This window comes from Stegodyphus dumicola, chromosome 4 (genome assembly GCF_044657685.1).
Source record: "Stegodyphus dumicola isolate Sdum_Otavi_A_Nest chromosome 4, ASM4465768v1".
In the NCBI taxonomy this organism is placed as follows: Eukaryota; Metazoa; Arthropoda; class Arachnida; order Araneae; family Eresidae; genus Stegodyphus; species Stegodyphus dumicola.
Window position 1 is genome coordinate 206,044,824 of NC_140771.1, and position 288,358 is coordinate 206,333,181.

At 32.8% G+C, this 288,358-nt stretch overlaps 1 protein-coding gene across 1 annotated transcript; it reads left to right on the top strand.

The window, feature by feature from the left end:
* Window positions 1-79,390: 79,390 nt before the first annotated feature.
* On the top strand, window positions 79,391-217,865 carry aub (piwi like RNA-mediated gene silencing protein aubergine). The gene is made up of 19 exons (XM_085815918.1): window positions 79,391-79,409; window positions 88,704-88,831; window positions 102,598-102,805; window positions 109,633-109,847; window positions 125,266-125,390; window positions 137,901-137,981; window positions 138,063-138,257; window positions 143,671-143,779; window positions 155,378-155,507; window positions 155,646-155,763; window positions 157,086-157,200; window positions 166,818-167,005; window positions 170,895-171,046; window positions 175,631-175,755; window positions 182,577-182,760; window positions 191,158-191,311; window positions 191,431-191,556; window positions 194,086-194,233; window positions 215,938-217,865. The coding sequence occupies exons 2-19, from the start codon at window positions 88,712-88,714 to the stop codon at window positions 216,052-216,054; spliced, it is 2,610 nt and encodes an 869-aa protein (XP_085672044.1). The 5' UTR covers window positions 79,391-79,409; window positions 88,704-88,711; the 3' UTR covers window positions 216,055-217,865.
* Window positions 217,866-288,358: the final 70,493 nt, after the last annotated feature.

Below are 288,358 nucleotides of genomic sequence, written 5' to 3' on the forward strand. Positions count from 1 at the left end.
AGAAGTGTACTCGGAAGCTTCATTTAAAAAATCTTTTAAAAATACAAAATATTATCATTTTTCCAAAATTCTTTTTGTAAAAGCATTCGCAAGGATAAAAGTTTAACGTGTCCAAAAAAAAAAAAATAAAAAAAAAATTAATAAATAAATAAATAAATAAATAAATAAATAAATAAATAAATGAATAAAATAAAATAAACTGTACAATTTTAAAAATAAACTTTTTTAGAAAAAATCCCATTGAAAAAGTGTTAAGCTCCCTTTGTTAAATAAATTCGTATTTAATCGATTTATTGAAACACGAAATTTATTTTAAGTTCGTAAAATAGCTAAGTGCCTACGTTTCATGACGATGTAAAAATGGAGTGTGTAGAGTAAAATCTCGCTTTCCTATAGCCCTTTATGTTTCAAAATGACACGATTTCGTCACAAAACATGAAATAAAAAAAAATTCGAATTCGAATTTCGAAAAAATCGCTTCGAAGTGCACTGGCTCTTGTGTAGATGTACCTATGTACGAAATTTCGTAGCCGTGGGTCTATTAGCTTACGCGCAGCGCGAACGAAAGTCACACACACAAACAGACTCTTTCTTTTATTATATGTAGAGAAGATATGTAGAGATAAGATTGTTTAAGGGAAGGAAACTTTTAAGTTTCGCAGCTGTATCCTGACCCTTAAGACGGTCATCACGGAAAGTCTAGCCTTTTGCAATTCTCTTGAGAGCTCACATCTACCGAACAATATCTAGTGTAATCAATCTCACTTAGCGGAATCATTGAAGTAAAATTCTGGGAGGGATGGAGTAAAGATCCTTTCCTTATTTCAATACAATGAATATTGAATCTTGTAGGAAGAATAAAGCTAATTTTCAGAATAAACAAAATACTTTTATTTAAATTTTAAAACTGAACCAAAAAAATAAATACTGCAGCTCTAAACTATCAAAATTTTAAACTCTTAACTACTGCAGTTAAAACTCTTACAACTATTAAAATATTCCTCATCTTAAACTCTCTAAAACAAAAAAATATAAAAAATCTATCGAGTCCTCTTCTTGTTGCCACACCGTAAAAAAACAAGTTCTTGTCCTATTTATATTTCACGTTCTCTTTAAGTCACGATCTTCACAAGTCATGATCTTTACAAGTCACGATCTTTACAAGTCCCCCCACAAGAAGCACATTCGTCACCGTAGAGACAATGTTGCTCAGAGTTCATTGAGAGAGAAAGAGTTAACAGCTACCTTGACAAAGCATCAGCATTCCCATGTGAACTTCCTTTGCGGTATGTCACAGTCATGTTATACCGTTGTAACGTTAAGGCCCAACGAGACAGTTTAGCACCATGAGGGGCGCTTTGGGTCAAGTAGGTGAGGGGATTGTGATCAGACACAATCTGCACTTTGGCACCGAAAATCCATGTGTCAAATTTTTTCAAGGCTTCGATGACACAAAATGCTTCTCGTTCGATGGTTGACCATCGTTGTTGACAGGGCGTTAATTTCTTGCTGAAAAATGTTATGGGCATTTCTTTTGTAAATGGCTTATGTTCATTATCATTCTCACCTATGGTAGGCAATCCTAGTAGCTGTTGTTCCTTATCATCTCTCCTCTCTTCTATCTTTCCAATGGCTTTGTCAAGTAGCTCATACCATTTATCAATTGTTTCAACTTTATCAATTTCTTCAAATATGGGATTTCTGTGCTTGGTGAAAGTCCTATAAACTAAAAAAAATCTCAGCAATTTTTTTCTTCTGCTTTTTCTAATAATTCTTCATCAACATGATGTAGATCGTCTACCTCGGACTCGGGCTCTTCTATTAATTCAGCAATTCCTTCCGTTTCTTTCTCGTCTTCCAGTTCTTCGCTTTCATCCGAATAACTTTCTGTTCAATCTTCCATGTTTTCACCCTTGAACTTGAAAGGTTTCTGTGGTTTTCAGTTTCATTGTGGATGACATTTTCCTTTTCAGTTTCAACTTTTGTTGTATAATCCACACTTTCTTTTTCATCTCCCAGTTCAACAGTATCTATGCTGTCCTTATTGTACTTTTTGTTTCTGTTATCATCCAGAATTTCTTTTTCAGTAAATTGTAATAGTTCACTGTTATCTGCAAGTTTATTTTCAGTTTCAAGATCTGCAGCTTCTGTGTGATTTACATTTTCATTTTCAGTTACTAAATCAGCTTTCATACTTTCCTTATGGATTATTAAGTCATTCTTTTTATCATGTACTTTTTCCTTCTCGTTTCCAATTTCAGCAATATATTCTTTCTCTTCTATGTTCTCATAATCAAGATTTACTTGAGTTTTATTGTCATCTGCAAGTATTTCTTTTTCAGCTGCAGTTTCAGCATCATCTGTATTTTCTGATTTGGTTATTGGCTTCATTTGAGTTTCACTTTCATTGACAGTTTCTTTTTCAACTGGGATTTCAGTCTCACCCATAAATTCGTTTTTACTTTCAGGTGGAATAATTTCTACATCTGTTATTTTGCTGTCAATTAACTTTTCCTCTTTGAGTTCATCTTCTGTTTCTACCCTCTTAGTTTCTCCTGTTATAATTTCTTCCTTCTGTGCTTCCTGTTCAACAATTTTATCTTCTATCATTTCTGTTTTCTCCATTTCTGTAAAGGGCAGTTCTTTACAACTTCCACAGAATTTTTTAACATCTTGCTTAATAGTAGGCCAAAAGAATGAGTACTTGATTCGCTGAATTGTCTTTTTCTCACCGAGGTGGCCGGCAAGAGGGATTTCATGTGCCATTCTTAGGACTTCCCTTCTTTTTTCTAAAGGTAACACAACTTGCTTAATGTTTTCACCACAGATATATTCGGAATGAAGTAAGATGCCATCATCGAAAGTATAAGTTTCGTCTTGTTCTTGATGTGTCTTGAATTCTAGTCTTACCCTGTTCGTTGTTTTCAGAGACTCTATGTTTTCTTGGGAAATCTGATTAACAACAGCCAAATTTGTAGTATTATCTTCAACTGGTGAGGGTTTATCATTTTAAAACCAATTTATTTGAAAACTAGCATCTTCGCTGCGAGCCTTCGTCTGGCTTTTAAATGTACCGGAAAAAATGGTCGAATTCCAAAAACAAAACTCCGGAAAAAATGGGGAACTCCAAACGTTAAAGTTAAAAACTGCGTAGGATTTTACTCTGCAGAACAACTTCATAAAAAAAGTTATTACGTATAACAAAATTACAATGAAATAAGCAATATCCCTTAATACAAATATTAATTATCCTAATAAATAAATTAACCAAATTCCCTTTGCAAAATCTTAAGAACTCAAATGGTATAAAGGAGGTTTTGTTTCCTAAAAAAAATCAGTCAAAACCTTTCAATATCTTAAAAACAGTGAAATGAGCAATAAATAAAATAAAGGAATGCAAAAAAACAAAAAATTCTGAAAAGCAAAGTATAATTAATGATATTTTATCTTATGTTTTCAAGGGAAAAAATACAATGAAATAAGCTATATCTCTTAATACAAATATTAATTATCCTAATTAAAAATTAACCAAATTTCCGTAGACAAAAATCATGCAAAACCTTTCAATATCTTATAAACAGGGAAATAAGCAAAAAATAACATGAAAACAACTCAAAAGACATAAAATTCCGCGCAGAATTTTACTCCGAAGAACAACTTTATCAAACAAAAAACAAAAAAACAAAAAAAAAATATTATATTTATATAAAAATGGAAATGAAATATACCAATCTCTTAAAAACAGTGACATAAGAAATACGATGAAAAATTGTTGCCAAACCCATATTTCTAAAAGAATGAAACTATTCAAAATGATGCGATTTCATCAAAAATCTATCAACAACAATAAGACAGGAAAATTGTTGCCAAAATCACATTTTTAAAGATGTGAGAGGTGAGAAGTGTACTCGGAAGCTTCATTTAAAAAATCTTTTAAAAATACAAAATATTATCATTTTTCCAAAATTCTTTTTGTAAAAGCATTCGCAAGGATAAAAGTTTAACGTGTCCAAAAAAAAAAAAAAAATAAAAAAAAAATTAATAAATAAATAAATAAATAAATAAATAAATAAATAAATAAATGAATAAAATAAAATAAACTGTACAATTTTAAAAATAAACTTTTTTAGAAAAAATCCCATTGAAAAAGTGTTAAGCTCCCTTTGTTAAATAAATTCGTATTTAATCGATTTATTGAAACACGAAATTTATTTTAAGTTCGTAAAATAGCTAAGTGCCTACGTTTCATGACGATGTAAAAATGGAGTGTGTAGAGTAAAATCTCGCTTTCCTATAGCCCTTTATGTTTCAAAATGACACGATTTCGTCACAAAACATGAAATAAAAAAAAATTCGAATTCGAATTTCGAAAAAATCGCTTCGAAGTGCACTGGCTCTTGTGTAGATGTACCTATGTACGAAATTTCGTAGCCGTGGGTCTATTAGCTTACGCGCAGCGCGAACGAAAGTCACACACACAAACAGACTCTTTCTTTTATTATATGTAGAGAAGATATGTAGAGATAAGATTGTTTAAGGGAAGGAAACTTTTAAGTTTCGCAGCTGTATCCTGACCCTTAAGACGGTCATCACGGAAAGTCTAGCCTTTTGCAATTCTCTTGAGAGCTCACATCTACCGAACAATATCTAGTGTAATCAATCTCACTTAGCGGAATCATTGAAGTAAAATTCTGGGAGGGATGGAGTAAAGATCCTTTCCTTATTTCAATACAATGAATATTGAATCTTGTAGGAAGAATAAAGCTAATTTTCAGAATAAACAAAATACTTTTATTTAAATTTTAAAACTGAACCAAAAAAATAAATACTGCAGCTCTAAACTATCAAAATTTTAAACTCTTAACTACTGCAGTTAAAACTCTTACAACTATTAAAATATTCCTCATCTTAAACTCTCTAAAACAAAAAAATATAAAAAATCTATCGAGTCCTCTTCTTGTTGCCACACCGTAAAAAAACAAGTTCTTGTCCTATTTATATTTCACGTTCTCTTTAAGTCACGATCTTCACAAGTCATGATCTTTACAAGTCACGATCTTTACAAGTCCCCCCACAAGAAGCACATTCGTCACCGTAGAGACAATGTTGCTCAGAGTTCATTGAGAGAGAAAGAGTTAACAGCTACCTTGACAAAGCATCAGCATTCCCATGTGAACTTCCTTTGCGGTATGTCACAGTCATGTTATACCGTTGTAACGTTAAGGCCCAACGAGACAGTTTAGCACCATGAGGGGCGCTTTGGGTCAAGTAGGTGAGGGGATTGTGATCAGACACAATCTGCACTTTGGCACCGAAAATCCATGTGTCAAATTTTTTCAAGGCTTCGATGACACAAAATGCTTCTCGTTCGATGGTTGACCATCGTTGTTGACAGGGCGTTAATTTCTTGCTGAAAAATGTTATGGGCATTTCTTTTGTAAATGGCTTATGTTCATTATCATTCTCACCTATGGTAGGCAATCCTAGTAGCTGTTGTTCCTTATCATCTCTCCTCTCTTCTATCTTTCCAATGGCTTTGTCAAGTAGCTCATACTATTTATCAATTGTTTCAACTTTATCAATTTCTTCAAATATGGGATTTCTGTGCTTGGTGAAAGTCCTATAAACTAAAAAAAATCTCAGCAATTTTTTTCTTCTGCTTTTTCTAATAATTCTTCATCAACATGATGTAGATCGTCTACCTCGGACTCGGGCTCTTCTATTAATTCAGCAATTCCTTCCGTTTCTTTCTCGTCTTCCAGTTCTTCGCTTTCATCCGAATAACTTTCTGTTCAATCTTCCATGTTTTCACCTTTGAACTTGAAAGGTTTCTGTGGTTTTCAGTTTCATTGTGGATGACATTTTCCTTTTCAGTTTCAACTTTTGTTGTATAATCCACACTTTCTTTTTCATCTCCCAGTTCAACAGTATCTATGCTGTCCTTATTGTACTTTTTGTTTCTGTTATCATCCAGAATTTCTTTTTCAGTAAATTGTAATAGTTCACTGTTATCTGCAAGTTTATTTTCAGTTTCAAGATCTGCAGCTTCTGTGTGATTTACATTTTCATTTTCAGTTACTAAATCAGCTTTCATACTTTCCTTATGGATTATTAAGTCATTCTTTTTATCATGTACTTTTTCCTTCTCGTTTCCAATTTCAGCAATATATTCTTTCTCTTCTATGTTCTCATAATCAAGATTTACTTGAGTTTTATTGTCATCTGCAAGTATTTCTTTTTCAGCTGCAGTTTCAGCATCATCTGTATTTTCTGATTTGGTTATTGGCTTCATTTGAGTTTCACTTTCATTGACAGTTTCTTTTTCAACTGGGATTTCAGTCTCACCCATAAATTCGTTTTTACTTTCAGGTGGAATAATTTCTACATCTGTTATTTTGCTGTCAATTAACTTTTCCTCTTTGAGTTCATCTTCTGTTTCTACCCTCTTAGTTTCTCCTGTTATAATTTCTTCCTTCTGTGCTTCCTGTTCAACAATTTTATCTTCTATCATTTCTGTTTTCTCCATTTCTGTAAAGGGCAGTTCTTTACAACTTCCACAGAATTTTTTAACATCTTGCTTAATAGTAGGCCAAAAGAATGAGTACTTGATTCGCTGAATTGTCTTTTTCTCACCGAGGTGGCCGGCAAGAGGGATTTCATGTGCCATTCTTAGGACTTCCCTTCTTTTTTCTAAAGGTAACACAACTTGCTTAATGTTTTCACCACAGATATATTCGGAATGAAGTAATATGCCATCATCGAAAGTATAAGTTTCGTCTTGTTCTTGATGTGTCTTGAATTCTAGTCTTACCCTGTTCGTTGTTTTCAGAGACTCTATGTTTTCTTGGGAAATCTGATTAACAACAGCCAAATTTGTAGTATTATCTTCAACTGGTGAGGGTTTATCATTTTAAAACCAATTTATTTGAAAACTAGCATCTTCGCTGCGAGCCTTCGTCTGGCTTTTAAATGTACCGGAAAAAATGGTCGAATTCCAAAAACAAAACTCCGGAAAAAATGGGGAACTCCAAACGTTAAAGTTAAAAACTGCGTAGGATTTTACTCTGCAGAACAACTTCATAAAAAAGTTATTACGTATAACAAAATTACAATGAAATAAGCAATATCCCTTAATACAAATATTAATTATCCTAATAAATAAATTAACCAAATTCCCTTTGCAAAATCTTAAGAACTCAAATGGTATAAAGGAGGTTTTGTTTCCTAAAAAAAATCAGTCAAAACTTTTCAATATCTTAAAAACAGTGAAATGAGCAATAAATAAAATAAAGGAATGCAAAAAAACAAAAAATTCTGAAAAGCAAAGTATAATTAATGATATTTTATCTTATGTTTTCAAGGGAAAAAATACAATGAAATAAGCTATATCTCTTAATACAAATATTAATTATCCTAATTAAAAATTAACCAAATTTCCGTAGACAAAAATCATGCAAAACCTTTCAATATCTTATAAACAGGGAAATAAGCAAAAAATAACATGAAAACAACTCAAAAGACATAAAATTCCGCGCAGAATTTTACTCCGAAGAACAACTTTATCAAACAAAAAACAAAAAAACAAAAAAAAAATATTATATTTATATAAAAATGGAAATGAAATATACCAATCTCTTAAAAACAGTGACATAAGAAATACGATGAAAAATTGTTGCCAAACCCATATTTCTAAAAGAATGAAACTATTCAAAATGATGCGATTTCATCAAAAATCTATCAACAACAATAAGACAGGAAAATTGTTGCCAAAATCACATTTTTAAAGATGTGAGAGGTGAGAAGTGTACTCGGAAGCTTCATTTAAAAAATCTTTTAAAAATACAAAATATTATCATTTTTCCAAAATTCTTTTTGTAAAAGCATTCGCAAGGATAAAAGTTTAACGTGTCCAAAAATCAAAAAAATAAATAAATAAATAAATAAATAAATAAATAAATAAATAAATGAATGAATAAAATAAAATAAACTGTACAATTTTAAAAATAAACTTTTTTAGAAAAAATCCCATTGAAAAAGTGTTAAGCTCCCTTTGTTAAATAAATTCGTATTTAATCGATTTATTGAAACACGAAATTTATTTTAAGTTCGTAAAATAGCTAAGTGCCTACGTTTCATGACGATGTAAAAATGGTGTGTGTAGAGTAAAATCTCGCTTTCCTATAGCCCTTTATGTTTCAAAATGACACGATTTCGTCACAAAACATGAAATAAAAAAAAATTCGAATTCGAATTTCGAAAAAATCGCTTCGAAGTGCACTGGCTCTTGTGTAGATGTACCTATGTACGAAATTTCGTAGCCGTGGGTCTATTAGCTTACGCGCAGCGCGAACGAAAGTCACACACACAAACAGACTCTTTCTTTTATTATATGTAGAGAAGATATGTAGAGATAAGATTGTTTAAGGGAAGGAAACTTTTAAGTTTCGCAGCTGTATCCTGACCCTTAAGACGGTCATCACGGAAAGTCTAGCCTTTTGCAATTCTCTTGAGAGCTCACATCTACCGAACAATATCTAGTGTAATCAATCTCACTTAGCGGAATCATTGAAGTAAAATTCTGGGAGGGATGGAGTAAAGATCCTTTCCTTATTTCAATACAATGAATATTGAATCTTGTAGGAAGAATAAAGCTAATTTTCAGAATAAACAAAATACTTTTATTTAAATTTTAAAACTGAACCAAAAAAATAAATACTGCAGCTCTAAACTATCAAAATTTTAAACTCTTAACTACTGCAGTTAAAACTCTTACAACTATTAAAATATTCCTCATCTTAAACTCTCTAAAACAAAAAAATATAAAAAATCTATCGAGTCCTCTTCTTGTTGCCACACCGTAAAAAAACAAGTTCTTGTCCTATTTATATTTCACGTTCTCTTTAAGTCACGATCTTCACAAGTCATGATCTTTACAAGTCACGATCTTTACAAGTCCCCCCACAAGAAGCACATTCGTCACCGTAGAGACAATGTTGCTCAGAGTTCATTGAGAGAGAAAGAGTTAACAGCTACCTTGACAAAGCATCAGCATTCCCATGTGAACTTCCTTTGCGGTATGTCACAGTCATGTTATACCGTTGTAACGTTAAGGCCCAACGAGACAGTTTAGCACCATGAGGGGCGCTTTGGGTCAAGTAGGTGAGGGGATTGTGATCAGACACAATCTGCACTTTGGCACCGAAAATCCATGTGTCAAATTTTTTCAAGGCTTCGATGACACAAAATGCTTCTCGTTCGATGGTTGACCATCGTTGTTGACAGGGCGTTAATTTCTTGCTGAAAAATGTTATGGGCATTTCTTTTGTAAATGGCTTATGTTCATTATCATTCTCACCTATGGTAGGCAATCCTAGTAGCTGTTGTTCCTTATCATCTCTCCTCTCTTCTATCTTTCCAATGGCTTTGTCAAGTAGCTCATACTATTTATCAATTGTTTCAACTTTATCAATTTCTTCAAATATGGGATTTCTGTGCTTGGTGAAAGTCCTATAAACTAAAAAAAATCTCAGCAATTTTTTTCTTCTGCTTTTTCTAATAATTCTTCATCAACATGATGTAGATCGTCTACCTCGGACTCGGGCTCTTCTATTAATTCAGCAATTCCTTCCGTTTCTTTCTCGTCTTCCAGTTCTTCGCTTTCATCCGAATAACTTTCTGTTCAATCTTCCATGTTTTCACCCTTGAACTTGAAAGGTTTCTGTGGTTTTCAGTTTCATTGTGGATGACATTTTCCTTTTCAGTTTCAACTTTTGTTGTATAATCCACACTTTCTTTTTCATCTCCCAGTTCAACAGTATCTATGCTGTCCTTATTGTACTTTTTGTTTCTGTTATCATCCAGAATTTCTTTTTCAGTAAATTGTAATAGTTCACTGTTATCTGCAAGTTTATTTTCAGTTTCAAGATCTGCAGCTTCTGTGTGATTTACATTTTCATTTTCAGTTACTAAATCAGCTTTCATACTTTCCTTATGGATTATTAAGTCATTCTTTTTATCATGTACTTTTTCCTTCTCGTTTCCAATTTCAGCAATATATTCTTTCTCTTCTATGTTCTCATAATCAAGATTTACTTGAGTTTTATTGTCATCTGCAAGTATTTCTTTTTCAGCTGCAGTTTCAGCATCATCTGTATTTTCTGATTTGGTTATTGGCTTCATTTGAGTTTCACTTTCATTGACAGTTTCTTTTTCAACTGGGATTTCAGTCTCACCCATAAATTCGTTTTTACTTTCAGGTGGAATAATTTCTACATCTGTTATTTTGCTGTCAATTAACTTTTCCTCTTTGAGTTCATCTTCTGTTTCTACCCTCTTAGTTTCTCCTGTTATAATTTCTTCCTTCTGTGCTTCCTGTTCAACAATTTTATCTTCTATCATTTCTGTTTTCTCCATTTCTGTAAAGGGCAGTTCTTTACAACTTCCACAGAATTTTTTAACATCTTGCTTAATAGTAGGCCAAAAGAATGAGTACTTGATTCGCTGAATTGTCTTTTTCTCACCGAGGTGGCCGGCAAGAGGGATTTCATGTGCCATTCTTAGGACTTCCCTTCTTTTTTCTAAAGGTAACACAACTTGCTTAATGTTTTCACCACAGATATATTCGGAATGAAGTAATATGCCATCATCGAAAGTATAAGTTTCGTCTTGTTCTTGATGTGTCTTGAATTCTAGTCTTACCCTGTTCGTTGTTTTCAGAGACTCTATGTTTTCTTGGGAAATCTGATTAACAACAGCCAAATTTGTAGTATTATCTTCAACTGGTGAGGGTTTATCATTTTAAAACCAATTTATTTGAAAACTAGCATCTTCGCTGCGAGCCTTCGTCTGGCTTTTAAATGTACCGGAAAAAATGGTCGAATTCCAAAAACAAAACTCCGGAAAAAATGGGGAACTCCAAACGTTAAAGTTAAAAACTGCGTAGGATTTTACTCTGCAGAACAACTTCATAAAAAAAGTTATTACGTATAACAAAATTACAATGAAATAAGCAATATCCCTTAATACAAATATTAATTATCCTAATAAATAAATTAACCAAATTCCCTTTGCAAAATCTTAAGAACTCAAATGGTATAAAGGAGGTTTTGTTTCCTAAAAAAAATCAGTCAAAACTTTTCAATATCTTAAAAACAGTGAAATGAGCAATAAATAAAATAAAGGAATGCAAAAAAACAAAAAATTCTGAAAAGCAAAGTATAATTAATGATATTTTATCTTATGTTTTCAAGGGAAAAAATACAATGAAATAAGCTATATCTCTTAATACAAATATTAATTATCCTAATTAAAAATTAACCAAATTTCCGTAGACAAAAATCATGCAAAACCTTTCAATATCTTATAAACAGGGAAATAAGCAAAAAATAACATGAAAACAACTCAAAAGACATAAAATTCCGCGCAGAATTTTACTCCGAAGAACAACTTTATCAAACAAAAAACAAAAAAACAAAAAAAAAATATTATATTTATATAAAAATGGAAATGAAATATACCAATCTCTTAAAAACAGTGACATAAGAAATACGATGAAAAATTGTTGCCAAACCCATATTTCTAAAAGAATGAAACTATTCAAAATGATGCGATTTCATCAAAAATCTATCAACAACAATAAGACAGGAAAATTGTTGCCAAAATCACATTTTTAAAGATGTGAGAGGTGAGAAGTGTACTCGGAAGCTTCATTTAAAAAATCTTTTAAAAATACAAAATATTATCATTTTTCCAAAATTCTTTTTGTAAAAGCATTCGCAAGGATAAAAGTTTAACGTGTCCAAAAATCAAAAAAATAAATAAATAAATAAATAAATAAATAAATAAATAAATAAATAAATGAATAAAATAAAATAAACTGTACAATTTTAAAAATAAACTTTTTTAGAAAAAATCCCATTGAAAAAGTGTTAAGCTCCCTTTGTTAAATAAATTCGTATTTAATCGATTTATTGAAACACGAAATTTATTTTAAGTTCGTAAAATAGCTAAGTGCCTACGTTTCATGACGATGTAAAAATGGAGTGTGTAGAGTAAAATCTCGCTTTCCTATAGCCCTTTATGTTTCAAAATGACACGATTTCGTCACAAAACATGAAATAAAAAAAAATTCGAATTCGAATTTCGAAAAAATCGCTTCGAAGTGCACTGGCTCTTGTGTAGATGTACCTATGTACGAAATTTCGTAGCCGTGGGTCTATTAGCTTACGCGCAGCGCGAACGAAAGTCACACACACAAACAGACTCTTTCTTTTATTATATGTAGAGAAGATATGTAGAGATAAGATTGTTTAAGGGAAGGAAACTTTTAAGTTTCGCAGCTGTATCCTGACCCTTAAGACGGTCATCACGGAAAGTCTAGCCTTTTGCAATTCTCTTGAGAGCTCACATCTACCGAACAATATCTAGTGTAATCAATCTCACTTAGCGGAATCATTGAAGTAAAATTCTGGGAGGGATGGAGTAAAGATCCTTTCCTTATTTCAATACAATGAATATTGAATCTTGTAGGAAGAATAAAGCTAATTTTCAGAATAAACAAAATACTTTTATTTAAATTTTAAAACTGAACCAAAAAAATAAATACTGCAGCTCTAAACTATCAAAATTTTAAACTCTTAACTACTGCAGTTAAAACTCTTACAACTATTAAAATATTCCTCATCTTAAACTCTCTAAAACAAAAAAATATAAAAAATCTATCGAGTCCTCTTCTTGTTGCCACACCGTAAAAAAACAAGTTCTTGTCCTATTTATATTTCACGTTCTCTTTAAGTCACGATCTTCACAAGTCATGATCTTTACAAGTCACGATCTTTACAAGTCCCCCCACAAGAAGCACATTCGTCACCGTAGAGACAATGTTGCTCAGAGTTCATTGAGAGAGAAAGAGTTAACAGCTACCTTGACAAAGCATCAGCATTCCCATGTGAACTTCCTTTGCGGTATGTCACAGTCATGTTATACCGTTGTAACGTTAAGGCCCAACGAGACAGTTTAGCACCATGAGGGGCGCTTTGGGTCAAGTAGGTGAGGGGATTGTGATCAGACACAATCTGCACTTTGGCACCGAAAATCCATGTGTCAAATTTTTTCAAGGCTTCGATGACACAAAATGCTTCTCGTTCGATGGTTGACCATCGTTGTTGACAGGGCGTTAATTTCTTGCTGAAAAATGTTATGGGCATTTCTTTTGTAAATGGCTTATGTTCATTATCATTCTCACCTATGGTAGGCAATCCTAGTAGCTGTTGTTCCTTATCATCTCTCCTCTCTTCTATCTTTCCAATGGCTTTGTCAAGTAGCTCATACTATTTATCAATTGTTTCAACTTTATCAATTTCTTCAAATATGGGATTTCTGTGCTTGGTGAAAGTCCTATAAACTAAAAAAAATCTCAGCAATTTTTTTCTTCTGCTTTTTCTAATAATTCTTCATCAACATGATGTAGATCGTCTACCTCGGACTCGGGCTCTTCTATTAATTCAGCAATTCCTTCCGTTTCTTTCTCGTCTTCCAGTTCTTCGCTTTCATCCGAATAACTTTCTGTTCAATCTTCCATGTTTTCACCCTTGAACTTGAAAGGTTTCTGTGGTTTTCAGTTTCATTGTGGATGACATTTTCCTTTTCAGTTTCAACTTTTGTTGTATAATCCACACTTTCTTTTTCATCTCCCAGTTCAACAGTATCTATGCTGTCCTTATTGTACTTTTTGTTTCTGTTATCATCCAGAATTTCTTTTTCAGTAAATTGTAATAGTTCACTGTTATCTGCAAGTTTATTTTCAGTTTCAAGATCTGCAGCTTCTGTGTGATTTACATTTTCATTTTCAGTTACTAAATCAGCTTTCATACTTTCCTTATGGATTATTAAGTCATTCTTTTTATCATGTACTTTTTCCTTCTCGTTTCCAATTTCAGCAATATATTCTTTCTCTTCTATGTTCTCATAATCAAGATTTACTTGAGTTTTATTGTCATCTGCAAGTATTTCTTTTTCAGCTGCAGTTTCAGCATCATCTGTATTTTCTGATTTGGTTATTGGCTTCATTTGAGTTTCACTTTCATTGACAGTTTCTTTTTCAACTGGGATTTCAGTCTCACCCATAAATTCGTTTTTACTTTCAGGTGGAATAATTTCTACATCTGTTATTTTGCTGTCAATTAACTTTTCCTCTTTGAGTTCATCTTCTGTTTCTACCCTCTTAGTTTCTCCTGTTATAATTTCTTCCTTCTGTGCTTCCTGTTCAACAATTTTATCTTCTATCATTTCTGTTTTCTCCATTTCTGTAAAGGGCAGTTCTTTACAACTTCCACAGAATTTTTTAACATCTTGCTTAATAGTAGGCCAAAAGAATGAGTACTTGATTCGCTGAATTGTCTTTTTCTCACCGAGGTGGCCGGCAAGAGGGATTTCATGTGCCATTCTTAGGACTTCCCTTCTTTTTTCTAAAGGTAACACAACTTGCTTAATGTTTTCACCACAGATATATTCGGAATGAAGTAATATGCCATCATCGAAAGTATAAGTTTCGTCTTGTTCTTGATGTGTCTTGAATTCTAGTCTTACCCTGTTCGTTGTTTTCAGAGACTCTATGTTTTCTTGGGAAATCTGATTAACAACAGCCAAATTTGTAGTATTATCTTCAACTGGTGAGGGTTTATCATTTTAAAACCAATTTATTTGAAAACTAGCATCTTCGCTGCGAGCCTTCGTCTGGCTTTTAAATGTACCGGAAAAAATGGTCGAATTCCAAAAACAAAACTCCGGAAAAAATGGGGAACTCCAAACGTTAAAGTTAAAAACTGCGTAGGATTTTACTCTGCAGAACAACTTCATAAAAAAAGTTATTACGTATAACAAAATTACAATGAAATAAGCAATATCCCTTAATACAAATATTAATTATCCTAATAAATAAATTAACCAAATTCCCTTTGCAAAATCTTAAGAACTCAAATGGTATAAAGGAGGTTTTGTTTCCTAAAAAAAATCAGTCAAAACTTTTCAATATCTTAAAAACAGTGAAATGAGCAATAAATAAAATAAAGGAATGCAAAAAAACAAAAAATTCTGAAAAGCAAAGTATAATTAATGATATTTTATCTTATGTTTTCAAGGGAAAAAATACAATGAAATAAGCTATATCTCTTAATACAAATATTAATTATCCTAATTAAAAATTAACCAAATTTCCGTAGACAAAAATCATGCAAAACCTTTCAATATCTTATAAACAGGGAAATAAGCAAAAAATAACATGAAAACAACTCAAAAGACATAAAATTCCGCGCAGAATTTTACTCCGAAGAACAACTTTATCAAACAAAAAACAAAAAAACAAAAAAAAAATATTATATTTATATAAAAATGGAAATGAAATATACCAATCTCTTAAAAACAGTGACATAAGAAATACGATGAAAAATTGTTGCCAAACCCATATTTCTAAAAGAATGAAACTATTCAAAATGATGCGATTTCATCAAAAATCTATCAACAACAATAAGACAGGAAAATTGTTGCCAAAATCACATTTTTAAAGATGTGAGAGGTGAGAAGTGTACTCGGAAGCTTCATTTAAAAAATCTTTTAAAAATACAAAATATTATCATTTTTCCAAAATTCTTTTTGTAAAAGCATTCGCAAGGATAAAAGTTTAACGTGTCCAAAAAAAAAAAAAAAATAAAAAAAAAATTAATAAATAAATAAATAAATAAATAAATAAATAAATAAATAAATAAATGAATAAAATAAAATAAACTGTACAATTTTAAAAATAAACTTTTTTAGAAAAAATCCCATTGAAAAAGTGTTAAGCTCCCTTTGTTAAATAAATTCGTATTTAATCGATTTATTGAAACACGAAATTTATTTTAAGTTCGTAAAATAGCTAAGTGCCTACGTTTCATGACGATGTAAAAATGGAGTGTGTAGAGTAAAATCTCGCTTTCCTATAGCCCTTTATGTTTCAAAATGACACGATTTCGTCACAAAACATGAAATAAAAAAAAATTCGAATTCGAATTTCGAAAAAATCGCTTCGAAGTGCACTGGCTCTTGTGTAGATGTACCTATGTAGGAAATTTCGTAGCCGTGGGTCTATTAGCTTACGCGCAGCGCGAACGAAAGTCACACACACAAACAGACTCTTTCTTTTATTATATGTAGAGAAGATATGTAGAGATAAGGTTGTTTAAGGGAAGGAAACTTTTAAGTTTCGCAGCTGTATCCTGACCCTTAAGACGGTCATCACGGAAAGTCTAGCCTTTTGCAATTCTCTTGAGAGCTCACATCTACCGAACAATATCTAGTGTAATCAATCTCACTTAGCGGAATCATTGAAGTAAAATTCTGGGAGGGGTGGAGTAAAGATCCTTTCCTTATTTCAATACAATGAATATTGAATCTTGTAGGAAGAATAAAGCTAATTTTCAGAATAAACAAAATACTTTTATTTAAATTTTAAAACTGAACCAAAAAAATAAATACTGCAGCTCTAAACTATCAAAATTTTAAACTCTTAACTACTGCACTTAAAACTCTTACAACTATTAAAATATTCCTCATCTTAAACTCTCTAAAACAAAAAAATATAAAAAATCTACCGAATCCTCTTCTTGTTGCCACACCGTAAAAAACAAGTTCTTGTCCTATTTATATTTCACGTTCTCTTTAAGTCACGATCTTCACAAGTCATGATCTTTACAAGTCACGATCTTTACAAGTCCCCCCACAAGAAGCACATTCGTCACCGTAGAGACAATGTTGCTCAGAGTTCATTGAGAGAGAAAGAGTTAACAGCTAGCCTTGACAAAGCATCAGCATTCCCATGTGAACTTCCTTTGCGGTATGTCACAGTCATGTTATACCGTTGTAACGTTAAGGCCCAACGAGACAGTTTAGCACCATGAGGGGCGCTTTGTGTCAAGTAGGTGAGGGGATTGTGATCAGACACAATCTGCACTTTGGCACCGAAAATCCATGTGTCAAATTTTTTCAAGGCTTCGATGACACAAAATGCTTCTCGTTCGATGGTTGACCATCGTTGTTGACAGGGCGTTAATTTCTTGCTGAAAAATGTTATGGGCATTTCTTTTGTAAATGGCTTATGTTCATTATCATTCTCACCTATGGTAGGCAATCCTAGTAGCTGTTGTTCCTTATCATCTCTCCTCTCTTCTATCTTTCCAATGGCTTTGTCAAGTAGCTCATACCATTTATCAATTGTTTCAACTTTATCAATTTCTTCAAATATGGGATTTCTGTGCTTGGTGAAAGTCCTATAAACTAAAAAAAATCTCAGCAATTTTTTTCTTCTGCTTTTTCTAATAATTCTTCATCAACATGATGTAGATCGTCTACCTCGGACTCGGGCTCTTCTATTAATTCAGCAATTCCTTCCGTTTCTTTCTCGTCTTCCAGTTCTTCGCTTTCATCCGAATAACTTTCTGTTCAATCTTCCATGTTTTCACCCTTGAACTTGAAAGGTTTCTGTGGTTTTCAGTTTCATTGTGGATGACATTTTCCTTTTCAGTTTCAACTTTTGTTGTATAATCCACACTTTCTTTTTCATCTCCCAGTTCAACAGTATCTATGCTGTCCTTATTGTACTTTTTGTTTCTGTTATCATCCAGAATTTCTTTTTCAGTAAATTGTAATAGTTCACTGTTATCTGCAAGTTTATTTTCAGTTTCAAGATCTGCAGCTTCTGTGTGATTTACATTTTCATTTTCAGTTACTAAATCAGCTTTCATACTTTCCTTATGGATTATTAAGTCATTCTTTTTATCATCTACTTTTTCCTTCTCGTTTCCAATTTCAGCAATATATTCTTTCTCTTCTATGTTCTCATAATCAAGATTTACTTGAGTTTTATTGTCATCTGCAAGTATTTCTTTTTCAGCTGCAGTTTCAGCATCATCTGTATTTTCTGATTTGGTTATTGGCTTCATTTGAGTTTCACTTTCATTGACAGTTTCTTTTTCAACTGGGATTTCAGTCTCACCCATAAATTCGTTTTTACTTTCAGGTGGAATAATTTCTACATCTGTTATTTTGCTGTCAATTAACTTTTCCTCTTTGAGTTCATCTTCTGTTTCTACCCTCTTAGTTTCTCCTGTTATAATTTCTTCCTTCTGTGCTTCCTGTTCAACAATTTTATCTTCTATCATTTCTGTTTTCTCCATTTCTGTAAAGGGCAGTTCTTTACAACTTCCACAGAATTTTTTAACATCTTGCTTAATAGTAGGCCAAAAGAATGAGTACTTGATTCGCTGAATTGTCTTTTTCTCACCGAGGTGGCCGGCAAGAGGGATTTCATGTGCCATTCTTAGGACTTCCCTTCTTTTTTCTAAAGGTAACACAACTTGCTTAATGTTTTCACCACAGATATATTCGGAATGAAGTAATATGCCATCATCGAAAGTATAAGTTTCGTCTTGTTCTTGATGTGTCTTGAATTCTAGTCTTACCCTGTTCGTTGTTTTCAGAGACTCTATGTTTTCTTGGGAAATCTGATTAACAACAGCCAAATTTGTAGTATTATCTTCAACTGGTGAGGGTTTATCATTTTAAAACCAATTTATTTGAAAACTAGCATCTTCGCTGCGAGCCTTCGTCTGGCTTTTAAATGTACCGGAAAAAATGGTCGAATTCCAAAAACAAAACTCCGGAAAAAATGGGGAACTCCAAACGTTAAAGTTAAAAACTGCGTAGGATTTTACTCTGCAGAACAACTTCATAAAAAAGTTATTACGTATAACAAAATTACAATGAAATAAGCAATATCCCTTAATACAAATATTAATTATCCTAATAAATAAATTAACCAAATTCCCTTTGCAAAATCTTAAGAACTCAAATGGTATAAAGGAGGTTTTGTTTCCTAAAAAAAATCAGTCAAAACTTTTCAATATCTTAAAAACAGTGAAATGAGCAATAAATAAAATAAAGGAATGCAAAAAAACAAAAAATTCTGAAAAGCAAAGTATAATTAATGATATTTTATCTTATGTTTTCAAGGGAAAAAATACAATGAAATAAGCTATATCTCTTAATACAAATATTAATTATCCTAATTAAAAATTAACCAAATTTCCGTAGACAAAAATCATGCAAAACCTTTCAATATCTTATAAACAGGGAAATAAGCAAAAAATAACATGAAAACAACTCAAAAGACATAAAATTCCGCGCAGAATTTTACTCCGAAGAACAACTTTATCAAACAAAAAACAAAAAAAAAAAAAAATATTATATTTATATAAAAATGGAAATGAAATATACCAATCTCTTAAAAACAGCGACATAAGAAATACGATGAAAAATTGTTGCCAAACCCATATTTCTAAAAGAATGAAACTATTCAAAATGATGCGATTTCATCAAAAATCTATCAACAACAATAAGACAGGAAAATTGTTGCCAAAATCACATTTTTAAAGATGTGAGAGGTGAGAAGTGTACTCGGAAGCTTCATTTAAAAAATCTTTTAAAAATACAAAATATTATCATTTTTCCAAAATTCTTTTTGTAAAAGCATTCGCAAGGATAAAAGTTTAACGTGTCCAAAAATCAAAAAAATAAATAAATAAATAAATAAATAAATAAATAAATAAATAAATAAATGAATAAAATAAAATAAACTGTACAATTTTAAAAATAAACTTTTTTAGAAAAAATCCCATTGAAAAAGTGTTAAGCTCCCTTTGTTAAATAAATTCGTATTTAATCGATTTATTGAAACACGAAATTTATTTTAAGTTCGTAAAATAGCTAAGTGCCTACGTTTCATGACGATGTAAAAATGGAGTGTGTAGAGTAAAATCTCGCTTTCCTATAGCCCTTTATGTTTCAAAATGACACGATTTCGTCACAAAACATGAAATAAAAAAAATTCGAATTCGAATTTCGAAAAAATCGCTTCGAAGTGCACTGGCTCTTGTGTAGATGTACCTATGTACGAAATTTCGTAGCCGTGGGTCTATTAGCTTACGCGCAGCGCGAACGAAAGTCACACACACAAACAGACTCTTTCTTTTATTATATGTAGAGAAGATATGTAGAGATAAGATTGTTTAAGGGAAGGAAACTTTTAAGTTTCGCAGCTGTATCCTGACCCTTAAGACGGTCATCACGGAAAGTCTAGCCTTTTGCAATTCTCTTGAGAGCTCACATCTACCGAACAATATCTAGTGTAATCAATCTCACTTAGCGGAATCATTGAAGTAAAATTCTGGGAGGGATGGAGTAAAGATCCTTTCCTTATTTCAATACAATGAATATTGAATCTTGTAGGAAGAATAAAGCTAATTTTCAGAATAAACAAAATACTTTTATTTAAATTTTAAAACTGAACCAAAAAAATAAATACTGCAGCTCTAAACTATCAAAATTTTAAACTCTTAACTACTGCACTTAAAACTCTTACAACTATTAAAATATTCCTCATCTTAAACTCTCTAAAACAAAAAAATATAAAAAATCTACCGAATCTTCTTCTTGTTGCCACACCGTAAAAAAACAAGTTCTTGTCCTATTTATATTTCACGTTCTCTTTAAGTCACGATCTTCACAAGTCATGATCTTTACAAGTCACGATCTTTACAAGTCCCCCCACAAGAAGCACATTCGTCACCGTAGAGACAATGTTGCTCAGAGTTCATTGAGAGAGAAAGAGTTAACAGCTAGCCTTGACAAAGCATCAGCATTCCCATGTGAACTTCCTTTGCGGTATGTCACAGTCATGTTATACCGTTGTAACGTTAAGGCCCAACGAGACAGTTTAGCACCATGAGGGGCGCTTTGGGTCAAGTAGGTGAGGGGATTGTGATCAGACACAATCTGCACTTTGGCACCGAAAATCCATGTGTCAAATTTTTTCAAGGCTTCGATGACACAAAATGCTTCTCGTTCGATGGTTGACCATCGTTGTTGACAGGGCGTTAATTTCTTGCTGAAAAATGTTATGGGCATTTCTTTTGTAAATGGCTTATGTTCATTATCATTCTCACCTATGGTAGGCAATCCTAGTAGCTGTTGTTCCTTATCATCTCTCCTCTCTTCTATCTTTCCAATGGCTTTGTCAAGTAGCTCATACCATTTATCAATTGTTTCAACTTTATCAATTTCTTCAAATATGGGATTTCTGTGCTTGGTGAAAGTCCTATAAACTAAAAAAAATCTCAGCAATTTTTTTCTTCTGCTTTTTCTAATAATTCTTCATCAACATGATGTAGATCGTCTACCTCGGACTCGGGCTCTTCTATTAATTCAGCAATTCCTTCCGTTTCTTTCTCGTCTTCCAGTTCTTCGCTTTCATCCGAATAACTTTCTGTTCAATCTTCCATGTTTTCACCCTTGAACTTGAAAGGTTTCTGTGGTTTTCAGTTTCATTGTGGATGACATTTTCCTTTTCAGTTTCAACTTTTGTTGTATAATCCACACTTTCTTTTTCATCTCCCAGTTCAACAGTATCTATGCTGTCCTTATTGTACTTTTTGTTTCTGTTATCATCCAGAATTTCTTTTTCAGTAAATTGTAATAGTTCACTGTTATCTGCAAGTTTATTTTCAGTTTCAAGATCTGCAGCTTCTGTGTGATTTACATTTTCATTTTCAGTTACTAAATCAGCTTTCATACTTTCCTTATGGATTATTAAGTCATTCTTTTTATCATCTACTTTTTCCTTCTCGTTTCCAATTTCAGCAATATATTCTTTCTCTTCTATGTTCTCATAATCAAGATTTACTTGAGTTTTATTGTCATCTGCAAGTATTTCTTTTTCAGCTGCAGTTTCAGCATCATCTGTATTTTCTGATTTGGTTATTGGCTTCATTTGAGTTTCACTTTCATTGACAGTTTCTTTTTCAACTGGGATTTCAGTCTCACCCATAAATTCGTTTTTACTTTCAGGTGGAATAATTTCTACATCTGTTATTTTGCTGTCAATTAACTTTTCCTCTTTGAGTTCATCTTCTGTTTCTACCCTCTTAGTTTCTCCTGTTATAATTTCTTCCTTCTGTGCTTCCTGTTCAACAATTTTATCTTCTATCATTTCTGTTTTCTCCATTTCTGTAAAGGGCAGTTCTTTACAACTTCCACAGAATTTTTTAACATCTTGCTTAATAGTAGGCCAAAAGAATGAGTACTTGATTCGCTGAATTGTCTTTTTCTCACCGAGGTGGCCGGCAAGAGGGATTTCATGTGCCATTCTTAGGACTTCCCTTCTTTTTTCTAAAGGTAACACAACTTGCTTAATGTTTTCACCACAGATATATTCGGAATGAAGTAATATGCCATCATCGAAAGTATAAGTTTCGTCTTGTTCTTGATGTGTCTTGAATTCTAGTCTTACCCTGTTCGTTGTTTTCAGAGACTCTATGTTTTCTTGGGAAATCTGATTAACAACAGCCAAATTTGTAGTATTATCTTCAACTGGTGAGGGTTTATCATTTTAAAACCAATTTATTTGAAAACTAGCATCTTCGCTGCGAGCCTTCGTCTGGCTTTTAAATGTACCGGAAAAAATGGTCGAATTCCAAAAACAAAACTCCGGAAAAAATGGGGAACTCCAAACGTTAAAGTTAAAAACTGCGTAGGATTTTACTCTGCAGAACAACTTCATAAAAAAAGTTATTACGTATAACAAAATTACAATGAAATAAGCAATATCCCTTAATACAAATATTAATTATCCTAATAAATAAATTAACCAAATTCCCTTTGCAAAATCTTAAGAACTCAAATGGTATAAAGGAAGTTTTGTTTCCTAAAAAAAATCAGTCAAAACTTTTCAATATCTTAAAAACAGTGAAATGAGCAATAAATAAAATAAAGGAATGCAAAAAAACAAAAAATTCTGAAAAGCAAAGTATAATTAATGATATTTTATCTTATGTTTTCAAGGGAAAAAATACAATGAAATAAGCTATATCTCTTAATACAAATATTAATTATCCTAATTAAAAATTAACCAAATTTCCGTAGACAAAAATCATGCAAAACCTTTCAATATCTTATAAACAGGGAAATAAGCAAAAAATAACATGAAAACAACTCAAAAGACATAAAATTCCGCGCAGAATTTTACTCCGAAGAACAACTTTATCAAACAAAAAACAAAAAAACAAAAAAAAAAATATTATATTTATATAAAAATGGAAATGAAATATACCAATCTCTTAAAAACAGTGACATAAGAAATACGATGAAAAATTGTTGCCAAACCCATATTTCTAAAAGAATGAAACTATTCAAAATGATGCGATTTCATCAAAAATCTATCAACAACAATAAGACAGGAAAATTGTTGCCAAAATCACATTTTTAAAGATGTGAGAGGTGAGAAGTGTACTCGGAAGCTTCATTTAAAAAATCTTTTAAAAATACAAAATATTATCATTTTTCCAAAATTCTTTTTGTAAAAGCATTCGCAAGGATAAAAGTTTAACGTGTCCAAAAATCAAAAAAATAAATAAATAAATAAATAAATAAATAAATAAATAAATGAATGAATGAATAAAATAAAATAAACTGTACAATTTTAAAAATAAACTTTTTTAGAAAAAATCCCATTGAAAAAGTGTTAAGCTCCCTTTGTTAAATAAATTCGTATTTAATCGATTTATTGAAACACGAAATTTATTTTAAGTTCGTAAAATAGCTAAGTGCCTACGTTTCATGACGATGTAAAAATGGAGTGTGTAGAGTAAAATCTCGCTTTCCTATAGCCCTTTATGTTTCAAAATGACACGATTTCGTCACAAAACATGAAATAAAAAAAAATTCGAATTCGAATTTCGAAAAAATCGCTTCGAAGTGCACTGGCTCTTGTGTAGATGTACCTATGTACGAAATTTCGTAGCCGTGGGTCTATTAGCTTACGCGCAGCGCGAACGAAAGTCACACACACAAACAGACTCTTTCTTTTATTATATGTAGAGAAGATATGTAGAGATAAGATTGTTTAAGGGAAGGAAACTTTTAAGTTTCGCAGCTGTATCCTGACCCTTAAGACGGTCATCACGGAAAGTCTAGCCTTTTGCAATTCTCTTGAGAGCTCACATCTACCGAACAATATCTAGTGTAATCAATCTCACTTAGCGGAATCATTGAAGTAAAATTCTGAGAGGGATGGAGTAAAGATCCTTTCCTTATTTCAATACAATGAATATTGAATCTTGTAGGAAGAATAAAGCTAATTTTCAGAATAAACAAAATACTTTTATTTAAATTTTAAAACTGAACCAAAAAAATAAATACTGCAGCTCTAAACTATCAAAATTTTAAACTCTTAACTACTGCAGTTAAAACTCTTACAACTATTAAAATATTCCTCATCTTAAACTCTCTAAAACAAAAAAATATAAAAAATCTATCGAGTCCTCTTCTTGTTGCCACACCGTAAAAAAACAAGTTCTTGTCCTATTTATATTTCACGTTCTCTTTAAGTCACGATCTTCACAAGTCATGATCTTTACAAGTCACGATCTTTACAAGTCCCCCCACAAGAAGCACATTCGTCACCGTAGAGACAATGTTGCTCAGAGTTCATTGAGAGAGAAAGAGTTAACAGCTACCTTGACAAAGCATCAGCATTCCCATGTGAACTTCCTTTGCGGTATGTCACAGTCATGTTATACCGTTGTAACGTTAAGGCCCAACGAGACAGTTTAGCACCATGAGGGGCGCTTTGGGTCAAGTAGGTGAGGGGATTGTGATCAGACACAATCTGCACTTTGGCACCGAAAATCCATGTGTCAAATTTTTTCAAGGCTTCGATGACACAAAATGCTTCTCGTTCGATGGTTGACCATCGTTGTTGACAGGGCGTTAATTTCTTGCTGAAAAATGTTATGGGCATTTCTTTTGTAAATGGCTTATGTTCATTATCATTCTCACCTATGGTAGGCAATCCTAGTAGCTGTTGTTCCTTATCATCTCTCCTCTCTTCTATCTTTCCAATGGCTTTGTCAAGTAGCTCATACCATTTATCAATTGTTTCAACTTTATCAATTTCTTCAAATATGGGATTTCTGTGCTTGGTGAAAGTCCTATAAACTAAAAAAAATCTCAGCAATTTTTTTCTTCTGCTTTTTCTAATAATTCTTCATCAACATGATGTAGATCGTCTACCTCGGACTCGGGCTCTTCTATTAATTCAGCAATTCCTTCCGTTTCTTTCTCGTCTTCCAGTTCTTCGCTTTCATCCGAATAACTTTCTGTTCAATCTTCCATGTTTTCACCCTTGAACTTGAAAGGTTTCTGTGGTTTTCAGTTTCATTGTGGATGACATTTTCCTTTTCAGTTTCAACTTTTGTTGTATAATCCACACTTTCTTTTTCATCTCCCAGTTCAACAGTATCTATGCTGTCCTTATTGTACTTTTTGTTTCTGTTATCATCCAGAATTTCTTTTTCAGTAAATTGTAATAGTTCACTGTTATCTGCAAGTTTATTTTCAGTTTCAAGATCTGCAGCTTCTGTGTGATTTACATTTTCATTTTCAGTTACTAAATCAGCTTTCATACTTTCCTTATGGATTATTAAGTCATTCTTTTTATCATGTACTTTTTCCTTCTCGTTTCCAATTTCAGCAATATATTCTTTCTCTTCTATGTTCTCATAATCAAGATTTACTTGAGTTTTATTGTCATCTGCAAGTATTTCTTTTTCAGCTGCAGTTTCAGCATCATCTGTATTTTCTGATTTGGTTATTGGCTTCATTTGAGTTTCACTTTCATTGACAGTTTCTTTTTCAACTGGGATTTCAGTCTCACCCATAAATTCGTTTTTACTTTCAGGTGGAATAATTTCTACATCTGTTATTTTGCTGTCAATTAACTTTTCCTCTTTGAGTTCATCTTCTGTTTCTACCCTCTTAGTTTCTCCTGTTATAATTTCTTCCTTCTGTGCTTCCTGTTCAACAATTTTATCTTCTATCATTTCTGTTTTCTCCATTTCTGTAAAGGGCAGTTCTTTACAACTTCCACAGAATTTTTTAACATCTTGCTTAATAGTAGGCCAAAAGAATGAGTACTTGATTCGCTGAATTGTCTTTTTCTCACCGAGGTGGCCGGCAAGAGGGATTTCATGTGCCATTCTTAGGACTTCCCTTCTTTTTTCTAAAGGTAACACAACTTGCTTAATGTTTTCACCACAGATATATTCGGAATGAAGTAATATGCCATCATCGAAAGTATAAGTTTCGTCTTGTTCTTGATGTGTCTTGAATTCTAGTCTTACCCTGTTCGTTGTTTTCAGAGACTCTATGTTTTCTTGGGAAATCTGATTAACAACAGCCAAATTTGTAGTATTATCTTCAACTGGTGAGGGTTTATCATTTTAAAACCAATTTATTTGAAAACTAGCATCTTCGCTGCGAGCCTTCGTCTGGCTTTTAAATGTACCGGAAAAAATGGTCGAATTCCAAAAACAAAACTCCGGAAAAAATGGGGAACTCCAAACGTTAAAGTTAAAAACTGCGTAGGATTTTACTCTGCAGAACAACTTCATAAAAAAAGTTATTACGTATAACAAAATTACAATGAAATAAGCAATATCCCTTAATACAAATATTAATTATCCTAATAAATAAATTAACCAAATTCCCTTTGCAAAATCTTAAGAACTCAAATGGTATAAAGGAGGTTTTGTTTCCTAAAAAAAATCAGTCAAAACTTTTCAATATCTTAAAAACAGTGAAATGAGCAATAAATAAAATAAAGGAATGCAAAAAATCAAAAAAATTTTGAAAAGGAAAGTATAATTAATGATATTTTATCTTATGTTTTCAAGGGAAAAAATACAATGAAATAAGCTATATCTCTTAATACAAATATTAATTATCCTAATTAAAAATTAACCAAATTTCCGTAGACAAAAATCATGCAAAACCTTTCAATATCTTATAAACAGGGAAATAAGCAAAAAATAACATGAAAACAACTCAAAAGACATAAAATTCCGCGCAGAATTTTACTCCGAAGAACAACTTTATCAAACAAAAAACAAAAAAACAAAAAAAAAATATTATATTTATATAAAAATGGAAATGAAATATACCAATCTCTTAAAAACAGTGACATAAGAAATACGATGAAAAATTGTTGCCAAACCCATATTTCTAAAAGAATGAAACTATTCAAAATGATGCGATTTCATCAAAAATCTATCAACAACAATAAGACAGGAAAATTGTTGCCAAAATCACATTTTTAAAGATGTGAGAGGTGAGAAGTGTACTCGGAAGCTTCATTTAAAAAATCTTTTAAAAATACAAAATATTATCATTTTTCCAAAATTCTTTTTGTAAAAGCATTCGCAAGGATAAAAGTTTAACGTGTCCAAAAATCAAAAAAAAAAAAAAAAAATAAATAAATAAATAAATAAATAAATAAATGAATAAAATAAAATAAACTGTACAATTTTAAAAATAAACTTTTTTAGAAAAAATCCCATTGAAAAAGTGTTAAGCTCCCTTTGTTAAATAAATTCGTATTTAATCGATTTATTGAAACACGAAATTTATTTTAAGTTCGTAAAATAGCTAAGTGCCTACGTTTCATGACGATGTAAAAATGGAGTGTGTAGAGTAAAATCTCGCTTTCCTATAGCCCTTTATGTTTCAAAATGACACGATTTCGTCACAAAACATGAAATAAAAAAAAATTCGAATTCGAATTTCGAAAAAATCGCTTCGAAGTGCACTGGCTCTTGTGTAGATGTACCTATGTACGAAATTTCGTAGCCGTGGGTCTATTAGCTTACGCGCAGCGCGAACGAAAGTCACACACACAAACAGACTCTTTCTTTTATTATATGTAGAGAAGATATGTAGAGATAAGATTGTTTAAGGGAAGGAAACTTTTAAGTTTCGCAGCTGTATCCTGACCCTTAAGACGGTCATCACGGAAAGTCTAGCCTTTTGCAATTCTCTTGAGAGCTCACATCTACCGAACAATATCTAGTGTAATCAATCTCACTTAGCGGAATCATTGAAGTAAAATTCTGGGAGGGATGGAGTAAAGATCCTTTCCTTATTTCAATACAATGAATATTGAATCTTGTAGGAAGAATAAAGCTAATTTTCAGAATAAACAAAATACTTTTATTTAAATTTTAAAACTGAACCAAAAAAATAAATACTGCAGCTCTAAACTATCAAAATTTTAAACTCTTAACTACTGCACTTAAAACTCTTACAACTATTAAAATATTCCTCATCTTAAACTCTCTAAAACAAAAAAATATAAAAAATCTACCGAATCTTCTTCTTGTTGCCACACCGTAAAAAAACAAGTTCTTGTCCTATTTATATTTCACGTTCTCTTTAAGTCACGATCTTCACAAGTCATGATCTTTACAAGTCACGATCTTTACAAGTCCCCCCACAAGAAGCACATTCGTCACCGTAGAGACAATGTTGCTCAGAGTTCATTGAGAGAGAAAGAGTTAACAGCTAGCCTTGACAAAGCATCAGCATTCCCATGTGAACTTCCTTTGCGGTATGTCACAGTCATGTTATACCGTTGTAACGTTAAGGCCCAACGAGACAGTTTAGCACCATGAGGGGCGCTTTGGGTCAAGTAGGTGAGGGGATTGTGATCAGACACAATCTGCACTTTGGCACCGAAAATCCATGTGTCAAATTTTTTCAAGGCTTCGATGACACAAAATGCTTCTCGTTCGATGGTTGACCATCGTTGTTGACAGGGCGTTAATTTCTTGCTGAAAAATGTTATGGGCATTTCTTTTGTAAATGGCTTATGTTCATTATCATTCTCACCTATGGTAGGCAATCCTAGTAGCTGTTGTTCCTTATCATCTCTCCTCTCTTCTATCTTTCCAATGGCTTTGTCAAGTAGCTCATACTATTTATCAATTGTTTCAACTTTATCAATTTCTTCAAATATGGGATTTCTGTGCTTGGTGAAAGTCCTATAAACTAAAAAAAATCTCAGCAATTTTTTTCTTCTGCTTTTTCTAATAATTCTTCATCAACATGATGTAGATCGTCTACCTCGGACTCGGGCTCTTCTATTAATTCAGCAATTCCTTCCGTTTCTTTCTCGTCTTCCAGTTCTTCGCTTTCATCCGAATAACTTTCTGTTCAATCTTCCATGTTTTCACCCTTGAACTTGAAAGGTTTCTGTGGTTTTCAGTTTCATTGTGGATGACATTTTCCTTTTCAGTTTCAACTTTTGTTGTATAATCCACATTTTCTTTTTCATCTCCCAGTTCAACAGTATCTATGCTGTCCTTATTGTACTTTTTGTTTCTGTTATCATCCAGAATTTCTTTTTCAGTAAATTGTAATAGTTCACTGTTATCTGCAAGTTTATTTTCAGTTTCAAGATCTGCAGCTTCTGTGTGATTTACATTTTCATTTTCAGTTACTAAATCAGCTTTCATACTTTCCTTATGGATTATTAAGTCATTCTTTTTATCATCTACTTTTTCCTTCTCGTTTCCAATTTCAGCAATATATTCTTTCTCTTCTATGTTCTCATAATCAAGATTTACTTGAGTTTTATTGTCATCTGCAAGTATTTCTTTTTCAGCTGCAGTTTCAGCATCATCTGTATTTTCTGATTTGGTTATTGGCTTCATTTGAGTTTCACTTTCATTGACAGTTTCTTTTTCAACTGGGATTTCAGTCTCACCCATAAATTCGTTTTTACTTTCAGGTGGAATAATTTCTACATCTGTTATTTTGCTGTCAATTAACTTTTCCTCTTTGAGTTCATCTTCTGTTTCTACCCTCTTAGTTTCTCCTGTTATAATTTCTTCCTTCTGTGCTTCCTGTTCAACAATTTTATCTTCTATCATTTCTGTTTTCTCCATTTCTGTAAAGGGCAGTTCTTTACAGCTTCCACAGAATTTTTTAACATCTTGCTTAATAGTAGGCCAAAAGAATGAGTACTTGATTCGCTGAATTGTCTTTTTCTCACCGAGGTGGCCGGCAAGAGGGATTTCATGTGCCATTCTTAGGACTTCCCTTCTTTTTTCTAAAGGTAACACAACTTGCTTAATGTTTTCACCACAGATATATTCGGAATGAAGTAATATGCCATCATCGAAAGTATAAGTTTCGTCTTGTTCTTGATGTGTCTTGAATTCTAGTCTTACCCTGTTCGTTGTTTTCAGAGACTCTATGTTTTCTTGGGAAATCTGATTAACAACAGCCAAATTTGTAGTATTATCTTCAACTGGTGAGGGTTTATCATTTTAAAACCAATTTATTTGAAAACTAGCATCTTCGCTGCGAGCCTTCGTCTGGCTTTTAAATGTACCGGAAAAAATGGTCGAATTCCAAAAACAAAACTCCGGAAAAAATGGGGAACTCCAAACGTTAAAGTTAAAAACTGCGTAGGATTTTACTCTGCAGAACAACTTCATAAAAAAAGTTATTACGTATAACAAAATTACAATGAAATAAGCAATATCCCTTAATACAAATATTAATTATCCTAATAAATAAATTAACCAAATTCCCTTTGCAAAATCTTAAGAACTCAAATGGTATAAAGGAGGTTTTGTTTCCTAAAAAAAATCAGTCAAAACTTTTCAATATCTTAAAAACAGTGAAATGAGCAATAAATAAAATAAAGGAATGCAAAAAAACAAAAAATTCTGAAAAGCAAAGTATAATTAATGATATTTTATCTTATGTTTTCAAGGGAAAAAATACAATGAAATAAGCTATATCTCTTAATACAAATATTAATTATCCTAATTAAAAATTAACCAAATTTCCGTAGACAAAAATCATGCAAAACCTTTCAATATCTTATAAACAGGGAAATAAGCAAAAAATAACATGAAAACAACTCAAAAGACATAAAATTCCGCGCAGAATTTTACTCCGAAGAACAACTTTATCAAAAAAAAACAAAAAAACAAAAAAAAAAAAAATATTATATTTATATAAAAATGGAAATGAAATATACCAATCTCTTAAAAACAGTGACATAAGAAATACGATGAAAAATTGTTGCCAAACCCATATTTCTAAAAGAATGAAACTATTCAAAATGATGCGATTTCATCAAAAATCTATCAACAACAATAAGACAGGAAAATTGTTGCCAAAATCACATTTTTAAAGATGTGAGAGGTGAGAAGTGTACTCGGAAGCTTCATTTAAAAAATCTTTTAAAAATACAAAATATTATCATTTTTCCAAAATTCTTTTTGTAAAAGCATTCGCAAGGATAAAAGTTTAACGTGTCCAAAAATCAAAAAAAAAAATAAAAAATAAATAAATAAATAAATAAATAAATAAATAAATAAATGAATGAATAAAATAAAATAAACTGTACAATTTTAAAAATAAACTTTTTTAGAAAAAATCCCATTGAAAAAGTGTTAAGCTCCCTTTGTTAAATAAATTCGTATTTAATCGGTTTATTGAAACACGAAATTTATTTTAAGTTCGTAAAATAGCTAAGTGCCTACGTTTCATGACGATGTAAAAATGGAGTGTGTAGAGTAAAATCTCGCTTTCCTATAGCCCTTTATGTTTCAAAATGACACGATTTCGTCACAAAACATGAAATAAAAAAAAATTCGAATTCGAATTTCGAAAAAATCGCTTCGAAGTGCACTGGCTCTTGTGTAGATGTACCTATGTACGAAATTTCGTAGCCGTGGGTCTATTAGCTTACGCGCAGCGCGAACGAAAGTCACACACACAAACAGACTCTTTCTTTTATTATATGTAGAGAAGATATGTAGAGATAAGGTTGTTTAAGGGAAGGAAACTTTTAAGTTTCGCAGCTGTATCCTGACCCTTAAGACGGTCATCACGGAAAGTCTAGCCTTTTGCAATTCTCTTGAGAGCTCACATCTACCGAACAATATCTAGTGTAATCAATCTCACTTAGCGGAATCATTGAAGTAAAATTCTGGGAGGGGTGGAGTAAAGATCCTTTCCTTATTTCAATACAATGAATATTGAATCTTGTAGGAAGAATAAAGCTAATTTTCAGAATAAACAAAATACTTTTATTTAAATTTTAAAACTGAACCAAAAAAATAAATACTGCAGCTCTAAACTATCAAAATTTTAAACTCTTAACTACTGCACTTAAAACTCTTACAACTATTAAAATATTCCTCATCTTAAACTCTCTAAAACAAAAAAATATAAAAAATCTACCGAATCCTCTTCTTGTTGCCACACCGTAAAAAACAAGTTCTTGTCCTATTTATATTTCACGTTCTCTTTAAGTCACGATCTTCACAAGTCATGATCTTTACAAGTCACGATCTTTACAAGTCCCCCCACAAGAAGCACATTCGTCACCGTAGAGACAATGTTGCTCAGAGTTCATTGAGAGAGAAAGAGTTAACAGCTAGCCTTGACAAAGCATCAGCATTCCCATGTGAACTTCCTTTGCGGTATGTCACAGTCATGTTATACCGTTGTAACGTTAAGGCCCAACGAGACAGTTTAGCACCATGAGGGGCGCTCTGTGTCAAGTAGGTGAGGGGATTGTGATCAGACACAATCTGCACTTTGGCACCGAAAATCCATGTGTCAAATTTTTTCAAGGCTTCGATGACACAAAATGCTTCTCGTTCGATGGTTGACCATCGTTGTTGACAGGGCGTTAATTTCTTGCTGAAAAATGTTATGGGCATTTCTTTTGTAAATGGCTTATGTTCATTATCATTCTCACCTATGGTAGGCAATCCTAGTAGCTGTTGTTCCTTATCATCTCTCCTCTCTTCTATCTTTCCAATGGCTTTGTCAAGTAGCTCATACCATTTATCAATTGTTTCAACTTTATCAATTTCTTCAAATATGGGATTTCTGTGCTTGGTGAAAGTCCTATAAACTAAAAAAAATCTCAGCAATTTTTTTCTTCTGCTTTTTCTAATAATTCTTCATCAACATGATGTAGATCGTCTACCTCGGACTCGGGCTCTTCTATTAATTCAGCAATTCCTTCCGTTTCTTTCTCGTCTTCCAGTTCTTCGCTTTCATCCGAATAACTTTCTGTTCAATCTTCCATGTTTTCACCCTTGAACTTGAAAGGTTTCTGTGGTTTTCAGTTTCATTGTGGATGACATTTTCCTTTTCAGTTTCAACTTTTGTTGTATAATCCACACTTTCTTTTTCATCTCCCAGTTCAACAGTATCTATGCTGTCCTTATTGTACTTTTTGTTTCTGTTATCATCCAGAATTTCTTTTTCAGTAAATTGTAATAGTTCACTGTTATCTGCAAGTTTATTTTCAGTTTCAAGATCTGCAGCTTCTGTGTGATTTACATTTTCATTTTCAGTTACTAAATCAGCTTTCATACTTTCCTTATGGATTATTAAGTCATTCTTTTTATCATGTACTTTTTCCTTCTCGTTTCCAATTTCAGCAATATATTCTTTCTCTTCTATGTTCTCATAATCAAGATTTACTTGAGTTTTATTGTCATCTGCAAGTATTTCTTTTTCAGCTGCAGTTTCAGCATCATCTGTATTTTCTGATTTGGTTATTGGCTTCATTTGAGTTTCACTTTCATTGACAGTTTCTTTTTCAACTGGGATTTCAGTCTCACCCATAAATTCGTTTTTACTTTCAGGTGGAATAATTTCTACATCTGTTATTTTGCTGTCAATTAACTTTTCCTCTTTGAGTTCATCTTCTGTTTCTACCCTCTTAGTTTCTCCTGTTATAATTTCTTCCTTCTGTGCTTCCTGTTCAACAATTTTATCTTCTATCATTTCTGTTTTCTCCATTTCTGTAAAGGGCAGTTCTTTACAACTTCCACAGAATTTTTTAACATCTTGCTTAATAGTAGGCCAAAAGAATGAGTACTTGATTCGCTGAATTGTCTTTTTCTCACCGAGGTGGCCGGCAAGAGGGATTTCATGTGCCATTCTTAGGACTTCCCTTCTTTTTTCTAAAGGTAACACAACTTGCTTAATGTTTTCACCACAGATATATTCGGAATGAAGTAATATGCCATCATCGAAAGTATAAGTTTCGTCTTGTTCTTGATGTGTCTTGAATTCTAGTCTTACCCTGTTCGTTGTTTTCAGAGACTCTATGTTTTCTTGGGAATTCTGATTAACAACAGCCAAATTTGTAGTATTATCTTCAACTGGTGAGGGTTTATCATTTTAAAACCAATTCATTTGAAAACTAGCATCTTCGCTGCGAGCCTTCGTCTGGCTTTTAAATGTACCGGAAAAAATGGTCGAATTCCAAAAACAAAACTCCGGAAAAAATGGGGAACTCCAAACGTTAAAGTTAAAAACTGCGTAGGATTTTACTCTGCAGAACAACTTCATAAAAAAAGTTATTACGTATAACAAAATTACAATGAAATAAGCAATATCCCTTAATACAAATATTAATTATCCTAATAAATAAATTAACCAAATTCCCTTTGCAAAATCTTAAGAACTCTAATGGTATAAAGGAGGTTTTGTTTCCTAAAAAAAATCAGTCAAAACTTTTCAATATCTTAAAAACAGTGAAATGAGCAATAAATAAAATAAAGGAATGCAAAAAAACAAAAAATTCTGAAAAGCAAAGTATAATTAATGATATTTAATCTTATGTTTTCAAGGGAAAAAATACAATGAAATAAGCTATATCTCTTAATACAAATATTAATTATCCTAATTAAAAATTAACCAAATTTCCGTAGACAAAAATCATGCAAAACCTTTCAATATCTTATAAACAGGGAAATAAGCAAAAAATAACATGAAAACAACTCAAAAGACATAAAATTCCGCGCAGAATTTTACTCCGAAGAACAACTTTATCAAACAAAAAACAAAAAAACAAAAAAAAAAAAATATTATATTTATATAAAAATGGAAATGAAATATACCAATCTCTTAAAAACAGTGACATAAGAAATACGATGAAAAATTGTTGCCAAACCCATATTTCTAAAAGAATGAAACTATTCAAAATGATGCGATTTCATCAAAAATCTATCAACAACAATAAGACAGGAAAATTGTTGCCAAAATCACATTTTTAAAGATGTGAGAGGTGAGAAGTGTACTCGGAAGCTTCATTTAAAAAATCTTTTAAAAATACAAAATATTATCATTTTTCCAAAATTCTTTTTGTAAAAGCATAAGCATTCGCAAGGATAAAAGTTTAACGTGTCCAAATATCAAAAATAAATAAATAAATAAATAAATAAATAAATAAATAAATAAATAAATAAAATAAAATAAAATAAACTGTACAATTTTAAAAATAAACTTTTTTAGAAAAAATCCCATTGAAAAAGTGTTAAGCTCCCTTTGTTAAATAAATTCGTATTTAATCGATTTATTGAAACACGAAATTTATTTTAAGTTCGTAAAATAGCTAAGTGCCTACGTTTCATGACGATGTAAAAATGGAGTGTGTAGAGTAAAATCTCGCTTTCCTATAGCCCTTTATGTTTCAAAATGACACGATTTCGTCACAAAACATGAAATAAAAAAAAATTCGAATTCGAATTTCGAAAAAATCGCTTCGAAGTGCACTGGCTCTTGTGTAGATGTACCTATGTACGAAATTTCGTAGCCGTGGGTCTATTAGCTTACGCGCAGCGCGAACGAAAGTCACACACACAAACAGACTCTTTCTTTTATTATATGTAGAGAAGATATGTAGAGATAAGATTGTTTAAGGGAAGGAAACTTTTAAGTTTCGCAGCTGTATCCTGACCCTTAAGACGGTCATCACGGAAAGTCTAGCCTTTTGCAATTCTCTTGAGAGCTCACATCTACCGAACAATATCTAGTGTAATCAATCTCACTTAGCGGAATCATTGAAGTAAAATTCTGGGAGGGATGGAGTAAAGATCCTTTCCTTATTTCAATACAATGAATATTGAATCTTGTAGGAAGAATAAAGCTAATTTTCAGAATAAACAAAATACTTTTATTTAAATTTTAAAACTGAACCAAAAAAATAAATACTGCAGCTGCAAACTATCTAAATTTTAAACTCTTAACTACTGCACTTAAAACTGTTACAACTATTAAAATATTCCTCATCTTAAACTCTCTAAAACAAAAAAATATATAAAATCTACCGAATCCTCTTCTTGTTGCCACACCGTAAAAAAACAAGTTCTTGTCCTATTTATATTTCACGTTCTCTTTAAGTCACGATCTTCACAAGTCATGATCTTTACAAGTCACGATCTTTACAAGTCCCCCCACAAGAAGCACATTCGTCACCGTAGAGACAATGTTGCTCAGAGTTCATTGAGTGAGAAAGAGTTAACAGCTAGCCTTGACAAAGCATCAGCATTCCCATGTGAACTTCCTTTGCGGTATGTCACAGTCATGTTATACCGTTGTAACGTTAAGGCCCAACGAGACAGTTTAGCACCATGAGGGGCGCTTTGGGTCAAGTAGGTGAGGGGATTGTGATCAGACACAATCTGCACTTTGGCACCGAAAATCCATGTGTCAAATTTTTTCAAGGCTTCGATGACACAAAATGCTTCTCGTTCGATGGTTGACCATCGTTGTTGACAGGGCGTTAATTTCTTGCTGAAAAATGTTATGGGCATTTCTTTTGTAAATGGCTTATGTTCATTATCATTCTCACCTATGGTAGGCAATCCTAGTAGCTGTTGTTCCTTATCATCTCTCCTCTCTTCTATCTTTCCAATGGCTTTGTCAAGTAGCTCATACCATTTATCAATTGTTTCAACTTTATCAATTTCTTCAAATATGGGATTTCCGTGCTTTGTGAAAGTCCTATAAACGAAAAAAAATCTCAGCAATTTTTTTCTTCTGCTTTTTCTAATAATTCTTCATCAACATGATGTAGATCGTCTACCTCGGACTCGGGCTCTTCTATTAATTCAGCAATTCCTTCCGTTTCTTTCTCGTCTTCCAGTTCTTCGCTTTCATCCGAATAACTTTCTGTTCAATCTTCCATGTTTTCACCCTTGAACTTGAAAGGTTTCTGTGGTTTTCAGTTTCATTGTGGATGACATTTTCCTTTTCAGTTTCAACTTTTGTTGTATAATCCACACTTTCTTTTTCATCTCCCAGTTCAACAGTATCTATGCTGTCCTTATTGTACTTTTTGTTTCTGTTATCATCCAGAATTTCTTTTTCAGTAAATTGTAATAGTTCACTGTTATCTGCAAGTTTATTTTCAGTTTCAAGATCTGCAGCTTCTGTGTGATTTACATTTTCATTTTCAGTTACTAAATCAGCTTTCATACTTTCCTTATGGATTATTAAGTCAATCTTTTTATCATCTACTTTTTCCTTCTCGTTTCCAATTTCAGCAATATATTCTTTCTCTTCTATGTTCTCATAATCAAGATTTACTTGAGTTTTATTGTCATCTGCAAGTATTTCTTTTTCAGCTGCAGTTTCAGCATCATCTGTATTTTCTGTTTTGGTTATTGGCTTCATTTGAGTTTCACTTTCATTGACAGTTTCTTTTTCAACTGGGATTTCAGTCTCACCCATAAATTCGTTTTTACTTTCAGGTGGAATAATTTCTACATCTGTTATTTTGCTGTCAATTAACTTTTCCTCTTTGAGTTCATCTTCTGTTTCTACCCTCTTAGTTTCTCCTGTTATAATTTCTTCCTTCTGTGCTTCCTGTTCAACAATTTTATCTTCTATCATTTCTGTTTTCTCCATTTCTGTAAAGGGCAGTTCTTTACAACTTCCACAGAATTTTTTAATATCTTGCTTAATAGTAGGCCAAAAGAATGAGTACTTGATTCGTTGAATTGTCTTTTTCTCACCGAGGTGGCCGGCAAGAAGGATTTCATGTGCCATTCTTAGGACTTCCCTTCTTTTTTCTAAAGGTAACACAACTTGCTTAATGTTTTCACCACAGATATATTCGGAATGAAGTAATATGCTATCATCGAAAGTATATGAAATTTGATTTTTATTTGCCCATTCAAAGCATTTTTTCAGAGTTTCGTCTTGTTCTTGATGTGTCTTGAATTCTAGTCTTATCCTGTTCGTTGTTTTCAGAGGCTCTATGTTTTCTTGGGAAATCTGATTAACAACAGCCAAATTTGTAGTATTATCTTCAACTGGTGAGGGTTTATCATTTTAAAACCAATTTATTTGAAAACTAGCATCTTCGCTGCGAGCCTTCGTCTGGCTTTTAAATGTACCGGAAAAAATGGTCGAATTCCAAAAACAAAACTCCGGAAAAAATGGGGAACTCCAAACGTTAAAGTTAAAAACTGCGTAGGATTTTACTCTGCAGAACAACTTCATAAAAAAAGTTATTACGTATAACAAAATTACAATGAAATAAGCAATATCCCTTAATACAAATATTAATTATCCTAATAAATAAATTAACCAAATTCCCTTTGCAAAATCTTAAGAACTCAAATGGTATAAAGGAGGTTTTGTTTCCTAAAAAAAATCAGTCAAAACTTTTCAGTATCTTAAAAACAGTGAAATGAGCAATAAATAAAATAAAGGAATGCAAAAAAACAAAAAATTCTGAAAAGCAAAGTATAATTAATGATATTTTATCTTATGTTTTCAAGGGAAAAAATACAATGAAATAAGCTATATCTCTTAATACAAATATTAATTATCCTAATTAAAAATTAACCAAATTTCCGTAGACAAAAATCATGCAAAACCTTTCAATATCTTATAAACAGGGAAATAAGCAAAAAATAACATGAAAACAACTCAAAAGACATAAAATTCCGCTCAGAATTTTACTCCGAAGAACAACTTTATCAAACAAAAAACAAAAAAACAACAAAAAAAAAAATATTATATTTATATAAAAATGGAAATGAAATATACCAATCTCTTAAAAACAGTGACATAAGAAATACGATGAAAAATTGTTGCCAAACCCATATGTCTAAAAGAATGAAACTATTCAAAATGATGCGATTTCATCAAAAATCTATCAACAACAATAAGACAGGAAAATTGTTGCCAAAATCACATTTTTAAAGATGTGAGAGGTGAGAAGTGTACTCGGAAGCTTCATTTAAAAAATCTTTTAAAAATACAAAATATTATCATTTTTCCAAAATTCTTTTTGTAAAAGCATTCGCAAGGATAAAAGTTTAACGTGTCCAAAAATAAATAAATAAATAAATAAATGATTGAATAAAATAAAATAAACTGTACAATTTTAAAAATAAACTTTTTTAGAAAAAATCCCATTGAAAAAGTGTTAAGCTCCCTTTGTTAAATAAATTCGTATTTAATCGATTTATTGAAACACGAAATTTATTTTAAGTTCGTAAAATAGCTAAGTGCCTACGTTTCATGACGATGTAAAAATGGAGTGTGTAGAGTAAAATCTCGCTTTCCTATAGCCCTTTATGTTTCAAAATGACACGATTTCGTCACAAAACATGAAATAAAAAAAAATTCGAATTCGAATTTCGAAAAAATCGCTTCGAAGTGCACTGGCTCTTGTGTAGATGTACCTATGTACGAAATTTCGTAGCCGTGGGTCTATTAGCTTACGCGCAGCGCGAACGAAAGTCACACACACAAACAGACTCTTTCTTTTATTATATGTAGAGAAGATATGTAGAGATAAGATTGTTTAAGGGAAGGAAACTTTTAAGTTTCGCAGCTGTATCCTGACCCTTAAGACGGTCATCACGGAAAGTCTAGCCTTTTGGAATTCTCTTGAGAGCTCACATCTACCGAACAATATCTAGTGTAATCAATCTCACTTAGCGGAATCATTGAAGTAAAATTCTGGGAGGGATGGAGTAAAGATCCTTTCCTTATTTCAATACAATGAATATTGAATCTTGTAGGAAGAATAAAGCTAATTTTCAGAATAAACAAAATACTTTTATTTAAATTTTAAAACTGAACCAAAAAAATAAATACTGCAGCTCTAAACTATCAAAATTTTAAACTCTTAACTACTGCACTTAAAACTCTTACAACTATTAAAATATTCCTCATCTTAAACTCTCTAAAACAAAAAAATATAAAAAATCTACCGAATCCTCTTCTTGTTGCCACACCGTAAAAAAACAAGTTCTTGTCCTATTTATATTTCACGTTCTCTTTAAGTCACGATCTTCACAAGTCATGATCTTTACAAGTCACGATCTTTACAAGTCCCCCCACAAGAAGCACATTCGTCACCGTAGAGACAATGTTGCTCAGAGTTCATTGAGAGAGAAAGAGTTAACAGCTAGCCTTGACAAAGCATCAGCATTCCCATGTGAACTTCCTTTGCGGTAGGTCACAGTCATGTTATACCGTTGTAACGTTAAGGCCCAACGAGACAGTTTAGCACCATGAGGGGCGCTTTGGGTCAAGTAGGTGAGGGGATTGTGATCAGACACAATCTGCACTTTGGCACCGAAAATCCATGTGTCAAATTTTTTCAAGGCTTCGATGACACAAAATGCTTCTCGTTCGATGGTTGACCATCGTTCTTGACAGGGCGTTAATTTCTTGCTGAAAAATGTTATGGGCATTTCTTTTGTAAATTTCTTATGTTCATTATCATTCTCACCTATGGTAGGCAATCCTAGTAGCTGTTGTTCCTTATCATCTCTCCTCTCTTCTATCTTTCCAATGGCTTTGTCAAGTAGCTCATACCATTTATCAATTGTTTCAACTTTATCAATTTCTTCGAATATGGGATTTCTGTGCTTTGTGAAAGTCCTATAAACTAAAAAAAATCTCAGCAATTTTTTTCTTCTGCTTTTTCTAATAATTCTTCATCAACATGATGTAGATCGTCTACCTCGGACTCGGGCTCTTCTATTAATTCAGCAATTCCTTCCGTTTCTTTCTCGTCTTCCAGTTCTTCGCTTTCATCCGAATAACTTTCTGTTCAATCTTCCATGTTTTCACCCTTGAACTTGAAAGGTTTCTGTGGTTTTCAGTTTCATTGTGGATGACATTTTCCTTTTCAGTTTCAACTTTTGTTGTATAATCCACACTTTCTTTTTCATCTCCCAGTTCAACAGTATCTATGCTGTCCTTATTGTACTTTTTGTTTCTGTTATCATCCAGAATTTCTTTTTCAGTAAATTGTAATAGTTCACTGTTATCTGCAAGTTTATTTTCAGTTTCAAGATCTGCAGCTTCTGTGTGATTTACATTTTCATTTTCAGTTACTAAATCAGCTTTCATACTTTCCTTATGGATTATTAAGTCATTCTTTTTATCATCTACTTTTTCCTTCTCGTTTCCAATTTCAGCAATATATTCTTTCTCTTCTATGTTCTCATAATCAAGATTTACTTGAGTTTTATTGTCATCTGCAAGTATTTCTTTTTCAGCTGCAGTTTCAGCATCATCTGTATTTTCTGATTTGGTTATTGGCTTCATTTGAGTTTCATTTTCATTGACAGTTTCTTTTTCAACTGGGATTTCAGTCTCACCCATAAATTCGTTTTTACTTTCAGGTGGAATAATTTCTACATCTGTTATTTTGCTGTCAATTAACTTTTCCTCTTTGAGTTCATGTTCTGTTTCTACCCTCTTAGTTTCTCCTGTTATAATTTCTTCCTTCTGTGCTTCCTGTTCAACAATTTTATCTTTTATCTTTTCTGTTTTCTCCATTCCTGTAAAGGGCAGTTCTTTACAACTTCCACAGAATTTTTTAACATCTTGCTTAATAGTAGGCCAAAAGAATGAGTACTTGATTCGCTGAATTGTCTTTTTCTCACCGAGGTGGCCGGCAAGAGGGATTTCATGTGCCATTCTTAGGACTTCCCTTCTTTTTTCTAAAGGTAACACAACTTGCTTAATGTTTTCACCACAGATATATTCGGAATGAAGTAATATGCCATCATCGAAAGTATAAGTTTCGTCTTGTTCTTGATGTGTCTTGAATTCTAGTCTTACCCTGTTCGTTGTTTTCAGAGACTCTATGTTTTCTTGGGAAATCTGATTAACAACAGCCAAATTTGTAGTATTATCTTCAACTGGTGAGGGTGTATCATTTTAAAACCAATTTATTTGAAAACTAGCATCTTCGCTGCGAGCCTTCGTCTGGCTTTTAAATGTACCGCAAAATATGGTTGAACTCCAAAAACAAAACTCCGGAAAAAATGGGGAACTCCAAACGTTAAATTTAAAAACTGCGTAGGATTTTACTCTGCAGAACAACTTCATAAAAAAGTTATTACGTTTAACAAAATTACAATGAAATAAGCAATATCCCTTAATAAAAATATTAATTATCCTAATAAATAAATTAACCAAATTCCCTTTGCAAAATCTTAAGAACTCAAATGGTATAAAGGAGGTTTTGTTTCCTAAAAAAAAATCAGTCAAAACTTTTGATATCTTAAAAACAGTGAAATGAGCAATAAATAAAATAAAGGAATGCAAAAAAACAAAAAATTCTGAAAAGCAAAGTATAATTAATGATATTTTATCTTATGTTTTCAAGGGAAAAATTACAATGAAATAAGCTATATCTCTTAATACAAATATTAATTATCCTAATTAAAAATTAACCAAATTTCCGTAGACAAAAATCATGCAAAACCTTTCAATATCTTATAAACAGGGAAATAAGCAAAAAATAACATGAAAACAACTCAAAAGACATAAAATTCCGCGCAGAATTTTACTCCGAAGAACAACTTTATCAAACAAAAAACAAAACAAAAAAAAAAAATATTATATTTATATAAAAATGGAAATGAAATATACCAATCTCTTAAAAACAGTGACATAAGAAATACGATGAAAAATTGTTGCCAAACCCATATTTCTAAAAGAATGAAACTATTCAAAATGATGCGATTTCATCAAAAATCTATCAACAACAATAAGACAGGAAAATTGTTGCCAAAATCACATTTTTAAAGATGTGAGAGGTGAGAAGTGTACTCGGAAGCTTCATTTAAAAAATCTTTTAAAAATACAAAATATTATCATTTTTCCAAAATTCTTTTTGTAAAAGCATTCGCAAGGATAAAAGTTTAACGTGTCCAAAAATCAAAAAAAAAAAAAAAAATAATAAAATAAAATAAAATAAATAAATAAATGAATGAATAAAATAAAATAAACTGTACAATTTTAAAAATAAACTTTTTTAGAAAAAATCCCATTGAAAAAGTGTTAAGCTCCCTTTGTTAAATAAATTCGTATTTAATCGATTTATTGAAACACGAAATTTATTTTAAGTTCGTAAAATAGCTAAGTGCCTACGTTTCATGACGATGTAAAAATGGAGTGTGTAGAGTAAAATCTCGCTTTCCTATAGCCCTTTATGTTTCAAAATGACACGATTTCGTCACAAAACATGAAATAAAAAAAAATTCGAATTCGAATTTCGAAAAAATCGCTTCGAAGTGCTCTGGCTCTTGTGTAGATGTACCTATGTACGAAATTTCGTAGCTGTGGGTCTATTAGCTTACGCGCAGCGCGAACGAAAGTCACACACACAAACAGACTCTTTCTTTTATTATATGTAGAGAAGATATGTAGAGATAAGATTGTTTAAGGGAAGGAAACTTTTAAGTTTCGCAGCTGTATCCTGACCCTTAAGACAGTCATCACGGAAAGTCTAGCCTTTTGCAATTCTCTTGAGAGCTCACATCTACCGAACAATATCTAGTGTAATCAATCTCACTTAGCGGAATCATTGAAGTAAAATTCTGGGAGGGATGGAGTAAAGATCCTTTCCTTATTTCAATACAATGAATATTGAATCTTGTAGGAAGAATAAAGCTAATTTTCAGAATAAACAAAATACTTTTATTTAAATTTTAAAACTGAACCAAAAAAATAAATACTGCAGCTCTAAACTATCAAAATTTTAAACTCTTAACTACTGCACTTAAAACTCTTACAACTATTAAAATATTCCTCATCTTAAACTCTCTAAAACAAAAAAATATAAAAAATCTACCGAATCCTCTTCTTGTTGCCACACCGTAAAAAAACAAGTTCTTGTCCTATTTATATTTCACGTTCTCTTTAAGTCACGATCTTCACAAGTCATGATCTTTACAAGTCACGATCTTTACAAGTCCCCCCACAAGAAGCACATTCGTCACCGTAGAGACAATGTTGCTCAGAGTTCATTGAGAGAGAAAGAGTTAACAGCTAGCCTTGACAAAGCATCAGCATTCCCATGTGAACTTCCTTTGCGGTATGTCACAGTCATGTTATACCGTTGTAACGTTAAGGCCCAACGAGACAGTTTAGCACCATGAGGGGCGCTTTGGGTCAAGTAGGTGAGGGGATTATGATCAGACACAATCTGCACTTTGGCACCGAAAATCCATGTGTCAAATTTTTTCAAGGCTTCGATGACACAAAATGCTTCTCGTTCGATGGTTGACCATCGTTGTTGACAGGGCGTTAATTACTTGCTGAAAAATGTTATGGGCATTTCTTTTGTAAATGGCTTATGTTCATTATCATTCTCACCTATGGTAGGCAATCCTAGTAGCTGTTGTTCCTTATCATCTCTCCTCTCTTCTATCTTTCCAATGGCTTTGTCAAGTAGCTCATACCATTTATCAATTGTTTCAACTTTATCAATTTCTTCAAATATGGGATTTCTGTGCTTGGTGAAAGTCCTATAAACTAAAAAAAATCTCAGCAATTTTTTTCTTCTGCTTTTTCTAATAATTCTTCATCAACATGATGTAGATCGTCTACCTCGGACTCGGGCTCTTCTATTAATTCAGCAATTCCTTCCGTTTCTTTCTCGTCTTCCAGTTCTTCGCTTTCATGCGAATAACTTTCTGTTCAATCTTCCATGTTTTCACCCTTGAACTTGAAAGGTTTCTGTGGTTTTCAGTTTCATTGTGGATGACATTTTCTTTTCAGTTTCAACTTTTGTTGTATAATCCACACTTTCTTTTTCATCTCCCAGTTCAACAGTATCTATGCTGTCCTTATTGTACTTTTTGTTTCTGTTATCATCCAGAATTTCTTTTTCAGTAAATTGTAATAGTTCACTGTTATCTGCAAGTTTATTTTCAGTTTCAATATCTGCAGCTTCTGTGTGATTTACATTTTCATTTTCAGGTACTAAATCAGCTTTCATACTTTCCTTATGGATTATTAAGTCAATCTTTTTATCATCTACTTTTTCCTTCTCGTTTCCAATTTCAGCAATATATTCTTTCTCTTCTATGTTCTCATAATCAAGATTTACTTGAGTTTTATTGTCATCTGCAAGTATTTCTTTTTCAGCTGCAGTTTCAGCATCATCTGTATTTTCTGTTTTGGTTATTGGCTTCATTTGAGTTTCACTTTCATTGACAGTTTCTTTTTCAACTGGGATTTCAGTCTCACCCATAAATTCGTTTTTACTTTCAGGTGGAATAATTTCTACATCTGTTATTTTGCTGTCAATTAACTTTTCCTCTTTGAGTTCATCTTCTGTTTCTACCCTCTTAGTTTCTCCTGTTATAATTTCTTCCTTCTGTGCTTCCTGTTCAACAATTTTATCTTCTATCATTTCTGTTTTCTCCATTTCTGTAAAGGGCAGTTCTTTACAACTTCCACAGAATTTTTTAATATCTTGCTTAATAGTAGGCCAAAAGAATGAGTACTTGATTCGTAGAATTGTCTTTTTCTCACCGAGGTGGCCGGCAAGAAGGATTTCATGTGCCATTCTTAGGACTTCCCTTCTTTTTTCTAAATGTAACACAACTTGCTTAATGTTTTCACCACTGATATATTCGGAATGAAGTAATATGCTATCATCGAAAGTATATGAAATTTGATTTTTATTTGCCCATTCAAAGCATTTTTTCAGAGTTTCGTCTTGTTCTTGATGTGTCTTGAATTCTAGTCTTATCCTGTTCGTTGTTTTCAGAGACTCTATGTTTTCTTGGGAAATCTGATTAACAACAGCCAAATTTGTAGTATTATCTTCAACTGGTGAGGGTTTATCATTTTAAAACCAATTTATTTGAAAACTAGCATCTTCGCTGCGAGCCTTCGTCTGGCTTTTAAATGTACCGGAAAAAATGGTCGAATTCCAAAATCAAAACTCCGGAAAAAATGGGGAACTCCAAACGTTAAAGTTAAAAACTGCGTAGGATTTTACTCTGCAGAACAACTTCATAAAAAAAGTTATTACGTATAACAAAATTACAATGAAATAAGCAATATCCCTTAATACAAATATTAATTATCCTAATAAATAAATTAACCAAATTCCCTTTGCAAAATCTTAAGAACTCAAATGGTATAAAGGAGGTTTTGTTTCCTAAAAAAAATCAGTCAAAACTTTCAATATCTTAAAAACAGTGAAATGAGCAATAAATAAAATAAAGGAATGCAAAAAAACAAAAAATTCTGAAAAGCAAAGTATAATTAATGATATTTTATCTTATGTTTTCAAGGGAAAAAATACAATGAAATAAGCTATATCTCTTAATACAAATATTAATTATCCTGATTAAAAATTAACCAAATTTCCGTAGACAAAAATCATGCAAAACTTTTCAATATCTTATAAACAGGGAAATAAGCAAAAAATAACATGAAAACAACTCAAAAGACATAAAATTCCGCGCAGAATTTTACTCCGAAGAACAACTTTATCAAACAAAAAACAAAAAAAAAAAAAAAAAAAAAAAAAAAAAATTATATTTATATAAAAATGAAAATGAAATATACCAATCTCTTAAAAACAATAACATAAGAAATACGATAAAAAATTGTTGCCAAACCCATATTTCTAAAAGAATGAAACTATTCAAAATGATGCGTTTTCATCAAAAATCTATCAACAACAATAAGACAGGAAAATTGTTGCCAAAATCACATTTTTAAAGATGTGAGAGGTGAGAAGTGTAGTCGGAAGCTTCATTTAAAAAATCTTTTAAAAATACAAAATATTATCATTTTTCCAAAATTCTTTTTGTAAAAGCATTCGCAAGGATAAAAGTTTAACGTGTCCAAAAATCAAAAAATAAATAAATAAATAAATAAATAAATAAATAAATAAAATAAAATAAACTGTACAATTTTAAAAATAAACTTTTTTAGAAAAAATCCCATTGAAAAAGTGTTAAGCTCCCTTTGTTAAATAAATTCGTATTTAATCGATTTATTGAAACACGAAATTTATTTTAAGTTCGTAAAATAGCTAAGTGCCTACGTTTCATGACGATGTAAAAATGGAGTGTGTAGAGTAAAATCTCGCTTTCCTATAGCCCTTTATGTTTCAAAATGACACGATTTCGTCACAAAACTTGAAATAAAAAAAAATTCGAATTCGAATTTCGAAAAAATCGCTTCGAAGTGCACTGGCTCTTGTGTAGATGTACCTATGTACGAAATTTCGTAGCCGTGGGTCTATTAGCTTACGCGCAGCGCGAACGAAAGACACACACACAAACAGACTCTTTCTTTTATTATATGTAGAGAAGATATGTAGAGATAAGATTGTTTAAGGGAAGGAAACTTTTAAGTTTCGCAGCTGTATCCTCACCCTTAAGACGGTCATCACGGAGAGTCTAGCCTTTTGCAATTCTCTTGAGAGCTCACATCTACCGAACAATATCTAGTGTAATCAATCTCACTTAGCGGAATCATTGAAGTAAAATTCTGGGAGGGATGGAGTAAAGATCCTTTCCTTATTTCAATATAATGAATATTGAATCTTGTAGGAAGAATAAAGCTAATTTTCAGAATAAACAAAATACTTTTATTTAAATTTTAAAACTGAACCAAAAAAATAAATACTGCAGCTCTAAACTATCAAAATTTTAAACTCTTAACTACTGCAGTTAAAACTCTTACAACTATTAAAATATTCCTCATCTTAAACTCTCTAAAACAAAAAAATATAAAAAATCTATCGAGTCCTCTTCTTGTTGCCACACCGTAAAAAAACAAGTTCTTGTCCTATTTATATTTCACGTTCTCTTTAAGTCACGATCTTCACAAGTCATGATCTTTACAAGTCACGATCTTTACAAGTCCCCCCACAAGAAGCACATTCGTCACCGTAGAGACAATGTTGCTCAGAGTTCATTGAGAGAGAAAGAGTTAACAGCTACCTTGACAAAGCATCAGCATTCCCATGTGAACTTCCTTTGCGGTATGTCACAGTCATGTTATACCGTTGTAACGTTAAGGCCCAACGAGACAGTTTAGCACCATGAGGGGCGCTTTGGGTCAAGTAGGTGAGGGGATTGTGATCAGACACAATCTGCACTTTGGCACCGAAAATCCATGTGTCAAATTTTTTCAAGGCTTCGATGACACAAAATGCTTCTCGTTCGATGGTTGACCATCGTTGTTGACAGGGCGTTAATTTCTTGCTGAAAAATGTTATGGGCATTTCTTTTGTAAATGGCTTATGTTCATTATCATTCTCACCTATGGTAGGCAATCCTAGTAGCTGTTGTTCCTTATCATCTCTCCTCTCTTCTATCTTTCCAATGGCTTTGTCAAGTAGCTCATACCATTTATCAATTGTTTCAAATTTATCAATTTCTTCAAATATGGGATTTCTGTGCTTGGTGAAAGTCCTATAAACTAAAAAAAATCTCAGCAATTTTTTTCTTCTGCTTTTTCTAATAATTCTTCATCAACATGATGTAGATCGTCTACCTCGGACTCGGGCTCTTCTATTAATTCAGCAATTCCTTCCGTTTCTTTCTCGTCTTCCAGTTCTTCGCTTTCATCCGAATAACTTTCTGTTCAATCTTCCATGTTTTCACCCTTGAACTTGAAAGGTTTCTGTGGTTTTCAGTTTCATTGTGGATGACATTTTCCTTTTCAGTTTCAACTTTTGTTGTATAATCCACACTTTCTTTTTCATCTCCCAGTTCAACAGTATCTATGCTGTCCTTATTGTACTTTTTGTTTCTGTTATCATCCAGAATTTCTTTTTCAGTAAATTGTAATAGTTCACTGTTATCTGCAAGTTTATTTTCAGTTTCAAGATCTGCAGCTTCTGTGTGATTTACATTTTCATTTTCACTTACTAAATCAGCTTTCATACTTTCCTTATGGATTATTAAGTCAATCTTTTTATCATCTACTTTTTCCTTCTCGTTTCCAATTTCAGCAATATATTCTTTCTCTTCTATGTTCTCATAATCAAGATTTACTTGAGTTTTATTGTCATCTGCAAGTATTTCTTTTTCAGCTGCAGTTTCAGCATCATCTGTATTTTCTGTTTTGGTTATTGGCTTCATTTGAGTTTCACTTTCATTGACAGTTTCTTTTTCAACTGGGATTTCAGTCTCACCCATAAATTCGTTTTTACTTTCAGGTGGAATAATTTCTACATCTGTTATTTTGCTGTCAATTAACTTTTCCTCTTTGAGTTCATCTTCTGTTTCTACCCTCTTAGTTTCTCCTGTTATAATTTCTTCCTTCTGTGCTTCCTGTTCAACAATTTTATCTTCTATCATTTCTGTTTTCTCCATTTCTGTAAAGGGCAGTTCTTTACAACTTCCACAGAATTTTTTAATATCTTGCTTAATAGTAGGCCAAAAGAATGAGTACTTGATTCGTAGAATTGTCTTTTTCTCACCGAGGTGGCCGGCAAGAAGGATTTCATGTGCCATTCTTAGGACTTCCCTTCTTTTTTCTAAATGTAACACAACTTGCTTAATGTTTTCACCACTGATATATTCGGAATGAAGTAATATGCTATCATCGAAAGTATATGAAATTTGATTTTTATTTGCCCATTCAAAGCATTTTTTCAGAGTTTCGTCTTGTTCTTGATGTGTCTTGAATTCTAGTCTTATCCTGTTCGTTGTTTTCAGAGACTCTATGTTTTCTTGGGAAATCTGATTAACAACAGCCAAATTTGTAGTATTATCTTCAACTGGTGAGGGTTTATCATTTTAAAACCAATTTATTTGAAAACTAGCATCTTCGCTGCGTGCCTTCGTCTGGCTTTTAAATGTACCGGAAAAAATGGTCGAATTCCAAAAACAAAACTCCGGAAAAAATGGGGAACTCCAAACGTTAAAGTTAAAAACTGCGTAGAATTTTACTCTGCAGAACAACTTCATAAAAAAAGTTATTACGTATAACAAAATTACAATGAAATAAGCAATATCCCTTAATACAAATATTAATTATCCTAATAAATAAATTAACCAAATTCCCTTTGCAAAATCTTAAGAACTCAAATGGTATAAAGGAGGTTTTGTTTCCTAAAAAAAATCAGTCAAAACTTTCAATATCTTAAAAACAGTGAAATGAGCAATAAATAAAATAAAGGAATGCAAAAAAACAAAAAATTCTGAAAAGCAAAGTATAATTAATGATATTTTATCTTATGTTTTCAAGGGAAAAAATACAATGAAATAAGCTATATCTCTTAATACAAATATTAATTATCCTGATTAAAAATTAACCAAATTTCCGTAGACAAAAATCATGCAAAACTTTTCAATATCTTATAAACAGGGAAATAAGCAAAAAATAACATGAAAACAACTCAAAAGACATAAAATTCCGCGCAGAATTTTACTCCGAAGAACAACTTTATCAAACAAAAAACAAAAAAAAAAAAAAAAAAAAAAAAAATTATATTTATATAAAAATGAAAATGAAATATACCAATCTCTTAAAAACAATAACATAAGAAATACGATAAAAAATTGTTGCCAAACCCATATTTCTAAAAGAATGAAACTATTCAAAATGATGCGTTTTCATCAAAAATCTATCAACAACAATAAGACAGGAAAATTGTTGCCAAAATCACATTTTTAAAGATGTGAGAGGTGAGAAGTGTAGTCGGAAGCTTCATTTAAAAAATCTTTTAAAAATACAAAATATTATCATTTTTCCAAAATTCTTTTTGTAAAAGCATTCGCAAGGATAAAAGTTTAACGTGTCCAAAAATCAAAAAATAAATAAATAAATAAATAAATAAATAAATAAATAAAATAAAATAAACTGTACAATTTTAAAAATAAACTTTTTTAGAAAAAATCCCATTGAAAAAGTGTTAAGCTCCCTTTGTTAAATAAATTCGTATTTAATCGATTTATTGAAACACGAAATTTATTTTAAGTTCGTAAAATAGCTAAGTGCCTACGTTTCATGACGATGTAAAAATGGAGTGTGTAGAGTAAAATCTCGCTTTCCTATAGCCCTTTATGTTTCAAAATGACACGATTTCGTCACAAAACTTGAAATAAAAAAAAATTCGAATTCGAATTTCGAAAAAATCGCTTCGAAGTGCACTGGCTCTTGTGTAGATGTACCTATGTACGAAATTTCGTAGCCGTGGGTCTATTAGCTTACGCGCAGCGCGAACGAAAGACACACACACAAACAGACTCTTTCTTTTATTATATGTAGAGAAGATATGTAGAGATAAGATTGTTTAAGGGAAGGAAACTTTTAAGTTTCGCAGCTGTATCCTCACCCTTAAGACGGTCATCACGGAGAGTCTAGCCTTTTGCAATTCTCTTGAGAGCTCACATCTACCGAACAATATCTAGTGTAATCAATCTCACTTAGCGGAATCATTGAAGTAAAATTCTGGGAGGGATGGAGTAAAGATCCTTTCCTTATTTCAATATAATGAATATTGAATCTTGTAGGAAGAATAAAGCTAATTTTCAGAATAAACAAAATACTTTTATTTAAATTTTAAAACTGAACCAAAAAAATAAATACTGCAGCTCTAAACTATCAAAATTTTAAACTCTTAACTACTGCAGTTAAAACTCTTACAACTATTAAAATATTCCTCATCTTAAACTCTCTAAAACAAAAAAATATAAAAAATCTATCGAGTCCTCTTCTTGTTGCCACACCGTAAAAAAACAAGTTCTTGTCCTATTTATATTTCACGTTCTCTTTAAGTCACGATCTTCACAAGTCATGATCTTTACAAGTCACGATCTTTACAAGTCCCCCCACAAGAAGCACATTCGTCACCGTAGAGACAATGTTGCTCAGAGTTCATTGAGAGAGAAAGAGTTAACAGCTACCTTGACAAAGCATCAGCATTCCCATGTGAACTTCCTTTGCGGTATGTCACAGTCATGTTATACCGTTGTAACGTTAAGGCCCAACGAGACAGTTTAGCACCATGAGGGGCGCTTTGGGTCAAGTAGGTGAGGGGATTGTGATCAGACACAATCTGCACTTTGGCACCGAAAATCCATGTGTCAAATTTTTTCAAGGCTTCGATGACACAAAATGCTTCTCGTTCGATGGTTGACCATCGTTGTTGACAGGGCGTTAATTTCTTGCTGAAAAATGTTATGGGCATTTCTTTTGTAAATGGCTTATGTTCATTATCATTCTCACCTATGGTAGGCAATCCTAGTAGCTGTTGTTCCTTATCATCTCTCCTCTCTTCTATCTTTCCAATGGCTTTGTCAAGTAGCTCATACCATTTATCAATTGTTTCAACTTTATCAATTTCTTCAAATATGGGATTTCTGTGCTTGGTGAAAGTCCTATAAACTAAAAAAAATCTCAGCAATTTTTTTCTTCTGCTTTTTCTAATAATTCTTCATCAACATGATGTAGATCGTCTACCTCGGACTCGGGCTCTTCTATTAATTCAGCAATTCCTTCCGTTTCTTTCTCGTCTTCCAGTTCTTCGCTTTCATCCGAATAACTTTCTGTTCAATCTTCCATGTTTTCACCCTTGAACTTGAAAGGTTTCTGTGGTTTTCAGTTTCATTGTGGATGACATTTTCCTTTTCAGTTTCAACTTTTGTTGTATAATCCACACTTTCTTTTTCATCTCCCAGTTCAACAGTATCTATGCTGTCCTTATTGTACTTTTTGTTTCTGTTATCATCCAGAATTTCTTTTTCAGTAAATTGTAATAGTTCACTGTTATCTGCAAGTTTATTTTCAGTTTCAAGATCTGCAGCTTCTGTGTGATTTACATTTTCATTTTCACTTACTAAATCAGCTTTCATACTTTCCTTATGGATTATTAAGTCAATCTTTTTATCATCTACTTTTTCCTTCTCGTTTCCAATTTCAGCAATATATTCTTTCTCTTCTATGTTCTCATAATCAAGATTTACTTGAGTTTTATTGTCATCTGCAAGTATTTCTCTTTCAGCTGCAGTTTCAGCATCATCTGTATTTTCTGTTTTGGTTATTGGCTTCATTTGAGTTTCACTTTCATTGACAGTTTCTTTTTCAACTGGGATTTCAGTCTCACCCATAAATTCGTTTTTACTTTCAGGTGGAATAATTTCTACATCTGTTATTTTGCTGTCAATTAACTTTTCCTCTTTGAGTTCATCTTCTGTTTCTACCCTCTTAGTTTCTCCTGTTATAATTTCTTCCTTCTGTGCTTCCTGTTCAACAATTTTATCTTCTATCATTTCTGTTTTCTCCATTTCTGTAAAGGGCAGTTCTTTACAACTTCCACAGAATTTTTTAATATCTTGCTTAATAGTAGGCCAAAAGAATGAGTACTTGATTCGTAGAATTGTCTTTTTCTCACCGAGGTGGCCGGCAAGAAGGATTTCATGTGCCATTCTTAGGACTTCCCTTCTTTTTTCTAAATGTAACACAACTTGCTTAATGTTTTCACCACTGATATATTCGGAATGAAGTAATATGCTATCATCGAAAGTATATGAAATTTGATTTTTATTTGCCCATTCAAAGCATTTTTTCAGAGTTTCGTCTTGTTCTTGATGTGTCTTGAATTCTAGTCTTATCCTGTTCGTTGTTTTCAGAGACTCTATGTTTTCTTGGGAAATCTGATTAACAACAGCCAAATTTGTAGTATTATCTTCAACTGGTGAGGGTTTATCATTTTAAAACCAATTTATTTGAAAACTAGCATCTTCGCTGCGAGCCTTCGTCTGGCTTTTAAATGTACCGGAAAAAATGGTCGAATTCCAAAAACAAAACTCCGGAAAAAATGGGGAACTCCAAACGTTAAAGTTAAAAACTGCGTAGGATTTTACTCTGCAGAACAACTTCATAAAAAAAGTTATTACGTATAACAAAATTACAATGAAATAAGCAATATCCCTTAATACAAATATTAATTATCCTAATAAATAAATTAACCAAATTCCCTTTGCAAAATCTTAAGAACTCAAATGGTATAAAGGAGGTTTTGTTTCCTAAAAAAAATCAGTCAAAACTTTCAATATCTTAAAAACAGTGAAATGAGCAATAAATAAAATAAAGGAATGCAAAAAAACAAAAAATTCTGAAAAGCAAAGTATAATTAATGATATTTTATCTTATGTTTTCAAGGGAAAAAATACAATGAAATAAGCTATATCTCTTAATACAAATATTAATTATCCTAATTAAAAATTAACCAAATTTCCGTAGACAAAAATTATGCAAAACTTTTCAATATCTTATAAACAGGGAAATAAGCAAAAAATAACATGAAAACAACTCAAAAGACATAAAATTCCGCGCAGAATTTTACTCCGAAGAACAACTTTATCAAACAAAAAACAAAAAACAAAAAAAAAAAAAAAAAAATATTATATTTATATAAAAATGAAAATGAAATATACCAATCTCTTAAAAACAATAACATAAGAAATACGATAAAAAATTGTTGCCAAACCCATATTTCTAAAAGAATGAAACTATTCAAAATGATGCGTTTTCATCAAAAATCTATCAACAACAATAAGACAGGAAAATTGTTGCCAAAATCACATTTTTAAAGATGTGAGAGGTGAGAAGTGTAGTCGGAAGCTTCATTTAAAAAATCTTTTAAAAATACAAAATATTATCATTTTTCCAAAATTCTTTTTGTAAAAGCATTCGCAAGGATAAAAGTTTAACGTGTCCAAAAATCAAAAAATAAATAAATAAATAAATAAATAAATAAAATAAAATAAACTGTACAATTTTAAAAATAAACTTTTTTAGAAAAAATCCCATTGAAAAAGTGTTAAGCTCCCTTTGTTAAATAAATTCGTATTTAATCGATTTATTGAAACACGAAATTTATTTTAAGTTCGTAAAATAGCTAAGTGCCTACGTTTCATGACGATGTAAAAATGGAGTGTGTAGAGTAAAATCTCGCTTTCCTATAGCCCTTTATGTTTCAAAATGACACGATTTCGTCACAAAACTTGAAATAAAAAAAAATTCGAATTCGAATTTCGAAAAAATCGCTTCGAAGTGCACTGGCTCTTGTGTAGATGTACCTATGTACGAAATTTCGTAGCCGTGGGTCTATTAGCTTACGCGCAGCGCGAACGAAAGACACACACACAAACAGACTCTTTCTTTTATTATATGTAGAGAAGATATGTAGAGATAAGATTGTTTAAGGGAAGGAAACTTTTAAGTTTCGCAGCTGTATCCTCACCCTTAAGACGGTCATCACGGAGAGTCTAGCCTTTTGCAATTCTCTTGAGAGCTCACATCTACCGAACAATATCTAGTGTAATCAATCTCACTTAGCGGAATCATTGAAGTAAAATTCTGGGAGGGATGGAGTAAAGATCCTTTCCTTATTTCAATATAATGAATATTGAATCTTGTAGGAAGAATAAAGCTAATTTTCAGAATAAACAAAATACTTTTATTTAAATTTTAAAACTGAACCAAAAAAATAAATACTGCAGCTCTAAACTATCAAAATTTTAAACTCTTAACTACTGCAGTTAAAACTCTTACAACTATTAAAATATTCCTCATCTTAAACTCTCTAAAACAAAAAAATATAAAAAATCTATCGAGTCCTCTTCTTGTTGCCACACCGTAAAAAAACAAGTTCTTGTCCTATTTATATTTCACGTTCTCTTTCAGTCACGATCTTCACAAGTCATGATCTTTACAAGTCACGATCTTTACAAGTCCCCCCACAAGAAGCACATTCGTCACCGTAGAGACAATGTTGCTCAGAGTTCATTGAGAGAGAAAGAGTTAACAGCTACCTTGACAAAGCATCAGCATTCCCATGTGAACTTCCTTTGCGGTATGTCACAGTCATGTTATACCGTTGTAACGTTAAGGCCCAACGAGACAGTTTAGCACCATGAGGGGCGCTTTGGGTCAAGTAGGTGAGGGGATTGTGATCAGACACAATCTGCACTTTGGCACCGAAAATCCATGTGTCAAATTTTTTCAAGGCTTCGATGACACAAAATGCTTCTCGTTCGATGGTTGACCATCGTTGTTGACAGGGCGTTAATTTCTTGCTGAAAAATGTTATGGGCATTTCTTTTGTAAATGGCTTATGTTCATTATCATTCTCACCTATGGTAGGCAATCCTAGTAGCTGTTGTTCCTTATCATCTCTCCTCTCTTCTATCTTTCCAATGGCTTTGTCAAGTAGCTCATACCATTTATCAATTGTTTCAACTTTATCAATTTCTTCAAATATGGGATTTCTGTGCTTGGTGAAAGTCCTATAAACTAAAAAAAATCTCAGCAATTTTTTTCTTCTGCTTTTTCTAATAATTCTTCATCAACATGATGTAGATCGTCTACCTCGGACTCGGGCTCTTCTATTAATTCAGCAATTCCTTCCGTTTCTTTCTCGTCTTCCAGTTCTTCGCTTTCATCCGAATAACTTTCTGTTCAATCTTCCATGTTTTCACCCTTGAACTTGAAAGGTTTCTGTGGTTTTCAGTTTCATTGTGGATGACATTTTCCTTTTCAGTTTCAACTTTTGTTGTATAATCCACACTTTCTTTTTCATCTCCCAGTTCAACAGTATCTATGCTGTCCTTATTGTACTTTTTGTTTCTGTTATCATCCAGAATTTCTTTTTCAGTAAATTGTAATAGTTCACTGTTATCTGCAAGTTTATTTTCAGTTTCAAGATCTGCAGCTTCTGTGTGATTTACATTTTCATTTTCACTTACTAAATCAGCTTTCATACTTTCCTTATGGATTATTAAGTCAATCTTTTTATCATCTACTTTTTCCTTCTCGTTTCCAATTTCAGCAATATATTCTTTCTCTTCTATGTTCTCATAATCAAGATTTACTTGAGTTTTATTGTCATCTGCAAGTATTTCTTTTTCAGCTGCAGTTTCAGCATCATCTGTATTTTCTGTTTTGGTTATTGGCTTCATTTGAGTTTCACTTTCATTGACAGTTTCTTTTTCAACTGGGATTTCAGTCTCACCCATAAATTCGTTTTTACTTTCAGGTGGAATAATTTCTACATCTGTTATTTTGCTGTCAATTAACTTTTCCTCTTTGAGTTCATGTTCTGTTTCTACCCTCTTAGTTTCTCCTGTTATAATTTCTTCCTTCTGTGCTTCCTGTTCAACAATTTTATCTTCTATCATTTCTGTTTTCTCCATTTCTGTAAAGGGCAGTTCTTTACAACTTCCACAGAATTTTTTAATATCTTGCTTAATAGTAGGCCAAAAGAATGAGTACTTGATTCGTTGAATTGTCTTTTTCTCACCGAGGTGGCCGGCAAGAAGGATTTCATGTGCCATTCTTAGGACTTCCCTTCTTTTTTCTAAAGGTAACACAACTTGCTTAATGTTTTCACCACAGATATATTCGGAATGAAGTAATATGCTATCATCGAAAGTATATGAAATTTGATTTTTATTTGCCCATTCAAAGCATTTTTTCAGAGTTTCGTCTTGTTCTTGATGTGTCTTGAATTCTAGTCTTATCCTGTTCGTTGTTTTCAGAGACTCTATGTTTTCTTGGGAAATCTGATTAACAACAGCCAAATTTGTAGTATTATCTTCAACTGGTGAGGGTTTATCATTTTAAAACCAATTTATTTGAAAACTAGCATCTTCGCTGCGAGCCTTCGTCTGGCTTTTAAATGTACCGGAAAAAATGGTCGAATTCCAAAAACAAAACTCCGGAAAAAATGGGGAACTCCAAACGTTAAAGTTAAAAACTGCGTAGGATTTTACTCTGCAGAACAACTTCATAAAAAAAGTTATTACGTATAACAAAATTACAATGAAATAAGCAATATCCCTTAATACAAATATTAATTATCCTAATAAATAAATTAACCAAATTCCCTTTGCAAAATCTTAAGAACTCAAATGGTATAAAGGAGGTTTTGTTTCCTAAAAAAAATCAGTCAAAACTGTTCAATATCTTAAAAACAGTGAAATGAGCAATAAATAAAATAAAGGAATGCAAAAAAACAAAAAATTCTGAAAAGCAAAGTATAATTAATGATATTTTATCTTATGTTTTCAAGGGAAAAAATACAATGAAATAAGCTATATCTCTTAATACAAATATTAATTATCCTAATTAAAAATTAACCAAATTTCCGTAGACAAAAATCATGGAAAACTTTTCAATATCTTATAAACAGGGAAATAAGCAAAAAATAACATGAAAACAACTCAAAAGACATAAAATTCCGCGCAGAATTTTACTCCGAAGAACAACTTTATCAAACAAAAAACAAAAAAAACAAAAAACAAAAAAAAAAATATTATATTTATATAAAAATGGAAATGAAATATACCAATCTCTTAAAAACAGTGACATAAGAAATACGATGAAAAATTGTTGCCAAACCCATATTTCTAAAAGAATGAAACTATTCAAAATGATGCGATTTCATCAAAAATCTATCAACAACAATAAGACAGGAGAATTGTTGCCAAAATCACATTTTTAAAGATGTGAGAGGTGAGAAGTGTACTCGGAAGCTTCATTTAAAAAATCTTTTAAAAATACAAAATATTATCATTTTTCCAAAATTCTTTTTGTAAAAGCATTCGCAAGGATAAAAGTTTAACGTGTCCAAAAATCAAAAAAAAAAATAATAAATAAATAAATAAATAAATAAAAATAAATAAATAAATAAATAAATGAATGAATAAAATAAAATAAACTGTACAATTTTAAAAATAAATTTTTTTAGAAAAAATCCCATTGAAAAAGTGTTAAGCTCCCTTTGTTAAATAAATTCGTATTTAATCGATTTATTGAAACACGAAATTTATTTTAAGTTCTTAAAATAGCTAAGTGCCTACGTTTCATGACGATGTAAAAATGGAGTGTGTAGAGTAAAATCTCGCTTTCCTATAGCCCTTTATGTTTCAAAATGACACGATTTCGTCACAAAACATGAAATAAAAAAAAATTCGAATTCGAATTTCGAAAAAATCGCTTCGAAGTGCACTGGCTCTTGTGTAGATGTACCTATGTACCAAATTTCGTAGCCGTGGGTCTATTAGCTTACGCGCAGCGCGAACGAAAGTCACACACACAAACAGACTCTTTCTTTTATTATATGTAGAGAAGATATGTAGAGATAAGATTGTTTAAGGGAAGGAAACTTTTAAGTTTCGCAGCTGTATCCTGACCCTTAAGACGGTCATCACGGAAAGTCTAGCCTTTTGCAATTCTCTTGAGAGCTCACATCTACCGAACAATATCTAGTGTAATCAATCTCACTTAGCGGAATCATTGAAGTAAAATTCTGGGAGGGATGGAGTAAAGATCCTTTCCTTATTTCAATACAATGAATATTGAATCTTGTAGGAAGAATAAAGCTAATTTTCAGAATAAACAAAATACTTTTATTTAAATTTTAAAACTGAACCAAAAAAATAAATACTGCAGCTCTAAACTATCAAAATTTTAAACTCTTAACTACTGCAGTTAAAACTCTTACAACTATTAAAATATTCCTCATCTTAAACTCTCTAAAACAAAAAAATATAAAAAATCTATCGAATCCTCTTCTTGTTGCCACACCGTAAAAAAACAAGTTCTTGTCCTATTTATATTTCACGTTTTCTTTAAGTCACGATCTTCACAAGTCATGATCTTTACAAGTCACGATCTTTACAAGTCCCCCCACAAGAAGCACATTCGTCACCGTAGAGACAATGTTGCTCAGAGTTCATTGAGAGAGAAAGAGTTAACAGCTAGCCTTGACAAAGCATCAGCATTCCCATGTGAACTTCCTTTGCGGTATGTCACAGTCATGTTATACCGTTGTAACGTTAAGGCCCAACGAGACAGTTTAGCACCATGAGGGGCGCTTTGGGTCAAGTAGGTGAGGGGATTGTGATCAGACACAATCTGCACTTTGGCACCGAAAATCCATGTGTCAAATTTTTTCAAGGCTTCGATGACACAAAATGCTTCTCGTTCGATGGTTGACCATCGTTGTTGACAGGGCGTTAATTTCTTGCTGAAAAATGTTATGGGCATTTCTTTTGTAAATGGCATATGTTCATTATCATTCTCACCTATGGTAGGCAATCCTAGTAGCTGTTGTTCCTTATCATCTCTCCTCTCTTCTATCTTTCCAATGGCTTTGTCAAGTAGCTCATACCATTTATCAATTGTTTCAACTTTATCAATTTCTTCAAATATGGGATTTCTGTGCTTGGTGAAAGTCCTATAAACTAAAAAAAATCTCAGCAATTTTTTTCTTCTGCTTTTTCTAATAATTCTTCATCAACATGATGTAGATCGTCTACCTCGGACTCGGGCTCTTCTATTAATTCAGCAATTCCTTCCGTTTCTTTCTCGTCTTCCAGTTCTTCGCTTTCATCCGAATAACTTTCTGTTCAATCTTCCATGTTTTCACCCTTGAACTTGAAAGGTTTCTGTGGTTTTCAGTTTCATTGTGGATGACATTTTCCTTTTCAGTTTCAACTTTTGTTGTATAATCCACACTTTCTTTTTCATCTCCCAGTTCAACAGTATCTATGCTGTCCTTATTGTACTTTTTGTTTCTGTTATCATCCAGAATTTCTTTTTCAGTAAATTGTAATAGTTCACTGTTATCTGCAAGTTTATTTTCAGTTTCAAGATCTGCAGTTTCTGTGTGATTTACATTTTCATTTTCAGTTACTAAATCAGCTTTCATACTTTCCTTATGGATTATTAAGTCAATCTTTTTATCATCTACTTTTTCCTTCTCGTTTCCAATTTCAGCAATATATTCTTTCTCTTCTATGTTCTCATAATCAAGATTTACTTGAGTTTTATTGTCATCTGCAAGTATTTCTTTTTCAGCTGCAGTTTCAGCATCATCTGTATTTTCTGATTTGGTTATTGGCTTCATTTGAGTTTCACTTTCATTGACAGTTTCTTTTTCAACTGGGATTTCAGTCTCACCCATAAATACGTTTTTACTTTCAGGTGGAATAATTTCTACATCTGTTATTTTGCTGTCAATTAACTTTTCCTCTTTGAGTTCATCTTCTGTTTCTACCCTCTTAGTTTCTCCTGTTATAATTTCTTCCTTCTGTGCTTCCTGTTCAGCAATTTTATCTTCTATCATTTCTGTTTTCTCCATTTCTGTAAAGGGCAGTTCTTTACAACTTCCACAGAATTTTTTAACATCTTGCTTAATAGTAGGCCAAAAGAATGAGTACTTGATTCGCTGAATTGTCTTTTTCTCACCGAGGTGGCCGGCAAGAGGGATTTCATGTGCCATTCTTAGGACTTCCCTTCTTTTTTCTAAAGGTAACACAACTTGCTTAATGTTTTCACCACAGATATATTCGGAATGAAGTAATATGCTATCATCGAAAGTATATGAAATTTGATTTTTATTTGCCCATTCAAAGCATTTTTTCAGAGTTTCGTCTTGTTCTTCATGTGTCTTGAATTCTAGTCTTATCCTGTTCGTTGTTTTCAGAGACTCTATGTTTTCTTGGGAAATCTGATTAACAACAGCCAAATTTGTAGTATTATCTTCAACTGGTGAGGGTTTATCATTTTAAAACCAATTTATTTGAAAACTAGCATCTTCGCTGCGAGCCTACGTCTGGCTTTTAAATGTACCGGAAAAAATGGTCGAATTCCAAAAACAAAACTCCGGAAAAAATGGGGAACTCCAAACGTTAAAGTTAAAAACTGCGTAGGATTTTACTCTGCAGAACAACTTCATAAAAAAAGTTATTACGTATAACAAAATTACAATGAAATAAGCAATATCCCTTAATACAAATATTAATTATCCTAATAAATAAATTAACCAAATTCCCTTTGCAAAATCTTAAGAACTCAAATGGTATAAAGGAGGTTTTGTTTCCTAAAAAAAATCAGTCAAAACTGTTCAATATCTTAAAAACAGTGAAATGAGCAATAAATAAAATAAAGGAATGCAAAAAAACAAAAAATTCTGAAAAGCAAAGTATAATTAATGATATTTTATCTTATGTTTTCAAGGAAAAAAATACAATGAAATAAGCTATATCTCTTAATACAAATATTAATTATCCTAATTAAAAATTAACCAAATTTCCGTAGACAAAAATCATGCAAAACTTTTCAATATCTTATAAACAGGGAAATAAGCAAAAAATAACATGAAAACAACTCAAAAGACATAAAATTCCGCGCAGAATTTTACTCCGAAGAACAACTTTATCAAACAAAAAACAAAAAAAAAAAAATATTATATTTATATAAAAATGAAAATGAAATATACCAATCTCTTAAAAACAGTGACATAAGAAATACGATAAAAAATTGTTGCCAAACCCATATTTCTAAAAGAATGAAACTATTCAAAATGATGCGATTTCATCAAAAATCTATCAACAACAATAAGACAGGAAAATTGTTGCCAAAATCACATTTTTAAAGATGTGAGAGGTGAGAAGTGTACTCGGAAGCTTCATTTAAAAAATCTTTTAAAAATACAAAATATTATCATTTTTCCAAAATTCTTTTTGTAAAAGCATTCGCAAGGATAAAAGTTTAACGTGTCCAAAAATAAAAAAAAAATAAATAAATAAATAAATAAATAAATGAATGAATAAAATAAAATAAACTGTACAATTTTAAAAATAAACTTTTTTAGAAAAAATCCCATTGAAAAAGTGTTAAGCTCCCTTTGTTAAATAAATTCGTATTTAATCGATTTATTGAAACACGAAATTTATTTTAAGTTCATAAAATAGCTAAGTGCCTACGTTTCATGACGATATAAAAATGGAGTGTGTAGAGTAAAATCTCGCTTTCCTATAGCCCTTTATGTTTCAAAATGACACGATTTCGTCACAAAACATGAAATAATAAAAAATTCGAATTCGAATTTCGAAAAAATCGCTTCGAAGTGCACTGGCTCTTGTGTAGATGTACCTATGTACGAAATTTCGCAGCCGTGGGTCTATTAGTTTACGCGCAGCGCGAACGAAAGTCACACACACAAACAGACTCTTTCTTTTATTATATGTAGAGAAGATATGTAGAGATAAGATTGTTTAAGGGAAGGAAACTTTTAAGTTTCGCAGCTGTATCCTGACCCTTAAGGCGGTCATCACGGAAAGTCTAGCCTTTTGCAATTCTCTTGAGAGCTCACATCTACCGAACAATATCTAGTGTAATCAATCTCACTTAGCGGAATCATTGAAGTAAAATTCTGGGAGGGATGGAGTAAAGATCCTTTCCTTATTTCAATACAATGAATATTGAATCTTGTAGGAAGAATAAAGCTAATTTTCAGAATAAACAAAATACTTTTATTTAAATTTTAAAACTGAACCAAAAAAATAAATACTGCAGCTCTAAACTATCAAAATTTTAAACTCTTAACTACTGCACTTAAAACTCTTACAACTATTAAAATATTCCTCATCTTAAACTCTCTAAAACAAAAAAATATAAAAAATCTACCGAATCCTCTTCTTGTTGCCACACCGTAAAAAAACAAGTTCTTGTCCTATTTATATTTCACGTTCTCTTTAAGTCACGATCTTCACAAGTCATGATCTTTACAAGTCACGATCTTTACAAGTCCCCCCACAAGAAGCACATTCGTCACCGTAGAGACAATGTTGCTCAGAGTTCATTGAGAGAGAAAGAGTTAACAGCTAGCCTTGACAAAGCATCAGCATTCCCATGTGAACTTCCTTTGCGGTATGTCACAGTCATGTTATACCGTTGTAACGTTAAGGCCCAACGAGACAGTTTAGCACCATGAGGGGCGCTTTGGGTCAAGTAGGTGAGGGGATTGTGATCAGACACAATCTGCACTTTGGCACCGAAAATCCATGTGTCAAATTTTTTCAAGGCTTCGATGACACAAAATGCTTCTCGTTCGATGGTTGACCATCCTTGTTGACAGGGCGTTAATTTCTTGCTGAAAAATGTTATGGGCATTTCTTTTGTAAATGGCTTATGTTCATTATCATTCTCACCTATGGTAGGCAATCCTAGTAGCTGTTGTTCCTTATCATCTCTCCTCTCTTCTATCTTTCCAATGGCTTTGTCAAGTAGCTCATACCATTTATCAATTGTTTCAACTTTATCAATTTCTTCAAATATGGGATTTCTGTGCTTGGTGAAAGTCCTATAAACTAAAAAAAATCTCAGCAATTTTTTTCTTCTGCTTTTTCTAATAATTCTTCATCAACATGATGTAGATCGTCTACCTCGGACTCGGGCTCTTCTATTAATTCAGCAATTCCTTCCGTTTCTTTCTCGTCTTCCAGTTCTTCGCTTTCATCCGAATAACTTTCTGTTCAATCTTCCATGTTTTCACCCTTGAACTTGAAAGGTTTCTGTGGTTTTCAGTTTCATTGTGGATGACATTTTCCTTTTCAGTTTCAACTTTTGTTGTATAATCCACACTTTCTTTTTCATCTCCCAGTTCAACAGTATCTATGCTGTCCTTATTGTACTTTTTGTTTCTGTTATCATCCAGAATTTCTTTTTCAGTAAATTGTAATAGTTCACTGTTATCTGCAAGTTTATTTTCAGTTTCAAGATCTGCAGCTTCTGTGTGATTTACATTTTCATTTTCAGTTACTAAATCAGCTTTCATACTTTCCTTATGGATTATTAAGTCAATCTTTTTATCATCTACTTTTTCCTTTTCGTTTCCAATTTCAGCAATATATTCTTTCTCTTCTATGTTCTCATAATCAAGATTTACTTGAGTTTTATTGTCATCTGCAAGTATTTCTTTTTCAGCTGCAGTTTCAGCATCATCTGTATTTTCTGTTTTGGTTATTGGCTTCATTTGAGTTTCACTTTCATTGACAGTTTCTTTTTCAACTGGGATTTCAGTCTCACCCATAAATTCGTTTTTACTTTCAGGTGGAATAATTTCTACATCTGTTATTTTGCTGTCAATTAACTTTTCCTCTTTGAGTTCATCTTCTGTTTCTACCCTCTTAGTTTCTCCTGTTATAATTTCTTCCTTCTGTGCTTCCTGTTCAACAATTTTATCTTCTATCATTTCTGTTTTCTCCATTTCTGTAAAGGGCAGTTCTTTACAACTTCCACAGAATTTTTTAATATCTTGCTTAATAGTAGGCCAAAAGAATGAGTACTTGATTCGTTGAATTGTCTTTTTCTCACCGAGGTGGTCGGCAAGAAGGATTTCATGTGCCATTCTTAGGACTTCCCTTCTTTTTTCTAAAGGTAACACAACTTGCTTAATGTTTTCACCACAGATATATTCGGAATGAAGTAATATGCTATCATCGAAAGTATATGAAATTTGATTTTTATTTGCCCATTCAAAGCATTTTTTCAGAGTTTCGTCTTGTTCTTGATGTGTCTTGAATTCTAGTCTTATCCTGTTCGTTGTTTTCAGAGACTCTATGTTTCCTTGGGAAATCTGATTAACAACAGCCAAATTTGTAGTATTATCTTCAACTGGTGAGGGTTTATCATTTTAAAACCAATTTATTTGAAAACTAGCATCTTCGCTGCGAGCCTTCGTCTGGCTTTTAAATGTACCGGAAAAAATGGTCGAATTCCAAAACAAAACTCCGGAAAAAATGGGGAACTCCAAACGTTAAAGTTAAAAACTGCGTAGGATTTTACTCTGCAGAACAACTTCATAAAAAAAGTTATTACGTATAACAAAATTACAATGAAATAAGCAATATCCCTTAATACAAATATTAATTATCCTAATAAATAAATTAACCAAATTCCCTTTGCAAAATCTTAAGAACTCAAATGGTATAAAGGAGGTTTTGTTTCCTAAAAAAAAAACAGTCAAAACTTTTCAATATCTTAAAAACAGTGAAATGAGCAATAAATAAAATAAAGGAATGCAAAAAAACAAAAAATTCTGAAAAGCAAAGTATAATTAATGATATTTTATCTTATGTTTTCAAGGGAAAAAATACAATGAAATAAGCTATATCTCTTAATACAAATATTAATTATCCTAATTAAAAATTAACCAAATTTCCGTAGACAAAAATCATGCAAAACTTTTCAATATCTTATAAACAGGGAAATAAGCAAAAAATAACATGAAAACAACTCAAAAGACATAAAATTCCGCGCAGAATTTTACTCCGAAGAACAACTTTATCAAACAAAAAACAAAAAAAAAATATTATATTTATATAAAAATGAAAATGAAATATACCAATCTCTTAAAAACAGTGACATAAGAAATACGATAACAAATTGTTGCCAAACCCATATTTCTAAAAGAATGAAACTATTCAAAATGATGCGATTTCATCAAAAATCTATCAACAACAATAAGACAGGAAAATTGTTGCCAAAATCACATTTTTAAAGATGTGAGAGGTGAGAAGTGTACTCGGAAGCTTCATTTAAAAAATCTTTTAAAAATACAAAATATTATCATTTTTCCAAAATTCCTTTTGTAAAAGCATTCGCAAGGATAAAAGTTTAACGTGTCCAAAAATCAAAAAAAAAAAATAAAAATAAATAAATAAATAAATAAATAAATGAATAAAATAAAATAAACTGTACAATTTTAAAAATAAACTTTTTTAGAAAAAATCCCATTGAAAAAGTGTTAAGCTCCCTTTGTTAAATAAATTCGTATTTAATCGATTTATTGAAACACGAAATTTATTTTAAGTTCGTAAAATAGCTAAGTGCCTACGTTTCATGACGATGTAAAAATTGAGTGTGTAGAGTAAAATCTCGCTTTCCTATAGCCCTTTATGTTTCAAAATGACACGATTTCGTCACAAAATATGAAATAAAAAAAAATTCGAATTCGAATTTCGAAAAAATCGCTTCGAAGTGCACTGGCTCTTGTGTAGATGTACCTATGTACCAAATTTCGTAGCCGTGGGTCTATTAGCTTACGCGCAGCGCGAACGAAAGGCACACACACACAAACAGACTCTTTCTTTTATTATATGTAGAGAAGATATCTAGAGATAAGATTGTTTAAGGGAAGGAAACTTTTAAGTTTCGCAGCTGTATCCTGACCCTTAAGACGGTCATCACGGAGAGTCTAGCCTTTTGCAATTCTCTTGAGAGCTCACATCTACCGAACAATATCTAGTGTAATCAATCTCACTTAGTGGAATCATTGAAGTAAAATTCTGGGAGGGATGGAGTAAAGATCCTTTCCTTATTTCAATATAATGAATATTGAATCTTGTAGGAAGAATAAAGCTAATTTTGAGAATAAACAAAATACTTTTATTTAAATTTTAAAACAGAACCAAAAAAATAAATACTGCAGCTCTAAACTATCAAAATTTTAAACTCTTAACTACTGCAGTTAAAACTCTTACAACTATTAAAATATTCCTCATCTTAAACTCTCTAAAACAAAAAAATATAAAAAATCTTTCGAATCCTCTTCTTGTTGCCACACCGTAAAAAAACAAGTTCTTGTCCTATTTATATTTCACCTTCTCTTTAAGTCACGATCTTCACAAGTCATGATCTTTACAAGTCACGATCTTTACAGATGGGAAATAACAAAAGAACTGCTTGACAATTTTCAGAGGTTTAGGGTTATTTTCGCGACATTTTACTAAAAGTTCGGTCCAAAACTAGCGACAGTTTTAAAGGGATTCGCAGAAAATCACTCGACAGGCTAAGGGTTGAACAATCTTATCTCTACATATCTTCTCTACATACAATAAAATAAAGAGTCTGTCTGTGTGTGCGCGCCTTTCGTTCGCGCTGCGTGTAAGCTAGTAGACCCACGGCTACGAAATTTGGTACGTAGGTACATCTACACAAGAGCCAGTGCACTTCGAAGCGATTTTTTCGAAATTCGAATTCGAATTTTTTTTATTTCATGTTTTGTAACGAAATCGTGTCATTTTGAAACATAATGGGCTATAGGAAAGTGAGATTTTACTCTACAGACTCCATTTTCACATCGCCATGAAATGTAGGCACTTAGCTATTTTACGAACTTAAAATAAATTTCGTGTTTTAATAAATCAATTAAATACGAATTTATTTAACAAAGGGAGCTTAACACTTTTTCAATGGGATTTTTTCTAAAAAAGTTTATTTTTAAAAATGTACAGATTATTTTTCTTTGATTTTTGGTCACGTTAAACTTTCATCCTTGCGAATGCTTTTACAAAAAAAAAAAAAAAAAAAAATTTTTGGAAAAATGATAATATTTTGTATTTTTAAAAGATTTTTTAAATGAAGCTCCCGAGTACATTTCTCACATCTCACATCTTTAAAAATGTGATTTTGGCAACAATTTTCCTGTCTTATTGTTGTTGATAGATTTTTGATGAAATCGCATCATTTTGAATAGTTTCATTCTTTTAGAAATATGGGTTTGGCAACAATTTTTTATCGTATTTCTTATGTCACTGTTTTTAAGAGATTGGTATATTTCATTTTCATTTTTATATAAATATAATATTTTTTTTTTTTTTTTTTTTTTGTTTTTTGTTTGATAAAGTTGTTCTTCGGAGTAAAATTCTGCGCGGAATTTTATGTTTTTTGAGTTGCTTTCATGTCATTTTTTTGCTTATTTCCCTGTTTATAAGATATTGAAAAGTTTTGCATGATTTTTGTCTACGGAAATTTGGTTAATTTTTTAATTAGGATAATTAATATTTGTATTAAGGGATATAGCTTATTTCATTGTAATTTTTTCCCTTGAAAACATAAGATAAAATATCATTAATTATACTTTGCTTTTCAGAATTTTTGGTTTTTTGCATTCCTTTATTTTATTTATTGCTCATTTCACTGTTTTTAAGATATTGAAAAGTTTTGACTAATTTTTTTAGGAAACAAAGTTATTAACCTCCTTTATACCATTTGAGTTCTTAAGATTTTGCAAAGGGAATTTGGTTAATTTATTTATTAGGATAATTAATATTTGTATTAAGGGACATTGCTTATTTCATTGTAATTTTGTTATACGTAATAACTTTTTTTATGAAGTTGTTCTGCAGAGTAAAATCCTACGCAGTTTTTAAATTTAACGTTTGGAGTTCCCTTCAGCCATTTTTCCGGTACATTTAAAAGCCAGACGAAGGCTCGCAGCGAAGTTGATAGTTTTCAAATAAATTGGTTTTAAAATTTACCCGGTTAAATTTTAAATTATTACGCATTTTTAACCTAAGTAACCTAAATCTGTGTGTCACTGATTATCACCGGAATTTCAGTGCAGACTGATTAAACTGCTATCACTAAAATTATATTCTGACATATATCTGGTGCAATTTTCATTCCTTCAGAGATATTGCTGAAACATTTCGTATTATATCCGATTTTCTGTATTTTTGTCATTAATTAAAAATCTTTAAAACCTTCTGCATTTTCCTATATTCTTCAACTGCAGGCAACTAATAATTATTTTAAATAATTTCTTTTTTCCTTTATTATTACGTAGTTTTAAGAGAGTAATAAACGAAATATTTGGGTGTTTTTAAGGGTGGTAATATTAATATTAAATTTGCATTTTACTTTTTCATATACATTCAAGATATTCAGAAATGGAATTATAACATGAAACCGTTTTCAGTGTATCATAAATTTATGGATTCAAATTAAAAATTCTTGCTTTCCAAGAAACACTAGTAAATTTTATCTGAAATAGGAAGGAGGAGACATATTAATAACAAACAAAGCAATTAATTTGGAAGTCAAAGAACAAAAATCAGCGTTATATTTTCAAATATTCACAGGACTAGTTTCGATGGTTTTACCGAACCATCATCTTCAGCTGCAAAAGCGCAAATGAACGAGATAAGATATAATGAAAATTAGATTGTGAAAATTTGAAAATATAACGCTGATTTTTGTTGTTTGACTTCCAATTTAATGTTTGTTCGGCTTGTTATTGTATCTTAATTAAACAAAGCTATGTTGTTACTTATAAGCTTACAATATAATTTATTCAATATGGTATTTTTGTAAAGAAAGAGTGTTGCTGTACATTTGGTAAAGTATAAATAAGCATTTCATTTAATAATTATAAAAGTTATTAATTATTTAATAATTAATCATAAGAATATGAATAATTAAATATTTTTTCGGAGATATATTTTCCGGCGATATTTTTTTTCTAGGGATCCCAGCATACATTTTTGAAGCATTATGCTCTAAATAAATGTCTTGTTTAAACATAGCATTTATTGTTGACAAATCTCCAACCAAAGGAAATACCTTACTAGGAAGGATATTGAAACAAAAATTTTTATTAGAATAAATATTTTCGTTATTTTAATACTACTAATAATATACAAACATGAGTTTAAGTTCACTATAGTTGAGTGAATAAGATTGCTGGATGTTGATATTTTGTTGTTGGCAACCGAACAGTTTAGCTGCTTGTGGTATTTATGATTTTCTCGATGCGTAACGTGAATTCAAGCCAATTTTATTTAGAAAATTGCCCACGAAGGTGTTCTCTTAAAGCAGATAACCCATGACTTCTTAAAAACTGTAAAATATAATCTGTGGATATTTTCCGTTATACGATAACACGAAGAAAATGATTTCCTATACGAAACATATGATCAGCGCTGTTGTTGCCCGCCGTTTAATTAAATGCATCCATCTTATTCCTTACAATTAATTTTCCTTTTTCAAAGAAAGTTTGATTTCAGTAAAATGTACTATTTACAATGTGTCATATTATTTTGCTCGTTTTTTATGCAAATATTCAAATTCAGATAGATAGTGCATAAGTTCTCAGTAAAATGTACTTTTTACAATGTGTCATTTTATTTTGCTCGTTTTTTATGCAAATATTCAAATTCAGATAGATATTGCATAAGTTCAGAAAGCCAACTAGTCTCCAAGCGGTAAGATAGCTGAGCACCTGTAAATTCTAGCGGCTGCATGGGAGGCTTAGGGGTTTTTCATAAGTACAATTGATTGTGAATTAACAGTTTGTTAAAAAAAAAAAAAAAAAAAAAAAAAAAAAAAAAAAAATCTACTCTGAAGACTTTATTTCCCTTAGACAAATAGGTCCTGTGTGCTTTATCATAATCCAAAATCTTAAGCGTATAAATCTTTTATCATAGCCGATGATGACGATAAAATATTTTCTATCTGATGTGTCAAGTTAGCATAATTGTATATTTCTAACGAAAATTGTTTGGCTCATGTTACCCTATAATGAAAAAAAGATTCAAATCGGTTTTTAGCTTAAACAGTATTTTCATTATTAATTATATCACGAATTTTATCAATAGTATTCTTAGTATTAATTGCAGGCATGTATTCAAGAATATAATATACACAAAGCTGTGTCTAATGATTACGGCTAATTTTTATATAAAATTTTATAGTATAAAAATTTAGGTTCATAGGTCAGCCATATTTGAAAGAGTACTTGTGTATTATAAGAAAAGAGAGAGAGAAATTTAAGAATAAAAAAATTTACCACGAAGTAATATAAAAATGCAATAGAATACAAAAGAGTACAATACTATTTCATGTTTTGGGGATATACTTGAAGACAGGAACATGTTTCAGCTGTATTCGTTCATCGGAGAAAAACTTTTCATATGAAGCTATTTTTTTCAAATCTTTCACTATACAAGTAATACAAAAGCAGTTTAGGAATTTCTTTTCTTAATACCCAACCGAAGTGCTGAGGGGACGTACAATGATTAACATACAATGGGTGCCTTGAATTATTTTGCTTTACATGCAGTTTCCTTATATATGTAAAACAAAATAAATTTTCACCCATTCCAAGATTTCAAGAACTCACAGAGAGAGAGAGAGAAATATCTATAACAAATTTTATTGCTGTCTGACTTCGGTAACATCTTCCAACTCAAGCTTTCAAGCTTCAAGCTATTCAAATACGAACGCTTCTCAGAAAAGCCATTTGGAACGCATCTGCTTTGTTAAAAAAAACCCTTTGGGGGTAAAATCATCCACTTCATCGGGTTTTTCAAACAAAGCAGTCAATGGTCCTGTTACTACCTGCTGACCTAGAGAAATTTCTCAGAAACCTTTGTTCGAAAAAAACGAATTTCATATTTTTAAGAATTTCCATTCTGACAGCAAGCTTTTGTTATTTTTCATATATAGATGAAAAGAAACTAATTTGTTTTTAATAAAGAAGAAAAATTAATAAGCTTATTTAAATTTTTTACACAGCACCGAGAAAGGAGACGAAATTTAATTTTCTTTATAAATATTTTTCTCAGACAATACTTTAGTGTTTTTCAAATTACGAGAATAGCGCGTTAGTGCATGCATTTTCAAATCAGATTTATTTAATATATATGGATATGCCGAACAAGCACACTTTCGCACACATACACTGTATATTAGTACATACTAAAAAAAGAAATAAAATTTGAAAACAAGCAATTTATAAACTACTGTATTAAAAAATTATTGAAAATTTGTTTTTACCTATTTTTTTTTTCGTTATATACAATTACTTCAGTTTTTTATATGCATTTACTTAATTTATTTTCTTATATGTATTTACTTAATTTTATTTTGTTATATGCATCTGTTAGTGTTTTTGAAAAATTTTTAGATTTTTTGAGTATGGCAAAGGAAACGAGATCTATCAGCCGAAGGCAATGAATGTCTCCATGGGCGTCTTTCTAAGTAAAACGTACTCATGTTCATGTTACACATAGAGGAAATCACAAAAATCAACCAGTTCGTTTGTTTTGGTTCGAACACGAGTCGAAATAGCAATAATCAGATATCTTAGCCAGGAGGCCATTGATTGGGTTTGACAGATTTGAAAACCTAATAAATAGTATTTAATAAATATAATATTATTAAACGAATCGGATTTATATAAACCAAATAAAATTCTTATATCGAACACACTAAAACTCGATATAACTTACACTGATAAACTGATGTGTAATAACTCTGATAAATTAAAATACTAAATGGAATATACATTAATTCTACATAGATAATTTTTTGTAATTTATTTCGCTGGGAATGTGTGGCCGCAAAATCCTGATTATATATACCCTTATTTTAAGGTTATCACATATCTGATGGTTTGACTTTTACCTCAAAACACAAAGAATCCACAAATTTCAGTAAAATTAATAACTTTATTTCCATGTTGAAAATTCTCTGAATCTTTTCAAATATAAAAGCACACGCGCCAAGAAGTTTGCTTTAAATAAATATATGCAGCAACGAGAAGATGCGCTTTTGACAGCAACTCGTTTCGAAAATCGAAAATTTTTCTAAATGTAAGAGATTTGTCGCTTAAATTAATTTTTCATTAAACAAAAAAAAAAAAAAAATAGAATCGCATATTATTAAAAGAATTTTATTGATAATTCAGATTCTGAAAACAAGAACATTGTTGTTATAAAAAACAAAGAAAAACTAAACAACATATTTCATTCAACGGGGGCCAACTTTGGCCCATGAACTTTTCAACATAAAAATATTTGAAGCATGTTATGGATACAGGTTTATTTGATTATGGCAAAGTACTCGATGGTTATTTGCCTAAGGTGAAGGATGCCTTCGTTCGAGGACTGCCTAACGGAAATTAGCTTGCATACATGTTACACATATGAAAAACTAAGAATATCATCCTGGCAACCAGCTCGTTTCCCGGGATTCGAACTCCGGACAGAACCACCAGTTGTTCCGTTAGACTCCGCTCAGTCCCTGGTGGGCTGTCCGATAACGGAAAAGTTCAAAATTTCATATTAGAGGAAAAGTAGTAGCATGGTATAATTCGAAGTTATTGCCATTTCAGTAAAGTGAAGAGATTTCAAGAATGTTTAATAATTTTATTTAGCTTATGACAAAATAAAATAATTAAACATTCTTGGAATCGCTTCTCTTAACATACTGGTAGTTTGACCTGCATTCAAACCCCCGTGAACAAGCTGATTGCATTGGCGTTTTTATGGTTTTAACTTTTTGCAGTGCGAGATTGTTTCCCTTAGAAAATCTGTCACGAAAGCATACCTCCCCTTAGACAGATCGCCTTCACGTGCTTAATAATCTAACAAGCCAAACCAAACACAACCCGAGCGAGGACTCGTAGTCAAGGCACGTCATCATGAAAAGCTAAATAAATTGTCTCATATTCACATTAAACATGCGCAACAAACATTCGCTAAAACTGGTATGCAGGCAATCCATTCATCAGGATTTGAACACGCTTTAAACTATTAGTATTCAACGATTTTACCGCTACTTCGTTGGCGGCCTTTTGTAGTATCTATAAGAAAAGTAATCGCAAAGACACAATCATTGCGTACCGACGGATGAACTAAGTTCGGAATTTAAAGAATAACTTTCATTCGTGCTATTGCTGTTAGCATTGACATTTGGACAGATGTTAATTTATTTTAAATTCTTTTAACGTAATTAATTTATATCTTTAAATAATTGATCTTCTGACTGTAATTTTTTGTGCGCAGTATATCTAACCCTTCCGTACACTAACTGTTTTAATTAATTTACACTCCATTAATTTTAAGAGATTTTATATCGATAGATTTCTTTCCAAAAATGTTTCAAGGATTACATATTTTTTTCTTTAGATTTCAAAACATGTTGTATTTAAAATCTTAATAATAAAATTTTTAAAAGAAATATTTCTAGAAATTCCTTCGGCGTATTCATTTATTCCATTTAGTTGAAGTTTCGAGTAGAATATCTTCCTTTCAACATTCATATAATTTTTATATGTCAGTTCGCCATTTCTACGGAGCATAGAGCCACACATACGAGTACAAAACTCAGGCATGCTGAAAGCACAGTTTTAACATTTAAGAATGTAAAAAGAAGAATATAACATTATAATAACGCGCATTTGAAATACGAAGGCAAACAAGAAAGCTGGTTGCAACATTTTATATTGTTTCCTGACGAATCAGAAATTGTAATCATTTTTCAATACAAAAATAAAATATTTGATTCTATAACATATAGGCATAAAGGCGTGCTCCGTTACAATTCTTATTTTTTCTTGTTTCTACTAAAATTCGGGATTGTACTATAACAACGTCGGATCCTGTTTGACTTTCATTTGTATAAAGTACCACAAGGCAAACAGTTGTAAAACGATTTATCTTCTTTCGCAAACTTTTAGTCGGCACACAGATAATACATACCTGCTGTCTGACAAAGATACTTCACTCTAAGGACTTTTTTCTAAAGTGCTCTTTTGAAAGAGACTTCACACTCTATTAAGAGCTTTGTGTCAACTGACAGCCGCCTGCAGAAAGGTAGGGGAAGGAAGACCAGATCGCGTCGTCTAAACACGTCTTAAGCAATCTTCGCGAAATTCGGGCTTCGTGTATACACGTCTTAAGCATTTTTCGTGCGATTTGAAATTCGTGTAAAGACGTCTTAAGCATTTTTAAAGAAATTCCAAAAACGTTTAAACACGTCTTAAGCAGTTAAAGGGTTAAATGCACAAAGGACTATTTTCCGTGTAATACAAAAGGAATGTTACTCCAATGAAGAAACACGAAAAAATTTGAAAGGTCTTCTAATATTTGAAGATGAAGAAGGAATTTTACGATTGAAGTCCAGATTGATAAATGAGGAAGAATCGAAATATTTTATTTCTTCAATAATTCTACCATCGAAACACCTGGCAGTGAGAAGATTTATAGCCCAAGAACATATTGCTAACAAGCATGCTGGGACATTAACTCTACTTACTGTTTTACGGCAAAGATTTTGGATAGTGAAAGGGAAAAGAACTTTCCGGAGTGTTATCAAAGAATGCTTAACATGTAAAAAGCAAAAGGTAAAATATCTTGAGGTACCTTTTCCGCCTCTTCCAAAAGACCGAACAGAAGTAGCAGCAGTTTTTCAAGCATCAGGTGTAGATATAGCTGGACCTCTGCTGACTAAATCTAAACAAAAGGTGTGGATAGTACTTTTTACTTGCGCCGCATTTAGAGCTGTCCATCTTGAGCTTATACCTCCACTGAGTACCAATGACTTCATCCAAGCTATGCGTAGGTTTATAGCCAGAAGAGGACGAATTTCTGTGATGTATTCAGACAATGGTACTAATTTTACAGACTAAATAATGCTCTGAAACAATTAGATTGGACTACAATTGAAACTGAATTTAGAGTCAACGAAATTCGTTGGAAGTTTAACCCACCCTCCTCTCCATGGTGGGGAGGCTTCTGGGAACGCTTGATTGGGATTTTGAAAGATCTTTTGAGAAAAAATCTTGGACGCTCCTGTTTGTCTTACGAAGAATTGCAGACTCTCGTCTGTGAATGCCAATCTATCATGAACAGCAGACCGTTAACTTACATATCCGAGGAACAAGATCTGAAGACCTTGATGTTTCTTCAGGACATTCCATTAAATGATGTTCCTGATTTGGATCAAATTGAAAAGACTAATATTGTTTTGAGATGGAGACATATTCAAAAGGTTCGTGAAAATCTAAAACGAAGGTTTAAAAGGGAGTATCTGGGTTTCCTTCGTTCTTCAGTTAACAAAAGAGAAGATAAAATAAATGTAGGTGACATAGTGTTAATTGGTACAGATGATAAAAAAAGGCTCCATTGGCTGCTAGGGAGAGTACTGGAACTTTTTCCATGAAAAGATGGAATCATCAGACTTGTGAAACTGCGAACTGAAAAGGGAAACATATTAAGACCAATCCAACGACTGTATCCTTTGGAATTGAGGTCGTATCGGAACCTCAGAAGGTTCCGGAAGTGGTAGCTGAAAATCCTGAGCTTAATACTGACTCTAATGAAACAGTTCGCGTGTTGTCTCGCTCAGGACGAAAAATAAAACCAGTTAAAAGACTGGATTTATAAACTTCTAAACAAACTTTTGAACTTTCTGTGTTTGAACTCTAAAATATTGATTTCTATTTGCATTCTAATATTTTGAAATATTTCTATTATTATTATGTACGTTATTGTCATTTCAAAATTGAATGTATGTATTATCATTATATTACTGTTTTGAGTTTGTATCCCCAAACTCAAGGTGGGGAGAATGTCGCGCCACTATCGAACTCCATGAGAGGTAAGTTTCTCTGTTACGGAATGGCAACGAGAGAGATTGTTGTTCAAAAGATGGATGATCGAACTGTGTTGTAACGATCATTTTTGAGGATGTTGCGTACTGTAAAATGAACTTATTACACTGTGCTAAATAGTATTAAAATGCTATATATTAAAAGATCTTTCATCTGATCTAAATTTTAACAAACCGCTCATTATTTTCTCTTAAAAACTCACAATGTTCACGACAGTGTACAAAAAACTGGTATGGATGTTGGAAGTTAAGTTTTGTTTTGTTATCATTAATAAGAGAAAAATAGAGTGACAAAATAAGTTAGAAACCTAGCAAAATGTGTATTTTCAACAAGAGTATAAGAGCTCTAATATCGTGACATAAAAACTCAAATGTTTTCAGTGCCAATGCTAATCCATCATTCTAGCGCTAATTAAATGATCCGGAGATCTCCAAAGACCAGTAAAAGACTGAAGATGAGCCTGAATGACAACTCTAATGATTGTACGGACTCATACACAAACTGTGAATGGCATGCCCTAAGATATAAACTTACAAATTCAGTTATATTACTATTTCCTATTGCCGCGTAGTTAACCAGCAATATGTTATTAGTGCTTTATTTGTTCTGCACTTAGTTACTATATTATAATTTCATTAATCATTTATTATATTTTATATACTGTATTAATTATATTCAAATATTTTATGTCATATTTTATGTAAACATTTTGTGTGCCTTGAGGTAAATCTAATCAGTTTTCCTACTTACTTAATTTCCTAATAACTAAATTTTCTGCTCTCACTATCTGGACTGTCTTGGATCGACGGCCGCGACTGCAAGCCTTTTCAGATGGGGGGATAATCTGTAATGATATTTTTAAATCAATTGATTAAATTAAATTCTAATAATATTGCTTAATAATGTGTTGGCGATTCTCTACCTAAATTGCATCTATGTTCCTAAATTTTGGCGAAATCCTTTCTTTAGTATAAAATATATTAACCTGTTGGCGCCCGCCAAATCGCCAAACTCATAAATCTGTCATATTACATAAAGTCCTTAAGAACACTCCTGATGAGAAGATAGCGTCACCTCGTGATTTCAATTAATATCGCTGATTGGATGAGCCTCGTGACGCACACATATGTATAAATAGGGCTTCTGCTCAAGGTACGAAAAGAACGCTTGTGAGATGGATGCTAAAATAAACCTACCACTTTATATTCCAAAATTTGTCTCATTCCTGTTGCCCCGGCTACACAAAACAAATAATGTATGAGAAATTACATTTCATATATATATATATTTTTTACAGTTTATCATTCAAGAGAAAAGTCTGCCTGATTCATACAAAAAATTGCAGTTTATGCCAGGTTTATTAGGTTTAATTCGGTCAGGTTTATACACTTTTTGGTTACTTAAAAATATCTACATATTTTTAAACAGATCTCAGAATAGCAATTCGGTTATTTATAGTTTTCATGAACAGGAATAACTTGCAGCACAATCTGAAGATATATTCCAATAATTTATGTATAATTTGAATGACTAGTAGCAGGCTAAAAAATATATCATTTAATTATGAATTCCTAAATTGAAATGCATATTTTACATGTAAGGCAACCTTAATAATTCTGTTGTGGGTTGTTTGCTTGATTGCTAGAGACTCTGAATCTATTTGTGTTCAACAGAATGATTCATGTGTTTGGACTAAGACTCCTCTAAAGCTTAGTAGAGGAGCCTTAGTTTGGACAAAACAGAAGCAGATGTTCAAGCAATATGTTACTGAAATTTTCAAATGTGAGAAAGATGATCTTAAATGAAAACGTACTGAGGAAACAAGAAAATATTAAATGTCTTACTGTGTAACCGTTTCTTGTTTTTACTTGAACAACACGAACATCTCCATTCTCCCCTGGATACAGCTTAATTATTATTCCTAGCTGCCAATCAATCCGTTTGATATTTTCATTCCCAACCAAAACTATTTCTCCTAATTTTATTTGTTCCTTCATTTTACCGGCTTTCTTAGAATTTTTAAGTTGCCCTAAGTATTTAGCTCTGAATCTTCTTTTTCTTTTTTTCTTTTTTTGTTTTGTTTTAGCTCTGATACTGCCAACGCTTATACAGTTCTGTTTAATTTATGTGATCAAATTCAATCGTAGAACTTTTTACATTATCCCTTAAAAACAATTCTAATTTCTTCATTTTTAAATCTGTGAAATTTTTTAAAACTTTTATGCAGTACTATCATAGAGCCTTCTAAGTCACAAAAGAATTCAACTTCTTCGTCCACGCCAGACTCAATTGTGTTAGGATAGTTCAGTTAAGAATCGCGCGTTATAGTTTGTGTTGGTGTTTTTTTTTTTTTGGTCTTTGAAATTAGGTATGTATAAGTTCCTGAGTTATTATAGTAAATAACATTAAAATAATTATTATGAAGCTTATAAAATAGTTAAATATACATTTATATATTAGTTTTCACGTGCTAAATGTAATGTGTTTGTTCTTTTTTTTTATGCACGTGTTTTATGTTGCCATTATGAAGAATTTAAAATTATTTTTGATTTATTCAGTTATAGAATTCCTTTGGATTGAAAGCGCAGTCTTGTTTTTCGGTATATTAGGTATGTTTTCTGTTAACTTTGTGAAATTTTTTTGTCATTCTCAATTTCGGATAATTACTTTCATCAAAGCTGGACATTCCAATAGCAATTTCGGTCTGCATTGAACTTTGGTTTTATTGAAAATATGCGTTTCTTGAATGAACCATTTTAATTTTCTTTTAATGCTGTTGAGTTTATTCATTACTGATTATTCAGTGGAGTTAATTAATTTCTAATTAAGGCTTGATTGGTGATTCCGAAGAATATTTTGGCGACTCTGTTGTTTGTTACAAAACCAGTATCACTTAAAATCTGCATCCACCTGTTAAATACCAATGTAATTACTATTGTTTTGTTTTATTGTAAATTAAAAAAGAACGGGGTGTGGTGAAAAATAGATAGCTTTTTAGCCTCAACCAAATTCTCTGCATGTCTCAATTTTTTTTTAAAACATAAATCAGTCTTAATTTTTTGTTCGTGGATCAATAGTTTATTCTATTTGACATTCTTTTAGGAAGTTTTCGCGCTGCCATTAAAAAAAAAAACCTTGGACAATTTCTATCTGGTTATTTTCTCCGCTAAGCGTACTTAATGAACTATTGAGGAAGTATGTAATCTAATCCGTATCTTTTTTTCAGTACATAAAAGGAATATTTAATTTTTATTTGACATTTCTGGAAAGCCAAGAGTTTTGCAAAATGATGTCTTGAATTGATTTGCAATGTTAGTGAGTTAATTCTTTGGTGCTTGATATACTTTGGAAGTTCGCCAAATTTTGTTAGCATGCTATGTTTAAGATTTTTTCACTTTAAATTTAATGTGCCATTTTGGTTTTAGTGTGGAAGGAGAACTGTAAAAGAGTTGTTTTGACTGTAATTATGAGTTTTGACTGTAATTATGAAGCTAATTAGCTAAATTTAATTATATAAAATTTTGAATATGGAAAATGATGGTGGGTGGATATTTAGAAACAAATATTTGTTGCTGGTGCTCACTTGTTCATGTATGTCTCAGTGAATGCAACAGAAAAAGTGCTTTGAATCAAGTATGTAAAATAAAAGGCAGATTCTTTTTTTTTTTTTTTTTTCAAAGGGAATTAAATGATACCTTACACACTTCTCAATCCCACACATGCTTTTATTTGCATTTACAACTCCCTTAACTTTGTAAACTGAAAAAATTGTTCAAATAGAATTTTAAGTTTTCTTGTACACTCGTATAGCGAGGATATTGTTTAAGGGTTATTGCTTTAGAAAACTAACACATTTCTTTTTCTATTCTATCAGAACCGATTTCAAAGTGGCTTAAGTAATTTTGCAAGATACACATATTTTGTTTTGGCTAGTTAATAGTATTTCCTGATTTCAGTTTAAAAGTTTCAACAGTACTCTTAATTAAAAAAGGAAAGTGATTAGGATCCCATTTATTTTTCTTTGAGCTCAATTATTTCAAATGATATACCTTGAGAATGCACTACCCCTATATATTTCCTTAAAAAGAAAAGAGGGCAAAGTGCAAAATCACCCACTGCTTGACGTGTTTTAAAGAATTTCACTAACTCTGTATCCGTGTGCACATCGACCTATTTTCACATAAAACATCCCAGAATTGCACAAAAATGGCATTGTGCACTGCCTTCACATTATCCATGTACACATCGACCTATTCTCACTTAAAAAGTCAAAGAAAATTGACAAAAATCCAACTCTTCTTACTCTTGTAAAAAGCGCCAAACAAAGAAGTAGGCAATTCTGCACTTTAGCCAGAAAAGAAACACAAGAACTAAAAATCTTTTTTAAATTATGAAATTACTTACTACTTTACAAAATTTAAATGCTTTAATTTTTAAGCTACTGCTTGTCATAAATATTCATTGCTTATTTCTTAAATTATACACTTATAATTTTTATTCTTATTCTTTTACAGATTACAATTGAACACCACTGTAACGAACTTCAAGTTACCGTAAGTTTGGTTTGTTATATCCGATATGTTAATAAAATGAAATTGTCATTTGAATAAAAATTATTAGCATAAAATATACGAATTCACTTTAACTTCAAACCAATAATTTGTAAAGAATATTCTCTCCTTTTAAATCCTTAAAAGAATGTAAAACCCTCATCTGAAGGATAGAAATCAGAATTTATAAAAAAAAAAAAAAAAAAAAAAAATCATTGGCTCTAGTGTAGAATTGGGTGCCCCTTCGATTGGCAACAATTTTTTAAAAATTTTGGCGATGAAACATCACTTCTGGTTACCACGATAGTTTTAAATTTGTTTTAGCTCCCCGATTTTATTTAAATGAAAATAGATGGATGTGTACATGAACATATTTAAGGCAGTGCACAATGCCTAGTTTGTGCAATTCTAGGATTTTTTTAAAGTAAAAACAGATCGATGTGTACATGGACACAGATCTTGTGCAATTCTTTGACTTCTTATTTTGGTATTGTGTAGCGGCCATCTTGAAATTGTGCCTTCCTGGTGCCGATCTTGGCGTAAAAAAGAGTCGCCAGTAAACAAGGGGCACCTAATTATAAACTTTTACCAAATCATTTCCTTAAATCAGAGGTACCAGGGTTCGTAGCAGTCCTTACATGTGCTTTAAAAGTCCTTATATTTGAAAATAAAATATAAAAGCCCTTATAGGTGCTTACTTTTTCTCTAAAGTACTTGTTTTTTATTTTTAGTACTTATTTTTTGCTTTTAGTGCTTTTTTTTTTAACGAATGCAAATTTTTTTCCCCGTACCAAAGCCGAAACTAAATAAAAACTTTTTCTTCCTTATATGGAACGTCAGATGGTAAATCATACTTCTAGAAATAGCTTTTCGCCCCTATCTCTGCATTAACATAACCTTTGGTGTATAGACAGGTGCATGTCGTTCTATTGGTCAGAATTATGAAAGCGGTAGAAAATTCTGGTATATTCCGTATTCGACTAATCGTTGGAATATGATAACAGGTAGTTTGGCGACATTTTGGTAAGGCTATAAAGGTTACTAGCTAGGACTTTAGCAATAATCTGAGAAGTACGCAGTTCGAATCACAGATTATTTTGTCTCAGAGAAATGAGAGATCATGAGACATGTAATTTGACATTTTCTTGACAATTCCAATCGGGATTTTAGCTAGTAAGCAGCTAGGAACAATTTCGCTGCTAAAGTGCAGAATCGCCCACTTGTTTGTTTGGCACTTTTTATAAGAGTTAGAAGAATTGGATTTTTGTCAATTTTCTTTGACTTTTTAAGTGAAAATAGTCGATGTGTACATGGATAAAGTCAATTGTGTGCGCAATGCCATTTTTGTGCAATTCTGGGATTTTTTTTTAAGTGAAAATAAGTTGACATGTACATGGATACAGTGTATATGCAATTCTTAAAAACGCAGCAAGAAGTGGGCAATTCTATACTTTCTCCCAATTTCGCACCAATCTTCGACATAATTAAGCGCTTTTGTTCCATAAAAGTTCTAGCATAAGCGTAATTCGGCGAGCAGATTGTTGAAAAAAATGTTGAGAGGGGGAAAAACTTTATTTCATTAAAACTAAATGGCGTCAAAAAAAAAAAAGCAGGTTACTGTAGCAGGGTTGGTCGCCAAAAAATCGCGATCATCAGAAGATTCAACCCGTATTCTTTTGCTCCTACCCAATACTACACGTTTGAATTTCTATTAAGATTTTAATAATTTACATTTTTGTTCCGCGTGGTCAGTTCATATTCGCATTTATTATGATCGGTATGCTTATATTATGAGCATACGTATGACTGTTTATAATAATATATTTGCAGTAACTGCTGAAGTAAACTTAAAAAATTCGTGTGTTTTGACACAGATTAGTTTTCTAAGGAATAATATTCGGAATGGCATAAATAAAGTGAAAGTAATCGAATAGTCAAAATAAATCCCCTCCCCTTTTTTTGGCCCATGCATTATACAGTACGGAAGTTGGGGGTTCTCCTCTTTCTCCGCAAAATCTCGAATATTGAAACTGTTACAGTTCTCCGCAAAGCAAGCAACTGACTTTTTTTTTTTTTTTTTTTGGTCACATACCAAGCTAGCTTGAATACGACTAAAAGTTGTTCTGTTGTCTACCAACCTAAGGGAAGAATGGAAATTTAACGCAGTCTGTTCAGAATTAGAATGAAAAACATCCCAGATTCATTAATCTTTATTAATTTGCGACGTGTTCTGCTCAATGATAAATATGCCACATGGCCATGAAAACCCCAGGAAGAAAAGATGCGTTTTCCTTTATTTAGTTATTTATTCTCATTTTTTTTTTTTTTTTTTTTTTCTCATTGTAAACTAGTTCTGTAAATTGAAAATTATGGAATTAGCAGTATGATGACATACCATCACGAAATTTAATGCACATGTTTTTTCCTTATGTATGCTGCTAAATAAATATAAAATTCCTGAATTTATTTAAAAATATTATTAAATAGATTTCGTTTTTTTCGTTTAGCTGCAAAATGTCTGCAAAAAAAGACTTTTTTTAATCCACATTGGGCAGATTCTAAACTCAATCTTCAGTGGAGAAATCAACTCCTATTATAGTTATAATGGTATTGCTTTGGGGATTTATATATACAGTACAAAGTCTGAAATCCGGACTCTTCGGGACTTCGACAATTCTGGATTAGGGGTTTTTCCGGATTATAGATCATCAGTTTAAATCTGGTAAGATGGCATGCAGGAATTATACAATTAAAAATATGAAACCGTAATTTATGAAATAAGAGCAATTATGATCTAAAAGGTATCAAAATTTACAAAAAAAAAAAAAAAAAAAGCAGCTTAATATCTATTTGTTTACTTTCTTTCAATGTAAGTTATTTAAGTTGCTTCGTTTTATGTGCTAATACTTTCTCTTTAATTCTATAAACAGACATAATTTCTTGTTCAGTTACAAAGTTTCACTGTTCAAGTCCTGTAATTGCCGTGTCGAGAATACAGACTAAATTGTCAATCGAAATTTTTTCGTTTTCAATAACCTCTCTGTCACTTTCTTCACTGTCGGAAGCACACGTGGATGTAAGTTTGTGCATGTGTAAGTTTGTGGCTTTGAGGTTCAGATTATAGATCATTCGGGATAATGGACGTCCAGATTATGGACTTTGTACTGTATTTATTTAAATAAAATATGTAATTGGTAAATTTTCGTGTTTCCGAGTAATACCATAGTTAATTTACAGCCAACGAGCATTATGCGGATAGACTGGAATTTTCTTAAAACACACCTGGAAAACCTGAAAAAGTCGGGGAATTTCATTCTCCTGTTTGAGTGGCAACCCTGTTAAAAGTACTTGGATTAAAAATGCTTTTTTTTCCTACTCAGGCTTTTCTCAATATAAAAGCATTAGAAATATACTACAAAATGAAATTAGCCAAAGAATATAAAATTTAATAATATATAATTAAGTTTTGATATTGTTCTATAAAAGTATTATAAATAGTTCAGTAACTTGAATTGTGCATTATAAAGTGAATTTATATCAGTTTGGAGTTTTTTAAAATGGTGTTGCTGAAATGGCAAAAATGTCGCAGAAACCCTTTGTTTATGTGTGAGAATGTTCCAATTTTTCATATTCCAAGGTTGGCAGTTGTGCTTTACCTGATTGGTGACAGCTTAAATCCTTTTTTGTAGGTGTGAATGAAGCTAATGATTCATGCATATGTTCTATGACAGTTATGACAGCTATACCATGGTTTGAACATTCCCTTATGTTTAGATATACTGTGTTAATTGTTGCGTTGATCTTTTGATATATTGCGCTGATTGAAAAAATGATGTTGAAAGGCATAGGGGTTAAATGAGAAATATTGTACAGAAGTTACTTATTTCCTTGACAGGTAAATAAAATTGTAACTTGTTAAATCTACAATCCCTACAACAAACACACAAACCACCTGTAGTGAATGGTTGCAAGAGCTGGTGTGCAGTTGGAGTGTCCCAACAAGCATAATAGCATTTATTTCCATGTGTGATTAGCTTCTATGCAGATAAGGTAGAAGTGACAAGGCTGTTAGGTAGGCAGTTAAATTGACTATTTTCTCAGATTAGTAAGGAGTGGTAAACTCTGGTTATGAAATTGAAGAACTACAGTAAGATGGTCATAGGTGGTAGTGAAGCCAGGGCTCTCTATATAAAATGGTTTTGTTATGGATTTGGGATCCCCAAGGAGCTCTTTTTTCAAACTACTTTCTTATAATCAGATAAACTGTGCTATGTACTTTCATTAGTTGGAACCAAAGGCAACAAGAAGTCAATTAAAAATGTCCCAGATTTGTGAGGTTTTATTTCACTGTGAGGATATTGGAATCCCTGTTTCATTAAAGGTGTAAAGAATATCAGTAGCATCTCCTGTACTCGCAATGTTCTCTGAACCTCGCAACATACGAGTACTGCTTGTGCTGATCCTTTCTCTCTATGTAAGAAAAAGTTCTCTTGAGGAGGTAAGTTTTTTGACTTCTTTGGCAGTTGCCATCCTGTTTTCACCAATGCATCAATTTTGAAAGTTTCCAGAATTATGAAGAAAAGTGTAAGATGGAAACTAGATAGTAGAATAAAAAAGCAGGCTTTCAAAATTTGGAGAAATTTGTATTTGTTGTGACTTTGGTGTATGACATTTTGGACACGTGTATCCAGTAGTAATGCATTTTAATAGTCTAAATTCATTTTAAAATGTTTTCAATTTTATGGTGTTTAGAATGTTCTGAAATCTGTTTTGACAGTAAGCAGTGCAGTGCCATTATTGTATGTCAAAGGCAGAAATAAACCAGAAAACCTAAAGCAGTTAATGAAAGTAGTATGGATGAAATCATGCCAAATATGGTTTTTGCAACAATTAATTGACTTACACATTTCATATTAAGAGAATGTGTCATTCAGCAACAACAATTGAATTGAGGCCGGTTTCCACTGCTGCATATGAACGCATTGCATCAATTGAAGATACGCCTACGGCATCCGTACCAGCCTTTCCACTGCCGTGTATACATAGACGGTCGCGGACACTTAGCTGACAGGACATTTAACCGACACGGACACTTAGTCGACAGGACATTTAGCCGACACGGACACTTAACCGACAGGTCATTTAGCCGACACAGAATTAGCCGTCAAGACATTTAGCTACGGGACTCTTAACTGTCAACACATTTAGTCCACAGGACACAAAGCCGACAGTAACGTTTAGCTGACACATACCCAATAATTATTCAAACTTACTATCAATTTCTCGACTTCTCTATAAGTTCAATATTTAAGTTATTTTTTCACTATCAGTAAAATTCATTTTTCGATTCTTAAAGATATCATATATACTTTTAATTATTGTGTTAATTTAGCATTGTTTGATATGTATCCATGGACCTTATAAGAAATAGACCAACCCAAATGGGTTTTGTCCCTTGCCTTGGCGTATTGCTGGCTGTCACCTTGCCCACATACGGAGAAGTATGCAGCGCGTATAATTTTCAAGAAAAAGCTGGGGATAGCACCTCATTTCACAAATTAGAATTTTTAGCTATTTTTATTTTTGAAACTGAGATTAATTTTTAAAAATTTAGCATGTTTATCAAGCATAATTAATGTTCTAAATAATTCTAAAGCTGTTGCATGCTTTCAGGTCTGGATATTTTTTTAGGTTTTAATATGCTGTAAGGAAATTTGTATCTCCTTCTTTTAAAAAATGATATTTTAAACTTGAACTAATAGAAAAATTCAAACAAACAATTTTCTCTTACAATTCTTATGCTTTTTATTGGTATAAATAAGTAAAAAATACTAAAATTGAAAAAATGGATTTTTGAAAGTTTTTACTTAAAATTCTTATTTGTACTGCTTTTTTAAAATTATATCTGAATATTATAGCATAATATTCTATAAAGAAGTTTTATTTCAATAATATTTCATAATACATCATAGTGATAAACATTTTAATAATTTTTATGCATTTATTATGTTAAAAATTGTATTTAACTGTAATAATTAAATGTGCTAGTATTTTATAGTGATTATTTTTTTTAATTTATGTGTGTTCGTGTGTTCAATTATCATGTGTTCAAAACATAGTTTTTGCATGTGCAAAGACCACATTTTTGCAGACATTTTAGGCTTAAAGTTCGAAATGTAGACAAAAAAATTAGATAGTAATATGGCTGCGGGAAGTTTCTCGCCAGAAATGTTTGGCGACTTGAGGGCGCATATCAGAGTAGTATATCCATATATATATATATGTAATTGGCAAATTTTTGTGTTATCAAGTGGTACCATAATTAAATACACCACCTCTTAGCACAGCCAATGTACATTATGCAGATAGACTGGAATTTTCTTAAAACGCACCTGGAAAAGTCAGGGAATTTCATTTTCCTATTTCAGTGGTAACCCTGTTATATGCATCATCAAGTAAATGAATTCTTAAAACTAAATTTTTTGGTCCTATTTCAGTATGCTATCGTCTAAAAAATTCACCAGAGTTTGTTCAGCTTCTAGGACATTTCTTACAAAAAATATATTTATAAGTGGCGTTTCGATTGAAGTTAAACAGGGTGCTAAAAATACATTTCATGTGGTTACTTTCTTGTTGGTTACTTTTAGAGTTTTCTAAAATTTCTGGAAAATGCTTTAAAAGTGTCCTTTTTATTCTGTATTTAAAAAAAATGTAACTATGGTAAACATTTTTTTAACATAAATTTTATTTTTTAGTGAAATGTCTTGGAAATATAGGCAAAAGAATTCTATTCTTAGGTGCCAAATCGCAGAATATGTGTGTTATTGTTTTTAAGGTTAATATATAGATGCATGTTACTGTTATACTAGTAGCATAAATATAAGGGACAGACCACTGGAAAAATTTTAGATATCTAGATTCTTAAAAATAGCTGAACTTGAGATATTAGAGAAGAGAGTCAGCTGTAAAAATCTATTATTCTGAACTTCTTAAAAAGTATCCTAAAATTTTGCAAAAATTTTTTTTTTTTTGTTTATGCTTTTTACCGTGAATATGTGTATAATAGCATAAGGTTTATTTTACTTATAATAATTTAAACAAATTTTTTCCAGGCGTAAGTATGAGTGATGAGGCAACTACTGGTAGAGCTCGTGGGCGAGCGCGTGGAAGAGCTCGAGGTTCGACAACTGATGCTCCTAGGAGACCAGGAATGCAAGAGCCCGAGAGACCAACTGCAGCTGTAAGTTTTACTACTCTGCATACATGAAGTAAAACTGTATGCCCTAAAAACTTCCTTTTGACACTTTTTTTGTTTGTGGTTAGTTAGTTTAAATTGTTCCAACTTATACTGTGTACTTCATCAGATCCGATTCTGTTCAACTTTAATGCCAATATAGAGAAATGTTAGTAATTTTTTATAAATGTTTCTTTTTATTAGTAGAAGATTGGTTATGTTTAAACAGAAAATAATTTTGATGCTTTCTAATTAATTAAACTCTTCTTTTCCACATTTGTTAAGAATTATTGTTCTTTATACTTTCTTGTCTGAAGTAAAAAGGAAGTACTGTAGTCTTGAAAAATTTCGGTTGTCATATTTAAAAAAAATATATCCATTTTGACCGCTATTGAATGAAATTTAACGCTGTGTTTGCATGACATCTGTACGTAACGACATAATAAAGGACTTTTTCCCCCAAACAAAATTATAAAACTGATCTAAAATGAATTCTGAAGAGAATTTTTCGTGACGTCTGTGAGTATGTACGTATGTTCGTAGCTCGCATAACTCAAAAATGAGTAGCCTCAGAACATTGAAATTTTGTATATAGGACTGCTATAACATTTAGATAAATACCTCTTGTTTTGGTTGCAATCAGCCGCACCAAAAGTATATAAATATATGTATATATATATCAGGGTTCATACGGTCCTTAAAAGTCCTTAAATTTTTTGGAATCGAATTTTGGGCCAAAATCAACAGAATGTCCATAATTTTAATCATCAGAAATATCTGTCTGTGTTTACGACTGCCATTTTGAGACAAGTGCCTGGGCCCAGCCACCACCCCAAGCTCTTATTGGACACGACTTGTGATGTCATGTAGTGGCGAAAAAAATTTTCCGCACAGCAAAAGTTTGAGCCTGAGGCCATTTTAGCGCTGAACAGCTTAAGTGATGGGTGATGATAGAATAATTTGCTATATTTGTGAAAAAGTTATAAAAATAAAAAGCAGCTTCAGAAACACATTGCTAATAAACATGGTATTAGAAAAATAGGTGCAATTCGATGTGCAGTCGATAACTGTTTAACAATATGTTTTATTATTAGATGAATATAGAAGTCATTTGGCAATAAACACTTTTCATATGATATAAAAGTTAAGAAACAAAACAATAATGCATAAAACATAACTCCAATTGACAAAGTCAAATAAACAATGTTATAAGTGCTTTAAAAATATCTTATCACTTTATCTAATTTTTACCATAAATGAAGAGAAATTAATGCCTAGAATTAGTAAAAAATTAATCTGACTATGAAGAATTTGGATTCCAAACAATCTGTTTAACAATTAATAAAAAGGAAGGTTATTAGTTAACAAAGAGTTCATTTTTATGAAGAAATAACTAGCTTTTACATTTATATCGCTTTTAAAAACACTTTAAAATAAACCGCTGGTTCATGAAAAACCACGGCAGACAAGATTATTCTACACAGTAAGATTAGTACTATTAGTTGACGTTACTGAAGAAGCAAATCTTTTAATGTCTCCTGCTGTATGAAACTATGCAATGTATTTCCTAAATATTAGTGTAGCGCTACAAATTGCACTGAATATAGATGCCAAGCCAAACGGTATTTACGCATCATAAAGTTTTATCGATTCCAATTGACATTTAACAAGTTAAATAAAAAGTGGCAACTGTTATGCTTGTTTGTTACTGTTACGTTTGTTTTAATTGCAAATGTTCTGTTACATTACACAAATTCACATTAACACAGGACTTAACCAAGGCCAAAGTAATATAAGTTCCCCTTGACATAACTCGCACAACAGATAATGGAATCTTTTCAGCCTCACATCATAAACGGCAATCAATAAGAACAGGGGTGGTGGCTGCGGCCAGGCGCTTGTCATTTTAAGTGTGAATTATCATTTTGGAGGAATATAATTGGTGATTCATAGACAAATATGGTTATCTTTTGAGTGGGTTGATGGGTTATAATTTGCTCCCATTGCTAATATAAATAATGGTGGAGTACTGGAGTTTCTAAGCAAGAAGTGAAACATAAGCATTTCGGAATTCTATTTTTTCTAATGAAGAGCTCTTTAAACAACTTTTCGCTTTAATTAAATGATTTTGAATTTGACGACTTATCAACATTTTAGCGATTTTAAGAAAGTTCAAGATCTGGGAATTCTTCAACAGATATTTTTAAAACTTTGGAACGTTGAAAAATTTCATTAAAATAATGGTAATATATTGAAATTATATTTAAAAAAACAACATTAAAATAAAACATTTTTATTTTTTTGCTGTCATAATATAGTTTCATTTTGTCAACTTATACAATATTTTGAGTTTGAAAAATAAACAAGGTATAATGTATAGAAAATATATGTATAAAGCGCAATTTACAAAACAGTGAATCTGAAAAATAAACAAGGTATAATGCTATAAAGCATAATTTATGAAACAGCTCTTAGCAAAAGCAAAATTAGCTATGTAATTTATTAAAAATGTTTTCTTTTGTTACAGTATTGGTAAGGATAATTTTTCTTTAGAATTTTAGACATTGCAGCTTGGAAAGTTTAAAAGAATTTGAAGGCAAGACTTAAAGATCCACGATTCTAGAAAATTCCAGATATATGTGGCAAAATAAAAAATATCTCCATGGTGTTAACACATACTGAATGTATTTTACAGAAAGTTTGTGATGTATTTCCTATTTTTTGGAGAATGTCTGGAAGAACAATGAAAACATAATATTTTAATGTTTTACATCTGATACTATAATCTTTTTCTTAACATGTTTATCCCTTTTTTGCATCACGCCCACTCTAGTAGCCAAAAGTTTAAATTTGTTTATTCTTCTGTAAATGCCTTAACAGATTCCATTCCTGTGTTTATTCATTCTATATTATTAGAACTTTCAACTGTCGATCATAGATGGCTATATAGCATCACTAAGTAAAGAATTGCTATTTCGAAAATGGCTGCTACTTCTGTTTCTAAGTTAGTACAATTTCTCAGAGTAAACATTATATAATATTGCTTACATTTTCTTATACTGCCATTTTTTTATTCATAATTAGTAATTTTAGACATTTTATTTTAAATGTCAGTTTGAGAAAATTGTGGAGTGGGTAGATAAAGATCTACCGAAAAGAGTGAATTGAAACCCAAATGTACTGCTTATCAAGCCAAAACACCACTGGAAATGTTTATATTTGTCAAGGAATTTCTAGAACATTTGACATTTGAATCCAATAGGTACAAGTTACAAAATTGTAGCAAAATGAATTCAATCACAATCGACGAAATGAAGGTATTTTGGGGGGGGATCTGTATGTACATGTCAGTTGTAGATTTATCATTTAGAAGATGGTAATGATCACTGCAAAGAAGGCAGGAAATGATTTCAAATGCAATGACCGTAAATCATTGGGAAGGGATTTGTATGCATGTACGTATATGCATGCTGTCCACTGTAGTGAACAAACTGTAGCAATTATTTAAAACGAAATTTGAGCAAAAAAAATTTTTATTATTATTACTGAGGTTATTTTAAGTAGAAAAATACAAACATTTTCATTTGACTTCTCTAGGTTATTTGTATGCAACAAAGGATTATCTTCCCTTTATTTTTTCTACTTTTCACTAAACACAAAGATTAAAAATGCTTGTAATCTTATAAGCATTTTTATAGACAGGAATTGTTATGCGTTATTCGAAACATAGAAGTTAAAAGATTCATCTAGTATGTCTTAATGCATCATACACCGAGCTGGCACTAGACGTTTTCCCTCCTGATGCAATCTCTGTGTGTCCTTTACGCTACCTAGTGCATTTCTAAATTCTGCTTCTAATGTCCGCTCTAAATTCTAAAAGTTTTGCCATTTCTAGATTTTGTTGCTTGGTGTGTCACTAAATTGTAAAAATTCTGCCACACCAGCTCTGTACCTGGTCCTTATCATATATCTTTCATATTCATATTTCTTCTGAATGTTAGTATTACTAAAGAAATAAAATTAGCCACTTTTTCTATACATTCTAAATACACTTTAAAAAAAAAAAAAATTATTTTAGAAGAGAAATCCTTAATTAAATCCAAAAATTCTAAAGTGGAAAGGAAACCTGTTGAAGAAAGAAACTGAATACATGAGGAAAATTATTCTTCAAAAATATGTACAATTATTATGTAAATTTACCTAGTTTTTGATTTCAGCCTTTACTATAATTTCCAGTTTCTATTTCCTCATATAATAGAGTTATCAAGCTAGCTTAAATTAAAATTAAATTGTATAATTCCAAGAAAGTGCTTTTACTATAAAAAAAAATCTTTAATGTTGAACACAAAAAACACGGCTATAAAACATATTTACAGAAAAACAGACAGTCGAAAAAAGTGACATCTTTTTTGAGACAGTTGACATCTTGGATTCCCCCCTATTATTTTTATTATTATTTTTGGATTTTTTAAACTAATTTTTTGTAAGCAATTTTAATGATGTATAATTTAAATACAAGTAGCCCTCCTATAACACGGTTTTGCTCTAACATTATAAGAAAATTGCAAAAGAAAATGAATGAGCTGCACATGAAGTTTTTCCACATTGAGCAAAGCACTAACATAGTCCACTTTGAAGATGGTGTCCGAGGTATAGACCAGCTTTGCAGTGTAAAAAACCCAAATGTCTGTCAAAAAGAGAAATTCTGACCGGATACGGGAATAATCATCATCCTACAACTTTCCCTGCCACTTGTCTGATGACCTTCGTGGCCAAGTCTGTTATCTGAAAATCAACAAAAGCGACACTAAGGTCCCAATCACATAATGTTTCGGCTATGCGGAACTCGGCGTCGAAAGAGACAATTCTCAGAACCCGCACGTTTCCGGGAAACCCATGCAGCTAGGTTACCATTTTCACTTACTACAAACAGTACTACAAAGACTTGAACGCCAAACAGTAATTGATTATCGCTCAGACTGGGATCACGTGATTCTTTTGAAGCAGAGCTTTCGTCTTATTGATTGATCTCTACCCTAGACAAAGCTCCAGCCGAGACATTTTCGGTGAGGTTGGGGAAAAAACCTGCGTAACCGCTACATCGTTTCTGCAGCTAGACGGTACTTCGCTTCCAGCGGGGCTCTTTTTTCTAGGAATCCTCCCATTTAAGCCAGCTACCAGAATCTCGTTACTCAGAAAAGTCCCGTCTAGCAGGGACTGTTGCCAGATGTGATAACCTCTTTAAGGAAAGGTTTCAAAAGAGTAGTAGTTTCACATTGAAATGACAATTGAAGGGAGTGGAAGTAACATTCTTATTTCCCGTCTTTTTAAGTAAACCTTTCTAGGCTAACACACAAGAATCTTTGTTTCGTAAGGCCTGCCAGTGGTCTTCCAAGATCCGGTTCCTGTAAGAACAAAAATCCTTTAGGTGACGAGCCACATTGTGGAGACCGACCGTTAAATTTTTAATCGGTAACAAGGAAAATTGTTTCGTTCCATGACTGTCAAAGAAGCACAATAGAAATAATACCCAGTCACAAAAGTCCACATTCACCAGATAAATAACCTTACTGTCACAGAAGATGAACGACATGAGATTACAATAAGAGCTCCGAAATGCACAACCTGAACGTTTAACTTCAAAAATTCGAATCCTCGTCTATGTGGCGTGAAAGCAAAAGCGTCTTACGCTGCTAGTCGTCAGTCTGTGTGGAGCCACGGTGTGTTAAAGAGTAACTTTTTTACATTAAGGCATTAAGTTTCAGTTCCAAAATATGTTCGATAAAGATAAAAAAACAACATTTAAGAGGAAATGTATTTCTTTAGAAGTAAAGATACAAATCTTAGATCATTTTTTAAAAGGAGGCACATTGGAAAAAGTCTTAATTTGAATGAAGCAACAGTCCGCAATATTAAGAAAAATGAAAAAGAAATAAGAAGTGCAGTTGATGTAGGATCTGCGACAAAACGTGCAGCTTGCCCCCGGGCGCTAGTAATTGAGAAGATGGAAAAGGCACTGAGCATTTGGATTGATAATAGTTGTCAGAAAAGAAACTGTCATTACAAGAGTTTTATTCTCTGGATTAACCCTCTGACTGCTCAATTTGTGGATCGAAATAGCTTCCAAAATTCTGTTTTTTTTTTTTTTTTTTTTTTTTTTTTTTTTTTTTTTTTTGCATATTTTAAATCTATATATATTGGAGAATTGAAAAATGCACTTTTTCTTTCTAGAAAATATTTTTTATATAGATTTTTATCATGAGAAACTAAGTCGCCAGAAAAAACAATGTTATCACCAAGAAAATCTTTTTAAAAATAAATTTCAGTCGAATTACAGTTAATTTTTATTTATTGCATAATATACAAAAGTTGTGTATAAAATTTAAGAAAAAGCGCTGAGGGAAAAATACCTTAGAAGTGCATTTTAGTATGATAGAGTTCAAAACAGGGTTCAAGGCAAAGTCCAACTTCAAGTCTTTGCACCAGATTCAATAAATCTAATTATTAATCTAATCAATAATTCTAATTAATAATTCAATAATTTAATTAAATAATCAAGATAATCGCTGAACGTTTTCTAGCAGATATTTCTGTAAGAAAAAAGCTGCAAAAAAAGAAATTTGAGGGCTAATACCACGTGCCTTCAAATGCAGCAATTTAGTGGACAACTAACGATATCTGTAGACCAAAACATAAACTAAACGCCTAATACTGTATATAGTTTATTTTAGTGGTTAAACGGGGAAAAAACTGGATGCGCTCCTCTCTAAAGGAAGAAAAACATATGCATGCGGAAATCGTGGGATGAGCAAATTTTGCTACATTTGAGTTGCCCGTGGAAATCATGGATGATCAGCCAGAGGGTTAACAAATTCCGTATTTGGAAAGTGTTCCAATTTTGCCCTATCTTTCGGTTTTATGAGAATGTCCTTTCCGCTAACATCCTTTGATGAGAGGCTTTGCAGAGCATCCTCTTGATGGGGGATCGTCAGGGTTCAGTGTATATGGTGCGAATCTCCAGACCTGTTAAATGATAGTCTTATTCCACTCTGTTGGCAATGATTGTCGTCCATGTACCTTTACTTTTTATTTTGTGAAGAACATCCATAGAGTATGACATAAAGTTAATGCATCTTCCATGTGCAGATCTTTCTGTATTGACTTGGCTAATCTTGCACTAGCCTTGCAAGCTAATAACTCTAACCTTGGAATTGAAGTTCCCTGTAATGGTATTTGAAAAACACAAGTAGCATAGGACAGTTTGGAGGCATTCACAAAAAACTTGTACTGATAGGTTGGCATTCTCAAGGTTGAGGCTCGAGAATCTTCGGTCAATTTTGATGTTTTCTAGATCTACAATGTGAACAAAACCTTGCTAATCAGATAGCTTCTGCTTTGTGAGTGAGAGCATTATACGTATCCAGAAACGTCGTTCTCCAGTTCTCCAATGGGCTTCGAGCTCCACTGCGTGTCAGCTGGCATATATTAGCCAATGAGGACAAAGTAAGTTGTTATTTGGATGTGCTTTAGTTATTTCTTTCATTTTGTCCAGAGTTGTGTGAGTACACGTGCCTTAGGGAAATAGTTTTAGAAATTATCATCTTTTGTTACGTCTGCGAGAAAGTGAAATACTCGTGTACGTTTCAAAAATCGTACACAGTTGACTTTCATTCCATTATTTCCTCAAAGAAATGTAATAAATTTGCGATGTGTACCGCCCGTCGTTGCGATTTTTCGATTTCGCATGGTGGAAGGGCGGATGTTCTCAAACATGTACCTACGCAAAAACACAAGGATAACATGAGTTGTTTTTAAAAAAACGGAAAATTAAATTTTTCTTCGGAAACAAAGGACCAAAAAGTTATTAATGCAGATTGTCTGTTCTCTGCCTTTTTACTGGAGCACATCCTGCCACTGAATGCATCGGATCACACTGCAGCTTTATTTAGAAAAATGTTTCCCGATAGTGAAATCGCTAAAAAATACTCAAGGTGCAAGAATCAAAACAGGATCAATTGTTAAAGAAATGGGTTTGAAAAATAAATCTTCAGTTATTGATAGCATTAAAACAGCTCCTTTCTGCCTCTCTACGGATGGAAGTAATAATACCGATTCAAAACTGTATCCAATTGTTGTTTCTTTTTTTGATCCAGTGTCTTCAAAAATTGAGTGCAGTTTACTTTATGTTCCGGCTTTAGAAGGACATTTGACAGGCTTTAATATAGCACAGCTAATTATTAAAACTTTAAAAGAAAATGCAGGCCCTCTGGATAATTGCTTAGCTCTTGGTGCCGATAATGCACCAGTATTGGTAGGCTTGGAAGACTGGTGTTGCAGGCATCTTAAGAAAAGGAAAATTCAGATTATGAGGTGCACCTGTCACCTCTTAAATTTAGCAGCTGAAAAAGGGGCAGCTTCTTTACCCATAAATGTGGATGAACACATCGTTGATATTTATTATTATCTTGAAAGGAGTTCTAAAAGGAAGGAAAAATTGAAACAATCCATCCAAGTCTTCATTCAAGTTTTCTAATTGTAACAGCTGCATAACAGCATTTTACAATTAGAAAACTTGGATGAAGTTATAAAATCAGCTAGGATTGACACCCAGTGGAGTTTAATTGGAAAAGTGAAAGGTGCTGATGGAACTGTAAAATATAGTGAACTGTCTAGAATTGTGTTACCATCTTGACAGTTCCCTATAGTAATGCAGAGTGTGAGAGGATTCTCAGTGTTGCGAAAACGAGGACTAAATTTAGATCTAATATTAGTGATGACACATTCGAAAAACTTTTATTAGCGAAAACAGGCCTACGTGGCAATTGCTGTGAACAAAATTATGAAGTTTCTTTCTTAAAGAAAGCAAAATCTGCCACTGTTTATAACATTTGTACGAAAACTAAAGTGTCTTTTTTTTTTTTTTTTTTTTTCCTTAAACGATGCAAGTAATAAAGATGTTTTTTATGTGTAAGGTATTTTTTTGTTGCTTGCATTTAAGAATTAGTTACTATTTAAAGTTAATTCATTATTAAAAATTATATTTTTATCATTTAAGAAGTCTTTAACATTGTGAAAAATCTCCTGATTTTTGAGTGTCATAGGTTGGCAAGTATGTTTTTGTAATGACCTTTCCACTCATGCCTCTTTCTCTGTATGTGACAGACAGGGAATCTTTTAAATTTCATGGAAACCTACCAGTATCTATACTTTAGATAGGTATGATTTTGATGGTTTTTTTTTTTTTTTTTTTTTCAAAACTTTGGCCACGAACCTCACTGTAATACTCACCATATAGATCACACTTTCCCATTGGTAAGTAGATCCATAAAAACTAGGTGAATTTTAGTTGTAGAATTTTCATTAAACAGTGCTTGCTTGGTGGGGCAAGCAGAAGAATTTCTGTTTTTCTACAATCATTCAGGATGACATTTTAATATAATGCCTTGATTTTCCCATTCATCAAACGCCTGTTGATAATCAGTTAGTCTTTCTACTGTTCTCGAAGATTGCTTATTGCTCTTCAGTCTTTTTTTTTCAGTTGCCAGTTTTAATGCTGTATAATTAAAATATAAAATAAAATAACATTTAAAACTTTGTACCATGTGGTAAAAACAGATTTTTCTTCTGTTGTTATTATTTGGACTTTTATTTTTGGCATTATCTGCTTCAGACAAAGTGCATCTAACTTTCAGTGTTTCCAAACCATGGCAACATCGTCAGCAGTTCTCTTTCTAAGCAAGCAGCGGTGGTGACAGTAGCCATACTTCTGTTACAATAATGTTATTATTTTCCTTCTTATTTTAACATGTACCACGACATTAAATCTGCACAAAGCTCTGGGCTGAGTGAGTATATGAAATGAGACAAAAAGAATGCAATATAAAGCTAACTTAGTAAAACCTAATATCACTAATCTTTAAAAGATATGAGACCGTTTTAAGTGTAAAATATAACTTCCTACAAAATTTTTAACTTAATGCTAATTACTTGATATATTATGAATTTGTTATTTTGAAATATTATTATTGTAAATATTAAATTATATTTTAATCATAATGTATTCTACATACAGGCATGTTTTCATTTTTACAATGGTAAAATTTTTACAAGAGTTAAGTTTGGGAGTACATAATGTATTCATTTCCCATTTACTGATAGGTCCTTATTTTTTTCATTGATGGTCTTTGAAAGCATTTAATTTCTCTGCAGAACGTGTGTGAACAGTTTTGAAATGTACTGTTTGTTTTGTACTCTTTCAATAAACACTGTCTCCTTTATTTATAATTTTGTTGTCTTTAAGTATTACTTTAAAGTTATTGGAGCAAAAAAATACTAAAATCATAACAATTTAAAGAAAAAAGCTTCCAGAAATGAATACAGAGCCATACCTGCCAACTTTTACGAATTTTTTGTAATTTTTACGAAAATGCGTTTGTCTTTATGATTTTACGATCATAATTCATTTTTTACGATTTTTTTCCTTTTTCAAGTGTTTTTAGTGATTTTTGTCGAAATTTTAGAATTTTTCGCCAATTCAGCGATTTTTGCCAATTGCATCGTGTTTTACCGCCAGCTACCGACTACTTCAAATCCAGTAACCTGCGGTTTCTCCCAACTTGCCGCTTAACCAGCCAATCCAATGCGCTGAACTTGTTTCTCCCACTCTTTTCTTTGTGGGTGCCAGATTATTTTTTTTGCGTTCGCTTCAGCAGCAAGGGAATTACTCAGCGAGTGTGGATTGTCGCATTCAGTTTTTCTTTTTGTTTGCACGTGCTACGAATTTTCTTAATACGTCGTTGTTATGAAATGAGTTTTGGCCTGCCTATAAAGCCGAATTTCCAACAATTAAAGAATCCTTCAAAGGAAATAACTATGCATTTTGCAACGTGTGCGTGTGTGACTTCATAATAAGTAACGGTGGAAGAAGCAACATTGTGAAGCATGTTAAGTCTAAAAAGCATGAAGTTAATTCTTCGGCTTCGACAATGTCAAAGAAAGTGGATGATTTTTTTTTCAAATTCAGCCACGAATTCGGATGCCGATGTCATTTTGGCAAAGTGTTTGTTTACTGCATTTCGTCATTGAACACAATGTGCCGCTAAGCGCTGCCGATCACGCCGGTCAACTTTTCAGACGGATGTTTCCCGACTCCAAGATTGCTCAGAAATATGCTTGTGCTCGCACGAAAACATCTTCTATTGTGAACGAAATTGTTTGCGATGCACAAAGTAAAACGATAGCTGCACTCCAGAATTCAGCATTTTCGGTGTCAATCGATGGCAGCAACGACAGCGATTGGAAGCTTTACCCCATCTTTGTCACATATTTCTGTGATGTTTCTAATGAAATGAAAACTCATCTTATGCGTCTTCTATTGTTAAATGGAGACGCCACAGGAAAAAATATTGCCTCCTTGGTAATTAATGAGTTGAAACAACTTAACATCCCAATATCAAACTGCATTTCATTTGGTGCAGATAATGCTCATGTCATGGTGGGTGACAAAAAGGGTGTAGCCTCTTTCCTCAAAAAAGAACAAAATGAATTAATTGTTATTGGATGCCCATGCCACTTAATTAATTTGGCAGCAGAAAAAGCTGCAGCTGCTTTACCGTTAAATATTGACCAGCTTCTGATTGATGTTTTTCTATCTGGAAAAAAGTGTAAAAAGAAAACCTAAAGAATTTCCAAGAACTGTGCTCTGGTGAAACGAGAAAAATTCTGAAACATGTATGCACGAGATGGTTATCCTTAGGCAGAGCGCTAGGAAGGTTTATTGCACAGTGGGATGCATTGCTAAAATATTTCCACGAAGAGAACAAAACGAAACCACAGATCCCATCAAATTTCTCGGCATATAAGATTCCGAAAACCAACTTTGCTTCTAATCAAAATGCTTTAAAGGGGAAAAACCAACACTCAGAATCAAACCCTTTAAAAAGCAAATGCTTAGAAGACTCCTCAAAGGTCAACTTTGTTAAAGAAGTTGAAGGGAAGAAGAAACGGTCTTCTATTAGCCGGGAGGAAAGGATTTTTCTGTCTTCTTTCTTCGGATTTGAACAAAACATATTGTAGTTTTGTTTAAGTACCATTAAGATTTTTGAAAGTGTAAATACCCTTCTACAATCAGCTTCGCGAAAATCTCCCCTGCTTATCCAAATTCTTAATGATCTTTTGAAAGAACTTTATACTAAGTTTGTAAAACCGTCTGTTGTGATAGACTAGCAAGAGTTTTATGTGCTATTCTCGTAATTCCACACAGTAATGCTGAGTGCGAGAGAGTCTTCAGTGTTGTGAAGAAAAACAAAACTGTTTCGTTCTTCAATTTCACCAAAAACTCTAGAAAACATTTTAATTGCTAAATGTTATGAGGAAACTAATTGTTATGACAGGAAATTTTCCAAAGAATTTTTGGCTAAAGCCAAAAAATGCACTCTAAATTCATTGCAATAATTTTTTTGTGTGACATTAAGTTCTTGTTTTATGTTTCCTAATAAATTTTTTAGTTACTACTTAATTGAAGTTTACTAATGTAAGTACAATTTTCTTTTTTCTATTTGTATAAATTGTTATTTTTTTTAATATCAGAGCATGATATTAATTCTTCGTGTTCTTCTGAATTTTTATCTTTAGAGGTTGCAGATATGCAGAGGAATTTTCTGAAGCTGTAGAAATAATTAGCACACACAGATTAACAGTATAAATCTGTGTGTTTGTTAAACACTGGTGACTTACATGGCTTCAAATAATACTCTTACTAATGTCCAGCTGCGTGCCCATTTGGTGATATGCCACATGAATTCTTACCGGTTAGGCCCAGAATGTTCTCGAATGCGTTCCAAAAGCTATATAAACCCTGCTGCTATGCAGAGCAGAGAGTGTCTTGTAGTTTTTTGAGTTGATTGTCAGTCTCATGTTGTTCGTCAGCTGTATCGAGAGTGTGCCTCGTTGGGGTTTTCGTGTGTATTGTTGCATGCATTGCGAGTTGTAGCGAGGAGAGGTTTGAGATTACGTTGAGTTCCGAAAACAACTGAACCGAGTCGGGAGCTGAACTCTAGTGCTGTGTGTGTAGTAATCTTTTTTACCCTTAATTTCAGCAATTACAATTCTAAAACTCTTATTACTTCATTAAGTATACATCTCATACAATTTGCTTTACAATATCTTTTTAACAAATTGCTTTCCTGTACGAACAATTCTTGCTTAAGTAGTTTTATAAACTTATTTGTCAATACGATTTCAATTTATGTTTACAATTCAATCTTAAGGTTATTATGTTTTTAGATAATATTTATAATCATTATAAATTTAAATACATTTAATAATTAGATTTCTTCACTGTAACTTTCACAGGAGTTTATGAATGAATAAATCCTTCATTTCAAATACATTTATAAATAATTTAATAAATATTTACTTATTTTGTTAAAGGCGGATACACGCTTTTTGCAAGCATATTCGTAAATACCATACATATTTCATATTTTTCATTTTCGGCTTGTACAAATCTTTAAATTTCTGTGCATTCACTATATTTTTTAAGTAAATGAATTTACAATAATTTAGCATATACCCAAAATTTAATTAAAAAAATTCTTTAAAACATTTTGACATTTGGAACATGAAATAAAAAAGTATCGAATACAACAGAAGGTAAAAAATTAAATTTTTTATCTTCTATTGTATGCATTTTCTATTTATCTTGCATTGTATTTTTATTTATGTATATTTATTGATATGTATTCTGAATGGCTTCTTTATCCCCTTTACAGCCTGCAGCTCAGCCTACACCTATGGCTGCAGCTGGTGGACGACGAACTCACAGAGGTGTTCCTAGAAGTGATACAGCTGAACGAGTTGAAGCAATTTCAGAAGCTATGTCAGGCATGTCTGTGAGTGGCGAGTTTGCTGGGCGTGGTCGAGGAAGAGAAGAATTTTCAAATGATAATACTAGACCTCCTCATGTGCAAGATAAAAGAGGTTGCTCTTGATTGAATTTTTTTAGAATTTGAGTGCTGACTATCCAGGCATGCATGTTTTAGAATTTAGGACACTTTTTAACCTGATTTTTTGAAAGAAATCTTTTTGAGTTACTTGAAAAACAGATCTCTTCTAGTTACTCAAAAAAAGAAATCTCTTTGAGTTGTAGAAAGTTAATTGTGTACATTTATAATCCAAATGATTTTTTATCTGTTTTTATAATAATATCAATTCATTCATTTTATAATTTATGTAAGTAAGAATAATTAAAAATTATCTCATTCACAAGCCAATTCCAGCATAAAACAAAATCTGCAAATATTTAGTCTTATATAAATATAATTTTAATTCAAGAAATATTTTTATCACAATGCAAACTATTTACTCATAAATACTGGACTTTTGACATAATTTAATCGTGGTAGTGATTATTGCGAATATTTTTAAAAATTACAACCTTTTTTTTCTTCCCATTTTTAGTTTATTGTAATTTATTGTATTTTGTATTAAATGATTTAATTTTTTATTAGATATTTTATTTTTTGTTTTGTTCTCAATTGTATTCTTAGAAATTTCCTAAATAGTGAATAATTATCTTTCTTATTAATTTTCTAGGAAAGCATCTCTTCTAAGGTAAATAGTCTCGACATTTACCAAGAGGGATGCTGCCATAGAAAACACTTTTGGAGAGATTAACTCAATGTGTTTACTATGAGGAAAACTTAAAAAATTCCATTGGAAAAGTGCTAATTTGAGATATTTTATTAAATTATTTGAACAAGGTTCATACGGTCCTTAAAAGTCCTTAAATTTCTTTCTTTTTTTTTTTTTTTTTTTTTTTTTTTTTTTTTTTTTTCTTTTTGGACCAATTTTTGGCCCTTAATTGAGAAGTCCTTAATTTCGACCAAAATCGGTAGCAGGTCTGGTCCATCTGAAATTTCTGTCTTTTTATAACTGCCATTTTGAGTATGAATTAGCATTTTGGAGGAATATTTATGGTGATTCACTGACAAATATGATTATTTTTGAATGGGTTTTAATTTGTAACTATTTCTAATATATAAACAGTGGGATACTTGAGTTTCTGGGCTAGAAGTGAAACACAAGCATTTCGAAATGACTTCTAATTTTTTCTAATGAAGAACTCTTAAACAACTTTTCGCTTTTGAGGATGTGAATTGTTTTATTAAACAGTTTTAAATTTGGCTTCTTGCCAACATTATGGAGATTTTAAGTTTTTTATAGAAAATTTTTAATATGGAGATCTACGAATTTTGCTGAGATTTTTTTAAGACATTTGATAAATTTCATTAAAATAATGGTAATATATTGAAATTATAAATTAGAAATAACATTAAAATAAAGCATGTTTACTTTTTGCTGTCATATTATAAAGTGACATTACTTTTCATTTTTGCAACTTATGCAATATTTTGAATCTGAAAAATAAACATGGTACAGGGTTCGTAGCGGTCCTTACAAGTGTTTATAAGTCCTTATATTTGAAAATAAATTATAAAAGCCCTTATAGGTGCTTACTTTTTCTCTAAAGCACTTATTTTTTGTTTTGTTTTTAGTGCTTTTTTTCCCTGCATCAAAGCCACAAATAAATAAACTTTTTCTTTCTTATCTGTAGTGTAAGATGTGAATCATACTTCCAGAACTAGCTTTCTCTGTATTAACATAACCTTTGATTCCGCGAGTAGAGTAGAGACAGGTGCACGTCGTTCTATTGGTCAGAGTTGTGAAAGGGGTAGAAAATTCCGGCATATTCCGCATACTTTTCCTCCCACCCACAGACTATAGACATTTCAAATCCCACGTGGTCAGTTCATACTTGCGTTTATTACGATCGATTTATGCTTATACTATAAGCAATATGTATGAATATTTATAATATATTTGCAGTAAAGGCTGAAGTTACAAAAGACTTAAATCTTTCAAATAAATCTAATGAAATGTTAAAAACTGTTTTTGAAAAACAAACTCTCTTAAGAGATTTGGATTCAGACTTTAATGAAAAGAAAAATCAAAAATAGAAGTAATATTACTAATTAATAAGCATAAATCATTAAATTAAAATTTAATCTTTTTCTTGTTCCTTTTTTTATGTTGTAAAGTACTTTGTATGAATATAAAAATACAGTTTTATTATTTATTTTCCATAAACTGATATTTCATTGTTAAATCTTGTAATATAGTTTAGTTTTGCATAGGGTTCTTTCTCCCCCTCTCATTGTAAACTAGTTCTATAAATTGAACTGTTATTTGCAATTAAAAAATAATTGTAATTGTTTCCCATGGTTGAGTAATGCTGATTCTCTTTTTAAACACTGAATTTCTCGGATTTTGAATTACGGTTAAATCTTATTTTTATTTTAAGGTTATGCAGTTTTGTATATGTAATTAAACAGGTGCTTATTTTTCTTTCTTAAAATGTGCTTGAAAAGTGCTTATTTTTTTTTAACTAAAATGTGCTGCTGAACCCTGTGGTAATAAATAAATGAACCCTGTGGTAATAAATAAGGTACCCTGTGGTATAAAGCACAATTTACAAAACAATTCTTAGCAAAACCAAATTAATTAAAAATGTGTCCTTTTTAATTTTTCATGGTAAGGGTTTAAATTAATTAAAATGTGTCCTTTTTAATTTTTCACGGTAAGGGTTTTTCTCATGAATATTCAGAATTCTCAGAATATGCATCAGTTTTGTCTATGAAATTGATTTATGAAATAATTAAAAATTTGGAACGTTTAGAAAGATTTTAAGTCAAGTTTTATAGACTGACGATTTTAAGATTCCAAAAAAGTATGACAAAATAAAAAATATCCTCATAATATTAACACACAATGGATGTAATTTATAGAAAGTTTGTGATGAATTTCGTACTTTTAGGAGAATTTTTGGAAGAACAATGAAAACATAATATTTACATGTTTTACTTCTGATACTAGAAGTCTTTTTCTTAACATGCTAATATCCTCCCTTTATTTTTTATACTTTTCACTAGTCACAACCATGGAAAATATCAAAAATGCTTCTAATCGGTGTCCGCCGAAAAGTCACATAGAAAACAGTGCAACATGAAAACATCTTGGGAAAAAATATTGCAGTTCTAAAACATCGGGGTACAAAACATTGTCATTGAAAATAAAGTGATTCGAAAACCTCACAGTTTAAAAACGTTTTCAAAAATATCGTGGTAGAAAATAAAGTACCTACAAATCATCGCATGATGATAAAGCCACAGTCATGCATTTTTCAGGTTTTAATAACTGTAAAAGGAAACTCGCATAATAATAATTTGTGAACACAAGATGGAAAGAAGGGTAATTTTTATTTTCATATTTTTTATTAACTAATGAATATTTGCAAAAAATGTAAAATGGAAACTTAAATATAGAAAATTAATGCAACTTATAGCACTTAATAGTTTTAAACCGACATAGTTAACTAACAAATGTCATTAATAAATTTTTTAATACAGTTGTGCTGCTAATTTTTCATGAAAAGTGTAGTCTAAAAAAGAATTGAAAAAAGATCTTCAAAACTGCATGACCTTAATCTGTAAAAAATTGCCAAGTTAATTACGAGGTTATTTTCTTCACTTTTGTTAATCTGATACTCTCATAGTGAAAATTATTTCTTGTTTTGTTTAAATTTCTTGTTCTTTTTTTTTTAATATTAGTTAATAAATAATATGAAAGTAAAAAGTATCCTTCTTTCCATCTTGCGCTCAAAAATTATGCGAGTATCTTTTAACAACTATTAAAGCCTGAAAAACGCATGTTTGTGGCGTTATCGTCATGCGATGATTTGTAGGTACTTTATTTTTTACCGCGATATTTTCGACGTCGGTGTTTTTAAACTGTTTTATTTTTAAGACGTTTTCACCTTGCGTTGCCCCCCCCCCCCCCGCGATGTTTTCGGCTGTCACTTTCTAATCTTATCACTTGGACAAACATTTAAAGAAAGGAATTTTTCTATTAATAAAGAAATTAAAAACTAAGAATTTAAAAGATTCATCTTGTATGTTTCAGTGCTTCGTACAAGGGCCTGGTACTAGGCATTTTCCCACATGATGCAGTATCTGTGGATCCTAAATTCTGCTGCCTAGTGCCTTCATTAAATCTGCTCCCTGTGCCAGTCTAAAAGTTTTTCCATATATATTATTGCTCTGTGTGTCACTAAATTCTAAAAATTCTGCCACACCGTCTATGTAACTGACTCTTACCATATATCATTTCATATTTTTCTGAATGTTCATATTATGAAAGAAATACAAATTTCAGCTTTTTTGTTGTTGTTTTGGCAGCTTGTACATTCTAAATGCATTTAGTTTTACAGAATAAGTGAAATCTTTAAATCCAAAAATTCTAAATTGAAGATGAAATATATTGAAGAAACTGAATACATAAAGAGAAAGAAAATTGTTCTTTGAAGATATGTACGTTATTATTATGAAAATTAACCAGTTTATGTCTTCAGCCTGTACTCTTAATTTTCTGTTTTTTTACCAGAATGTAAATCAGTTTTTAAAATGAGGTTTTTGGATCGTAAGACGAAGTGTGTTTCTGGCATCCTCTTGCATACTGCATTAGTACCTGCAAGGTCTGATAATTTGTTGTTATTCTGCTTTGCATTATCGCTGCCGACATTTGAGTTTTTACAATGAAAGTGCTACTATGCAAGATAAGATTAAAATTCAATTTTATAGTCTTTGATTACTAGTCCACAGTTTTAGTTTGAATTTGGCTATTCCTGTTTAATTGCATCATCATGAGCTGTAATTGATTTTGTTAGCATAAGAACATGCCTTTATATTCTATGTTCTTTTTAATAAGAGGTTTATTTAAACCTTTATGTGACTCTGTAATTACTTTCAGACACGGTGATAATTTGCTTCACATCTGTCAGGGGTTTTGGACTATTTACCTTTTACCAGATCAAGTAAAATCTCATTGGTAACAATGCCGAGAGATTGACAGGCTAGGAGATAAAGCACACAGAAGCTGGTGGGAACATTGATTTATGTATTCAAACAAATTTCTAATTGTTAAAAAAGATGCTTACAGAGAAGGAAATTGGTGTAAATTAGCCAATGTATCAGTTTAGGCTTCAGATTAAGAAGACTTGTAAATATTTGGTTGCGTGTTCTTACTACAAAGCATAAATGTTGTGTAATTAACTGCTCACCCTTAAAAGTTATCTCTGCTTATTTAAAGTGAGTTATTGCCTTTCATTAACCCTGACTGTAGTCACAAAAATGTAAAATTAATGTAAATCTTATTTTTTGCATCTAGTGAGACAAAACAGCTTATCACCTCTGGTGCTTTAGTGACTTATTGGAACCTCAAATTATATTAACTGGGTTATAATCCCAGGAACTCTACATGAAGCTACACTGCTAACTGTATCAGACAGGCAAAGCAAAACTAAATTTTAAAACTTGCCAGCTGTGCCTACATCAGGCTTTCAAGGTCTGTTCAGATGAGCAGGTCTTGTGTTAGCAATCGTGCCGATTGTGATTTTGCTTCTCATTTTAACCTATGCTGTTTGACTTTTTTAGTAAATCTACCTGCTATTTACTAAACCTCTAGACTGAGCAAAAGTACGTGACAAAGTGAGACTTAAAATCAACATAAAGCTAACAGTTAGTAAGATGTAAATAAAATGTTACTAATCTTTCAAATATTTTCAACTGTCAAGTGTGAAATATTTAATGCTACTTGATAAATTTTATAAAGTTGATTTTATTCTGAAATTTGTTTTATAATTATGTTTAATAATAATGTATTCTACTTACGGATTTATTTTATTCTCAGGATGGTAGTACAAAAGTGAAGTTCAGGCATAATATCTTTAATTGAGTTTATTCAGTTCCCATTTGGCGATAGGTCCTTAATTTATTTCATCAATGGTCCTTGAAAGCTTTTAAGTAATTCAATTATTAAATTACTTAATTTACATGTGTGAAATGTGTACGAAATGTTATACTATGCTGTACGAACCCTGTTAACACATTGACTGCCATGAGGGTCGCTGGTGACCGGCACTCGACTTAGCTACAGCGCCGTGGGTGCCACCAGTGACCGGCGACGCTACCAATAGTAAAATACATAATTAGAGTAATGCTAGTGATTCAGAGGTCTGGATATTGGATATCTGGTTGCAGCCTTTGTACTGTAATTAGAACTTTTGACAAGTTAGTTTGAAGCTAAGTTTTTTTTGTTCTTAATGATATGTGCGTCCACCAGAGGCCGAGCGGTAAAGTCTCTGAACACTGGTAGTTTGGTCTGAGGTTCGAATCCCGTGAATGGGCTGGCTGCATGGGCATTTTCGTAGTTTTCCCCATGTGTAACGTGTATACGAGCCACTTTCCCTTAGAAAAACCTCCACAAAGGCATCCCTTTCCTCTTAGGCAGATGACCTTGAGGCTTTGCCATAATCACACACACACTTAATGATATGACTCCTTAAATTTTGAGATAAATATTTGACTTAGAGTAAATTTCAGATTTGGCTTCCACAAGATTAGAGAAGTGATTTTATTATTAAATGTGCTTTTATTGGCCAAGATGTTAACTACTTCTAAAGTAAGCAAAAATACTTGTCTTAGGCTGTTGGTAATAAAATGACTGATTTTAAGGATGATTGAAGAATAAATAGAATAAATTAATTCAGAATTTATTATAATGCATTCTTGATAAAGTGTGTGAAGCATATAATTTAAAAAGTGTTACCTGGATACTTGTATTTTAATAGCATTACTTATGTCATTTTTTGTGATTTAAATTATAGATTTGTGATTATTATTTATTTATAGGAACTTCTGGTGCTCCTATTGATATTGTTGCAAATTATTTTGAACTCCTGTCTAGACCTCAGTGGTGTGTATATCAGTATCATTGTGACTTTTCACCTGTGGTTGAAAGTACTCGTATGCGATGTGCTTTCATACGTGACCACAAAGAAAAAATAGGACCTGGTTTCATTTTTGATGGAATGTCAGACTTAAAAACGCTTAAGAAGTTAGATGAGGTAGGTTCCCAGTACATATCTTTCTCAATTTTCAGCTGAAATATTTATTAAAATGTCTGTATTTTACCATTAAATATGTCAAATTTTAATTTAATTGGAATTGAAGTAGATTAATAACTGTTTCCGAAAAGTGTTTAAATAAAATCTTTTTCTGCCCATTCCCAATCATAGTTAAATAATCTATCTGTACAAAAATTGTTTTACACAATAAAGACCTACCTAATTACTCCTTAAAATTTTCCATCATGTTCAGAGATATTTAGACTATACCAAACTAGCTATATTTTACAGAAATGTGCTGTTGTAGGAAAATTGGAAGGACTCGTTTCTAAGCTCATTATTTTTTTGGTGATTCTAAAATATTGCTCTTTGTGAAACAGTGGGCATAATTTAGCAGTCAGAAGTATAGGTGATGAGTGGAATCCTTTAATCCCGTATGTAGTAACAAATTTCTGTTCTGACAGAGCAGTAACAGATTTCTGTTTGGTAATTAGCTTAAGCCGTGGATTGAAGAGTATTTCTTGGGCCATGTAAGTCGTTTTTAATTAAGTATTCCGCCACTGAATGAAAGGCACTATACAGATACATATTAGTTGGGAAGTCATTATATCAAAAGCTTCCCAGAGAAAAGATAATGATCACTTTTCTCATGATGTTCACTTGCCATCATGTCCCCTGCATTCCCAATCTACAGTTTTAAAAGTATCTTAAGTTTCTCGTCATTGAACAGTCTTCCCGGGGACATGGCCATGAAGGGTATGGATGCTTATTCAAATCATTACTAGCATCACTAACCATTCAGATGGCTTGTGTCACCTCTCCTCCTATAGCATAAGCTGCCTTTTCGGATAGTAGGAAACGGGTCTACGTGTTTCATGCCCTCAGAACTAAGACTGTCAGTATAACACTAAACCAGTATATATAACACCAGGGAGTAACAGCCTGATTGGAAAATGCTTGTGACATCATGTGTCAGGTGTTAGTTGGTCTTTTCAAGAATAACTAATCATAGTTCAACAAATTCTGATCCTTATCTTTCCTATCAAGCACCCTGTTATGAAAAGCCTGTTTATCCTGCAGATCCTTTTCAGTTATATTATGGTGAAAAAAGGTAGCAAGTGCTTTTTGTGATTAACCTTTTCCCGGGGGGGGCTGGGACATAGTGTCCCGAAGTAAGTGTACAGCTACTGGGGGCTCGGGACAGTTTGTCGTTGGTGGCAGGGGTAGGAATCCTAGCGCTTGAGGCTTGATGACTATTTCATGACACCCCGTAGAGTGCGTTCTTCTGTGGCATTCCGCTAATGGATTGGGGAAAATTGTCCGTGTTTTGAATTCACATGTGCTGTTGGCAAATTTGGTATCTTCTAGGAAGTATTTTGTTAAGAGGAGAAAATAAAAAGAATAATTGATTACTTGGATTCACACGCGTTTGCCTTTTCAGGTTTTTTCCTGTGCAAATATGGCTTGAAGGTCAAATATTTAAATTTAAAAAAAAAAATTTTTTAAGTATGATATTTTTCAAAACAGCCATCTTTGTGTAGTGGAATATTGCAAAATTTACAGAGAAAGCTTTTTTTTAACAAATTTGTATTTTTTAACTATGCATTTTCTAGAAGATTTTAAAATTCAACTGCTACGCAAATATTTATAAATTTGTTTTCCGAAATTCAACAGTCTTCTGGAATGTCTAATCTGAGTATTCTTCATGTGGGTTCAGATTTAGTTTAACAATCTCTTATCCATAAAATTGTCAGAATGTGTAGGGAATTCTTGCATATAATATTTTTCCCAATTTGCAACTGTGTATACTTTATACGAATTGAACTTTATACATTATACGTTTATTCCATCCCACTCCTAAAAATGGAATAATACGAGGGTTGGAACTTTAATAGTGGCAACACAGCTGAAAAAAACGCTATGCAACAAAACCAAAGAATATCGTGTATACCACACATGAACTACATACCTACCTTACATCTCAGCAAAAATACTCGTCCTGCCTACGTCACGCGTATGCGAGTGACGCGAAGAACGAATCCTTGTATTAGCTTGCGGTCTAAAGTAAGTGTTGTCAGTATGTTTTCAAAACAAGAACAACGATGTTGATAAAAATTGAACGTGCCAGAGGTCGTACAGCACGACAGTGTCATCAAGGGCTTCATGAGGCTTGTGGGGAATCTGCATTGCCTTACAGAACCGTAGCAAGATGGGTGAAAGCATTCAATGAAGGACGACAAAACGTGGCAAACATGCTGCGGCCAGGTCGTCCGAGTGTCAGCGATGCAGACGTGCAAGCTGTTGCCGCACTAATGGACAGTGATCGCCGCTAAACGATTCGTCAGCTGGCCGGACAAACAGGATTAGCGCATACGACTGTGCTGCACATTCTGAAGGAACGCCTGTCTATCAGAAAAATTGCTTCACGGTGGGTTCTACATCAATTGACGGAAATGCAGAAATGGCTACGATACGATGCTGCACGAACCCACCTAGAGCGCTATGAGCGTGAAGGAGATGCTTTTTTACACCGCATCATTACACTGTATGAGACTTGGGCCGATCATACCAGCCAGAACTGAAACTCCAATCAAACGAATGGCGTCATCACGGGTCACCACGATGTTCGAAATTTCGTCAGAACTCCAGCAATGTGAAAGTTATGGTGATTCTCGTGTACGACTATGATGGTGTCATCCTAACGCATACCGTTCCCCCACAGCAGACCGTCACTGCGCAGTATTACTGCTCATTTTTGGAGCACAATCTCCTACCAGCTTTGATTCCTAAGATGAAGGAACCACTTCGTGGCACTCGCTTCCAAACTGTTCCTGAGATTCTTGGGGCAGTAGACTGGTCCATTAAAACTATCAACAAAATAGGTGCTGCTACAGGTATTCTGCGACTTCCACATCGTTGGAAATGGGTTGTACACAATGCTGGCGACTATATTGAAGGACTTTAAAACATGGTGACATGAATCACTTTTGTATTCCTTGTAAATAAATAGTTGCCACTATTAAAGTTCCGACCCTCGTACAATAGATATTACAGTACAAAGTCCCACTCCTAAAAATTGAATAATACAATAGATATTACAGTACAAAGTCCGAAATCTGGACGTCCATTACCTGAAATGATCTAAAATCGACTTCAAAACCACCAACGTTTTCTCGTAGGCTTTTAGGCATGCGCATTTGATTCCGCCCCTCCGCAGAATAAAAAAAACATCTGGGGAATCTCGATTCTTAATTTCACTTCACTAAGTAAAGTACCAGATTATTGAAAAAACAATTATTTTAGCATAAGTTTGTATGATCAGTAATTTGGCTCCATTGCTGTGTATTTGCTTGGCATACATCTCAAACCGAAACATTCCTCATAGATACATCGTTGATTTGATGCCAACCTGATAAATCATTATTTATTACTTTCCTTTCATCACTGCATGTTTATCAAAACATGACAACTTGAGTAGTGACTCGTGTAGCGATGCATAAACAATTTTTTTATGTAGGTAATCCTTATCCTTACTAATATTATAAATGCGAATGTGAATTTGTGTGTTTGTTACGCTTTCACGCCTTAATTACTTAACCGATCATTATGAAATTTTCAAGAAATATTTTTATAGAAAAGGTTATAGGCTGTAAAATGTCTTCGTACGACTTAAATTAGCCAGGATATTAATTAAAAACTATTTTCCATTACATTTTTCACCTATTTTGTTGTGTTTTTCCCTATTAAAGTGATTTGGCTATTTGCTAGTTTAGAATTTCACAAATATCTATATGGAATGGCAGTTAGTTTAATTTCGAGACACATATCTGCTGATTCCAAAAATTCGTCGGAATCCATCGATACCATTCTCATCTTCATACGACTTTAATCAGCTGAGATATTAATTGAAAACTCTGAAAGCGCTAATTTGAATTCGACCCAATAGCAACATTAAGGATTTTTTCTTTTTCTCGTGTGGGTCCAATAAATTGGTGATAAAAATTATAACTTTTGATCTAATTATCCAAATTTCTTGAAATTTAGAAACTTGTGTTGCTCTCTGAATGATAGGAACAATGGTGGTGAAACTGTTTTTGTCGCTTAATTATTTCCAGTTTCATCTCAGATGAAACAAAACTCCGCTTGCTATCGTTAACTCTTTGTTGACAGGCTGCAATTCAAAAGCGACAGTAACTCTTCACTTTTACTATTTGAAATTAACTTTTCACTTTTACTGCTTGAAATTAACTTTTCACTTTTACTACTTGAAATTAACTTTTTCTAACTTCTAATTAACTTTTCGACTTTTGTGATATGTTTTATTTCGTATTTTTTTAAAGATCTATTCATTCGTGTCATGTATTTCTGTTATTGTTGCTTGAAAAAATTGCATTTACATTTTATATTCTTTACATTTTACTGTGTGCGATAAATTTTGTTGTATCATTTTAAGGCGCTCGAATGTTCTTTATTTGAAATTTTACCCGGAGTGTATTTTTAAAATCCACATGGAGTTGAAACTTATTTAAGGGCATCAACACGAGCAAAGCCGCCAGTTAAGGTAATTGAATAATAAAAGAGCATGATAACTTTTTATTTTGACATTACGCTTGCCAATTATTATAGATTTAAGTTAAATGCGCTAAAAATTGTTGACGAGGAAAACTTTACAAAAAATTTCTTTCCGTATGCAAAAAATATTATTTGTTGATGATACTCTTAGACCCAAAGATTATATTTAGGGCTATTTGAATTAAGAATAACTCATTTATTCATATTAACCCAGAACCAGCGCCAGGGCTCGTATCACCGCACCGGGTCGCAGAATTTAAGACCCACAGAGTTAGGCGGTAAGATATGTAGTGCCGGCCCTCAATAAGGTATTATATAAGTATATGTGGGAGTTTATTTATTCAGAACTGTGATGTGCAAGAAATAGACGTAAGTATAATAAATAACTAAACTAATACAATTCAGGATTAATTGTCTCGGTGCGCGATAGATAGAACCAAGATAAAAGTTAATGGAGCAGCTTGTCATTAGTCGCCAAGCTCATCATGCATACCCAAATATGTATTGTTAAGGATAACTAAATTTGATGGTGATAGCGGCTAATTTTAAAGGTTTTCGGATGTTGCAAAACAAAGGTGAAATTTTCCAATTAACGGATTTTGTAAAGAAATGTGGAGAAGCAGTAATAAATGAAGATGATAATTATCAATCAATTAATGAATGGCGAAATCTGTAGTATGGTTCTAGACCATAGGTATTGTGAATAGCCTCTTATCTATTCACACCGTCGGTGCGATTAGCCACTGCGTTGCCTACATGGATGACGAAACACGAATTCAATAATTGAAGAGTTAGGTTTGGAGGCAACTTTCACGTGATAAGTCTGTCTCCTGCCTGCTCAACAATTATTCACTCATGCTTTTTTATAAATTTTTAGAATTAAAAAATTTATTGAAATTATATATTATACATTTATTATATATTCATAGATTTTGGTACTTGCACTTGATTTACATATGCTCTCAGAATTGCAAAACAAAGGTGAAATTTTGCAATTAACGTATTTTGTAAAGAAATGTGGAGAAGTGATAATAAATGAAGATGATATAAAAGAGGTTTTTCATTGTGGATGACAATGCTTCTCAATCATGAATCAATTAATGAATTCTGATACCAGTAGTATGGTTCTAGATCAAGAAAATTCCGCTACCGATAGTGAAGAAAGTTACAGAGAAGTTACTGAAAACGAGAAAATTTCAATTGACAAGTTAGTCGGAATTCTCGAAACAGCAGTTACAGGACTTAGCAATTTAACTGAACAAGAGATATTATGTCTGTCTGCAGAATTAAAGAGAAAGTATTAGTTCAAGAAACGAAGCAACTTAAACAACTTGCATTGAAAGAAATGTTTAATAAGAAACAAAGAAATATTAAAATTTTTGTAACTTTTGATACCCTTTAGATCAGTGTTTCCCAAAGTGTCACCGGGTCGCAGAAAAATTCAGCTGGGTTATGGCAAAAATTGTAAAAACACAAAAAATCTACAACATTTTGCTCTAAATTTAATATTTTTCGAAACTTTTTCACTCAATTCGTCATTCAGTGCCTTCTCTGGTACATGGGCCGTAAACTCTCGTGTGTCAAAACAAGGTTATGTTTGAATTTTTGTTACCTAATTTTTTTTGACAATAGTTATTATTACCTATTAATGGCAACTTCATATTGGTAATAAAAATACTTATAAATCATCAATAAACTAATTTTTTTTATTAAAGTATTCAACCATTTTTAAAATGGATAAATGGTTAATTAAGAAAACCACAGATTTAAATGATGATCAACCAAGCACGAGCAAAGCTGAACATCATGATCGTGAAAAAACTGTGCCTGAAGCACCTAAAGCAGATATACAGCGCCAAAATAACAAGCGTAAAGCTATTTGGACTCTCAACTATTGTGGTGAATTTACGCTTTGGGTCCATTGCCGGCGGCAGTCAAAATAATTTGCCGTTATGTGTTATTTTCAATGAGCAACTTTCAGATGAGTATGAAACCGTCAAAGTTGAAATGGCATTTAAACACACTCCATTCTGAGTACTCTTTAATTAACTTTTTTACTGAGAAGTAAAATGGATTGCTGCTTCCCCCCAAAAAAACAAAAACTCTTACTTCACCAGTCAAATGAAAACCTCACTTTGACATCTTTTGAAATTTCCAAATTAATAACTGAAACTGGGTATCCTCATAGTGCTGGAGAAAAATTAATACTTCCTGCTTTGAAAATTGTCACAAATAATTTATGCGGAATAAAGGGAAAATGTTTATTTTCGGTGATACCATTATCAAATACAGTTAAACGGAGAATTGGTGATTGCGCAAAACATTTAGAAGAAGAACTAGTTGCTTAAGTAAAAAAGAGCAAGTTTTTTTCCTTGAAAATAGAAGAAAGCACAGATATCGAGAACAATGCAAATCTAATGTGTTTTGTTAGATATATTGACGAAGACACCATACAAGAAAATTTTTTGTTTTGTAAAAGGCTACCGACAAGAATGACCTCAGATGAAATTTTTAAGGCTACCAATGATTTTATCACTAGTCACGGTATCAATTGGATGAAGTGCGTTGGGCTAAGTAGCGACAGAGCGCGTGCAAGCTGTCATAAAGGTTTGGTTAAACAAATTCAAGAATTAGCAATTTATTGTGTGTGGGTGCACTGTAGTATCCATAAACAAGCGTTGGTGGTAAAACGAATGCCTTTAAATTTAAACTAGACTTTGGAAGAATGTGTAAAATTTGGAAACTACATAGTCTCGTCCAATAAATAGCAGACTTTTTATCAAATTGTGCAAGGAAATGGGGAGTGATCATAAATACCTCCTTTTGTATTGTAATTCACGATGGCTTTCAAAAGGAAACAGTTTAAAACATCTGTTTGAGCTAAAAGACGAAGCCTTGGTATTTCTGAATGAACATCCACCATATAGAAAAGATGCTATTTTTCCTTTTGAGGATACATTCCACGATTTTGAGTGGTTAATAAAAGTAGCTTATTTGTGCGACATATTTGTAAATGTTTTCAAAGTATCGGAAAAAGTCGCTGCAATAATTTAACCCCTTTGCGCCGACTGTCACGTCTATGTGCCAGCAACGAACACACTCACTTCCCACCCGACACGCAGGCGTGCCAGAGCATTTTCCCGTTCACTACCGACTGTCATGTATTTGTGCCAGTGTCCTGGAACATTTTTCAAACTATAATTTCTGCCACAAATGGCACTGTATGTCCATATGGTTTCAGATACATGTACATTAGACCTTCTACTTGAAATGAGAGAAGCAGGACTCACATACACGTGTTTTTGATTATATAAACAAAAGGGGAAATAAATGTTTCCGAATAGCGTGATTTATGATGTCTCTTTAAATCGCACTTTATTCGCACGTGGTAGTTGTTTATTTAAGTAGAGAAGTTTTATTTGCTCTAAAGCGTTGGGTATTTCGGTTTGCAGTTCAGTTTTTAGAAAATAATTAGATCTTGTTAGACGTGAATTCTTTCTGTTTATACCGTTGCAATGTCGAAGCATCGAAAATGTTTAACAGAGCATGAAATAGCAGAAATGATGCAAAATATTTCAGATATTGATTCTGAAATTCTGATATAATAATATTTGTTCTGAAACACATTTTTCAGAAGAGACTGATAAGAAAATGAGACGACCATGCTTCGTTTGTTCACATTCCCGGAAAAATCCTCCAAAATGGCATATGAGTTATTACGAGTGCAAGGAATGTAACGTAGGACTTTGTTTAGATCCCTGTTTTCAAATTTTTCATACGAAAAGAGAGTTTTAAGTAATATATTTAGTTTTCAGATGTATAACGTTAAAAGTCATAAAATGGTGAGTAATGAAAATAAAATGTGTAAAATATGCATTTAAACAAGAAATAAGGTAATTAAAGTATATAGTATAAAAATATCTATAAAGCATAAGCCGTTTAAATACTCTATAGAGAATTATTAAACAATGCGTTGATACTTTGGAAATTTCATGGATTAGGCTTAGTAGCAAAAAAGCCCCCAGCCCTGGACAGACGCTCGCGTAAGACACTGCCGGCCTCCGCGATAAGCGCGCGTTTGCGCTACCCGGCTAGAAGGGGTTAAAAAAAATGACTCTTTGGAAACAACAACTTTCAAAAACAAATTTTAAATCTTTTGAAACATTGCATAAATTTATTGAAACCCATTCAAACTACGATAAAGATTTACATCTTGAAATACTATCAGTTTCAATTCAAGAACATCTTTCGAAGCTAATAAATAGTTTTAAAGACTACTACTTTCTGGATATTCCTTCAAATAATGTGTGGATTAAAGATCCTTTTTCTGTCGATATTGAATAGGAAGAAATGCTTAATCTTAGTGAACAAGAAGTTGATAATTTAATTGAAATTTCATACGAAACCAATCTTAAAAAAGTGTTTGAAACTGTACCACTAATTAATTTTTGGTTGCACTGTCAAAAGGAATATCCAAGCGTAAGCGAAAAGTGATGCAATTTTTAATGCCTTTTGTCACCACTTATACGTGTGAAACTGCCGTTCTCAGCCTTTGTGTACTTAAAAAATAAGTATCGAAACAGGCTCGATGTCGAATCTAATTTGAGAATAAAATTACCATTATTAAGTCCTAATTTGAAATTACTATGGGATTGAAAACAATGTCATCTTTCTGATTAAGGTCCAAAATGTGTAAAACAAAAGAATTTAAGTTTTAAATGAAGATTATGGATTGTCTTTATATTTATGTTTTTGTTAATAATTATTTTGCAGTTTTTGTGTATGAAATAAACAACTAAATAACTTGAATTTTGATTTTATTAAAAAATAAAATTTGTTTTGTAAATAAATGTTTTTTTATAAAGTGGGTCGCGAAAAAATTAAAAATCTCGTACCGGGTCGCGGTCAAAAACGTCTGGGAAACGTTGCTTTAGATCATAAATACTTCGTTATTTCATAAATCATGATTTCATATTTTTAATTTTATAATTTCTATATGCACATCTTAAATAGATTTAAACTGATCTAAAATCCGGAAAAATTCCGAATCCGAATTGCCGAAGTCCGTCGAGTCCGCATTTCGAACTTTGTACTGTAATCTGCAAAATCTATGCCTATTCACATATTTGTTATAATTTGTTTTAATCTATTCACATATTTGTTATAATTTACGATTAAATTAGGCTTTTGTATTGGGACATCTGATCTTCTTTTGGATTCTTTAAATTGTGCAGAATGTATAGTTGAGATAATATTGACATTTCTTCTACCATTATTCTGTACTTTTAACAAAATTTGATTTGTATGACATTAATGCTTGTTTGAAGTGAATGAGAAAATAACTATTTTTTCAGTTCCACATACTTGCTCTTTTTCAGAAGAATATTAGCCATATTGACACTGTTACAGATCTTGATAAATCTGGTGCCACATGTTCTTATGTTGTTCAATAACCATAAGGACAGTGTCTTCTAATTTTTTTGCCATCAACAGCATACACATGAATGTTACATACGATACATATTCTGTGACAACTCTGAATACTGGCGAGCGAGCTGGCTGCATGGCATGGGCTTTTTTTTTTTTCTTGTTTTCCCCATGTGTAATGTGCACCTTAGCCGTTTTCCTTAGAAAGTCCTCCACTGAGCCATCCCCTCCCTTTAGGCAGATAAGCTTCGTGCACTAAATAAACCAAACACAAACCACCCAAAGACAGCTGCTGACAGGGCGTGTGGGCATCTTTAAATTTTTGGTTTAAATAATCAGTGACAGGCTGGATTTTACCAAGCCTATGTGAATTGTGAGACATGTTCTCGTTTTCAAAATGCCAGCTGTATATTATTTGCTCAAATCTGTTGCTGCTCACTGCTAGTGAGAAGAATGGAGTTTCTATATTTCAATTAGTGGGCCAGTAATCATAGAGAATGTCCTTTTTTACTTGTCCCAGTAGAGCTATTAGCTCTGAAAACTTATTAATTTCCGTTACCGTTAAATCTTTTTTTGTTGTTGTTGTTGGTGAAATTTGATGGTTTCCCATGACATGATAATGATATCTATTGGATTTTCTCACCAAGTACTTGGGGGGGGGGGAAACTGCTACTAATCATCACAATTTTTGAAAAATTTGGCATAGTTTTTTTTTGTTGTTGTTGTTGTTGTTGTTGGGCTTGCCTTTGAAAGGTTAAAAAATTATTGCTTTGTCATTGTTCGACCGTATATCACTTATTTTCAATGTTATTTGAATTGTCTTTAACTTTACTCATATCTTCATCTTCTGAATTGCTATATCTTAATGGCAAAACATACCTGCCTTCTGAATCATTACATCACTTCAATCACTTTTGTCACCGCTATAACTTCTTGAATAACTGTCAGAACAATCTGATAGATCATTTAAATAAAACTCTACAATACCATTTTTTCGCAAACAATAATTTTTCAAAATAATATTAAAATGTGCGAGTTTACGGAGCAATGTAACTAGAGTTGTGCCTCAAACTAAATAACAAATGACTGTTCATCTGCATGCCTCTATAAATCTGGACATTAAAACGCAGGAATGAGAAGAGTCCTGCAGTTCAACACGTGGAGAGTGAGTGGCATTTGACTTCTGTGCACTTTCAAAGTTAAAACAAAAGTAAATATTGTAGAAACTGTTGATGTAGATGGAGAACTATGACATTTGTTCATTGTGATGAAGGAGTTTACCTAGAAGTAATGACATAGAAAAACGGATTTCTCTGTCATGTAGTAGTACTGATGGGGTAGCTAGCACATAAAATTGCATAGAAACGTAGACCGTTGAATCCATAATGAATAGGAAACTGCCAGCTGAGGAAGATTAACTATTCATCTTTATTTCAGTATATATACAAACAGGCAAAAATAGTGGCCACAAACAACTTGGCACACTACTCTTGCCTGTTTCAAAATGTTTACAATTTTGATAGATTTACAGTAAGAAAAGAGCAGCAATCCAGCTAGGCCGAATGAAGCATTGTGTTCAGAATGAAATCTTAAGTCGGAGTTATTTTTTGTTCTCAGTGCATTTTGATTGGATGATTAATAGTGCTGTTAAATTATTGCCTTTTTTAGTTCCATTTAACATCATCAATGATAGTCATTAGACATGAATTATTCTCGAAATGATACAATGAAGAGAGATTGCTATTTTTAGAATAAGAAGAATTCAATGTAAGCATTATAAAGTTATTGCAAATTTAAATTATAATTTATCTTACACATTTTTGTTACCTATTGTGTAAAATTGAAACTTTTGCTGAAAAGGCTTTTCTCTTTGCTGAGCCCTTTTTTTCTTCTTGAAGGGGAGAAATCTGTAAAGTATAAAATAAGAAAATAAGTCTCTAATAAATTACTAAATTAGCAGTAGCAAATTCTTTTTTAGGTTTTTTATATGTTCCCTTCCTGATGTCTGCAGTGCATGAAAATTTCTCTCGACTGTATCATTTCTATATTGGTCCACATATACAGCCCTTAATAATGCTGATGCACAGTTGCCAACTCTCTTGATTTAGGCGGGAGACTCCCGATTTTTGACCGCTCTCCCGCCAACCTGATTTACAATATATTTCTCCTGGCTTTTTATCTTCTTAAAATTTCACACGGTTTTTATGGAACTTGTCTTAATACTTTTATATGAACAAAAAAGAAAAAAAGTGATTTAGGACGTCTGAACGCAATTGAATTTTATCTAGATTATATCTAAACAAAACCTTGCGAATCAGGTGAGAATTTCTTTAGAAGGACATTCGACAGGCTTTAATATAGCACAGGTAATTATTAAAACTTGAAAAGATAATTGCTTAGCACTTGGTGCCGATATTGCACCAGTAATGGTAGGCTCGAAAGACTGGTGTTGCAGGCATCTTAAGAAAGGAAAATTGAGATTTGCAGATTATGAGGTGCACCTGTCACTTCTTAAATTTAGCAGCTGAAAAAGGGGCAGCTTCTTTACCAATAAATGTGGATGGAACACATTGTTGATATTTATTATCTTGAAAGGAATTCTAAAAGGAAGGGAAAATTGAAACTGTTCCAGCAGCTGCATAATACTGAAATAAGACAAATTTTAAAACATGTGTGTACATGCTGGCCATCGTTAAAGAAATGCTTATCTAGAATCCTCGATCAATGGAACCCACTTCTTGCATTTTTTAAAGAAGTAAATGCTTCGAGAGTTAAGATAAAAAGGCTCTATTGAAAGTTATAAAATACCTAAAGTAATTGGAGATGTAGCTACTACTTCCATTGTTAAAAATAGGTTTGAGAAAAATAAAGTAATTTCTGCACCATTCAGCAATTCAACTGGCAGTTCTCAAAATAATACTGTAAAATATAATCGCAAAGCTGATACAAATTTCTCTCAAAACAAAAAATTGCTCAACACACGAAACATTTTCCGATTACTGTAAGTTTATCTTGTGAAGAAGGAATACTTGTGTTTTTTTCTTCGGAACTTAACAAAGCCTTTTGCTTTTTTTTATAATTCATTTTGCCATCATTCAATGTTCTTAACAGAGTTTTACAAAGCGCAATTCCATTAATTTATGTTTTGCAATCAATAATTTATGATCTATTTAAAGACATTTTATCAAAGTTTGTAAAACCAGTCTGTGTATTGTCTTGTGTATATATGGTGTGATTTATGGTGAAATAGAATATTAGAAAAAAGATGAAGATTTGGTAATAGGAGCTGCAACTACAAAAGTTTTGTAGTGGAAGAACTTTCAGAAGAAGACAAAAATAAGTTTTATCTTCATGTTAGAAGTTACTTCTGTCGAGTATGTGATTACATACTACATAAATTTCCAGTCAACGATGAAGTGATTTTCCTTCTAAAGTTGCTGATGTTTCTGCTCTAGCAAATGCATCTTTTTCTGATATAAGGTACTTTTTGAAGAGATTTCCTGTGTTACTTTATTTAGTCATGAAAGATGATGATATTTATGTTGCCACTGATAATATTGCAGTCGCAATTTTGAAGTTTACAATTAGAAAACTTGGATGGAGAGAATCAGCTAGGATTGAGTTTAATTGGAAAACTGAAACTGAAAAGTGCTGATGGAATTATAAAATCTAGTGAACTGTCTAGAATTATGTTGGCCATCTTGACAGTTCCCCATAGTAATGCAGATTGTGAGAGGTTTTTCAGTGTTGTTGCGAAAACGAGGACTAAATTTAGATCTAATACTAGTATTGACGCATTAGAAAAACTTTTATTAGCGAAAGCAGGCCTACAAGGCAATTGTTATGAACAAAATTATGAAGTTTCTTTCTTAATGAAAGCAAAATCTTGCCACTGTTCATAACATTGTAAAAAAACTGATTAAAGTGTCTTTTTTTTTTTTTTTTTTTTTTTTTTTTTTTTTTTTTTTAATTTTGTTTGTTTTCAAGTAATAAAAATGTTTTTCTTATGTATAAGGTATTTTTATGCTGCTTGCATTTAAGAATTAGTAACTATTTAAAATTAATTTATTATTAAAAACTTTATTTTTATCATTTAAAAAGTATTTTTAACATTGTGCAAAATCTACTGATTTCTTAAAAAAATCTGATTTTTGAGTGTCATAGGTTGGGAAGTATGCGATAACAGAAGTAATGCTTAACCTAAACTGAAACTTCGCTGTTAAATAATTCAGAACTTGAATTGAAAATTTCAAGAACTGAAACCTTTCTCTTAATAGGCTACCATATCAGACAGATACGCACTTTTCCTTCTAGCTCTCTTCCATTTCTCATGCAACTACTTCACTCGCTGATGCTTAGACGTGTCACTTAGCTTCTGCTAGCTATTGTTCATTGTTTTAAAAATAAAATCTCTATAAAATTGGGGGATGCATAGTGCACCCCTAATGACGTGAAATGAAAAAGAATATATGTCTTAAGAATTAATCATAAAGGAATAAAATTATATGTGGAATGTCTGTTTTCGAACGTCATCTTTCTGACTATGCAGTGAAGCCTTTCCAAGTTATTACAATGCAAAGAACCATCACCACTCTGTTGCAGCTTTTTCTAAGTTATCCTATTACATAAATAATATGCAGCTATGGTGTGCACAGATTTTAGGAAATTTTGAAATTTTACTGGTATTTCACTTCTTTTGGGTCTTTGTAGAACTAACTGGTTCTAAATTTCTTACTTGTTATCTCTCTTTGCGTATGTATATATATATATATATATTATATAACTACTGCCATTTATGATAATGTCTACGTGAACAATTTAAATTTATGCCTGTATTATACTGGTTGCTGATATGCCTGAAAACAAATAGGTAGTAATGTGCCACCTATTTTTCCTAATTTTTCTTTCAGTATCTTAAGTAAAATACAGCTGTTCTAGTGAGAATCAAATGAATTAAAATTAGAACCATACTGTCATCAAATATTCACCTATGTCTTTATATCTTAAAAATGTCTTATATTCAAGGGGGTCTTCTTTCAATAAATACAATAAAATTTTATGTATTTTCTTTATTTTCATAAGTATTTTTTCTCCCACCAATATTTATGAAAATTAAGAAAACATGGGTACCAGCAGTTAAATGAGAAGTAACTGAATACTGGTAGCTTGTCCAGTGCTGGAATCTTGGCAAATAAGCTGGCTGCATGGGTGTTTTCATGGTTTTCTCTGCATGTAATGTGTATACAAACTGGTTTTCCATAGAAAGTTCCACGTAAGGATCCCTTCTCTTAGGCAAATAGATTTCATGTGCTTAGCAGTAATCAGATGAACCAAATCAAATCATAAATATTTGTTTGCCCCCAAAATTAGAAAAGTATTGCGAACTCAAACTGTATGAAGCTTTGTCTTGTTTGTATAGGTCACAGAATTATTCTCTAAGCGGCAAACTGATCAGGAAACAATTAGGATCACATTGAAGCGTGTTGCTGAATTGGCACCTAATCATCCAGAACTGGGTCGTTTATATAATACTCAGATGAGAAGGTAATATTTTAAAATTTTGAAAGTACTTTTAAATGAAGTTTTGAAATTTTGAAAATACATCATTATGCCTTTCAAGTGAATATTACATTTTCTTAGTTTTGTGGTTAAAAACGGAATATATTTGTTTTCTAAGCTATGAATAATTTTTCTCATGCAACTAGGGATTTGTATGTTACCTATTTTGTGCATGTCTATTGCTTCTTTCTGCTATTGTAAGAAATGGAGAAGAGAGCTGTTGAAATATTTTAAATTATTTGTAAATAAATGATGAGTGATTATTCATAATATAACAGCACAGTTTGATTCCTGCTAAAAATTGCTGTATATGGTTAGCTTTGGCAGAAATACAAGTGCATCAAAAGTGTACATAAAATTTACTAAAGTAGTATATATTGAACAAAATTCATTTATAGTATAGAGCAGCAATCAGTTTTTATAGATAAAGTGATAATAAGATCTCTCTATATATTTTAACAAAATTATACAGTTTAACCAGTAAGTGAATTTATGCAATCTTAGGTAGGCCATATAGATTATATCCTAGTTTTGAATAAGTATAGAAGAAGTTAAATATGCATGAATGGCAAAACTGAAGTAGCAGTTAGCCTCTTAATGTACTTGCACCTAACCACAGTAGTGCAGTTAATAGCATATGGTACAGATATATGCTAGTAATGAGCTGTCAGTTAAAATTCAACTGCAACCAATTCCCTCCCCTTTCTTTAATAACTGTCTCTTGAGTGTTATTTCATTTTAAACAAATTTCATATTCAGGGGAATTATCTGTATTCAGAATTTCGTGGCTCTATGTGCCACCATTTTTAGGAACTAAGAACATATATATTCTTCATTATTTAATAGAGATTACAGGCTTTGGTAATACATATATTTTTATTTTTAATATTATTCAATTGGTATTATTTTGTGTTTTTATAATATTTCTGATAAATGTCTATAAATATTACACAATTATTTTAATTAATAAAAAGTAAAATTTCTAATGCAATTTGTCATGTATCTCAGTACAGAATAATCATTTTGGTAAGATTTCTTTTAATGCATTGATGTGAAAGTAAATCAAGCAGAACAAAACCAAACACTACTTAAAAGACTGTCTATTATTTTGGTTCAATAAGTCACACACACAATATGACTTTTCGTGTACATCTTCAACATTTAAATGGAAACATGCTGCATAGTAGGTTTAACTGCTTTTGAGGTGCTGTCACACAGGCAGTCTTTCTGGACATCTGAATAACTGTACCTGACATCCAGTGCTTTTGAAACTGGAAGAAGGTTAGCTTGGGTGGCATTTTTCAGATTATAGGAACAGTGGTTTAAAAATTCAGTAGTGGTTGACCATAAACCATATGTAGAATGATTATCTTTTTCTACAGGCAAGGCCAGATTAACGCTAGGGTGAAATGATAGGAGATACTTAACTTAACAGCTAGGAGACATATTGTATGTACAGTATAACATTTGGCATGGCTTGGATGCACAGAAGCTTTTTTCACTCATTTCATTCATTGACCACTATGTGCCAGCATAATTATTCACTAAGAAATGTTTTTTTAATGACAGAAACTCAATAATTGGGCAACTCAGCAGTGGAGTTAAGCATGGATGAGAGTGGAGAAAATGCAATGCACTCAGTGTTTCAGTATTATCAAATTAAGGGGATATGGTGACATACCCACTGGCAAAATTTAACAATTTTGGGACAAAAGTTTATTAGGATATAATTTTTCTCAAAATAAGCATATGCTCTAAATTCTTTTTTAAATTTAAAAAAGCTCGTACATTGTATAAAACACATAAAACATAAATTTAAAGTTTAATGTTTTTAAAAACCAGTTGTTTAATTTCTCTAATCTTTGACAAATCTTTTATGACAGTGGTACACTTTTCTTAAAAAAAAGTACTGCATCAAATTCCTTCAAATGTTACATGATGGTTAAAAACATATTATTTAAAAAATAATAAATAGTATTTTACATTTTGCTTTAAAAAATATTTAAAATAAATTCGTAAAATGTTTTGAAAATCGTAGAAAAAATTGTATTATTTTTAATATCTCCAAAACTAACGATCATAGATTGTATATCCTGCATAGTTTCAAAGAAATAGTTAAGATAAACTGTGGAAAATTTAAGGCTGAATAGTTTTCAAGAAAAGTATACCGAAAGTTAAAAATAACACATTTTGAGAAAAACTGGGGGGGGGAGAACTCATTTCAACAGTAAAAAAAAAAAAAAAAAAAAAAAAAAAAAAAAAACATTTTAATATATTCATGCATCATAATCATCTTGAAATGGCATTTCTTCATCTAGTTGTTTTTGTTTTATTAACTTATGTTTCTTTCTAGCCATTTTAGAAAGCTTTTAGTAAGCCAGAGGGGCCTCATGAATTCTATCACAATCTATTTTCGCAAAAACTTTACCATTAAAAAAAATCCTCGTTGTATTCCTAATAATTCCATTACTTTATTGCACCTTTGTACACCATCATTAAAACATATTACCACATCTAATAAACCTAATTTGAATGTGATGACACTTGCAAAAACAATTTTTGATGTGAGTGTCCAAATGCAATTATTAAAACTTTCGTTCGGGGTTTTGAGTTGTTCAGTTGTCTGATGTATAGCAGTGCAAGGAGTACCTGTCGTTGGCAACAGCCTTGAGCACCTTACAGGGGGCAGTGCGATTTAGCTTACTTCCACTCCCAGTGGAGACCACTGGGGGGAAGAGTCCGAAGTCTCCCACCCTCTTTCCCTACCTAAACCTCTTGATAGCGTATTTTGAGTGCCCCTATGCCGCATGGACATTATTGGGATTCGAACCCAGGCCCTACGGCACGGCAGTCAGCGACACTAACCACTATACAGGGTTCGTACAGTCCTTAAAAGTACTTAAATTTTTTTTGAATCGATTTTTGGTCCTTAAGTCCTTAATTTTGGCCAAACTCAGTAGAAAGTCCTTAATTTTAATCATCTCAAATTTCTGTCTGTTTTTACGACTGCCGTTTTGAGTGTGAATTAGCATTCTAGAGTAATATTTTTGGCGATTCACTGCCTATATATGGTAATTCTTTTGAATGGGTTCATAAGTTATAATTTGTTTCTATTTCTAATATAAATGATAAGGATATTCGAGTTTCTAAGCAAGAAATGAAACATAAGCATTTCGAAATTCATTTTTTCTAATAAAGAGCTCTTAAACAACTTTTTGCTTTTGAGGATGTCAATTCTTTTATTAAACGGTTCTAAATTTGGTGACTTTTCAACATTTTGGTGATTTTAAAACTAGTTTCTATAGGAATTTTAAATTCAGAGATATGAGAGTTTTTCGGCGACATTTTTTTTTTAAACATTGTAACATTGATAAATTTCATTAAAATAACAGTAATATATTGAAATTATATTTAAAAAAGAATATTAAAATAAAACCTTTTTATTTTTCGATGTCATATTATAAAATTTTATTTTGAATCTGAAAAATAAACAAGGTATAATGCTATAAAGCACAATTTATGAAACAGCTCTTAGGAAAAGCAAAATTAGCTATGTAATTAATTAAAAATGTCTTGTTTTTAATTTTTTCGTAGTAAGAGTTTTTCCCATGTAATTGTCTCAGATTATAAATTCTCGGAATGGGCATCAGTTTTCTCTATATAATTAATTTCATACTTTTTCCTTTCCCCCCCCCAATATCTTTTTGTTGTTACAGAAATGGTAGGGCTAATTTTTTTTTAGGATTTTAGACATTGCAGCTTGTAAAGTTTAGAAGGATTTGAAGGCAAGATTTATAGACCTACGATTTTAGAAGATTCGAGAAATATGTGACAAATTGAAAAATGTTTCCATGGTATCAACACGTAATGGATGTATTTTACAGAAAGTTTTCAATGAATTTCATACTTTTTGGAGAACGTCTGGAAGAACAATGAAAACATAATATTTGAGTGTTTTACTTCTGATACTAGAATCTTAACATGTTTATTTTCCCTTTATTTTCTCTACTCTTCACTAGACACAAGCATTCAAAATATCAAAAATGCTTCTAATCGTATCACATGGGCAGGCATTATAGAAAGGGTTTTTTTTTTTTTTTTTTTTTTTTTTTTATTAATAAAGAAATTGAAAACTTACAATTTAAAAAATTCATCTATTATTTCTTAATGCATCATACACATAGCTGGCAATAGGCATTTTCCCACCTGATGCAATCTGTGTGGATCCTAAATTCTGCTGTTTAGTGCCTTTCTAAATCCTGCTTCCAATGCCTGCTCTAAATTTAATAGTTTTGCCATTTCTGGATTTTGTTGTTCGGTCTGTCACTAAATTCTAGAAATTCTGACACATCAGCTCTGTAACTGGCCTTTGCTATATAGTATATTTCATATTTATTCTGAATGTTCATATTACTAAAGAAATATAAAATTAGCCACTTTTACTGTGCATTCTAAATGCATTTAGTGATATTTATAATAACAGAAATCCTTAAATAAATCTGAAAATTCTAAAATGAAAAGGAAATGTTTTGAAGAAGGAAACTGAATAACTGAATACATAGAGAAAATTATTCGTCAAAGATATGTGCAGTTATTATGTAAATTACTGAATTTATGATTTCAGCCTTTACTATAATTTCCCATTTCTATTTCCTCATATGATATAGTTATTGAGCCAGATTAAATTAAAATTAAACTGTATAATCTTTGAACCACTAGTCCACATAATTAGTTTGAATTTGACTGGTCTTCTTATTTAAACCTTTGTCTGATAGTGTAGTTAATTTCAGACATAGCAGTAATATGTTTCAGACATAGCAGTAATATGTTTCACGTCTGTCGGGGTTTTTGGACTATTTAACTTTTACCAGATCAATAAAATTCTCATTACATTGTGGAGAGGTTGACAAGTTAGGAGGTAAAGCATGCAGAAACTAGCAAGAGCATTGGTTTGCATATTGAGACAAATCTGTAATTCTTAGAAAAGATGCTAGAAGAGAAGGAAATCGATATAAACTAGCCAAAATATTTGTGAAGGCTTGTAGAGACATTAGGTATTTTTGAAAGCAGGAAAGATAAAAAATTAATGCCTTCGCCAGGAATCGAACAGCGGACCTTTGGAATATCGGCCCAGTGTGCAAACCACTACCCCACGAAGGCTCGCCAAGAAGGTGGAGAAAAACCTTATAGGCTTCAAATTAAAGTGATGGATAAATATTTTGTTGAGTTTTGTTGTTACAAAGCATAAATGTCTTGTAGCTTTTAATGTGTAATTATCCTAATATCATTTATGACATGTTAAAATACATGTCATAAATGACATGTATTTTAAACTGTGAAATTTTATTAGATTTTGATAGGGCTTTTTTTAAAAAATATTGTTAAAAAATAAAATTTAATTACCTAATTTAATTATTTATAACTAACTACTTAACCTTAAAAATTATCTCTACATATTAAAGCGAGTTATTGCCTTTCATTAATACTCACTGTGGTCACAAGATAAAACACAAAAATGTAAAAATTCAAGTAAAACTTATTCTTTGCATCTATTGAGACTTAGAATAATACAGGGTGTTTTATAGATCATGGGACAAACTTTGAGGGGTGGTGGGGCATATTAAAACATGCATTTTATCATAGGAATGTAGGGTCTAAAGTGACGGGTTAAGGCAGGAACACAAAAAAATGACACGAGAGGAAAAGGTGTTTATGCACAAAATCAACACAAAGTGCTTCTTTGTAGCAATACAGTATTCACAGTAAATGTTCAAAATTGTGACCACCAGTAGTAATACATGCTTGGAACGTCGCAGAAGGGATTGACGAACATTTTGAAAAATGACAGGCATTTCGCGCACACTTGCAGCCACAATGGATAGTAGTGCAACGAGGTCCGTATTAAAACATGCATTTTATCATAGGAATGTAGGGTCTAAAGTGACGGGTTAAGGCAGGAACACAAAAAAATAACACGAGAGGAAAAGGTGTTTATGCACAAAATCAACACAAAGTGCTTCTTTGTAGCAATACAGTATTCACAGTAAATGTTCAAAATTGCGACCACCAGTAGTAACATATGCTTGGAACGTCGCAGAAGGGATTGACGAACATTTTGAAAAACAACAGGCATTTCGCGCACACTTGCAGCCACAATGGATAGTAGTGCAACAAGGTCCTCCAGTGAGTCAACGGGAGTCTCCTAAATGATGCTCTTCAGATAGCTCCATAAAAAAAATCCAAGCTGGATAAAAATGGCGAGGTGGCCGTCGGAACGGGTCCACCATGGGCAATCCATCTGCTCGGGAATATCCCATCCAAGTAATAGCAGAGCCGCACATGGTTATGGGCTGGTGCACCATCATGTTAGAACCACATGTGATCACGAGCGAGAGCCGGAACATCCTGTAGCAATTCTGGTAGAACCTCTTGCAGAAAAATATAACATAAACCATTTATACATGCAGGTAAGAGGTATGGGCTTATGAGGTAGTCGTTAACATTACCCGTCCACACATTTATGGAGAAGCGGGTTTGGAATGCATGTGGACGTGTGGATTATGAGTTGCCCACATGTGCATATTGTGGCTATTGAAGATGCCGTCCTGTGAGAAAGTTGCCTCGTCCGTGAATGCACATCCGATGGGAAATCCGCCTGCGCCACGAAGAATCAATGACAAGAAATGAACTTGAAGAGGGTAATCTGTCTCTTGCAAGGTGTGGACTCTCTGCAAATGGTATGGGTGCAAACCATTTTCATGCAATACTCTTCAAACGGTGGAATTACTCAGCTGCAGACGACGTACAATAGCTCTTGTACTTGTCTGAGGTGATTCATGCACGATGTTCAAGATGGATTCTTCAATGCGAGGTTGTCGTGCACTTCTTCTTCTCTTAGTGTCAGAGGTCTCTTCAAATGACCCGTTTTCACACAGAGACTGATGCAATCTCTTGAGCATAGTGTGCTTCGGTATAACCTGTTCGGAAACTGTTCCTGGTACAACCGTAGCGCTGCTCTGTCGTTCCCATTAGCAGATACATGAGATGCATGTCAGCTTTTTCCCTGTGCGTAAACTCGGCCATCACTCTCCACAGCGAAGTTTCGAATGATCCTCTGATGCATCGGATCGTGGTTTGTCTGGCTCACTACCGCTGCTTTGCCAACCAATCACAGCTGTAGTTCCTATTACTGTTAGTGTTCCCTTTTTTGAACATTTATTGTGAATACTGTATTGCTGTGAAGAAGCACTTTGCGTTGATTTTGTACATAAACACATTTTCCTCTCATGTCGTTTTTTTGCGTTCCTGCCTTAACCCGTCACTTTAGTCCCTACATTCCTATACAAAAAATGCATGTTTTAGTACGCTCCACCACCCCTACAAGTTTGTCCCATGATCTATGAAACACCCTGTATATACAAGATAACCAAACCTCTGGTGCTTTAATGGCTTATTGAAAGTATATTAACTGGGTTACAACCCCTGGAACTCTACACAAAGCTATGAAAGTGAGTGCATTAAGAAGAGCTTGACTAACTTTCAACACTTCCAACTGTGCCTACATCAGGCCTTTCAGGTTTGTTCTAATCAGCAGGTCTCTCTCTAGACAAGCAGCGACAAACATTCAGTCTTTTATTATGAATCATACTGATTATGAGCTTACTTCTCGTTTTAATCAATGCCGTTTGACATAAAATCTACCTGCTATTTACTAAACCGCTAGACTGACCAAGTGTATGACAAAATGAGACACAAAAAAAATCAGCATAAAGCTAACTGTTAGTAAAACGTAAATGACACTTATCTTCTTTCAAATATGACCAACGATTATAAGTGTAAAATATTTAATGCTACTTGATAAGTTGCAGAAAGTTTATTTTATTCTCAAACTTATTAATAATTATGTTAGTTAGTGTTCAGTAATAATGCATACTACTTAGGAATCTATTTTATTTTTAGGTGGTATTACAAAAGTGAAATTCAGGCATATAATAATATTTTTAATTGAATTTATTCTGTTCCCATTTGCTTATATGTCCTTAATTTTTTTCACTAATGGTCCTTAAAAGTACTTAATTTCCGTGCGCAAAAATGCGTATGAACCCTGCTATACCGGTTGCGTTTGATGTTTCGATTTTTGGAGTTTAGTTCTTAATTACTGTTTCTTTGGGCATGGCTGTGTCCTTGGATGCCATTGCGTGCTGTTGGATGAGCAGGTCCCTTTCTAAGTCATACGACCAAGATTTCTCATTTAGGTGGATTGGGAGCTTCGCTCCATAATAACACCAGTTGAGCGGTGGATTTTGACTTCTATGAATTCAATTTGGGAGTAGTTTTTTTTCAGAGAGACTTCTTAACACTTGGCTAATAAAACAGGTTCTAACAAAGAATGTTTCTAAACATGCTTTTTACCAGCTGATTGTTGCCACATCAGACATCTGTTCCTTCTAAACTGGTGGACTTGCTTAGTGCTTGTTTACATTTTCTAATAAAAGATTTCGGCCTTTTAAAATTTTGAAACTTGCATAAATTATATATTTTTGGAATCATCTCTGGCTACTTTATTCTTTAGCCCAAAATTGAAAAATTTGAAAAATTTTATGTCAAATGTTCCCTTAAGTGGATGTTTTGTTCGACAAAGTATAATGCGTGGTGATTATATGGAGCTTCATAGCTTCTAAAGAAGCTGCATAATTATATGTGGAACTTCATATTTGAGGAACTTTCCTCATATGTATCTTTTTCAAGGTGCTGCAAGTGCTGAATTTTTGTTTATAGATTATAACCAGGTTCAATGCTGGGCATTTTACCACCTGGAGGAGTCTGCATGGTTCCCAAAATTTTGCTAAAACAGAGTAACGATTAGACATTCGGAAAAGTGATTTACAGCTCTTCGAAGCATCGAGATAGAATCCACGAAGAAGTTTACGGACAACAGTCCAGATAAAAAGGAACGATAGTCTCCTGAATACAGGTCATCTTCAGTAGCATAAATTGTGCGATCATCTGGTGTTCAAGAAAAATTAGTGCAGAAGTGTGCGGACAAGCCTTGTCCGAAGATCGTCATATCTTTGTGAAGGTGCAGTGTAGTGAGGAAAAAAGTGATTCGTGTATCATAATATTTGTGCTCGAGAAAATTTAGTGTGGTGAAGTGCTGTAAAAGTTGTAGTGTGTTGTGATATAAGTGCTTGGATCTTCAGCGTCCATAAAAATCTTAAGCTATGACAACATTCTTTTTTCCAAGCATTAACCATTCAAGTCCACAATCCAGACGGGTGAGTAACTTGGATTTTTATATTGAGGCAGTAAAGTAATTTATTTCTGTAATTTAGTATATAAGTTCACAGAACTGCTTAAGTCAGTCAACTTTGTTTTCTGTAAAGCTTGAAGAAATGTGCTGTTTGGGTTTTATGTTACAATAAGAAGTGTAAATTTTAGAATTTAAATCTATGTTAGTAGATTTTTTAATATCTGAAAGGTAATGTTTTGTGCTCAAATTAAGCTTATATAATTGAATGTGCAAAGGAGAAGTATTACTGTAATTTTGAAGGTTCTAAAGATAGGTGGCATTCTGACATTCATTTCTAAGACGTCTTGAATATTATAAACAGAGTTGCCAACTCTTCCGATTTAGGTGGGAGACTCCAGATTTTCGACCGCTCTTTCGTCAACCCGATTTACAATATATTTCTCCTGACTTTTTCTTATTCTTAAAATTTCTCACGATTTTTATGGAACTTGGCTTAATACTTTGTTATATGAACAATATGAACAACAACAAAAAAAAAAAAAAAAAAAGATTTTGGACGTCTGAAAGCAATTCAATTTTCTCTAGATTATATCTAAAACAAAACCTTTTGAATTATATAACTTCTGCTTTGTGAATGAGAGCATATACGTATCCAGAAACGTCGTTCTCCAGTTCTCCAATGGGCATTGTGCTCCACTGCGTGTCACCTGGCATATATTAACCAATGAGGACAAAGCAAGCTGTTATTTGGATGTTCTTTAGTTATTTCGGTCATTTTGTCCCGAGTTGTGTGAGTACATGTGCCTTCGGAAAAAGTTTTAGAAATTATCATCTTTTGTTATGTCTGCGAGAAAGGTGAAATACTCGTGTACGTTTCAAAAATCATACACAGTTGACTTTCCTTCCATTATTTCCTCAAGGAAATGTAATAAATTTGCGATGTGTACCGCCTGTCATGATTTTTCGATTTCGCATGGTGGAAGGGCAGATGTTCTCAAACATGTGCGTACGCAAAAATACAAGGACAACATGAGTTGTTTTGAAAAAAACGAAAAATTTTTCTTTGTAAACAAAGGACCAAAAAGTTATTAATGCAGAATGTCTGTTCTCTGCCTTTTTACTGGAGCACAACCTGCCACTGAATGCATTGGATCTCTCTGCAGCTTTATTTAGAAAAGTGTTTTCCGATAGTGAAATCGCTAAGAAATACTCAAGTGCAAGAACCAAAACAGGTGCAATTGTTAAAGAAATGGATTTGGAAAAAAAAAAAATCTTCAGTTATTGATTGCATTAAAACAGCTCCGTTCTGCCTCTCTACGGATGGAAGCAATAATACCGGTTTTTTATAATTAATTTAAATGTATAAACTTATTCTATGTTTTAAATGCCAATTTTTAGTCCAAAGGGATTCAGTCCCGAAGGACTATTGCTTTCGTTTTGGCATTTTGCGTCGGACTCATAAACGTCGGTTCACTTTTCAAACTGTTGCCACAAAATGTTAGAGTCCTGCATTATATTTGAAGAAATTAAATAATGAAAAATCTGCATAAATGATTGTCTATTTCTCGCATTGTGATAAAACAATGGTACATAGAGCCATCGAATTTTGAATGACGAAATCCTACTGCGAATATGGGCATCTGAAATCCCAAATTTGGAATTTGTTTTATTATAGATTTTATATTTTGTAAAACTTTAACGAATTTTTGATTTACAAACTCAATGCTTTAAAAGCGAGAAATGGCAACGTTATATAGAAAAAAAATACTTTTATCTCCAGCTTGCGAGACTGTGTATATCGGAAATTCTAAAGATATGCTTAATTTAACATTATTTTGCGATATTGCTCTTGAACTGAATTTTATGGTTTAAGTGCAAAGAACATGATATTTAATAAATAAAGGTAACACTCAAAACGTTAAAAAAAAGCCCCTTTGGACGTAATTTAAAATCTGAAAAATTTCAGATTTTTATTTATTTATTTATTTATTTATTTTTTTCCAGTTTGCACCAAGAATAATTAAATCACTTGGTGAACTTCTTAATTTGCAGCAACCTTTTTCCTTTCCTTTTTATTTGTGTACATGAGTGGGAAAAGAGGGCTATCGTTCATGCTATCAAATAATTTTAATGAAGTGTGCAAAGCATGTTTGGCATTATTATCGCTCATAATGACTATGCCAAACTTCTAAATGTAAATTAGTGGCAGGTATATTAAGTGTTACCAACCCTTCCAATTTAGGAGGGATAATCCTGATTTCTTCCTGCCAACTCGATTTTCTCTTATTCTTAAAATTTCTCACGATTTTTATGTAGTGTGGCTTAATACTTCATTATTTGCAAAATTGTGATTTAGGGGGTGTCTGAAAGCACCTGGTTTTTCTTTAGATAGATTAGAAAAACATATTAGTTTGATCAGTGAGAACTTCTGCTTTGTGTGTGAGAGCACATGTCCGAAAACGCCATGTACAATTTCTTCAGTCAGCATCGAGTGCCACTCCGTGTCATCTGGCACATATTACCCAGTGAGCACAAACAAGATAGAGGTTGTTATTTCATTCATCTTGTCACTAACCTGTGTGAACATACGTGCTTTCTAGTAATAGTATAAGAAGTTACGACATTTCGTACTAGTTATGTTTGTGAAAAAAGTAAAATACTCATGTACATTTCAAAAATCATACACTGATGACTTTCCTTCTAATATTTCTACAACGAAATATAATGCATTTACGATGTGTACCGTTTGTCATTGTGATTTTTTTTATTTCACATGTTCGTGCACAAAAACTAAGGAACCAAATATAAGAGTTCTATTGAAAAAAAAGAAAAAAAAAATTTTTTTTCCTGTGGAAACAAAGGACCAAAACATTATTAATGCAGAATGTTCTGCTTGCATTTAAGAATTAGTAACTCAACTTGCAGATATTAAGTAATAAAAAAATTAGGTTGACAAGTATGTATTAAAAAAGCATTGATATATGCTGATTACTAAGCTTTGTTTAAAGTAATTTAAGAATATGGTGGCTAGAATATGATTACTTGAATTTCACCTTTATAAATCAAATTAATTACTTCTAATTTTATTTAACTTTATTAAATTATTTTACTTTTTAATTTTATGAGGGTTTTTAATGCATAATAAATCTGAACACACTGAATTTATTTTAGATCTGCTCTGAACACACTGAGATTTATTTTAGATTTGAATTTGAAGATAATCTCTCTCTTTTTTTTTAATACAGGAATTTAAAACATCTAAAATATCAATTACTTGGGAGACATTACTTCGATGTAGAGGCTATCTCTGAAGTACCAAAATATCGGTTAGTATTTATGTACATTTTTCGTATAAAGTTTTATGTGATTGTGTGAAAACTAAAATAACATTTTATAAAAATTTTTAGCCTGCAGATCTGGCAAGGAGTTATAACATCAATTCGTCAGCAGGAAGAGAAATTAATGATGTCTGTAGATACAGTGCATAAAGTTGTTAGAAAAGAAACAGCCTTGGAAATTATTCTAGGAATTGTGAACCGAAATAAAACTGAATTTAAGGAGATAATTGCTCAAGAACTTGTGGGAGCAATAGTCATGACAAGGTAATTTATTTATTATAAAATAGTCTACCTTTATTTGATTGTACATTTCAAACTTCTTTAAGACATAGTAATGGATGACATATTTGAAAAATGTTGTAAATCGTGAAATCTGTCGTTTTGTCAAATATTCAGAAATGTATATGGCATAATATTTTCTTTTCACTATGAAATAATTTTTTTAGGCTCCTCCATTTTTGTTTCCTTATTTCTTGTTTCATAATATTGCTTTAAGCTACAGGTTCTTGGATATTTTGCTAAATATTAAGTCCTTATAAGGAGGAAGAAACAAACAGTTAATAATACCACAACACACAATAAATAGCTAGAAATAACCCAAGGAGAACGTGAATATTTTGCCATTCCTCCTTAGCATATGAAATTTGCGGCTTTCACTCTCAGGGTAAATCCTTCACAGTTTAGCTAACCTTTAAGTCTCGCAGCTAATTATGAACCGAACTCCCTGTTCCTGTAAAATCAGACGGAATTTCGACCAAATGTAGGTCCTCAAACTCTTGAAGCAGTTTTGATTGAAAAAATAAGTATACAGGCAAATGAAGAACTGTGTTATAAAAAAAACATTCTCAAAATCATAACTTAAGCATGCTACATATAAATCTTGCATTCGTGAATTATAAGTATTTCTTTAATACTAATATGTATTACTCTTGGTTATTTAAATTTTATTTCCCTGCGAAAATCAAATCCAGAATCAAGATGTATGATTTATGGATTCTGATTTTTTCTGATTAGTAGTGATTTAAAATACTTTCTTTTTTCATATAATAGTAGATTTAGTCATATACATGTGTGAGGAGTTAAATGAAAATTTCTAATTAAATGTGCATATACTTTAGAAGTACATATAATTTTTAATTATACAGTTTTAAATGTATATGGATTTTAAATGTAACAAAATTGACTACAATTATTAATTAAAAATTAATGAATGGTTAATTGCAACATGCGTTACGCGCACATTTTCAAAGCTGTGAAAATGTCGTTCGTGCGTTGACTACTGACAAGTTCTGCTGAAGGATGGAGTCTATGCTTATCTGTCCGAGGAGAAAATATCTAAAGTTATGAATGATCCATCTAATGGATTTTTCTGACAATGACTGTGAAACTATAAATTATTGGAGTTCTGAATCTTCAGAATCTGAATTAGAAGATAATAATATACATGCATGATAATAATGTAATGTCAGTCTCTGCATTGATCCATTCTTTGAGATTTTTCATACGGCTTTAAAATATTTTTGTAATATTCTTTCGTAATGTTAAGTGTAAATATTTTTAATGTTTTTTATATTTTGTATCAACATTTAGTGTTTTAAGTACTTTTAGTTATAGTAAAATACAATATGTTTATATTTTTATTCTTAAATAGCAATTATTTTAATTAAATTTTTTTGCTATGATTGAAATTATGATATCTTTAGTCACATATATAAAAATAGTTTCATTTCTACGTAAAATGTACATTTTATCCATTATTATGTAATGCGTACTTTCCGAAATTGCGTATTAGGCTTAACGGGAGAAAATGCCCCGGCCTGTAAGCACAGTCCGCATGTAACAGCTCCCATCCTAAAGGAGCGCTATCTTCCGTGGGCTGCTGTCCTGAATGGGTTAAAGACTGCATATCTTAGTGCAATCCTCAAAACCAGGGGGAAATTAATTCTCATTACTGTAATAAGGTAGAAGTCTACCATAGTGTATTACGTTTAGGAAAAGGAATTCTTTGTATATGCACCACTGCATCATTCAATGTCTTGATCACACAGTAGGGCTCTTCCTAGGATATCTGTAGTTTGGAATAGATCCCACAACAATGCTTTGGGTTGTAGAGCCAGACTTTATCTTCTTCCATGAATTCCCTCTGTCAACTTAGTGTTGTATCTCATCTTCATCTTTTTGGTGACTATGTTGATCCTTCCTCTGGTGAGCAAATGGATGCGCTCTGTTCCGTGCCTCCAAACCTTCCTCGTGCTACTTAGGCTGAAGATAGCATGTCCAGCAGTCAAGTGAAGAACAAGCCACATTAGATGAGGATCACAGCCAAGAATCATTTTTGATGGAGAAATTCAGCACTTTCATGTATGGCACTTTTATATGCTGGTAGGTTTTTGGTACCAGTCCTGCTGGGTCTGGGATACAAATAGAGAGAGATGCTTCAAGACTGTTCAAGTGAATCAGTCTACCATGCTGTCTCACTGTATGTAAAGGGGTAGTCCGAGTTTTTTTCCTTACCGAGAATTCTGTTAGTCCTTTAACACATTCAATACCAAAGCTGATGTGTTTCTCTTCACAGACTAGAATATATGCATTTTTATGCTTTTAAATTATCTTCTGTTATTTTATTATTTAAATATTGATAGATTATGTTTAGCAGAAATTTATGAGTATACTTATACTTATCACATGAAATATATTTTTGCTTCGTGTACCAACTATGATATAACTGTAGTATCTGGCGACTATTTGGCGATCACTAAGCGCACTTGGCATGTGTAGCCTCTTATCCAAGGAGGGTTACTGTATTTTAGAAGAGCTGCATGTTAGTCTCAGAAAAGGAAGGTAGTAGATTTCGCTATGCTTGTAGGAGTGACGTACTGCTCTGAGTTTACTATTATGCTTTGAATGTTATTTTTAATAAATGTGTGTTTCGTCTTGTTAAATGGTGCCTTATTGAACCATGAAGCCATTACAACATGCTCTCAAGGGCCGTTCCCACTGGGGTTTATCTGACCTAACGTAGATAAGTGACGTAGCCGACCCATCTCCAAAACCAGTTTTTTCTCAGATTCCGTTAGAATTTTCACCTCGTAAAGGTAGACATGTACATTCTTCACTATTTGGCTTCAAAAATCTTTAACATCATACGTTCCAAGAAAAAATGCATCAGTCCTAGTATTGTCATCCATGCACGATGACAACAAAATTGATGCAGAATCAGGCAAACAGAACAAACGCGAAATGATAATGTTCTACAATATAATTAAAGGTTGTGTTGATACTGTAGATGCATTTTGTGGAACGTATTCAGTTTCAAGAAGATGCCGACGTTGGCCGCTTACGATATTTTTTTAACTAATGAATATTGCCGGGATTAATGCATTCATAATACATAACCATGAGCAAAATAATATGAAACGAAGGGATTTCTTGAAAGAATTATCACTAGCCCTTGTAAAAGTTACTGTTTTTCAGTTATTGTCTTACTGTTCATAATTTTGAAAGGGATCAAATGATAAATTGTATTATTGTACTTAATTTTCAAATGGATGAAATGATAAATTGTATTACTGTACCTAATTTTGAAAGAGATGAATTGCTAAATTGTATTATAATATAATTGAAAAATAAATGGAATAATTAAATTAAATTAAATAATAAAATCAACGGAATTAATTTTTTAGTTAAAATTTGACAGTGAATATAATTAAAAAATAATGTACGTTTATACATTTTATAGTTTTCTTTGAATATCAATGATGTGCCACACCTTAAATTAAGTCATGATATTTAAAATACATTTAAACATATTTTATTAATCTAAAATTAGAATCTCTGCTTTAAATCCAATAAACTGTGTTCGTTCATTATTTTTAAACATGAAATGTGGACAATGAAATCTTGGGGTGAAAATCGTCCCATGCGGGTACTAACGCGGCAAAAAAGAGCGTGGGTGCTGAAGGGTTAAGCACAAGAAGGTTCCATAAGAATACAAATCGGAAATACTATTGAAATTAATTGGAGAAAAAGCTTCAAATGTTCTTTTTTATATAAAGATCTTCAAAATTACGAAAAAGTGAAAACTCTTATTCTGAAAGAATACCAACCTACACCTCAAGCCTGTTTAGAAAACGTTATTCCAGCGAAACGCATATCCAGGTCGCTTCACGACTAACAGCTGCATTGGGCTGTTATTGCAAGTCAAGAGAAGTAAAAGATTTTGAAACACTCAAGGAGTTAATTATTTCGGATAAATTATTCCAAGCTCTAGATGAGGAGACAGCTGCACACGTCACAGTATCCCAAGGAAATAAATGGTTGAAGCCGTAAGAATTAGCTTAAGAATGTGATATTTATTTCATGGCCAAAGGAAAAGATTTTGACAAAGTCCGAAATGGAATTAAACGATCACAGAGATTCCTGGATACAACATGTACACAAGATAAATATATTCCACCACTCTTGAGAAGAGAATGTTCAAAATAAGAAGAAAACAATGTTATGTTTGTGGAAGCTATCTACACATCGCAGGAGAAGAAAGTAACGAACTGTAGAATGAAACTGTAATAAATAAGAAGGGAAAGGATGATCCCAAAACTCTAAAAAATTCAAATAGAACATGAAAAGAAGAAGCCATAGGAGCTAAAGTAGACTCATCCCATCTACGATCCGAATTCGCAGAACGCATCATTCAATCATTGCAAAAAGTAGATGTTTTTATTAACTTATGAGAAAATCAAAGACTCTGGAATCGTAGACCCAGGAATGCAGATAATGATAGTACATTCTTCGCTCATTCCAGATTTAGAAGACAGAGAAGGAAGTAAAATATTGCTATCACCTGCTTTCGGACAACCAATTGAAGTAAAAGTTTGCCGTGTACCTATTTATCATAAAGATCATGGAAGCAATATATTTAATTTTGTGAATACCTTAATTGCAGTGACTGATAAGTTAAATGTGCCTTGTCTAATAACTCCAGAAATACACAAACTGTTGATTAATCCTGCAGGAGAAGAATCAAGTGCAGAAAGAAATAATTACGGAGGCAAAAATGTACAAAGTTTATTCGCCAATGCACAGTCAAATGACAGCGATGAGCCCCCCTGCCAATACTTTTGGAGGAGAAAAACTAAGAGGAGGAAGGTGAGCGCTTACACAAACACAGACTTTTCATCTGTCGAGCACCTCCGCCAAGAACAAGCAAGCTGTCCTTCACTGAAAGAAGCACGGAAGCTAGCTGTAAAAAAAAGGGGGGGGGAATTATACTGCATTTTGCATGAATTTTAACTGTACTGCTGTTGGTGTATTTCTTTCTTGGAGGTCTAATAATAATGTCAAGTAACTAATATCAGCATTTATGACTGCATCTTTATTTTAGATGGCTTTATAGCAAAATGTAATTTTTTAATTGTTACTTACTGTGTTTAAGTAAATTCAAATAATTGGAGGTTTTTTTTACCATTATTTGAATGTTAATTTTAAAAAATTAATGTTTATGTCATAGGTTTTTAAACAATAATAGTTTTTTTTTTTTTTTTTTTAATCTGTTTCCCTAAAAGTTAACATTGTACTGAATGAATATTTTCACTGTGTTTTCATTGCATTTGTTTTTAAAATAACTCACATAAATGTTTATTCTAATTTTAGTAGCTTTTATCTTGTCTTTGTTTTGCAGATATAATAATCGGACTTACCGAATTGAGGATATAGATTGGTCTCAAAATCCATGCAAAACTTTTGATTCCAGAGATGGTCCTATAGCTTATATGGATTATTATAAAAAGGTACGTTCAAAGAATCAGCATCTACATGTAAATGAGTGTCATAACTGGTGAAAAAAAAGTGTGAATAAATGAAAAATAACTATAATTAGAGAATTAGATCTGCCAAACATATTAATGTTTACAAAATATGAGGACTTGTAAGAATTGAAGAAAGTTGTGCAATTTCACTGAAGTGTTTAAAAATGGACTTTGTAAATAGTCTGTTGCTTCAGAAAAGCACTCGAACCATTTCTTTTCCCTCAGAACTTTCCTGTTAACCATGGTAATAAGTGCTGAGACCATGGTAATAAGTGCCCATGTAGCATTTCAAATGGAGTCTTATTCGTAGTTTTGTTTACCATGCTGTTAAGATTTCTTTCTGTCTCTTTGATTTTTGAATCCCAATCTCTGTTGTTTATCCATCAAACTTGTCATTATCGTTCCTAAAATTGTTCTGTTGACGCGCTCTACCATACCATTGGCTTGGGGGTGTTTGGTAGAATTCAAAGTATGATGTATTCCGTTATCTGTACAATACTGCTTAAATTGGTGAGAAGTAAAACAAGATCCTCTATCACTTATTATTCGTTCCGGTAGTCCAAAATCATTAACAAAATTCCTCAAAGACTGTAAAACATTTTTAGCACTAGTTTTCTTAACTGCAAAAGTTCTCGCGAACCTAGTCATGTTATCAATTATCACTAATAGTTCTTGATTACCTCTCGAACTCTTTACGAAAAGGCCCAAGTGATCCATGTGAACAATAGCAAACGGTCTTTTACCAGGTTTTATGGGATGTAACAGTACTTGTTGCTTGCCACCTGTCGCTTTATTCATAAGGCACTCAATACATGCTGATATGTGTCTTCGTACGTATCGTTTCATGCTTGGGAACCAATATAATTCCTTAATTTTGCTAACTGTTCTATCCACAGAAAAGTGACCAAATAAATCATGGAATTTCACTACTACACTCTTCCTCATGCTTTTTGGAATCACATAGAGTAGTCTCTCCTTTCCATCCACTACGGTTTTCCAAAACAGTCTATTGTGGTCAAAATATTCTAAGATCTATAAATCGACATCAATCACTTTTAAAGTGTAACTTTTAATATGTGCAATATTTCCAGGTCATAGATCAAACATGGTGATTCAGTTGACAAATAAATCTATATGCTTTCATAATCGAAAATCGAAATCAAATAGGAACCGAAGTGTTCCTAATCAAATAGTGTGCGAACCATCAGACATCCATCTGTCGAGCTGCCGGTGGAGAGTCTATAGAAATTCAGAAGGCGCGTCGCGTTAACACGCAACGCTAGCGCCATCTATCAATTAATCAAAATAATTTCCACACACTCCCCACCTGAACTCTGTCAAGAGTTCACATCAATCTAACAAGAATCAAATTTATAGCAATAAGTATTTTAACATATAATTATAAAACAATTAATAAGTATATTAAATGAATAGAAAATATATTCAAACTATAATCACTATACTAAATTCTAAAAAAGGTATGTTATCATCAAATATAATTTGACACTCAGTAAATTTAAACGATTCTTAATCTAATCATATGAAACTAAATTATCAAAATAAACAATTGCATAAAACATATTCAATCATATTCATATTATTAAACAATAAAAAATTTTTAAAGTTCCAAAGGATATAATAATTGAACTGATTGTTTTATTATTGTTCCATCAGCAGTTTTTAGTTCACAAGAACGAACTTTATTATCACGACCACGAAAAACGTTTATCACTCTGCCACAGTTCCACAAAAGTTTGCACTTATTGTTGCCTTCAATTAAAACAAGATCATCAACTTTTAGATCATCGTAAACATTAGGATTTTTTAACTGATGAGCTGTCCCAAGATCCATCAAATATTGTTTTTTCCATTTAGTCTACAATTGCCTAACCAATAAGTCTTGATAAATCTTTCTTTTGGTCAGAGAGGACTTGGTAGAGCCATCTTTAACAATGGAATTAAAGTTGATAGGTAATGTAGAATCTTTGTTTCCAAAAATCAAAAAATTGACTGGTTTCAGTGGCAACGGTTCCTTGTGCTCATTGTATACATATGTCAAAGGACGAGAATTCGAAACAGCTTCCACTTGTGCTAAAACTGTTGACAATTCTTCAAACGTTAGTAAAGCTTTACCGAGAATTTTTCGTAAGCACTCTTTCACTGATTTTACTAATCTCTCATAGAGGCCTCCCCACCAAGCCCCTCGTTCTATTATAAACTTCCAACTGATTCTTGGAATCTTGGAATTTCTCATTCGACAATAGTTTAGAGAAATGTTCGAGTTCTTTTTTTCCCTTTTTAAAAGTTTTCGTGTTGTCTGGATAAATTACTGGACAATTGCCTCTCCTAGATGTGAATCTTTTGAATGCCATCAAGAAAGAATCTGTAGAGAGATTCGGTACAAGTTCCAGATGTATGGCTCTAGTGATAGCGCATGTAAATAATGTTACATAGGCTTTTTGACTTCCTTCGATGTATTTTACGGAAATCGGTCCAGCAAAATCTATGCCAGATACGTAGAATGGTGGTGTTTCGTTGATTCTGTCTTCTGGAAGTTGAGAAGTGGTCTGGTCAGCAGACTTCAATGAATATCTTTTACAAATAAGACACGTGTTTATTACTTTCTTGATAAATTGACATCCTTTTGGAATCCAAAAGCGACTTCGAATTTCAGCTAAGGTCGTTGCTGCTCGCTCCTCCATGCATCATTTTAACATGTGCACTTTCTACTATTAAATTCGTTAGCCAGGAGTCTTTTGAAAGAATTGCCGGATGTTTTTCATCATGTGACAAACTAGAATGTTCTAATCTTCCACCTGCTCTCAGTATCCTGTTCTGGTCTAAAAATGGGTTAAAAAGATATAAAGCTGATTTCTTTTCGACTTTATTCGCTTTCTTCAGAGACTCAACTTCTTCGGGATAAAAACGTTCTTGTTCAGATCCAATCCAATAATTTTCGGCATCTACTATTTCTTCAGTCGTTAATGGACCTGTCAAATGGTTTGCTTTCCTAATTTTACCAATGAATCGTTTCATCCAACCAGTTATTCTCAACAATTTTCTTAAATTACTATATTTTGAGATGTCTATTACCCTTTCTTCAACTGCCGTGCATACAAATTCATAAATTATCATTAATATTTTTGCGGTATTCTAATTCTTCTTCAGTGACAGGTTTCTCTTCATTCTGTCGAGGCAACAACTCAGACGACATTCTAAGCCATTCTGGTCCTTGAAACCAGATAGGATTGTTTTTCAAATCTGGAAGTTTAGCTCCTCTCGAAGCCAAATCAGCGGGATTACATTTACCGGGGCAATAATGCCAATTTTCTGGGGATGTCAAATTTTGTATTTCCTGAATACGATTTTTAACGAAAAGCTTAAATTTCTTTGCACAGTCTTTTATCCAGAAAAGTGTGATTTTCGAATCAGTCCAGAAAAAACAAGAAGGTTGTAACTTCAAAACTTTATTGATGCTAGTGCCTAATTTGGCTGACAAAAGAGCTCCCATTAGTTCCAACCTAGGTAAGGTGAGCGGTTTTAAAGGCGCTACTCTAGTCTTTGAAGCAACAAAAACTGTAAATATTTGTTCATTGCTAGAAATTATACGTAGATACGCTACTGTACCATATGCCCTTTTGCTAGCGTCAGAAAAACAATGCAGTTCAATTCTTTCCACATCACTATTACCAATTGCAGAAAAATAATATCGTGGAATACCGATTTCGTCCAAATTGGAAACTTCTTTGCACCATGTTTTCCAAACAGAACATAAATTTTCTGGTAGTTCATCATCCCAATCTAAAGCAAGTGTCCAAATTTGCTGCAATATGATTTTGACTCTAAGTACAAACGATGATAATAGACCTACAGGATCAAAAATTCGTCCTATTGCTTGTAGGACGAAACGTTTAGTATTAACTTGTTTTGAGAGAAATGTTATCAAATTTTTTACAGCAAAGTAAATTATGTCACCTTGGTTGTCCCAAGCGACTCCTAACACTTTCAATGGAGGATTTCCAGCTTCCGAAACATGACTAGATTCCTCGGATTTAGTACCTTCTTTAATCCATAATTTGCGCAGTTCTTGAGAATTGGTGTGCCATTTATGTAGAATCATACTAGCATCTCTAAAAATGCTGACGCATTCTAAACTGGTATTGAAAGCAAGTTCAACGTTTTGGTGTCCTCCAATGATGTCATCTACATAAATGTGATCATTTAGAAATTTGCAAGTGGCAGGGTAGATTTTCTCATATTGTTTCAAATGGTGCTTAATGGTTGCAGCCAGTAAAAACGGACTGCTATTTACGCCAAATAACACACGTGTGAACTGATAAGTTATAAAATTTTGTGGATCATCGAATGGGTTTTTAGTAAACAGAAAACGTGTTACATCTCTGTCTTTCTCATCTACTTCTATCTGAAGAAAAGCCTGCTTTATGTCACTTGTAAATGCTACAGGATGAAGCCTGAAGGCCAACAGAAGTTCAAGAATGTCAGGATACAAATTTGGACCAATATGCAAGCAGTCATTTAACGAGATTTCACCAGGTCCATGTGAAGATGCGTCGAATACGATACGTAGTTTACGAGTAGTTCGATCACTACGAACGATTTCTCTGTGAGGCAAATAAAATGTGATTTGAGATTCACTATCAACAGTGTCTGGAACTGGTTTAATGATGTTTTGTTGTAAATAATCTTGTAGAACTGTTTGATACGAATAAAAGAGTTCAGGGTTATTCTGAAATCGCTTTACAAGTTTCTCAAATCGTTTCAGCGCAATCGCTTTATTGTCATGTAACTCATATTTTCTATCAGACTTCCATGGCAGCCTAACCTTGTAACGAAAATTTTTGTATAAAATTTCCGATTCGAATTTTTCCATTATGGTATTGTCTAATGGGTCAGATAATTCATTTTCAGGTTTTATACCTAAACTTTCAAGCTCCCAAAATTTCTTTATCTGATCAGATATTATATCTTCCTCAACTATGATATTAAAGGCTGTGGACGTGTGTAATGTACCTTTAGTGTAACCTAGCAGAGACCAACCGAATAACGTTTCAGCAGCTACTAAATGTTTGTCTAAACGCTTAAGTTTCCCAGTTACTACATCATAATAATGATCAGCTCCTATCAAAAGAGTAATTTTTTCTTTGCAATCCCAAGAATCTGCGAGCTGTAAACCTTCTAACTGTTTGCCTAAAATGTGTCTATCCAGATTAGGAGGTGGTAAATCAGAACTTGAAATTTGTTCAGTCACGAGAGCTTCAATTTCGATTTTCAAATACGGTGTTTCCTTGTTCTGTAATTTTATCTTAACAACGTCAAATGATTTCTAATGGGTGTTTTATTTCCAAACGTAAATACGGAAAGACTCTCTGTTCGAATAACAGGAAGCTTCAATTTATCCGCGATTTCTTTTCTTAGGAAGGAACGCATACTACCTGAATCCAGTAGAGCTCTAAGTAAAACCGACTGCGTAGTTGTTTGAAGTGTTACGCAACAAGTTTGAAGTGAAATAGTTTTAATTTTGCTGCGTGAGAATGCTGAAAGAACATGCGAATCTTCTATACTTTTATTTTTTTCATTTTGTTCTTTCTCGGCGCGAAAGCATATTGAACGGTTATGTCGACCTTTGCACTTGGAGCAGACCAGATCGCTTCGACACTGCTTTAGGCGGTGGTTTAATTTCAGGCAAAGGTAACATCGGGAATGTTTACGTAATAAATTTCTCTTCTCATCAACTGTCAGTGATTCACAGTCTTCGGTAACATGTTTGGATGTATTACAAAACAGACAGCAATTAGTATTTTTGTTTTCTTTAACCGGCGCCAAGAGCTGGTAAGTGGAATGAACGATACTCCCCTTCCCACCCTTCTCTTTATAAAAAGTGCAATAACTCGTCAACATTAAAAAAGGATGACGAATCCGTTTTACGATTGAATTCTAAGGTTATATCAGACGGCAGAGTTTTCATTATGGCTGGAATCAACATATAACTGTATTTATCCGGTGTGACTTCTAATGATTTCAAGCTGCGTATTTGAGTTTCGATAGTGTCACAAAGTTTGCGAAGTTTTACAGTGTCACTGGATTTGGTTACTGGGGTAAGATTCAGGAGTTTTTGCATGTGTGAGTTTATAATTATATCTTTTCTGCCAAACCTGTTTTTAAGTATTTCGACAACTTCATCGTAATTTTGTTCCGAAATGCAAAAACCTTCTATCGCGTTTGCAGCGTTGCTGCATAAGTACGATTTTAAATAATTAAATTTTTCGATCTTTGTTAAAGATTCATTATCATGGATTGCTACCTTGAAAGAGTTCCAAAAACTTGTCCACTGGGTGTAATCTCCATAGAATTTAGCGATGGTTAATTTTGGCAGACGCGTACATTTATTGCTTTCGATTTTAGAATTAGTTTTGTTAAGAGAGTTTTTATTATCCGAATTTGTTACTTTATTCAATTCTTTCAATTTTTTATTTGCTCTGAATTGCCATAACTGAATTTTCTTTTCGTATTCGATACAAGATAAAATTTCTGTTTCAAACTCTTCTGCCTCTGATTTTAAGTCACGCTCTATCTGAGCATCTAACTCATTCAGATCTTTTGATTTCGTGATTAATTGATCTAAATTTTCTTCTAATGTACTTGTATCAATTTCTTCTTTATTCAACTCCGATTCGATTTTTTTTAGAATCTTGGACACGGTGGTCCTGATAACTTTGCGTTTCGATTTTAATTTAACAACCTACTCTTCCGCCATAGTTACTCTACAAATCAGAAAGTTTAGCCTTACCTTTTTTGCCAACTTCGCACACTTGCAACGTGCTAAATCCAATTCTTGACGGCCTAATGCACCAGCTGGGGTCAAAATATTCTAAGATCTATAAATCGACATCAATCACTTTTAATATGTACAATATTTACAGATCATAGATCAAACATGGTGATTCAGTTGGCAAATAAATCTATATGCTTTCATAATCGAAAATCGAAATCAAATAGGAACCGAAGTGTTCCTAATCAAATAGTGTGCGAACCATCAGACATCCATCTGTCGAGCTGCCGGTGGAGAGTCTATAGAAATTCAGAAGTCGCGTCGCGTTAACACGCAACGCTAGCGCCATCTATCAATTAATCAAAATAATTTCCACATCTATTCTTCTTAAACACGTAATTCATAATTACTTTTTTTCTCCTCAGCAGTTCGTTCCTCTTGTTTCTTTTTGAAAATTTCGATAATTCTTTTCAGGTCTTGGTCAGCATGTTGTATCATTAGTATTTGCTCTTCTTCGGTTAGGGACTGGCAAAGTTCAAAATGTTCAGCTATTCTCGTCATCGTATCATCAGCTTCTGATACAGGACCTCTGCTCAAAGCATCAATACGTGACAGTCTTTTACCTGACCTATGCTTTATCTCAAAATCGTATTCTTGAATCAAACTACACCCCAACAGGCTATTTGAGGATTTGTAGTGTTCTTCGCATTCATATATATTCGAGCTTGACAGTCAGTAATAATTGTAAATCTTATGCCGATTAAGAACTGTCTTAACCTGTCCAATGTCCATATGATGGCCATTAACTCCAATTTGCTGGAATGATACTTTCTGCTTCTGTTGTTTTCCTACTTACGCAATAAACAAGATGCCATTTTCGATCTTCATCATGTTGCATTAGCATTCCACTCAGACCTTCTGTACTTGCATCACAATGGACTTCAGTATCTGCATGCAGTTGGTAATGAGCTAATATGGGCTTATCAGTCAGTTGTTTCTTCAATAGTTCGAACGCCTTCTTTTGTTCTTGCTTCCACTCGAAGTCTCGATTCTTCTTTGTCAATCTGGTAAATGGTTCGCTTTTAAACGCATACTTGGCACAAATCGTCTGAAAAATCCAGTCAGGCCCAAAAATCTTCGCACTCCGTGCACATTCTTTGGTTCTGGAAATTCCGCTATGGCTTTTATTTTTCTAGATCTCGGTTTAATACCATCTTCATTTATAATAAAACCCAAGAAATCTACTTCTCTTTTCCCAAATTCACATTTAGATAATTTCAAGGTTAAATTTGCTTTTCGTAGGCATTCTAATACCTCTTTAAATTTGAAAATCACCTCTTCCCAATATTTTGCAGGAATAAGTATATCATCCATATAACACAACACCTTAGTATTCAACAAGGGGCCTAGGACATATGACATTAGGTGCTGAAACTCAGCAGTAGCATTTACTAACCCAAATATCATCCTTTCGAACTGTCCTGTTTCATTTGGAGTAATAAACGCCGTCTTCAATTTAGCTTCTTCACTTAAGGGTATTTGCAAATAGCCATGGGCTAAATCCAGAGTAGTGAAAATTTTACATCCCCCTAAACATTCTAAAAGATCATCTATTCGAGGCAAAGGGAACTTATCCTTTATCGTCTGACTATTAAGTCTGCGGTAATCAATTACCAGTCTGTATTCCTCTGTTTTTTTCTTTACTAGTAACACTCGACTAGCGTAAGGCAATCTAGTTTCGGAAACTATCCCATTATCTTCCCATTACTTAACAATTTCTTTTACTGTATTACGTTCAGCTGCATTCGTTTTGTATGGGCGAGAAGACACAGGCCTACTCCCGTCAATTTCTTTGATGTCATTTTTATTACATTCGTCCAACCTAATTCATTTACTAATTTTAAGATATCGGTTCTTTCACTATCTGTAGTTGCATCATCAAATTTTAGGTCATCTATCTATATTTGGTGAATATTTTGAGAAATGGAAAATACATGGTTTTGTTCTTCATCTTTGTTTATATTGGGAGTGTCTATTTCCTTTAATTCCCAATCTTCTGTTATATCTATTACCCTGCTGATACACTGATTTTCTTTTAATCTGATGTTATTGTGTCCTATGTTCATAACTGGGACTGTTACCTTCCCATTTGTAACCTCCATTACTGAATCCGGACTTGCATGCTTGCTTTGAAATAAAATCAGTCCATTATTTATATATGGGGCTACAGAATGCACAAAGTTTATTGTGTTACCTTTTATTTCTATTGGTTTCTCAGAATATAATTTAATGTGTTTACGCTCCGTTTCGTTTTATCAGTTGCGCGAATGGAATTTTATTAGCATACCATATATTAAACGAATCCCCTATTTTCCCATAAGCCAACATCTGATCTTTCAAAATATCTCTCCCAATAATTAGGTCATATGGCTGTACTTCATCATTTACGATAAACAAATTCGTGGTTGTTTGGATTTCGCTGATTCGAAGTGAAACATGAACTTTTCCCAAGGTCATTGTAGGTGCGTGATTTACGCTCCCGATTCCAAGCAATTTTTTTGTTTCCGGTTGCACTGGTAATCGTAATTTCGAAAAAAACGAAAATCTTAATAGACTGAAAGCGCTTCCAGTATCAATCAAACATTCGATCAGTTCACTGTCGTTAATTACTGCTTTCTTCAAATACTTTGAAACATCAGATAATCCATCATGATTCATCGTGACACTATTTTGATCTTTCATTTTGTCATTCTTCATTTCTTTGCGACTCTCTGTCTGAATCGGGAGGCATTTGGCGTCACAAATCAAGCTAGAATGTTTACGCTTACATGTTGTCGGAACTGTGCTCAGAATTATTGCAAAAAATGCAAATTTTCTGAAAAATGCTCAGTGCGGTTGCGTTAGGAATCGAATCTTGCTGCTTCCCTTTAAACTTCTGAAATCTATTCCCCTTTTCCAAAAATTTAGTAACTGACAGTTTATAGTCTACACTTTTGAGTGATTCATTATTTTCCCTTGTTTGTCGAAACAAAAATGTTCATTTTCGCGTTTCTATTTCTCTTCTAAGAAATTTTAATAATTCTGTTACATTCCAAGAATCGTCTTTTTCATGCTGTCTATAAAAATCTAGCACAGTGGAATCTGGAATAAGTTTGGTTAGTGGTGGAAACAACAAACTTCCATATGAATTCAGTTCGACACTAAGAGTTTGTAAACCCTGTACTTGGATTTCTATCGTATTGTATAACTCCCTAAACTGTTTCAAATACGAAGCTGATTTTACTGCACTTAAATTTAACAAATGGTTAATATGAGATCTTACAATGATTTCTTTTTTCCCGTATCTTTCTTTTAGCAATTCAACTGCTAAATCATAATTATTTTCCGATACCAATAGTCCTTGAATACTAATTAAGGCTGGTCCTTTCAAGAAAGCTTTAAGATAATTATATTTATCTACTTTAGATAAGCATTTGTTACTGTGAATTGCATTATCAAACTGTGACCAAAATTCCTGAAACTTCTGTAAATTATCCTCAAACGGTTCTACATGAAGTTTCGGCAAATTTATTCTTGGTTTGTCTGGTTCACTATTCGAAATAAGTGAAAAATTATTCTTCAACAAAAAATCTCCCTTATTTCTATTTGAATTCTGTAGATAATTCTTGACTTTCGATTTCGCGTAGATTGTACGTTCTCTGTATTCCTGATTATTCTCGAGTTCTGTTTCTAGATCAGATACTTCAGGAATTAAATTCTCAATTTCTAGATCTAACTTAAATATCTGATCTGCTTTTTCGTGTAGATTCATATCACATTCTTCTAATGATTTTGTATCTACAATATCCTGTTCTAATAATTCACATATTCTGTTAATTATTTGTGTTGTTAACTTTCTTAACGTTTTACGTTTCGTTTTTGCTTTATCTAAAGCTTTCTTTGTATTCTCATCCATAATATTACCTAATAATATAATTCTATACTTCTAAATTCTGTTATTCTACAGTCCGCATGCATTCAAATCTTTAAAAAAACGAAACTTGCCCCCTCTTCGACGTTCTTGGTACGCGAGTCATTCAATGCGTGCTTGCATCAATCATCCCACTTCTGAAATGTTAGCTATAATCCCCGTTATCAATTTCAGGACGGCTAGGGGTAAGTCGGGCTTTCACTTTTCATTCAATCGGGATAACTCTTGCATTTTATAAATGCTTTATTGTTACAACAATTATATACATATATACATATCATTACGGAACATTCTTTACATTAATCCTATTCTCTCGCTTCCTGATTCTCGATTGATATTGTACGCCCCCTATTGGCGGCTTTTCTACAATGCCATCTATCGGCTGATAACAAATGTAAAGCATGCTTGTGAGGTTTGGCTCGGGCCTTCAAATTCTTTCAAGGAATAATGGCCAGCAAAGTTGAAGATGAAATGAGTAATTGCCAGCTATAGCTGAAAAAAGCTCTTTCTTGAATTCAAGTATCCTGGAATTAAGTATATTGACTAATTAACATTTTGATGGGAGCCAATGAAGGAAAAGTATAAATAACTAGTTATAAATGTAAAACTTAAATTTGTTTTAAGAAATAATGTTCTGAGTTTTGAACTGTCTAATATACTTCAATGTATAAATGTCTGAATTGTAAGTTTGCCTTTTTGGGTGAAATTGCTTTGGAATTTTATATATACCATTATTTGTTTCAGCGCTTTAATGTATATTTGTTAGATTTAAGTATTTATTGTCTGTGATTGAATCTGATAGATTCGTATTTTCATTTAGCAATATGACATTAATATCAGGGACATAAAGCAACCTTTGTTGCTTTGCACATCTAAAGAAAAAGAGATAAGACAAGGGGCAAGCCAATCTAAAAAGATATATTTAATTCCCGAGCTTTGTCTCATGACAGGTAATGCTTCTGATTAAATTTGATTTTTTCCCCCCCCCCCCAATTTGATTCATGAAATTGTCACATTTTGAAATAATAAAATTGCAAAATTTTTTATTATATTTGTTTGAAAAATATCCCATTTATCCTAATTTGCAGGGTTAACTGATAAAATGAGAACTGATTTTACAATGATGAGGGAGCTTGGTAATGAAACAAGACTTAATCCAAGTCAAAGAGTTAGAAATCTGGAGACTTTTATTCAGAGAGTAAATAGGTAATATTTTTAAGATGTAATTAAATCATTTTACTTATTATATATATATATATATATATATATATATATATATTAATTTAGTTACAAAAATGGAAGTAAATACTTGTAATAAGACCCTTCTCCACGCAGGTGTGTTTATTGTTGTTTTGGTGTAACATATTTTTATTGGAATAGTAGAATTCCCTGAAAATTACATGTAGCATTGGATTTACCTGATATCAAACGTAATTTATCTGCATGTAAACTATCCTCCAGAATTAGTTCTTAATGTTAATGAAACAGTCCTATTATGGGAAGAATGCCTATTTATCTACCTTGCAGAAAAATGTGCACCAGGATTTAAAGCTGTGAAAGATCGCCTAACACTTCTCGTGGGTGTTACCCAGTGGAGACTTCAAATTAAAGCTACTTTTCGTTTCTCATTAAAAAAAGAAGAAAAAAAAAAGAAAAAAAAAATCCAAGAGTTGTGAAAGGAGTGTTAAAATCATTTATCTGTTAAATGCTATTGCAAAATAATAAAAAAAACTTGAACCGAAAGCGTTACTTTATGGATGATGCTTCAATCAACCCAATAAATTTATGTGACTTAATAACGTGCATTCCTGTGTAAGCGGTTTTCTTGCAGCCTACCACAACTGCAAACGATGGATTAAGGTGTTATATCAAATTTTAAAGCTTATTTATTACCTGTGGCAAACATTTAGAAAAATGCTTGAAAAACAGACTGAGATAATAAATTAATAAGAGATTTTGGGATCATGGATGCTCTAGAGAACAAATCTTTCTTGGAATGTCGGAATGGAATGAGGTTTGAAAGCAATGTGTAAAAACATTTAGCCAGATTTAAACAAGGACGATGATACTAGTGATTTTGTTTGTTGATATGAACAAAATAGTGAAATTGGCGGGGAAAAAAACAGGTTTAGATGAAGTTAATGTGGAAGGTCTTGGAAGAAATTTTACAATAAACAGTAAAAAGTGTTTCTGGTGATGAGCTCAGTGACTTAGTGGATTAAGAACACAAAAGTATTAAAAATAGCAATTCTGAAGAGAGAACTTTCAATGGCAGTTCTAAAAACCAGTTTATCTTCCATAACAGAAATTCCACAACAGTATTTGTAAGAAATAAGTTTTTATTTTGTATTGTTGTAAAATGGATAACAAAATAGTTGAAAAATTTTTATTATTGTATTCTTTTTTACCCTGATCCCATTATTTACGTGATGAGATGACCTCATTTAATGTTATTTTGTATAAAGCTCTACATTTGATGGAAATCTGTATTTGTTAATTAAAAAATGTATATATTAACTAAATTTTAGGAATGAAAATGTTGTCAAAGAGATGAGAGACTGGGGACTTAAATTCAGCGATACTTTAGTAAACTTTAAAGCAAGAGTTTTGCCCCCTGAAAGCGTAATACAAGGTTCAAAAAAGGTAAGTAATTTTTTATTTTCTTTACAGAAAAATTTTAATTTGCTAATTCCAAATCATAGTGATCGTGTTTGTAACACACAGGGTTTGTACGGTCCTTAAAAGTCCTTAAATTTTTTGCAATCGATTTTTAGACCTTAATTTTGGCCAAAAACAGCAGGAGGTCCTTAATTTTAATCATCTCAAATTTCTGTCTGTTTTTGTGACTGCCATTTTGAGTGTGAATTAGCATTTTGGAGAAATATTTCTGGTGATGCACTGACATATATAGTTACCTTTTGAATGGGTTCATGAGTTATAATTTGTTTCTATTTCTAATATAAATGATAGGACACACGTTTCTAAGCAAGAAATGAAACACAAGCGTTTCGAAATTTGGCGACTTGTCAACATTTTGGCGATTTTAAGATCAGTTTCTATAGAACATTTTTAATTCTGAAATCTGAAAATTTTTTGACAATTTTTTTAAAACATCATTCATAAATTTCATTAAAATAATAGTAACATATTGAAATTATATTTAAAAAATAACATTAAAATTAAATATTTATTTTTTGCTGTCATATTGTAAAGTTTCATTTTGGTAACTTACTATACAATATTTTGAATCTGAAAAGTAAACAAGGTATAATGCTATAAAGCAAATTTACGAAACAGCTCTTGGCAAAAGCAAAATTAGCTATAAATAAATAATTAAAAATGTCTTCTTTTTAATTTTTTCATAGTAAGCGTTTCCCATGTGATTGTCTCAGAATATTCAAAATTCTCAGAAAATGCATGAGTTTTCTCTATAAAATTAATTTTACACTTTTTCGTCCCCCCCCCCTTTTTCAAAATATTTCTGTCTTTTTGCTGTTACAGAATTGGTAGGGATAATTTTTCTTTAGTATTTTAGACATTCCAGCTTGGAAAAAGGCAAGATTTATAGACCCACGATTCTCGAAAATTCGAGAAATATGTGACAAAATGAAAAACATCTCCATGGTATCAACACGTAATGGATGTATTTTACAGAAAGTTTGCGATGAATTTCTTACTTTATGGAGAATGTCTGGAAGAACAATGAAAACATAATGTTTTGCTTCTGATACTATAATCTTTTTTTTAACATGTTTATCTTCCCTTTATTTTTTTCTCTACATTTCACTAGACACCAGCATGGAACATATTAAAAATGCTTCTAATCATATCTTTTGGACAGGCATTATAGAAAATGAGTTTTTTATTAATAAAGAAATTGAAAACTTACAATTTAAAAATTCATCTAGTATGTCTTAATGCATCATACACAGCTGGCACTAGGCATTTTCCCACCTGATACAATCTGTGTGGATTCTAAATTCTGCTGCCTAGTGCCTTTTTAAATTCTGCTTCCAATGCTTGCTCTAAAATCTAAAAGTTTTGCCATTTCTAGATTTTATTGTTCTGTGTGTCACTAAATTTTAAAAATTCTGCCACAGCAGCTCTGTAACTGGCCTTTATATATATTTTATATTACTAAAAAAAGAAAATTAGCTACTTTTTCTATATATTCTAAATGCAGTTAGTGCTTTTTAGAATAAGAGAAATCCTTAATTAAGTTCCAAAATTCTAGAATGAAAAGGAAACATGTCGAAGAAGAAACTGAATACGTAAAGAAAATTATTCTTCAAAGATATGTTCAGTTATTATTATGTAAATTACCCAATTGTTTATGATAGAGTTACTGAGCCAGATTAAATTAAAATTAAATTGTATAATCTTTCACCACTAGTCCACATTTCGAGTTTGAATTTGACTGCTCTTGGCAAAAGCAAAATTATATTTTGTTTATTATGTCACCGTGAGCTCTTAATTGATTTTGTTAGCATCAGAACATGCCTTTATGTTCTTTTTAAATAAGAGGCTTATTTAAACCTTTGTCTGAAATTGTAGTTACTTTCAGACGTAGCGATAAATTGCTTCATGTCTGTCTGGGACTATTTAACTTTTACCAGATCAAGTAAACTGTCATAGGTACATTATGGAGAGGTTGATAAATTATGAGATAAAGCACGTAGACACTAATGAGAGCATTGGTTTGCATATTGAGACAAATCTCTCATTGTTAGAAAAGATGCTTAAAGAGAAGGAAATCGATATAAACTAAGCCAAAATGTTTGGGAAGGCTTCAAATTAAAATGACTGATATATATATTTTGTTGAGTGTTGTTGTTACAAAACATAAAAGTTTTGCAGCTTTTAATATGTAATTATCCTAATATCATTTAAGACTCAATGTCATAAATTGCATGTATTTTAGACTGAAATTCTATTAGATTGTGATTTTTATAGGGGCCATGTAAATCCATAATGACTAAGGTTCATTAATACTCACTGTGGTCACAATATAAAACACAAAAATGTAAAAATTCAAGTAAAACTTATTCTTTGCATAGAGTGAGACTTAAAATAATACTAAACAACATATCATCTCTGGTGCTTTAATGGCTTTTTGGGACCTTAGGCCCCGTTCAGACGAGTGCGTAAAGGGCATAAGTGGTTAAAGCCGAGCTCTGTTGCCAAGGCAACCAGTCACTGCTACGTCACAGAATTTGGTTTAGTTCTCGTGGCATAGGGCTCTAAGTTTTCAACTTTACGCCGAGTTTGGGATGAGCATCGACCAATCAGAGCAAAGCTAAAACGAAGCGGCTTTCTTTAGACGATTTCGTTGTCACATCGAAGGCGACGTCTTTTTTAATATGGAACACGTATCCAAATGAGTTGTAATCGTATCCGAACAAAATAATGAGTTGTTATCGTATCCAAAGAAAATAATGAGTTGTTATCGTATCCGAACGAAATAAAGAGTTGATCTTGCAAGAAATTTACGATGATGACATGCATTTTATAATAAGTTTTTCAATTTATATTGAAAAATATGGATGAAACTCATAAAGCGAAAGTTAAGCTCAGGATTATGCACGCTGTGTTTGGTCCTGTAGATCAAGGATGTCAAACTCGCGGGCCGCATGCGGCCCACAGCAAATATTTTTGCGACCCGGCCAATATATCGGCAAATAATGATATATAATAATAACATAACATATCGACAAAGAAAAAAATTAAATGTTTACTGCTAAGTAATTAACGATAATTTATTCAGTGTTGTTAGATTACTCACAGCGAGCTGACATACATACTACTTAAATTACAAATACGTGTGAGTAGCTTGCGTTCAGCTACCTTCGGCTTTTGGGGGACACATGCACACAGAACTTGTATGCATCCCCCGATAGCCGAATGTGGCGGAACTCATGGTCTCAGTTTTCCAATCATAGTTTTGTACGATGTATTGGTGCATGCATGTGCATGCACTTTGCTTTATTATTAATTATTACTTAATTCATATTGTTACGGATTTCATAGTTATTTATTTAGTTATTTTTTTAATTTAGAATTGTAATTAGATTTGCTTCATGTTGCCTTAGCAACGCAGAAAATTTTTGAAAAGACAGCTGCGTTGGAAGTTTAAAAATACAACAGCGCGTGCATTTAATACCTAATAAATAAATATCTCGTAATTGCTGTTGCCATCCACAAAAATCCAGATATTTATAGATGTTTCCAGTGTATTCGAGAAATTAATTATAAAGCTTATAAAAGCCGAGAACAAACAACTCATCTCAGTAGTAGCTGTAGTTCTATCGAACTGTTTGTTTACTTAGTGCTGTGATTGATTTGTAGCGATTTCGCTGTGACGTATAATTAGTTTCTCTGTTTTGAATTGTTTTTTGCTAAACGTTTGACATTTTGTGATATTGTTAGAATATTTTTGAAGAAATATTTCAGCATTTTGATTTATCTCTTGTGGAAAGAATAGATTTTTGTTAACTTTTTAACGTTAACCGTGTTCATTCCAGCCCTTTGTGTTCAGTATGTCTATATCAAAACCAAGTGGTAGTAAAATTAAACAAAAAATCGCTGACGAACATAGAATATTTCAAGAAAAATGGGAATTAGAATATTTTTGCTGTGAAATAAAAGATAAAGTAATCTGCTTGATATGTAATATTACTATTAATGTACCAAAGTTATATAATATTAAACGTCATTACGAACAACACAAATCGAAATATAACAATTACGAAGGATTAATGAGAGAAGAAAAGTTGAAAGAGCTCAAGTTAGGAGTGAAAAAGCAACAGTCCATGATTAGTAAAGTATTGCAAGAAAGTGAAGCGGCGGTGCATGCAAGCTACGTCTTGTCCGAGTTGATAGCTAAACATTCGAAGCCTTTTACTGACGGTGATTTCATCAAGGAATGCCTAATGAAAGCTGGAGAAATTGTTTGTCCTGGAAATGTGAAGGCTTTTCAATCAATTTCACTGTCTCGAAATACAGTTGCAGAAAGAGTTACTGATTTAGAAGCGAATTTAAGTGATCAGATCAAAGCAAAATCATCTAGTTTCAAAAGTTTCTCCATTGCCTGTGACGAGAGCACGGACATTAGTGGCAAAGCTCAATTAACAGTGTTTCTTCGTTCTTGTGACAAGAATTTTAACATTTTTGAGGAATTAGTGGAACTAATATCGATGCCGTATACTACCAGAGGAGAAGATATATATTTACTTGTGTTTTTGGACTTCTGCAGAAATACTATCTACCTTTGGCAAAATTAAATTCTGTAGCTACAGGTGGCGCTCCATCAATGACTGGGAAAAACAAGGACTTCGTAGCATTACTAAGAAAAAAACTTAGTGAAATTCACGGTTCAAACATTCATCATATGCATTGTTCTATGCACGAAAGTAATAAATATGGAGAATATTTTGTCATATATAAAAAAAGTTATAAATTTTATAAGATCTCGAGGTTTAAATCAGCGTCAATTCACTGCTTTCTTAAGTGAGTTAGATAGTGAATATTCGGGTTTGTCCTACTATACCGAGGTATGTTGGTTATCTTGCTCCAAGATTCTCAAACAATTCTGGGATTTGAAAGAAGAAATATGTCAGTTTTTAAAAACGAAAAATCAAGACGTAAGTTTGTTTTACGATCCAATATGGATACAAGATTTATCTTTCTTGGTTGATATAACCAAACGCGTAACCGATTAAAATTTATCGTTACAAGGAAAAGATCATATCATTACGAACATGTTTGACATAATTAAAGCATTCAAATGTCAACTAGTTCTTTGGGAAAAACAACTTAAAAATGAAGATTTGACGCACTTTCCGACGTGCAACATGATCAAATCAAGTTTAGATGATACTTGTTCGTATCAAAAATACGCAGAAAAAATTGCAAACTTAACAACTGAATTTGAAATGAGGTTTAATGATTTTAGTTCCCTCAAAGACAATTTTTTTTTTTTTTTTTTTTTTTTTTTTTTTTTGTTTTCTTCGATTTTCTCAATAAGTATTGACTCAGTACCCAGCCATATGCAAATGGAGGTGATCGAGATTCAATGCTACTCAAATTTGAAAGCAAAATTCATTGAAGTGGGCGTGCCTGAATTTTACCAATATTTACCTGACAGGTTTGAAAATACTCGAAAATTCCCATATGAAATTATTTCCATGTTTGGTAGCACTTATCGGTGCGAGCAGTTATTTTCAGTCATGAAAGGTAATAAGTCTCCTATTAGAAACCGTATTAATGATGCTCACCTTGGGTCAGCATTGAAAGTTATCATTGCTAACAAAATTTCTCCCGAAATAGGAAAGATAATGGCAGACAAGAGATGTCAAGTATCAGAACGTAAACATTAAATTTTTCTTGTTCTTTTCTATATAAATAAATATATATATATATATGTTTATTATTCGAAATCTACGTTTCTATGAATATTGATTTTTTTTTTTTTTTTTTTTTTTTTTTTTTTTTGCGGGCCGCCTAAAGTTAAACCTTGTTTGTTTGGCCCAAGTGTACCTATGAGTTTGACATCCCTGCTGTAGATGATTGATCCCATCCAATATTTTTCATTTTATTATGAAAATTCTTTAAAAAATGCATGCTTGCAAAAATTTTATTTTTTCTGTGTAAATTATTGATATTACTTTCTTTCTGTGTATGATTTTTTAAAATTGTTACTATAATTTTTTTCCTGTTTAATTATTTTTGTATTTAAGAAAAAATTTATTAAAAAAGCTGCAAATATTGTATTACTATTTGCTTCAAATGCTGATTTTCTTTTCAAACAAACTTCATGAATTAATTTTACTAAAGCATCAAATCAATATCAAGAATCTGTTTTTTTTTAACAGTAAAAATATTACTTTAAAGAAAAAGCAAAAATTATTTTCACTTATTTAAGAATAGTCACAATAGTCAACTCAATGGTGTAAACTTTGTATAAGTAATAAAAGATTAATCTTTTGAGAAAATGCTCCTATGAATTCCAAGAAGGAAAAAAATGTAGTGAAATATCCTTAAAACAGTCAAGAGTCTAGACACTTTTGTCTCCTGTTGAAGTTCTGTTCTGTTTTTTAATATCGTTCTCGATGAAAGGATTTTACTTTTAATGAAACTGAATAGCACACATAATTCGTAACATGGACTATAATTTAATGAATAGTATTTATTATTATTATCCACTCTTTATTACTATCATTTGAATGGAATTTTGATCATTAAATTCGTGCTATTTCTCTGGTAGAAATTCCTGGATAAGGTACGAATGTTTATAATTTTGATGTATTTGAAGACTTGGGTACTTAAATTTGTCAATGTGAAATTACTTTTGAGATTTGGTCGTAAATAGAAATGACTGCATATGTTGAAGTTGAATTCAGGGGTGCGGCTTATACATGCAAATTATTAGAAATAGGTGTATACAAACAGCTAGCAACACAGCAAAATGTATTTAATGATTGAGCATAAAATACATTGTTGGGTGAATGTTTCCTAGTATTGTACTAGTTGTGGTTGCTGGTGATTGTGACCAGTTGTGGGATACTAGTACTAGTGATATAATTGATACTGGTAGTGTAGCAAACTACTATAGTGATCAACAGGGACAGTGAATAAGGAGTGCTAAGCACACATGTTTCACTGTCATAGAAACATGTTCCTTTTGATTGAAAATTAAAATAATAATAATGTATATGGTAAGTACTATTTTTAGCTTAACTGCTTTCACACCTGCAAAATGGAAAAATATTATATACAGGCTATCTGTTAGTTATCCTCAAGGTGTTTTTTTTAATTAGGCATATTTAGAATATTGTATTTCTCCTAAGAGAAATTATATATAAAAATTGAAGAAGGTTTTATATATACAGTCAAAAGTCGTTAATCCGGACTCGTCGGGACTTCGGCGATTCCGGATTATCGATTTTTCCAGATTCTTTCAATGTAAGTTGTTTAAGTTTTGCTTCGTTTCATGTGATAATACTTTCTCTTTAATTCTATTAAACAGACATAATTTCTTGTTCAGTTACAAAGTTCCGCCGTTCAAGTCCTATAATTACTGTGTCAAGAACACCGACTAATTTGTCAATCGAAATTTTTTTGTTTTCAATAACCTCTGTCACTTTTCTTCGCTATCGGAAGCGAATTATAATGACGAGGAACTTGTTTTAAATCATATCAAAGACGGAGCATATCGAGATGAAATACTACATTTGGTAAGGAATTATAAGCCAAATAAAATAAAAACATCTGCGCTGAAGATAAGGATAGCGTTGACAGATCAACTTCCAAGTACCTTTAAAGTATATTATTAACTGGGTTACAACCTCTGGAACTCTACATGAAGCTATGACACTAACTGAATCAAACAGAGCCTGATTAAATTTCAACACTTGCCAACCGTGCCTACATCAGGCCTTTCAGGTTTGTTCGAATCAGCATGTCTCTCTCTCTGGACAGGCAGCAGCGGTGACAACATTCACTCTTTTGTTGTGAATCATGCTGATTATGATCTTACTTCTATTTTAACCTATGCCGCTTGACATTTTACATTTTGGGGCCATTTCTGTGTCTAAAATGTTAACAGGAGAGTTTCAATAACATTAAATTAATGAGAACAGAATGAAGCAAAAGATCAAAAGCAGAAACCAAGTTTATGTCAATGGTTATACCCCAAATCCTTACGAATATTTTTGTTCATTAAGTTGAAGTGTCAAGTTACTCTTTAGGTTTGATGGATTTTCTTGTAACCTGAGAATACATATAAATTTCAGTGATCTTTTCTGATCCTCATATTTAATAACATTTACCAGAGATGTTTACCAGTGTCATACCTGCCAACTTTAACGAATTTTTCATAATTTTTACGAAAAAGCGCTTGTCTTTACGATTTTACGATCGTAATCCATTTTTTACGATTTTTTTTTCCTTTTTCAAGTGTTTTTAGTGATTTTTGTCGAAATTTTAGAATTTTTCGGCAATTTAGCGAATTTTGCCAATTGCATCGTGTTTTACTACCGACTACTTCGAATCCAGTAAGCTGCGGTTTCTCCCAACTCGACGCTTAACCAGCCAATCGAATGTGCTGAACTTGTTTCTCCCACTCTTTTCTTTGTGGGCGCCAGATTATTTTTTTCGCGTTTGCTTCAGCAGCAAGGGAATGACTCAGCAAGCGTGGATTGTCGCATTCTGTTTGTTTTTTGTTTGCACGTGCTACGCATTTTCTTAATACGTCGTTGTTACGAAATGAGTTCAAAAAAAACCATATTCTCAATATTTTTGGCCTGCCTACAAAGCCGAATTTCCAACAATTAAAGAATCCTTCAAAGGAAATATCTATGAATTTCCAAAGAATTTTTGGCTAAAGCCAAAAAATGCACTCTAAATTCATTGCAATAATTTTTTTGTGTAACATTAAGCTCTTGTTTTATGTTTCCTAATAAATTTTTTAGTTACTACTTAATTGAGATTTACTAATGTAAGTACAATTTTTTTTTCTTTTTTTATAAATTGTTATTTTGTTAATATCAAAGCATGATATTAATTCTTCGTGTTCTTCTGAATTTTGGAGAAATCTTCTGAATTTTTATCTTTAGAGGTTGGCAGGTATGCAGTGTTGACTGTTACTCATTTTGGCTGTGGTACAGATTGTCACTTTGAAACTTTTCCCCCCTTTGCTGCTGTAAACGAAGTATAGTTGTATTCTCGATTTGTATGACAGCGCCTGAAAAGGTAATAATCTTTCCAGGCCAAACATCAGTGCAAGATTTACACAGTCATTGTCCTAACTTTTATTCATTTTAATTAAATAAAAAATTTTATCATTTTGGTGAAATTTAAAGATTTATTGTGACATTCCACATCACACATCTGTGGAAATGTTCATCTACAATTTTCATGGGGGAATGAATTTACTGCAGTACAAAGTTCAGAATATGGACATCCAACATGTGTACCACCAGCCAGCGTAAAAAAAAGTAAATAAATATAATCTGGAAATGTAGAATTTTGATCAAAACACCTGCTTCCATAACAAACAGGTGTTCCATAAATGCAGTTTTTCTCCTTTTCTTTGTGACCTAGTAGTGTAAAACAAGCCTAAATATTTCCATGCCTACATGCCATTTTATACTGGCTTTAGATCGATCTAAAATCCAGAATCTGCAAAGTACTGACAATTCCGGACTTCATGCTTTGTACTGTATATTTTTATTTCATAATAGTAACATATTTTTTTTCCCCAGTCTGACTATAAACAGAGCTCTGGGGATTTTTCAAAAGAAGTACGAGGGTTACCATTGCATGCACCTATGAGTTTAGAGAATTGGCTCGTCATTTGTACTGGCTATGATGAAGGCAAGTGTAATGATTTTCTACAAACGATGGAGAGAGTTTGTAAGCCTATGGGAATGCGTGTGAGATCTCCAAATGTGTAAGTACTGTCTGCATTTTGTTTTATGTTTATTTAGATATGAAATGAAAGTTTAATTTGTAGATGCATAAATTGATGTGGGTGTTATTTTAATATTTTTGTTCTATTTATTGCAATGTCTTATTAATAATTTAGTGAGTATGGAAATTAAATGTAAAAATTCATTTGTGTAAAGCAGTTTATGTATACATGTATATAATTCAGTTCTTTGGTGTATGTATATATATATATTGGTTCACTGCATAAGTTCGTGTGAATTTAGAGTATGCGTGGAATTCATATGACGCATTTACTAAAACAATACAATTCTAAACCTGTTGAAACTTGTCATCGTTTGACTAACATATTATTCAGTTCATTGCCAACTTTCGTAAATATCGAACACATTTTAGTACTCATAGAAGATGAATATAGATAATCAGTACAAACGTGCTGGACTACATTTTTTATTTTCATGTGGTGAATCTGCCAGGTTTGCAGCAATAAAAATTAATAGTAATGCTGAACAAACATAGTATTAGTGTAAAGACTGCCCAGAAATGGTTTAAAAAATTTAAAGTTGGAAAAAGCAGCATTGATGATGAACCCCTTCAGGACGTTTTGAACTGTTAGAACAAACTCAAATGATTAATTCAGAAGTTTATAGTAAACAATTTTGCCATCTACACTCAGAATTGATCAAAAAACACCCACAATTAGTGAATATCAAGAAAGTGTTGTTTGATCATAATGCTAGACCACATACGGCTCGAAATAACACTGCAAAAAATTAGTGAATTTAATTGGGAGCTTTCGCCACATTCAGGGTTCGTACGGTCCTTAAGACTCCTTATAAGTCCTTAAGTTTTTTTGGAATCAATTTTTGGTCCTTAAAAGTCCTTAATTTTGGCCAAAATCGACAGAAGGTCCTTAATTTTAATCATCTGAAATTTCTGTCTGTTTTTATGACTGCCATTTTGGGTGTGAATTAGCATTTTGCAGGAATATATTTGGCGATTCACTGACAAATATGGCTATTTTTTTAATGGATTCATGAATTATAATTTGTCCCTGTTTGTAATATAAATAATGGTGGATAATGGTGAAACATCAGCATTTCAAAATTTCATTTTTTGTAATGAAGAGCTCTCAAACAACTTTTCGCTTTTGGTTATAAGAATTCTTTTATTGAATGGCTCTAAATTTGGCGATATTAAGATTGGTTTCTATAGAAAATTTTTAATTTTGAGATCTGGGAATTTTTAACGATTTTTTAGAACATTCTAACATTGTTAAATTTCATTAAAATAGTGGTAATATATATGAATTATATTGAAGAAATAACATTAAAGTTAAGCATTTTTATTTTTCCACTGTCATATTATAAAGTTCCATTTTGGGCACATATTATACAATTTTTTGATTCTGAAAAATAAGCAAGGAATAATGCTATAAAGCACAGTTTACAAAACAGTTTTTAGCAAAAGCAAAATAGCTATGTAATTAATTAAAAATGTTTTTTTAATTTTTTCATGGTAAGAATTTTCCCCATTTCTTAGAATGATCAGAATTCTCAGAAAATGCACCAGTTTTCTCTATAAAATTAATTTCACACTTTTTTCCTCCGATTTTTTTAAAAAACATTTCTGGCTTTTTGCTGTTACAGAATTAGTAGGGGTAATTTTTCTTTAGGATTTTAGACATTGAAGCTTGAAAAGTTTAAAAAGGTTTTAAGGCAAATTTAAAGGCCAGAAAAATGTGATAAAATGAAAAATGTCAACATGTAGTTTCCTACATTTTGGAAAACATCTGGAAGAACAATGAAGACATAATAGTTGAATGTTTTACTTTTTATTCTATAATCGCTTTCTTAACATTTTTATCTTCCCTTTATTTTCTCTACTTTTCACTAGACACAAGCATGGAAACAGAGTTGCCAACTCTCCCGCTTTTCAACCACTCTCCCACCAACCCGATTTACAATATATTTCTCTCGACTTTTTCTTATTCTTAAAATTTCTCACGATTTTTATGGAACTTGGATTAATACTTCGTTATATGGGGGGGTGAGTGATTTTGGACGTCTGAAAGCAATTGAATTTTATCTAGATTATATCTAAAAGAAAACCTTGCGAATCAGATAAGAATTTCTGCTTTGTGAGTGAGAGCATATGTATCCAGAAACGTTGTTGTCCAGTTCTCCAATGGGCATCTAGCTCCACTGCGTGTCATCTGGCATATATCGGCCAATGAGCACAAAGCTGTTAGTTGTAGTAATTGATAAACAGATTTCGGAATGGTTAGAGAAACAAAGGATATGCCTTTATCCATTTTTTGCAGGAATTTCACTTTTTGTTTGATGGACATCAAAACATACTTTTGCTTTGTAGATCCTTCGGCAGCTCCAGCATCCGAAATTCTATTTGACATAGTCAAAAGTTCAAGCTTACGTTTATAAAATTGCTCTAACAGTCTGCAAAAAATAATAAGCCGTATCCAATTTGAAGATTAAGGAACAACGCAATCTGCAACATTAACTGAAATAGATAATTAGATAATTTTAGCTTAGCTTATACCGCCCGTTATACATCAAACGCGCGTGTGCAAACGTATTATGCGCAGGCGCATGCGTGAATGCATTATGCGTTCAGAAAGTTTGTAGCTTTGAAGTCTGGATTAACGACTTTTGGCTGTACTACCTATTTTTTACTATACCTGTGACAGAATGCATCGAATCATGCTGCAGCTTTATTTAGAAAAATGTTTCCCCGGAGCAAAATGGCCAATTACTTTAAGTGCATTGGTTAGAATGGCTGCAATTAAAGAAATGAGTATGAAAAGTAAATCTTCAGTTATTTATTGCACTAAAAATGGTTCCTTTCTGCCCTTCTATGGATGGAAGCCTTGATACTGATGGAAAAATATATCCATTTGTTTCTCATTTTAATCCAGATTCTTCAGAAATTATATGTAGTTTACTTTCTGTCTGTCCTTTAGAAGGTGATTTGGCTGGTTAGCGCAGTTTGTAGGACAACATTTTAGCTAAATAATCATTAATCAATGAATAAAATTTACTTCTGTACATATAATTTTGTGCATGTTAATGTGGTTTTAAAAAATCTGAAATTGGCTGCTTGATTTTTTGCTAAATTTTGCATAAGGTTATGGTTGGCAATTTTCTCTTCCATTACTCCTATTAAATTTAAATTCTTCTATATCATTTCATGCCAAGCTTTATTCATGTGCCCGTCTGCCAAAATATTACACACACACACACACATGTATATATAGATGTAGTATTTTAACTGCGTAGAAGACACTGGTACTTTTAACAGCTTGCAGTTGTCATGGCTGAATGAAAAATACTGGAAGAAGACGTTGACGAAACTGAATTTGGCGAATTACCATCTTTATTTTTAAACGCTTCAGATCATCTCTTTGGCAGACAAATTATTCTTCAATTACCATTGAATACAATAAATTTTTATGTAAACTGGTTTAAAAGGTATGATGTAAGGTTCTTAGACAGCATAAGTAGTGTCGGAAAAAAAGAGGAGGCCATCATTGCTCGCAACCCAGTATTTATGCTATGTAGGTGCATAAGTAAAACTTAGCTTTGATTGGTTAATTTTAGTTTTAGTTACCTTTTTCAAGTAGTGTTATATAATTTGGAAAGTTCTCGAATTTGGGAGAAAGTATGATTTTTGGGGAAGGACATAAAATTTAGAATTTTAAGGTTGCCAATTATTTCTCAACACAGATGTTGCATTTTATTGTATCTTGCATATATATTTACATCTCTATGCATGTAGAGAAATGTGCTTTTATGTATAAAAAAAATAATAGAGCGTGTAACAAATAATTTGGATAGCTTTATAAGTTCTTGGTTTTTATATTGAAATTTTTTTAGTGTTGTTATTCAAGGAGACCGTGTAAACAATTATTTGCAAGCATTTCGTGATAACTATAATGCCAGAACAGAGATGGTTGTGTTTATTGTTCCTAATGATAGGAAGGAAAGATATGATGCATTAAAGAAGCACACATGTCTAGATAATGCAGGTAAGGTAAAAATGTTTTAATTTACTACCCAAAAATATTTCATAATTTTATGGAAAAATCATGCATTCCTGTACTTTGTTTTCAGTTGGTAAGATAATTTGAAATAGAAATGAAACTATTGCATTATGTATGTGATATATTAGTGCTGGGATTTTTTTTCAGTAATTGCACCAGATAATTTATGTTAAATTTTAGGCCAAATTCTGATCCAACCACTTCTTGGGCACTATCCTGGGGTCCTTATAAATACGGAATCAAGAGGTTGAGCCACGGTCAACTGGAAAACATGGCCTGGTTAGCTACAGGTTGATGTCATGGAAGGCATCTTTCCTTGATCTTCTTTGCTTAAGATTTGAATAGCAATTTTTCGTTTAATATTTAGATTCTTTTGTTTTTAATAATACATAATAATTAAATTCTTAGAGACTAATGGAACAGGGTTTGAACGGTCCTTAAGTCCTTAAATTTTTTGAGAATCGATTTTTGGTCCTGAAAAGTCCTTAATTTTCCCCAAAATCAGCACAAAGTCCTTAATTTTAATCATCTGAAATTGTTTTCTGTTTTTACAACTCCATTTTGAGTGAGAATTAGCATTTTGGAGGAATATTTTTGGCGATTCACTGACATATATGGTTATCTTTTGAATGAGTTCATGGGTTATAATTTGTTTCTATTTCTAATATAAATGATAGGATACTTGAGTTTCTAAGTGAAACGTTGTTTCATTTTTTCTAATAAAGAGATCTGAAAAAGCTTTTTGCTTTTGGAGATGTGGCTTCTTTTACTAGACCATTCTAAATTTCGCGACTTGTCAACAATTTGGCAATTTTAAAATCAGTTTCTATAGAACATTTTTAATTCAGAGATCTGAAAATTTTTTGATGATTTTTTTAAAACATCATAACATTGATAAATTTCATTAAAATAATGGTAACATATTGAAGTTATATTTAAAAAATGATGTTAAAATAAAACTTTTATTTTTTGCTGTCATATTATAAAGTTTCATTTTGGCAACTTATTATACAATATTTTGAATCTGAAAAATAAACACGGTATAATGCTATAAAGCATAATTTACGAAACAGCTCTTGGCAAAAGCAAAATTAGCTATATAATTAATTAAAAATGTCTTTTTAATTTTTTCATAGTAAGCGTTTCCCCTTGTTATTGTCTCAAAATTTCCAAAATTCTCAGAAAATGCATGAGTTTTCTCTATAAAATTAATTTTATACTTTTCCATCCCCCCCCTTTTTTTCAAAATATTCATGTCACTGGTTTACAATTTTGCTATGAATCATGCTGATTATAATCTTGCTTCTCCTTTTAACCTATGCGGTTTGACATAAAATCTCCTATTTACTAAACCTCTAAACTGATTAAGTATGTGACAAAATGGGACATAAACACACACACATACCAGGGGGTGGGGGAACCGCCAACATAAAGCTTGTAGAGACACTAGGTATTTGGAAACGCTGGAGAGATGAAAAATGAGCTACCGCCTTCGCCGGGAATCAAACCACGGACCTCTGGAATACCGGCTCAGCGAGCACAACCAATACACCACGGAGGCACAATAGGAAAGTGGGAGAAATACCTTATATAGTTCCCCTTTTAGGAGGGCAACTGGGGTTTTTAGGTGACCCAATCGCCAAATCCTGGGTGTGGAGAATCCTCATCCAGCACCCTTTTAGTTCAGGCACAACTGTAGAGACATTAGGTATTTTTTGCCTGGGTGTGGAGAATCCTCATCCAGCACCCTTTTAGTTCAGGCACAACTGTAGAGACATTAGGTATTTTTTGGAAGCAGGCAAGATGAAAAATTAGCAACCGTCTTCCCCGGGAATCGAACAACAGACCTCTGGAATACTGGCCCAGCGTGCAGAACCATTCCACCATGAAGGCACGCTAGGAAGGCGGGAGAAATACCTTATAAGCTAACTAATTTAAAAGTCAAACAAAAATCAGCATTATATTTTCAAATTTTCACAGGACTAATTTCGATGCATCAAAACTAGTTTGGTGTGTTATTGTATCTTAATTATATAAAGCTAACTGTTAGTGAAACGTAAATGTCACTTATATACTTTCAAATATGTTTTTAATGCTACTTGATAAATTGCATAAAGTTTATTTCATTCTCAAATGTATTAATAATTATGTTAATTAATTCATGTTTAGTAATAATGCATACTACTTAGGGATCTATTTTATTTTTAAGAAGGTGTTACAAAAGTGAAATTCAGGCATAGATAATATTTTTAATTGAATTTATTGTTCCCATTCGTTCATAGGTCCTTAATTTTTTCATTAATGGTCTTTAAAAGTACTTAATTTCCGTTTGCAGAAATGTGTATGAACCTGGTGGAAAAATACATATAAAAAGGTTATCTGTTTGCAGTTAAGATTAATAGCATAATGTTTTACAAAGTTTTTTAGAATTATTTTTATACTATAGATGTTTTAGGTTTGTCTGAAAAGCCAAGTTTTAAAATAAATAATTGTTTTAATTACTAGCATAAATATATCTTTAATGTTTGATTAAATAGTCTTTAACTATTCTGAAAAATGTGCTTATGAAATTTACAATTTATTTCATTCATTCATTCCAAATTTTGCGGATGCTGAGGAAAGGGGGAGCAGAAGAATGAAAAGTGTAAATAATTTACTGAAAATAATTATTTAGCAAATTAAAGCACATAAGAAAGGATTTTGTTAGTATCTTTTTACAATATAGTTACTTATTGATCATTATTGTAGTTTTAACTCTCAAGAATAACTTGAACAACCAATAATAACTATAAATATTATTAAAATTATAAATACTTCAGATTTCAAAAAGTATGGAAGTGTATTTTTCATTCATTTCAGTTGTTGTTATCTAATGAAAAGAACAGGAAAATTAAAATCTCTTGAAACCTTCTTCTTACTTGCCGACATGAACTAATTAAACTATAATTTTGCTACAACATACAGCAAGTGAATTATTACTAATGCAATGATATCTTTCTCAAAAGATTGCACAGGTGCTGCTATGTCGATATGAAGTGATATATAAATACTATTCTCAATTTTAGGTTGCAGATTAAAACTAAGCAAAAAATACAAATTCCATCTGCAGATTTTATGTAAAATTATATCTTGATCATCTGAATCTCACATCTCCGGTGCAGGGAAGATGCATGGTTCCTGCATCATGGTTCAGGTCATAATTTCGAACAGCTTCTTTGATGATAGCCATATCTTTTTGTTCTTATTTCTAGTTTCCTCTGCACTAAGCATGATAAGCATTATTCTAACTCTGTTAGCATCTTTCCTAAGCATTTTGTGTCGTCACTACTGTATCAGAAAAGCTTTTTTGATCATGCATCGCTATGTGTTTTCACATCGTCTAAGTGCACTCTCTATGGAAAGTTTGTAGCCAATATGCTGAAACACCTTGTATATTCATTGGTGCCATCGTAGTGTGATTTGCAGACTTGAATGAAACATCGTGCAGACATGATGAAGACGTATCTTAGCTCTATGTAAAAGTTGATGGCTGTATTTATCAAGAATAGTAAACAAATAAGTAAACTATTGATTTAAATTTAAAATGAAATTAGCTTAACTACTTAACTCAAATTTATCTACTAGTTAAAAAAAATACATATGAACGATGAAAAAACACCGTGCAATGTTAATGAACGTGAGAATTCTTGGCTTGCAGTGTCCACAACACAGTACAAAGGGCAAAAGTTCAGGTGCCTTTGGTGACGTCAAATCACGTGACTGTGCAGCTGACTAGGCCGTCTAAATTTCCAGCGGTCACGGTAACCCCCTGTTCCCCATATTGAACCCAAGATGGAAATCTATGAAACAAGTTCTGGCTGTTAATGTGTTAGAAACCGTAAAGATTTTGCTGGTGGGTAGTCCAGTCACCCCTGAGGCATTGTGGGTTGTCTCAAGTGTAATGCATTAAGGAAGAACTTGTTAATTTCTAAGACAATTTTTTTAAAAAAAGTCAATGTGTAAAACTGTTAAAACAATAAAAAGTCATTATTCATATCAAATTATGAATAATTGTCAGATATGTTTTGCGCATAAAAGATATAAAAAATAAATTCCTGTTATTTTCTGCTTAACATGAAAAACTACATTAAGCTTGACTGCAAATAAAATTATTTTATATTTAAAAATAATTTAATGTAGTTTCTTTTGGAATAATTATTGCTATTTTTCTGAGAGAAATTTTTATTTTAAGTAATTATATTTTTCAATTTTAGTATATTAACTATGATTATTGAAGCTTCTGATATGTTTTTCTAAACTGATAATTTAAGCATATTGAAATAAATTATTAATTTTTGTGATGCGCTACTCTATGCTTTCTAAATTATGCTTTAGTGACTTATATCTTGATATTTTTGTCATGTTAAACTGAACTAAGATTTGGAATCATCTTTTTTTGTCTAATTTATCATAATTTTATATATATATTAAAAAAAACCCTACAAAGTGCTGTTATTTTATCAGAAATATTATGTACTGAAATTGGTTGTTTTTTAAGTTTCATTTAACATATTTTAAAATATTTAACAGTTCCCAGCCAAGTAATAGTGTCAAGAACATTGAGCAAGAAACAGATGTTGATGTCTGTTGCTACTAAAATAGCTATTCAGATAAACTGCAAGTTGGGTGGAGAACCATGGGCTGTTGAAATACCAGTAAGTATTTATTAAGTATAATAAATATTTGAATAACAAATGTTACTCCAGAATCATACATGGAATATTCTAACTAAACTAACTAGCATTCCTATATTATATGTACATCATATAGGAATAAAAAATCGTGAATCTTTGAATATCATAATTTGGGATGAATTTCATGTCTTTAGCATTGCTGTACATCAATATCCTGCACTTGCATATTTTCAGGTTATAAATTTTGATAGATTTTTTTGGTGATAAATAAAAACTTTTAAGTGTGGTCAGTGTTGTATAAATAATCAAAGCGTTAATTTTTTTCTTGTATTGCTAGTAAATGGAATTCCATTCATGCAGTTCGTTGTTTTAAAATGACGTGTTCTGCTTTATGTCTTTGACATGTGTTTATTACTTTTTGTCAAGGGAAAAATTGAAGGATTTTCCAGGGAAAATTAATTTTGAAAAGAGTAGATATGTGTAATAATAATTAAAAATGTATATAAAAATAGATCAAAAATTAAGTTGTAAATACTAAGTTATAACAGCAAGTAGAAAAATGAAGCAAACTGTCTAGCAGTAGGGGAAACTTTTGCGTTAAAGGCCTAAAGATGCTACAACATATGGTCTTCATGAACCTAATGCATATTAAAAGTATTCTGATACTATAAAAAGCCACACATAATCAACAGTACTTTTGTAGTAAGCACTGTAATTCAGGACATAGCCTGTGTTCAGGACAGTTAAATTTTTGTAGATTCACCAACAAAGTAACATGTGTTTATTTTTAGTGAGTGGGTAAGTGATGTATCGCTATTTCTAATTTTAAAAGTATTTTACAGTTAAGGAATTTTATTGTTTTTGTGAAGTGTTTTTAATGTATTTGAGTAAAATAAAGTAATAATTAAATTAAATATCTCTGCATTAGTAGTGCAGAATTTTTTAGTCTTATTAAATAAATTTTAAAAATTCACTAATTTTAAAGTTTTCATGTACTATAATAAACATATCAGACATATAAACATTAGACACATTTTTTTTTTTTTTTTTTTCAAATACAGTACAAAGTCTGTAATCCGGACGTCCATAATTTGGAATGATCTATAATCTGGACCTCAAAGCTACAAACTTTATGCGCATGCACGTTTAATGTATATCGTATGGTATAAGCTAGGCTAAAATTATTTAAGGCATTTCAGTTAATGTTGCAGATTGCGTTGTTCCTTAATCTTCTAAATGGATCCGGCTTATTATTTTTTGCAGACTGTTAGAACAATTTTATAAAAATTAAGCTTGAACTTTCGATTATGTCAAAAAGAGTTTCCAATTCTGGAGCTGCCAAAGGATTTACAAAGCAAAAGCATGTTTCGATGTGCATTAAACAAAATGTGGAATTGCTGCAAAAAATGGATAAAGGTCTATCCGTCTCAAAATTATATGAGAAGTATGACATCAGAAAGTCCACTATATATGACATAAGAAAAAGGAACTTTGAATTTTTTGTGGAAGTATCTTAAACAACTTACATTGAAAGAAATGTTTAATAAAGTAAACAAATAAATATTGAGCTTTTATTTGTAAATTTTGATACCCTTTAGATCATAATTGTTCTTTATTTCATAAATGACAAATTTGTATTTTTAAATGTATAATTTCTGCATGCCATCTTACCAAATTTAAAGTGATGATCTATAATCCGGAAAAACCCCTAGTCTGGAATCGCCGAAGTGCCGGCGAGGATTATGGGCTTTGTACTGTATTATGAATACAGCCTTCTCTGTTAAACTGGGAGACTTCTCATATATATCACATTTTCTCATATCCTGAAAATCTACTTATGTACTTTTTTAGTTTATCTAGATTTAGGTTATCTCTTTCAAATGCAGTTTTCAAAGAATTATTGAATGATTGTATTAAAAGGCTCCGAGAAAAATTTTGATGACAAATTCTGGGGGAAAAGGGCAATGATGTTTTTATGTTGTTATATCTTTGTGGAACTTAGATTGTGCAAACTGTTTTTTTCCAAACCGAATCCATTTTGGAAATCTGTTGGTCATTTTATTAAAGTCTACTGATGAAGTCCACAAATATTAGTAAGTATTTGTTATGTAGGTCTGCCACTGACCTTAAAAATAAGACGTATATGAATATGCTTCAAAGGAAGTTTACAAAATTAGCTGTTGCGAATATAAATATGCTAGAAAAAAAAATGGGAGGATCCACCATGATCAAAAAGCAAACTTTCGTGAAAATTTTCAAAGAGATGTTGAACATGTTGGAGAAGTAGGGGAAAGCAGAGCTTTCTTTCATGAAAACAAGCATGGACAGAGAAGTTCATAACAACGATTTGTAGAGGGAAAGACTGTGTATCTTAAGTAATAATAGTGACATTCTACAGAGATGGAGCGAGCACCTGGATGAGTCTCTGAATTCCAACCTGTGTACATAGGATAATGAAATAAGTAGAAACTTAGGGCTATTTGATTCCCCATCTGGAAGAGGTGAATCATGTATAAAGAAATTAAAAACAATAAATCTCCTGTGTGAGAGAGTATTCCTTCAGATCTGTTAAAAGCTGCAAGACTGAATTCAACTTATTTGGGATTATGAGACACTCCAAACAGAATAAAATTTTAGTCACTAAAAGAGAGATGTGCTTGATTACACTAATTATAGAAGTCTTCTTTGTACATCTTTTAAAATTCTGTCAACTGTTCTTTCTAACAGAGTTTTTACCTTACATTGATAATACAATTTTCAAGTATCAGTGTGACTTTAGGAGGGAAACAAACTATTGAACAGTTTTTTTTCCAACATATTAAGAATTTAGGAGTGATATACTTTTTATCAATTTAGGAATTGCATATGAGTACATTAATAGGGAATTGACAAGGTGACCTAACAGAACAACTTGAGGTCAAGCATGGAGCGAGACAGCATTGGCATGCCTCTTATTTAAGGCTCGTTTCCACTACTGCGCGCGAACGCGTTGCGTGAGTTGAAGGCAAGCCTACGGCATCCGTACAAGCGTTTCCATTGCTGTGTATCCGTAGATTATTTTCATTTTCTGCCACTAGGTGCCACTGTAGTATTTTGGCGCCAAACAACCAGTTTGCCAGTTACAACGCTGAACATCTGAATTTTCCCCGTTTAAGCGAGTATTGTTTGTCTTGAATTTGATATGGATCCTAATGTAAAACGCAGAAAAGTTTTGTTTACTAAATTCCATGTTATTGGAAATTTTTATTTCTGCTTATGAACTGCAAAAGTAAAATATGCTAGCAATTTTTAGATAAGTAAGGTTATAATGCATATTATGAACATCACTAATTGCATAGAAGCTGAGGTAAATTTAAAAAATTTCTTTCCGTTTATAGAAGCCTTAAATATAATTGAAATAATATATATTATTAAAACTAAAATGTACTGTTACTGAAAAAATAAACAAATAAATAAATAAAATAAAAAAGTTAAACGAATTAAAAAATAGTTGGTACTTTAAAAAATACAGAGCAACTGTAAAGAAAGGTTCACAATATTTATGCAAAATTTGTTATGCTTGTATACCGCTTTCAGGGTCATAGCTGGATAAATTTGTTAGAAATCTCGTTTGTTTTTAAAATCCACTATGGGCAGTTATATTTTATGTATAATCCATAAAATATTATTTTTAATTCATATCTTTTTTTAGAGAAGAAGTTATAAAAATAAGCTTTTTCTCTCTATATATACACACATTAGGTAAAGAAAATGGAAATTAATTAATTCCTGTGTTTCTGCTGGAGAGGGCTGAATTTAAAAGCAATTAGTATAGTAATTTTTTGTTTAAAAAAGTTTAGGACATTAATACTGTCTGATGTTAATTGGTAATGAAAGTTTAGAGCAGTAAACATCCCAAAGTCTGAGCATATGTATGTACATTCACATAAAAGTGAAACGAAAATATATATATGTACAGGGTTTCAAAAGAATAAATAGTAAAGTTAAATTAAATTTAAATAATTCTCTTGTGCTATTGCTGCAATGAATGAAATTTGAATTTAACAAACATTTTCTATTCGTAAAAAGCAAATTTAAAGGTAATTAAATTTAAATGAAATTTAATGCAAACAAATCAATGATTAATTATTGCTGTGATATTATCTAGAATATCATTTAAATTCTGAGAGCATATGTAAATCAAGTTTGTCAAAATCCATGAATAAATATATAATTCCAAAAATTTATTTATCCTATTATTCACTTATGCATATAAATTTTTTATGATTAATAAATTTTTGGAATTGTATATTTATTCATGGATTCTGATACTTGCATTTGATTTACATATGCTCTCAGAATTCAAATGATATTGTAGATTAGTTCGCAGCAGTAATTAATTATTTATTTGTTTGCATTAAATTTAATTAACTTTAAATTTGCTTTTTACAAATAGAGAATGCTTGTTAAATTCGTATTATATAATTTTCAAAATTTTTTGCGCGGAAAATTTAAATAAATAAGAGCATAAATAAAACATATTTTATGCTTATAATAATAGAAATAAATTATAAAACACAAGTATAGATCAAATTGGGGGGAAAAAAAGCTAAGAAAGTTGCAGACAGGGTGGAAAAAGCTTATGGGATTTGAACTCACGACCCCAAAAGTTAAGCTTTGTTAACGTTAGCTTTACCACTAAGCTAGCATCAGGCGGGAATGGTACGCATATTTTGTCTTATATACATCATCAAGTAAATCAATTCTTAAAACTAAATTTTTTGGTTCTATTTCAGTGTGCTATTGTCTAAAAAATTCACCAGAGTTTGCTCTTCAGCTTCTAGTACATTTTTTACAAAAAACATTATCTTTTAAAGTGGCGTTCCGATTGAAGTTAAACGGGTTGCTAAAAATGTATTTCATGTGCTTACAAATATATGTTAGCCAAAAAGATATATTTATAAATAGAGAAATACAAATTTAACATACTCTTTAATGCAGTGGAATATTTTAAAAGGCTATCAAATTTAATTTATAATTAACATTTTTAGTTTTTACCTGTTTCAAAATAAATAAAAAATAAATCTTTTAATGCTATAGCAGTTTGATATAGTCAGACATTCATTTTCATTAAAAGTAAATTTGTATGCAGAACTAGGAAATAATTGCAGGACAAATTTTGCTATTTCATGGACTTGAAATTATAATTTTTACCGCTGATTTTTCTTGAACTGAATTTCTTGAACGCCTGATTTTATCTACAAACAAGTACTGTTATCTTATTTTTCTTATCTTTTTTTAACTAAATTCAGCTGATTGCTGACTTTTTTAGCATGCAGATTTCTCGCTGTAGTGTTAATTCAGAAATAAGTATTTTTTAGCAAAACATTCTTTCCCTAAGTGAGCGTTCATCGCTACTTCTGCCGCCATTAATTTTTGGTGACTACACCTGATTGTTCCTTTTTTACCATGTACCCCCAACACATCCGCATACATATTGATAGAAGTTGAACTCCATCCGTACATCATCCGTCATCGCACATCGACTAGATTGCAGATGTCAATCAAAGTGAATTCGCTCGCTGATTGGAGAAACGCATATGCAGCAGTGGAAACGGGCCATAATATTGCATTCAAAAAAATTGGTCTAGGGTCAGTGCTGGAGGGATTCTAAAGATCAAAAACTGGAAAACACTTGTCAAAAGTAGGGATTTCTGAAGAAGGCCAGAGCCCATGTTGGGCTGTCGACCCAAAGAAGGAAATATTTGTATTTATTACTATCATTTTATGGGTTACTATTTAATTAAATTCATTTACTTCTGTTGCAAAAAATTGGCGACACAAATCTGATATCAACTCAAGCACAAAATTCTGGACCGGATCATCAGTTGTGATGAAAAGTGGATTTACTTCAACAAGACAGGCCAAAAGGGATTGTTGGTGTGCGCCCGGTGAGCCCATCCAGAGTGTCATAAAATGCAATTTGACCAACAAAAATATCATGCTTTTTACTTGTTGGGATTGCCATTGTATTATCCACAAAGAGCATCTGGAAAAATGTAGAGACTAACACCTCACCTCGATGGTGAGATGTACAGTGAGATGCTAGTCCGTGTTGATGCTGCCATCAAGGAAAAACGTTGAACCAACGTTTTAATAAGATAACAGTACTTGAACGCAAGTTCCGGCGCAAAAAGATAATTTTCCATCAAGATAATGTTAGACCACATGTGTCTGCATTCACCAGCTGGACTCTGTACAAATTCAAATGGGATCTTTTACAACACTCACCATATAGACCCAACATTGCTCCTTCTTATTTCAGACCTTTTTTCATACCTGCAGCTACATCTTGCTGGTGCTATCTTCCATTCTGCATATGACATCTGAAATGAGGTTGATAAGGCTGAATCAGGTCTGCTTTTGGACTCAAGGCCAACAAGTTTCTTCGTTGAATCCTTTGAAAAACTACCAAAACGTTGATTACTACCCACACTAAAGGTATTGCTTTTATGTTTTTTCCCCTTGAGAAAATTTTTTGGCAGAAAGCTTTCATTACAACCTGATATTTCAATTAGCTCGGTATGTATATATCTAATTATTTGGGTAATCTGCAAACTTTCATAAACCTTTGTTATCTTCAAATGATTAAGGTTTATGAATAAAATGTACCTTGATAAATCATACTGAGTGGAAATCTATATTTAACATCGTATCTTTATTATATTTAAAATAGTATTTTTCTGAACTGAAAGCAATGATAATTTTGTGTGTAAGAGTAAAGGCTAATAGCTGGAACTCTGTTAAAGCATGAATCGGCTGATGTTGTGTATTTCGATAGTAATATATTTTTTCCCCCTTAGTTTAAATTGAAGGTAATGATTATTGGGTATGATACCTATCATGATTCCTCAAGGAAAGGACGTTCAGCTGGAGCATTTGTTGCAAGTATGAATCAGCTAATGACTCGTTGGTTCTCAAAGGTCTCATTCCACTCTGCTGGTGGATGGGAAGAGTTGTCAAATCATTTGAGAGTGAACTTAACTGGTGAGTGCTTAGATGAATAATTTGTTGATGATACATTACAACCAGAATCATTATTCTTCATTTTTTATATTTATGATTTCATTCAAGATTCATTATTTTGTTTATTGTAAAGTTGTAAAAGAATGAAACTAAATAGTTTGACATAGTGTATTTAAATTTCCTTAAAATGCAGAGGCATTCATCTGCTGAATTCCAGCTCTGCATTTTAGCTTAATGAAAAATATTCTAAGAAACGTTAAAAAAAAAAAAAGTGTAATTATTTTAAATTTAACTGCATAGTTAGTTTTGTTAATAAGATAATCTGCTGGTGGTTAAAATAGTTGGTGCATAATGATAGCTGCAATAAAAGAATTCGTTATTTTTCCTCTTAAAATAAGTTCTCGTGTCCAGTAAAAATATAAATGATACAAATTCTTTTGGACAGGGGAAACAGCTGCAAAATTTATTATTATTAAATAATATTTTTTATTTAACTCACCTCATCTAACTGAAAGTACTGTTATATATGTACAGGTTCGTAATTGATTGAATGCATGCAGACCTGATAGCCTAAAATTTATTGTCAGAAAAAAAGAATACAGTTCTGGAACTCCTTACAAAAGTACTCGTATTGCTCTTCTCATTATGGCAAAGCACATTCAGTAGTTACCATTTTAAACTGCTAACAGAACACAATGCAAGATCTGCTGCTGTCTCCAGTCTTACACAGTTTTCCTCTGTTCAGTGAGAAATTACCTGTATCTTCCATTTCTCAAAATTACTGAAAGACATATATGTTTACAGTTGTGTAAGAGGAACAGTTACATAGGCATTTTGGCCAGTTACCATTATATAGGGACTGGACCAAATTCTCACCAATTTTTGAAATCTTGCCAAATTTGGCAACCAAAAATTAGCTGCCCAAATCATCGCCAGTTTGATAATATGTCGCCAATTTAACAAGACAGCCATTTACTTCAATGCTAATGTCCCTGTAATCTTATTTTTCCCGTGGTGCTTCACTTTTTTTAAGGCATTTCTTGTTACATTATATAAATTTCATAACATTGTATTTGGTTTTGATTAAAAACCTATGACCTAAAACTTTTTGATTAGCATTTTCTAAATTCAGTTTAATTGTTTAGTGGTGAGAAACATTATTGTATTTTTGGTTATGCAGTTTTCATCTACAAAAGCTTTACTTATTACTCAGCTTTCTTTCAAAACTTAGTTTTACTGGAGAGGTCATTTTTAAAATACATTTTTGTGCTGGAGTTTTTTGGCTACATCATATTTCTTTACAGAAAACTTGTGTATAATTCAAACTTTTTGTGTTTTAATTTGTGTGCTAGCAAACGTATTGCAAGTTTTAGATATTTAAATTGTGTTTTATTACTCATCTGAACATTATTTGTGCGGTCCAGTGGATTTTTAACTTATTTTATTAATACGGTACAAAGTCCGAGATCTGGACCTCAAAGCCATCAACAAACTTTTTTTAAAAAAAGGAATTTTCTTGGGTGCTGTGCGCTTGCGCATTTCACCCCCCCCCCCCCAAATAATAAAACATATGGAGGGCATAGACTTCATCTACTATGAATACTTCGTATAATTTCTACGAAAATTCTTAATAACTGTGAGCTGCAGAAAATACCGCAAAAACTACATATTTTACTGAAAGGGGCAAGGCAAACAATATGAAATTACCGAACCGATTTATTTCTCTAAAGATTAGCACAATGCTTGTGACATCATGTTTCGCATGTTAAGTAAATAGTATTGCTGATATTTGAAGAGTTATTAAATCTTATTTCTGCAAATTCCAACTTTTGTCTGTCCAATAAGGCATCCTTCCTGGGGGGTTGACTCAGGCGAACACCTGGTAATTACTGGTTAAGATTTGTACCTAGGCAGTCTCAACCACCGGGGTTGGGTATATAATTTGATTTTACGGTACTGGAACCCAAGTATTGTACTCAGGTTGATTCAGGCTTGGCAGGGACAGTACTGGTAATGTCGTGTCTGTTCCTTCGGCTGTGGTGGAGCTAGATTGGAGATCGTCAACCAAGTCCCCGGGGGTTTAACCTCATTCCATTCTCGTGATGGGGACTGACAGAGTGGTCAGAGCGCACTTTACGACGTACGTTTAGCCGACGGAGTGGTGCCCGGAGGCAAACTGATTAAGTTCAATTGATAACTACGATTTGTTCTGCCCCAATGCTTTGTATAAAGCCGGGCAGGAGTCGCGCCCACGAGGATGAGGTCCCCTGGACCATAGATAAATTCCGTATGGGTCCACAAGTTGGACCTGGGCCCGGGGATCTATGTTTGTCTGTTGCATCTGTCCAATAAGGCAGGTGCAATGGAGGGCTTGTAAGGCCCTGTTTAATTATATTAAGATATATTATGAAATAGTGGAATATTAAGATGAGAAAACACATTTTCTAGTGAGTTGTGATTATAAACTGAATGTTTTTTGAGTTCATAAATTATGTCTCAGAGAATAAGAAGTTCAAATTATCAAGGCAAAAATTTAAATTGTTTCATTAATACTTGTGTTCTGTAGAATTGTCACGTATTAAAGCTTTTAAAGTTTTTGCAAATCGTGCATTGCATTAGTAGCAGACATTTTAGTTGCGCATGGCATCAAAAGTGACTGTAAATGGCATGCATTTCCTCATCCTCATAAAGAAAAATTAGTGCTACAAAATCAAAAGAAATATCAAGTTTCTTCTTAAAAGACTATAAAAATTATGTTATAAAAGCCAAATGATATATAATTTGTAATAGTATTGCTTTGGGAATTGTGTATATACGTGTGCGTGTCATATTTAATTGGCTAATTTTTGTGTTTTCAAGTGATATCATAATTTATTTACCCTCAGCACACAGCCAACATGCACTACACAGATAGTTTAAAATTTTCTTGAAACGTACCTGGAAAAATCTGAGAATTTTATTCTCCTCTTTTAGTGTCATCCCTGCTATTATAATAGCAATTTTATGAAAACTAAAGTTTGAACTTTGACAATATCAAAAAGATTTTTTAATTCTGGAGCTGCAACAGGATCTGCAAAGCGAAAGCATGTTTCAATGCCCGTTAAAAAAAAAAGTGGAATTACTGCAAAAATGAATGCCATCTCAAAATTTTGTGAGTAATATGGCATTGGAAAGTTAACTCTACACGACATAAACAGAAGAAGGATCTTTTTGAATTTTTTGTGAATTTCGACAACCTACTCACAATAAATAACAGAAAAATTATTCATTATGCTAAAAGTGATGATTGAACAGGTCAAACAGCGTTGCAGTGAGGACGTGCCATCGACGCGTCCAAGCCAAAATATTTCATGAAGAAATGAACTTGAAAACTGAGTGCACATAATCGACAAATTGGTTAAACCAAATTAAAAGATCTCCGTGATTTAAGGAAAGTAAAAATTTCAGGTGAAAAACTTTCAGCTACTGAATTATTTGCAGATGAATTCATTGAACACATTAGTTGTGAAAAGTTATCTTCAGAACAGATTCACAGTGCTGATGAAATTCACAGCACTGTGAACGCTGCTGATGAATTCGCAGTGGCGGTGAAAAAATTGGCGACACAAATCTGATATCAACTGGAGCACAAAATTCTGGACCCGATCGTCACTTTACAATATTGCTTTTATCTTATCCCTTTCACAATATAGCTTTTCTGGCAATATGTACTGCAAAATACCTTGGCAACTTCTAAAGGAAAGGCTCCAACTCGTGTCGAAAAATCCAAAGTGATATTAACAATTTTAGCATGCGCAAAATGGGTATGCACAAGTGTAATCAGAAAAAAATACATAGCTTTGAGCATTTAAATGAGCAAAGATTATGCATCCATATTATTCATTCCTCCAAATACAGGGTAAGTCAAAAGTAATATAGTGGTTACAAACAGCTATAAATATTTAATAGAAAAGAGTTTATTGATAAGAGTAACACAGAATGTAGACGGTATTACAAAATTTCTTTACATAAGGCGCAGGTGCAGTGAAGCGGAAGCATAAGCATGCAAGTTGAAACTTTGCATTGACAAGAAACCTGTTCATTGCTCGCGTTTCATTCGTAAAAATGGCGATTCCCGTGCAAAAAGCATTCTGTGTGTTAGAATTTTAAAATGTCATTCTGTTATAACAGTGGAGAGAAGATTTCATCATCGTTGCAAGCAAGAACCTCCAAATGTGAACAACATATGCAGATGGCATCACATGTTTAAAGAAATAGGATGTCTGTGCAAAGGGGAAAGTAGCGGAAGGCCACATGTTTCAGCAGATAACGTAGAAAGAATTTTCCGCACGTGTGAATGAAGCCCATTGAAATCGACGTACAAACGCAGTAGGGAGTTTACAAATGTTACAAAAAACAGTGTAGCGTGTTCTCGGAAAGAGGCTGCAAATAAAACCGTACATCATTCATCATGTGCAGCAATTGAAAGAGGAAGACTTTGGCAAACGTACGATTTACGCTACTTTTATGCTGGAAAGCATGGCAATGGCTGGTCTCATTTTTAGCAATGAATCAACTTTCCACATGAGTGGGAAGGTTAACCGGTACAATAGTCGAATATGGAGTAGCCTTCCACTGTAATTAAACATCAATGGGACTCGGCGAAAGTTAATGTGTTCTGTGCAATTTCATTACGTAAATTCTATGGTGTGACATCAAATACTTACCTAGACGTTCTTGAGGTATGATTACTGCCACAGCTAGACTCTTGACTCCATGGATTACATCTTTCAGCAAGATAAAGCACCCCCACGCTGAAGTACGGAGGTTCGCACATTTTTAACCTTTTAACTGTAGTACCCGAAACAATCTCAGGCACAGCACTGGTATTCCAAAATGTCACGCCCGAATACTACTTGGGCTTGCTTTTTTTTTTTTTTTTTTTCCCTGAGTGCATTGTATTGTTATACCGGAATATATATCGTGATAAGTTTATTCCGCCTTCAATTCAACAGATGGCAGCTCTTTACTGAAGGTTTCAAAGGATAAAAGTTAAAGTGCTCGGTTTTTTTTTTTTTTTTTTTTTTGTGTGTGTGTGTGTGTGTGTGTGTAAAGTATTGCAAGGCAAACATTACATTTTTTTGGAATAAAAAAAATTTATGATTTATGCACTTAAATCATCAAAATAACTTGACAGTTAAAAGGTTAAATCAACATCTTCCAAAGCGTTGGATCGATCAAAGTGAAGCTGCTGACGATGTCTTCTACTCTTGGCCACTGAGGTCTCCAAACTTGACGCCTTGCGATTTCCCCCCCCCCCTGTAGAAGACAATGTGTTTGTGCCTCCAATGCCCAAAGTAAGCATTTGTAATGCGCTTGCGTTAGTAACTGAACAAATGCTTCAGAATGTCTGGTGTGAAATGGATTATCGCCTAGATGTTCTTCGTGTGACCAAGGGAAGTCACATAGAACGTCTATGACGTATGTATACAAAATTTTGAAGTTCTCTCTACATTATGTTCGTTTCAATAAATAATTCGTTTCCAATAAATAGTTATTGCCGTTTGCAATTGCTATATTCATTTTGACTTACCCTGTAGTATAGCCATCATTCAGCCAATGCATATACGAAGTGCTCGTGTTGAGATGCAAAGTACGTAGCGTATTGGGAAACTAAGTACCGTTTCATTCTAGCGCTGTGGTAGGCGTCTCGGGCAGGCTCACTAGTCTTTCTTGTTCACTGACTTTCAATTGTCTCCATTTTGGTTGCTCTATGTTGTGTTTTCAGTTTGCTGTGCACATTCAAAATGTTTAAGACAATTAGTTCTCCTACTGACTGTAAGATTCGTGCAGTGATTAAATTTTTGAATGCGAGGAATGTTAAACCGGCCGAAATTTATCGTCAAGTGACAGAAGTTTATGGTGAATACGCGATAAGTGATGGAATGGTGAGAGAGTGGGTAAGAATGTTAAATGCAGGTCGAACAAATGTCCACGTCGAGGCTCGGAGTGGTCGGCCTTCTGTTGTCACCAATGATTTAGTAAGGAAAGTTGATGGAGCAATTCATGAGAACAGAAGCTTCACAATGACAACTCTTTCAGAGGCATTTCCAGAAATTTCACGTACTGTTTTGTTCGAAATTGTGTCTGACCGCTTGAATTATCGCAAACTGTGTTCCCAATGGGTTCCAAAAATGCTGACTGATGTTCACAAAACAAAGCGACTTGGTAGTGCCCTGACATTTCTCACGTGGTACAGCGATGAGGGAGAAAACTTTTTAAACCAAATTGTGACAGGTGATGAAACTTTGTGTCATTTCACGCCAGAATCGAAACAATTGATGGAGTGGAGACACACTCATTCTCCAAAAAAACAAAAGTTCAAAGTAACAATGTCATCACAAAAAATCATGTGCACTGTCTTCTGGGATAGGAAAGGCATTTTGCTTACTGAATTTCTTCCCAGAGGTGAAACCATTAATGCGGCACGATATTGTGAGACTTTAACAAAACTAAGGCGTGCCATTCAAAACAAACGAAGGGGAATGCTCAGTAAAGGAATTGTGTTGCTCCATGACAATGCTCGGCCCCGTACTGCTGGTGTCACTCAATTGTTAATTCGACAGTTTCGTTCGGAGCAGTTCAATCACCCGCCGTACAGCCCGGACTTGGCGCCGTCCGACTATCACTTGTTCCTGCACATGAAGCGCGAGCTTGGTGGCAAACGCTTTGGATCTGACGATGACGCGAAAAATGCTGTGGAGTCATAGTTATCGAAACTGGCGGGAAGTTTCTTTGACGATGGTATACAAAAACTGGTCACCCGCTATGACAAGTGTTTGATCATTGGCGGAAACTATGTTGAAAAATAGTTTGACGTGTTTTTCATGTAAAAAATAAAATTGGATTCGAAAAAATTGTTTTACTTTTATTTTTATTTTTTTTTTTTTTTTTTTATTTTTTTTTCTTTTTCCAAAACAGTACTTAGTTTCCAAATACGCCTCGTAGCATTTTAAAAATCTATCTTAAATTTCTTTTATAATGGCATGACTGTTCAATAATTTTTGAAATATTTTGGCATAAAATATGCTGTGTGGGAGAATTGCAATCATTGGAGGATGTGTCTCCAGATAATTTTAAAAATGCTTAGAATAATTCATGGCCAGCTACCATATTTCATGGTGAGGATGATGAAAATGATAGCCGGGAATTTTAAGATTCTCGGATATTGCAAACTAAGGTGAAATTTTCCATTTAATGGATTTTGTAAAATGTGGAGAAGATATTACAGAAGTTTTTCATTGCGAAGACAATGCCCCAATCATTAATCAATTAACGTGAGGCAAAATTTGTAGTATGGTTCTAGATCCAGAAAATACCACTACCGACAGTGAAGAAAGTAACAGAGAGCTTATTGAGAACAAAAAAAAATTTCAATTGAAGTTAGAATTATCGACGCAGCAATTACAGGACTTGACCGATGGAACTTTGTAACTGAACAAGAAATTATGTATGTTTAGAGAATTAAAGAGAAAGTGTTAACACAAAAAACGAAGCAATTTAAAACAACTTACATTGAAAGAAAGGTTTATTAAAGTAAACAAATATTAAGTTTTTTTGTAAATTGTAATACCCTTTAGATCAGGGTTTCTTAAACTGTGGGTCACGACCCACAAGGGGGTCTCGGGACCCGCAGCAGGGGGTTGCTAAAAATTTTAGCAGTTTTGATATTTCTTTAACTTATTATAATAATTTTACAATTACCAAATATTTTTACACAGTGTGTCTGAAAATAGATAAAGATAATACAGACAAAGAAAAAAAATTTCGACGCATCTTTTTATAATATAAACATTCATTTTCTTTGCTTTGCACATGACACTGTCATTTCGTCTGTTAGTTATTTAAAATTTTCACATTGTTCTATGTCTTAAAGTTAATGACTGAAAACTGCAATGGTATATTATTACAGTACAAGTGGGAAAATTGACAGTTTCACTCACGTGTGTGTTGGATTTGCACAACACTTATATGGTCCCACAAAATTTTTCTAAATATTATGGAATCCTAAGGGTCAGGAAAAAATTGCTTGGTGATAAAAAGGAATCATGACTGAAAAAAGTTGAAGAAACCCTGCTTTAGATTATAAGTGCCTTATTGTTTCATAAGTCATGATTTCATATTTTTAATTTTATAATTTCTATATGCCATATTACTAGATTTAAACTGATGATCTGGGGAATATCCCAAATCCGGAACTGCTGAAGTCACAATAAGTCCGAATCTCGGAATTTGTACTGTATTGATTTGTTACTGAAGTGACATATTTAGTTAAAAACTACTACTTTATATTTTCATGGAATTAATGTATATTTTGAATTTAGAGATTTATTTGACGTGTGTATTTAATGTGATACTTACCCAAGGAATTTCTTGTAGAGGCATTAAGGAAATACAAGGAGCACAATGGTTGTGTTCCTGATCGCATCATTTTCTACAGAGATGGCGTAGGGGACGGTCAGATTCGTTATGTAAAGGAATGGGAAATAAAACAGTTCGTTAGTGTTATTAACGACATGCTGGGTGACAAAGGGTATGTCGTGTTTTTGTACTGTATTAAATATATATTGAAAGAGATTGATTGAATTTATGATTTCATGTATTATATAGTTTTAAAACTGGAGTCTAAAGGTTTGATGAAAATTTTTTCAGAACACGTTATGCCTTTATTATCGTGAACAAGAAGGTAAATGCTCGCTTCTTTCACAAAACTCAAAGTGGGTACTTAAATCCACCACCAGGGACCTTGATTGACAATACTGTCACACGCTATGATCGGTAAGTATTTAACATCCTCTGATGATTAACGCATAACTAGAGATTGTACAGATATTTTATGTTAAAAATGTGCAAAAATTTAATGTAATAATCTTCATGATGTTATTTTTGTGCTATATAAAAAGTTATTTTAGATGAATGAAAAAACAAATGCCTAGCATGCTTTATTGTAATATGTAACTACAGAGCCATTGCTGATATTCTAGTTGTAAGAGTTTCTAGTAATTTAAAATTAAAGGATAACCATCATCTATATATTTAATGCCTCAGATTAGAAACCATTGAATGAGAAAGTTGTCAAAATACTATTTTAATTTTTTGGGGGATCCGAGAAAGTGGGTACCTTAAGCTACAGCTTGTGTAGCTTATACGTAAATCCTGTGCTGCCTGCTTTAGGAGAAAAATGAAATGGGCAGTTGCATAGAATAATGTAAATAAAGTTTTTGTTTAGTTGAGATATGATTTTTAATGAGTAAATTGTCTACAAAATTGATAATACCAAAACTGATAACCCTAACATAATTTTGTTGTCATTAGAAAGAAGTGATTCTCAATACTAATGTTTATTAATGTTATCAGAAATATTAGTTATCACAGAATAATCACAGCTTGAGGATTGAATTCATTGCATTCTAAAGAATATGGAAAAGAAATAATACTGATAGCTAACTCATTTGATATGAGTTTTGTGACAGTAATAAGCGTGGATGAAGTAACAAAATATATTATTTCCATTTATAGTGTAAAGCATACATACATACCTCCCTCCCCCCGAAAAAAAACTTCCTCTGAATCTCTGAAATTCTGATCAAGATGATTCCATAGCGTAGCTGCCAGCTCTCCTAGATTTTCTTCGTATCTCCTGGTAAATTGCTCAATCCCCTAGTTTTTAATTTTTAGCCTATACTTAATTGCTTGCAAGCAATAAATTACATTTAGTTATTTAATGAAACTTACAAGGCAAATAGCATACCTGCACCTCTAGTGATTTTCAGAAAAATTTTACCTATTAAATTTTATTTCATCTGAAATGTACTTTTTGCTGATCTACTTGTCTATTGTAGACATGTCGAGTTTTATAAGAAGATTCAAGCAATGTTTCATCAGTTATTTTTTTGTATTAATTTTATTTTACCTCTATATATGGTAAATATTCTTTCAAATACTACGTACATTAATGAATAATGTACTTTTTTTGATTTTCTCAAGTATAAAACTAAATAAAGAACACAAATATATATTGAAAAATATTAATTAAAATACCCAGTTAAATGCTAATATATATTAATCAGAATTTTTTACAAATAGTGTAACTTGAATTGTATGTTAAAGTCAGTTTTGAGTTAATTTGAATTAGTGTCACTGCTCAGCATGAAAACAGTCTGGTTTTCTCTCAAGTCTTTTTCCCATGTAATTGTCTTAGAATATTCAAAATTCTCAGAAAATGTATCAATTTTCTCTATAAAATTAATTTTACCCTTTTTTCCCTCTTTTTTTCCAAAATATTTGTCTTTTTGCTGTTACAGAATTGGTAGGGATATTGTTTCTTGAGCATTTTAGACATTGCAGCTTAACTAGAGATTGTACGGATTAGAAGTTTAGAAGGATTTGAAGGCAAGATTTATAGACCCATGATTCTCGAAGATTCGAGAAATATGTGACAAAATAAAAAATATCTCCATGGTATCAACATGTAATGGATGTGTTTTACAGAAAGTTTGCGATAAATTTCTTACTTTTTGGAGAGCGCCTGAAAGAACATTGAAAACATAATATTTGAATGTTTTACTCCTGATACTAGAATCTTTTTCTTAACATGTTTATCTTCCCTTTATTTTCTCTACTTTTCACTAAACACAAGCATGGAAAATATCAAAAATGCCTATAATCTTATCACTTGGGCAGACATTATAGAAAGGGATTTTTTTATTAATAGAGAAATTGAAAACTTACAATTTGAAAGATTCATCTAATATATCTTAATGCATCGTACACAGAGTGGGCACTAGGGATTTTCCCCACCTGATTGCAATCTGTGTGGATCCTAAATTCTGCTGACTGGATTCTTTTTAAATTCTGCTTCCAAATGCCGTAAAAAAAAGTTGTGTTTACTATGAGTTTCATATGAAGTTCTGTACCTACCAGATTTCTCAATATTACAAACCACAAATTTGTTTCATCTATTGTTAGGCATTTTAACTTTTTGATATTTAAAGTTTGTAAATCGAAATATTGAAACTCATTCAATACAGTGTGAAGTTCTGATTTTATGAATGGCAAATGTCTGGATATTAAATATAACAGTATAAGAAAGTGGAAAATAAGTCCTAATATTGTGTGCACTGTATTCATTCATATTTGAAATCAGGCACCGATTTCATTCATGTTTGTTTCCTTAACTGTCAACTGTACAGAAAGTTGTACATGTATTTTTCTTTGGAGCTGTTTCCTATTTCATAATTATTAATTTGTATTAACATGCAATATAATTATGTGATTATCATTAGTAAAATTTTTATATGTTTGTAGGTATGATTTTTATCTCGTATCCCAAAGTGTTAGACAAGGAACCGTAGCTCCAACTATGTACAATGTTATAGAAGACAACAGTGGTCTAAAGCCTGAACATCTTCAAAGGCTTTCTTACAAATTAACTCATTTGTACTATAACTGGCCAGTAAGTTTTTATACATATATATTTGCATTGAATTACTGCTGTTCAGATGTATAATTATGTGTCTGGAATGATTTAGATGTTCATTTATTATATCGCTATGTTATATAATGTATGTATATTAAATGTTGGTTTGTGTTTTTATTTATTAACTAAAAGTATTCATAAGTGTGCATCTGGTGAAGGAATGAATGAATAGTGAGATACTTTATATATGAAACAAAGACTTGTCTGTTAATCAGTCTTTCTAGAAAGAGAAATTAAGGGCATATGGAGAGAATGATGTAGCAGGCGTGTAAATGTATGAATTGATTTGTGGATGTCTTAATTCTGATTCTTGTTATGAGATTTTAAATTGTATATAAGAAAATTTTAACCTTAAAAGCAATTGCATTCATATTTGGAAATTTTTTAATTTCTGTCATTTTTTGCCATAACTATTGCAAATAGCAATAGCGGCTTTTTATTTATTTATTTTTATTCTATCTTTATTATTATTTAATTTTGCCTGTTGTAGTGATGCAGCTCACTTTATTTTTAAATTATTTAGGTGATTTATTTTTAATACTAATGAACTGAAAAAAATTTGTTAGATTTTTAAATAGGTCATAATTGTAACCAGTTGCATTGAGCAGAATGTAATGTATACTACTCAGATTTTTAAATACGTCATAATTGTAACACAGTTGCATTGAGCAGAATGTAATGTATACTACTCAGATTGTTGTTGTTGACTAAAGCTCACTTGCTTTGACCTATAGTCAGTCCAAGCCCTCGAAATTCCTCATGTTAAGGTGCACAAGATACACCTGTCGACTCAGGCGAGCGCAGTTCGCGAAGCGGGCTCTCGCTCGTTTTAGCGTAATCCCAGGATATTCTGTAGACTATTTTCTAGCGAGAATGTACCATAACATACAAGAGTCTATGTCGTGAGAAGTTATAGCAATTATAGCGAGTAAAAATTCTCAGGTTGTGAGATAAATTCCATAAAATAGGTCTGTGACCAAAAAAACTGCTTCTGCAGTCTGTGCTGCCACTCATTGGGGCGAAGCGTATACAGAGTGGCTGGAAGAAAGCAGCAGGGTAAAGAGCGAAGAATTACCTGGCCAAAGAAAAGTGTTGGAGGGAGTAAGCTTAAGTGAGCCAAAATAATTCTTAAACAAGGTTAAGATGGTAATTAAAGTTCATAATTATTTTACACTTTTTTTAGTTACTCTCCACAGACCATAATTTAGTTATTATTATTTAAACTATTAACTTCCTCCATTGTGAAGAATAATAAATTAGTTTTCTCCCTTATGTCCTTCACATTTTTCATTGATGAGAGATTGTTTTAAAATATTTGGGTAACATTCCGAAGTTCAGTGCCAAAAGCATTATGGAATTCAGTAAGGATTTTGATAAATTCTAATATCTGTGCGAAACTGCAGTTGTTCGTGATAGACATAACACTAAAAGCAGCATTTTTGCCATTGGTAGGAATATTATTATGGGCTGTGGAGGCAACGAGATAACTAGGGTTGGAACTGGAATTCGCAGCGGCAGGGTCAGGAGTAAATTTATTCAGAGACGAGCTTTGCAGCCTGGGCATAACTAACTCCTGTTTTCGCATTTGTAGGTTTTCTTATTTTTCTGTTAGAGGGGAATTTCTTACAACCCCTGTATGATGCGGGGTGGCTTTCTTTGCCACAGTTTGCACATTTGTAACTTCAAGTTTAGTTTTATCACAATCCTTAATTGTTTTGAAAACCCGTACACTTCACACACCTGGGGGCTACATGACAATTTTCACTGAAATGGTGCCATTTCTGACAATTAAAAAACTGAGGAATTTGAAACTTGGAGGCATATTTTTCAACTTATATCATAGTAGCATAAGTCGGTAAGTAAATAGATATCAGAAATTTCATTCTTAAAGATTTGGGCCTGAAACAGAGGCATGGGTGCTCTGGACTTAAATTTCGTCAGTTGAACAACTTTGTGAACTTTATAACCTCTTGGTTTGAGTTCGCATTTAACTTCATCTACATCTGAATCTGTGGGCAGTCCTCTTAATAAGACTTTAATGGGTCGCTCTCGTTTAAGATTAACAACAAAGTAATCAATATTATTGTCTAGAAAATATCTACCAAGTACTCTGTGATCAGTATCAGTGGTAAAACGCGCACAAATTCTCCATTTAGTCGACATAAGACTATTGTTTCAGGCAGCTTGGCTGCAAGATATTTTCTGAATTCAGAAAATTTTACGTTTTCCGGAGGCCTAACCATTATGCGAGGGGTAGCAGGCTGTGCTGTAGTAATAACCTGCTGCTGCGAGTTACTAACTATATCAGGAGCATCTGCATTTTGCGGAGCATTAACATTATTTACATTGCTTAAATTAACATTGTTATTATCATTTACGGTATATATATCACTAGTAGTATTAAAATTAGAATTAAGACAATTGGCAATAGTAACAGCAGAGGTCAAAGCATCAAATCTATTTCACATATAAGTTTTAGGTTTAGATTTAAGAGGTGTAACCATTTTAGCGGGCCTTGCTCATTATCAGAAATATCACTAATAATTCCCTTACATTTACTATTAACTACTTGGTTACCTAGAACCACGTGCTTCTTGGTTAGGCTTAAAGCCCACCGCAAGTGCACTTTCTTTACAATCAACAATATTTACCTTATTTTTAACATTAGAGGCCAGGTAGATATTGCCCTTCCCTTCGAGTATTCCAAGCTTTGAAGCTTTGTTTTCACCATTTGTAATTCTTGTATGAAAGGGTCAGTGTAGATATCAGGATCCATAGCCGCTCGTTTAGCACCAAGTTCTTGGTAGGTTTCTTTTAGTACCATATAATGATTTTTAAGATTACTAATCTGTTGGTTGCATAGTTCCAAGTAAGGTCAGTGTAGATATCAGGATCCGTAACCGCTCATTTAGCACCAAGTCCTTGGTAGGTTTCTTTAAGTACTGTATAATGATTTTTAAAATCACTAATCTGTTGGTTGCATAGTTCCAAGTCAAAGTCCTTAAATTCATCAGTTGAATCCCAATTATTCAGAATTTTGTCACGAAGTCCATTATCCATATTCATGCTAAAGTCCGAAGTATCCAAAATCGCTAGGTAACGGCGGAGGTTTGTCAGCATCCACTGCCGCACGCAAGTGCTCCATACACCAAGATACACCTGTTTTAAACAACAGCCTTGAGCACCTTAAAGGTGACAATATGTTTTAGCTCAGTTCCGTCCCAAATTTTGATGGAGAGCACTACAGGGGGAGATGTCAAGGGTCTCCCATCTCTCTTCCCATACCACCAACCTCTCAAGAGGACTTCCGATTCATCGTATGTTTAGAGTGCCCCCATGCTGAATGGACACTATACATGTACAAGCATCCATGCCTTCTCTGGGATTTAAACCTGGGCTCTTTGGCATGTCAGTCAGTGACGCTAACCACTATACTGTTTGGGTAGCTATACTGCTCAGATGATGACCCCTTATGTATAAGTTTACAATAGTACGATGAGTTACTATTATAATAAACATCAGATATATATGAACCAACATGGAGAACAGACTTTTATTTTCGCACATTATATTTAAATTCTAGTATGCCTTTTAAATATTTTAAGAGCAAAATTAAAAAAATATGAAATATTCTGGTCATAGCAAAATTTCCATTTCCAAGCCTTTTTGAATATAAACAAAAAATATCTTTGAAGTAATGGGATGGATTTATTATATGTATTCGTCTCGAAAAATATTGCATTAATGAATTAAATATGCCTTTGTGTTGTAAAAGTTTTTGAAATAATTTTGTTCATGCAAAATGCATTGTCAGATTTCAGTCTAAACCAAGTGTTCTTGCTGCAGCATGTTTTTCTGTAAAGTATCTTCTACAGCTTTGGTGGCATAATGTTAAAAAATTTAAAGCAAAATTGTTGCAAGTATATGCAGTAGACATTTGCGCGTAGTGGTATTCTGGTGTATAATATGCACATATAATTTCAAACTATATTTTATAGTTTTTAGGTATATTGATCAATCATATTGTTGCGCTTTTCTTTTCTGCTTCTGACACCAGTTGTTGCATTATTTATCTTCTTTCACATTCGTCTGGATTTGGAGTGAATAATGACAACACTTGATGAAGTATCGAAACACACTTTATTTACCAATATTAATCAGGACAGCTTCAAAACACTTTTACAGTCGTCGAAGAACTACTATAAACACGCTGACACAATCAGCAACACAGCCTTCAGGTAATCAGGCTATAACGGTGGAGACAGCTTCACTGCAAAGCACCAGAGTACAGCTCCCGACTCTGCTCTGTCGTTTTCGGTACTCTTGAGTACTTAACTTACTTCGGAACTCTTGAGTTCGGTACTCTTTTCGGTTACTTTTCGGTACTCTAAAAAGGTACTCTTGAGACTCTCCACGCTGCAACTCGCAATGCACTTGACACACAGAGCGCAGCTTCCGACTCTTCGGTTCAGTCATTCCCAGAGCTCAACCTGCTCTCTCGACAATGCACTAACCGCGATACACTAAGAGACTCCTTTGGTGAACTCGACGACTCACTCGGCACTCGCTGCCCGGCTGTCAACTCGATCAACTCTCCAGGGATTGACTCGCTAGATGAGATACCAACTCAATACTGACTCTCTCATACTCTATGTGAGGCACACACACACTGATTGACTGCGGACCAGCAGGGTTTATATAACTTTCGGCTTGTGTTTGAGAACATTCTGTGTTAAACCGGTAAGAATTCGTTCCAGAAGGTTCTCCATCTGTCCATGGCATATTGCCAATTTTGTCGCCAAATGAGCGATTTCTCGCCAAATGTGGCAACCCTGCCTTAAAACTGCTTTGCTGTGAAGCTATCTTACTACACCTGTACGTTTTGTAACAATATAAAATGCACCCTTTTCTTTGCCCCCTCAAAAAAACTGAAAGACATGTGCAATGCTCTTATCATTTGAAATTATGCATTTGGAGATTTTTCCTTGGGCTTTCCAGTAATAGTATACTGAATTGACAAACGATGAGGGGAGCAAATACGTGGGTGGAAATGCTTGAGGGAGTAAAACTCTGCAAAGAGGGTGAGCTGTATTCAATGCAAGGTGCACACAAAAAGGGTGTTCTAGAGTTTCGAGAAAAGTGGGACATAATTTTTAGTAAAAATGCACTTCTGACCCAATTGGATTCATAGAACTAAAAATTTGGCATATTAATTAATGAAATCACATTAATTAATGTGCCAAACAATAAATATGCTTTGAATAAAGAAGTAATGTTTCTTTTTCTCTTGTCATTTGATTCAAGGCTTTAGTAAATCACATTTGCTTTAGTTGAAATACAGTTTAGTATTCATTTTAGTAGTAAATGTGGTTCCTGTCAAACAAAATAAATATAATGCTGGTTTTAAATGTGAAGTCATACAGTTTGTGAAAGGAAATGGAAATTGTGCTGCCACAATGTTTGGTGAAAGCTGCATACGTGAGTGGAAGAAAAATGAAATCACATTAATTAATATACCTAGGCACATTAATTAATATAAGAATAAATATGCTCTGAATAAAAGAGTAATGAAATGACTTATTGTAGAAGAAAGTGTCGCAAACTGAGTCCTAGAAAATCGCCAGAACCGATTTTGTAACAAGAAACAGCTTTTATTTGCTTTAAAATGAGACACAAAAAAAGGGGGGGGACTTTAAAGTAGCTATGATTTGGTGTAGTCAATTTATGGGACGGAATAATTTAGTTCTCTGAGAAAAAAAAGTTTCATAAAGGCTTCTGAAAAATTTGGACAAAAAGAACAGCTTTTAATTTAGTTATGAGAATTAATGATTTGGTGTAGTCAGTGTATGGCACAGAATAATTTAGTTCTCTGAGAAAAAACAAAAGTTTCATAAAGGCTTCTGAAAAATTTGGACAACAAATTGGCAACTCTCCACAAATAGTTTATTTCCACATGTTAGAATATGAATGAATTTATGCCTAGTAATGTCTTAACATAGTAGGAAATAACCAATTGATTGATTCTTTAACCTTTCTTTTTAAGTCAAAATCGAACAATATCTGTATGTGGTGGAGATCATGTTCCTAATGTTCTTTGTAAAACTTAGAAATATGAAATAATTTGTTCTCCTATGAACTCAGAAAAGTTGCATGTTTTATTGTGATGGTTCAGAAATGTATATAAAAAAGAAATATAATTTGTGAAAGGACAAAAACAATAGGTCACGAGAAATCTCACCTTGCCATAAAGATTTATTTATTAATATTAGTGGATAAAAAAAAAATTTTTAAACTCATGGTTATTTTTGTTTGGATCTCCTCTAATGGTATTACCCACGTGACTACCACTGTCCAATCTGTGTTTCACAACAAGGATGAATTTGAGTATTTTGTTTAGCTAAACTGTTGCACTTAGTTGTGCCATTTGTCTTCATTTAGATTGCGATATTAGTTTAATTATTCCAATCTGGATAGCCTGTTTCAAAACTTGATAATTATTAATATATCCAATATTTCTCATTGCACGCGTAAGCTGCTTTGCTCGGAGTCTGAACTTGGGTGGGTGACCACCCACGTGACAGGGTCCTGCTAATCATCTCCCTCCACTCCACCTACATTTCACAAAATTTGACAAGTTTCGCCTAGTTGGCACGGCCTAAATCGCCTTAATTAAAAACTTAAGTACCAACGCCTTAGGGCAATTTACCAACAGAGACGGTTAAAGTAGCGGTTGGCTACTAATTGCCGTCTAGCCATTGACTCGATTTGGATTATAATGGTATTATCTTGAAAAGTTTGAAAGAGTGTAATACAGACATGGAAGTTATTCCAGGCAAAAGTGCCAGTAGTTTAGCTTTTAGATGTTAGAAAATGAAAAAGCATTTACAAATCGAGGCCATATGTATCATGCCAGTCTAGAAATAATGTGTGAGTGGATAAAAATTAATACTGACAAAATTCAAAAGTCATTTAACTCTTTCGCATCAGTAGAGGCCAAAATCTGTTCCCCTCAAACAACTGAAATGCCAGTATATCTGTATTTATGTTGGAATGGATTTCCTTCCCTAATGCCTGCTTAAGTAAATCTTCATATGCTTTCGCCACTTTGTGCTGTTTCTCCTTTTGATAAGATTGCAACTGAACGACAACATCAATAGCTAAAACATTGATGCTATACATAGGAGAAGGAAGGTTCATTCATTATAACAGAACTGCCTCTAATCGCTTCAGAAAGAATAATTGGCATGTCAGTTAACGATTTCCAAAAGCAATGCGCCGTGCACTAACATGACTGGGGGGAAGCACCAAGTAGAAAATGATTCAGGCAACCTGCCAATGTTTGAATTGTCTGGCATTTTTTGGGGTGACTTTGATGCGAAAGTGTTAAAAAAATGTAGTATATCTATTTAGATGGAATAGAAAATAGTTATTTATTGATTAGATTAACATCAATGGTGAAGACGAAACAGAATTCGATGATGTACCTTGGGATATAATGGAAGGCATACACGGAACTTTTCATGTGTAGCTGATAGTGAAGTTTTAAGTCCGTAAAGTATGTCATTTCCTTTAAATAAACAGCATTTAAGTGCATGTAGAATGCTCAAGTTTTTTTTAGTTTTAAGTGTTATCATTTTGATATCCAACGTAATGTGCATTTGTGAATTGCGATCTTATTTTTTTATTAAAAGTGAACATTATACACCATAACAAACAGTATGTTATGAGTAACTTTGTTTATAAGAGTTGTTTTGCCATAGTTTTATTGTGTACTATCAGAATTTTTTAGTTTTAAAGTTCTGTTGTACGGTAGAAAATTGCTGGATACTTTTCATTAGCAATCTGATTTCCAAAAATCAAGTTACGTAAAACAGTGCTTTTACTTGTGTTAATTCCTTTAGCCGAAGGTATGTGAAACATAAAAATTCTAAAAAACTAAAACTCAGTTACGCAACAGCCCTAATGGGCAAGTGGGCCAAGGCCAGCAGTGTCTCAAAATCTGCTTTCTTGACTGGGCCCTGAAGTGCAGCATATGCCCTGAACAAGTGGTCAGCTTGTTGCAGAACCCCAAGTGAACTTAGTACTCATTTTATCCACCCATGTGATGGAAAATAAGGGATGAAAGGCTGAGTGAAACTTGCCCAGCCCGGGGATCGAACCCCGGACCTGTGTGCTGCACAACCGGGCCTCATCAGAATTCTGCTATATGTTTTAATGAGGAAAAGAGTGTAATATCGATTTTAAATGAATATGAGTTTTCTGTAAAATAAGCCTGAGCAAGACTATGTTTGAAGTGTTGATCAAAATTTTAGGGTGAAATTTTGAAAAATTCTCATATGCTATATATTGAATGTTTTAAAGGTAATATATTAATTTATGGTTTATTTAATTTAGGGAACAATAAGGGTACCAGCCCCATGTCAATACGCACATAAGCTGGCGTTCCTAACTGGGCAATCCCTACATCAGGCTCCTAAAGCTGAACTCAGTGAAACACTGTTTTATTTGTGATATGGGACATTTAATCTTTGTATTTCTGAAGAAAAAATTCCATATATTTTTTACGACATTATGTAATGCCATCCATTATTTGAAAGGACACTTCCATTATTGTGTTTTACACATCTAAGTATTTTTATCTGCTTAGATAAAGCATCATAATGTGCATTTATGACATTCTTTTGTACATGATTATGTACTTCATTCATGTTTCATTTTCTTGGTGTTTTTAATTTTTGTTATTTGAACAGAAAAAATGTAAGTTTGAAGAATGTTTTTTGGAAAAAAAATTGTTTTTGTTTTCTTTCGAAGTGTTTCATGTAAAACAGTCACTGTTATCATTTTTTAATGGCTTCCAAGGTAAATAAAATTTTTTATGGAATCAGTCTGTTTATTGCCAAAACTGATGAAATATATCAGTTTTCCTTTTTTAAAATTCAGTCTTAGATTTTATTGTTAGAATTATAAATTCTGTTCATAATATTTTTAGAATTTTTAATATGTGTTCAAAATGATTTGAGATAATTTTAGAATACATATTTACTTGAAACTAACAGCCCCTGGACTATTAACCTTCTTTGTAAAGTTCTAAGAAATAAAAATAAAGTTGCACATTCGATCAGCCTAACAGTGATTGTGATTAGAATGAAAGCAAAGTTGCTTAATAAATACAATTTTTTTTTAATGAAGTAAAGGAAGTATTGTAATCATGAAAAATTCTGGGTACCCTTCATGAAAATATCTATTCTGACCACGATTTAATGCAATTTAACGAGGTTTTTGTGTGACATCTGTAAATAAGAACAGAATAAAGAACTCTTTTTCCCCAAACGAATTTATGAATTTAAAATGGATTCAGAATAGATTTTTTTGTGGCATCTGTACGTGCATACGTATCTCGCATAACTCAAAAACGAATAGCCTCAACACGTGAAATTTTGTACGTGGGGCTGCCAAAACATGTATATGTGCACCTCCCTTTGTGGTTGCAAATCAGGCGCACCAGAAATATTAAATATATGTATATATTTATCCACTCTGTTACTCGACTCGGTGAGCTCATTTTGTTTATTCTTATATGTTTGTAAATTGTGCAGTTTTTGCTTTAAAAATGTTTGAATTATGTAGTTTTTATCTAACGGTTAAGGTTCTTATGCCTTTAGTTAACCTGCATGTTATAGTTGTAAAATTATCAACAATTTAAAACTTGTTTAAGTATGGCTAATTTTTTTACCATAGCAGCCATATTTGTTTACATAGCAGAATAGTGAATTTGTTGCCAGTATAATAGAAACTAAGCTTCTCAACAACAAATTAAAGTCTTTTATTATTGCGAATTAAATTATGCTTAATCCATTCTGGAATTATCATTTAAGTTACTAAGCTATCCCATATATTGACTCAGCATTAGCATCCACACAAATTCAGTTTCTATGTCTTCAGTGTCTTTTTGCCAAGTGAAACGAAAAGTAAATTTTCAGTTTTGTGCACTGAAAAATCTGCCCACTGGCCAAATTGCTTTTTTTTCCTTTTAGAAACTGTAATTTTAATTTTTTTTAAATTGTTTTAACCGTATATATTATTTTATGCTTTTCTATATCTTTCAGTTTTTAATACAGATATTTTGAGTTTTTATATATTTTTGCCTTGAAGTGAGAACTAAATTAATTGAATGAGGAATACTGAATCGTCTGAGAGACTGTTTCTGTTTTGTTCGTTTAATTTCTTTTATGAATTGTTTTGGATTTATTATAGTATTTAAAGAGAAAATGTATCAACGATTTGATAATTCTTCAGATGATATAACTTTTATGCATTCTGAGTTTTAATACCAATAATATTACAACTGTTAAGTGAAGCTAGCTCCAGAGTGTCGCTATGGTAAACAAATTTAGTGAATTTTAAAGGATGCATTTATTCTGTTGTGGTTTATGTACTATTGACGAAGTAGATTTAGTTCAATACGGTAAGTTTAAATTAAATGCAAGAAAAATGCATATAATTTAACATTCTGTACCAGGAAGTTGTGTGGTGTACACATCAGATTTTTTTCTTATCATGAAATTTAAAATTTTCTTGAAAATTTAAAAACAGACACTTCAGATCATGTGCTCGAGATTTATTAAACAAAAAAATTAGTACAAGAAGTTGCCGATAGGTGGCGCTGCAGATCAACAAGACATTCTACAGATGTTCTATATGTGTGCTGTGGTTCTCCACACCTCTTTCCATTCGCAAAGCAGTGTGTTCCACAGCGGAATGCAGTAAGTCCACATTAATTCCACGAACATGTCGAATAATGCGTCTTTCAGGTGTGCCAAGGTTGCTGGGTGTTCTCGGTAGACCCGATCCTTTAAGAATCCCCATAACCAAAAGTCGCATGGCGTGATATCAGCCGAGCGGGGAGGCCAAGCTTTAGGGAAACAGCGGCTGATCACATGTGCATCGGTAAAAGTTGCCCATAACACCTGTTTAACGCCACGAAAAGTATGGGGAGGTGCACCATCCTGCATAAATATTGTGTCCTGAAGACGGCCACGTTGTTGCAGTTCAGGGATCACAAACGTTGTCAACATGTCCTGATACTATTTTCCTGTGACAGAGCAGGTTTTGAACCCTGTTGGAGTCACCTCTTCAAAAAAATAAGGCCCAATGACGAATGTTACATTGAAACCGCACCATACAGTAACCTTTGGAGAGTTCAAGGGCACTTGATGGATTGTGCGCGGTTTTTCACTTGACCATTCAGGTGAAAATGGGCCTCATCTGTCCAAAGGATGTTCCACGGCCAAGCAGCATCGACTTCCATTCTGACAAGGAACTGCAATGCACATGTTTCCCGAACTACAGGATCCCCGTCAGACAGCTGATGATGACTATGGAATTTGTAAGGAAAATAACCGAGGATTCGACGCATATGCACGCCAGATGGTCGTATAGGGCATATCAACAGCACAAGAAACAGTTGGCACACTGACAACACCATGTGGCGATTGGCTAGTGGGGTCCACGACCTCCAAAGCAACGTCTTCTACGCGTGCAGATTCCACAACCTGTCGTCCTCTACCTGGTAAAATTCCCAGCTGTTCCGTTCTTTCGAACTTCTTCATCATGTCTCGTAGAGTGCGTGATGTCATTGGTCCTCTGCGTAAGATCTTCAGCCGATGGAATGCTCTTATCGCAGCACAGGAGTTCTCGTCATTCTGGTAGAAAAGTTTCACTAACAGAGCTTTGTCTTTCAAAGTGTGCATCAGCGAGCTGGAAACAACTGCCTGTGCAAGGCCTGTCTTCCACTTTTGTAGGGCTCGTTTTTTGGATACGTTGCGCAGAAGCTTTATTTCTGCAAATCGCGTTGCTGCAATATACACATTACTAGTGTTACAGCGCCACCTATCGGCAACTTCTTGTACTAATGTTTTTTGTGTAATAAATCTCGAGCACATGATCTGAAGTGTCTGTTTTTAAAATTTCATCACATTATGACCCATACAGCACTCTGCACAGGCCTCTGAGTTGGGGAAGTTTAATTTGGATAACCCTGTATATGAAGAATAGAAAACTTGGCGATTCATTGTTCCTCATTTATTTTCCACAGCAAGAACACTGAGAGCTGTCCTTGCTGTGGCGGCAAAAGAGAATTTGTACTTGCAGCAGTTTGATGTAAGACTGCATTCTTGTATGGAACCCTTAAGGAGAAAGTGTTCATGACACAACCAGAAGGCTTCAATGATAATAGTGGGTGAGTCTGTAAATTGCATAAAAGTTTATATGGACTTAAACAAGCACCCCGTTGCTGGAATCAGTGTTTTGAGAATTTTTTGAAAGACCAGGAACTGGAGGTTAGTACAGCTGATCCCTGCATGTTTATCAGATACAGAACTGACAAGAATTCTTGCTGTTATCTATGTAGATGATGGCCTTGCTGCTGGGACAGACAAAGTTGAAGTGGAGGAGTTTATGAGTCAACTTGGTCATTCTTTTCAGATCACAAGGGGTTCGTTGAACCAATTTCTAGGTGTGAGCATAACAATATTGAATGATGGTTCAATTTTTGTGAATCATTGTGCCTATTTGAAAAAAGTTCTCTCAAAATTTCATATGAACTCCACCAATCCAGTGTCAACTCCAAGTGACAAAACTTTGTTTTTGATGGCACAGAAAACAAACTGATAGGGAAAGAAATCCCTTATCGCCAGGCGGTTGGCAGTCTGATGTACCTTGCAACTGCTACAAGACCTGATTTAACTTATGCTATAAGCGTTGTTTCTGAAAATCCCAGAACCTCAGATTTGTGCGCTGTAAAGCGAGTCTCTAAATATCTAAGAGGAACTGTAGATTTTGGCCTATTATATCAAGCAAAGTGAGTTTGAATGAGCTTGAAGTGCACAGCGATGCTGATTATGCAGGTGATTTAAAAACAAGATTCTCAAGAACTGGAATGGTCTCTAAATTTTCATGTGGAGCCCTCTCGTGGATGAGCCAAAAGCAGAAGAGTGTGGTGTTATCTACTACAGAGGCCGAATATGTTGCTGCGAGTGAGAGTGCTAAAGAACTAATTTGGCTGAAACATCTGCTCAGTGACATAACAAATCTCGAAACTCCCTTTCTTCGGGTAGATAATGATAGTGCTGTGAAACTTGCCAAGAATCCTGAATACCATAAACGGTCCAAGCACATAGATGTCCGTTATCACGTTGTGCGAGAAAAATTCATAGATGGTGAACTGTTCATCAAGCATGTTCTAAAATGCAGTTAGCAGACATCATGACTAAACCATTGCCTAGTGTTAGGTTCAAAGAACTGTGTACCTTGTTAGGACTGTTAATATTCTTGTTAACGAATGTTAATTTAATAAGTCACTGTTAATTTTAAATTGTGGAGGAAGTATTGTAGTAGCAACTCAACTTTCTATCAGACAAGCAACAACTCAACACTTATGCTTACTCAAGAATTCCTGACTGTAGCATGCAGTAATAAACGATTACGTTGCTTGCTCTTAGTATGCATTTTAGTTATTTATTTGTGCTTTATTAATTGCTTTTTGTTTTAGCTCATATAGATTTATCAATAACCTCAACGCAAGACAAAAAATAATCTAAATAGCATACCTTATGAAGAAACACATCAAATATACTTTCTTTTAAAGGAAAATTAAAGAATAATTGATTAAATTTTCTTTAAATCCCTTTATAAAATATTACATATAAAACAAGTTATGTTTTCAGAAAGGAAATTTAAGAGGAAAATATCGTTTTAGAATGAATATCGCACAATATTTCCCCCTTAAACTGTTTTTCTGAAAAATATTTGTGTAATATTCATTCTAAAGTAATATTTTTACTTATCTACCTGTATATACTATTGTAAGAATTTTAAGATTTACTAATGTTTATTTTGTTTCAAAACTGCTATATTTGTGTAATATTCATTCTAAAGTAATATTTTTACTTATCTACCTGTATAGACTATTGTAAGAATTTTAACTTTTACTAATGTTTATTTTGTTTCAAAACTGCTATCCTCTCTTATTTCCTATTTCCAGTCGGAATAAGCGTGAGTAGGATTGTTTATGCAAATGAGGTTGCAAACTGTATAAAAAAGATAAAATTTAACCCTTCTTACCTTTGTTGTATCTTCTACACACACACACACACGAATATAGTTTTGACAGGGTTCGTAGGGGTCCTTACAAGTGCTTGTAAGTCCTTATATTTGAAAATAAAATATAAAGGCCCTTATAGGTGCTTACTTTTTCTTTAAAGCCCTTTTTTTTTAATATATATATATATATTTAGTACTTATTTTTAATCTTTTTTTTTTTTTTTTTTTTATGAACGTGCATTTTTTTCCCGTACCTAAGCCGAAACTAAATAAACAACTTTTCTTCCTTACATGCAACGTCAGATGGTGAATCATACTCCCGGAAATTGCTTTTCCCCCTTTCTCTGCAGTGCGCGAGAGTACAGGCAGGTGCACGTCGTTCTATTGGTCAAAGAATTGCGAAAATGGTAGAAAATTCTTTTACATTCGGTATTCTTTTCCTCCCACCCAAATACTGCACACGTTTGAATTTCTATCAAGATTTTAATAATTTGCATTCTCGTTCCGCGTGGTCAGTTCATATTCGTGTTTATTATGATCGTTATGCTTATATTATGAGTATATGCATGAATATTTATAATAATATAGTTGCAGTAACTGCTGAAGTATAGATGAACTTCCAAAAATGGCTGTGTTTTTACACAGATTAGCTTTCTAGGGAATAATATTCAGAATGGCTTAAATAAAAGGAAAGTAATCGAATAGTCAAAATAATTTCTCTCTCTCTTTCCCCCCCCCTCACACTGTCCAATCTGGATTGAATAGGACAAAGTTTTTGCGGTCTACCCAACCTAAGCGAAGATTGATTCTATTCCGGAAATTTAACGCAGTCTGTTGAAACTTAGAATCAGAAACACCCCAAATTAGTAAGTCTCTTTCTTTTCCTTTATTTAGTTCTTTATTCTTCGAATACCGGCAGCTGTTGATTCCGATTGCGTAATATCACATGTGTAAGAATTACGCCGCACGTATTGCGCAATAACGTTTGCGGTATTTTGCAGAGATAATTAATTTTGATGTTTAGTCTGAGATTTGTTTATGAACACTTAAAAGAGTTTTTCTGTGCTTTCTAAGCAGAATATTTCTCAGTTCCGTTGGTCTGTTTTTATATGATGCACATATCGAAATGGCAAAATCATTTATTTAGCCGAGAAATCTAAAGAACGGCTACTATCTCCCCCACTCCTCTTTTTCCAGTTACTATCCGGAATGTTTGGCAATTTCCGAGTATGCGGGTTAGTTAAGCTTTTACTGTTAAAAGAGACTGCATGATCCCGTCTTCTGATTTCAGAAATGTGCCTCTTTTTTACTTAAATTACGTTGCTTGGAATATATGTTAAGGGAAAACTTATGCAATGAAAATTTAGAAATTGTTCAGAATTTTGATTTAAGTTAAATTATTTAAATATTAATATGAGTGGAAAAATAAATTGTATTTTTTATTAGGTGCCAAACGAATGCAATTAATATGGCTTATTATTATTTTCTATATTTTGAACTGAAATTTCATCATTAAATCTTGTAATAAAGTTTAGTTCTGCATATATATATATATATATATATTTTTTTTCTTTCCCTTCTCATTTTAAACTAATTCTGTAAATTGAACTGTCATTTAAAATTTGGAAAAAAAAATTGTTTTCCATGTTTGAAGTAATGCTCATTTTCTTAATAAATATTGCATTGCTTATATTTTAAATTACAAGTCTTAATTTTTCTTTTAAGGTTATGCAGTTTTGTGTTATGTAATTAGACAGGTGCTTATTTTTTCCTTAAAATGTGCTTGAAAAGTGCTTATAGGTGCTTATTTTTTTAACTAAAATGTGGCTATGAACCCTGTTTGAGTAAGTTCCCTGTTCCTACTCAGGACTCCAGTTTCCAAAGGCAATTAGAAAGAAAAGTAATCCTGATACTATAAGCAGGTTGTTTAGCCACAATGTAACCATTGCACAAGCTCTGTGTAAAGATCCATTTCTATCATCTATTTTCATCTATTCTATAATCCATTTTTAAATCTTCTATGATCAACTAAAATAGCATTATAATTATCCTCTTGAATATTGGAACGAGTAAAATATACAATCAAGTTAAAATTATCTGTGCTGTTACAGAAGTCGCATGATAAACTCCCTTTAAAAGATGACAAAAACACATACGTGTTTTAGGTTTGGTTTTATTTATTTGATTACGGGCAAGTAAGTAAGAGTTACCTGCCTATTGAAGGGATGCCTTTGTGGAGAACTGCCCAATATGAAATGGCTAGCATTGACATTAACACTTCAGGGAAATCACAAAAGCGTCCATGGAGTCAGCCTGTTTGCCATAACTAGACACCAGCTTAAAGTACTAGTGTTTAGAGATATTACCACTATACTATGTTACAAATATGTCATGTTAAATTTATATCTTTTCTTAAGGGAGCTTCTTGAGAAAAGAAATGCATTTTCAAGTTACAATGCAATTATTTATATACTATGTACATTATCAAAATGCTAATAGAAACCACAAAAACAAAAAATCTTTGTAGCAAAATTGTTAACGATGTTGTTTCTCCAAGACATTTACGCAGGTGTGTATTCTTTTCACGAATGATGAAAAATAAGTTAACAGTTTTCTGAGCAGATGCTCCATATTATGCACCTTTGAAGATTTAGTAATGAAAACATAAACTCTTATTTCTGATTATGTGCAATGTTCACGAGAAAAGGTGAATGAAAGAAAAATGGGTGAAATTGTGGTTAAGAAATGTTTGGCAAAAGTGTCGTGTTCCCTTAATGAATCTGTAAAGTCTATTAGTCTAGGACATATTCAGATCCCATCTAATGGACAATAGGAAAAAACTGTTGAAAGAGATATGGCACAGACGATGTCAGTTATTTCAGACAGATTAACACCATTAGTAGCATTTAGATACATGTTTAAACCATTCAAAGAAAATTAAAAACAACAGTTATTACGTGGATGTTAGAAAGATGAAAAAAACATTTATGAAAGGAGGCCAAATGTGTCATGCAAGCCTAGAAACGACAGTGTGTGCATAGTTAATAAAACCATGAAATAAAATTAATCTTGACATGGCACTAATTAAAGTTTTGTGTATTGTAACAATCTAGATGGAATGGAAAATGATTATTTATGGATTAGAGAAACAACAGTGGTGAAGATGAAATAAAATTCAATGATGTGCCTGAAGATATAAATGATGATGAATATGGGCGAACTTTTCATGTTATCCGATAACGAAAATTTTTAAGTTCATAAGATATGTCCAGTCTTTTAAGTAAACAACATTTAGGTTCATGTAGAAATCTAATTTTTATATGCTCAAGTTTTCCTTAGTTTTAAATGTATCATTTTTATACTCCATGTTTGTGTAGTTTAATGGATTCTCAGAGGGATGCATCTATGTCATAAAAGGAAGGGACGTGTAGGGATTAGTGGCCAGACTTAAAGATGCTTTTCTTCACTGAGGGAAAATTTCATATTACAGTTATTCCGGATTGAGACTACTGGGAAATGTGTAAACCTCCGTTGAAGGGAATATATTATAGGATGTTACTTTCGTTTTTATAAAATTTTGGTTTGAATTTTAAATTACACTGCAAAACTATGTGTCTTTACTAAGTGCTTACAATAATTATTTCTATCATATCTTAATGTTATGTCAAAAAAATATTTTTATTTGATTATTTGCTTGGACAATTTAAAATTTAACCAGTTTTCATCTCTTTTTTACTCTTAAATGTCCTTATAATTTTAAATTTCTTTTGGTATATATTATCAAATATAGCTTTATCTTTGAACTCTTCCATACAGGGGAAGCTATAAAAATGATTAAATGTTATCTATTAAAGCTATAGAAATGATTTAAAATTAAAGTTCAGTGGAACTGTTAAAATTATGCTCTATAGGCATAATGAAATTTTAATTTTACATAATTGTTCAAAATTTGCTTGATAACATGTTATTTAAGGAGGAAACTTTCAGCAAATTAGAATATAACTGGTTTAATTAAAAATAATTTTATTTTATTGTAGATTGTTAGTACTGCAGTGTCCATCTACATAAGTGCTACTAATTAAAATTCCGTTCTTTTCCAAAATTAGTGCATAATAAAACAGATGCTCAAAAACTGTTTTTTAGAATGTTTAAATTTGAAAAAAAAAAATTAATCATGTATCGTTTTATACTGTTTATTGAAAATTAGTAAGTGATATATTTCAAGTATTAATAATAGAATGAATTTAAGTCATTAAAAATGTCAAATTATTTAGTAAGCAAACCCATAATTCAAAACGTAAATTTCATTTGTCTAAAACTAAATTCCCAGCCTCACTAAGGAAACTCATTCACTCGGGTATCAAAATTTAGGTAATTTCTTAGTGCAGAGTTTTTCAAATTGAAGGGAAAAGTGTTTGTTATGCATAGTGTTTGCAGAAACTTTGGGACAAATTTACACGATAATTAGTTGATGTCTTCAATACAGGCATAAAAGTTTTCCACTTTTTTGAACGTCACCCGGGCTGTTTCTGAGACTGATGCAGAACCGTTGAGAAATCGCGACTGGCACATGTGGTGGTGGGTAAATGGAGGACATGCTCTCTCTCTCTTCCTCTTTGTAAAAAACATTACATCATGCCAGAGATCGTGAAATGCGTTGTTTCTCATCAAGGCGAAGTAGGTGGGGCTTGTGTGGAAAGGCGGAACTAGATGCGTACGAATATCGAATCAAAGAAGAGCAAGCAACTGTCAAACGAGAGCTGACTTCAATAATTTCAGCCATCGGTGCTGAGGCCATCTGTCGGACATACGAATACCCTACTGATGTTATCCAGAGCACGTGCGAGTTTTAGCGTGTGTAAAATGGCATACTGTAATTCGGAGCGTAGATCGTTATGTTATTTCTTTTTTGTTTGTTGCTGTAAGATTTTCAGTATAAATATCTTAAATCTGAGTCATGAGCACAACGCTCGGCATATAGATAGTAAAGAAAAAAATAGGTTCAGATTTGCGTGGCTGAAAAACATCATAAAAATTCATGTGAATGGACAAGAAATGGAAATTTTTTAATCAGGATCGAGTGAGACTGAGACAAAATAGTTATTTTTTATATTCCTCCTTTAACTATATGTTATTTTGTTTGTAACTACATTATCTCACATGACTACTTTTTCTGGTGTTACATAAAGTACTGTTTATCAAACTAAAAGTGAAGATAATTGAAAGCTATAGTAACGTTTATATATATATATATATATATTATCTCTAAAACTTGTCATTGCCTGAAAATGGGAAGTAATATATAAGATAAATATGTGTATTGGTGTGTTGTAATGTTGTGTACAGTAATAATGTATCAACTGTTAAATTAAATTACATAAAAGAGCATCTTAAAGAAGGTTAATTCATTACAATCTCCTGATGATTTACTGATTTTTTTAACAAGTAGAAGACAAAATTAATAGCAAAATATTAAGTACAAGTATTATTTTAGTTTAATTATATGTATATGTTTAATACTTTTTATATTAAAAGGTTGATATTTTATTAAAATGTTTTTTAAGGTCGCGTGCGCACATTTAGTTATTGTGTCCGTGCGTTGTTCAGCTTTTTTTGCGAACTTGCACTTTCATGCCTCTCAATACTATATTATGTTTCCAGATAATTTCAGGTACCAGTCAGCAAAATTCTCTCCTGTTTGAAATTGTCGTCGCCTGTGAATTTTTCTATTTCCTCTAATGCTTAAACCAGTTCGTTTCAACTCCAGACTGTTTTTGTAGCAGCTTTGACATCAACCATGACGGCATATTTTATATGGGGAAATTTAAATTCTACGATATATTAGCGAGTATCTTTATTTGCAGTTACTCAAAAAATCCTCATTTTCAGGTCATGCAAAATCTATACTGACACAGTTGATTTAACTGTTTTCTTCTTTTTTATTAAAAATTTGGCAGCTATTCATTGGTTTCATTATCCTCAGTCATTACGCTGTCCTATCGAAACTATTTCATAACTGAGTGCCCAAGGTATGCCCCCAGGACTTTGTCCTTGAATGTAGTTGCTGAGATGTATGTCTAATGAATGACAAAGGTATTCAATCAAAAGGTCAAGGTTCAGAAATTTCGATGGGGGGACATGTGTTGTCTTAGAACAACAAGGATTTGTGCATTATTTCAGAGCTTTTACATCCTGATTGTATTCTCGGAGCTCAACGGACAGTGGAATTTCACAAATACTACTCTAATCCATTCTGAAAATCTTACTTCAAAATTATTTGATCGTGAAATCGAGACACTGATACGGAGGTACCTTTTAAAATAACAGTACATAACATATGGAATCTAATGGCTAGAGATGACCTTTCAAACTGATTGACTAGTTTTAGTGTATTTACGATTTCCAGGTTTCAGACTGAAATTGTAAAACTACTGTTGTTTCTTTGAAACAAAATTTATATTTTTGTTCATGTGATTTGTTTGAATAACAGAACCATCACAGTAAACTACCATGTGTGAAGGTCACTTCAGCATAAACAGATATATATGGAAATAAAGACAGACAGAACTGATAAGAATGTAAGAAAAAGTGCTTCTACATGTATACAAGTACGTGGGAATTTATATTTGTTTATGGAAATGTATACCTTACATATCCATGTGGTATGTATGTCTGCATTGATATAATATGGCATAAGTGCAGATATGCACATAAAGCGGAAAGCATGCGTACCCTTAATGGAAATATACAGACACGTACATGTACACACACAGGCACATATAGTTTGCATGTGGATTTATCCATACATGTATAAACATACAGATATATGTATGTGTATATGTATCAGACCTATTTTCCTTTTCCGCATATTGCTAGAAAAAGGTCACGATAATTCCTAAAAAACTTTCGAATATGCAATATTCTAAAGCAGCGCAAGCCTCTGGTTTACAATTTGCAAACGCAGTTATCGCGAATTCTGTAGCTATGTAGCTACAAGAACTAAAAAAGAAAAATTGGGAAAGAACCGGATTCTTAACACAAAGACCTTTGAAAGGGATAAATGGTTAAAACCCCAGGGATGTCAAATTTGACATTTCACCCCACTCTTTCAGCCTGGAAAAAGGGGGGGAAAGACATGGGCACTAAAGTGGACAACAAAACAAACCGTCCTTTCAAACAGAGGACTCTATGGCCACTATAAAGGCCATCCCATCTTCAAAAGGTTAAGTAAACAGCATTTAGGTTCATGTAGAAGTCTAATTTTTATATTTTCCTCTAGTTTTCCTTAGTTTTAAATGTATCATATACTCCTCAAATAATGTGCATTTTTCAACTGTGATCTTATTTTTTGTATAAATGCATGTTATGGGTAACTTGGTCTGCTTCTAAGAGAAAATCATGCCATAGTTTTGTTGTATAATATGACAATTTTTTTTAGTTTTAAAGTTGTGTTGTACAGTAGACAGTTACTGAATACTTTTCATTAGTAATCCGATGTGTTGGAAAAGTCTCACTGTATATTGAACGTTTTAAAAATTTTAAAAGTAATATATTAATTTTTTTAATTTTTTTTATTTCAGGGAACAATCAGGGTACCAGCACCTTGCCAGTATGCGCATAAACTGGCATTCCTGACAGGGCAATCCCTACATCAGTCCCCTAAAGCTGAACTCAGTGAAACACTCTTCTATTTGTGATATGAGACTTTTAATGTTTGTATTCTGAAGAAAAAATACCATATTTTTTTAGAGCATTATATAATGTCATCCATTTTTTTGAAAAGACACTTCCATTGCTGTGTTTACACATCTAATATTTTTTTCTGTTTAGATAATGCCATCATGATGTGCGTTTATGACTTTCTTTTGTATCTGATTATTTACTTCATTCATGTTTCTTTTTTCATTTTTTTTTTTTTAGTGTTCTTAGTTTCTGTATTGTCAAAGAGAAGTATTCTTGTTATTTGAATAGAACAAGTTAAAGAATATTTTTTCTGGAAATCTCATTCTTTCTTCCTTTTTGAAGTATTTCATGTAAAACAGTCGTTGTTATCATTGTTTAATGGCTCTTTAGGTAAATAAATTTTTTAAGAAATTTGTCTTATTTATTGCCAGAACTGATGAAATATATATTAGTTCTGCTTTTGTATATTCAGTCTTGAATGTTAATGGCAGAACTATAAATTCTAGTCATAGTATTTTTAGTATGTGTTCAGCAAGTCATGATATAATTTTAGCACATATTTACTTAGCCCCTGGAATATTAATTCCAATTTAAAAATTCCATCTAGTATGTCTTAATGCATCATACACAGCTGGCACTAGGCATTTTCCCACCTGATGCAATCTGTGTGGATTCTAAATTCTGCTGCCTAGTGCCTTTTTAAATTCTGCTTCCAATGCTTGCTCTAAATTCTAAAAGTTTTGTCATTTCTAGATTTTATTGTTCTGTCTGTCACTAAATTTTAAAAATTCTGCCACAGCAGCTCTGTAACTGGCCTTTATATATATTTTATATTACTAAAAAAAGAAAATTAGCTACTTTTTCTATATATTCTAAATGCAGTTAGTGCTTTTTAGAATAAGAGAAATCCTTAATTAAATTCCAAAATTCTAAAATGAAAAGGAAACGTGAAGAAGAAACTGAATATATAAAGAAAATTATTCTTCAAAGATATGTTCATTTATTATTGTGTAAATTACCCAATTGTTTATGATAGAGTTACTGAGCCAGATTAAATTAAAATTAAATTATATAATCTTTCGCCACTAGCCCACATTTCGAGTTTGAATTTGACTGCTCTTGGCAAAAGCAAAATTATATTTTGTTTATTATGTCACCGTGAGCTCTAATTCATTTTGTTAGCATCAGAACATGCCTTTATGTTCTTTTTAAATAAGAGGCTTATTAAGAGGCTCTTTCCTTTATTTTCTCTACTTTTCACTTGGCACAAACATGGAAAACATCAAAAATGCTCCTAATCTTATCACATGGGCAGGCATTATAGAAAGGAATTTTTTTATTAATAAAGAAATTGAAAAACTTGCAATTTAAAAGATTCATCTAATATGTCTTAATACATCATACACTAGGCATTTTCCCACCTGATGCAATCTCTATGGATCCTAAATTCTGCTGCCTAGTGCCTTTCTAAATTGTTTCCAATGCCTGCTCTAAATTCTAAAAATTTTGAGACACCATCTCTGTAACCGGCCTTTACCATATATATTTCATATTTCTTCAGAATGTTCATATTACTAAAGAAATAAAATTAGCCACTTTTTTTATACATTCTAAATGCATTTAATGTTTTTTAGAATAATACAAATCCTTAATTAAATCTAAAAATCCTAAAATGAAAAGAAAACATGTTGTAGAAGTTCTTGAGAGAATTGGTTTGCATATTGAGATAAATCTCTAATTGTTAGAAAATATTCTTAAAGAGAAGGAAATCGATATAAACTAGCCAAAATGTTTGGGAAGGCTTCAAATAAAAATGACGGATAAATATTTTGTCGAGTTTTCTTGTTACAAAACATAAATGTTTTGTAGCTTTTAATGTTTAATCATCATAATATCGTTTAAGAATCAATGTCATAAATTACATGTATTTTAAACTGTGAAATTTGATTAGATTTTGATTTTAATAGGGCATTTCTAACAAATATTGTTAAAAAATAAAATTTAGTATTGGCCATGTAAATCCATAATGACTAAGGTTATCTAATAACCTAATTCAACTATTTATAACTAATTGCATACTCTTAAAAATTATCTCTGCATATTAAAGCGAGTTATTTATTGCCTTTCATAAATCCTCACCATGGCCACAAGATAAAACACAAAAAATTCAAGTAAAACTTTTTCTTTGCATCTAGTCAGACTTAAAATAATACAAAACAACTTACCACCTCTAGTGCTTTAGTGGCATATTGAAACCTTAAAGTATATTAACTGGGTTACAACTCCTGGAACTCTACACGAAGCTACGACACTAACTACATCAAACAAAGCCCAACCAACTCTCAAAACTTGCCAACTGTGCCTACATCAGGCCTTAAGGTTTTGTTCTAATCAGCAGGTCTCTCTCTAGACAAGCAGTAGCAATGACAACATTCAGTCTTTTGTTATAAATCGTGTTGATATTGCTTACTTCTCCTTTTAACCTTATGCCGCTTGACTTGCATCTGCTCTAACAGCCAGTCATCCTGAATCACAGCCACTCATCACCAGTAATTACAGGCATACAGAGTCAACTTTAGCACAGCAGATATAGCAGCATTCAACTAACTGCAGTCAAGGTGCACAGAGGGCAATGAGGCTGCAGACATCCTGGCAAAGGAAGCTACTGACATCCATTGAGAGAACATCCCAGTTCCGCCATCTCATCTAAAACCAATGTTGCATCAAGCAGTCCTCAGAGAGTGGCAACGTGAATGGAACACAAGTGAAACAGGTCGCCGTACCTATATCTTTCTTCCAAAAGTGTCAACGGCCTGTCTTATTGCAACCCCATAACTCATTGAGAGGACAAGATATATCACTGGACACGGCCCTTTCCTTTTATATTACTTCAGACACCATATCTCCAACACAGGCATCTGCGGCTGAGAAGGAGCACCCTATCGTTACATCTTCCACTGCCCACTGACAACCTTAACTCATATTAAGCATCCCACAACAATAACTGAATGCTACATTATCAGCACTTAGCCAAGAAAAACACAAATCTGCAAAACCTTCAATGCATTAGTCTCCATGGGCCAAGATGGGTGCCAGCCACATTAAATCCTTGCCAGCTTTCCAGTAACAAGAACACGATCTACATGAGCAACCAAAGAGTATCGACTTCAAATATTTTAGGTTCCATGAAATTGTCACAAGATACAATGCCTGCACTCCACTAATGCACAAATTGTGAAACTGCATCCTCCTGTACTACAACTGCAGCCAGCTGCAAATTCCTGTGCACGTTCGTAAACAGAGACCTGAAGCTGTAAACTATGTACAAATTATGAACAATGCATGTAAACAGCGAATTATTTGCGACTACACACATGTGCAAACTGTTTAGCTGTATGAACTACACAACTGTATGTGCAAATGTTTGTGTAATCTATGCCCTATGAACTCCTAGCACAGAACTCAACATACTGTGCACCGCATGCCACCTGTTTTAATTCTGCAACATTTTTGTTTCCTTGCCATATCTGTTCAGTCAAAGTCTCTCCAAATCTGTAAAACAAAACATGAGCGCCCTTGTTTGGCCATGTACAGCTTTTTTCATGTCTCGATAAACTCCCGAAGCAGCCTCTTGGGACTCCAGGGAGTTGTTGCCGCTAGATAAAGGAGGGCGTGGGATATACGCCCGTTTTATCTATGCTATACACTAGGCGTCCCTGTTCTCCGAAACCTTGTAATCTACACTCAAGAGCCAAAACATGACCAGCCCTACATTTTGCGATGAACGTGCCTGGATAACGTGGAAGGCACGTGATCAGGTGGAAGTGTTATTTAACTGCTGCTGGAGAGTCTGAAAAATCATTCTTTCACTTACTTCTGTGTGTGATGGAAAGGCTGCTGATCTAAGGGCAGATTGTAATGGCTCGGAACAAGTATTTCCGAAACTGCACGACTCGTAGGTTGTTCGCAATCTACAGTTGTTAGTATATATGAAAAGTGGATGAATTACGGTGAAACCAGCAGTAGACGACATGATGTTGGAAGTCCACACGCTATCAAAGAAAACGGTTGTCGGAGGATGTCTCTCATGGTGAAGCAAAACTGGAGCCAGACAGTGGCTCAGCTGACAGCCGAATACAATGCAGGGCCATGTAGAAAAGTATCGGAGCACACTGTTCAGTGGACATTTTTGGATATAGGGCTACGCAGCAAACGTTCCACTCGTGTGCCTTTGCTGACCAAGCGTCATTGCCGCCTGCGCTGGGCCCGGGAACATCGCGACTGGTCCATGGATCAGTGGGAAAGATGAATCACGGTTTGTCATTCACCATGCCGATGGCCATGTCAGGATACGCCTTCTTCCAGGCGAACAGTTGCTCCCTCAATGCGCAATAGGTTATACACAGGCCGGTGGTGGTGGTATTATGCTCTGGGACCCGTGGTTGTGGTAGAGCAGACCATATCTGAACATCATTGGGGACCAGTTGCATCCTTACATGGCCTCTGTTTTTCCAGCCGGAAATGGAATGTTCCAACAGGACAACGCCCAACCAACTTTCAAAACTTTTCAAGTCACAAGGCTACAATTGTGTTGGAGTGGTTCCAGGAACATGATGCTGATTTCAAGTTAATGTCCTTGCCACCTAACTCACCGGATCTCAATCCCATAGAACACATTTGGGATGTCATGGGACGGCAGCTCGGAGGTCAAAGACCACCAATTCGCAATATCTCGGATTTACCTGGTCGTTGCTACAACATCTGGTACAATCTGTCTCCGGCCATCTATCAAGGACTTGTGGCATCCATGCCAAGGCGTGTTGAAGCTATGTTGCACGCAAAAGATGGCCCAACTCGTTATTGACAGGTTTTGGCTCTTGAGTGTATTAGAGTGAGCTATTGTCTTTCATTAATAGTCACTGTGGTCACAAGATAAAACACAAAAACGTAAAAATTCAAGTAAATCTTACTTTTCATCTAGTGAGACTTGAATACCAAAAAAAAGTGAATACCAAAAAAAAAAAACTTATCACCTCTGGTGCCTTAATGGCTTATTGGAACTTTAAAGTGTATTAACTAGGTTACAACCCCTGGAATTCTACAGGAAGCTACGACACTAACTGCATCAAACAGAGCATAACTAACTTTTCACCACTTGGCCAACCGTGTCTACATCAGGCCTTTCAGGTTTGTTCTAATCATCAGGTCTATATCTAGACAAGCAGCAGTGGTGACAACATTCAGTCTTTTGTTACGAATCATACTGATTATGATCTTACTTCTCATTTTAACCTATGCCGCTTGACATAAAATCTACATGCTGTTTACTAAACCTCTAGACTGACCGCAAGTATGTGACAAAAGGAGACATAAAAAAAAAAAAAAAATCAGCATAAAGCTAGTAAAACGTAAATGTCACTTATCTTCTTTCAAATATGTTCAACTCGGAGTTATAAGTGTAAAATATTTAATGCTACTTGATAAATTGCATAAAGTTTATTTTATTATCTAACTTATTAATAATTATGTTAATTAATTCATGTTTAGTAATAATGTATACTACTTGTGGATCTATTTTATTTTTAGGATGGTATTACAAAAGTGAATTTCAGGCATAGATAATATTTTTAATTGAATTTATTCAGTTCCCATTTGCTCATAGGTCCTTATTTTTTTTCATTAATGGTCCTTAAAAGTACTTAATTTCCATGTGCAGAAATGTGTACGAACCCTGATACATGTGATCTCTATAGTGGGTGCAGGCGTAAGCTGAAATCAACAGCTAAACGTGGCTATTATAATTAGTTAGGGTTTTCAGCTCTGCCAAATCACAATATGGGACAGCAAAATATATTAATTTCTTTTGTCTTGTTTATCATAAATTACTAAAATGTTTTCATGGGAAAATGAAATTCAAAGATGTTGAAGTATCTCCTACAGCTAGTGATTTACTTTCTAATGCAAATAAAGTTCCTTTCTTTGCATTGTTTATTATGTGGGAAAGTTCAGATTGCTTTAAAGGTCATAATCTTGCACTAGAAGAAAAAGTATTTTAAAGAGTAATGAAGGTTGTTTTTTGTGTTTGTAGCCAGGTCATTTATCAAGAAATAGCAAAATACATAATCAGTGCGTCATTTGTGGTTAAAAAACACTGACTGATTATGTGATCTGAGGTGAAGCATAAATTGAAAGCGCAACAATGGAAAATCATAAATGTGATTCCGATTTGACGCTTTCATGTTACAGTGGTTCTGCTGAGGTTTTGCTACAGACATTGTCAGTTAGTGAATTCAACGACTGGAAAGCTTGGGTTAAAATTGTTGAGCCATCGAGGTTTTAAATCATACAGTGTTTGGGGAGTGCTACTTCGAAAAGAAATCATAAGTGCTATACAGTACAGACAAAAGGATTGAGTAGATTGATTACATTTGCAAAATAGAAGTTTTGGACCAACCAGTAATTTGTGGCGCTGTGCCGAAATTGAAAGAGGTATCTTTAAAAGAGCTTCAAGAAAATGGTATACGGTTGCATGATGTGAGAATGAATTCTTCTCAAATAGAACTGTTGCTAGGGGGCTGATTACGGAGAACGTTTTTCTGGATCAACGTATCAATACAAATGTGGATTCATTCCAATGAAGACACATTTGTGATGTTAGTAATGGGGAAAACCAGAAGAGAAATATAATGATAGTTGTGTCACATCTCAGTTAATTCGAAGTGATGATATCGCTAATTTGTGGAATCTTGAAGCGATATGTATTACAGACCCATGTGTGGGGAAGAATAAAGAAGAGTTGGCACTAATCACCTTACATCATTTTAGAGAGACTGTTCATATTAATGACTATGGAAAAAGAAATTAATCTTACATGGGTAGAAAGTAAAGTAGACCTATGAAGTAATTGAGAAGGGGCGCAACATCGTTTAAATTTTATTACTTTGAAGTTGAGAAGAAATAATAAGTTCCATGTTTATGATGGCATATTCAAAGATTGGTTGGCCGACAATATTATTGAAGAAGGTCCTAGCCATTACTTGCCTCATCATGGGGTGTTCAGAAAACATTCCACAGTAAAAGTTTATCCTGTGTTCGATGCGTCTTTCATACAAAAAGAAACTTATGAATATTTTAAATTCCTCTAATCGGGTGAAGATGGGCAGCAGAAGGTATTTCAACATTGTAGAATTCTTTGTGGTTTAAATTGCAGTGCAGTTTTAGAATTTCATTTAGAGAACGTGCTTTCCTCCCTTGACTGCCTGTATCTTTCGATAGTAAAGTTACTGAAAAGCTCAGTACTTCCTTTTGTGTGGACAACTGCATCAGCTCAGTTGAAACCAAGAAAGAATTAAAGGAATTTACAGAGATTTCAACAAAGGTTATAGATGAAGCCATATTTGACAAGGGTAGGAGTACACAGAAATCAAAAGTCTCCGACGACTTATGTGTTCTTTCAAAGATGTCTTCAGTATTAAACTTAGTGTGGAATAGGTCAACAAATAAGCTTAGATGTTGCATACCTACTATAGATAAAAATCGAGACCCTGTCGCAAGATGGAGCATAATGTTTCTAATGCAAAAAGATTTTTGATCCAGTTGGATTTTCTTGTCCAGTCACATTGTTACTGAAACTTATGCTTCAGGCAAGCTGGAATTGAGACTCAGAGGTACCTGATGATATTAAAAGAAAATTCCTAAAATAGCTTTGAAGATCTACATCTGCTGTGCTTTGTAAAAATTCCAAGACATGCTTTTCTTGCTGACATTCAGAAGTTTTTAAGTGCTTGCTGGACTTTTTATACTGCTGTTGTTTACCTAAGATGTCAATCCGTCAAAGGAATTTCTGTATAGTTATTGATCTCAAAACTGAGAGTATCGCCTTTGCAGTACCCAAGTTAGAACTTTTTATCTTGCTGTCTCTGTTCACATTTAGCGTAATTTGTGAAAATGAGCTTCAAACGTCTTCGAATATTTCTGGACCACAGCTTTATAGAGGATCACGATAGAGTCTATGAAATTTGTATATTTACGCGAGTGCGAGACTGGAAACACATTCCTGAACCATATAATCCGCTGATTTACCTTCAAGAAAATATTCAACATCAAAACTCCTTTCTTTGAGATGGTGGGAAGACCCCGTTTGGTTATGACTCGATGAAAAAGGAGTGGCAGAAATCAGAGGCGACTTTTGATGAAGGGGGAAATCGTAAAAGAAAGGATGAACTTAAGTGGTAAATGGATTTAATGTTGTTAGGTATTTATTTTTCATTTCTTTTCTGTTTTGATTTCAGTTTCCTGTCGGTATGTAATTTTTTTATGGCGTTGTATTCGAATTTAAGTGTATTTCAAAAGCAGTATTTAAGCTGTGGCTTAAGAGTTCGAAAAGAGTAGTTCCTATGTTTATTCTGCAAGTTTAAAACTAACCCTCTAGTCAGTTCAACACCTTTCATACTGATATTTTTCGGCTCACCTTTGCTGTGTGCAGCCGATTTAGCGCTAGTTAAGCTAAGGAGCCAGTCATTAGATATCTTAATTTACTAGTGAGGTGTTTCATTCTTCTTTTAATTTAAGTAATTACAATGATTTGTGAGAACGAAGTGGGTGCATCTATTTTAATTTAGTTTTAAAAAAAGGTTATTTAAACCTTTCTTATGTAGTATTTATTCTTAAAGGCATGGTGAAAATTCGCTACTTTGTCTTCAATACAGAGTTGACAGTTTATGATACCAAAGAGAACACAAAGACTATTTAGACAATGGAAACCTCTACAAGTGACCTGTCCCCATCCATGTTCACAGCACCGATAATTCATGCCAAGGCTTTGCCTACATTATCAACGCCATGAAAGCTTCAATGAGAACCTAATGTCTATTTGATGGAAAAGGTTCAGCAACAGAATTTATGGAGCAGCTAGACAACCACTTCATTTTGTACCCAGTGGACGAAATCCAAAAAGTGAAAATTTCAACTTTTCTCCGAGGACAAGGATATAACTCTTTTGCGTCGAAGTCGCCCCCAAACATTCAGACATCGGCTGGACGCCTGAATAATTTCCTACTCAGTGCTTTCCCCCATCACGTTACTGCATTACTCATTGCTTTCAGGTGTTGTTAAATCACATGTCAATCATTCTTTTGAAGCTACTAAAAGTAGCTTCCTTATTTCCTTTGTTTACTGTCAGTGTTTAGCTTTTGATGCCCGAAGTTGCAATCCCGTCCCAAGAGGGAACTTCACACATTGTCAAAGAGTCAAAGAAAGAAGTTCTCGCTTTACTTAAGTAAGGCTATTGTTAGCGCTGTAGTATTCAACTTGTCATGGGGGAAGGAAAAGCATTCCAGGAGAAATTCTTAGATACGGGCGTTTTCGATGTTTGGGGAATTGAGATTTTGCCCTCTCTCGATGCGAAAGAGTTAAAGGCATCGGCATAATTCCGAGGATATAAACGCATCGGCAAATTTTTACTTGGAGAACCAGACACGCCAACGTAATCATACCAAAACTTCCCAATCTTTAAGAATCGTGCGCAGTTAGAAGCCGAACTGTACAGCCGGTACCAAATGAACGGGGAAGATCTCAGAAGCTTCATTCTACGTAAAAATCCAAGAGATTAAACTATTGTATGGAAGAAAACCTGACAATGAAAGTAATTCAAATCATCTTGCCGAGATTACTCCAACCAGCGCAAGACTTTATAGAAATAAGAAACCCGTCAACTTTGGAAACTTAATTTAAGCTGGTCACGAAATATAAAAGCCACGGCTTTTTAAACAACAAATGCACGCAGATGTATCAGCAAGTGTACAAACATTTCCGCGTGCATAAAGCCAGACGACATTTAACCGCAAGAAGGAATTTTCCCCGAAGAGAAATGAATTCCAAAAGCAGCAGAAGAAAGAAACAGAACCCAAGTCGTTAAATTTCTGAGGGGCACTGGAAAAATGGAAGGTCAGCGGGGAAAAAGAAAATTCCTCCTAAATACATCTGAATATGGTGGTAGTCAAAAATGTAGAATTGCCAGAAGTACAAATTCTGTTAAGCAATGTACCAGCAATCGCATTAATTGGAAAAATTCTTGAGAATCGGAAGGTACATAACCAAATTACAATCTGCAATTCATCATGCTTGTGGATTAATTGAGATGGGAGTAATTTTATCGCCGACTCTTCGAGAAATGCACAGTAATATTAAATTATATCAAGTATGTTTTGCAGCTATTGAAGGTAAATGCTCAATGTTAATATCTAACTGTTATTATTTACGTAATGTGAATGTTACATCTAAGCATAAGAGGAAAAACTCAGCTAAAGATAACGTAAATAATATTAATGATGGCTTTCAAAAGCTCACTAAGACGGCCAAATGAGTTCGGCTATCTAAGCCTCAGACCATAGTACCTTTGCAAAATAACTTTGCCTGTTAATGTTAAATAACCTTGTTAATGTCAGTGTTAGTAATACTGATAACACAAATAATGGTAATGTAGCTGTTGCAAATTCTGATAATGCAAGTATGGGAATTGTATCTGATAATATAAATTCTCAAGCAGGTGCATAGCATCTGCAGTTTGACTCCCAACCCGCCCTAATTATGGTCAGGCCTAGAAAGGGTATTACCTAGTATGGTTTCCTTAACTGTCTGAAGCCGGCTGAAGTTGTATGAGGAAATGACTTTCTTTAACGCCGGCTGTGGTACAACTGTCGTACCAGCCATTCCCTCCCTATTTAAAAAAAAACGCCTATCTCTAGATCTCTGGGTGGTCCATTGTCGCTGCTCCAGAATAGCCGCTGGCTACGCATTATTTCCCTCTTCTTATCAGTTTGGCTACGTTTTGTCAAAAACCGCAGGTTTTGTCTCGCGCCAATATACTTGAAAATCAAATAGAGGCCATCTCTAATTTTTTTAGTACTGACTTTTGCTATGATTAAAACGTCAGCAATTTTGCACGCTGTTTAAGCTTACCTAATTCAATGCTTTTTAATCATAGCAAATAAGAATAGATTAATTTTTTAGATTTAATGCACTTCTAGAAAATAGTTAAAACACCTTTATCGTTTACTTCCTTTTTACACTTATGAATAATAAGATTTTATTTTGACTTTTTTGGGGGGGAGGGGGAAGTGCATAATACTCTTAAGAACTGTTAACTCTTTCAAAGTGCTTCTATTATGTAAGCAATTTTGTTTGATTTATCAGGAGATAAATAAGACAGAATTGTATACATAATAGTTTTTGTGATTTTCATTCATTCAATGATTTCTTTTAATGATTTTCATTGATTGTAAATTAAATAAAATCAATTTATCTTTAGACCCTCTTTTAGGATGAGATCTGCCAAAAAGTATCTAAATATCAGTAAAGATCATGTTACTTTTAAATTGCATCAAAACATCAGTTACATTGTATAAAATTTCGCCCAGTTTTATTTGCTGAAATTCTTATACTCTCAAGAGATAAAGGGAATTCAGACAAGTTAATAAAAACGAATATTTTTAAAAAGGTTATTTTGTCTGTAATAAGGTGTATGTCAACTTACAATTAAATGTTTGAGAATTAGGATTGGATTACGGAAAAGCATGTGAACACTATCTGCTTAAGGGGATGGATGCTTTTGTGTAAACCGTGAGAGAAAATTGCTCGCAATTACGTTCCTGGTGGAAAACTACACATGTAATCAACCCGTTCTTTGGGTTTGATTGGATTAATTTTGTTCGCTTACTGAATTACATCAAAGCACACAAGAATTACCTGTATAAGGGGGAGGGATGCCTTCGCGGAGGACTTTCTAAGGGAAGCTGGCTTGCATTTACGTTACACAAAAACCATGAATCCAACCCTTTAGCTGGGATTCAAACCCGAGCGAACTACAGGTGTTCCTTTACCGCTCTACTAAAGCGTAGAATCTACTAAAGGGCCCGAAAAACATTGATAAAGAAAAAGTATTGAAATAACCGGTTTAATTTACTAACTTATATTTCTCAATCGACAGTACATAAATTACTCATGAGGGGATTATTTGTGAATAAATAAACTGTATTGCACTTTTCTCCATTTTTTTCATATTACGATGGAATCATTGCATTTCAAAGTTATTTTTGATGAATGAATTTTGCTCCGTTCATGATTTTCAAAGAGAAAATTTCACACTTTAAATAAAAAAATACACAAGAAGAAACTTTATGCCAAATTTGGTGTAAACGGTTTTTCAATTTTGCTTTAAAAATATTCCAGGGTAATCGTTTTCATTACTGGAAGAAATATGAAAAACAGATTTACTACATTGTAAGTGTCAACACCCAGTATGTCCTTATTCTTTTGAAAACGTGAAAGATTACTCTTTCTAAAATAAATTAGAAACTATATTATGTGCAAATAGAATATTCGTTGTAAATGAAATAGACTTCAACCTTTGGATATAACGATAGTTTTAAACGAAATTTCTACCTATGAAAAAAAATTGACGTATAATTAATTCTTCATGAACATTTAAAACTGTTCTTAAAAATACTTTTGATGATTGCATGTATAGGTCAAAGATTTTTTTCCTCTGCTTACATAAACAAAAGCCAATTTTACAAAGAAAAATTCTCGTTAAAGATATACCTTCTCTGCGTGATAGTCCAATGTAATATTTGTTAAAATTTAAATTATGAAACGCAACCAATGTATCTCGGATTTTCTTTTTTATATTATAATAACAAAATTATCAAAAAAAGCAGATTTAAAGCTCTGTTATTGTTATGTAAAGCTTTATTATTGCTCTATGTTCATCTCGGAATCTAATTGTATTGAATCTCATTCTAATCATCTAATGGTAATAAATATTATTATTATTTCATTAAATTAGTCATTACCATTATTTTGTTAATGAAAATATTCTATTAAAAATCGCATTCCAGCCTGCAGACTTACAAAGCTAGTTCGTATTTATTATATTTTATAAAATTTTGTTCTCGTTTTCTAATTTGTAATACGAAAATACGCGAATATAAATGAAGAGTGAAAACAAAGTTAAAAAATTCACAAATTATTTACGAGATTGATCAGAAATAGTGAGTGAAATATAAACATTGTATACATTTTGTTCTAAATAAATTAAATAGTGCACTGGATATGCATCCAATACTGCATATTTATTTATGCACTATTTATTTAGAACTTCATTTAAATGAAAGCAAAATAATCGTCGAAAAACAACCCATCTACTATGGGACAGCGTCCGACAAACATGTAAATTACTGCATCCATGGAGGGGGCCTAACGACTTTTCTCATTAGGAAAATGTCAAAGAGGGGGCAAAACTGTTTCGGATCGCGCCGGTCTGAAGGCTATATTATGAGAATTTTGGCCGGGGTTTAGAAGGTTAAATCCTTTGCGGACGAATTACCTGATTGCAAGTTTTCTGGCAGCGTCACAGGCGAATTTTTAACCTTTTCGCGTGGGCTCGAAAAACAGTTGTGTTCCTTCACTGGGGGCTCTTGGCTCAGCGGTTATGCAAAGGGGGAAAAATTATAGAACCGGTTCTTGACGTGGTGTATTTAGTTATGGCAAAGCACACTAGGGCTATCTGCCTAAGGGAAGGGATGCCTTCGTGGAAGACTTTCTAAGGGAAACTGGCTCGTATACACGTTACACATGGGGAAAACCACGAAAATGCCCATGCAGCCAGCCCGTTCGCGGGATTCGAACCTCAGACCGAACTACCAATGTTCAGCGACTTTACCGCTCGGCCGCTGTGGGCGATTCTTGACGACTAGGCGATTAGTGCTCTTTTGTCGGGCAGGCAAAAAACTGTCATGATTTCCTTTCAATCCAGTTCCAATGCCCTAAGCGTTAGAATGCCGGATGCGCTAATCGCTTTCACGCTGCAGATAGATGAATGCACTTTTCTCAAGGGAAAAAGTATATTATTTTATCTTCTTCAGATGAAATGTATGCTACAACTATAAAATTTTGTTCTGAAAAGTGTTCTATTTTATGATTAAAATAGTTTTTTAAACTTGCACGCAGCTTACGTACTAAAAAATAAAGCTAAACAATCGGAATTAAATATATTCGCTTGTCATCGTATCGATAATTCAGTGAGTTAAAATATTCACACATTTCCTGCGAACAATATATACATTTTCATTTTTAATAGCATTATTATTCTGATGTTGAAGAGCAATTTAAATAGAGTTTATTTACTAAAAAGAAACTAAAAACTTTACTAAAAAGCATTTCCGTATTCCAAATGAGTCTTATTACTTTTACACCTCTGGTAATATTCATTTCTGGAGAAATAGAAATTGGTCATTGCGTTTGTACTTTACTAAAAATTTACAATGCATGAGCCAAGAAATTTTTTATTTATTTTTCTTCCATGTGACGTTGCAAATAGCGATCCCAGAGTTGATCTGCCTTTACATCAGGCATATAAGATGTTTAATTTTTTTTAACCGCTTCATAGTTTTTGATTTAAGAAAGAAATGCAGATGCAAACCCTGGAGCTTTAGAAAATAAAATCATTGTTGAGTCTTAATGTACAGTAGACTCCCGATTATCCGCGCCTGCCGCACAAAGGTGTTTTTTTTTTTTTTTTTTCCCAAGTGTAAAGCAAAGAAAATAAAAATGTTCACAAAACTGAGCGAAACGTTAAATTTGCTAACATCGTGCTTATTTATAGGAAAAATATCCCAGGACTTCTCGGAACCTTCCCCTCGGCCCCTCTGATGAGTAAGTGATTTCTTACTCCTCTTGCAGTGCCCGCTCCACCGCCCTTTCTCGTCTTAATCTTACTGACACGACCACTTCCTCCCACTCGCCATTGTTAGTTTAAGCCTAATAATGTTTGACCGGTCCCAGTTAATTTCTTATCTTTTTATTGTGTTCAGTGTTTCTGCTTTTTGGTTTGTGTTTTTGTTGCCCATTTAAAATGTCAGGAAAACGAAAGAAGGTTATGTTGACAATTGCGCAAAAACTAGAATTAATTTCCAAAGTAGCAAATAGCGCTACAAGGCAACAGATGGAATTGAATTACGGAATCGCGAAAACAACAGTGCGTGACGTTCTAAAGCAAAAAGACAAACTGGTGAACTTTGCATCAATGTCGGACAGTGCTCCCGTAATGAAGCCAAAAACCTTTTTTGAGTTGTTAGGCCTGAAAGAAAATTTTGATGCATCTTCTGGCTGGTTGACTCGTTTTAAGCAGCGACATGGAATTCGAGAAATTGGACTTCATGCTGAGAAACTTAGGGGTGACCAACAAGCAACCGACTATTTCCACCATGAATTTGAAGAATTTGTTTTTTAAAAAAAGAGCTATCTTTTGAACAAATTTACAATGCCGACGAATCGGGCTTTTTGTGGAAATGTCTTCCCACTCGCACTTTAGCATTTGAAAATGAAAGTAAAGCGGCGGGTCATAAAAGCAGCAAGCAAAAGATCATTATCATGTCTTGCAGTAACGCTACCCGCGGACATAAACTTAGACTTGTTGTCATTGGAAAGTCAAAAAAACCGAGATCTTTCGAAAGCACAAAGATAGAAAATTTGCCCGTTGATTACTTTAACCAAAAAAAAAAAAAAAAAAAAAAAAGGATGGATGAACCGAAACATTTTTCAAGAATGGTTCGAAAACATCTTTAGTTTGATCTTTACTATATGGTAACTGGTAGTTTGGCGACATTTTGGAGACGATAAAGGTTACTACCTGGGACTTTGGTAATAATGTGAGCAGTACTCAGTTACGATTACGCATTATTTTGCGTGAGGGAAATGAGAGATCATGGGATATGTCATGTGATATTAATGGACGAATTACGGTTCTTTAATTGGAAAAGGGGGGAAATCGGGAAAAAATCTGGAAATTTTGTATTTAGCTTTATTCTGTGTTGTGTGAAACAGTGTTGGTTAATTTTTGGATCCCATGGCCCTAACTAAAGGGAATTCGAAATGGGTATTTAGGCATTGTGATAAAGAGAAGTTTGCTTTTTATTTAGCGGAGGAAGTATGGAGGAAAAATTCGCAGAAAAAATCTTTCAATAATTTTATTGAATGAATTAGAAAAGTGTATCCGCCACGTAATCAAGATTCTGAAGAAGATTAGGTAAGTTAGTATTTTTAATTATTTGAGGATATTATTTTTATGCATTGTTCTAAATGTAAGGTGGAAAGGAATTTGGTATTATTGGGAAAATTGTTATTAGCAATGATTTAGTTTAAAGTAATTAGGATTGTAAGGTAATTTTTATTAATTTAATGTATGTGCTCATTTATATTTTAAGTAGTGTTTTTAAATTTAATTATATTTTAATGAAATGATAGTTATTTTGTGAATTTTATGTTTGTAGGAATTTGGTATACGTTTTAGTTGAAGTAAACGTGCATGGAAATAATTTAAATATCTGACACTAAGTATTTGTAATGGTTGCGGTATGAATTCGTTGGTGACGTGTATAATGTAATAGATGATTTAGAGGTAAAAGTTTTTGGATATTTTATTTATTTTATATGTGGAAATGTTCATATTTGTAAAGGGTAAATACTTTTTCGCGATCAGGTAATTTCATATATGTTCTTTTTACCGGGTTTAAAGATTGAGAAAATTGTCATGTAGTTTTGTGAAATTTTTCTAATTTATGAGAGAAAAGCAGTGTACATGGATATAGTGAAGAGTGTGCGCAATGCCATTTTTGTGCAATTCTGGGATGTTTTTTTAAGTAAAAATAAGTCGACGTGTACATGGTTTAGTGATATTTTAATTAAATGATAGTTATTTTGTGAATTTTATGTTTGTAGGAATTTGGTATACGTTTTAGTTGAAGTAAACGTGCATGGAAATAATTTAAATATCTGACACTAAGTATTTGTAATGGTTGCGGTATGAATTCGTTGGTGACGTGTATAATGTAATAGATGATTTAGAGGTAAAAGTTTTTGGATATTTTATTTATTTTATATGTGGAAATGTTCATATTTGTAAAGGGTAAATACTTTTTCGCGATCAGGTAATTTCATATATGTTCTTTTTACCGGGTTTAAAGATTGAGAAAATTGTCATGTAGTTTTGTGAAATTTTTCTAATTTATGAGAGAAAAGCAGTGTACATGGATATAGTGAAGAGTGTGCGCAATGCCATTTTTGTGCAATTCTGGGATGTTTTTTTAAGTAAAAATAAGTCGACGTGTACATGGTTTAGTGATATTTTAATTAAATGATAGTTATTTTGTGAATTTTATGTTTGTAGGAATTTGGTATACGTTTAAGTTGAAATAAACGTGCATGGAAATAATTTAAATATTTGATACTAAGTATTTGTAATGCTTGCGGTATGAATTCGTTGGTGACGTGTATAATGTAATAGATGATTTAGAGGTAAAAGTTTTTGGATATTTTATTTATTTTATATGTGGAAATGTTCATATTTGTAAAGGGTAAATACTTTTTCGCGGTCATGTAATTTCATATATGTTCTTTTTACCGGGTTTAAAGATTGAGAAAATTGTCATGTATTTTCGTGAAATTTTTCTAATTTATGAGAAAAAAGCAGTGTACATGGATATAGTGAAGAGTGTGCGCAATGCCATTTTTGTGCAATTCTGGGATGTTTTTTTAAGTAAAAATAAGTCGCCGTGTACATGGTTTATGTGTATGTGTTATTTTGAAAAACGCGTAAGGAGTATGGTATTGTGCACTTTTCCCAATTTTGCAGTGAATATTTGTCATGATTAAGCAGTTTTGTTTGATAAAATTCCTAGCATAAGTGTAATTCGGCTACTAGATTTTTGGAAGAAGTGTTCAGTAGATAAAAAGAAAAGAAACATGTCTTTACTTCGTGAAGACAAAATGGCGGCGGGGAAAAAAAAATAGAGGGTTGCTGTAGGAGAGTTGGTTGCCAAATTTTCGCCAAAAAATCGCCAAGTTACCATAATGTAAAGATCAACCCATCTTTATTCTTCAAGTACGTAAACATCTTAAATCGAAAAACCTGCCTGAAAAAAATGTGCTATTGATCGACAACGCACCTTCTCACTTAGCAACAAGCGTGCTAAAGTCTTCTGATGGGCAAAATTTTTGCAAAGTTTCTCCGCCCCCCAAACGTTACTGAGCTAATCTAACCCATGGAACAAGGAGTCATTGCAACAATGAAGAGAACATACAGAACGAAGCTGCTAATTACCAAAATTGAAGAAGGTTATGATCTGAAAGAGTTTTAGAAACACTACACAATCTTGGACAGCATCTACGATATTGCATCTGCATGGGACTCAGTGAAACCGTCAGTCCTCATAAAATCATGCCTAAAGTTGAAGCCAACAACAACCTAACTCCTTTGAGTTGTAAAGAAGAGAATGAAGATGTAGAAACTCCCACGGCAACTCTTGCCGATATGGTGAAAACAGTTCCGGGTGGTGAGAACGCCGATGCTGAAAACATTAACGAGTGGTTGGAGTGTGACGTCAACGAACCTGGCTTCGAACGCATCTTAATATCCGAGATTGCAAAAAAATGCAATTTCGGATCAAGAGAAAATGCTTCCAAAGCAAGAAGTAAACACAAATGACTGATTTCTTCAAAAAGGTGTAGTTTTACAGTTATGCTTTTGTAATTACATAATACATTATAGTATTAAAACAGTACATATGTATTAATTTTTCTGTGTATTCTTGACGCCTCTCGTAAGTATATAAAGCACTTTTCTATTTTCATTAACAAAATGCATTTTAGGTTAGTTTTGAATGATATACTAAAATATTAAGCGTTAGTTAAACATTTTCTGCTGTTTATTTTACGTTTTATTGTATATAAAACGATTTTCAAAGTTGGAATGACTGTTTTTACTTCCTTGTACGAAGTAAAAAAGAAGTATTGTAATCGCGAAAAGTTTCAGGCAGCATATTTCAACGAAAATATCCATTTTGACCGCTATCGAATGCAATTTAACGATGTTTTTGCGTGATATCTGTACGTAAAGACAGAATAAAATACTCTTTTCCTTCAAAAAAATTATAAAACTGCTTTAAAATTAATTCTGAAGAGAATTTTTCGTGGCGTATGTACGTACGTGCGTGCGTACGTACGTATCTCGTATAACTCAAAAACAAGTAGCCTCAGAACGTTGAAATTTTGTATATAGGACTGCTATAACATGTAGATGTGCACCTCGTATTTTGGTTGCAATCGGCTGCACCAAACGTATATAAATATATTTATATATATATCCACTCTGTTACCCGGCTCAGTGATCTCAGTTACTTTACTCTTATATGTTTGTAAATTGTACATTTTTTGCTTTAAAAATGATTGAATTATGTTGTTTTTATCTTCCGGTTAAGGATTTTATGCCTTTAATAAATCTGTGTGCAATATTTTTAGAATTATCAGCAATTTAAAGTTGTTTAATTGCCGCTAAGCCTGTTTTTAATGGCGACCATTGATGTTTACATTTGAAACAGGAGACTAGTGGATTTGTTGCCAATCTAGAGAAACTTAGCTTCGCAACAACAAAGATAACGCATTCATTTATTATTCCCAATTAAATCATGCTTAATTCTTTCTGGAATTTTTTCGAGGAAATAAGTGTTTGAGATTTACTTCGTAATTTTTAATATAGATATTTTGAGTTTTTATGTATTTTTGCCTTCTCGCGAAGTGAATTAATTGAATGAGAAATACTCAATCGTCTGTGTAAAATCGTTTCTTTTTTGTTTTGTTTGCTTAATTTCTTTTATGCATCATTCTAGCTTTATTATAGTATTTGAATAGAACACGTGGCAACGATTAGATAGTTCTATTCTTTAAATGATATAAATTTTGTGCATTATGAGTTATAATATGAACGAAATATATACGTTAACTGTTATATAATTTGGATTATATAACAGTTAAGTTAGTTTCCGTTATATAATTATTATATAAGTTAACTGTTATATAATTATTAATACTGTTAAGTGAATCTAGCGCCAGAGTGTCGCTATGGTAAACAAATACTAGAGTGAATTTTAAAGAATGCATTTATTCTATTGTGGTTTATGCACTGTCGGCGAAGTAGATTTAATTCAATCCAATAAGTTTAAATGAAATGCAAGAAAAAATGCATATAATTTAATATTCCAATACAAGGAAGTCATGTGGTGTACACATCAGATTTTTTTCTTTTGCTATACCTGTTTTTAGCTTTTTTTGGGGGGGGGGATTATCCGCGATTTTTGTTATCCGCGGCGGCCGCGCCACCCAATTCCGCGGATAATCGGGAGTGTACTGTATTCAGTAACAAAAATTTAGTTTTATCACTTAGCGGTATAAGATATTATTTGTATGATAGTTGTTCGATAATTTATATTGCTACACCATTTTTTCTTTGAATGCAAAATTGCATATACAGGACGCATTGATTTTTCAGAAAGTAAATATGTTTGTCGAATAGCGAAATATTTGTTCAGTTTTTTATGATCTATATTTAAGGATTGCTAAAATCACCTTTGAGGTATCAAATTGTTTTGCGAAATTTTCAGATCTCAAGCTATTTACACTTGCTTTCTTTGGTAGTAATGAAAATTCGCATTGGGGATTAAATTTAGGGAACTAAAAAGTGGTACTCGTCTGAATTCCTGTATACATGCTTAGTATTCCAATATCTAAATTTGACTCCCTCCAAAACACAATTTTCATATAAAATTAATTACTTTCTGAACACTACTAGCAACTGAGTGGTTAAGGCCGCTGAATGCTGTTAGTTCGACGTCAGTCATCGAACTGGCCGCATGGTCGGTTTTCGTTGTTTCTCCCATGTGAAACGTGAATACGAGCCAATTTCCTCTAAAAGATCTTCACGAAGGCATCTTTTTCTTTAGGTAGGCAGCCTTCGTGTACTTTTCCATATTCAATTAACCTAAACGGTGTCTAATTTCTGAACGAATTGATATAGATATGACATAGACGCAAACATATAGCAACGGATAAATTAATAAGTTTTGAAACTTTTTTTGAATTAGAAAATGTTCCATAATAATTGCTTTAGTAAAAATTTGTATTTTATTTGTCGCACAATTATAATTTATTTTGTCATCAAAATTATTCATAAAAGGAAACGCTCATAAGTTTAGCTTTCTTATTTCGAATATAATTTTATTTTTATTTGTAGGATTAAAGAAAGTGTTATCTACCTAAACAAAATGGGCTATCGTGGAGCGCCTTCAAAGAAAATTGGCTGATATACCCTAATTATATGTGAGAGAACAAGAAAAGTTCATGCAGTCAATCCATTCATCGGAATTTGAATCCAGGTTAAATTATCAGAGATAAAGAAATATTATCCGCTCTGCCGCTAGTTTTCATTTAGAACATAGCAAACTAAAATTTCACATGTATTGGATTTGGTGAAAATTAATTTTAATGCTATTTCTTAATGACATACATGGAATGTACAGTGTCTCACAAAAGTGATGGGACACTTGTGCTTTACAAAAGGAAACTGTAGTAAAATAAATTTAAAAAACATGTAAAACTTTTTTGTGGGTGTGTTTCATACTTAAATTTAGTAACAATTATTACATAACATACAATTTCTCAAAATATTAAAATATTAATTTAATAAAAATACATTTGTTTAGAACGGAGCAAAAAATGGCTCACATAAGTGATGGGACACTTACTTTTCCATCAAATATTTATCCAAAAATTTTACTTTTTAAAAGGTTTTAATATTTTGTTGGATTTCCTTTTAGTTTTAAAACATGATTTAATCTTCTTGGATGGATTCGATTAATTTTTTTGTGATTTCTGGAGTGATTTTACCCCATTCTTCTTGAAGCACCGATTTTAATTGTTGTTTTGAAGAAATGGTGTGTTTGCGAATTCTTGATTCCAATTCTTGCCAAATATTCTCTACGGAATTTAAGTTTGGAGATTGTGGTGGTGTTTTTATTATTTCAGGACAGTTATACTGCAGCCAGAGTCTAACGTTCAAAGCAGTGTGCTTGGGGGTCATTGTTCTGGTAGAATTTAAAATCGTTATGACGGTTCAATTTTCGTGCTGAAGGTTTCAAATTTTGATTTAAAATGTCAATATACTTGTACTGATCCATTATATTGTCAATAAAAACAAGATTACCAACTCCAGCGGACGACATACACCCCCATACCATAACTCCTCCTCCACTATGTTCTGTTTGCGAAATTCTTCCCTGGGTTTTCTCCACACCAAGATTCTACCGTCAGAATTATTTCTTATTACTGTATATGTTGATATTCATTTATGTAAACCACTTGGACTCTGAATCTCAGCGAGAAATAGGCAATTTCTTTTTTAATTACTTATGCCATTGCCATGCGTGCTTATCTCCGCCAAGGCTTACAGTTACTGGAGTATGTTTTTTCGGATTCACACATCGGCTCTTCTCAGTCTTTTTGTGTTATGAACTCAAATTTGTTTCTTCGAATTTTTCTCCAACTACTCGTAACCACACAGAATCGAAAATCGAAAAACTTCTACGCCGGGATAGCGTCATAACGCGGGAACCCGTATTGCGATAAACTCGTCGAGTTTGCCTGAGCTGAGGACCATAGAATCCTTAGCGAATACAGTACAATGTCCTAGATCCGGACTCGTCGGGACTTCCGCGATTCCGGATTTGGGATTTTTCCGGATATTAGATCAGCAGTTTAAATCTAGTAAGATGGCATGTAGAAATAATAAAATTAAAAATTTTAAATTGTGATTTTAGAAATAATGAAGCATTTATGATCTAAAGTATATAAAAATTTACCCAAAAAAGCTTAATCTTTATTTTTTTTACTTTATTAAAGATTTCGTTTAAGTTGCTTCGTTTTTGTATTAATATTTTCTCTTTAATTCTATAGACCAGCGGTTCTCAACCTTTTGACTAACGCGTACCATCTAAACAAAAAATTGAAAACCTTTAGTACCACCACTACAAAGTAGTACTACCGCCACCGCTCTTGAACAAAGCTCAGATAATTTAATTATTTTAATTTTAACAAAGCATAAATTTACGAGTGTTGGAGAAAACACTCCGTCAAGATGTTGGGGGTTTTAATTTTTGAATTTAATAGTTAAAAATACTTTGCTTCTTTGCGCACCACTATTTTTCTCTTGCGTACCACCGGTAGAAAAGCCCTGTTATGGACAGACATAATTTCTTATTCAGTTACAAAGTTGCATTGTTGAAGTCCTGTAACTGTTGTGTCTAGAATGCCGACTAACTTGCCAATCGAAATTTTTTCGTCTCTGTCTGTAGCGGCATTTTCTGGATTTAGAATCATCATACTACAGATTTCGCCATCCGGTAATTAATTGATGATTGAGGAGCATTCTCATCGCAGTGAAAAACTTTTTTTATAACCTCTTCATTTATTTCCGCTTCTCCACATTTTTTTACAAAATCCGCTAATTGGAAAATTTCACCTTTGGTTTGCGATATTCGAAAACCTTCACATTCGCGGCTATCATCATAAAAATTAGCTATGAGACTGGCGACTAAAGACAAGTTGTTCCAAAAAATTTCATCTTGCTTCTATCGCGCACTGAGACAGTTAAACCTGAGTTGTATTAGTTTAGTTATTTATTATACTTAGGCCTATTTCTTTCACATGCATAACGCATGTATTATGAGTCCTGAATAAATAAATATACTTAAGACTTATTAAGGGCCGGCGCCTGATGCAGTCTCTATGGCTCCTAAATTCACAATGCTACGAAGCGCTTCCCTTTGTCTTCCCTAAGTTCTGCTGCCCGGTGCTGGCATATGAACTCTGGCGCTGGTTCTGGGTTTATGTGAATAACAAATCAGTTATTCTTAATTAAATGTAACCTTTTGGCGTATGAGTATCATTAACAAAATCTACTTTTAGCATATGGAAAGAAATTTTTTTGTTTCTCAATTACTAATATAAAAAAATTGTTTAGGTATCACTCCATGACAAGGCTTAATTTCTAAGATTAGAAGTACCGGAGCCCTATGGAAGACTGTCAGCAAAGAGGAACAAGAGTAAATAAATAAATAAAATGACTATTAAACTCATTAATAATTTTAAAATTAAAGAGTTAATTATTATCAAATTAATTGATAGCTATTTAATTCATGTTTATAAATTGCTATTTAATCAATAATTATTATATAATTAATTATAATTTAATTGGTAATTATTAGATAATTAATTATTATTTATTGAAATAATTAAAGATTAAAGTAATTAAATAATTAAAATTAAATAAAATGTAAAGATATAAGTTGAAATTTAATACGCGGTTTTTAATATAATTTTATTGTTAAAATAAAATTTTCAAGATAAAATGTTTACTGAAATTATTATTCAATTACATAAAGAAGTGCCGCAGTCTTCTCATTCAGGGCTCCGGTGCGTTCCGGCTAGAATTATGATTTATTACAGAAACTAAAAAGCACCGGAGCCGAAACTCGGTGGGCTCCGGCCCAATTTAAGCTCTGGTCTTAGGTGAGGGAGTTCTTTTATCATCCCCAAAAAATTAAATATACTTAAATTATATCTGATGAAAATTCCAGAAAGAGGGTATAAGTGGGTGAAAACAAAAAATGAGAGGCATCTTGGGGAGACAGAACGTTCTCTTTGACCGGGGCTCTCTGCTGATATAATTATAGCCATCAAGCAGATGTATGTCAAGGGGTAAAATGAGTCCTGAATATGACTCCTAAGGATGAATGTAAAATTGTTGGTTACGCTTCACCCCATTAGTGGATACTGGGGGAAGACGATGTATAGGACGTGCTTGAGCAGTTTATCTCAGTATTTTACTCTTATTGTACTCGCTGTCACTTAACGCACATTTAAGAACACAAATTTTCCTTCCTGCGAGGATAACTAACTGTAAGCATCGATAACAATACACTAGATACGATGGTATGGCGAGAAGTTTACGCGTTCCTAAACAAACTCCCCCAAATTTATTGCTTTCCTTAAAGGGAAAGGTTTTCGCATGTGAGTGAGAGGACTTTGCTTGAACGTCTCATGTTCTCATGAGTTCGTATTTCTAGGGAAATAGAGTATTGCAAGGTGTGCTTTTTGTTAAACTAAAACGTTAGGAATTCTAAATTTTCCCCTTTAAATTGTGGTTCATTTTTATAAAGAGAAGTACCGGAGCTCAACTTATTTAGGGTTCCGGTGCGCTCCGGCTAAAATTGTAATTTATTTTAAAAATTGAGAATCACCGGAGCAGGGCTCAGTTGGGCTCCGGCGCAATTTAAGCACTGCTCCATGAGTCATTACTCAAGTTGTCATATATTGATAAACATGCGGTGATGAAAGCAAAATATAATAAATAAGGATTCGACAGGTTGGCGTCAGGGGTATAAAATATTAGTTGGTGTAAAACCAACGATGTAGCTGTAGAATGTTCCGGTTTGAGATGTATGACCGGCAGCTACGGAGCCAGATTATTGGTCATACAAACTTTTTCTAAAATTATTGTTTCTTCAATAACGAGGTATTTTATTTAGTGTCGAAGTTAAATTAATAATCAGGACTCTCCGCATGTTTTATTATGCGCGGGAGAAAACAAATGCGCATGCGTACAGCACACCAAAAGAAATATAATAAAATAATAAAGAAGTTGGTAGTGGTCTTTGAGGTCCGGATCTCGGACTTTGAACTGTTTTTCCTAAAAAATTCTGTTGAGCACTATGTAGTGAATCGGAAACATAAAAAGACAGTAAAAGTCTTCATTAGAGGTTTACCTATTGATGCTGAAATTACTACTATAACCGAGGCTTTGCGTATATTAAATTATAATGTAAACAAGGTAGCTCAACTGACCAGATTTAGAACCAAGGCTCCAATGCCACTATTTCAAGCCCAAATTTTTCCATTTTTAGGACTTTGATAAAACTTATCATGTTAAACATTTAATGTATTTCAATGTAACTATTGAAAGGTATATATCTAAAAACCAGGTGCCACAATGTTGCAAAAAGAGAATGGCAGAGGCACAGATTTTCCGCAGATAATACCTTGTTAAATTAATTAAATCAGCAGGTCAGGGCTCTCACACGCCAACATACACAACCCGACTGGGCCACTTCTCTTTCCCCCCTTTCACCTGAGAAAAGCTCAGTCCAGAAGCCCACTGCTAAATTAAAGAGATGCTTCACCAACATTCCGCCCTTAAACGGCCAACAAAGAAATTGCCTACACCGAAACTGAGAAAGCTGAGTCTTTAGCTGATAACTATGCTTCTCAGTTTTGCACAAACAACATATCTCACCCTCCAACACAACACATGGTCACTCGCACACTAACACAATACCTTACAAGCCCACGCACATACAACATGCCTCTTTTCAAGCCATCGGAGGTCTACGGCTACATCGAAAAACTTCAGGTCAAGAGTCCAGGCCTAGATAGAATTTCAAATAACATGATCAAAAACATGGGCATTCGCATGCTCTTGAAGCTGGTCTTCAACTCCATGCTCCGTCTGGGACACTTTCCCTCGCCTTGGAAAACTGCAGTTATCGCTCCTGTCCCAAAGCTTCGAAAACCTCCGTCTGAACCAGCATCATATAGACTAATAAGCCTGGTATCCTCGCAGTTGTTGAATATAAATACTACAGAGTAAAGTTGCTGATTATATAATACTACAGAGGAATCAGGAATTCACTGAGCAAAATAACATCATCATTCCAGAAAAACACTCCACGATGAACCAACTTTACAGGGTTACAAAGATGATATCCCAAGGACTGCAAGACCGCCGGATTACAGGTGCCATCTTCCTCGATGTAGCCAAAGCCTTAGACCCTGTTTGGCTCGAGAGCCTCATGCACAAACTCATCACTCTGGGATTTCCAGAGTACATCACATCCATTACACACTCCTATTTAAAGGATCGACACTTTATCGTTCGTGTGAACAAATCATTCTCTACCCCACGGGCTATCAAGGCTGGATTCCCGCAAGGGAACCTCCTTGGGCCCATATACACGAACGATATCCCACAAACACCACACAGCACACTGGCTATGTACGCCGACGACTATAAAAAAATGCATTTCACAGCTCAGTCATACAAACAGTACAAGATCACATCCATACACTAGAGTCTCTGCTGACTGCATGGAAAGTAAAAAACAATGTCGAAAAGTCTGAAGCAATACTATTTACCAGAATTTGGATGTGAAGACATATGCATCTTCATATTTATATATGCCCCTATCCAGTGGACTAAGCAGGCCCGTTATTTTGGTGTTACTTTAGATAGGATACTCACATGGTCTCCACACATGACACAACCAAGTTCCGTGTACATAAACGAACACTAGCCACCGATCGGAACTCCGTTTTATCTATTGATAATAAATTACTCATTTACGATACCCTTTTGCTTTTCATTCTCACCTATGCCTGTCCTGTTTGAGAATACGCCTGCAAAACTACCATTATGAAATTACAAGTTGTGCAAAATATTGTACTCAGGCAAGCGGTGATTTGTCGTTGGTTTATTAGAAATTCGGCAATTCACCGTGAGCTTGACATCCCCAAAATTCAAATTTATATTGCCAAGTTAGAAAATGTTTTGCAAATATTTCTGATGTTAGAAATTGCACCATCCCACGGCTGTATTATGACTATGAATGTGAAGAAAATGGAAAAAAGACTGCTTGCGGTCCTCAAACATCTAGATACCTAATTAATGTACAATTACTTGTACCCTTAGTCCTAAATATGTCGTTATTCCTCGTGCACCGTCCCTTAGTACTCGTATATTGTTTTTCTTATGTCTGTTCTTAGCTGCATTTAATTTGTATTGTAAGTATTATGTACATATATTGTATATATACCACTGTTTTTGGACGTACTGAGGGTGTCAGGATTGCTTCAGTTGTAATAAGGCATTTCTTTTCACTGCTGTATTTGCATACTACTGCTTGTAATTGCTTTTTATTGACTGCACACTTACCTTCGCCTTCGGCCTGCGCTTCAGGTGCTTCTTTTCATGATGATCTTCCGTGCTACAGACTATGCTAATCTTGAACTTTTATTATGATATTTTTTGTTCTCCTAATTATTCGGAACTCTCAAAGAATAGAAAATCGTCAAGCACTTACACCGGGTTTGAGATAAAACACGGGCACCCTACTTGAGAATATTTCGAGTTTGCCTGAACCGACCGTGACGAGGAATGTGGATGCTCTGATTCATTGATCACCTCTCGGTAAGTGAAGTAATTCCAATTTCACTAGTTATTCTATCTGAAGTTTTACTACAAAAGGCAAAATATTCGCTTGCTTTTTCTCACTTATTATGCGTCTACTATCTATTTTATTTGAATATAACCCCCCCCCACACACACACAAAAAAAAAGAATTAAAGAAAATTATTAATGAGTGAAAAATGTTCGTAAAAAGTGCATAAATTGTCCTAATTTTCCTGCGGACTATCAAAGTGCTCCGTGGATCTCCACTGGTTGGCTATCGCGGATCTGGACGATATAATCGTCACTAGTAATACGATAGACGAGCACATAAACCATTTGACGAGAAATCTTTACACTTTTACAAGCTGCTGGTGTAAAAGTGAATTCTAACAAATGTAAAATTCGCGCCAAAGGAATTGAAATATTTAGGATATAAAATATCAAACTGAATATAAAGATATCAAAACCGAAGATTAAAAAATTATCATCATTAAAAACTACCCTTCTCCAGATGCCGCGAAAAAAACTTAAACTGAAAAAAATCTGTAATATGAGCACATTTCCTGCTCATATTACAGATCCTTTATAAAAATTTTTGCATATATAGTTGAGCCTCTCTTAAGATTGAAAAGAAAAAAAAGCAAAATCAATCAAAAGAAAAAAATTGGTCGTCGGAAGCCAATACTGCATTTGAACAGTTAAAAGCAGCTTTAATTTCAGCACCAGTGCTAAAGGTCCTTGACCCAGAAGGTCAGCTTGAAATATCTACAGATGCATCAGACTTTGCTATAGGAGCCGTTTTATCCCAAGGGGGTCAGCCAATAGCTTTCTTCAGTAAAATGTTGAACCATGTACAGTGACAGAATGTGAAACACTAGCTGTCTTACTGGCCGTACAAAAATTCCGTGTATACTTCAGAAAGCAACCCGTAACAGTCTACACTGACCATGTTGCTATTTTTAGAATTTTTTAGGGAAAAATCTACTCGCCACGATTGATAAGGTGGGCATTGAAACTGCAGGAATATAATTTAGTGTTGAAACATTTACCTGGTAAAGAAAATATTCTCACGGGTACTGTTTCTCGTATTAAATTAGATGGACAGGAGAATCAAGTTAAATGCACAATGTTAACTTAAAAAATCTTAAGAAAGTCGATATACTATTATCGCTGAACTAAAAGCGATCAAGAATTTAAAAACATTTATGCGTACCTACAGGATGCAGATAACTTTGAGCGTCCAGATTAAACAGCCATTAGAATCAGAGCCGCCAATTACGAAATTATCGATAACCTCGTATTTTATTCAAAAGCAACCAACGAAAATAATGAGCTAAAGGCCGTCATCCCAAACAGTTTGAGACTTAGCGTCTTACATGAGTTACATGATGCATTCATTTCTGGTCATCTCGGTATTAGAAAGAAAAACGTGTACGATAGGCGTTATTTCCAAAATTGCAAGAAATTGTTAAAGACTGTGTCAGGTTCTGCCATATCTGCCAAATAGTTAATGATGTTAATTACCGGCCGGCCGGATACCTAAATAGGATTTAGGCTACTTTCCCCAATCAACTGCTGGGGGTCAATCTCTTAGGGCCTTATTGGAAAAGTTATAAGAATAAACACCGTTATTTACTTGTAATCGTAGATCATTTTAGAAAATGAGTAGAAATAATTCTTCTGAAAAGGGCTTCCACCAAAATAGTCGCAGATTCTCCTTTTAAATAAATTTATCTTAAAATATGGCGCACCATTAAAAATAATAACAGTTATTCCATGATCTATGTGCAGGGCTTGGCATACGCCACTTGAAGAGGGGGCATAAAGGTCATAAGTGGTTAAAGCCGAGCTGCGATGCCAAGGGTTACAGCCGAAAACATAGCGGCGAAAACATCGCAGACGAAAACGTCGCGAAGAAAACAACGCAAGGCGAAAACGTCGTGCTACAAAACATCGTGGGAGAAAACATCGCAAAGAGAAAACATCGCAGTTCTAAAACATCGTGGTACAAAACATCGTCGTCGAAAATAAAGCGGTTCAAAAATTTCGTAGTTTAAAAACATCGTCGTCGAAAATATCGCGGTAAAAAATAAAGTATCTACAAATCATCGCATGACGATAACATCGTAGACACGCTTTTTTCAGGCTTTGATAACTGTAAATGGATATTCCCGTAATGATTTGTGTGGGCAAGATGGAAGGAAAGATAATATTTACTTTCATATTTTTTATTAATCAATAAATTTTTGCTGAGGAAATAAAAAAGAAACTTAAGCATAGAAAATTAATGCAACTTATAGTACTTAATAAAATTTTAAACAGACATAGTTAACTAACAAAGGCCATTAATAAATAATTTTTTATAAAGTTTTTACTGGCAATTTTTCATGAGAAGTATAATCTATAAGTTACATTTAATTTTCTATGCTTAAGTTTCCTTCTTACGTTTTCAGCAAAAAATTATTAGTTAATAAAAAAATGTGAAAGTAAAAATTATCCTTCTTTACATCTTGCGCTCACAAATCATTATGAGAATATCCATTTACAATTATTAAAACCTGAAAAAGCATGTCTGCGATGTTATCGGTAGGCGATGATTTGTAGATACTTTATTTTTTACCACGATATTTTCGACGACGATGTTTTTAAACTGCGAAGTTTTTGAACCGCTTTATTTTCGACGACGATATTTTGTACCGCGATGTTTTAGAACTGCGATGTTTTCTCTTTGCGATGTTTTCTCCCACGATGTTTTGTAGCACGACGTTTTCGCCTTAAGGCCCGTCCACACGAATACGCTCGAAACGTAGCTGACGAACGCGCTTTTACGTTACCAGCGTAAAGGCGTCCAAACGAGTACGCTTGCGAAGAGTGCGTTTAACCAATAGAATGATTTTGCGCAAAAATCACGTGACGCTGTAATATAGCGTCAACAGAGCTGTATCTTATTACTTCGCTGTTCTTCTGTATGTTTGCGTCAAGTTGTCCGAATCAGATGATCTTTTGTATAGCTGAAACTTTACTATTATGTGCAATTATTAAACAGAGGCAAAACCGCAAAAAATGGCAAGAATGAGTCCGAAAGATTTATTTAGAGCGACCTGTTCAAAGAGATTTTTTTTTTTTTTTTTTTTTTTTTTTTACTGCCTTGTTTGCGAAAGGAATATCTGGAATTATTAAATTCCTACTATTAGCTCACACTCTCCCTATATCTTGTTCAAATTTTCAGTACATAAAATGCTTTTTATACATCCACTCAAGTTCAAATACAATTTTTTAAACTTGCAGTGAATGACACCTGATGTTAATACAGCTTTTTCACATATTAAAATTTTTTTAATTTTTAATTTAAAAAAATTATGTTTATATTTTTATTTATTTATTTATGTATTTTTAATCTTTTCTTTGTGGACCTAAGTAGGAATTGACTTAATTTTTTTTTGGAGGGGGTGTATTACTTGTTTTTTAATTCCTTCAGGATGAGTATCGACTAGTTTGACAGACTTGCAGATTCTATATCGTATGAAAATTACGATTTATAAAATTGGTTTGGAATACAGTATATAAAGAGAATTAAATTACTTAATTCTCTTTATATACACCATCCACCATATAATAAAATCAACTTCATATTTTTTAACTCGCTCTCCCTTGGTCTTTTGTTTTTCTTTTTATTTATTTTTGAATTTAGAATGAGATTCAAACTTTCGACAGTTTATGAGAAATTATGTGCATGATAAAATATGCAATAAAGTAAAAATAAAGAGAGAATTTAAAGATGATATATGATAAAGAGATGCAGATATATTTTTACATAAGGATTTCTATTTGCACTGCACATTTTTAAACTAAATTAAAAACAATAATAATAATGAATAAAATAAGAAATGAAAACAATAATAATAGGCTGAATAAGAATATAATGATTGATGATTAAATATAAGAAACACGTTTCAAAACGAGAAAAGCTAACTGAATTATACCGTCTACGGATGAGGTTCGAACTCGCCACCTTTCCATTCCTTCGCCACCAAAGCAGCGCACTGACCACTCAGCTATCTGTGATAGCAGTGTTTGTGAAAAATAATGTAGCAAGTAGAAGTCGCTGCAAAGGTAATTTAATTAAACTTCAATAAATGATTGCTGTATGCACAAGTTGTAACTTTCCTCCAAAATTTCGTGATTGTATTTTATTGAATACTCTTTCACAGTCAACTGCTTTATTTTAGAAGTTATTATATTGCTGAAGTTAGTTTTTGGTGTATTTAATATTGGGATATTTATAGAGCTTTTTATTACACATGATATAGCCAATATTTATAATAATTAAGGAGAATTTTGTAAGGCAGAAACATTGATTTCGTAGAAACTGTAATTTATTTAGGTTCCTATTACTTACGGTGTTATAAATAGGTGAAGCATATGGATATACTGGTCGGATTATTGCTTTATAAGTATACAGTTTTCCCCTTCAATGAGAATTTTAAATGTATACTAATATGTACGGTTTGAGAAATCTGAAGATGGCGTGAACAGTTCTGATTATTTTATTGCTGTATACAGTTATATTTCTAAGCAAAAACTCATCTCTGTGTGGCTCTGACGCCATATTGAAACGGGTAAGCAAGAAGGTTTTCTGATTATGACACGTGATAAGAACTCGGTCGGCTATTGGTTATACGCGCGCGTCGCGGGCGAAAAAGCTGAACAGGAGCGTACTCAGTTTTACGTCTTCTGCGTCCTGCGAATTTACGCCGGCGTCAAAAAAGTTACGTCAACTACGTCGGGAGCGTCCTCGTGTGGACGGGCCTTTACGTTGTTTTCTCAGCGACGTTTCGTCCGCGATGTTATCGGCGGACACCGATGCCAAGGCAACCAGTCTGTGCTACGTCACATAATCTGGTTTAAGGCTCGTAGCACAAGATTTCAAGTTTTCAACTTTACGCCGAGTTTGGGATAAGCATCGACCAATCAGAGTGAAACTAAAACGAAGCGGCTTTCTTTAGATGATTTCGCTGTCGCATCGAAGGCGACATTTTTTATTGTATCCGAACGAAATAATGAGTTGATCTCGCAAGAAATCTACGATGATGATATGCATTTTTTAATGAGTTTTCACAATAAATTGAAAAATATGGATGAAACTCGTAAAGCGAAAGTTAAGCTTAGGATAATGAACGCTGTGTATGATCCTGTAGATGATTGATCCCATCCATTATTTTTCATTTTATGAAAATTCTTATAAAAATTTTATTTTTTCTGTGTAAATTATTATTATTACTTTTTTTCTGTTTATTATTTTTGTATAAATTATTACTATCATTTTTGTCCTGTTTAATTTTGTATTTAAGAATAAATTTATTGAAAAAGTTGGAAATATTGCATTGCTATTTGCTTCAAATGCTGATTTTCTTTCCAAGCAAACTTCATGAATTGATTTTACTAAAACATCAAATCAATATCAGAATCTGCAATTTTTTTTACAGTAAAAATATTACTTTAAAAAAAAAGAAAAATTTATTTTCACTTATTTAAGAATAGTCACAATAATCAATTCAATGGTGTAAGCTTTGTATAAGTAATAAAAAATTAATCTTTTGAGAAAATGCTCTTATGACTTCCAAAAAGGAAAAAAATTTAGTGAAATATCCTTAAAACAACAGTCAACAGTCTAGACAGTTTTGTCCTCTGTTGAGGTTCTGTTCTGTTTTTAATAAGTTCTCCATGAAAGGAATTTACTTTTAATGAAACTGAATAGCACACATAATTCATAACATGGACTATAATTTAATTAATAGTATTTGTTATTATTATCCACTCTTTATTACTATCATTTGAATGGAGTTTTGATCATTAAATTCATGCTATTTCTCTGGTAGAAATTCCTGGATAAGGTATGAATGTTTATAATTTTTTTGTATTTGAAGACTTGGGTACCTAAAATTTGTCAATGTGAAATTACTTTTGAGATATTGGTCGTAAATAGAAATGACAGCATATGTTAAAATTAACCTCTTTTTCGTGCTTTAATATGCATGCCTGCCAGTGAGTGAGGAATTGTCATAATCTGTCAGCAAATGAAAAATCATTAAAAGTAATTACTTCTGACAACAGACGTGGATGAAACTTACATCTATGATATCTCACAGCAGAGCAGAGTTTAATTTGAATTACTCATATGATGTAAACTTACCAGTTTGCAGAATTATCCAGAAAAATTCCTTAAAGTTAGTGTTTACTATGTACTGTAGTCTCTCGAGTGTAACCCCCCTTTTTTTTTCAGAAAAAGCATATGAAATTCAGGGGTGCGGCTTATACATGCAAATTATTAGAGATAGATATATACAAACAGCTAGCAACACAGCAAAATGTACTTAATGATTGAGCATAAAATACATTGTTGGATGAACGTTTCCTAGTATTGTACTAGTTGTGGTTGCTGGTTATGGTGACCAGTTATGGGATACTAGTGCAAGTGATAATTGGTACTGTTAGTGCAGCCAACTACTGTAGTGATCGACAGTGAAAGTGAATAAGGAGTGCTAAGCACATAAACATGTTTCTTTTGATTGAAAGTTAAAAAAAAAAAAAATTATGGTAAGTACTGTTTTCCGCTTAACTGCTTTTACACCAGTAGTAACCGCCTGTAACCGGCCGACGCCCGAGGCTATAGGGGGCGTGGTGTCCGCCATCTTGGATTACGTAACAACCGAAATTGACGATATCATCGCCATCTTGGATTTCTCCGAAAGGAATGCATTGGAATGACGTCATCATAGTTCCGTTTTGATTCTGTGGCAACGACCCTATTTTTGAAAGTTTTTATTTTTCTGTAGCAACGACAATACTTGTTTATGTTTATGGCAATGGCATCTTGAGCCATGTGTTTGGCATGACATCACTTTTAATTTATTATTTTTAATTATTTAACACGTGATTAATTATTTAATACGTCATTAATTTTTAATTATTTACTCTTTTTTAATAAGTATCTTAATTATTTAGTATGTCATTATTTTAATTATTACCTTTAATTAATTTTTATGGAATTTAATATTATTTTCCCTGAATTTTAAAAATAACTCCACGAGCGGAACGTTACCACACGGCTACCCGTTCGCATATTTCACAAGTGCACATCTGTGTAGCCACCGAGGGTGTGGCTTCTAGGATGGACCAATGGGCATCCAGTAATATTTCTGTCATGTCACATGAACTTTCGTCGCGTGCTTTAAGATTTAAGCAAAATGGTTGAAAATATTTCGCCACGCAATTTTCTGTACAAAATAATTAAAGCATCGTCGATTTCTTCTGAAAATTTGCAAATGTGAAGATCTCACTACCTGCTTGAAAGAATTTAAAATAAATACAAACACATTTGGGATACTCCGCAAAAATATCCGTGTGAAATATTACTTAATAAGTGGTAAATAAGATGAAGAAAGAAATATGTGATAAACATTTGAGCCCAAATGCTATCTTTACATAAAACTATGCATATGAGAAAAATATTTACACCAATTATATATGTATATAGAAATCAGCACTTTTTATTGCAGTCTATATGAAAAAATATTAAAAAAAACTATACACTTGAATTTTCTTAATCCAAGGGTGTTAAGTAAATGCATAATATTCGAGGCTAATTATAGCTTGAGTCATTTTCTCGATAAGCTCATTGGTCCAATTTCGAAACTCCTCCCTCAGTGGCTACGCTGATGTGCACTTGTGAAATATGCTACCCGTTCATCTTATCAGACTTGTTATTTGAAACCCTCTTTGTCCTTTGACTTATTTGCACCATTGATGTCATAAGGCTGAAAGTCTGCGCATGCGCTTTGACATAAAAATCGCGTCACACATTTGTTTTTATACGACGGCTAGGATTTCTTTTGGCTACTTAATCATTACATTATTCATTGCTGTTTTAAGTGTAAGATTTTCCCTCATTTTAAATTTCTCTTTTTACTTTATTGGGATATTTTTAATTGTTTTCTTTATTCTTCTCATACTTACTAATTTATTAATATATTATTTAGTTAATTTATTAATTTTTCTATGTTTCCCTTTTCGAAGCATAATTATTTTAACTTTCGTAAATTGACTCTTACAGCCTTTTGAGAACGAAATTTAATTTATCATACCTGACAAATGACTCCTACATAGTTATGATACATTACACGAAATATTGAGTAGAGTTCCAAATAATGATCTAACATAGTAATTAACATAAAAGACCTAACACAAATAATTACAGAAATTTCAAACTGACATTGCTTAATAATGAACTTTTACAGCTTTTTTGACATTTAACTTCTCATAGATAGTAAATAAAATTACACACAAATAGTTATACAAAATAGGTAATAATGACAGAAAGTCCATATAATGATCTACTATAGTCACCAACTTTAAAAATTTTAACGCATTTTTAATATGCCATAAGAAAGAACACACTTTTTTGAAAAGCATTATTTTAATTAAACAATTGGAACCAAGGAAACAATTGGAACCACACAGTCCTGCGCACATGTATAACATTTTTTATTTATCATGAGCATGATACATAATAAGTAAATAAAATTTTCACAAAGTACGAAACACATTTCTCTTTTAACAGACTATTTAATAGACTCTTAAGAAAAATGTAGTATGGAATGCTTAGAACACTCAGTGCCACTGTTCCTCATTTCCCCACGCATTGACCAAAATATACATGTACTTTAAAATCAGTTAAACGATTTCAAATGCTAGTATTCAAACAGGAATACTTCACAAATTAGATAAAAGAGAGGTACACAATGAACTTGAGTGATAAATACAGAAAAGCATGTAAGGACCGAGAAAAAGATGTATTCGTGGAGAACTTTTTAAAATAAACTTGCTCTATTTTTGCACGTGGGTTACATTTTGCATTTCAGTTTAAGGAAACATTCAAGATAATTCCTGTATAACTAGGGATTTTATTCACACTTGTTAGTAATGTAATTTATTAGAACAGTCGCAGACATATAGGACAAGCACGCCATTTCCAAGGAAAACAATTTTCCCATGACAGACGTTAATAGTGAAATATAAAATGGAATAAGAAAATGCCATATTTGCAACAAAATGCAAATATATGTATGCAAAAACATGAACAAGAAACGAATATTTTTTCTGAAAATGTTCCGAATGGTTTAAGTCAGGACTAGTTTCATGAACAGAGCATGAAAAATAATGATGAATTTTTAATTGTATTTTGTCTTTAGTACATTTACTTATGCTAAAATCTTCCATTTGGTTGACTGTACTTTACATTTAGACCTAAGTTGATAAATCAGAGTGATTTTGCGTTTTAAAGCTTCAGATTCAGAAATAATACAACTCAAAAGCAAAAAGATTAAAACGAAAAGAGAATATACTGCAAGCAAGCGAGCGTGATAAATGACTTTTTGGGCTGATTTTCATGAATTCATAGATCGGGTGCAAAATTTTAATGCACTGTATATGAACTATTTTTCAAATGTATTATGATCACTGTTTTCCAACTTTACATAGACTTTAAGTACACATTTCATGTTAATTTACCATTTTTCCTGAGATTTATCTACGTATTTACTAATTTTTTTGCATTTTGTTTATAAATATAATACCAAAAGGACATAAGAGAACATTTGTTTCAAAAAATGTCCATAATTTTACCCAACTGTTATTTCTTTCATAGCTTTTAAGTAACCTATTAAACACATAGTTATCTTGTATTGACCAGACAACCGTTGGTCTTGCCAATGTCTGAGGGAAGTCACAAAGCTAGCGAATTTAAGTAATATTTTACCAGTACGGAGAACTTCTTATGGCGTTTCTAATGAAAATTGACCGAATTTAGTAGTTCATTACTAACCTAGTCTTTAACTATTTTTTTATTCGAAAAAAACACACCAGAAATTATCATCAAGATTTTCCATACAGATATATTGTACTACCTTTCATGCCATTACATTTCCAATGAAATTTGATTCATTGTCAGATAGTTAAATGTTTATTATTTTTTCGCATACGAATGCATTTCGTGTCTCACATACGCTCATTACATATGATTTAACAAAATTACGAACAAGTTAGAAGTTAAATGAATATTTCCTGAAATACTGTACATTTCATTCCGGAAAGTTTACATGAGTATCTTCTTTTCGAAACCCCTAATGTTTCTTTTCCTTCATTCAAAGTAAATTTTGAGTATAGAATTTTCATTTTTGACAGAAGTTATTTGTGGGTGGCTGTGATGTGTTCGTGTTTTCATAAACCGTTTTTGTGAAACACCTTATTGGTAACCTTTAGAACACTTTGAATATTACCATTTTTTACCTTACTGGCACTGCTAATCATTGAATTTTCAAATATTTTCCTATTTATCGTTTACAATGCCTCTTAAAGTCTTGAGAACAAATTTTTACTAAATAGTTATATCATTCGATTTAATAATTTTGTTACACGTTTGGAAGATTTAACTTCACTATCACGCTAAACCAGAAGTTAAGAAAAGAAATGTAATTTTTATCTTAGTATTCTATGGGGATAGATTAATTTTCTCTGACATTGACGTATTCGTATGTAGATAATAGACACTTTTAACCCAGCTCATACAGACTTGGAATATTTTCTCTAAGTCATCACGATCACAGACTTGCATTGTCATAGACGTTTTTCTCGTGAAATCTATTTCTTTCTTAAATGTTTATATACTAATTTCATTAGAAACATGTCTAAGAAAATACCTCATAAGAAACATCAGATTTGATTTAAATTAATGATAAAATAAGAATCATTATTTTGTAAATATATTTCTCTTTGACTCAAAAGTTTCTTCTTTATCATATTCGAAATGAACAATTAATTGTACATAACTGATATATTGTATTGATGAACCAGAGTTATATTTTAACTTACTGCATTACATTTCAAGTGAATGTGTTTTATTGCACCTTTTAATAAAATCTTAAAGGCTTAAATGTTTCATTACAAAATTTGTACTTTCTAACTTCATTATACTGAAACGAAAACATTCATAACTTATTACGAAGAAAAATTTTTTACATATTATACTTTTTGATTAATTTTCATACCACAGTATTATCTTTGAAAATTTGTTTCCTAGTCCATTGCTAATATATTACTAATTTTCGCTCTTTCAATACATTTCGTACGTGATAAAAAAACTCAGTTTAGAAACTTTTTTCCTTAACGCCTTGTATTGCATTGCTGAACCGAGGCCATGCTTTCATTTTTATTACATATCATGCGAATATTTAAAAAAAAGCCTATTTTTTCCTTCTGTTAGCACAATTTGAACCAGCATTTTACTATTACAGAGACTTCTTTAGTAAAATTTCAAGGGTTAAATTGAACGTTTCATTACTAATTTTGAAGATTCTGGATATATCTTATTTAAAAGTTCATAACCGATTGGCAAAATAATTTATATATGTACTTTGTTGTCCTCTTGGTTAATTTTTAAAGCGTTTTTCAACTATAACACTTGATTTCTAGTGAAGTATCGAAATGATTATTTACTTTCCGCTTTTTCCAAAGAATTTCGCAGACACATATGTTTAGTACAGAATATTTTCCTAACTTAAAAAATATTATTACCAAAATAGAAAAATATGCAAAATTTTCCTAAAAATTTATATATTTGTTTTTACAAACATGTACACGAATACCCACATTTAATTACTTAATGTGTATTTTCCTATATCAGAACTAAAATTTCGAACAAAAATTTTTAAATAATGTCATATTCCATAAAATTTATGTCTTTGTGATGTCATTGTCTTTTCGCAAACGTTTTGAGAGTAGACGTTTATACATTTCGAAACTGTTTTCTCTTTGCTATTGGAAACTATTTTATCTTTGCTGTTGGTATATGCCAATGATTTCTCGATACTTTTTTCTCTTGGTTTATCTTTAGCTTATGAGTTATTTAAATACTTAAAAATATATTTGTAGATCTTTTATGTTGACACTTGTGATAGATTTTTTGGACGTTTTTGGAAAATTTATTTTATTCACGTGAATGAAACTGATGTTTTCTTAAAATTTTATTATTCAGAATATTAGTCAATTAATGATAGAATGCCGGACATATAAAGTGTAAATTTGATAAAAACAGATATAATGAAGATAATACTCTGCAAAATCTGGATGGTAATTATACAAAATAAGTTATAATGCAGTTTTTCATAAAAAGCGATTCTTGCGGAGGAAACACTCCAGCAGTCTCATAAAACTTTAAGTGAGCACCTGATCTTTTCTCTTACAAAAGCTAAGTAGAATTGTAAATTCTACGTAAGAGCGAAGATCAAATGCCCACTTAGAGTTTCAGGAGATTGCTGGAGTGTTAGGGCTTTGCATGTTTTAAAATATGGCAGAAATAATTTATCGGACATTCTGTTATTAAATATCGTATTTCAGAAAGTAGATTATGAAACGCGCAAATTTGAACTAAGCCTCAATGTTACGGAAGTTCCTACGTTTGATGAATTAATTTCGTTTTTAGAGAAAAGATGGCAATATTAGATAACATTAACCGTGATACTAATAAAGTGAAATATCCGTTAGGAAAAAATTCAAAATCAAAAAGGCTCTGATGGTTAAAACCGATAGTGTTCCGACTTGTGTGATAAATGAAAATAGTAATCATCCACTACATAAATGCGACTCATTTTTAAGATTAAATTCAAATCAAAGATTATGAAATAATCGAAATCAATAAATTGTGTTTAAACTGTCTCAGTAAAGAGCATTTAATAGCAAAATGTAATATATCATAGTTCATATATTCCGAATGCCATAAAAAAAATCATTCGTTAATCCATCGCCTGCTCAGAAATGACGCCGTCGATCAACAGTTAGAAGAAACAAAAAAGGGAACATGGAGTGACGAGATTATGAACAAGAATGTAAATAGTTCTCATAAAAATCAATCAAGTTGTCTTTTGGACACAAATAAAAAATGTGTTATTAGCGGCTGCATTAGTATATGATTGTAATTTAGAAGGAAAAAAGTATTCCAGTTCGTGCTATCCTTGATAACGAGCTATTTTCTGCGTGAAGGAGTTGAGAATTTGTTAAATATAAAAAAGGAGGAATTTATGCATCTGTACAAGGACTAAATGAGAAAGTTATAAATATTAATTATCTGCTAGATGTACGGATGTACGAATGTAACTCCATCAAAGAGTTTAAATGTGCAGTCATTAAATATTCCCACTGATATTCAAATATCGGATCCGAAGTTTGGAACTTCTCACAAAACAGACATGTTACTAGGGCCTTAAGATTTTAAAACTAAGAAAATTTCAGTTGCAGAATCAACTGTAGATATTCCAAGAAACAGTTTTTGGATATATCACGTATGGTACATGTAAGAATAACTCAGCAAATTATTGTGGCTTAGTTTTGAATAGTGAAGAAGAGCTTTACAAAATTTTGCAAAGATTTTGGGAAGTTGATTCTGTTGAAAATATCAAAGATGTTTTGAGTGAAGAAGAAAATACTCTGAAGAACATTTCAAGCTTATTCACTATAGATAAAATGATGGAAGATATGTAGTCCCAATTACCCTATTAGGGTAGGTGTAGAATTTGGAAATTAGAAAACGCTGACTGAGAAAAGATTGCATCAACTGTGGAATCGACTAGAAAGGGATTCGAATATGAAAACATTATACCTGATTCATTTTGCTTTCTACTACTTCTGTTAAGTTAGAATACAGTGGCACCTATTGTATATAGAGAGAAACTCATACTTGGCCATCTGGATTCATCTAAGCAGCATGCATACTGAATGTAGTAATTACCGTTAATAAAATGGTTAATTCTCTGTTTATACAGTCCGCTTATTAGTTTAGATGTATAGAATCACAGTACAGCTTCTTTAGCGTCTTGTTTCTTCTAGTCTCTGGCTATCTTATTAATCTTTTGAGATTTTCTTCCGTATTTGCTGTTCCTTGTGTCTTTTTCCGGGAACGTATATTTCCAACGTCAATGACACGTCTTCCTCGTTCTGCTTTGGGTTTGTCTTTTCTTCTTGCGCTTCTATGAAACATCTTTGAACATTTGCGTATCATCCCTATCAAGATAGGGCTTGACTCGATCAGTGTTTGCCTCTGTCTCTTCCCCATTTCTATTTCTGAAATAAATCACACTCCTGAATCTTTTCAATCGCATATGGTCCTTCAAATTGTGGGAAAAATTTCCCCATCACATGATAATGAATGTTTTAATTTAAGTACGTTATCTCCCACCTTGTAATTAAATTCTTGCCTTTTTCTGTTGTAGTATAACATCCAATTTCCCTTTGCAGTGTCTGAAACTTTTATATCTTCATCTGTTAACTTTGTCATATGACAAATTTTAAGTTCTGGTGCTTTCTTTTGAACAAAAAATAATTTATTCATCGGAATTTAGCAGAAAATTTTCTAATTTTCTCCCTAAAAATAATTCTGCAGGAGTCATCCTGTCATTTAAGGTTTAGCCGACCTTAAGGCAAATGCTAACTCATTGACACACAGCTATCCCAGCTTTTAGGACAGTTTTCATATAGCAAGGCATAATTTTAACTATATTCTTATTTACTCGCTCCACTATGTTAGACTGCAAGATAATGATTAAAAATTATGCTGATAAGGCACCATTTTTAAATTTCGTATGCGAAGCCTTGCGTGCAGTCCATCAAATATTTAACTAATAAACCGTTTACCATTATCTGAAATTAGTTTTAATGGAGCTCCATATTTTAGAATATATTTTATTTAGAAAATAGTCTGAAGAGATTTTAGCCGAGGCTCTTCTTAGGGAGACTATTTCTACCCACTTAGAAAAAGGATCTATAGTAACAAGTAAATATGTGTTTTTATTGATTTCACTACGAGAGGATCAGGACCTTTCAGGTAAGCATAAATGTCTTTAAATTCATATATGTTTTCGTAACATAGAACGTGCACTAAATGTGGGCATTACATAAACCAGACATTTAACGGTACAAAGACTATTAACACACAAACAAAACAAGAAGCTAACACAAAAATAGAAACTACGTTTAACATTACGCTGGCATACAGCAGGTTACTTTCATTACAGTCTTTTCTCTTCTCTAGTAAGTCACGTGAGGGAGAAGCGTTGCAGGCCGTTCGGCTAAACTGCGCATACGTAGTCATCACGTCATAACAGCTGTGTTCTTCCGTCTTCCAGTTTTCTCTTTCGGCTTACAGTCATATCTAGTTGCACAATGGATTCCTGAAAATTCAATTAAGCGCCCGCAGCTGTTAAGAAATCCATGCCGAAGATTACAGATGCTTGGAGATTTTTTACTACAAGGAATACGACCTTTTGCTGCTCATTTTTAACCTGGACGTGCAATGCTACTTTGCCTAAGCACTTGCTTGCTTTGAGGGACAATAACTTTTGCTCTCCTTAGGTCGAACAGTTGATATCTTTTAGAATATCTGCGGAAAAGAAATTCTGATAGGAAACTATAGTAAGCCTCAGTATCTAGCAACACATTTGCAGGGATATTGTTTAGCAGTACCTGCTCTGATGGCAATGCAAAATTTCTAACAATGACAGTATTTAATTGATAGAGAGATTTTCTTCTGTCCAGGATAACAGTACCCTCTTATCTTCACCACTCCTGCTTAGTTTCAGTTTTTCTTATTTCTTTCCCCCAGTTTTCTCTTTTGGCCCTCATTCTGGCGGCCGCCACTCGCAGTTGAATCTTTTTGCCTGTTTCCAAAAGGCTTATACTGGTCAAACTGTGGCCTTCACTGAGATGCAGGCCTAACACTTTGATCATTTGGCCTCTCGCCATATCCTGCCATACGTGTCCTTTCTGCCACACGGCTGCTATCGAATTTCACAGCGAACTCAAACACATTCTCCGGTGTCATTGGATTTCTTAATTCAAAGAAATCTTGTATTTGAGGCAGCAACCTAGGTAAGATTATTTGTATTATCTCATCATCCGGCCTCTCGCCGTACAACAAATTAAAAATTTGAATTTTTCCCAAGATAAAGATCATCGAATTTAAACTGATATTTGTTAATGAGTTCTGTGTCGAGCTTAGCCCTACCTTTTATAATGGGGAAAGCTTTAACTAGAGTACTTTAAATATTTCAAATGTCTAGGTGTCGCTTCCTTGGCTCGACCAACACCAATTTGCCAATGCATTTATATTAATTAAAAGCCTGTTCTCTTAGAGCGGCAGTGCTAATTGTAACTTTCTGTGCTTCTGGCACTTGATACAGTAAAAAATTGGAATTTAATTCTTTAAGAAAGTTATTGAATTTTTGCTATCAAAAATCATTGTAGGTTTCATGGCTCCCCTCATGGTGTATCTACAATAAATGCAAATCCCTCCATCGGACTAACTGGTGACGGTGGGGCTTGCGACGTTAAGGAGGGCAGACTAAATGTAGCAATTTCTTGAGACAAGGTCTTTATAGATGTTCGGGCGACAGTATAGAGTCCTACCTTTTTAACAACCATGCACTAAGTTGAGACTCTAAAAAACTATGCTAATAATGGCTATGTCTTTAATCAAACAGAGAACGTAAGAAGGGTATAAAAGACCCCTTTTATTGAGAACTCAAACAGTTAACAGAAGGCGCACCTTGTGCTTACAAAATCAGCCAGCATTTATGGTGTACCACAGAAGATTGAATTTAAGATTAAATCTAAGTTATCCAAAGGCTAGGCAGAAATGATGAAAGCTCAAGTTGGATCAAACTTATACCGGCGTAACAATGACTATCGGCGAGAATAAAGCAACGCCGAAGACAAACTGCTATCGTAAAAATTCAACTAGCCTTGTGGCTTTCAGCAGGTGGAACACGCTCTAACTAAACAATTTAAAACCTGACTTTAAATGTTATCTTTTTCTACCTCAGTTTGAACACGTGCGAACTAAAATTTGCATTCTGGCATGGTTAGATAAAATAAATAAATATTTTATAGTGCCTCCAAATATAAAAAACGAAGGCATTTGAACTGAGTTCAATCATTCTGAATAACCCTTTATCTTTTTAGTAGAACTCCTATATTTAAAAATTTATTTCTTCAGTTTCGATGTTTTATGAAGCGTTTAATAAGGCTTTTACACAAAACTTTCATTCTATATGCCAACTAAAGCGCAGTCACGTTTGTACTGAGAATTGTTTGTTGTTTACAGAATGAATTGCACTTATGCAAGGTCAGAACTATTCTTTTAAACAAACGAGCTTGATAAGATTTCCTGTGAACTTTGAACATCTTAGTGCAAAGAAAGAATGCCCCCGACAGAGAAATTGCGTATTATTATTTCAATAAAAGATACAGAGTGAGAATGATTTAATATTTTTTTTTCTTCTTTTAAACGTGAAGTTGCGTTATCTAGACGAACGGAACAGATTTATAATAAAAAATATGTAGCGGGGATTTTATACATAACAGACCGGCAAAATCGTACATTATTGCACAAATTATTTCATATAAAATAAGCAAAATCGTACAAATTATTTCATATAAAATAAGCCTAGGAATTGAATTTCGTATCTCACATGTGCAGTTCAATGACTCAACAAAATTACAAACAAGTTAGAAAATAACTGAATGTTTCCTGAAATACTTAATCCATTTAATTTCGGAAAATTTACATGAGTATCCTCATTTTTAATACTTTAACGTTTCTTTTCCCCCATCACAAGTAAATTTTCGAGCACTAAATCTTAAAATTTTCAGCTTTGACGGAAGCTGAAAATTTTAAGTAGAAGTAATTTTAAGTCAAAGTAATTTTAAGTCAGAAGTAATTACTTTTAATGATTAGCTCTTGCATAGCTGCGATGCCGTCGTGTTTTCAAAAATCTTTTTTTTTAACAAATTCTATTATTGATAACCTTTTGAATACTTTTATATATTACGTCTTTTTTCCGCTGCTGCCACTACATCGAATTTTCAGATATTTCCCTATTTATTTCTTATAATGCAACGAATTTCATTAAATAGATGTGTCGCTTGATTTAACTATTTTATTGTATGTCTGGAAGATTAATCTTCAACAACAGTCTGCCGCTGTGAACTAGAAAGTTAGAAAGAAAAGGAAATTTTATCTTAGTAATGCTACTGAGACAGATTAACTTTCTCTACACTGATGTATTCGCAGGTTGAATGGAAATTTTTAACCTTGTTCATATAGATTTTGAATCTTTTCTCTCTCGAAATAATCACAATCAGTGACTTGCATTATCATAGACTATAGGAAAAATTTTATACTAATTTCATATGAAACATGTCTAAGAAAATATCAATAATTCATTTTCATTAGAAACATCAACTTTTAGATTGCTTTGATTTGAATTACTAGGATACTAAGAATAATTATTTCGTAAAAATGTTTTCTTTCACTCAAAAATCACTTCTTCATCACATTTGAAATGAACAATTAACCACACATAATATTGTATTACATTGATGGACCAGGGTTATTTTATTACACATCAAGCGAATATTTGAAGAAAAGCATGTTTCCCTCTATCTGGGCAATTTCAGTCGAAATGTACTAATACTCGAAAGTTTTTTGCCTTTTTAGTAAAATCTTAAAGGTTGAATCTAATGTTTCATTGTAAATTTCGTACCTTTTGATTACATTCTACTAGAATGAAAACATTCGCAATTTATTACAAAGAATAATTTATATACGTATTTTGTTACACTTTTTGATTGATTTTCATATCATTTGAAATATGATTCCTAGTCTGATGCGAATATATCGCTAAATTTCGCTATTCTAATACATTTTAAATGTGACAAATACTCAGTGTAGAAAGTTCTTCTTATTTAATGCTTTGTATTGCATTGATGGATCGAGGACATACTTTAACTTTTATTACTTATCATGCAAATATTTAAAGAAATGTCATTTTTCTATTTCTTCTGAAACTGCGCTTCTGTCAGTGCAGTTTCAAATAATACTTTACAGACCTCTTTACTGTGTCTTTTGGTAAAATCATAAGTGTTTAATTGAACTTTCCATAATTAATTTTTGAAACTTATTGCCATATTCTGTTCAAAGAAAATGTTCGTAACTTTGTAAGGTTTATCTTAATTTTTCTAATAGTTAATTTTTAGTTAAAAGTTACTTTCCTATCTTTCTGAATTTCAGCTTACAACTTCCGGCCAGAAGGTATTTTCAGAATCGCATTTGAATGCAAATGAAGAGAAGAAGTATTTAACTGTGAAGTTCTACTGACTTCGTTAGAAAGACAGAGATTCTGACAAGCGCGTTTTGCCTTTTTAGGCTAAGCTTCGGCTATATCTTTTTAGTTAAGATTAGTAAGTCTTATTTCTTAGCTTCCTGATTTCAAGGCCGAGTGGAGGCTTTATTGTAACTCCAAGCAGGAGTCGTCTGTTAAACTTTATTTGGAATAATAAAGGGTTATTAACCTTTCTCGAATTTCTGTTCTCTGTCTACTGAAATAAAGCGATTATTCGCTTACCTATTCTTAAGGTTACTCAACTTTAGCTGTAGATTAAAACACAGGAATCTTACAACTTATTAGCAAAGTAATTTATACATGTACTTCGTTGTATACTTGGTTAATTTTCCAACTGCTACTTATATCTATATCATTTTGATGTCTAGTCAAATATTACTAATTTAAGTGATTACTAATTTTCTGCCTTTCCAAAGACTTTCATAATCACATGTATTCATTACAGAAAACGCTCTTAACAATACCATAATCAAAAAAAGAAAAAATGCAAGTTTCTTAAAAATTGATATATTTATTTCTTTGATAAAATATTCATGAATATCCACATTTAATCCTTCTGAGGCTCTTTGTTAATTAACTAGTTATTTTATGTTTTGGAAGTGTCGTTTTAGTACTGTCATTTCTTCCTTTTGATTTTCCCTCCAGAATGCAAATTATTTCACGTGTATTTAAGATAGATTTTTTAGATTGTAAGACGGAGCGTGTTCTAGCTCTCGTGGCTGCATTACAAGATTGCTATTTTAGATAAGAGATTCAGTATTCGGCCTTGCATTATAATTGCAGATAGTTGAATTCCACGCCGGGTTTCAGCCAACTTCCCGTTATATTGATTGTGTAGCCTTCGGCTGGTTTGTTTAAACTTAAATTTTAAATTTGACTTATTGTTAATTTAAGTTATCTGGGCGCAAATAGTTGGCTAAGCAAAAGACGTGCCGTTTGTTCTCATTCAGTTTTAAATAAAGAGTCTTTTACACACTCACCAAGTTTCAGTTATTATATAGCGATAATTTACTACCAAGAAACTGGATACTTTTCGTGATTGCAAAGACACAAAACTCTACACAATAAAGGATTAAATGTGGACATTTTCGCAAAGAAACTAATATAAAAATTTTTAGGAAACTTTTGCATATTTTCTACTGTGATATTGGTTAGAGAATTTTCTGTAATGAATACATGTGGTTACGAAATTCTCTGGAAAGATAGAAAGTTAGGAATCACTTCAAGATTTGACTAGAAATAAAAATGGTAAGATAAGTAGCAGCTGGAAAATTAACCAAGAATGCAACAAAGTACATATATACATATATACATTACTTTGCTAATAAATTATGAACATATGAGTAGAATATGGCCATAATCTTCAAAAATTAGTAATTAGAGGTTCAGTTAAACATTTACGATTTTACTAAAAAACACAGTAAAGGAGTCTGTATAACAGCAAAATACACTGAATAACAAAAGTCATGGGATAGCAATATGCAAATATACAGATGGCAGTAGTATCGCGTAGAAAATGTATAAATGCGAAGTGCTTTGGCAGGGCTTTCATTTGTGTTCAAGTTATTCATGTGAAGAGGCTTTGACGTTATTATGGCCGCACGACGAGAATTAACAGACTTTGAACGCGGAATGGTAGTTGGAGCTAGATGCATGGGTCATTCCATTTTGGATATCGTTAGGGAATTCAATATTCCGAGATCCATAGTGTCAAGAGTGTGCCGAGAGTATCTAATTTCAGGCATAACATCCCACCATGGACAGCGCAGTGGCCGACCACCTGCACTTAACGACCGAGACCAACGACGTCTGCGTAGAGTTGTCAATGTTCACAGACAAGCAACACTGCATCAAATAACCGCAGAAATCAATGTGGGACGTACGAGGGACGTGTCCGATAGGACAGTGCGGCGAAATGTGTCTTCCTTGGGCTATGCCAGCAGAAGACCGACTCGAGTGCCTTTACTGACAGCACGACATCGCCTGCAGCGACTCTCGTGGGCTCGTGAGCATATCGGTTGGTCCCTAAACGAATGGAAAACCGTGGCTTGGTCAGATGAGTCCCGATTTCAGTTGGTAAGAGCTGATGGTAAGGTTCGAGTGTGGCGCAGACCCCACGAAGCCATGGACCCAAGTTGTAACAAGGCACTGTCCAAGCTGGTGGTGGTTCCATAATGGTCTGGGCTGTTTTTACATGGCATGGACTCGGTCCTCTGGTGCAACTGAACCGATCATTGACTGGAAATGGATACCTTCAGCTACTTGGAGATCACTTACAGCCATTCATGGACTTCACGTACTCAAACAACGATGGGATTTTTATGGATGACAATGCGCCATGTCGCCGGGCCACAATTGTTCGCGATTGGTTAGAAGAACATTCTGGACAATTCCAGTGAATGATCTGGCCACCTAGATCGCCCGACATGAATCCCATCGAACATTTATGGGACATCATCGAGAGGTCAGTTTGTGCCCAAAACCCTGCACCGTCAACACTTTCACAATTATGGACGTCTATAGAGGCAGCATGGCTCAATATTCCTGCAGGGGACTTTCAACGACTTGTTGAGTCCATGCCACGTCGAGTTGCTGCACTTCGCCGGGCAAAAGGAGGACCGACAAAATATTAGGAGGTATCCCATGACTTTTGTCACTTCAGTGTATTGCTTGAAATTGTACCAACAGAAGGAAAAGAAACGTGACATTCCTTTAAACATTCGATTTGATTCTAATCATGGAATATCCCACGTCAAGCGCCGAAAGGCTGTACGGTCAACATACCAGGTAAAATTGCACTACGCGTAATAGAGCAGCAATAACGTATTATATTCGTTTTTGTATTCCATTCTTTGTAAAGGTTTTTTTGCTCCTGATGAAAAGAGGGACCTGCATCTATTTGCTCTCGAAATAGATAAAGTTTCCATTAAATCTATGCCAAACACAAGGATGTTTTTTTGCTAATTTTTACTTCTTGATTATATTGTAAAATTTTATCATTCTTTTCAGTGTTTAATTTTAATTTTTTCTCCTAATACTTGTTATTGATAACATATTTTTGGTTTCATTGGATCCTTAATATTTCGAATTCTTTTACCTCTTGTATATTTAGTATCCTTAATTTTTAAACACTTGTCATCTATATATTCTACAAACAAATTCTTTAGTTGTGACATATTTTTCATTTTTCGGATTTCCATAGTTAACTAAAATTTAATTTTCCATATCATAATTTGTGTCACTTTGTCAATATGAAGCCTCGTTCTCTCTCTCTCTCTCTCTCTCTCTTTTTTTTTTTTTTTTTTTTTTTTTTTTTTTGTAACTAAACTGATAAAAGGACATTGAGATGTCATTTATAACGAACACACTTTTTTCATTTTCCAGAAGAGGGTATGATAAAAATTTATTTAGAAACCAATTTAGTTTTACAGATTCGTCTGTATTCCAAAATAAAGTAAAACCTAAAAGAGTCGTTTGGAGCATTTCTCAGTTCACAGTGAAATTTAATATCGAAACTATTTAAACCTAAGTAGTTTTCGCTACGTGTGAAATAAAAACAAGTGTAGAATATGCTTACTAGAAACCCTGTTTCCGTGCTAATATTATCCAAACCTGCTTCTAAAAAGAACCGAATACAGTTGGTTATATATTTCTTATTATTAATTCCATTTTATTTAGCTCATTCAAAACTCTGATACTGTGTTCGGTCACTGATAACCAACAAGAAATCAAATCTAAATTATCAAATATCACACTGTATATTTTTTGTTATATTATCTTTTAACATACAGTATAATCACATAAACACTTAACACTTCATTGTCCTGTGATATGAGTCCATACGTTCCATCCCTGTCTTTTCGTTATTTTGATCTTTCAATTAAAAATTTATTCTAGTTTATTTTAAAATAATTTTGAAATTTTTAAAGATTTGTTTTGTCCTCCTAATCATTTTCTTTATAACATTAAAAATGGGAAGAAAACTGGATGTATAAAAGACGAATTTTCATCTAATTTAGTGTACGAATTTTCTGGCTTGCGTTCTAAAATGCACTCCTTCTTATCTCAAATGGGAGAGAAGAAGATGGGGCATAGGGAGTCTAACGCCACGTCATGAGAACAAAATGAGACATGAAAATTATAAGCAACATCCTTTGCAGCAACCTAGACAAGAAATTCAGTGCAGAATTGCAAGTGAGGAACACCATCTCTTGACTGTTCGTCAAAATAAATTGAATCTTTCCTCGATCGATGAGAGCAGATAAATTTTAGAGGATAGTATCTATACAATGGCATATCATAAAATATAATTTGAAAATCAAGAAATAATTTAATGCATGTTTTGAAAGTTATCTTTGGTCAATGACTTCATAGTGGAATTGTGAGAAGGGGCTGATTTCTGAGCATTACAAATACCCCACGATAGTGAAACTGTCAAAGAGAACTTCAGGTGTCAGAAAGTTGGGGCTTCCGATAAAAGCCCATGTGTGAATGATTGTATGTATGCATGTATGTGAAACTAAGTTGGTGTTAGTTGCGAAAATTTTCAAAATTCTTTTTTTTTCTTTCCAGCAGTTTCAAAAAAGGGTAAAGATGGCACTGTCTTGTTGTCATGTTAACACATGCTTAATATTGCTTGTATTATTCTGCTTATCCATTTTCAGAAGAATGAAACGACAAAGTGGAGGAATGAAGCCACAGATTCAAAACATTCTCTATAGAACTGTAATCCCCATTATTGTTAACTATGGGGCAGCAATATAGGCATCAAGGTTGAACGAAAGGAAAAAGAATTCTGTTTAACATTCAAAAGAAATTTTATCTTGAAAATTCCAAAAGCATGCAGAACGACTTCTAGCTAAGCTTTTTGCATATTTATGTGAAACCCTCCATTCTATATACAAGCACTAAAAGAAATAGCAAAATCCAGGGTTTCCAAGTTCCCATTCACAATGCGTAATCACACATTATCCCCAAACCAATAAGAAATTCTGGAATGGCCATATAGGGGACACCTTGAATTCGATATTAATATAATTGTTTCAGTGAAAAACAGAAAAAATATTGAATACGTTTCATGTTTTTCATGTACATTTCGAAAATTATTAAGTACATTTCATGTTTGAAAAAAAAAAAGAATTAAATGAGATATATACATGTTTATTGTTTTCCAAGAAATACAATTTAAAACAGTTCTACGCAACTCAATTTTAAACATTAAATAACTTCCATATGAGCTCCATTTTTGTCACGTAAAATGTCCAGTCGCTAATCAATTTCACGTCAAGTGTTTTGCAGCATTTCAGCAGGTTATTCCTCCAATTACCTTTCAGTGATTCAACGTTTTAGGTCATCGATATTCGAAACTGGAGTTACGTACACTCGGTTCTTAACATATGCCTAAAAGAAAAATCAAGGGGTGTCATATTGGAGGATCTTGGCGGGCACAGTATCGGCTCCCACGACTGACTGACAGGAGCATTTGCAACCGCCTCCTTGCACTACTCCACGGGAAGACAGGCTTCTCGGCCTTTTGGCTAAGATCAAAGTGTAGGCATATTGGCACAGGACTGATAGAGCGCACTTCCACATTCACAACTATATCACAACAAATACACTCTGTAACACAATAATCGATGTCTCTACGAACAATGATATGTCTTTTACAGTGCAATGGACAACCCTTTGGGCGTCCATTGCTTCGTTTACATTTAACTTTAAATCACAGATGTTTGCGTTTGCAAAGGTGCAGTTAACGGTGGAAACAGACATTCGAATAGCATCATTACGTTTTCGGGCAAATCACGCTTCTGCAGTACCACGATAATTGGATTTGAGCTTGGAGACAACGTGGGGAGAGACTGCTCGACTGTTGTGATATGCATCGTCATACTGGACATGCACCCGGTGTTATGGTATGGGGCGTATTGCATTCTACTCCCGTTTCTTTCAGTTTACTTACCAGCTAGCGCTATATCTCCCAGGTTGTGCAGCCTGTTCTCTTTCCTTACCTTCAGGGTTTGCCTGCTGCCACATTTCAACAGTGCTCGACCATGCGTTGCACGCAGCGTTTAAGTTTTCTTCATGGCTCACCACTCTGCATTGTCACCCTGGCCCGCCCGTTCTCGAATTATCGCTCATCGAACATATCTGCTCAATGATTGGAGAACGTCTAGCCCGGCATTCCGCACCAGCAGGTACACCATAAGAATTTTGGTTACGTGTGGAGACAGCATGGGCTGTCATTTCCTAACAACGTATTCAAACTTCATTCACTCAATGCTGCGGCGTGTAGCAGCGGTTATTGACAAACGTGGAGGGAACGCTTATTACTGATTTTCTCATCTTCCTCATGTCAAAGAAGGCTGTGTTTCAAATGAATTAACACTGTCACTATGTGTTATTTCTGAAAAGATTTGGCTTTTAATATTTCCTGCCCTTCTTTGTGTTGCATTTTGAATTGCCGGCAGTGTAATTCAGCCAATGCTTTACCAGCGGTATCGTGCTTACCGGATTTTAGCGCAAAATCGAGTTCATTTTAACACAGCTATTACAAAACTGGCGGTAATTTTTTACATTAAATTCTTGCATCAGTCCCTGAAATTTGATTAGAAAATACGACTTTTATGCTATTTATGTGCTCGACCATGCTATAATTAAAATCACTAGTTAATTGGCAAGTGCTACAGGACTTGACATGTTCAGTTATAAATATTTGTAGCTGTAGAGGAAATATGCAGTTTCCTTACTTTCTGAGCTGCTTTCCTTTTTTCGAGATGGACTGACAATTGCACATCATGCAATTCATGTAAAATACTTAATCTTAAACTTTCTGAAATAACCAGTCGCAATTCTTGGTTCTTATTTGTTTCCATCAAATAAAACATCCTTTTGTCAATCCGATGATTAAAGTCCGTTCTTCTATCTCTAATAAATCTAAGAAAAGTATAAATAAAGGGATGAATTTATCTATATATATTTTTACTAAGTTTCCACTCAAAAAATTACTTTGCATTTACGATAAACAAAATTATAGCGAAACCGGTGGGCGGTAACGAAATTTTACTGCATAGGTAAAGTAGGAGGTAGGTATAAAAAGGCTGACTACCGCTCCTTGACATGGTCAAATGGTTGGCCGAAGAACAACTGCTAGATTTCTGAAGAAAGGTCTCTCTGCCCGACAGTTCATGGAGAACAAGATGGTGTTTGTGCCTCATTCAGGCTACTCATAAAATTTTCTTCTTTCACAGTTGGACTTTTTTCTTATTTCCGCAGGTAAAAAAAGTTATCAAAGCAATTCAGTGGATAAAAAATGGTAGTTTAGTGATGTGGATGAGGTAAAAGAAAATACATTGCTTTTCTAAAATTGCGCGTCTCCACTTCAAGAGATTCACAATAGTTTTCATTTCTCAACTTTGAGAAAGACGTTTAGAAAGGTATATCAATGCAGGTGGAGGACATTTTGAAAGAGACCAAAATCAGCAAATGTAAAGTATAATATAATTGCTTAAAAATACTTGCGGTTACTTTTAGGTGCATCCTCATAGGTCTGCGGTGCAACTAATTTGTTTGCTTTAATAGGTTTACTTTTAATCATCTTAAGTAATAGGCAAATGCTTTATATTTCCCCTAAACATTTTCATTACTTGCGAATGTTGTGGTATGATAGTTCTGAATACGTTTTCAGTCTTGGGCAATAACATCTAAAGAAAGAAACACGTTTTAACTCTTCCACAATTCTCACTATTGGTAATGATACAGATTGTAGATCTTTCTAATCTCATTAATTACAGCATCTTTGCATTATGTAACAAATATATTCCCAAAACGAATGAAAGCGGATAAAATACGGCTAGGAAGACATATTGCTTAGACAGACAAAAATATTAATCTTCTGTACCAGGGGTTCCAATGCGATCGTTATTGACTCCCCGGGCATCAATGGAACTTCAAATTAGATTAATGATGGTTAAGGGGGTCAAATGAGAGACGATAGCAAAATATGCATGGGCAACTGATCGGCATAATAAAGATAAAATTGGGTACATAAACTTACTTATAAAATTGATAATTAATTGTTTATTGATATAAAACTATATCATGTATTAAGGAAGAAATAATATAAAATAAATAGACTAAAATTATTTAATATATTTTTTAAATCATTAATATCTTTTGAAAATATACACATTTTTTATGCAGTAAATGTAATGTAAAAAAGTAAAATTCAAGAACACAAGAAAACACAATATGAAAATTACGAATTACCATATTAATTAAAACCGAACTTTTAGGCAAATAGAATCTGTGATTTTGTGTTTGAAAGTAGTTTATAAAATTAAAAATACTAATGATGCAAAAATTAATTAAATATAAATCTAATAAACCATTTTTAATTTTTTACTTCCTTGTACGAAGTAAAAAGGAAGTAATGTAATCGCGAAAAGTTTCAGGCAGCATATTTCAACGAAAATATCCATTTTGACCGCTATCGAATGCAATTTAACGATGCTTTTGCGTGATATCTGTAAGTAAGGACAGAATAAAATACTCTTTTCCTTCAAAAAATTATAAAACTGCTTTAAAATTAATTCTGAAAAGAATTTTTCGTGGCGTCTGTACGAACGTATGTACGTACGTACGTGCGTGCGTACGTACGTATCTCGCATAACTCAAAAACGAGTAGCCTCAGAACGTTGAAATTTTGTAAATAGGAATGCTATAACATGTAGATGTGCACCTCGTATTTTGGTTGCAATCGGCCGCACTAAACGTATATAAATATATTTATATATATATCCACTCTGTTACCCGGCTCAGTGATCTCAGTTTCTTTACTCTTATTTGTTTGTAAATTGTACATTTTTTGCTTTAAAAATGATTGAACTATGTTGTTTTTAATCTTCCGGTTAAGGTTTTTATGCCTTTAGTAAATCTGAATGCAATATTTTTAGAATTATCAACAATTTTAAAGTTAAGTGCTGCTAAGCCTTTTTTTTATGGCGGCCATTGATTGTTTACATTTGAAACAGCAGACTAGTGAATCTGTTGCCAATCTAGAGAAACTTAACTTCGCAACAACAAAGATAACGCCTTCATTTATTATTGCCAATTAAATCATGCTTAATCCTTTCTGGAATTTTTTTCGAGGAAATAAGTGTTTAAGATTTACTTCGTAATTTTTAATATAGATATTTTGAGTTTTTATGTATTTTTGCCTTCTCGCGAAGTGAATTAATTGAATGAGAAATACTCAATCGTCTGTGAAAAACTGTTTCCTTTTTGTTTTGTTTGCTTAATTTCTTTTATACATCATTCTAGCTATATTATAGTGTTTAAATAGAACATGAGGCAACGATTAGATAATTCTATTCTTTAAATGATATAAATTTTGTGCATTATGAGTTATAATATGAACGAAATATAATACTGTTAAGTGAATCTAGCGCCAGAGTATCGCTACGGTAAACAAATACTAGAGTGAATTTTAAAGAATGCATTTATTCTATTGTGGTTTATGCGCTGTGGGCGAAGTAGATTTAATTCAATCCAATAAGTTTAAATGAAATGCAAGAAAAAATGCGTATAATTTAATATTCCGTAGAAGTCATGTGGTGTACACATCAGATTTTTTAATTCTTGGTGTAACTTGTTTAAGTACAATTATTTGTGTTATAATTTTATTTTATACTGTATATTATAGAGAAAAATGTAAAGGGTCGATGCGGAAAACTATTCCTTTAAAAGGGCAAAGAAAAGAAAAATACAATTGATGCAAAAATGCTAATAATGCAAAAATTAATTAAATATAAATCTAATAAACCATTTTCATTTCTTTCATCCCCCACCAGCGGCCGAGCAGTAAAGTCGCTGAATATTGGTAGTTTGGTCCGAGATTCTTATCCCGCGAACGAGCTGGCTGCATGGGCCTTTTCTTGGTTTACCCCATGTGTAACGTGTATATGAGCCAGTTTCCCTTAGAAAGTCTTCCACGAAGGCATCCCTTCCCTTAGGCAGATAACCCTAGTGTGCTTTGCCGTAATTAAATAAACCAAACCATTTCTTTTATTCTTGGTTTAACTTGTTTACATACAATTATTTGTATCATAATTATATTTTATACTATATATTATAGAGAAAAATGTAAAGGGTCGATGCGGAAAACCGTTCCTTTAAAAGGAAGAAGGATGTACTTTTTATGCAAAAAATGCAAGAAAATGATTCGGAATCCCTGTTCTATACCGACTTAAGTATTATTTGTAATTTGCGTATTTATCCTTAAGTAGGATTGAAGTACATCGCAAATTACTCTGTCCTATGTTTTCACATTTATTACTGACTCTTTCAACCAGATTAACAAAAACCTGTACAATTATGCAGGTTCTTATGAATTTTACCGTTTAGCTCTAAATATGGATTGTCAGTAATTTGCTTTAGAGCATTATTTTGAAGAGTTTGCTCTCAAATATTGGGGTTTCACTATATTTGCACATGCTTAGACACGACCGTAAGCAAGGGTAGGACGTAATATGATCTTGTAAATGAGTATTTACTCATTTGAACACGAAACATAGTTTCAACTGATTAAGACTTTTGCTTTCGTAAATTGAAGCTTCTAAGAAATGAATGTAATATGTTAGGCAAACTTGAGCACTGAGTCCATAATCAGATCAAGTTAGCAATAACGCCGCAATTATGATCAACACTGCCATACAAAAGAATATTTGAGACGTCTGTCCATCTTCGTCTGAAAAAAAGAATGTTTGATGATTTGATAATACGTTTTGAGTATTAAAGCTATATCTCAATTATGATATGATTTTGAAATGCTGTTGTACCGGAATTGGGATTAGCAAGTTGCAAAGGATTCACCGGGTCTTTTGTGTAAGGCAATTAAACAATGTTATTCATTTACACATGAAATAATTTGAGTCGACAAGTTGCGGAGATGGTTATGCAACAGGCAACAGGCATCATAATGTAGTCTCTCCATAGAGATTGCATTATGATGTCGGCTGAGAAACCGAGCCTAAGGCGCTTGTACCAGTGCATGTACCCAGACAATTAAAAGCTTTCGTTACATCAAGGAAGTAGAGACTGCCAAAACCGCTCCTTTAAGGGATCAAATCGGAACCGTTCGGTTACTGAAGTGAATTAGCTCTTTTTAACAATTCACCACTCAATAACAATGACCTTGATGAATGCGCTCGGAACAGGCATGGATCAAGAGCAGTGTGCAAAGATGAGGGGAAAACCAGATAGAATCGAACATGGAGTGGGATCGGTGGAACCAACTCAATCAAACCACTTTCCCTGGACTGATTTCTTTCAATTGTGCTTTAGAGATTCCCTAAAACACCTTTCTACATAGAACAACAAAAAAATTCAGGAATAAGAAAACGCTAAAAAAGTTTAAAAATAATGAAAACTAAACTCATTTTTGTTAAAGATTACATTATTTTATTACTATATTTGATAGATTAAAAATCGCACGTAAAAATGAATTTTTAGATATGAGGCGGATCCAAAGAATCGAAAATTGTCTGCTGACAATACCGACATTTTCCTTTTTCATCTAATTTGACAAAATGATACCAAGTATGGAAAAAATTATGTTTTCGATAAATATATACTAATTCTAAAGAAGATTAAAGAAAATTCACAGCTCTTGGCTAAAAGAAGTTAGTAAAATAAGTAACTAAATAAAAATAAATTCATTATTTTATATAAATATTATAACAATATCGTATAAAAATGAAATCTAATATACATAGCTATACTATGATATAGTTTTCGAAGCATCGAAAGGAAACCCAAAGCAAGAGTTCCGAGGAATCGAAAAGAGCAAATAATCAGAAATCTGCAGGAGCCAGATCTGCGGCTAGTGAAGGAATGCCGGAGCAATGGAAAGAACAAATAACCAAAGCTCCGGTTGAAGTAGATCCGCGAGTAAGATGGAGCGATGAAAAGAGCAAATATCAACGCTCTGAAGGACTCAGATCTGCGACTGGACAAGCAGCGTTGGAGCGACCACAGCTGGGAGTTCGAGAACGAAACTGAGCACCTATAATCTACGTACTTTAAACAGATCATCGCACTGCCATAGACACTTCACAAAAGACACTTCACCCATTTGCAAACAGAAGTGGTCAGTTTCGCTGAGATGCGTCGGTTTATTTAATGTTTAGTTTTTAAACTACTAAATGGAACACAAGCAAACCAAAAGCACACATATGTATCTATACACAAATTTTAAAAAAGGTCAGAGATGTTTCTGGTAAATAATAAAGGATAATGTTAATGTTTATATAAGAGGAATCAAATTTTGAGCACACATTGCAACAAGAGCTCTCCGTTAACTGTTCAAGTACTACCGCTCCGTTTTTGCTGGATCGGAGATCAGCCGCTTAGTAACGTGAATCTGTTCTTTGAATCAGTTCCGGAGGGATCGTCCATCTCTACAAGGAAGACTGCAGCAGTTTTTGTCTCCAGACTAGGTGACTAGTTCAGTGAGTTGGTGCAACTGTTGTGATACAAGAGTTTTTCACGTGTGGTTACAATGATGTAGCCATTACTGCGACAGAAACGGCATGATCTGCCGCCTATTATCAAATAGGGCATGGTTCTTGTTCTTGATTAATTTTTAAGAGTATTCTCTTCAGTAATTATTACAATTTTATTCATGTTAATGGCTCTTTTAACTTAATTTTGGAGTGCCATCGCCGTGATTCAGTATGTTTTAAATACCAAATAATTGCCTAACGAGTATGCTAGTAGACGAATAGATAAACTCGCTGATCATTTTGCATGCGTATAGAATCTGAATTCATGGAGAAAATCCTAGCTGTTTGCTGTTTTCGTGGCTTCTTCCATATGTAGCCTCAATATGTGAAAATTTTCATTAGGACTTTCTGCCTAAAGACGTCCATCCTTATAACCAAGCACATGATTATGACAAAGCACGCGTGGCTGTAAGAGACATGATTAATTAACAATCCACTTAAATTTAACGTTGTTTACTCCTACGACACTTAAAAAAAATAAGATTTCTGAGATTGTCTCCCAGTTCAAAAGTGATTCATTTTTCAAATCATATTTTTATATATTTCTCGCAGAGACTTATTTAAATTATAATAATAATTTTATGTTTTTTTCACAAAGACCTTTCTCTCCAACAAACATTTTTTTTGATAGTCTATTTTGCGAATGTTGAAATTTGCATTAGCTATCATCAACTAAAAAACGTTTTATTAGTTTTTAGGTTGAAAATAATTTTAAGAAACATAAACGGCTATTCAAATTTTATCAGTTTTCCTGTACCAGAACGAGATACGAATATTAAATGATAGTACTGAAAGCGCATCTTGGCTTCTGAACTTTTATCAATGATTTTGCGTTTATGAATGACAGTGCACGTGACATGGGCAAAGATCTGTTTCTCCTAGCAACCACTTAAATGTTACACGTGCAGCGAAATTAGGTTGTATCTTCCGATAGACTTCAGGGATTACGCTACGGGAAAACAAGAACGTTAAGAGGTATTGAACTATGTATCTGAAAATCAAGGCTGTATAGTGTTTATAAACACAGCACAGTTTCTGTGTTAGTAAACATGAAGAAAATTGTACTTAGCAAGATGAATAGTATCTGTTCAGAATATTTGCACGCAGTAATCTGTTAACGCTTTTATTTGTTGACTATTCAAGCTATGATTGATTGCACCGCAGACTGATTAATGTCATGGAAAGCCCAATAAATTGTGTTTATCCTGTTTATCCTTGGAATAAAACATAAGGCATTTTCAGTTTTGAAATAATAAATATATCTAGGAATTGCAAACAATCATATCCAACGAAAAGCTAATAGTTTTTTTATTAAATAATTAACACTTCAACCTGCTTCGATTTTGCATTTAGAGAAAAAAGTCTGATCTTGTGAAACCGCTCATTGGCGAACACCCTCCTCTACATATGAAGGTGACAACATTTCTGACAACATAAATATGTAACAGTACTGATAATTCCGAATTAAGGGACCATTTCTCAGTCATGATCTATCTGCAAAAATCTAATTTAGGTATCAAATTAACCCTTTGTTGCATACAAATAATCTAGAGAAGTTAAACAAAAATGTTTGTATTTTTTCTACTTTAAATAACCTTATTAATAATAAGAAAAATTATTTTTTATTCAAATTTCGTTTTAAATAATTGTTACAATTTGTTCACTACAGAGGACAGCATGCATATACGTACATGCATACAAATCTCTTCCCAACGATTTACGGTCATTGCATTTGAAATCATTTCCTGCCTTGTTTGCAGTGATCATTACCATCTTCTAAATAGTAAATCTACAACTGACATGTACATATAAGGCTGAGCCTTATGTACATAAAGATCCCCCAAAATACCTTCATTTCGTCGATTGTGATTGAACTCATTTTGCTACGATTTTGTAACCTGTACCTATTGGATTCAAATGTCAAATGTTCTAGAAATTCCTTGCCAAACATAAACATTCCCAGTGGTGTTTTAGCTTGATAAGCAGTACATTTGGGTTTCAATTCATTCTTTTTTGTAGATCTTTATCTACCCACTCCCAAATTTTCTCAAACTGACATTTAAAATAAAATGTCTAAAATTACTAATTATGAATAAAAAATGGCAGTATAAGAAAATGTAAGCAATATTATATAATGTTTATTATGAGAAATTGTACTAACTTGGAAACAGAAGTAGCAGCCATTTTGCAAATAACAATGCTTTACTTAGTGATGCTATACAGCCATTTATGATCGACAGTTGAAAGTTCTAATAATATAGAATGAATAAACACAGGAATGGAATCTGTTAAGCATTTACAGAAGAATAAACAAATTTAAAATTTTGTACACTAGAGTGGACATGATGAAACAAAGGGTTAAGGTGTTTTGCATACTAAGCCTATGTAATTAAATACAATAAAAATCATTATAGATTTTTCTTTACATAATTCACTTTCTTTTGAAAATAAATTTCCAATTTTTACCACGAAAGCAAACCTTCTTTCTTTCTTTTTTTCTTTTTTTTAAAATCCACAGCAGCGGTTTATCTTTTTTAAATCGTTAATTTTAACTTTTTTTTTGCCGTGGTGTAATTTATCGTCTAGGCTTGATTCTGCGTTCTTGATAAAAGTATAATTCTGCTTTTATTTATTTATCTCATTTCTGTATTCTTTATACACAGGGTTTCATTCATTCTTTATAAAATAATAACATTTAATAAACCAATGTTCAAGTGATTTCACTGGAAGATATCATTGAGAATAAATTACTTTTACGTGCTAGTATAGTAGCTTGCTAGTAAATCGCAGCCTTCGTATCCGGAAATTATCAAATCATTGAAACTTTGATTTCAGCTTCGTATCCTAAATGCTCTGAGCATTTATCGTTTCAAAAGAATATTTAGGTTAACTTTTGAACAGACTTTTGTAACGATCCCCATCCATATTAATATTACACAGATCTGAGATATCTATCATTTCAATGACTTTTTACCTTAAGGTAAGAATTAGAGGTATTAGGTTATTTCGAAGCAGGAGACGTGAAAAATGAGCATCGGGAATCGAACACAGACCTCTCGAATGCCCCCCGCCCCAACTACACCACGGAGGCATGCTGAGAAGGTGGAAAAAATACCTTATAAAGAAAAAAAATCTGACAACTTTCAGATTTTATATCTTATATATTATTATCTTATATATATATTAGCCAAAAGGGGCGTTTTTTTTAACTTTTTGTGTGTTACCTTTAATTATCAAATACCATGTTCTTCGCATCTAAACCATAAAATGCAATTCACAAAATATTTAAAACAGCATATCTTTAGAACTTCCGATACACAGTGTCGTGCACTAGATATATATTATATGTATATATATATTCCCGTACAGAGTTGCCATTGCTCGCTTTGAAATCGCTGAGTTTCTTAATCTTGGATTATTCAATTATGGCAAAGTACATGAGGGCTATCTGCCTGACGGGAGGGATGTCTTCGTGGAGGACTTTCTAAGGGAAACTGGCTCGTATACACGTTACACATGGGAAAAACCACAAAAACGCCCATGTAGCCAGCCCGATCGCGGGATTCGAACCTCGGACCGAACTACCAGTGTTCAGCGTCTTTACCGCTCGGCCGCTGGTGGGCTGAGTTTCTTAATCAAAAACTCATAAATTCTTTACAAAATCTGAAATGAATAATAAAACAAATTCCAAATTTGGGCTTCCAGATGCCCATATTGGAATGGAGAACTACATTATTCAAAATTTACGTCTCTATTTGCCGTTATTTTTTTACAATTCAAGAAAAATACATACATTCATGCAGCTTCTTCATTATTTAATTTCTTAAATATAATGCAGGGCTTTAATATTTGGTGGCAACAATTGGAAAAGTGAACCGACATTTATAGTGAATCAATGCAAAATGCCAAAAGGAAATTAATAGCGCTTCTGGGTTAGCGACCTTTGGGTTGAAAAGAAAGAAAGAGAGAAAGGAAAAAAGCAAAAGAAAAGAAAAAAAAAAAAGGTGAAGCTGCAAAATATTTAAACATTAAAAAGCGCATTCCCTTATCCTGTAATGAAATTAACGGGAGTGTAAGATGGCATGAAATTGCAAATTGCTGAAGAGTTGTATATGAGTTACAAAGGGCAGATAAGAATGAGCAAAACAGAAAAATTTTCTCCTCAACGAGATACGTAATATTGTCGGGCGAAATGTATTTATTCAACAGGTGCTAATACTACCGTAATATTATTAAGGTAACAAATTTCATTCTTTAATCCAGAAATTTCACTTGTTTTTCTCCCCGGCAACGGTGCAAGTTCTTTGGCAGATATAGTCGAATGCCTAAGTATTAAGTACTGTGGATGAGAATACTATACATTAATTGCGGGGTATATGCATATGAAAGCACAAATGATTAATTTCAGTTCTTATCAAAAAACTAAATCATAGAACTAGATCAAAAACTAAGTGCTGATATCGTTACAAATGTCGAAGAACGGCATAATGTTTCCAGTTCAAGATCTCCGGTAGAAAGTCATTTTTGAAAGTTATGTCTACTTTATTTTAAAGAAGCAGAAAAGCTAAAACTCTGCTTAATGAAAAGCATGAAAAAATCCTGGTTGCTCTATTAAAAGAAATTTTAAATTATGTAAAGAATTTAAAATAAATATCGTATTCTAAGGAAATAATAAAATAGTTGACTTAAGTTATGAAGATGAAACTGTTTTAGAAAACAAAGTGATATAAAATGAAGCAAGCAGACGTCATTCAAGAAAGATTTTGATACTTTTGCAGCTATTAACATTAATATTAAAAACGGACAAGTAGCTCCGGAACTGATTCAAAGAACCGATTCATATTACTGAGTGAATTACTACTGATTTCAGAAAACCGAGTGGTAGCTTTTTTATAGTTTACGGAGAACTCTTGTTGAAAGCATACTGGGAATAAAATTTTGTTATTTGTTTACAAACTGATTTTTTTTTCATTGAGCGAGCGAACGCCTGAATAGCGAAAAAAGAATGGAGCTCTTTTAGAGTTCACCCACTTAGCGTTCAAGGAGCCACGAACGTTCGATTCCTATTTTCGGGAAGAAAAGAATGTTTATTCTCCCATGTTAAAAGCGAATTTATTTTTATTCTCTCCAAACGTTTTGGAAAACATTTTATTCCAGAATTTTATTTTTAATTCTATGTAGGGAAGGGAGGTTTTAGGGAATCTCAAAACTACAGCTTAAAAAAAAAAAATTGATTTTTCCGATTCCATTGCTCATTCGAATATTTTCGCTCTTCGACCTAACCTCGCTATCTCTTCACGACCTCACTGCTTGTTGGATTATTTTCGCCTTTCTGCCACAATCGCTAACCACTCTTGATTCTTTCCTTGTTCTCGATGTTTTTCATCAAGGTTATTATTAGTGAGCTGTCATAACAAAGAATTGATTAAGTTCAGTGAGCAAACTGTTATGATCTCATCGCATAAAAAAGCGGGTTTTGCACATTTCTAAATAATATATAATCAAGAACCAACTATGAATCGTCAATCCTAAATCAAATAATCTTAGCAAAATTGTAATTTCATGGACTTTTGATGGAACCCATAAAAGTTGTTAGAGTTGTGCTCGAAGGAGGTCGCTTGAGATGTTGAAGAATTCACTCACTACTATTGCACTTTATTGATACACGTGATGATTACCCCCAAATCCAAACACAGTGGCGAGGAAATACAGTTTTACATCTTGTGTTATCTCTTGTTTCTACAATCAAACAAAGGACGAGGATTTGCCCACACAGTAATGGTAACATTTGAGGATGAGTGGCTGATAGAAGAAATTAATTGGGCAGTAAGTCATCCCTCAATCGTTATAATACAGTGTGTCCACAAAAAAAAAAAAAAACTCCCTGATTTGAATTGATTGTAAAATGAAAGCATTTTGCAATATGTTTGTAAATAAGGTGTCAGAAAACGTAGTATTTAAAAACATATTTTAGTTTCTTCCTTACTTGTAACATTTACCCATTTTGCCGCTAGAGGGCAGTAAATTGAAGATGGAGCTCTCCAAACAGTAATGCAGCTGATGTGTGTTAGAATTCCACACAACGAAGAGTGTTGTGTCTTTTCAGCATGCGTTCAGGCACAAATTTGATGTGAAACCACCTTCAAACAAGTCAATTTTGAAGTGCTATAAGGATTTCGTCGAAGAAGGGTGCATCTGTGATAAGCGGAAAGGGCACTCTGGCCGACAAGCAGTAAGTTGTTGATCGTGTAAAAGAAATCTTTCTCCCGAGAGGACCACATTGAGTGCCTGTAATGGACATATAACACATGAAACTTTATGAGTTGTTATACGTTTCCCCCCCCCAAAATGAAAATAAAGGTTTTCATTTTATAAATAAATAAAATCGAGGAGTGTTTTTGTGGACACGCCTATATATATATCCTACACACACACACACACACACACACACACGTACACACACATATACACACATTTATATATATATATATATACACAGCCATTATATACAATATAAAATTTGAGACAGCTAAATTTTGAACAAAACTTAGATGAAACTTTTAAATAGTAAATAAGAAGGTAAAGGAGTTTATGGAGTATAAGAGAGTATAAGAGTACATAAAGACATTTAGAACCTTTTTAGCAAATAAACTGCTGTATTTTAAATTGTACGTAAAATTGTTTTTGAATGAGATATAAAATAAATTCCATTACAACCTTTCTTGGAAATCCGAGAGCTACATTTGTTGTTACTACAATTTTGTTCATGTAAGAGCAGTTCATAAACTGCTAGCTTCAAATCTCAAAGTATGAAACGAAATCTCGTGCTATATTGTATCTCATTTTAATAAAGTAAACATTTTATGATATTCGACTAGTTATTTAGGTCTCTTTCCCTTTCTTTAAAAAAGCAGTTGAGTTGTATTGCTCTTGAATGCATCATATCTTGAAGCCAGTAATCTTAAGGAAGTATTGCAATATTTTCCGTTAAATTCCTGTTTAATCTTGAAGAGCAATGCCTTCGCCAGGACTCGAACTACGGACTTCCCGAACACCCGACGAGCATGCTGACCATTACACAATGAAGGCATGCTAAGAAGACGGGAGAAATACCCTATATACTCCCCTTTTACAGGGCGACTGGGGATTAGGGACCTAATCGCCAAATCCTGGTGGTGGAAAATCATCATCCACCACGTCTTTAGTTTCGGGCGCCATTGCAGATTTATTATGTTATTTCGAAGCAGGAGACATGAAAAATGAGCAATGCTCTCACCGGGACTCGAACCACGGACCTCTCGAATACTCGCCGAGCGTGCTCACCACTACAGTATGAAAACATGCTAAGAAGGCGGGAGAAATACACACAGACTCTTTATACAGATTTAAAACAAAGCATTTGAATTAGAGAGAGTGGACTGAGAGTAGATTAAAAAGTACTGATAATAGCCCAGATTTTCATTTATTTAGCTGTATTATGTAATTGCTTGTTTCATCAGTTAAGAAAAAGCCACTAGACTGTTTGCCTAAGGGAAAAGCTTTCTTCGTAGAGCTCTTTCTAAGGAAAACTGGTTTACATTTCTAAGGAAACTGGTTCCCAGCAACGGATAATTAGTTAACCCTCTGCAGTGATTAGAATTCTGATCGAGTTATCAGTCTTTTGCTGTCTTAACAGATCGGCGACTGGTAAGCATTACAGAAACATATCATCAGTAAAATAACGATAATGCGGCTGTCGCATTTTTATCGGTGAAGAGTCCATAACAGCCTGGACCTCATGGCTTCCTTTCTTTATAATTGAGTCATCCGAAGCCATTAACCAGCTGCTGATTTCAAACTGGGCAGAAGCAAGCCACTGCGCATCATAAAACCTACGCCAAAGTAGGGCCGCGTTCCAAACAAATGTCGTAATACATCGTATATATTGGGGGTACCTTCCTGGCCACGAAGTGGCCTCATGGTAAAAAAAAAAAAAAAAAAAAAAAAGAGTGACCCCCAAAAGAACATCACATACAAAATAAATAATACATAATACAAAATATAAATAAGATACAAATAATAAGTAGGGAAAAACATATAACAAGCACTCAAATAGGGAAAAACATATAACAAGCACTCACGAACATACAAACAAAAATTAACACAAAGGACAACATCAGATCAGAATTCTAATTACACCTCGACTTGCATTGATAAATTTAAGGACATCTTCTGCAAAAGATATAAAAGCTTTGATATCCAAATTATCATTATATATAGCATTATCAGTTTTGTAAAGCTTCCTCTGATAGGCGAAAATAGGACAGTCCTCCACAAAATGTTTCGCGTCTCCGATGGCATTCACAAAGTTCATTATTTTGTAAGTTGAATTTCTTAAAATAATAGGGAAATCTCGCATGGCCAGTAAGAATTTGGTTTAAATCAGTATTGTTAAAAATAGACATTTTGTTAGAAATTCTGATAATTTTTATGTATCCTTTATTTTTTAGTGAATTTTCCCACAGGATTTTCCATTTGTCAATGTAAAATTTCTTCATGTGTGTGATGGCCATCTGTTTAGATCCTGAAATTCAATAAAGGGGATATTCAAATCGGAGGTTGCCTCCTTGGCCAGACAGTCGGCCCTCTCGTTTCCAATATGCCCGACATGAGCTTTTATCCAGTGCAGTTTTACATTTAAATACCCGTTCAAAGTTTGTAAACAGTTCTTGATTTTCAAGATGATGGCATTGGTGTTGTCTAAGCGGGAGAGAGACTGAAGCAGCGACAAACAATGTGTGTAAATATTACTAACATTTCGAAAAGCAACGCATCTGTTAATCCAAATTAAGGCTTGATATAGAGCCTCGCACTCTGCCTGAAAAAGAGAGTTATAGTTGTTTAATCTAAATTTCATATAGTCGATTTCGACACCAAAATACAGCAAATGCTGCTCCAATCCTCCCCTCAATCCCAGACCCGTCTGTATATATATCGTATGCACAAGAATCAACAACAAATTGTCATAGAAAAAAGCCAATTCTTTTAGAGGTGTGCAAAAGTTGTATATTATAGCGCTCAAAAACATACTTTGTGATAATATAATCATTATATATTTTAAAATCAGTTCGGTTGGTACGTAATAAGAATTTGCACAAAAAAGATTCGTAGAGAATTGAAAGGGGCGGCCATCCGGCCAAGACAAACTCAGCCTCATTGGGGACTGTCTTAAAGCATCTTGTGACCGCTAAAGTCCAAGCTCTCTGTATGCTATCAAGCTTAAGCCTCAACCTGACAAGCACCCCTGCTCTAAGTCCTCAACCGCCTATGCCGTACATGATCATTGGCAAAATAACATTCTGGTAGATTAACCCCAGGTTGGAGGATTTCATTGCTAAGACGTCAGCTGAAAAAGTCCTTCTATAGTACAGTAAAATTTGATCTGTTCGCTGTTGCAGTTCTTTAAAATGTTTGACGAAATTCAATTTATTTTCAATAATAACACCCAAAAATTTTATATCTTCAACAAAACGTATTCTTTTCCCTAAAAATCTCAGTCGTGGTGTTCTCACATTCCTACCACCTCTGGAGAAAAATAAAGCATTTGTTATATCTAAATTAAATTTCAATTTTTCATTCCTCTGCAACTTTCTAAAGCGTTGCAAATATCAGTGAAAGATCTCTTAATTTTTTCCCCAATGAATCGTGTTTAATTAAAATCGTGATATCGTCAGCATAAGCGTAAATTTTAACATTCTGGAGGACCTCACATTTTAATAATTTATCAATGATAACATTCCAAAACAGGGAAGGCAGGATCCCCGTGGGCAACCTTTATATATATTAAAAACAGAATCCTTATTTTTATCACAAAACAATTAAACAAGATCTTCCTATCGATGAAATAGTTTTTAATTAGATTAAGTAAATTTTTAAGGATTTTAAGTTCTATCAAACGCTGGAGCAATGAGAACCAATCCATCGAGTCGAAGGCCGCTGAAATATCCAATGAGATCAATACCACATGTTGTTCCTTCTTATAAATTCAATAACTTCAAATAAAACATCTTTTGTAGACTTTTTAGAGACAAATCCAAATTGGCTGTCACTAAACGGAGAATTTCTGCTAATAAAATAAACTAATCTATCTGTAATCAATCTATCCAAAACTTTTCCAAGAAAATTTAAGAGCACTATGGGCCTTTGTTTTCCATTGCTTTTAGAGATCAAAATGAGTCAACCTAACTTCCAACTGCGAGGGAAAATAGACAATCTTAAACAAGCATTATATATGTCAAACGAAAAATGATGGAAATATACCAAACAGACGTTGTTTAGGTCTAAGAAAAAGTTTGGTAGAATAAGAGCGCCAACCAATAGCAAAGCGCTGATCTTATAGGATCTCTTTTTGATAAATAGAATTGACTACGAAGATGCGATAAAATGTTTTCTCTGAACCACAAACGGGGATATTAAACAGATGACACACACAATCCCCTTTGCACTCGCAGTTTCGCTTCAGGGTTTTCTCTAACTCGTCGTTATTAAGCGACTCTCCAATTCCATATATGATGATTTTGGGTCTGATAAATCGCCTGCGTCTGGAGAAAATTTTCGCAAGTTATCCTTATTTTCGATCGCATTTTTTAACCGCTCAACCTCAGTTCTCCTGCCCAATTTCAGAAGAAAGTCACCATTTTCACGTCAGATAGATTTTTTTTTAATATTGACTTTTATATCATCCGGCCTAACCATACTGTTGAGCTCATCGAAGTCGTCAATGCCGTCGGCTCAGGCAATGTGTACATTGCATGTAGGTACCCGCGCGTGGTGCACTACCCTGGTCGAATATTTAGCCTATTTTCGATTTTATAAAGTTCCGAAACATGTGCGTGGCATAACATACATGTGAGATAAGTAATATGCACGTAGATATGTAAGTATGTCTATGAGGAACAAAATAAACGAGTCCGAACGAGACTTGAAACTACGACTGTAACTGATATGCAATGTCGTGCGAAGATAAAGTGTGAGGCAGGGCAGAGTTAAAAGGAAACACCAGTGAATGCAGGAGAGTCCAAGAGTCCAAATGTGTGACACAATAGATATGATATAACGCCGTCAGACATGGGCTTCAGAATTATTTCATCCAGACCCTTTAATTTATTAGTCAAAGGAATTTTTTCATCAATGCCAGCGAGATTACCTTTATACATTTAATCAACTCTATTTGCAATGAAATTCTTAAATTCAGCACTATCTTCTCGGATACATCTAATCTCATTTCCATTCGATTTTATAATGCCTGCTTCTGCAAAATGTATACTTTGTGCAGATGCCATTTCTTGAATCTTTTTCAAACCTTCTAAGAATTTACCTGGCAATGTATTGGCAATCTTTTTTTGATTTTTAATTTTTTCAACAATTTTGTATAATTTCCTTGCCAAAGCTATAATGTTATTAGACTAATTTACAAAAGTATCAAAGTGATCATCATCGCAAGCACTCATAGCGTTCATAGCGTTGTTGTTATTCAAGTCAAATAACAAACAGTTTTATCATAAAGTACAAACACAATATTACAAAAGTTCGCTACCCTTAAAATGACCCAAACTCTACAAAATACTCATATAGAGGCCGGTTTTCAAAGGAAAACATGCAAATTTACATAATCAAATAACACAAATATGCAGAACACGAAGTACAATTAAAATACAATTTAAGTTAAAACACGTTAAAATAACACAAAATCTTTTAAAATTCAATAAAATACAGTGTAAATAAAAACAAATTAAAATGACACTAAATCTTTTTTTCTAAATTCAGTAAAACACCAAAGATTCCATAAAAAGATACAAAACTAGCATTAGAATGGCTCAGAATAAAGTTCTAAGCAAAGGCAGCAATATTAATCAACAGGCTAAAAATCATTAAGAAGTGCAAAACCGTTCATTTTTCAAGTGTAAACAACTATAGGTCAGCACAATAGATAAAAGTTAGAACGAAGAATTTTTAAAGAAAATACAAACAGCATTGGGTTCGGAATTGGCATAAAAAATATGGTCATCCTGAGCATACCGTAAAAGAATTTTCTATTAAGTGAGATGAGAATTCACCAACAAGTGGGCAATGGAAATCATTTGTCATACATGGCGTGGTTGTCGTCGTTTCGTATACTTTCAACTATGCCAAGGAACTAGCCATATGTTTCTTAGACAGCGTAACGTAGCACTTTGCAAAATGATTTCGTGGTTCTGTAGTTTCATATGCCTCGAATCTGGGTTGTTTTTGTATCTTTTCTGCTAGTGTTTGCACTTAT

Excerpts from the sequence above, each read along its gene's own strand:
- aub (XM_085815918.1), top strand. The coding sequence starts at position 88,712 with ATGAGTGATGAGGCAACTACTGGTAGAGCTCGTGGGCGAGCGCGTGGA. Across the intron at positions 102,806-109,632 it reads TCATGTGCAAGATAAAAGAG|GAACTTCTGGTGCTCCTATT; the intron begins GTTGCTCTTGAT and ends ATTTATTTATAG. Across the intron at positions 137,982-138,062 it reads TCTGAAGTACCAAAATATCG|CCTGCAGATCTGGCAAGGAG; the intron begins GTTAGTATTTAT and ends AAAAATTTTTAG.